The sequence below is a fragment of the Amphiprion ocellaris genome, chromosome 12 (assembly GCF_022539595.1).
Source record: "Amphiprion ocellaris isolate individual 3 ecotype Okinawa chromosome 12, ASM2253959v1, whole genome shotgun sequence".
NCBI lineage: Eukaryota > Metazoa > Chordata > Actinopteri > Pomacentridae > Amphiprion > Amphiprion ocellaris.
Window position 1 is genome coordinate 2,554,654 of NC_072777.1, and position 245,158 is coordinate 2,799,811.

The following is a 245,158-nucleotide window of genomic DNA, read 5'->3' on the forward strand; positions in this document are numbered from 1 at the left end:
CAAAGCCGCTGAGCTGTAGGACTTGCCAAGTGAAGAAAACCCTCTGGCTGAGTGAGTTCAGTCGGACTGTGACTGGAATTAGAAACGAGGCTGAATGGGCCAGACTTTGTCTTTTGAGAGCTTCCAGTACAGCCGAGTGCAGCCAGATGTTGTGTTTCTGCTTTTGGATAAGCATCACAAACTTCATTACAACATATTTAAATTTATATCTTTTCCTGGTGGTGGTGATCATCGAATTTATTCAAATTTAAGAAGAAAACAGTCTCTTATTTCCATGTTGAATTAATCTATATAGACAGTATCAAGACCCTTTCACCTTTTGCACTCTTTATTTCAAATTTGAAATGGCTAAAATGACATAAAACTGCCTATTATTGCAAAAGTCTTCTATAATCCCAAAGCTGCTTCCTCTTTGCTTTAATTATCTTTGAGACGCGTCTTGAACCTGACCGACATCCATCTTTGCGAGTTTAGTTGAGTTTTGCGTGTAAGTTTCTCCAGTTCAATCTGAGTTTCTGGCCATAAACTGAGCTGCAAAGTCCAAGTTCACCCTTATTTCATGTTTAGACTTTATTTGAAGTGGCTAAAAGGGCATCTTCACCTTTGCAGAAATCTTCTCTAACTCCAAAGCTGCTTCTTCTTTGCTTTAATTATCCATGAGATGCATCTTGAGTCAGATTGAGATCCACTTTTGCGAGTTTGTTCCAGTTTTGCATGTTAGTTTCTACAGTTCAAACTGAGTTTCTGGCCAAAATCTGAGCCACAGAGTCCAATTTCACCTTTCTTTAGTGTTCCAGCTTCGTTTGAAGAGACTAAAATGGCATCAAACCACTTATTTACCATTGCAAAAGTCTTCTCTAACTCCAAAGCTGCTTCTTCTTTGCTGTAATTATCCTTGAGATGCATCTTAAACCTGATTGAGATCCACCTTTGCGAGTTTAATCTAGTTGTGCATCGAAATTTCTGGAGTTCAATCTGAGTTTCAGGGCAAAAACTTTCTGCAAGCTTTTGTGATCAAACACTAATGAAGCAGAGGTTTGTGTGAAGCTATAAAACCACTTTTAAAGGTTTGAGTGTTCCACAAGCACCGCGACCTCAATAGCTTTGAAATGGGTAAAAAGTTGGAACTCTTCATAAAGTTCGAACCCAAAGAATGGCTTCATTAGTCCGCTGTAGAGACGGAGAACCTCCTGGGAGTACGACCTTTTCAACACTTCTCCACCGATGAGGCCTTTGTGCAGCTGGATGAAGCCTGTCTAGAGTTTCCCAGGTTCAGTTTCAAGTTAGCAGGGGCTGCTCATCAGCTACTACAACCCCCAGTTCCAGTGAAGTCAGAACCTAAATAAGAACTGAACATTTGATTTGATTTGAACCTGTTGCACATTTCCACCTGTTTCCAATCAACCTGTTCACCTGTGGAACGTTCCAATCAGGGGTTTTTTGAGCGTTCCTCAACTTTTTCGGAACATGTTGGAGGCACCAAATTCAAAATGATTGAATATTTGCAAACAAAAAAAAACAATGAAATGTATTAGTTTGAACATTAGATATCTTGTCTTTGGAGTGTATTTGACTGAGTATAGTTTGATAAAGATTTGAAAATCATTGTATTCTGCTTTTATTAACGTTTCACACAACTTCATTGGAGTTGGGGTTTGTAATAGCATGGCTAGACTGAGGCATGGTGGCGGCATCATCATGCTACCACAAGTCCAGACTTTTAAACCCTACATGACATCTGTGCAGACACCTGTAGTTCAGTAGTTTGATCTATGGCTCAAAAACAACTGATATGTGGTGATATGAGGGTGATGCGTTTCTTATTGCATGTCATTTGATCCATTGTTTATAGAAATATTTTGATTTAAACAGCTTAAAAACAGTCATTGTAGCCAACGTTCACCACTTTGCATCCATCATGGTAACTGCCCCAGGCAGTTATTTTGCACTAATTAGACCAGATTCCTTTTTAAATTAATGAAGAAAGAACCAAAACTACAATTTCATTGGTTCCTCATCACTTAAAAACTCCACATACAGAATCACCAGTCAATAAAAACTCAAAAGTTTTGTGACTTTGCCCCTAAAATAAGGCTTATTATTTCCCCCACAGGTTGTATTTCTACGACACATGATTCCGAGCAACAACACGATTGGATGGATCTTGTGGCTCATCTGATTTATTCCATGTTAACCAGCAGTTCCTACACTTGAGGTATATTTTTTTTCTATAAAATGTGTTAATGTCATTAATCTGTTGTTCTGCATTATTATACCACTATAACCATCTTTGAGAATCAGTATTATGGGATGTATCATAGTGTGAACAGTAAAACTGCAGCAGTTTAATGTCTGTAACATAGAGTCATAGAAACAATCATTGGTACCCTGGATGTTCTGTTTCAGTTTGTCCAAAATCACTTAAAAATTGTCCAAAATGAGCAAGAAAATTGTTCCAAATCGAGCCAAAAAGTTTGCAGAATACTTCAGAGTTATTCAAATTACCTTGTAATTTATTCAAAATTACTCAAAACTTGACCAAAATGGTATAAATCTTGTCCAAAATGACTCCAGACCTGTCTTGAATGACTAAAAAAAAATTCCAAAATCACTTTAAGATTGTCCATAAACACTCAGTCAATTTAATAACCAACTGTGAGTTTTTTGTGTCAGATTTTGGTTGTTTTACATCTTTTTAAGTTATGAGGTTCAGAAATGATGGAAAATGTCCATTAAAAAGTGAGAAGTTTGGACCTTTGTGTCTTTTTATGGCCATTTTGTGTCACATTTTGATTTATTTGCATCAGATTTTGGTTATTTTATTAATTTTTGTGTCACATTTTGGTACTTCAAAGGCCTGTAAATAATCCCAGTAGTATAAATCTACTAAAGCTACTGTACAATATAAATCTGGGAGGCTGTGATTGACTTTTTTATGGAACCACCCGGCGGTCCGAACACCATAATAATCTTTTTCCATTAGCACACTGTCATGTACACACAGTTACGTCAATAATGTGTTATATGTTATGTGGGACATTGCGAGCTGCACGCCGACAGATTTACATGCCATGGAAACACCGACTGTATTTAGATTAACCGTGAGACGAGGCGTGGTGACAACGTGAAGGACAACGCAGGAAGACTGCGTGCATTAGGCGAAACAAAGGGAGTTAAAAAGGAAGTGGAGCCGGCGGTTTCTCGTTGCGAGCTCCACACGATACCTCCAGACGTAGTCTCAGAGCCGAACCTCAGACAGACAGGAGACGACCGTACGTTTTCACACGGCTGCCCTTTAACTCCACATGCATCCTGCTGAAATGCTCCTGCCGCCTTCATTCTTCACACCACAGAAAATACGCACCGTCGCGTCGCCAATATTCTCCACAAATAGTCCCGTCACTCCAGCATCTCTCGCCACCACGAGGCCCACGGCCGAGAGGCGCTGCTGGGTGGATTATTTATAACCTGCTGAATGAAGGGTTGTCGTGAAAAATACAGATTTTGCATGAAAATTTCACCCTCGCGTCGTCCTGCGTGTCAAAACTGACCCGTTTTAAAGTTTGAAAATGTGGGAAAAAATATATTTTCACAGTGAAACTTCTGATTTCCACATTTTCAACATTTCTGGGAAATTTTTGAACATTTTTTGGTGGAAAAAAAGAAATGTTAAAAATGTTTCTTAAGAACATTCACATGTGAATGTTCCTAAAGAAAATATTAGATAAATATGTAATCACTTTAAATAATTTTAGGATTTGTAAAAATTATTTTTAATCCTTTTTTGAAAACTTTTACAAGAATTTTCTTGTTAAATTTGGGCGATTTATTAATTGATTTATTTTTTTGATTTATTAATAATTTATTAACACTTTGAAGGAATTATTGGAATTTCTTTCTGAAGGTTTTGCAAATTTTCAGAAATCTGGGGATTTTTTTTTGCTGAATTTTGGGATTTTTTTTCAGACAAAGAAACAATATTTTTTGTGGAAATTTTTTATTTTTTTTGGTGGCTGGGTTTTGGTTGATTTTTTTGGTTAATGTTCTTAAATAAAATATTAGAAGTTTTGGTGATATATATGTAATCACTTTAGTTGTTTTTAGGATTTTTTTTGAAAGATTTTTGCTCATTTTTTGAAAATCCTCACAAGAATTGTCTTGGCAAATTCGTTTTTTTTAATATAGAATTTTTACGGAAACCTTTAAGGAATTATTGGATTTTTTTCCTGAAGGTTTTGCAAATTTAAAGTCTGAAAATGTGGGGGAAAATATATTTTCACAGTGAAACTTCTGATGTCCAACATTTTTTGGTGGAAAAAACGAAATGTTAAAAATGTTTCTTAAGAACATTCACAAAAAAATCAATCAAAATCCAGCGAATTTCGCTGGATTTTGGTTGATTTTTTTGGTTGAATGTTCTTAAAGAAAATATTAGAAGTTTTACTGATATATATGGAATCACTTTAGATATTTTTAGGATTTTTTTGTAAGATGTTTACTCATTTTTTTGAAAATATTTACAAGAATTTTCTTGCCAAATTTGGGGGATTTTTATTAAATAAAACTTTTAAGGGAAACTTTTAAGGAATTATTGGAGTTTTCTTCCTGAAGGTTTTGCAAATTTTCAGAAATTTGTGGAATTTTTTGCTGATTTTTGGGGGATTTTTTTCAGACAAGAAAACAATATTTTTTGGTGCCTGTAAATGAGGACAACAGGAGGGTTAAAAAGTGAAGATGCTAATTGCTAATATCTGCTAATGTGTGGTAATGTCTGCTAATATCTGCTAATGTCGTCCTGCAGCCGTGCATGCTGTGTCTCGTGTGCAGGACGGCGTCAGTATTCTCCAACCATAATGCAGAGATTGGCAGACGGGGTAGCTCACACCCAGCGGAGCCAACGATGACTTCACTCCTACTGTAAGTCTCATCGAGCTAACGCCATTAGAGCCTATCGAGTGACATGCCGCTAAGCCTGCTGCTACCCAACCATTTATAACAGCCGCATCATTACTATGACGCCTCCTAAAATCATAAACTTTATACGATGGGTGTTCTCCATTTCCAACTACGTATGATCACTTTCTAGGTCACGTTTATCTCATTTTTCAACCCCAGCTGTTTTAAGTTGATTTATTAGTTTTAAGTGCTCTACTTATTTTTTGGTTTTAATGGTTTTATTTCCACTTTTATCCATGTTTCCTATACATGATGCCTCCATACCTCCATGTTTTCTGAGTTGAACCCACTGAACCCTAAAACCTGCCAAAAAATTACCAAAACCCCATTATTTACCATCCGGGAACACTTTTCAACCATCTAATCTTGCAGTTCTGTTGTGTAAATTACTCAAATCTAGGGTTAACCTTAACCCTTTCTAGGTCACAGTTTATCTTTTTTGTAAGCTCCAGCTGTTTTAAGTTGATTTACTTGCTTTAACTTTGTAATGTGCCACGTACTTTCATTGGTTTTAATGGTTTTTATGTCCATTTTTATCCATATTTCTTATAAATTATGTCTCCATACCTCCATGAGTTGAACCCTGTGAACCCACTAGCAGGTTAAAAAGGAATTTTGTCTTTTTAAAAAATGCCAAAAATCCACTATTTATCAACCAGAAACACTTTTTTATGATCTAATCTTCCAGTTCTGTTGGGAAAATTAGTCAAATCTAAGCTTAAACTCGACATTTATTCTATTCGTCTTGTTTAAAATCCTGTAAAAAAATGAAATTTTGCTTAGTTCCTCATTGCAACTGGCTGTCCATGACTGGCTCAATAAAATAAATGCACCATGGCTCAAAAACAGTAAACAGAGCTGCATCATTACTATGACGCCTCGTAAAATCATGAAGTTTATGCAATGGCTGTTCTCCATTGCCAACTACAGAGCCACATGATCACACTTTCTAGGTCACGGTTTACCTTATTTTAGCTCCAGCTGTTTTAAGTTGATTTATTAGCTTTAACCTTTACATGCTCCACTTATTTTTATTGGTTTTATTATGTCATTAACTGTGCCTATTTTAAGGTTTTAAAATGAGCTCTTCATACCTTTATTTATTCTGAGCTGAACCCTCTGAACCCTGATGCCCACCAGCAGGTTTTGAATTTGAAAAAACTGCCATGAGTCCAGTATTTATGTGCCAGAAACGGTGAAAAAAGAAAGATTTGAGGGATTTTCAACTTTTAGACAATCTTTTGGAAAAATTAACCAAACCTAAGCTTAAAATCCATATTCATTCTACATGAAACTAATCCTCATTGCAACTGATTCTCGATGACTGACTCCGCTGTGACCAACAGTCAAAAATTCTGAGTTTTCAGGTTGAACTGCAGGCAGTGTTTCCATAGAGAGACTGAGAGAAAAATCACATGTACAACCTCATCTTTTAGCCTCCATCCAGAACTCAAGGCCAAAGGTGAGGGCTGTAGCGTAGATCAGCTAGTAAATCGAAGACTTTACCTTCCAGCTCAGCTCCCTCCTCAACCCATCTGTCCATCTCACACTCCACTTTCCCATCATTCATGACCAAGATTCTTAACTTGAACTCCTTCTCTTTGGGCAGCAACTCACCCAAAACCAGAGGTGGACAGAACCACATCATCTGTAAAGAGTAGAATCCTAACTCTGTGGTTCCCAAACTGGAGACCTTCTTCAGTCCGTTAAATGTCACAAACAAGAAAACTTGACAGGGTCCAACACCCACCAGAAACGTGTTCTCACTTTGGTTGTAGAGGGACCAGATGACTTGTAGCAGCAGCAGTACTCCTGCAGTACCCCAACAGGTTGTTTGGATTCTCTTGATCAAGACAGTAACAAACGACACAGTTGGATGAGCTTAAGCAGTAGTACCCTTTTCACTAGGTAATGTAAATTAATAAAAACATATTAAATAAGTGATTGTAGAAGTATTTACTCCCTGAGGTCAGTGAATGTCTCGGCGACTGTAGTATAAAAAACTTGTGTATCTGGTGAATCAGTACTCCTGGATAGAACTATACCATGAAGACAAAGGAACACTCCAAGAAACTCTGAGAAAAGGTTGTTGAAAAGCATCAGTCAGGACGATACAAGATCGTGCAAGTTACTGAAGATCTCTTCGAGTCCTGTTAAATCCATCATTAAGAAATGGAAGGAATATGGAACATCATTAAACCTGACTAGAGCAGGATGTCCTCAAGAACTGAGAGGCCGAGAAGAAAGAGACTAGTGAGGGAGGCCACCAAGACTCCTATGACTCCTCTGAAGGAGTTCTAGCTTTAGCAGCTGAGATTGTAGAGACTGTTCATCAACAACTGTTGTCTGTCCTTCACCAGTCAAAGCTTTATGGAGACAAAGAGAAAGACTCTGTTGGAAAAAAGCTCAAATTAAATCTGAACTGGAGTTCACCAGAAGACGTGGAGACTCTGAAAACAACTGGAAGAAGGTTCTTTGGTCTGGGGAGACCAGGATGAGCTTTATGACCATCAGACTAGATGATATGTTTAGTGGACACCAAACACTGAACATCATCACAAACACACCATCCCCACTGTGAAGCATGGTGGTGGCAGCATTATTATTTGAAGCATGGTGGTGGTAGCATCACGACGTGAAGCACGGTGGTGGCAGCATCATGACATGAAGCATGGTGGTGGCAGCATCATGACGTGAAGCACGGTGGTGGCAGCATCATGACGTGAAGCATCATTATATGAAGCATGGTGGCAGCAGCATCATGATGTGAAGCATGATGGTGGAAGCATCATTATATGAAGCATGGTGGCGGCAGCATCATGATGTGAAGCATGATGGTGGAAGCATCATTATATGAAGCATGGTGGCGGCAGCATCGTGACGTAAAGAAGAGTGGATATTTATGTAATCACTTGTTTCATATTTAGTTTTTCAAATTAACTATCACTACTTTGCAGAAATCCAGAACCACTTGCTGTGTAAACATGACCACATGAGTTAAACTGGAATAAATGTTTACTCACTAGATTATTTGTTTGTGAGCCCTCGGAGTCGTTAACGTGTCTGCAGACTCTTTTGAATGAACTTTATCCGTCCGTGCTGACAGCGTGTTTGTTTCTATTTGGGAACATTAAAGGTCCAGACGGGGGGTCGTGTAGTGGCTCCCCGATGACCGCTGAAGCCCAATTAAAAGTGGTCATCCGTCACACGATAAATAGACCACTATAGTCACCTCTGCCGAGCAACACCGGCTAATCCCACGAGAGCTCTTGTTTTGAAAGGCGACCCCGGCGGCTCGTCTTTCAAAGGGGGACATATTCGGGCCCCCTGTTCTATTTTAGCGGAGGCTTCTGGAATCCTCCGGGCTCCTCCTGGCTGTCCTTAACGGTCCCACCTCTTGTACCGCCGCACTCATCGTCCGGCATCCGAGAGGACGGTTTGGACGGATGGACGCAGACGCTCTGACAGCTTGGACAGACGGACGAAGATAGAGCGAGGCCAGGCCCTGGCTCTGATGGGACGGCTTGTTCCCTCCAGATAAAGTGGCTGAAACGTGGACGTGCAGAGTGGCAGGATTTCAAAGTACAGCTCCGGTCTGCCGGGGTCGACCTCCACGGTCACAGTTTAAAGCCGTCCATACCGACAGATGAACAGCAGCTGGGAAATCCACGCTGTAAAAACATAAAAAATGAACTATAATTAACTATTACTTCACACATTTACCGTGTTTAGTTAAATGACAGATTAAAACGAGCAAAATCACAGAAAAAAGGTGTTAATTGACATGATAACCATAAAAAAACAGCCCAAAATTGTCATTAATTGACTGTATTTTGTTCTTTTAAATTTGACAAGAAAATTGTACTTCACCAAAAATAGTATTTTACAGATGTTTGAGAATTTGATAGAAAAATATGTATATAAAATTAAAAAATTCTTTGTTATCTTACAGAAAAACCTCATACCAAACCTGACAATAATGTCCACATCAAATATCAGTATATTTATCAATGGTAATTTGTTCTTTTAGAACATGTGACTGTAAAAATTTAACAGATATTTCTCTATTTGACAATAAAATTATGTATTTTAGGGACTTTTTTTTGACTGTTATTGAACAGATTTTCCCTTTTATTAAATGACAGGTGGTATCTACTCGGTAGAAAATACTAGGTTTTAGTAAAAAAAAAAATCTGCTTATATATTATATATATATATATTTTTATATATATACATATATATATATATATATATATATATATATATATATATATATATATATATATATATATATATATATATATATATATATATATATATATATACATCAAGGATTGAAAAATGGTTAATCATTTTACAGATTTCCCTGTTTGGTTAAACTACAGTTAATAACTATTAGAGTCACTTGTTTGTTTTTGAACAGATTTTCTCTTTTATTAAATGACAGATGGTATCTACACAGTAAAAAAAAAATACAATTTTTTTGCTTTAAAAAAGTTTTAAAAAATGAAATACATTTTTTACAGATATTTAGATATATTTTTGGTTTTTAATAGATTTTTTCTGGCAATATTTTCAGTATTTTTAGCATTTTCTCTTGATATTTTTTACAACTCAGTGGTTATAGAAACCAGGTGAATCTGCTGAAGATGAACTATCTTTCATCTTATTTACTGTCTAAGTTTAAAGCAAAACGGTGTCTCTGTTTGATCGTATCTGACAGGAAGCTGTCAGAAACAGGTGTGGACCATCTTCCCACCATCACATGTTGGTTGCAGGTGGACGCCATAAACCAACGTTTTGCTCACGTGTGAAGTTTAACAAGAGGAAACCTTCCAGAGAAGCATAACACCGTAAAATGTGTCGCCTCTTTCCGTTTAACCTCTGGACCGTCCCGTCACGCTGCTCCTCACATTTGTTGCTCAGCAGTTAAGCGCCTATTTTGAGGCTCCTGCCTGCTGGAGGTTCATCGTGGACCTCGGGGCTTCAGCAGATCTGGGTGAATGTCAGGCCGGCGGAGGTGCACCGCGGGGGGCAGAGGCCACAGGACAGGTGGACCTGGGGGCAGCAGAACGTGAGATTCCCACGTGTCTGAGATGTTATGTCAGGCTGATTCAGATGTAAGGCTGGCAGACGTCCTGGCATGTCGGAACTGAAAACACCGAGCATTATTGAGCTGCTGGGGCTCCGTGTTCTGCACGTGCACGTCCATGTTTAGGAGAATCTGAGGCTTCTCCTGCTGCGACCAGTTAAAATGTTCAAACCAGCTTCGTCTGCATGAACAGAAGCAACACGTGGATCCAGCTGCAGGATTAGAAAGGCCTCGAATACAAACACTATAAACAAATAACTTTAACTAGTTTCGCAACTATTACGTTAAAAATACTTTTAAAAACAGCGACATCACAAAATCTCCAATCTTCTGTGCAATCACAACACCATGACTGACTCAGATGTGACCAACAGTGAAAAATTCAGACAGTTTTTAGGTTGAACTGCAGGCGGTGTTTCCACAGAGAGACTGAGAGGAAAATCCAACCTACTGAATGAATAAATAAATGCAGCATGGCTCAGAAACAGTGAACAGAGGAGCAAGTGGTTGGAGATACATTCAGCATGGAGAAACATCTTTCTACTGATGTTGAGCAGAGTAGAGAGGAAAAGTCTGGAGAGGCTGGAAACATGGAGATAGAAAAATATCTACAGTATGAGGAGGGAAAATGACTACAAAGACACACAAAACAAAAAAAACCACCCACAAAACAACACAGAAGCAACAAAAACAAGACAGAAAGTGACAAAGACAAGACACAAAGCGATAAAAACAACACTAAAAACAACAAAAATGGACAAAATGACAACAAAAGCAGGGCACAAAATGACGAAAACTAGAGTCAAAAGGATTAAAACGAAACACAAAATGACACAAGTTGTTAGAAGATACATTCAGCATGGTGAAGCATCTTTGTACAGATGATATAGAGTGAAAAACTTTGGAATTATAGTGTAAATAGTTTAATATCTACAGTATGTGGAGCCTCCATTTCTTCTAATATTGTACAAAACACACTCTCAAAGCAGTTTAACTTTTATTTTTGCTTTTTTAAAAATGTTTTCTGTAATTCTATCTGTCGTCTTTGTGGTTGTTCTGTTTCCACGGAGCTGCAGGACTTTAGATTGCAGAGAAAAATGAGCCACAGTGAAGAAAAATGAGCCAAAACCGCCTGTAGTTCAGTGGCTAAAGTAGCATTTCAGCTAATCTAAAAGGACATTTGATGTCCGTCGGTCCAGTCATCGTTTTGCTTTTGCTGCTTCTGGACGTCGGTCTCTGAAGAAAGGTTTATTAATACCGATGCTACCCCAGTGTCTGTGGCTGCATGGAGCTAATATTAGCCGCCTATTGCCATTTGGTTCAGTAAAATAAAGAGCAGAGGAGCTATTTCTGCCCCAGCAGAGAGGAGTGGTTTGATTTAAGCGCTGGACATCGATCCCATTGGGGGCGGCGTGGTGTCCTCGTGTGTCCGGTGTAGTAACAGGTCAACGGCTTTTAATGAGGGTTGCGCAACGATGCTAACCGATGGCTCCTTGGGGGGTCAGAGCGTTTTATCTGCGGCCTGCTGACGTCAAACCGGATCAGCTGTCTGCTCCGGTTGGTCCGGTGGAGGAACATCCAGAACATGTCGTGCCGAAGCCGCGTCAGGCAGGAAAGACAATAAACGCAGCCAAGGGTTTGTCTCCTGCTGTTTAACGGTTAATTTACGCGGGCCGGAGTTAGCGGGAGGCCCGACGAGGACGGTGGAGCGACGGCCAAGAGGGCGCCTCGTTAAAATGCCCCTGGAGGTGGCAAGCTGTAAGGTGGACTCGTTTACAGCCGACCTGGAAGAGGAAACCAAAAATAAACGCTCAGAGATGATGTAGACGTTTGATACAGATCAAATACTGCTAGTTTTTACAAAAACTAGCAAAACCACACAAAAAAGCAATTTATTTACGTTAACCATTTTTTTAAAAAATTCTATACAAAGTTGGATTTTCCTTTTGCATTTGACCCGAAAATTACACTTTTTTCATTTTTACTTAATTAAAATCACCAAAAAACATTGCTTTACAGACATTTGCATATTTAAAAGAAAATTATATGTAAATTGAAAAATGTTTAGTTATTTTACAGAAAAAATATACCAAACTTGTAAATAATGTCTACCAAATTTTTAAATTTTTTTTTTTTTTACAAAAATAGCAAAGTCGCTGAAATTTTTTTTATATGTTAACCATAAAAAACTGGAAAAAAGTCAGATTTTTCTTTTACATTTGACCAGAAAATTACACTTTTTTTCCTACAATAAAATCATCAAAATATATTTTTAGAGATATTTGCATATTTGAAAGGAGAATCATGCATATAGTCTCAAATTTTTTAAAAATAAATATCGAACAATGCTTCATTATTTTACAGATTATTTTACATTTTCGTAAAATTTCAAATATCATGCAAATTCAGACAGAAAATTAAAAAACCCAAAACAAAACCTGTAAATAATGTCCACATCAGAAATTATTTTACAAAAAAAAATCTAGCAAAATCACAGGAAAAATAACTTCAAAATTAATGTAAATGAATTAACTAAAATTAATTATTTTATGTTAACCATCAACTAATGGGCCAAAATTGTAAAGAAGTCATATTTTTTTTTAAAACCAAATTTTGTTCTTTTACAAAATTTGACCAAATGTATTCACTGAATAAAAATCCACAAAAATATTTTTGTGCAGATATTTGCATATTTGAAAGGAAAATTGTGGATCTTTTTATTCTTCGCTATTATCAGATTTTCCCCATTCTTGTTAAATTTCAAATAACATCATTTAAATTCAGACAGAAAATTCCGAATTTACATATTAACTTTAAAAACAAAAAAAAAACCAAAAACCAAACCTGTAAAGAATGTCCACATCAAAAATTATTTTACAAAAAAATAGCAATATCATAGAATTTTTTAAAAATTCATGTAAATTAATTAATTAACTAATGAAAATAATGTAATTAAATTAATTGTAATTCATTTGAACTAAATTTAAATTATTTATTTGCATGTTAACCACAAAAAACGGGCCAAAATTGAAAACAAAAGTTGAATTTTTTTTTGAAACAGTATTTTGTTCTTTTACAAAATTTGACCAAATCTATTTACTTCATTAATATCCGCAAAAATATTATTTTACAGATATTTGTGTATTTGAAAGGAACATTATGCATATAGATCAAAAAATGCTTTATTTTTACAGTTAAACCAAGCCAGACCTGTAAATAATGTCCATATAAAAAAAAGTTTACAAAAAAGAGAAAAATTTAAAACAGTGTAAATAAATTTATATGTTAACCATAAAAAACTGGCCAAAATTGTCAACAAAAGTCTGATTTTTAAATTTTTTTTTAAAATTTTTTTTACAAAATTTGTCCAGATTTATTTACTTAATTAAAATCCACAAAAATATTTTAAAATATATATTTGCGTAGCTGAACAAAAAATTATGCATATAGATCAAAAAATGCTTTCTTATTTTACTGATTTTCCCTGCGGTTGTTAAATTTCAAATAATATCACATAAATTAAGACAGAAACTTAATGATTTAATTACTGACTGTTGAAAGTCCATTTTTAAATATGTGAATTTGTTCTTTTACAATGCAATAAAAGTGTGTTTAAATCAGCTGAAATTCATTTTATACATCTATTAAATAGTACAACAGCAAAACGTTGACAGCGAGAACACCGAGGCCCTCATCTTCCCTTCTCTTTTTATTTATACCTCCAAAGACAGCGGGCTAAGATTTCTGGCACCAAAACACACGTCACGCTTGCTATTTCCGTCCGAGGTGCCACATAGCAGCGGCAGCTTGGGTGACAGGGCCGAGGCATCGTGGGGCCGAGGGACTTCCGAGCTCCGCCCCGTCCTGGACGTGACATTTCACACTCCGGACGACCGAAACGCCAGCTTGGAAATTATCAAACCCGAGAGCGTGTGAATGTGTGTTTCCTCGCCATGGAAAGGTGTCGCTGCAGGTTTCAAAGGATCCAAAATCTAATCAAAGCAGGAAAGGATGCAGCTCCTTAACCCTCATGTTGTCCTGCAGGTCAAACTGACTTGTTTTAAAGTTTGAAAATGTGGAAAAAAATATATTTTCACAGTGAAATTTCTGATGTCCACATTTTCAACATTTTAGGGAAATTTCTGAACATTTTTTGGTGGAAAAAAAGAAATGTTAAAAATGTTTATTAAGAACATTCACATAAAAATCAACCAAAATCCAGGGAATTTTGCTGGATTTTGGTTGATTTATATGTGAATGTTCTTAAAGAAAATATTAGAAGTTTTACTGATATATATGGAATCACTTTAGATATTTTAGGATTTTTTTGGAAGATTTTTACTCATTTTTTGAAAAATATTTACAAGAATTTTCTTGCCAAATTTGGGGGATTTTTTTTTTTTTTTAAATAAAACTTTTAAGGGAAACTTTTAACGAATTATTGGAATTTTATTCCTGAAGGTTTTGCAAATTTTCAGAAATTTGGGGAATTTTTTGCTGAATTTTGGGATTTTTTTCAGATGAAACTATATTTTTTTGGGTGCCCATAAATAAAGACAACAGGAGGGTTAAGTGTTTTTTTTTTTAAGCGGCTAATTACCTCACTAGCGGCGGCTAACGTGGCTGCTCCGGCATGCAGGGATCGGATATCCATCAGCCTGACCAGCAATAAATCATCAACATCCTGAAATGTGAGCTGAAGTTAAAGGAAACAATGAGAGGGAGAGTCAAAGCACTGTCATGTTTATTACCAAGAAACAGAAAAAATACATTAAAGGCATAATCATATTCTGTCATAGCTGTGTTATTCACCTCGGACATCTTAAATATATTTTTGGACATTATGATACAGGAAATCACGCCGTTGCCGACAGTTAGCAACTCAAACCCCCCCACCTGTCCCGCTGGGTTTTCTCCAGGCTGAATCTGATTCAAGGCGGCGGCAGTGAGGATTCATGCGACCTCGAAACCCGGGGCTGCATGCTCAGAATCACAGAGTTACACAGAAAACACCAGAAATCCAATAGAAAATGAAAGAAAAGGAGGAGGAGGAGGAGGAGGAGGAGGAAGGTGGATGAAGGGAAGAGCCACAGCAACACTGGAGAATGTATTGTGGTGAAACAAAGCTGAACATCCTTCCTTATTTACATGATGACGGTTTCAGTCTGCAGGGAATACGGGACGAGGTTCCGCTGCCTCGAAGCGGGACTCGGGGTCCTCGTCATGGGGCTCGGGGGCCGGTAGATGGGGCCCGACGGGGCGGCGATTCTGGCAGCGGGGGTGCGAGGGGCCCATCTGGAGGGAGGCCGCTGGTTGGCCGGTCGGGCCGGACGAGAGAAACTCTTCTTAGGTCTGACTGGAGACATTTCAGCCGGATTTACCTGAACGGAAACATTAGAGAGGAGAAGAACAGTTTAGGGAATCTGATAATAATAAAGGTATATGATGGTAAAGATGGTACATTTATTTCTTTTTTTTTTATGTTTCTCCCATTTTTTGGATGTTTTCATTATTTTATTTTTTACTTTTTAAAATTGTTTTATATATATTTACAATTTCTTCATTGTTTTACTTTTTTATTTTAAAAATATTTGTAATATATTTCAAAATGTTTGTTCTGTTTTTGTGATCTTTCAATTTTTTAATATTTAAAACTATATTTATATTTCTTTTTAATTTTTTTTTACAATTTTTACTTTTTAATTTTACGTTTCATGTATTTATGTAATTTTTTACTACTTCATTCTTTTTACTTTTCAATTTTTGAATATTTTTTATTTATTCATATCTTTAAAACAATTTCTTCTTTTTATTTTAAAAACATTTTTAATATATTTATATTTTTAAGTACTTCATTTTTTACTTCTTAATTTTTTATATTTTTTATTTATTCATATTTTAAAAACTATTTCTTCTTTTTTACTTTTTATGTAATTCTTTATGCTTCACATATTTATATCATTTTTAACTAATAAATTTTTTTTCTTTTTAAATGTTTCAATATTTCTTAATTTATTCTTATTCTTTCTTCTTTTTTTACATTTTAAATAGCAGGCACATGGGAGAGGAGACCAGTTTAGAGGATCTGATGGTAAATAAAGGTGTACCTACCTCCTGCCTGTAGGCGGCGTATCCGTTCCGGGGTCCGGAGCTGAACTCGTGTTGGATCTCCAGCATGTCCAGCAGCTCGATAAGTCCTTCGTCCCTCAGCTCCGGTGCTGCCAGCCCTCCCCTCTGCATCCTCTGAGGTGCGGAGGAATTACTCGACGTCCTGTGGTCCACTTTGCTCTCCGTCGGCTTCCTGGCAGCGTCTCCGGCAGAGCTGTTGGTCCTCGGTCTGATCTTGGGGCTGCCGGTGGCCGGAGACCTCCACTGCTGGGACGCTCTGGACCCCCTCTGCCTGCCGGAGTCCACCGCCGCCACCCATTCTTGGCTGAACTCCGGCTCTGCTGTCAGCACGTCGCAGTCCGCCTGGCATTTCTGGGCAGGCACGCGCCCGGGCAGCCTGCCGGGGCTGGCGGCGGCCCCTCGGCGCTGACAGCCGGGCGTGGGGCTCTTTGGCTCCGGTCCCTGCGGAGCCACCACCCCCGACTCGGTCAGCGTTTTCCCCTCGTTCTCATGCAGCATGGCGCCGAACTTCCTGAGCACCGATGGGCTGACGCACTTCCTGTCCCCGAGGACCCCGGGACCGAAGGACTTCCTGTCCGGAGCCGGGGACTCGAGCTGCGAGCGAGTTGGGGGAGCGACCGGAGCGTCTCGTTGTCCAAGAGGCGGCTTGGCTCCGGTGTTCTCTTTGTTGGGGGAGCTCTTCATGTGAGACACGCGGTTCTTCCGGTTCTCGGCCTCTTCAAAGCTGCCCAGGAACTGATCCGGACCCAACCTGGTTCAACGGGAGGTTCATGGTTAGTCGTTTTGGTTTTTATGTATCGCAGATATCTGTAATTTCATTCCTCCTAATTAGAAAGAGCACAGCCTCAAACAGACTAAAAACAACCACAAAGAAGAACAACATGACCAGAAACAATCAAAATAAGACAAAAAATGACTCCAGAAGAAGAAAATGCCCATTAAAAGATAGAAAAATACAGAAACAAAACATGATCACAAAAACACACAGAATAATCAAAAAAGACAAGACACAAAACACCCACAAAGAGACACAAAAGTCCCAAAAAGAGAGAAAACAATCAAAAAAAGGACAAAAAACGACCACAAAGAGACATAAAAGGCCCAAAAAGAGACAAAACAATCAAAAAAGACACAAAACACCCACAAAGAGACACAAAAGACCCAAAAAGAGACAAAACAATCAAAAAAAGACACAAAATTACCTCAAAGAGACACAAAAACGACCAAAATAGTACAAAAAACTTAGAAAAAGAGACAAAAAATGACCACAGAGACCCAAAACAGCTACGAAGAGACATAAAAACAACCACAGAGACACAAAATGATAGAAAATGATCGCCAGGAGACATAAAACATCTACAAAGACACACAAAACAACCCTAGAGAGACCAAAAAAAGGCCCCAAATGAGACAAAACAATCATAATAAGACAAAAAAATACAAAAAGAGACAACTAAAGACACACAAAATAACCACACAAAGACGCAAAATGACCACAAACAGACAAAACAACAACAAAGAGACAGAAAGCATGAGAAACAGATGAAATAAAGGAGAAAACGTTCCTGAATAAACTGTCACCTTTCGTTTCCGGATGCTCTCCTGAAGTCATCGTGGTTCTCAGAGACGTCCTGGCTCACTCTGATCGTGTCGCTGAAGTGCTGAAAGACATCAAAAAACTCCATTTAGACAAACTTCTGCTGTATTTAAAAGTTTTAAATGAGTTTGTGCTGGCTGTAGACATGGAGGACGGAGATCTGATGAGACTGATAACAGAACAAGGTTTTAAAACACAAACAACTACTTGTTTAATCTTTAACATTTAGTGTTTTTTTTAAATTTTTAAAACATATTTATTTTTTAATGTTTCTTCTGTTTTTGTGATCTTTTTATTTTTAATATCTTAAAATATACTTACATTTCTTTTTAATTTCTTCTTCTTTTTTGAACAATTTTTACTTTTTTATTTTTTAATATGTTACATATATTTAAATCATTATTTACTTCATTTTTTCTTTTTGAATTTATGAATATTTTTGAGTTTAGCCATATTTTTATTTTTTTTACTTTTTAAAATATTTTATATACATTTCCAATTTCTTCATTGTTTTATTTTTTATTTAAAAATATTTTAAATCTATTTGTATTTTTTACTGCTTCATTTTGTTTGCTTCTTAAATTTTTGTTTTTTTAATTTATTCATATATTTTTTAACAAATTCTTTTTTTACTTTATTAATATTTTTGATTTATTTTCATTTTACTTTTCCTTCATTATGTCTTTTTTATTTTGAAAATATTTTGAATACATTTTTATTATTTTTATTACTTTTTTTTAAACTTTTTACATTTAGGAATATTTTTGAATTTATTCATATTTTTAAAACAACTTCTTTTTTATACTTACTATTTCTTCATTGTTATACTTTTTATTTTAAAAATATTTTGAATATATTTAGATTTTTTTACTGCTTCATTTTTTTACTGCTACAATTTTTAATTCTTATTAATTTATTAATGTATTTTTTAACAAATTCTTTTTTTTCTTTTTCAATATTTTTGATATGTATTTATTTTTTGTTTTATATTTCCTTCATTATTTCTTTTTTCTTTAAAAGATATTTTGAATATATTTACATTATTTTTTACTACTTCATTTTTATATTTTTTAAATGTTTGAATATTTTTTTAATTTATTCATATTTTTAAAACTATTTCTTCTTTTTTAATTTTTTAAAAAATATTTGGATATTTATGTTTATTTTTTATTTTACATTTTCTTCATTATTTCTTTTCTATTTTGAATATATTTCTGCTATTTTTTACTGCTTCGTTTTTATACTTTTTAAATGTTTGAGTATTTTTTTAATTTATTCTTTTGGATGTCCTTCTGGCTGCTGACCAAAAACCCGATCGAGGCTCGACATCAAACTGTTCTGATCTGTTGATTTTGTGATTTGCTGGTGAAACGTTTCCTGTGGAACCGACAGACTTTTAACATCTTAACTTGTCCTCTGTCAGGCTTGAAACTAACGGACGCTGAAACTAACTCCTGTAACCGATACGCTCCGGACTGAACCCCGGCTTCATCTCCGGTTTCCCCCGACGTGCAGATGCCGCCGGAACGAGGCACCGGGAAGGAGGCGGAGAAGCCGGGAATGTGACTCACCACGTGGCGAGCGCCGTTGTTCTTCCGGCTCGTCTGCTTGCCTTTTCCCAGATAATCCTGCAGCAGGTCTCCGATCTCGGACACGCCGTTGGGGTGGCGGTAGGTGTAGCCGTTCTGGCGACTCGCGGGAAGGTAGCCGTTGGCGCCGTAGCCGTTGCTATAGTGATGTGGCACCGATATAGCAGCAGGGTGGGCGTCGCCGCGGTGTCCCAATCCGCACTCCAACGGGACGCCGTTCTTCTGGTTGTCAGCGGCGACGTCGTTCGCTCCTCTGCGGGCCTGAACTTCATTGTAGAGCTGGAAAATGGTAAATGAAACAAAACGAATCATTTCTGATGATTTTTTTTAATGCATTCTGCAGGAAATTGTCTAAAAATCATCACAAAATCACCGCACAACAGCAATCATGATCAGCAGTTTGCACAAGCGTCTTTCCCTTAAATGCTTCCTTTAGGATCCACTTTCAGGACGTCTGTCAGCAGTTTAATTAGCTTGTTAACGTTCGTATTGTTGCTGAAACAAGGCCACGAGTTTGACACCTTTAGACGAAAGCTCTTACTTAGAAACAAAACCACTAACATGCATCACATTTCTGCCTTTCAAACCTCCAAATGAATGCATATGTCTAAAAAAAAACTCATTCATCAGCCAAAGACAGAAGAAATCAACAAATTCTTAACTTTCTGACAGTCCTTGAACTTCTCACGTGTCACTTTCGGTTTATTCTGTGGGTCTCGTTTAAAAAAAATTGCCAAAAATGAACCATGTACACTAACTAAATTCTGTGAAAAACAAAAAATTCTGCATTTTTTGCCACAACTGTGAAGATATCAGTGATTCAGCTGCAATCTACAGTCACCAGACAGAAATTCAGGAACTTTTTGGTTGAACTGCAAGCTGCTTTTACAAAAACCAGACAGGAAACGAGTATTAAAACAAAATAAAAATGTAAATATTAAAATATTTATGGCATGTGGAACCACAACTTCTTCCACTTTTACTTTGTATAATAATATTAACAATAATAATAATAATAAATACATTTTATTTGTATAGCGCTTTTCAAAACACTCAAAGACAGGTTACATGTAAAATCAACAAACATTAAAATGGAGGAACATCATAAAAACTCGTCATAAAAGAAACTCTGCTTTTGTTTTTTCATATTTCATGATTTCTGGTATTCTGAATGTGTTTTACTGCACAGAAGGCATTTCTTAGCAGAGCGAAAAAGTTTGCGAAAGTTGTTAAAAATGCAAATATTGAAATATCAATTTATTGAAATAATGTGTAGCCCTGCGACAGACTGGCGACCTGTCTAGGGTGTCCCCTGCCTTCGCCCGAGTCAGCTGGGATAGACTCCAGCCCCCCCCGCGACCCTAGTGAGGATTAAGCGGTGTATAGATAATGGATGGATGGATGAAATAATGTGGAGCCTCTGTTTCTTTCAGTGTTGGGATTTTCAATGTGCAATTTTTGTATTCTGTCTTGTTTATATATATACATATATATCAGTAAAACTTCTATTTTCTTTAAGAACATTCACAAAAAAATCAACCAAAATCCAGTAAAATTCGCCGGATTTTGGTTGATTTTTTTGGTGAATGTTCTTAAGAAACTTTTTTTTCCACCAAAAAATGTTCAAAAATTCCCCAAAAATGTTGAAAATGTGGACATCAGAGGTTTCACTGTGAAGATATTTTTTTCCCCATTTTCAAATGGGTCAGTTTGACCTGCAGGACGACACGAGGGTTTAATGAATTTTAGATACTCTTGTGGCTGAATTTGTTTGTTTTTCTGATAAATAACTCAATAACAGACCTCCACAGTTAAAGACAGAGAGCCTGGTTGGTTCTATTTGTCTGTTTCTGCATCAGTAGCTGCAGTTTTGTACTAAAGAATCAGTAAAAGGCTCGAGGTGGAACTCTCACCTCTTCGATTTTCCTCTGAATGTCCTGCAGCTGATCCTCCCACTCCTGCATCTCCGAGTCGAAGTTGTCCATCAGCTCCGGCCTCTCCGGGCCCCATCCCCGGCCGCCGTGCTCCAGCCCACGCTCCAGATCGATGGCTGCCATGACGCAGGAACCCCTTCCAACGCCCGGAGGCCTTTTCCAGTCCGGCCCTGTGCTTCTGCTCTTTCACTTTTCCTGTCCAGAGGTCGGTGAGGGGTCGGATCACTGGCCTGGAAACACTAAAGAGTCAAAAGGAGAGATAACGAGGCGGCTTAATGGACGGTAAGGAGGAAAAAAGCCACGTGTTGTTGTGTGATTTCACCCCTTTTAACCCTCCTGTTGTCTTCATTCACGGGCACCAAAAAATATTGTTTCCTTGTCTGAAAAAATTCCACAAATTCTGCAAAAAATTCCCCAAATTTCTGAAAATTTGCAAAATCTTCAGGAAGAAAATTCCAATAATTTTTTTAAAAGTTTCCCTTAAAAGTATTATTTAAAAAACAATTCCCCAAATTTGGCAAGAAAATTCTTGTAAATATTTTCAAAAAATGAGTAAAAATTTTCCCCCCAAAATTCTAAAATTATCTAAAGTGATTCCATATATGTCAGTAAAACATCTAATATTTTCTTCAGAAACATTTTTTCCACCAAAAAACATTGTTTCCTTGTCTGAAAAAATTCCAAAACTTCAGCAAAAAATTCCACAAAATTTCTGAGAATTTGCAAAACCTTCAGGAAGAAAATTCCAATCATTCCCTAAAAGTTGCATTAAAAAAAAAAAAAATCCCCAAAATTTGGCAAGAAAATTCTTGTAAATAATTTTTTAAAAAATTGCAAATATCTTCCAAAAAAATCCTAAAAATATGTAAAGTGATTCCATATGTATCAGTAAAACTTCTAATATTTTCTTTAAGAACATTCACATAAAAATCAACCAAAATCCAGCGAAATGGAATTATTGGAACTTTCTTCCTGAAGGTTCTGCAAATATAAAATTTGAAAATGTAGGGAAAAAAATATCACTTTAGACATTTTTTTGATTTTTTGGGAATATTTTTACTCATTTTTTGAAAATACTTAAGAGAATTTTCTTGCCAAACTTGTTTTTTTTATTATACATATATATATATATATATATATATATATATATATATATATATATATATATATATATATATATATATATATATATATATATATATATATATAAAAATTTTAAGGGAAACTTTTAAGGAATTATTGGAATTTTCTTCCTGAAGGTTTTGCAAATTTAAAGTCTGAAAATCTGGGAAAAAATACATTTTCACAGTGAAACTTCTGGTGTCCATATTTTCGACATTTTTGCTAAATTTTTTAACATTTCTTTTTTTTTCCACCAACAAAATGTTGAAAAACTTCCCAAAAATGTTGAAAATGTGGACATAAACATATATTTTTTTTCCACATTTTCAAACTTGAAACATGTAAATCTGACCTGCAGGACGACTGGAGGGTTAAACCCTGAAACCGAAGCCTGGTCACCGAGGAACACGCGGCACTAGACGGCCTTTTAACTCGCCTCGCCTGTTCGTTCCGCCTCCACAGAGGTCGAGATATTTACAGCCCTGTACTTGGACATTCTTCCGCAAAATTCACAGCCATGTAAGCCTACCTAGGCAGCACGTGTGGACGAGAATACCGCATGACAGCAGCGAGTGTTTAGACTCCTGGTCACTTTGACCTCCAGCCCGCCTCCCGCTTACATGGGGGCAGAAAAATCCCCGGCATGCCACCAAGGTGGGCAGTTTTCTCAGAACACGACCCAGTTGTGGCCGCATGGCGTCAGCTCTGTAAGCCGGTAATGCCAAAAAGTCCCGGCCTTGCTTGTTTTGCACACCGATGACAGGCTAAAATATGCCCCGTACACAGACATAAATCAGAAAATCAGGAAAGAAACATCCTCAAGAGTTGTTTTTTTAAAAAATGTGTTATTTGACAGAAACAATTATGCATGTTGAGGACTGAAAAATTGTTTTAAAATAAAGAAATAAATTAATATTAACAATTATTTAACAGGTTTTCCCTGTTTTGTTAAATTACATACAACTTGCAATAAAATTACAAGAAAAAATCATACTTTATATGTTGACTTAGAAATTAACATTCTAAAACTGCTAATGATCAGAAATCTTTTTTAAAAAAATAGTTGGACCGTAAATTTGACTATTTTTACAGTATTTAAATTGCAAAAAAATAAAATAAATAAAAAATAAATAAATTGCTGAGAGAAACATTATGTATGTTTAGGACATAAATAAGTTGTTGTTTTTTAAAATTAAGTTATTTTACAGTTTTTCCAAATAGCAAACAATGTCCACATACATGTAAATCAGAAATTTATATTTTTAAAAATAGTTTGACTGTAAAATTTCGGTATTTTTACTGTATTTAAATTGCAAAAAAGGTATTTTTTCTAAAAATAAAAAAAGATGTTTGACAGAAACAAACAAGCTTCTAAATCTAAACATATCTTCAGAATTCTGCTGAATCACATCTCAGATCCTCTACAGTTCATTTCTGAACTAAACTGCACCCTAAATGTCACTCAGATTCAGATTTAGGATTTGTTGTTGTTGTTGTTGTTATTGTTGTTGTCAGTATTATGAGTATCCAGGTCAAAAAGTGGCTGAATGTACCAGCGCTACCCTCCCACCTGTGATGTAAGAGTACAGATATTAATAATCTTGTAACTATGCATAGTAAACTGACTGCATGTCCTAAGCAGCCTGAGCATGTCAGAGGCACAAAAAATGAAATAAATTAAGAAAAAAAACAGAAAATACAGCTTAAATCTGACGGAAATTTAAAGAAAAATCAAATAAATTTGAGATATTAGTGTAAAAAATGAGGGAAAACTCACTCTCAGCTTTAAACCTTGGCTTTGAAATCTGAATTTCTGCAATATTTAGAGCTTGACTCTTAATTAAAATTACCATAATATCATGCATTAGACTATTAAAAAGCTGCTCTGTGCGCTCCAGCTCCTCTTACCGGCTCTAAATCAAAGTTTTCAGTATAAATCCTCCGCTCTGCTGCGCTCTGTGCGCTCTTGGATAGATTCTGTCCACCGACTCCCCTCTGCCCGGTGCTTCCTTCCCCTCCGCTTTTCCCTCCGACGCTGTTACGTAAAAAACCCACCGCGGGCTGGACTTAAAGCGTCCCCTGCCTCCGATTTGTCGAGCACAAAGTCCGGCGTTAAAGGGTAAACAACTCGTGTTCCAGCCGGGGTCCCCGCTCTTTATACCGCGCCCCGGTGTTTACGGGGGCGCGCCACCGGAGCCGGCATCGGGTGTCATAATGTCAAATTTATTCCAGCATTTGAAGTCTGGATGGGACAACTGTCGTCACCAGCATCCCGGCTATAATTACGGAGGGAGAGGGAAAGTGTTTACATAGCTGCCTCAGCTGCTGCGCCTCTCCGCCAATCCGCACCTCTGTTGCTACTCCGCTTTCGGAGGCTCGGGCAGATTTCGTCTTGTGACCAGGCTCCCGCTGCAAATCATTTTTCCGAGGGATGCCAAATGGGTGTGGGTGACACAGTGAGTAATAATGTGTCACCGGCAATAATATCTTTATTGAAGGTAGTCACGGAAAAGATCCTGGCAGGTGGATGCCGGGAATGTTTGGACACATTTTACGCATTTTAGCGTAATTTCTGTTGAGCATTTATCAATGTCAGACTTAAATATTTTTACCACATGTTCCTGAAAATGATGCAATCGACTCAGAATTTTACATTTAATGCATCTAATTGTGAAAAAATAACGTACGTATAGAGGGTAGTCACGGAAAAAGAGGTTGACAGGTGGATGTTTGGAATGTTTGGACACATTTTACGCATTTTTACGCATAAATCATGAGCTTTCCATGATTTAAATCTGCTTGTTTGAGGATATGACACAATCAGCTCATAATTCACACACTTTATACTTCTATTTGTGGAAATTAATATGCAAAATAAATATTTATTGAAGGTGGTCATGGAAAAGAGGCTGGCAGGTGGATGCCGGGAATGTTTGGACACATTTTACGCATTTTAAGCATAATTTCTGTTGAGCGTTAATCAATGTCAGACTTAAATATTTTAACCACATGTTCCTGAAAATGATGCAATCGACTCAAAATTTTACATTTTATACCTCTAATTGTGAAAAATTATATATGTATTGAAAGTAGTCACGGAAAAGTGGTTGACAGGTGGATGCCGGGAATGTTTGGATGCATTTTACGCATTTTTATGCATTTAAATGTAATTTCTGTTGAGCATTTATCAATTTCAGGCTTAAAATTCTTACTATGTCAGACTTAAATATTTTTACCACATGTTCCTGAAAATGATGCAGTCAACTCAGAATTTTACATTTTATACCTCTAATTGTGCAGAAATAATATCTTTATTGAATTTAGTCATGAAAAAGAGCCTGGCAGGTGGATGCCGGGAATGTTTGGACGCATTTTATACATTTTTCAGCCAGAATAATAGTGCAGTCAGCATGTTTTGTTACTTTTTAAGCATTTTTTTGGCCATTAAATGTAATTTTAGTTGATTTTTACATGGTTTCATGTGTTAAATTCTACGTCTTTTTGTGGAAAATGATGCAATCAGCTCAGAAATCACACAAGCAAAATATTGATGGTTGTGACAGAAAAAAGAACAGCAGGGCATGTTTTGTGACGTCCTGGAGTAACCCTCGGCCGTGTCCGTGTTTTGGACATCTGAAGACAGTTGCTACTGTTCATCTGCTCTGCCATCGCTCGCTAATTCCTCCCACTAATCAGGCTCCCATTGGGAATCCTGGGGCCTCTCGGACAACATCTGACATTTGGCAGCTGACATGATGAGCATAATTCCTCCCATTTTGAAGGGATCATCGGCGTCGCTCCCCCACCTGTTGTGTTCCCTAAAACATGAGCGATGAAGGAACTTTATCCTGACTTCACCTCCAGGCAGCAGAGGTTGTTCCCCAACAACAAAAAGAGCTCGTCGCTATCACAGGCTCCGTATGAGACGACGTATATTTAGTGTGGACTTAAAGCAGGACGGTGGCGGAGCTTTATGGTTAGTCGTTTGGGTTTTAATAACTGGACAGATATCTCTAATTTAATTCCCCCTAATTAGAAGGAGCATTTAAGATACTCAACATGTGTTTCTAATCACAGAAATCTACTAATTTATCTGCAAATATCTGAATTCTGACTGGTTGTAAATCTGATTTCAGAAACCTGCACTTTAATTTGTCATAATTCTCAACCACAAAGACACAAAACGGCCTCAAATGGACTAAAAACAACCACAAAGAAGCGCAACATGACCAGAAACAGCCACAAAAACAATCAAAATAAGACAAAAAATGACCCCAAAGAGACATTAAAAGCCATTAAAAGACAAAAAACACAAAGAATGGAAACATGACCACAAATACACACAGAACAATCAAGAAGAGACAAAAAACGACCACAAAGAGACACAAAACAACCACAGAGACAAAAAAAAGCCCAAAGTGCAACAAAACAATCATGATAAGACAAAAAAAGTACAAAAAGAGACACAATACGACCAAAGACACACGAAATAACCACAAACAGACATAAAATGACCCAAAAAGAAACACAAAATGACCACAAAGAGACAGAAAATGATCACCAAGAGACATGAAACATCTAGAAAGACACATAAAACAACCACACATGATGCAGTGACCACAAACAGACAGAACAACAGACAAAAAACTTACAAAAAACAGACACAAAACAGCCACTAAGAGACACAAAACTATTAAAAAGACACAAAACAACCATAAATAGACAGAAAACAACTACAAAAAGACATAAAACGACCACAAAAATACACAAAACGAACACAAAGAGACACAAAACAACTGAAAAGAGACACAAAACGACCACAAAGAGACACAAAACAAGTGAAAAGAGGCACAAAATAACTGAAAAGAGACACAAAATGACCACAAAAAGGCACAAAACTACCGCAGAGACACAAAAAACTCCCAAAGTGAAACATAATGCCCAAAAAGAGACAAAACTATGACAATAAGACAAAGAAACTTACTAAAAGAGACACAAAATGACTGCAAGGAGACATAAAACATACCAAAGAAGGGCAAAACTGCCTCAAAAAGACACAAAACAACAACAAAAAGATATAAAACAACCACAATAAGACAAAAAATAGATGTCAAACAGCCACCAAGAGACACCAAATGAAGTTTCTGATGTCTGTAATTTAAACACCAGACAGTCAAACTAATAAACACTAAAACGGCTGCTGAAGGTAGAAGTGAGTTTTCCTTGACGACTGACGATATTTAGACCTGAAACGTTCTTTCTTATGTGGAAAAATTACAGATATGTAATGTTGTTTATGTAATGTAAAAATGTTAAAATAGCTTCACCTGCTGCTGCTTCATGTCCCGGTTTAACTGGCTGTCACTGCATGCTGTATTTATAAAGCTTGTTTTATTACAAACTGTGTCAAATCTGCATCTAAAAAATCTTTTTTCTCACTAAAATGAGGCTCTGAGGCTTCATTGACAAAACAGATCAATATTTGTTTAAATCAACCCAAATCCAGACGGCTGTAGTTGCTCAGGGATGCAGAACAATGACGGTAATGATTTGTCCCATAAACACCGACCATACATCGTTCTACATTAAAATTCAGCATAAAGACCAGTTTTAAAGAATCCCGCAGTCTTTGAACGCATCGTGTAGAATTAACCAAATGGAAACGTCATCAATCTGACTTTATTCTATGTGTTTGTTTTAAAAATTTGTCAAAATTTGTCTATTTACTTTAGTCAGATTCTGTAAAAATCAAAAAATTCTGAGGTCCTCAACACAACGAGAATTCACGACTGGCTCAGCTGTGATCATCAGTCAGGTGACAAAAATTCAGACAGTTTTTAGGTTTATCTGTAGGCAGTGTCTCCACGGAGACAAAACAAAACATAAAATGACAAAAATGAGACACAAAATGAGAAACGAATAACAAAAACAACATAAAGCAACAGCAAGAAAAACAAGGCATAAAATGATATAAACGACAGAAAAAGCAAAAAGCAACAAAAAGGAAGCACAAAATTAAACAAATGAGACAAAAAAATGACTAAAATGAAATGCAAAACTACAAAAATGTGACACAAAATGAGAAAAAACAGTAAAAACGCAGAAAGCAACAAAAACGAGACACAAAAAGGCAGAAACGAGTTGAAGAACAATAAAAACAAGACACAAAGCTACAAAAATGAGACTTAAAATGACAAAAACAACAAAAAAGCAACAACAATAAGACACAAAATTATACAAATGAGACAAAATGACAAAAATGAGACAGAACAATAAAACTAGACACAAAATGACAAAAACAACAAAAAATGCAACAAAAGCAAGTCACAAAATGACACAAATGATACACAAAATGATAAAAACTGAAAAAAATGAAAGAAACGAGATACAGAGCAATAAAAACAAGACACAAAACAGCAAGAATGAGACTTAAAATGACAGAAATGAGACACAAAATGAAATAAACAACACAGAAAGCAACACAAACGAGACAAAACAAAAAGACGTTTCAGATTCTCCTTCTTCACGGAGCTGCAGGACTTTAGATTGAAATGAAAAATGAGTAAAAATGTTTTCAGACGTTTAAATCTGTGACTCACCTCCAGCTGTTAATGTCATTGGTTGATATGTTGTTGTCATGACGACGCTGAAACTCGCCACACGTCCTCGAATATGCGAACACCGGGCTGCTGTCTGTGCTCCTGGTTACCTTGGCAACAAAAGATGATGGGGATGGAAAAACCAACAACAACAACAAAACAAAAGAAATCAACAGAGCAACAAAAAAGAAACGAACGAGAGAAACGAACATCACAGAACGAAGAAGAGCGTGAAGAGGAAGACGAGTTTAAAGATGGTGGCGTAGGACAGGGAGGAGAAGAGGACGAGGATGAGGATGAGGAGGATGATGGGCTGGAACATCTGGGACACAAATAGGAAGTGAGGTAACAGGAGGGGAGGAAGCAGAATCAGATTTAACAGTCTGAGATGTTTAGAAGCAACATGAAGCCTCAAAAAAAAAAAAACATTTAGAAAATACTTCTCTAACATCTCACTTGAAAAGGAGAAATTCTTACTTTGGTCAAAATGGCTTGAAATTTGTCTAAAATGCATCAAAACATACAAAAATTTACAAAACAATTACGAAAAAATGCCCCAATTTACTCAACACCTTTCAAATATTGTACAAAATGACCTGAAGCTTGTTGAAAATTGCTTAAAATGTTCCAAAATGTTTTAAATGACATAAAAATCTGCCTTAAATAGTGATAAAAAAGGAAAACAAGTGGTATAAAATTTTTTCAGATTTCAAATTATTAAAAAATTGTCTCAAATGACAAAAAAATACAAAAAATGTCCAAAATTGCTCCAAACCTCTCAAATGTTGCGCAAAATGACTGGAAGCTTGTAGAAAATTACTTATAATTGTTCAAAATGTTCTTTTATAAAGCAGTGACAGTAGAAACAGTGATAAAAAAGAATGCACAATTGGTATTAAATTTTTTTCACTTAAAAAATTGTTAAATATTACAAAAAAATTTCAGAAAATGTCCAAAATTGCTTTGAAACCTGTCAAATATTGTGCAAAATGACCTGAAGCTTGTCTAAAATTACTCAAAATGGTGCAGAATGTTAAAAAAAATGTCAAAAAATTACCTAAAAATCAGTCCTAAATAGTGATAAAAAAGGAAAACGCGAGTGGTATTACGTTTTTCACTTTAAAAAATTACTGAAAAAATTGTCTAATGACAAAATTTTAAAAAAAAATGTCCAGGGTTGCTCAGAACAAATGTTTTATACAAAATGCTTGTATAAAATGACCTAAAATGTTCACAAATGTTTAAAAAAAAAAAAAAAGTCAAAAATTACGAAGAAATCTGTCCCAAACAGTGATAAAAAAAGGAAAACACAAGTGGTATTAAATTTTTTCACTAAAAAGTTGTCTAAAATGACAAAAAAAATTACAAAAAATTTCCAAAATTGCTCAAAACCTGTCAAATATTGTACAAAATGACCTGAAGCTTGTTTAAAATTACTTAAAATGGTTAAAAATGTTTATAAATTATAAATTCGTTCTAAATAGTAAGAAAAAGAAAAAACACGAGTGGCATTAAGTTTTTCTTGCTTAAAACAGGGAACATTTAGGAAATTCTTCACCAAAATTACTCAAAACTGTCAAATATTGTACAAAATGACCTGAAGCTTGTATAAAATTACTGAAAATACTTTAAAAAAAGTCCAAAATGACCTAAAATCTGTCCTAAACAGTGCTAAAAACAGAAGCAGTATTAGTTTTTCCTGCCTAAAGAGAAGCCACCTCTAGAGACAGCATGTCCTTAGAGACAGCATGTCCTTAGAGACAGCATGTCCTTAGAGACAGCATGTCCTTAGAGACATGTCCTTAGAGACAGCATGTCCTTAGAGACATGTCCTTAGAGACAACGTGTCTTTAGAGACAGCATGTCCTTAGAGACATGTCCTTAGAGACAACATGTCCTTAGAGACAACATGTCCTTAGAGACAGCATGTCCTTAGGGACATGTCCTTAGAGACAACATGTCCTTAGAGACAACATGTCCTTAGAGACAGCATGTCCTTAGAGACAGCATGTCCTTAGAGACATGTCCTTAGAGACAACATGTCCTTAGAGACAGCATGTCCTTAGGGACATGTCCTTAGAGACAACATGTCCTTAGAGACAGCATGTCCTTAGAGACATGTCCTTAGAGACAACATGTCCTTAGAGACATGTCCTTAGAGACAGCATGTCCTTAGAGACATGTCCTTAGAGACAACATGTCTTTAGAGACAGCATGTCCTTAGAGACATGTCCTTAGAGACAACATGTCCTTAGAGACAACATGTCCTTAGAGACAGCATGTCCTTAGGGACATGTCCTTAGAGACAACATGTCCTTAGAGACAACATGTCCTTAGAGACAGCATGTCCTTAGAGACAACATGTCCTTAGAGACAGCATGTCCTTAGAGACATGTCCTTAGAGACAGCATGTCCTTAGAGACAACATGTCCTTAGAGACAACATGTCCTTAGAGACAGCATGTCCTTAGAGACAACATGTCCTCACCGACAGCGGCTCCTCGTCGTGCTCCTCCGTCTTGGGGACCTCCAGCCGGTCGATGAAACTCTGCAGTTCCTTCCTGAAGGCCTTCATCTGGGCGTTGATGCGGTACAGCAGCTCGTGCTCTCTTATTCGTCCGCCCTCGTCCTCGCCGCCGTCCTCGCCGCCGCGGCCGAACATCAGGTCTCCGTTGGACACGTAGACCCGGGCCTCGGAGATGATGGCGGCGGTGTCGGCGATGAGCCTGTCGATGGTCCGGACCAGCCGCTCCGCCTCCACCCGGATGTCGATCATCTGCTGCCGCTCCCGCAGGCTGCAGCGTCCCGGCAGGAAGCGGGCCAGGGCGGAGGAGGCGGCGCCCTCGGGTCCGCTGGGCGAGTACAGCCCCCTGGTGGGCGTCAGGCACCGGCCGCCGCCTCCGTTGCTGTTCCTCACCTCGTCCGGGTCGCTCTCTCCGCCCACCGGACCTTCACGCTTACGGTGAGGCGGCAGCAGGCGGGACGAGGTGGAGTCCTCGTCGCTCTCACGGCGGCCGCTGGCGGCGCCGCCGGCGTCGCTCTCGGCGTCGCTGTCCCGAGGACTCGGACGTAAAGACAGGTGGGAGGCCAGATCGTAGCGCTGCATGTTGGACAGCAGGACCCGGTTCTCATACTGAAGCTGCATCACCTGAAGAGGAAGGAAGATAAAGACGGAAACATCTCAGGAACGGAGCGATGATTTATCATTTCCTGACACCTTAGAGACCAAACATCCGGCCAGCTGGAGGGTTTAGAAGCAGAGTGGTCCAAAACACTTTCTGTAGCTTTTGAGAAAAATAGATTCAAAGTTTTGTGTTTTCAAGAATGTTCTAATATTGGAAGCGCCTTGGAACATTGGAACTTTTGTGTGATTCTGGACAAATTTTCTGCAATTCTGGATCATTTTCAAGTTATTTTAGACAAATTTTCAGTCATTCTGGATCATTTTTAATCATTTCAGAGAAATTCTGACAGATTTTGGATCATTTTCCAGTCATTTTAGACGATTTTCATGTCACTCTGAACAAATTTTCACAGCTTTAGATAATTTCTAGAAAATTTTCTGCAATTTTGGATCATTTTCAAGAAATTTTAGACAACTTTTGTGTAATTCTTGGATGATTTTTAAAGCATCTTGGACAAATTCAGTATCATTCTGTAAGTTTTCAGTCATTTTAAATCATTTTCTGAACAGATTTCAGTAATTTTTGAGTCATTTTGGGAAGATTTTTGTCATTTCTGACAACATTTGTGTAATTCTGGACAAATTTTCTGCACTTTTGGATTATTTTCAAGCAATTTTAGACAAACTTTGGATGATTTTTGAAACATCTTGGACAATAAGGGTTTAGGAGCAGAGTGGTCTGACCCACTTTCTGTAGTTTTGGAGAAAAGTTTGTTTTTTCCAGAATGGTCTAACATTAGGAGTATATATGTAACGCTATATTTGGGTTGGGGGTCAGACCACTTTGCCGCTAAAATCTAGACCATAAAATATTACAGAAATGATGTAAAACTCAGATTTTTAGTGGGTTAGACCACTCTGCTTCTAACCCCCTCATGCCATTCTGCAAGTTTTCAGTCATTTTGGTCAATTTTTGAGTCATTTTGAGAAGATTTTTGTCTGTTCACAACTTTTGTATAATTCTGGACCAATTTTCAGTATTCATTTTTAATCATTTTATAGAAATTCTGACTGATTTTGGATCATTTTCCAGTAATTTTAGAAAATTCCAATAATTCCTTAAAAGTTTCTCTTAAAAGTTTAATTTAAAAAAAAAAAATCCCCCAAATTTGGCAAGAAAATTCTTGTAAATATTTTCAAAAAATGAGTAAAAATCTCCCCAAAAAATCCTAAAAATATCTAAAGTGATTCCATGTATATCAGTAAAACTTGTAATATTTTGCATAAGAGCATTCACATAATGGATGGAATGCTGGATTTTGATTGAATTTTATGTGAATGTTCTTAAGAAACATTATTAGCATTTCTTTTTTTCCACCAAAAAATGTTCAAAAATTTCCCAAAAATGTTGAAAATGTGGACATCAGAAGTTTCACTGTAGGAATATTTTTTTCCCCACATTTTCAAACTTTAAAACGGCTCAATTCTGACCCGCAGGACGAAACAAGGGTTAAAAGGAGCCATTGTTTCTTTGTTCTAAGAGTCCTGACCTGAGTGTGAACCTCATCTCGAGCTCTGCTAACAGGCTTCCTTATATAAAATACCTTAAAGAACCAGTAAACTGAACATTTGTCTACTTCTGGTCCCACCTTCCCGCTGAGGTCGTTGATCTGCAGCCGTGCTGCCTTCAGCTCCTCCTGCAGAGCTTCGGCCTTGGCTCCGTCCGTCCCTCCGGAGGTTCCTGCTCCGTGTCGGGTTCCTCCTTCATGGGTTCCTGCTTTGAACCTCAGCTTGTTGAGCTCGGTGGTGACCCTCTTGTTCTGGTCCTCGGCGTCGGCCAGGTTCCTCCTCAGCAGCTCCGCCTCGTCCTCCACCAGCTGCAGCTGCTGCCGGAGCTCCGTCAGGTCGTCTCCGAGGCCTCGGCCGGCGCCGGATCCGCCTGGAGCTCCGCAGGCGGCGCCTCCGGAACCTTCGCCCTCACCTCGGAGGTCGTCCAGCTCGGCCCGGAGGCCTCGGTTCTCCACCTGATGGAGACAATAGACCAGATCAGGAGTGAACTTCCACCCACATAGGAGAGGAAACGATATACAAGAAGATCAGACTGTAGTAGTGAGGCACAGTTTTAGTGGAAATGATCATTTTTTCATTTCTTTTCCACTAAAACAAACAATAAAACTAACTAAATATGCTCCTGTACATCTACAGAATATAATTAGCATTGCAATGCTTCATTTAAAAAGTCATCATGTTTTACCTTCATCAAAAAACTTGCAGCTTCTGCATTTTGTACATTTTAATAATATTTAAATTAAGTATTAAGACCAACTGCACTGTAAATATAAACAAATATAACCTACTTTTAACTCTATTGTAACTGTTCTTTTTTACAGATTTTCCCTGGTGAAGCAGGCCACAACTGTGAATATTTTCCAAATCAAATATCTGTATTTTTATAAATATTTAATTAATTCTTTGTGAAAATACACAATTGGTTCTGTATTTAAATAAGCAAAAGAAGAAGTTTATTTCAAATAGTTTCCATCATTTGAAAGATAAATTATGTGCATTAAGGAGCGAAAAATATTCTTCAGATTTTCCCTGTTTTGAAAAATAGAAAATAGAATTATTTTCCAGATATTTGCCATTATTTCTAAGAAATTGTAGGTAAATTAAGGACTGATTGTTATTTTACAAACAAATAATAACTAGTTCAATCACACAAAAAAATAAAGTCCACATCAAAAAAATGTCTTAAACTGTATTTAAATCAGGAAATAATGTAATTGTTTTCCAGAGTGTTATCAATATTTACAAGAGGAAATATGTATACGAAGGACTGAAAAATGGTCAAATATTTTAAATTTTTTTTACAGAATTTCTGTTTTGTTAAATTATAAATAACAACTATAAATAATAATAATGTAAAATTTAAAGTTAATGTAAACTAATGTAAATAATAATTTACATTAAAAACAGGCCAAAAAATGTGATCGATTCTTTCACAATTATTATTGTGTGTTAAAAAAAATAAAAAATTTACATCAGCAAAGAAAAATAATTATTTTCAAGATATTTTCCATTATTTGGAAGGGAAAAAAGGTAAATTAATGATTAACTCTTATTTTACAGACAGACAACTACTAATTACAGACAAAATTAATTAATTTCCATGGCAAAACTGTAATAATAATGAATTTATTTACACTGTCATTATAAAATTACATAAATTAAATATAATTAAATCCACTACAAGTATAATTTTTTACATAATTTTTCTAATTTATTTTCTGGAACACTTCCTGGTAGATTTTCACCATTCTCCCAGTATTTTTAATGTTTTTTTATTTATTGTTTTTACCCCAGCAGCCTGTCCTGTCTCACCTCCAGCTCCACGATCTTCCTCCCCAGGATGTTGGCCTCCTCCTCCACCAGCCGGAGCCTCAGCTTCAGCTCCGACTCCCTGGTGGTCGGTGGACCTCCGGCTTCTCCTTTAGGGTGGCTGCTGTCCAGCTCTCCGTAGAAGGAGCGATATTTCTGCAGCTCCTGCTCCAGCCGGTCCTTCTCCTTGTCGATCTTGGCCGTCTTCTTCCTCATCAGCACCGCTTCCTCCTTGATGAAGGCCAGCTGGCACTTCAGGTCCTCGTTGTCCTCCTGAGACGGATTTTAGAGTTTATTCAAGCAGAGGCGGTTCAGACTTAATCCTCGAGTTCAGAACGAAAGATTAAAGTCAGGAGAAGATTTTCTAAGAGTCTCTCTGGATGAGAGGATTCTGCTGCAGCTTCATTTAAATAAAGCAGAACGTTTGACTGGAGAACGTTACATAAGGAAGTGAATTTAAGCACTTTAACGTGTCTTCTTCATGCATATTCATGATAAAAAAGCTCTCAGATATGCAACAAGGTGACCATCAGGAGAAGAAGAGTTCACGACACGTTAATCGTCTTTATTTTAGCAGAATCTCACCTCAGTAGGAGTCTGTGCTGCCTTCTTGTCCGACTTCGGGATGTCCTTACTTCCCCTTCTCTTCTGAGACTGGAAGGGAAAATTTACAAACATACGTGATTATGTGCATTTCATCCGATTCGTGGAGTAATTTTAAGCCAGAAATATCTGGAAAAGGCAAAAAGTAAATGAATAAACACTAGAATTTGAACATATTTAGCATTTTTCCTCCAGACCAGCTCCTGCTTCAAATACACAATTAAAGCTGCAAGCAGCGTGGAACGGGTCCTCACATCCAAGCATGTCCACCAGGTGGCACTGTGACTGAGAGTGTATTTAGAACCTATGGATGTGATGACAACTGTACCCTGATCACAAATGTAAAGTTTGAGGCAGATTGGAGCATGTACAGGAGAGTTATACAGCATTTCCTGTCCATCCACCAGGTGGCGCTATGACAGTGACTGTATATCAGCATATGGATGTCATCAGGGCTGGACTCTGATCAAACGTGAAGTTTGAGGCAGATTGGAGCATGTTCAGGCCAGTTGCACAGCACTTCCTGTTTCATGTCGAGACGTTGAAATTTCGGGGGTTGTCATGGCCACGCCTTCGTGTCTTATTTTTGCTATTTCTGCCCGGTTTTTGTCATTTTGTGCCTCGTTTTTGCCATTGTGTCTCGTTTTTGTCATTTTGTGTCTCGTTTTTGTCATTTTGTGTCTTGCTTTTGCTATTTTGTGTCTTGTTTTTGTCGTTTTGTGTCTCGTTTTGTCATTTTGTGTCTGTTTTTGTCTTTTTATCTTGTGTTTGTTGTTTTCGTTCTCGTTTTGGTCATTTTGTGTCTTGTGTTTTCCATTTTATGTCCTGTTTTTCTCGTTTTGTGTCTCATTTCTGTTGGTTTGTGTCTTGGTTTTCTCACTTTGTGTCTTATTTTTGTCATTTTCTGTCTTGTTTTTGTTGTTTTGTGTTTTCTGTGCTGCAGGTTTAGCCAGAAAAAAAAGACAAATTCTGCGAAATTCTGCAGCACATCCAGTCTGAATGCATCTAGTTTTACTATCGTTCCTGCACTAGAGGAAAAAAACTGGTGTTTGACTCAAATCTAAATCAAAATCCTGAGAACGGAACCAACAGGAGGTTCAGAAATAGTGGAATTTCTGAACAAAAACAGAATCTTTTAGTCTTGTTTAAAACTACAAGCCGAGCGTGTCCTTCACCTCTTTGGTTTTGTCCAGCTCGTTCTGCAGAGCCTGTTTGGTCACCTCCACCTCGATGAGCTTCTGCCTCAGCTTCTCGTTCTCCTCTTCAGTCTTTGTTCGCTTCTCCTCCACCTTCTCCAGCTCATGGTGCAGCCTCACCGACACGTCTTTGGCCACCTGCGAGAAAAAATACCCAGACAAAAATTTTGTATCAGCTGAGGAGCTGAAACTGCAGCGTTGGCGTTGCTTTGTGTTTGAACTTCATTTTCTAAACGTTTTGCAGATGTTGTATCTCATTTTTGTCATTTTGTGTCTCGTTTTTGTCATTTTGTGTCTCATTTTTCTCATTTTGTGTCTCGTTTTTGTCATTTTCTGTCTCGTTTTTGTCGTCTCGTTTTTGTCGTTTTGTCTTTTTTTGGTCATTTTCTGTCTTGTTTTTGTCTTTTTGACTCGTTTCTCATTTTGTGTCCCGTTTTTATCTTTTGTATCTTGTTTTTCTCATTTTGTGTCTCGTTTTTGTATCTTGTTTTTCTCATTTTGTGTCTGTTTTGTTGTTTCGTGTCCCGTTTTTGTCATTTTTTTGTCTCGTTTTTCCTCATTTTGTGTCTCACTTTTCTGATTTTGTGTCGTTTTTCTCCTTTCGTCTTGTTTTTCTCATTTTGTGCCTCATTTTTGTCATTTTGTGTCTCATTTCTGTTGTTTTGTCTCGTTTTTGTCATTTTTTGTCTCATTTTTCTCATTTTGTGTCTCATTTTTCTCATTTCGTGTCTTGTGCCTAATTTTTTTGTCGTTTAGCGACTCGTTTCTGTTGTTTTGTGTCTCGTTTTTGTCATTTATGTCTAATTTTTCTCATTTTGTGTCTCGTTTTTCTCATTTCGTGTCTTGTTTTTGTCGTTTTGTGCCTCATTTTTTGTCGTTTAGCGACTCGTTTCTGTCGTTTCATGTCTTGTTTTTGTCGTTTTGTCACTTTGTGTCTCGTTTTTCTCATTTCGTGTCTTGTTTTTGTCTGTGCTTCATTTTTTGTCGTTTAGCGACTCGTTTCTGTCGTTTTGTGACTCATTTTTGTCGTTTCGTGTCTTGTTTTTGTCACTTTGTGTCTCGTTTTTCTCATTTGGTGTCTCATCTACCTTCAGGTCCTGCTCCAGACTCCTGAGCAGCTCCTCATCGATCTCTCCGGTCTGGGCGTATCTCAGCCGCTTCCTCTCGGCCTTCCTCAGGCGATACTGCAGGATCCGGCAGTTTTTATTGGCTCTCTCTAACTCACGCCTCATTTCCTGCAGCTGACAAGTGTCTTCCTCGTAGAACGTGTCTCGCATCTCGTCCATCTCCGTCCTCATCTCCTCGATCTCGCACTGCCAGGTTGAATTACAGCAAAGATTAGAGACGCTGCAGCATCTTTCAGTCCGGAAAACAACATTTAAACAACAGTTTTTAACACTTTCTGAGTGCCAGCTGCATGTATTTCTTATTTTGCATAACTAGTGTTTCATGAAATGCAAATTTAAGCTGCTAACTCTGCAGGGAGTCTCCTCTAATCACAAGATATAATTGATCGACTGGATCAATACCAGCCTAATCAATAACCAATTACTCATGAGCAGCCAGTTTAGTCTTATTTTAATGTTTTATGGACATGTTCACGTCTCAGCTCAGTGATGACTCTGCAAACACATGATGCAGCTCAGATTTCAGGCTTTTAATGTTAAAAAAATGAAGCTTTTCTGTTTCATAACATGAACCCAGATGGAGACTTTCTGTAAATCCAGTCAGGTGACAGCGAGTATTTTTATCTGCTGTTTTTCTCTAAATAACTCCTAATGGATGTCAGAGAATCACACGAGCAGGATATCAGACCTTGAGATCTTCGTTCTCGTCCAGCAGCCTCTCCATCTCCTCCTCAAGGGCCTGGTCCTGGTCCTGGTCCTGGTCCTGCAGTGTCACCGACCCCGCCTCTGCCGCCTCGGCGGCCGGCTCCGGCTGCTCCTGCGCGGCCTCCACGGAGCTCATCCCCTCGGCTCTGGTTTGCATCCTGCTCCTCTTGAGTCTCTTCTGCAGATGGAAGTGGATCAGCTCAGCCTGCAAGCATCCTCCCCTCCACAGACCCGAACCGAGGCCGCAGCCCGCAGACTCTGCGCCTCTCCGCCGGCGGCCGCCTCCCTCTGCGCCTTTTTCCTTCCCGAAAGTTGTGCCGGAGAGCCGACGCCGGCCGGAGTCTCCTCTGAAGCAGTTTAGGGCTGAGCGGCGGCCTGAATGTGTCGGAGCTTCTTCGGCAGCATCCGCCCTGTTTGCTGTGACGGGATCAGCCTCAGCACCATCCGGCAGCGGAGCGGCGGCTGCGCGGCGGCTCTCGGGCTCCCTCTCCCTGCCGTCCGCGGACCTCCGGCTCTGCCTGCCCACCGCGTCTCTGCTCCTTCCCCGGTCCAGAGGAGACCTGGAGCGGCCTGGCTGTCTGGCGGTTCTCTCCTGGGCTGTAGCCGGTGAGGGAGCCCGCTGCTGCCTCCTGCCTGCTGCGCTATTGTCCGCTGAGGATGAGGATGGAGGATCTGCAGCGCCGCCGGCGGCAGGACGCATTTTACGCACCGCTGGAACCAACTGAGCACGACTTCTATCCCTCAGAAATACACGCAATCTGCTGCACTGGACACTCCAATATATTAAACCATAAAGCTTTAAATGATTAAAAAACGCTGAAACCTTCGAGCATCTCTACAACCTCAACTTTGCAGCAGGATGTTTCCGCTAAAACGCCACTAGGTGCCGCTTTTCTGTCCGCTTCTCTCATCGTTTCTTAACTTTAAGCTTCACCCAGAAGCAGTAAAAACTCTCTGCAGCTGAAGCACCGACAGCTGCGGCTCCATAAATGCGCTAAAAGTTCCAGCAAACGCCTCTCCAGACATGTCTGGAGGAGAGGAGCGTCCCAGGGATTCCTTCCCGCAGAGCCGCGGAGGAGCCGCTGATTCCGGGCAGCACCAGGCACCGCAGGGCGCCGAGCTCCAGCGTGACGTCAAAACACGGAGACACAGAGAGCTTCTGTCTGGAGGATGGTTTACTCTCTGATAAACATTCACTAGTTCAGAATACACATTTACATCAGAATTAACCCTGCAATAAATTCAGTCACAAGGAAAAAAAACTTATGAAAAAGCATAAAATGTCTATTTATAGTCATCAAAATTTGAAGCTATTTATGGATGTAGGTTTCTAAATGTTAGTCCACAGATGCTGGTAGTTCACACTAAACACAACCCCACAAAATAAAGATTTTCACATTAAATTGTGCTGTAAAATCATTGCTACAATCAGTTTATTCACAGAAGCAAAATAGACTATGAATAAGGTTCCGTGTACATTTTGGTAATTGGATTTTCCGTTCTGAAACGGGTATTGAAAAACAAAAAACGAGTGGTTATTTGATTTTTGTTTTAAAATACAACAAATAAAATTGAAATACAAGGCGTTTTTCCTTTTCATGATCAAAAAGGGATGTACAAAATTTTAAAAATGCTTTGATTTTCATTTTATATTTAGAATAACAAAAGAATAAAATCAGATACAGAAACGAAAAAAGGTCGGTTTTTTCATTTTCTGAGACCGGAAGTGGTCATCAGCAAGTGTGGAGCCAAACGACAACAAGATTCTCAGAGGGCGGAGCCAGAGAGCAGTGATTGGTCAGACTGACTGAGAGCCAGAGAGCAGTAATTGGTCAGACCATAGATAATATAGAAGACAGCGCGCTAGCGTATCTAGCATGTGTATATCTATGGTCGGCACGTCTGGTAGCATCTCTGGCTGTTGTTGACCTTGTTTTTGGAGTAAAACACGGTAAGAAGATAAATACTTCTATCCTGTAGCGTTGTTTTGTTGTACGTTAAGTCAGCGACTTGTGAAGAGTTGTGTTTTGTCGTGTTTGAGCAGTTGGTCCGGACGCGTTAGCTAGCTAAGCGGCTAAGTTAGCTAGCTAAGCGGCTAAGTTAGCTAGCGGGCTAATTAACACAGGGGGCTAACTTACCGCTGAACACCTGTGTTAGTTGCTGCAGCAGCTATCCTCATTATTAGAATGACCTTCTCAACCTGTATTTCTCTGCTGTGTATTTTAGCTTTTAAAAAAGTTATTTTACTTTAAGGTTAACTGAAACCCGTTCAGCTGCACTGAAGTTTAACATTCAGCTGGTTTGAATTAAACCGCGCTTAGCTTAACATTGCGCAACATTACCTCTCTGAATCTCCATAATTTCATTAAATCCCTTCTCTCTTCCACTGCTCAAGTTCAATCTAGTATATAAAATGACATTAATAGTGACTAAACTAACAACCAGCCATTGTATTTATTTATTATTGCATGTATTTGTAGTAAAACATGAGTTGAAACATCCTACTTTTGGATCTAGAACTGCACAAGCTGTTCATTTTCAGTCACCTGATGAGTTAAACTCCCCTTTTTATGTAAGGTTGAAGCAGAAAGTCTGAGTTAACAAAGAAAGTTGTTTATAATTTGTGATACCTGTCATCTCTGACTGAGGCTTTAGTTTTTGTTGAGCTGATTTACACGTAGAAACTTTGTTCAGGAAGATTTCTCAGTAGCTCAGAGGACAGGCTGCTTTTTACACAACCTTGTAAGAGAATGTCTGTCAATGCTTTCAGCAGAATTTAGAAACACAACACTTCCTAAACAGATATTTTGAGGCTGTGAGGTTGAACATTTTTATATATACGCACAAAGTTATTGGGGGGGCACGAAAGTTTTTTTGTCCTCTGAAGGGGGGCCCGACAGAAAAAATTTGAGAATCACTGCTTTACTCTGACATCCAGAGTTAAACAAAAGTGTAGAATGTGTGCCGTGCAGAAGAGATTTACTTTCTTAGATGCAGTTTTAGTGGTTCCATCAGAGAAAATCAGATCCATATACAGATTTTTATTAATTCCAGGGCTGGTTCAGTAAACATTATAATAATAACTACATCAGATAATTCTTTGTTGCAGCTGGAATTTTGCAGACTGAGAGATGGTTGAGAAGGTTTCAGTTCTTGTTTCAGCAAAATATGTTAGAATAGAAGATCTTTGTCACTGTACATGAAATTATCTGCAAACCAGCAAAGTGCATCAGTCTGAGGTATCTAAAAATAAATAAGTGAAGAAAAATGCTTCTAAAGCCAATAATAAACAGAATATTTTGAGTGAATATTCTAAAAAGGAAAGAAAAGCTCCATTCTCACTCCTCTCAGGATAAACTGTCATTAAAATTGACTTTAAATTTAGCTTCAACATGAGATAAAAACATTTACTTCCATTACTGATGTTGTCAAGTTTTAATAAATTTCATGCTACTTTTATAAAATGATGAAAGTGAATAAATAGTATTTGTGTGATCTGTGTTTGATTTCTGTCTTTTCTCCTGTCATCCAGATGTTCAGAGGGAGATGATGCCACATCTGGTCCAGCTGATGGAAGGTCTTGAAGTTCTCTGACTGGCCTGGACTGAAGATGGTCGTCTCACTGGATTTAAGGTTCAGATGCTCAGTAACAAACTCCACCAATGAGCCAACAGGGAAGCTTTAGGTTTATTAAATGTTGCTATGAAGGTATCACTGTTTTTCTTTGTGAATGCAATGAGCTCCAACTGAAACTTGAATTAGAACTTAGAAGTAAATCCTTCCATCTGAAAGGATTTAGTTGCATTAATAACCTCATAACATTCTAATTTTTATTCCAGTCTTGGTTGGAAATAGAATCTCTGTATTGATTCAGGTAAAAACTGAACTTCACAGCATGTTGGAGCAAAACAACCAGATGAAAACTGTGATGGTGTTGGATTGTCAGACCATAATGTTGCAGCTCAAAGCAGCTTTTCTATCTCAGTTCATTCTGACATTCAGCTATGAATCAACACAGCAGATGGTGATCCATGCTGTGGAAATCTCACATCTCCTGATTTAATGGAGCTGCTTTGCACTGTTTACACTGTTTATTCACCAACACTTTATTTAATAAAAGTCCCATCTAGTTTTCATGAGGAATGTGATGTTTTAATTTCTCTGAATAACTGCAGTCTAATGGAACAGCTGGATTTGTAACATCTGTCCTGATATTGAGCATGAAGTATTGATCAGAATACTTATGGTCAGCAGTCATCCCTGAAGTTTTACATTAAAATCTTTACTTGTGTTGTGAACTTTGGTAAGAAGCAGAAACTTTAGCGTTGCCATGGATACATGAGTATTAAATTCTGTCCATGTTTCCATTTTGGGAAATTCAGTCCAGCAGATGAGTTTGTTTTTACTGCCAGCTACATTCAGTCTGAGATATTAAGAATAAATAAATGTGCATAATGTGGAAATGAAAAGATTTTATTTTTATTTTTTCCTACAGCTACTGCATGGAAAGTTCCAGAATGTGGAGGAATTTAGTCTCACAATCACAGACAATAAATATTATCTAAGTCTGGTTATTGTTGTTTATCAGCACAATACAAAAAGATTCATGTTAGAAATATTCCAGTTAAGACTCTAGAATATCAGGATTTATGTAAATTTACCTCAATAATATGAATGTTCAGGTTAAGATTGTGCAGTGATATTTATTATGTAAGTTTAGCTGATTAAAGTTTATGACTCTAATTATTTAAATTTACATCATTACAATAATATTTAGGGTCAGACTCTACAGTATTGAGATTAAGAAATCAAATATTCTATAAAATGTAAATACACTGAACTCATTTGGATATATTTAAGTGAGACTCTACAATATTATTTGACACAAATCTATCTAAATCAAAATTTGAATCATTTTTACTCCAAACATTTACTGGACTGATTTAAATATTAAAATCACTCCTTTCTAATCCTCTGCTGTACGTTCAAACCTGAGGCCTTAAATAGAAACACACAAGTATCTGTTTGAAGGAACTTCTGCAGAGTCCTGGTTCCAGAACATGATGATAGAATTATAGACAAACTTTAACAAAAGCTGCCTGAGAGTTTACAGGTTTTTATGTTAGATTTCTTCACTAATTTAATGAGAGTTATCTGCAAAAATCAAGTGTTCATTTGATGAACTTCATTTCCTAAAACATCCAGAATTGGAGCTCATATCTTTGGCAGCTGTAAAGTTTCTGCTCCTTCAAAGTTCACAACACAATGAATGAATTCCTGAAACACTCTCAATGCTGGAGAGCGTTTGATGCTGAAGCAGTGACCAGTTTTTCTGTTTCTTCTCTGGAGATGCACAATGAGGGACGTCTGCAGAGACTGAGAAAGAGTCTCACCACATCCTGACATGAGGAAAAAGACTTTATTGAAGACTACAATGAGAAAAACTATCAGACAGCAGACGGCTGCATTCAAGGTGAGCTCTGAACATTTGATCTGGAACAGGAATTCAATAACAGCAGCATGAGCTTCATTTCAGTCTGTAGCTGCTAAATTCATGGATGAATCATCTGGTACTAGAGAGGAAGACCATCAAACATCCATGTCAGCTGATGGAGAGTCTGTAGTTCTTTGGTCTGAAAGCACAACAAGAGTCGACTCATTAAAGGAGAAAACAGGAGATATTGTTGCTTCTTCTGTCGCTCTGCAGTTTCCTTAGATTGAAAATCAAGTTTATATGTTAAATGATTTACCATGTGAGCCCAAGAAGACTTCAATAAACTCCCTCCATCCCCTGGACACAACATATTTTATTACCATGTTAAATCTTTTTTAAAAATATGTTTTTGAGTTGTAATCCTAGTTTTAGCATAGTTTTTTCTCTTTGCTTGTTTAGTTTTGTCATCTGTGTGAAAGGTGCTAAACAAATAAAGTTGAATTGATAAACTGAATAATTGACCAACTCATGATTGTGACAACCGAAGTATTTTCATTGTGATTTAAGGGTTTGTTTCATTTTTAAGGTTGGGGTTAAAATCTTGACAGAAAAAAAAGATTAAAGAAATAAACTACATTTAAAAAAGCAATTAAATCAAAGGACAAAAACATTTAATACACAAAACTTTTAAAAAGAAAATTAAGCGTTAAATACAATTAAATGATATTAAACAGACAAAATATTTAATTAGATAATTAAACAGAAGATACAAAACATGTAATTATGAAATTAAACAATTTTTAAAACAAAAATATCAAACCTTAAAGATTAAATATTTTAGATAAACATTTAAAAATACAATTAAACAAGAAGAATATTAAACATTTAAAAAACAATTACAAAACATTGAATTAGATTATTAAACCTTTAAGAAGACAAAACATTTAATTAAAAAATTAAATGTTTCATTAGAAAATTAAATCTTAAAAACAATAAAACTTTAAATAGAAATTAAACAGAAAATACAATGAAGCATTTAAAAAGAAAATTAAACATTAAAAGGTGGTTAAACATTTCAAAAGAAAAACCTAAACAAAGATTTAATTGAAAAACATTGGGAAAGAAAAGGACATTTTTCAAACAAGCTGATAAAACATTTGAAAAAACAACAAACATTAAAAAGACAAAACATTTGTAAATAAAATCAGACAAAAAAATAAAAAGTGAGAAAAGAGCAAAACAAAACTTTTAAGAATCAAACTAAAGACAAAACATTTGAAAAGACACCAGTTAAACTTTAGAAGATCAAATTAAACAGAAGAGACAAATGATCAAAAAGATAAAATGATCAAAAAGAGCAAAAACAGATAAAGTTCTTAAAGCGTTTTCTAGTCTGAAATGAAACATCGAGTTATTTCTTCAAACATTTCCTCTTTCTATGTTCTTGGTTTGATTGTGGACAGATTTACTAAGAACTCATTTCAGAAAACTGCTTTCCAGATAAAGTCTACTAGTAGTTGAAGGCATCGATCAAACTAATGTTACCTTCTGATCTCCACAAACTTTACTGTTCATTGAAGAGAATCAAAGTTTGTTGAGGATTTCTAAAAAACCCACAGGTGAAGGTCTGAGAAGAACTCAGATGGATGGTCTAAATGTGAAATCAAGACTCATGGTCACAAGTTTTAAGGCTTCTGTTAACCAGAAAGTTCAAACAAACAGAGAAGTACTGAGAAACTTTTAAAACTTCAGTCCTCAGACTGTCTGAAGGTTCAAACTAACAGAGAAGTACTGAGAAACTTTTAAAACTTCAGTCCTCAGACTGTCTAAAGGTTCAAACTAACAGAGAACTACTCAGGAACTTCAAAGATATCAGTCCTTGGACTGTCTGAAAGTTTTTTTCAAAGAAAACCTTTCTGGAGCGTTTTTCACGGCCTCCTTTACATTATTTCATCATATGGCACGTTTTTACAACATGTTGAAAAATTACATTTTTTTTCGACATAGTATACTATGGCGTTTTTTTTTTGCGCCAAAATTCATGATGATTTTTTTTTTCAAAGAAAACCTTTCTGGAGTGTTTTTCACGGCCTCCTTTACATTATTTCATCATATGGCACGTTTTTACAACATGTTGAAAAATTACATTTTTTTTTCGACAGTATACTATGGCGTTTTTTTGCGCCAAAATTCATGATGATTTTTTCTTCAAAGAAAACCTTTCTGGAGTGTTTTTCACAGCCCACTTTACACTATTTCATCATATGGCACATTTTTACAACATGTTGAAAAATCGCGGGTTTTTTTCGACATAGTATACTATGGCGTTTTTTTGCGCCAAAATTCATGATTTTTTTTTCAAAGAAAACCTAAATGACAGACTAAATGACAGAAATCCACAACTGTCATTTTATTTCAGGACTCAGTTATTAAATTTCAAAACAATCCATGTGACTCTAAAAACTCAACACCTTTACAAACTCTAAGATTAAACTCTCCACAAGGATCCAAAATAAGTTGGACTTCTACATGAGAGCTTTAATTATTCTTCATCTACTTCCTGAAAAGTTTGGTCAATAAAAAAGACAAAAACTAATATTTTCAGCTGAACTAAAGACAGACTTTGTGATTTTTCTGCTCTCGTGTTGTGTTGTTGTAAACTTCCTCTTTCAAATAAATAGCCTCCTAACCCCCTGGAAACCAGCATTTGTCCTGTTTTTGTGTTGCTCATCAGCGACCCTAGACAGCGGGTCCTAATGTTTTTTGAGCAACATACCATACTATGACGTTTTTACAATGATGGTTCTACTATGGAACCAGTTTGACATGTTCAGGTGTTCTTTGTGTGAAAACTCAGAGATTTCAGGGATCAGAAGGTGGTTTTCAACTTTCTTTGTTAACTTTCTGCCTCAACTTTAAATTTCCTTGACTAACCCAGCCCTCTGGACTTCCAGGAAGCTGTGTTCCTATTGGCTGTCCAGGTGGCTGCTTGGTGTTATCAGGAACACCTGAGCAGCTCAGTGTCTTCCTGCTTTATCTGGCAGCAGACAAACATTTCCTCTGTTTCTGTTCACCACTGAACCGGGTTTGGCTCCATTGCTTTAGTTTGTTCTTTAGGTGTTGGCTTGCAGCTTCCAGCAGTAAAATTGTCTTTAATGTGTTTCTTGGTGTGTTTTAGGGCTTTGTACTGGATAGTTGTCTTGGTAAATGTGGTTCTTTAGCCACAGTTAGCACATGGTGCTAATGTGTGCAGTGATTAGTGGATTTGGTACAGCTGAGTTGTGTCTTTATCTTGGCTGTAGTGAGTCTTTAGAGGTTTTTGGTCAGACACATTCTGTGTTCTTGTGAACCAGCGTTGGTTGTCCAGAAGGTAAGAGTTCCTGTCCTGATTCTCTGTTCTCAGAGGTTCTCTGGTAGGCTGCAGGAGACTTTAGCCTTTGGGTTGTACTAGTTTGGTTTTTGTACGGTTTCATTTGGACGACTATCTTGAGGCCCCTCCATGTGGTTTAGTGAGGTTTTCTGGAACAGTTCTACAAAGCAACCTGCAGCAGAAGAGACTTTGAGAGTTTTTAGGAAGTTCTGGAGACCAGACTTTAGAGCAGCAGAAACATTTGTCAGCAGTTTGAGCAGGAGAAGGTGAGCTTCAGAGTAGAAATGAGACAGAAACCTTCTTGACCCGTGTGGTGAGGTCCTGTACCAAGAGTTTGAGCAGGTTGTGAAGAGTCTGTAGTTCTTTGGTCTGAAAGCACAAGAAGAGTCGACTCATTAAAGGAGAAAACAGGAGATATTGTTGCTTCTTCTGTCGCTCTGTAGTTTCCTTAGACTGAATATCAAGTTTATATTTTAAATGATTTCCCATGTGAGCCCAAGAAGACTTCAATAAACTCCCTCCATCCCCTGGACACAACATATTTTATTACCATGTTAAATCTTTTTTTAAATCTTTTTTGAGTTTTAATCATAGTTTTAGCATAGTTTTTCTCTTTGCTTGTTTAGTTTTGTCATCTGTGTGAAAGGTGCTAAACAAATAAAGTTGAATTGATAAACTGAATAATTGACTAACTCATGATTGTGACAACAGAAGTATTGTCATTGTGATTTAAGGGTTTGTTTCATTTTTAAGGTTGGGGTTAAAATCTTGACAGAAAAAAAACATTGAAGAAATAAACTACATTTAAAAAAGCAATTAAATCAAAGGACAAAAAAATTTAATACACAAAACTTTCAAAAAGAAAATTAAACATTAAATGCAATTACATTATATTAAACAGACAAAATATTTAATTAGATAATTAAACAGGAGATACAAAACATGTAAATATATTAAACAATTTTTTTAAAACAAAAATATTAAACATTAAAGATGAAATATTTTAGATAATTAAACATTTAAAAATACAATTAAACAAGAAGAATATTAAACATTTAAAAAACAATTACAAAACATTTAATTAGATTATTAAACCTTTAAGAAGACAAAACATTTAATTAAAAAATTAAATGTTTAATTAGAAAATTAAATCTTAAAGACAATAAAACTTTTAAGAGGAATTGAACAGAAAATACAATGAAGCATTTAAAAAGAAAATTAAACATTAAAAGGTGGTAAAACATTTAAAAAGAAAAACCTTAAAGATTTAATCGAAAAATTAAACACTGGGTAAGAAAAGGACATTTTTCAAACAAGCCGATAAAACATTTGACAAAACAACAATTAAACATTAAAAAGACAAAACATTTCTAAATCAAATCAGACATTAGAAAAGAATAAAAGGTGAAAAAAGCACAACTAAACATTAAGAAGAATCAAACTAAAGACAAAACATTTGAAAAGACACCAGTTAAACTTTAGAAGATCAAATTAAACAGAAGAGACAATAAAACGATGAAAAAGAGCAAAACCAGATAAAGTTCTTAAAGTGTTTTCTAGTCTGAAATGAAAACATCAAGTTGTTTCTTCAAACATTTCCTCTTTCTATGTTCTTGGTTTGATTGTGGACAGATTTACTAAGAACTCATTTCAGAAAACTGCTTTCCAGATAAAGTCTACTAGTAGTTGAAGGCATCGATCAAATTAATGTTACCTTCTGATCTCCACAAACTTTACTGTTCAGTGAAGAGAATCAAAGTTGAGGATTTCTAAAAACCCACAGGTGAAGGTCTGAGAAGAACTCAGATTGATGGTCTAAATGTGATATCAAGACTCATGGTCACAAGTTTTAAGGCTTCTGTTGACCAGAAAGTTCAAACTAACAGAGAAGTACTGAGAAACTTTTAAAACTTCAGTCCTCAGAGTGTCTGAAGGTTCAAACTAACAGAGAAGTACTGAGAAACTTTTAAAATTTCAGCCCTCAGACTGTCTAAAGGTTCAAACTAACAGAGAACTGCTCAGGAACTCAGAAGATATCAGTCCTTGGACTGTCTGAAGGTTCAATCTAACAGAGAACTACTGTGGGACTTAGAAAATTTCAGCCCTCAGACTGTGTGAAAGCTCAGGTCCTGAGGACTCGGGAGGTGTGGAGGCTTTGGAAAGTCTTGGAACTGAGGGTTCAACCCTCCAGCACAAAGGCTGAAGTCCAACCTCCTGAGAAAAACGGTCGAGTCGAGACTCGAGTTAAAAAAAAACTCGAAAACGACAAAAAATAGATGATAAATGCGCAAAAAAAAGAAGAATTAGTATCTGAGCGAGTAGCTCAGGGGGTTAAGAGGATAGACTCCCAAGTGGAGGGTCGCAGGTTCAAGACCCACCACCGGCAGTTTTCTTTCTTTGTCTTTGTCAGAATTTAGAGAAAATTTAAGAAGTGTCTGGTCTTGAACCAGCGACCTGCAGCTCCATAGGCAAATCCTTAACTCACTGAGCTACAGATCAGATAAAAAGAAATAAATTCGTCGTCCCTTTGACATCGTAGTTTCTCAAGTGACCACATGGGTGGAGCCAAGGCGGAGTCTGGGTGGAGTCAGGGCGGAGAGTAGGCGGGGAGGTGGGTGGCGGCCTCCCCCCTCTACTCCCCCACCTCCCCCTCACCACCCACCACACCTTCCCCCGCCCCACGAGTTTTTCGAGTCTCCACGAGTTCTTCGAGTCTCCACAGGTTTTCCCTGAGTTTCTGGAGTTTCCATGAGGTCGGAGGCAGAACAAGTTGTCATGAAGAGGTGTTGAAGTCGGCCAGGATGGACTGACTTTTTACAGCGACTAGAAGGAAGACCACTAGAAGAGCAGGTCTTTAACCACCGTCCATAAAATCCATGGAGTCGCTCCAGAGAAATGAAGGGACGTCAACTTTTATCAACCTCCATCCACATGTTCAACTTCATATCTTTACTTGGAGATTTTTAGCACCACAAACCTTTAGTATCACACTTTATTATCTTTTATTAGGACTTTAATGGAATCCACCAGCAGATTTAGTTTTTGTTGACAAACTTTATTCTTGTCGTCGTGGGACTGCAGTATTTAAAACTCTTCCTTCTATTTGACCTCATGTTTATTAGTTTTAGTGGAGAAACTTATTTTAATTGTCCATTAGTCTCTTAAAAACCAAATAATAAATTGGATTAGTCAAGAGGTTTAAATTTCTTACTTTGTCATATTTTAAATATGACAAAAAAATATAAAAATAAAGCGTCTTGAGACAATTTAACCTGTAATTGGCGTTATATAAATAAAATTTAATTAAAATTGTATGTATCTTGTAATGTTGCAGTAATTCAGCCATATATGTTGTAAAACACATTTTCTTTATCCATTAATCTGTTGATTGTTTTCTCCACTAATTCATTTCTTGTTTTGGTTTATAAAATGTCAAACCCAAATATATTCAGTTTACTGTCATAAAAACCAAAAAGATTTACATTCATGATGCAGGAATCAGGCAGTTTTTCACTTTTTATCTTAGTTTAGTCAGAAAGATAGTTGATAATGTGTGAATTGTTGCAGCTTGTGAGCCGTAAAAGGTTTTAATCTTTGGGGCTGAGTGTCAGAAAACATTTAGAAACCAACATCAACAAAACACTCAACAAAGATTTGAACATCATTAAAGGGAAATCCAACTTTTGCATGACAATGTCTAATTAAAGGACATTTATTTCCAACGTAAATGTGTGATATTCATCCTCTGGAGCTTTCTCTTTACATCATCTTCTACCTGGACTGGTTTGGTCGGGAGCATGTGCAACAAACATTTGAAAAACTGCACTTTAACATCAATGAATGACACTGAAGTTTAATCTTTACATAAATGAGACTGAGTCTGGATGTGCTGCTCTGTCATTAACTCCTAAGTTTAGGGAAAGTTCAAACAAAAGAGGACAGTTCAGATCAGACTTGAGAATGAGCTTATTTTGAACAAACATCTCAGACTTTCTGAGCTTCAGCACCTCTAACAAGATATTTTAACAACAAGCAACTCAAGAGATCCAGAAGTTGGAGAGAGTTAGCTTTAGCTGAGCCAAAAAACATGTGGGACGCTAACCTAGCAAACATTTCAGACTTTTCTCTGTGAATTCTGAGAAATAATTTCCTATTTAATGACAGAGCTACACATCTTAACTCAGTCTCATTAAAACAGACTCTAATTCAGTGTCATCCATCCATATTAAAGTGCAGTTACCCAAAATGTTTGTTGCATGAGCTCCAACAAAACCTGTCCAGGTAGAAGGCCACTTTGACAAACAGGAAGTGGAAGATTCCAAGCAGATTTATAGAAGGGGGAACCGGACTGTACTAAGTGTGGTCCAGTATAGAGGGGTGTTTTGTGGGTTTTTAAGGCTGATAATGATTATTAGTGAGACATTTGGAGTAGATATTCATTTGCAGTAAATGAAAGTATTTAAAATCTTGGAGTTAAACTTAGAAGAACACAAACTCTAACAGAAAACTTTGTTGATACGTTTTTGTTTTGTTTACAGATGTTAAGTTAAAGGAGTTTTATTCGTGACGTATAACCAATCAAATCACTCCAGAAGACAGAGCGACCACAGGTAGATAAAGGTTCAGAGCCAAAGTAGCGCCATTTTTAAATGTATTTATTACCGTAAATCAGTAAAAAATAAAATACTGCTAATCAGTAAATCAGTCAGCCCACAATTACTACAATTCTACAATGTATGTCTCTTTCCTTTGACTTGTTAGTTGTACAATATACGATGTATATGATGCCGTTTTTTCATACCAAAGGCTCTACTATGATGTTTTCTAAGAGACATACGATGCTACTCTGGTTGTTCTGGCTCTGGGCTGCTGCACTCCTCCTCTGTTGTTTTCTGGATTGTACTCAGCTGCATGCCTTCATCCACCAGGCCTCCGTTGACTCGTCCCGCCTGCCGTCTCTGGAGCTGAAGCTGGACTGGAACAGACCAAAGTACAGTCCAATCACGATGCCAGCTGCCTCTCAAAAGGCTCCTTCATCTGGCAGGTGGCGCCACTTCTTCTGAGGGGAAGCTGAGCTGGTCCAGCAGAACTTTGGAGATGTGTTCCAGTGGTTGGTGGATGTGTGGGGAGATAGAGAGGGACCTTTGAATTGTTCAGAAAGGAAAACAGGGAACCCATTGGTAGTTTTAGTTTAGGCTGCTACTGCGGTGAGTTTTTGGGTTTTAAGAGGTGAACAGGAAGAGTTTTTTTTCCTATTGATTATCTTTTACTTTGTTCCTGGTTGGAATGCCCATCAGTGTCAACGTGGAGTTCACTTTTAGTTCTGTTGATTTATTTTTATTTTACTAACACCCATTTGCTTTTAACCCCTTCACATGTTGTGTTACTGTAAACTTACTCTTTCAAATAAATACTCGTCTAACCCTCTGGAAACCAGCGTTTGGACTGTTTTTGTGTTGCTCCTCACCTACTTCAGACAGTCAGGACAAAACAATGTTTTGTGGACAAAAGGCTAAACTATGACGTTTTTAGAGCGACATGCTATACAATGACGTTTTTTGAGCGACATGCTAAACTATGACGTTTTTTGGACCAAAGGCTATACTATGACGTTTTTAGAGCTACATGCTATACTATGACGTTTTTAGAGCGACATGCTAAACTATGTGCTTTTAAGAGAGACATGCTATACTATGTTTTTAGAGCGACATGCTATACAATGACATTTTTAGAGCGACATGCTAAACTATGACGTTTTTAGAGCGACATGCTATACTATGACGTTTTTAGAGCGACATGCTAAACTATGTGCTTTTAAGAGAGACATGCTATACTATGTTTTTAGAGCGACATGCTATACAATGATATTTTTAGAGCGACATGCTAAACTATGTGCTTTTTAGAACGACATGCTATACTATGATGGTTTTAGAGCGACATGCTATATAATGACATTTTTAGAGCGACATACTATACTATGATGTTTTTAGAGCGACATGCTATACAATGACGTTTTTTGAGCGACATGGTAAACTATGACGTTTTTAGAGCGACGTGCTATACTATGACGTTTTTAGAGCGACATGCTATACAATGACGTTTTTTGAGCGACATGGTAAACTATGACGTTTTTAGAGCGACGTGCTATACTATGACGTTTTTAGAGCGACATGCTATACAATGACGTTTTTTGAGCGACATGGCAAACTATGATGTTTTTAGAGCGACATGCTATACTATGAGGTTTTTTGAGCGACATGCTATACTATGACATTTTTAGATCGACATGCTATACTATGACATTTTTAGATCGACATGCTATACTATGACGTTTTTTGAGCGACATGCTATACTATGACGTTTTTTGAGCGACATGCTAAACTATGACGTTTTTAGAGCGACATGCTATGCTATGACATTTTTAGAGCGACATGCTATACTATGATGTTTTTAGAGCGACATGCTATACAATGACATTTTTAGAGCGACATGCTATACTATGATGTTTTTAGAGCTACATGCTATACAATGACATTTTTAGAGCGACATGCTATACTATGATGTTTTTAGAGCGACATGCTATACGATGACGTTTTTTGGGCGACATGCTATACTCTGACGTTTGTTGGACAAAAGGCTATACTATGACGTTTTTAGAGTGACATACTATACTATGACTTTTTTTGAGCGACATGCTATACTATGACGTTTTTAGAGCGACATGCTATACTATGACGTTTTTAGAGCGACATGCTATACTATGACGTTTTTGAGTGACATGCTAAACTATGATGTTTTTTGGACCAAAGGCTATACTATGACGTTTATAGAGCGACATGCTATACTATGACGTTTTTAGAGTGACATACTATACTATGACGTTTTTTGAGCGACATGCTATACTATGACGTTTTTGAGCGATATGCTACACTATGACGTTTTTTGAACCAAAGGCTATACTATGACGTTTTTAGAGCGACATGCTAAACTATGACGCTTTTAGAGCGACATGCTATACCTATGATGTTTTTAGAGCGACATGCTAAACTATGACATTTTTAGAGCGACATGCTATACTATGATGTTTTTAGAGCGACATGCTAAACTATGACATTTTTAGAGCGACATGCTATACTATGACGTTTTTAGAGCGATAGAGAAGATGATTTTATTATCCAGCTTATCTGTGCTATAATTTAAATGCAATAACTGTATTGTTAATTATTACTTTGATCATATTCTGGGAGGTTATTTTTCTAATCTGCACTAAGATGTACGACATGTGAACCAGTCATTAAACAATGTTAACCGTTAGAGAGTAGATTTACTGTTTTCTCCAGTTTAACTTCAGAGACTCAGCAGATATTTAGGACTACTGACAACTCAGAACCTTAACCTCAGTGTTTTAATCACATTTAGGTTTTCTAAACGTTACATTAATGTGAACCAGCGTCTCCATGAACAGTTTTATTAACTAAATGCACTATATTAGAGGAACACAACACACTTCAGCTGTTTACATGAAACTCAACACAAACATCGTTAGCTTAATGCTAGGTTAGCTTAATGCTACGTTAGCTTTAATCAGACTACAACTGAGCAGCTAGCTCGGTTAGCATCGCTAACATTAAAACTAATATTTACTATGCTAACTCTCTTCTCTGGTCAACACACACAGAAATAAACTCCACCAACATCTGGAGTGCATGGCACACATTATATCTGACACTACAGCTGCATATAAAGTGCAGTAAAAGCGGCACCGATACGAAAATAAACATTTACTTACCGAACTATCAGAGTCCTTTCAGTGTCTGCTGGTAGAATCAGCTGAAGTTAGAAAACTGGTTAAAACAAGCCAACAGGCAGGAAAACTGTCTGTGGAAAAGGTCCTGCTGCTGCACCGATAAATAAACCAACAGTTATTATATCAGAATTAATCCAAACGATGAGAGCAGAGAAAATGAAATCAAACTACATTAAATCATCAATTAAAAAGTGACTCTCGTCAGATAAGCCACTGAAACAAACAAACAAAAAAGTAGAACTGTAAAAGAAAAAAATTAAAAAGGACTCAAAGAAGAAACCAAGATATTAATTTCACAGTTCAGACACACAGTAACTGAACAGAAAATAATAATAATGTGTATAAATACCCCAAAACATCCAGGTAAATAATCCTGTAACTAGACAGGAAGTAGATTCTATGGACTCTGCTGCCTCCCTGCGGTTTTTACCGGTCAGTGCACCAACTGACTCCACCCCTCTACTTCCGGTTCCTGCTGCATGATGGCAGCTTCCAGCGAGCAGAGAGCCGCTATAAACAACATGCTGCAGTTCATGAAGCTCATCGGACAACTCAAAGTAAGAATCGACCTCAAACTCTGGAAGTTTAATCACAGAAAGACAAAATAAGTCACTTCCGGTCTGTTAGTGAAGGAGCTGCTGGTGCGTTCAGGCTCCATCTGCTGCTAACACAGTAAAACTCGCAAAAACAGTAAAACTCTTTCATAAATTGAGCAAAAAAGACTCTAACAGCTTTTTACTGCAGTGAGGAAACAGAAATAAGCTCTGATTGGATTCTGTCAACTCAGAAATTAACGTAAATATTGATTACAGGGTCGAAAAATGCAGCATTATGAAAACTCTGATAATGTAAATCAGATATTATGGTTTAATCAATATATGTTGATTTTTAAGTCAGATCAGAGCTTCTTTGTGGCTGATTTCCTTTTCTTGCGTTCAGTTTTAAATAATTGATTCGTCCTGTAGCTTAATGCATTAAATGCAAACAAACGCCGTTTTTGATTTATTTCATTGATTAATTGATTGATTTTGCGACCATCTACTGGAGCCTGTTTATGGATTTCTACATTAGCAATTCCCAGAAGAAAACATCCCACGCACACTTAAAATTCAAACTTACAGGAAACAAACAGAAGAAAAACAAAGAAAAAAAATAGAAAAATAGTTTGTGATAATTCCATAATTTAATAAATCCATCATAAATCTACTGGCAAATATTAGAATTAGATGTATTTTTAGGGGAAAATGTTCAACTTTTAGTAGTTTGTGACATATATAAATATAAATATTTAAACTGTCTCTAAAACTGCTAAAGCAAGAAAAAAAAGAAATGCCTCCTGGATATAGTAATTCATCAGGATTGCTATTTGGTAAAACTGGTGTTTAAATTCAGAATAAATGTAAAATATAGACATTTCTGTGATTTATAAAGCTTCTAAAGCTCACAAGAATGATTTAAAATGTGCTGATTTGTCCAATCACAAGTGGAAAACCTGAATAAATTCAGTTTACTGTTAGAAAAGGTTTAAGAAAACCAGGAAACTTCATATTTCAGAAGCTAGAAACTGATTTGTGTGTTTTGCTTAAAAATGTCTTCTAGGATTACTTACATGAATCTTTTGTGTTTGAGTGACTGTTTTGCTTTGTTTTCAAACTATATTGTGGCAATTTCCTACCCTCTTTAGGTGTTTTTATGTATTTTTTTTGCCTTATTAGTTGATGTCAGTCATATTAATATTCTGAATAATTACACTTGGATTTTTGTAAGTAAATAGACGATAAAAGAAAAGGTTTCAGTTTCTTCAGCTAAACATGAATTTAAACGTGCAGAAAACGGCACCGGTACAGATTTAGCTGTTGGATTAGAGTTAGAAATGTTTATTATGTTTGCTTTAAATGAGACTGAATCAGACAAATGAAGACTGCAGAATTAAAGAGCTGCAGTTTGACTCGAGAAACTCTGTTAAAAAGTTCAGCTCAGTGTAAAAGAAGTTAAAAGAAAAGCTCATGACAAGTAAACTTAACATAAATAAAAGGACAGAATAAAGATTCAGTGCAGTAAAATCACAAACTGTCCCATAAAGCTGCAGAAACACACACTTCAGGTTCATTTTTGCTGCTTCCTGACTCATTTATTGTTCCTTCAGAGGGTTCCTCGGACTGGCTGGGTCTACAGGAACGTGAAGAACCCGGAGAGCGTCTCGGATCACATGTACCGGATGGCCATGATGTCTCTGACCATCAGCGACCCCACGCTGGACAAACACAGGTGAAGAAAGGTGTCCTTTTTTTTACTTTATTCTGCTTATTTTTTTAAAAATTAAATTTAGTTCTTTTATGTGCCGTTAAGTTCAGAGTTTTATATACCTGGGTCAAGTTGTGATTTATAGTGACTTTTTATTCACAAAAATATTTTTTTCTGTCTGGAAATGACATAAATAAGTGTAAAATAACAGTTAAACATTGTTTTACAATGTTTTACTCTCATTTGTCACTTTTTAATGTAATTTTTACACAGAAAAAAACCTGTTGGTCAAATAAAAATGTATTTGGGGCTTAACTTCACTTATATATTATATTACACCATAATATCTGACTTACAGAGTCAAATAAATGCATTTTTACAGTTTTTTTTTTTACACTCATTTTTGCCATTTCCAGCCAGAAAAAAGAAACATTTTGTTGAAAAAAAATTCATTATAAATCAAAGTTTGGGCCCTAACTTCACTGAGTTGCTGTTTAGATTGTTGTCTGCTTGGTTTTATTTATTTATTATTATTTATTATGTAGTTATTTTATCTTTTATATGTTTATCATTATTATTATTATTATTATTGTTGCTGTTGTTCAGTTCTGTGCAGCATCTTGGATCTTTGTTTCAGAAAGGCTCTTCATAAATAATGTTATGATTTGTACTGAGATAATAAAGAACCAGGTGTGACTTCCTGTCTGTGTGTGTCCAGGTGTATGAAGCTGGCTTTGGTCCACGACATGGCAGAGTGCATTGTGGGAGATATCGCTCCATCAGACAACGTCAGCAAAGCAGAGAAGCACCGGAGGGAAGAAGTCAGTGAGCAGAAAAAAACATCAAAAACAACCGATTCTGAGCTGAAAGTCAACATTTTAAAGCCAACAATGTTTAAATCTTTGACATGATGAATGTTTAACTGAATCTTTAACTATTTAAATCACAGTTATGTATTTTCTCCAGCTTGTTCTGCTCTGTTCTTGAGATAAATTGAGATTTCTGTCGTTTTTTCCTCCTCAGGAGGCGATGAAACATCTGTCAGATCTTCTCCCAGATGGACTCAAACAGGAGGTCTATGGACTCTGGGAGGTTCGTTGTTTCTCTGTTTTACTTCTAGTTTTACTTTCTGTTTGTGTTCTTTTATTTTACTCATCTTGTTTGCAGGAATATGAGACTCAGAGCAGCGCTGAGGCTCGACTTGTCAAACAGTTGGACCTCCTGGAGATGATTCTTCAGGCCCACGAGTACGAGGAGCTGGAGGGAACGCCGGGACGCCTGCAGGAGTTCTTCGACTCCACCGCAGGTTGGTCTTTATGGTGTTTCAGGTTTGATCGAGAAGTTGTGGGACTGTCAGGAGATGATGTAGGACTTCAGGATCTGAGTTTCAGTGTTTTAGGGGAGCTGGTGCAGCTGAGTTACCTCTAAGATTTTAGTTTCATTTTATTTAATAAATATATACAAATGTATTTAGTAGATTTTTATTTTTCTATTTGTTTAGTAATTAATTCATTAAATTAAATTAAATTAAATTAAATAAAACATAAAAGTAATGATTTAATTCAATTTCAATTCAATTCAATTTTATTTATATAGCGCCAATTACAGTCAAATTGTCTCGAGATGCTTTACAGAACCCATATGCCTGAACCCCAGAGCAAGCCAAAAGGCGACAGTGGCAAGGAAAACACCCTTTTAACAGGGAAAAAACCTCGAGCAGAACCCGGCTCTTTATGTGGGGGAACCATCTGCTGCTGGCCGGGAGGGTGGAGAGGAACAGAAGAGGTAGAAAGGTAGAGGTAGAGGGATAGAGGTAGAGGGATAGAGACAGAGGCAGGGGGTTACAGTTGGTGGGAGAACCACCACAGATCTGAAGCATCCAGCTCTGGGATCAGGGACACTCGGAGAAAGGACACAGGGAGAAACAGAGTGAATGTAATGCAATAATGGTATATATATATTAAATATAAAGGTAGATAGAGAAGGGCTCAGTGCATCCAGAGAGGTCCTCCAGCAGCCTAGGCCTATAGCAGCAGAACTAGGGGCAGAACTAAGGGACGTCCAAGAGGAAGACTCCAGCTGACCCCCTCAGGGTCCCCCAGTCAGTCCTAACTATAAGATTTGTCAAAAAGGAAGGTTTTAAGCCTGGTCTTAAAATTAGAGAGGGTGTCCGCCTCCCGAACCCAAACTGGGAGCTGGTTCCACAGGAGAGGTGCCTGATAACTGAAGGCTCTGCCTCCCATTCTACTTTTAGAGATTCTAGGAACAACAAGTAAGCCTGCAGTCTGAGAGCGAAGAGTTCTGCTAGGATAATATGGTACTATCAGGTCTTTAAGATATGATGGAGATTGGTTGTTAAGAGCTTTATATGTCAGAAGAAGGATTTTGAATTCTATTCTAGATTTAACAGGAAGCCAATGAAGAGAAACCAGTATAGGAGAAATATGATCTCTCTTGCTAACTCCCGTCAGTACTCTGGCTGCAGCATTTTGGATTAGCTGTAGATGTTTCAGAGAGCTATTGGGACAACCTGATAATAAGGAATTACAGTAGTCAAGCCTAGAAGTAACAAATGCATGGACTAGTTTTTCTGCATCACTCTGAGACAGGATGTTCCTGATTTTCACAGTATTTCTCAGGTGGAAAAAGGAAGTCCTACAGATTTGTTTTATGTGTGAGTTAAAGGACATGTCCTGGTCAAAGATAACGCCGAGGTTCCTCACAGTAGTACTGGAGGCCAATGTAATGCCATCCAGAGTAACTATATGCTTTGAAAGCAATTCTCTAAGATGTTTGGGGCCAAATACAATGACTTCAGTCTTGTCTGAATTTAGTAGTAAGAAATTATAGGTCATCCAGGTCTTTATGTCCTTAAGACAATCTTGCAGTCTGCCTAGCTGATTAGTTTCATCTGGCTTCATAGATAAATACAACTGAGTGTCGTCAGTGTAACAATGGAAATTAATACAGTGCTTCCTAATAATATTGCCTAAGGGAAGCATGTATAATGTGAACAGTATTGGTCCTAAGACAGAACCCTGAGGAACTCCATGATTAACCCTAGCATGCTCAGAAGAGTCATTGTTGACATGCACAAACTGGAACCTGTCTGATAAGTAGGATTTAAACCAGTCCAGTGCTGTCCCTTTAATGCCAATAGAATGCTCTAGTCGCTGTAATAAAAGTTTGTGGTCGAATGTATCGAATGCTGCACTAATGTCCAACAAAATAAGTACAGAGACCAGTCCATTATCTGACGCTATGAGAAGGTCATTAGTAACTTTCACCAGAGCTGTTTCTGTGCTATGATGCACTCTGAAGCCTGACTGAAACTCTTCAAACAAGCTATTCCTTTGTAAATGTTCACATAATTGATTTACAACTGTTCTTTCCAGAATTTTGGAGAGAAATGGGAGGTTGGAAATTGGTCTATAGTTGGCTAAAACATCTGGATCTAGAGTGGGCTTTTTAAGTAAAGGTTTGATTACAGCAACCTTAAAAGCCTGTGGTACATAACCTGTTACTAGAGAGAGATTAATCAGATCTAACATTGAGGAATTAATTAAAGGTAAAGCCTCCTTGAACAGTCTAGTTGGGATAGGATCTAAAAGACATGTTGATGGTTTGGATGTAGAAACTATTGAAATGAGTTCAGAGAGATGTATGGGGGTGAAAAATTCTAAATATCCATTTGGTCTTACAGCCAATTCTAAAGCATCTGTACTCGATGATACATCTGTGACATTTGCAGGAAGGGCCAGATTAATTTTTTCTCTAATCGTAATAATTTTATTTGTAAAGAAGCTCATGAAGTTGTTACTGCTCAAAGCTAAAGGAATACAAGGTTCAACAGAGCTCTGACTCTTTGTCAGCCTGGCTACAGTGCTGAAGAGAAACCTGGGGTTGTTCTTGTTTTCCTCTATTAAAGATAAATAATATGTTGTCCTGGCATTACGAAGAGCTTTTTTATAAATTACTAGACTATTTTTCCAAGCTACATAAACTTCCTCTAAATTAGTGGAGTACCACTTCCTTTCCAGCTTTCGGGACGCCTGCTTTAAAGTCCGCAGCTGGGAATTATACCAAGGAGCAGGTCCTCTCTGAGATAGAACTTTCTTTTTTACAGGTGCAACACTATCAAGTGTTGTACGCAGTGAGGCTGCAGCATTATTAACAATATAATCCACTTCTGTGGGGGTAAAATTATAATATTTCCCTTCCATTATATCAGCAAGTGGTGCTGAACTAAATAGAGAGGGTATTATTTCCTTAAATTTAGTCACTGAATTGTCAGACAGACATCTACTGTAATGATATTTATTCTTAACTCCTATACAATCTATTGTTGTAAATTGAAATGTTATCATAAAATGGTCAGAAAGAAGAGGGTTCTGGGGAAATACTGTTAACTGTTTGATTTCTATGCCATAAGTCAGAACGAGGTCAAGGGTGTGATTAAAACTATGAGTTGGTTTATTTACATGTTGAGAAAACCCAATTGAGTCTAATATTGAATTAAAAGCAGTCGTAAGGCTGTCACTGTCCACGTCAACATGAATGTTGAAGTCACCCACAATAATGACTTTATCTGAGCTGAGCACTAAATCAGATAAAAAGTCTGAGAATTGAGATAAAAACTCAGAGTAAGGAGCAGGAGGACGATATACAACAACAAATAAAACTGGTTTCTGAGCTTTTAAATCTGGATGAGAGAGACTGAGAGTAAGATTTTCAAATGAACTGTAACTAGGTTTAGGTCTCTGGTTCATTTTTAAGCTAGAGAGGTAAATTGCTGCCACTCCTCCTCCTCGGCCCTGTGATTCGAGGAACATGACAGTTAGTATGACTAGTAGGAGTTGATTCATTTAGACTAACATATTCTTCCTGCTGCAACCAGGTTTCAGTCAAACAGAACAAATCAATCTGGTTATCAGTTATCAAATCATTTACTAACAGAGATTTAGACGAGAGAGATCTAATATTTAACAGACCACATTTAATTGTCCTGTTTCTTCGCTCAGTTGAAATAGTGGTATTAATTTTAATTAGATTTTTATGGTTACTATGTCTTTTGTTTATTTTTGATTTGCTTAATTTATTGAATTTTGGTGGTCGGGGGACAGACACAGTCTCAATAAAGCTAAGTGATTTACTGGAGGGTGACAGCTGAGAGGAAACTGCAGAGAGGTGTGGAAGACTACAACTCTGCATCCTGGTCTGAACTCTGGGTTGTCATGCTTTAGGAGTTCTAATAAAATCAGCCATATTTCTAGAAATGAGAGCTGCACCAGCCAAAGTGGGATGGATGCCGTCTCTCCTAATCAGACCAGGTTTTCCCCAGAAAGAGCTCCAATTGTCTATAAAGCCAACGTCGTTTGCAGTACACCACGTAGACACCCAGCGGCGAAACACATAGTCGCTTGTCAGATCAGGCAGGGGTCCAGAGAAAACTACGGAGTCCGACATGGTTTTGGCAAAGTTACACACCGATGCCACACTAACTTTGGTGACCTCCGATTGGCGTAACCGGGTGTCATTACCGCCGACATGAATAACAATCTTACTGTATTTACGATTATCTTTAGCCAGCAGTTTCAAATTTGCTTCTATGTCGCCCGCTCTGGCCCCTGGGAGGCATTTTACTATGGTCGCTGGTGTCGCTAGCTTCACCTTTCTGACTACGGAGCTGCCAATGATCAGAGTTGGTTTCTCAGCGGGTGTGTCATTGAGTGGGGAAAAACGATTAGAAACGTGAAGCGGTTTGTGGTGTGCCGGGACAGCGGGCTTGAGCTTAGGACTACGTTTCCTACGAACTGTCACCCAGCTACCCTGACTTCCCGGCTGCTCGGGAGCTGCTAGGGTACGGCTAGCAGAAGCTACACTAGCAGCTATATTATTGCGGTCCGCACCGGCTAAGGGAGCCTGGCTAACAGCTAGCGGGGTGTTTTCCATGGTGCGGAGCCGCGCTTCCAATTCAGAGAGCCTCGCCTCCAAAACTACAAACAGACTGCATTTATTACAGGTATCATTATCACTAAAGGAGGCAGAGGAGTAACTAAACATGTGACACACTGAGCAGGAAAGAGAAGGAGAGGAAGAGGGAGAAGCCATGCTAACTGCTAAGTGCCAGGCTAGCGGACAGAGATAACAGATTAACTTAGAATTAAGTACTGAGAGGGTGCTTGAAGAAAACGAGTGTATGTTACGATTCAAATATTACCGCTACACACAGATTAAATGAATATCAAATTAGATGGAGTGGATAAGCTACAACAGTCACAGAACACAACACAGCTCCACAACAGGAAGTGACGCAATACGCTCACCGTAACGTCAGACGTCAGCAGTCAAGGAGGAAAAAACTCAAAGGCAACTCACTCCTATTTATTACTTTTATTTATAATTTACGCATTTTTAATTATGTATTTATTTCACAAATGTCAAATTTATTTTTTAGATTATATTTATTAAAAAATGTACTACTATATTGAATTAAATTCAATACAAAATAATGCTTTGTTACTTTATTATTTTTTAATTTACTTATTAGATTTTTAAAAAAATATTTATTTAACAATTAAATTCTTAAATAAAATACAATCTAAAAACAAATGAATGATTCTTTACTTTTATTTATCATTAATTATGCATTTTTAATTATGTCTTTAATACATAGATTTCATTTATTAGATATTTTATTTATTTTTTGAAATATTTACTTAATAAAATCTAAAAATAATGATTTATTTTTATTATTTTTGCATTTTTGATTATGTATTTGTGCAATAAATATTTCATTTATTAGATTTTTATTTTATTTATTTAAAAAAATATTTATTCAATAATCAATGTATTAAATAAAGTAAAAAAATCTGTATTTAATGTTTTATTACACTAAATTCAGCATAGAAATAATAACTTACTTTTATTTATTATTATTTATCCATTTTTAATCATGTATTTTTAATACATTAGTTTATTAGCTTTTTATTTGTTATTTTTTAAAATATTTACTTAGTAATTATTAAGTAAAATCTAAAAATAATTATTATTTTATTTGTTATTTGTGCATTTTTAAGTATGTATTTGTTTAATAGATATAAAATATTTCATATAATGTTGAATATATGTAACATTTTATATAATAAATCTAAACATAAATTTAAGTTTAAGCCATCAAGGCATTGTTTTCCATCGGAAAAAAGGTAAAATACTATTTTAATGATTGGAGTTTAGTCAGCAACCGGAGAGGGACTTTCACATTTAGTAAAATAATAATAATAATAATAATAATAATAATAATAATAATAATAATAATAATAATAATAATAATAATAATAATAATAATAAACTTATAAAATGTAAAAATAATAATTTACTACTTGTATTTGTTATTATTTATAAACTTTTCATTATGTATTTGTTTAATATATTTCATATAGTTTTCAGTATATATAATATTTTATATAATAAATCTAAACATAAATGTTAATGTTTAGGGTTTTTTTTTGTCTGTTTCAGGTCGTTTCCACCATCCGGACGTCTTGCAGCTGGTCGCTTCTTTAAACGAAGAGAGACGACGTCACATGACCGACACAAAGACTTCTGGGAAATCACAGACTGCTGGTTCTGAACAAGAAAACACAACTTCACACAAATCATGACGTTACAAACGAGAAACTATACTGTAGAAGTTTTTTTGAGTTATTCTAATGTGCAGAAAATGAAACTGATATTTTTCATGTTTTTTGTTCTGTTCAGATGTAAATTCTCCAGTTTGCAGGGATGCAAAGTTTAAAATTAAGCTGGAAATTATTTGTAAATGTAAAAAAGTTTCTGGTAATGTAAAAACTGACAGATAATATCAAAATATAAAAAAGAAGGCAAAATATGATTAAATATCTCGATAAATATCCATCTAAATTCACATTTCTTTCCAAAATCACTCAAAATTTGCCCAAAATGATTTAAAATTTTGTCCGAAATGACTCAAAATGGTCCAAAATAACTGGAAACACATCCTAAATTACATAAAATTTGTCAAAATGACTCAGAAAATGTCCCAAATTCAAATTGTAAAAATTCTAAAAGTGTTAAAATGACTCAATAAATATCCAAATTGACTCAAAATGTCCAAATTTTTTCCAAATTCATCCAAAATGATGTAAGAATTGTCTAAACTTGGTACATGTCCTAAAAAATTCAAAAATTGTCCAAATTGAATTGAAATATCTCCTAACCAACTTAAAAATGATCAAAAGGACTCAAAAAATGGTCCAGTATGACTAAAAATATGTCTAGAATGTCTTAAAACATTTCCTAAGTGACCAAAAACATTGTCCAAAACAATCTGAATTGTGTTTAAAAGGACTCAAAAATGGCAAAAATTACACAATGTCCAAAATTCAGATTTTGTCCAAAATAATTTGAAACTTGTCTTATTCAAAAACTGTTAATAAAATAAATAAATGTCCGAATTGACTGAAAATGTCCAAAACCTTTCTAAATCTGTCCAAAATTTCTCAAAATTTGTCTAAAATGTTGTAATAATTGACTAAATGACTAAAAAAAATGCCCACTATGACTAAAAACACGCTCAAAATGATGTAAAAATTGTCTGAAATGACTCAAAATGATCCAAAATAACTGAAAACATGGTCTAAATGACGTAAAATTTGTCAAAATGACTTAAAAATATTCCAAATGACACAAAATGTCCCAAATGACTTGAAACTTGTCCAAAATTACTCTGAACGCGTATAAAATTACTAAGAAAATATCCAAAATAACTTGAAATGAGTCCCAAATTACTACGAATTGTAAAAAAGGAAAAAAATGTCTCAAAATTTGCCCAAAATTATTTTAAAAATAGTCCAAAATGAGTAAAAAAAAACTCTCCCAAATAACTTGAACCATGTCCTAAATGACTCAAAACCCAAATAAATTCACATTTCTTTCATCTGAAACAGTCAAATTTTTTATTTACTGTTTACTGTTGTTTTATTTTAAAAGATAATGTTCACTGTATGTTTCATAAGTGATTTTTTCCAAATAAAGACACATTTTGTAATGTTATTTTAAGCTTATATCATCTGGCAGATATATTTTAGGGCTTTCTATAAAAAAATGTAAAGTTAAACATGTAACAGCATCATTCTGCTGCAAAAATAAAAATACTGTGGTGCTTTAAAATTTTAGAATTTGCTACATTTCTGCACAATTATGACCTGAAACATCAGAATTTCACATAATTTCTTAAAATTTAACAAATAAGACAAAAATATTACACTTGTTTATTAGTATTTTGAGGAAAATTATCCAATATTATCAGAAATGAATCCATCTAGAATCATTTTACTCAATAAATAAATGAATAAAAGTTTAATATTTTAATTTGTTTAACTGCATTTTTTTTTTTTTTTTAAATCTACTTTTGTCTTGGGTCACATTTGTGCAGAAATAAAGTTAATTTTTAACTTTCAAGCACCACTTGGATGCCGTTTCTCCAGCAGTTTTACTGTTCAGTCGACAGAATGTTGAAATATGATTTTGTTTTCATTTTTTTCATGTTTCAATGAGGTCCTGTTGCACAGAACTTCATATTATTACATTTATTATTGTACAAATATATGATTTAAAAACAGTCGTATGTCGTATTTGGTTTAAACTGTCTTTAATATGGACACATCAGCCATAAAAACAGTATTTTTTTAATGGATGAATACGTTAAACAAAGTTATTACACAGTTACGTCTTTGGGTTTAGTTAAAAATGTCTTTTAACGCGTTATTTCACTCCAATTCTACACAAAATGTCAAATATTTCCAGTTATTTCGGTTATTTTCAGCAACAAAATGATCTCTTTGTGCTTGAATTTAATTAAAAGTGTTTCAAACCACAGCAAAAGAAAATAATTCATCTTAATTAAAGCAGAATGTTACTGACAGAAGTTAGAAAAACACAAATGAGATTTTAATGTTTTTTTAATGTTTGGTGGCACCAAACCTTTCATAGTTTAGTGAAACGGATTCCATGCAGCCTAAATCTGCAGCAGGAAGTTAAAAATCTAAGAAAACTGACAGCAGATGTTGGATTTAAAGCTCACTGAGGAGTTATTTTGGTGCTTTTTGACCATCTAAGTGTCCTGAGTTCGATAATCAGCTGGAAAAGTGTTCACAGTCTGCTGGGATTTTCAAAAAGTGACAGAAAAATCTAAGAGTTCCATTATATTTTAACCTCATTGAAGTGTCTGTTGTGGCTCTAAAAGATTCAGAAATCAGAGTTTAATCTGACCTCACTGTAGTTTTCCAAAGAAAGATGATTTTTACATTTAAAATGTTCAGTCTGACTGAAGTTAAACACAGAAGTTAGCTGCCGGGGAGAGATCTCTGACCTGATCTCTGACATTTATCTGCTGCTTTGTTTCCACGTATGAGTCTAAATATTAATGTGAGGATGGAGGCAGAAAGACAACAGTCCAAAATCAATTGAAACATCTCCTAAATGACTCAAAATGGTAAAAATTACTCAACAAATGTTCAAAACGAATCAAGATTTGTCCCAAATGATTGGAAACATGTCCTAAATGACCTAACAAATGTCAAAATGACAGAAAATGTCACAAATGACTCGAAACTTGTCTAAAATTACTTAAAAAGGTGTCTAAAATGACAAAAAAAAATCCAAAATAACTTGGAACATATCCTAAATTATTTTACATTTGTCCAATGTGACTGAAGATTGTCCAAAATAACTTGAAATATGTCCAAAATTACCCAAAAATGATCATTATGACTCAAATTATGACTTCTAAATGTCCAAAATAACCTGAAACACATCCTAAATTATTCAAAAATTGACCAAATTCATCTGAAATGTCCTAAACAACCTAAAAATTGCAAATGCATCCACAATGATTTGAAAGTTCTACAAAATGACTCAAAATTGTTTCCAAATAACTTGAAACATGTCCTAAACTACTCACAAATTGCCCAAATGACTCGATAAATATCCAAATTGACTCCAAATGTCCAAAGTTTATCAAAATTTGTCCAAAACAATTTAAGAAATGTCCAAAATAACTTGAAATATGTCTTAAATTACTCAAAAAATGTTCAAAATGATTTCTAAGTGTCCAAAATAACCTGAAACATACCCTAAATGACTCAAAAATTGTCCAAATTGATTTGAAATATCTCCTAAATGACTCAAAATTTCCAAAATGACACAAAAATAGGGGGAAAAATGAACAAAGAAGATCCAAAACTAATTAAAATTTGGCCAAAAGAAACTTGAAACTTGTCTAAAATGACTCAAAAACTGTTCAAAGTAACTTGAAACATGTCCAAAAGACTAAAAACAAATTTCAAAGTGAAGAAAAATGGACAAAATTACTGAACATTGGTCCAAAAACCACTCAGCTTTCTTTACGATCAGTAAAATAAAGAGCAGGTTTCTGTGTTTCCTTTGAGTCGGACTAAATTTTTAAAATGATTCATGTAAAAATCATATTTAATGTGAAAAACAACAGCTTAAAATGAACTAAAATCCTCCTTTAAAGTCTGTAAATATTAATTTTATCCAGAATCTCATCAACTTTTTACAGCTTTAGGCATTAAAACATAAAATTAAATGTTTTTTAATCACAGATGTGTGTTAAGAAGCTAAAAATGTTGTTTTTTTTGTCTCCTGCTGGTATAAAAGTTTCTTTACTGCTGATTTTTCCACTTGAGTCTAATTTACAGATTTAATGAACTCGTTTCTGAGGAATCCAGTGTGACAGTCGACTCTCAATCTGCTCACCTCCATCTGATTTCAGTCTAACTGCTGCTCAAAGCGTCTGAGGAACATCTGGGGAACCTCTGACGAACATCTGGGGAACCTCTGAGGAACATCTGGGGAACCTCTGAGGAACATCTGGGGAACCTCTGACGAACATCTGGGGAACCTCTGAGGAACATCTGGGGAACCTCTGAGGAACATCTGGGGAACATCTGGGGAACCTCTGACGAACATCTGGGGAACCTCTGAGGAACATCTGGGGAACCTCTGACGAACATCTGGGGAACCTCTGCTGAACATCTGGGGAACCTCTGAGGAACATCTGGGGAACCTCTGGAGGCCAGACTTCCTGCTTTCATTAGTCACACAGAACTCAGACACAGATTTCAGTTTTATTCAGGATTATTTTAGTTTTGATTTTGGATGGTTTCAGTCTCAGAGTTCCTCTAACACGGCCGCTCTGAGCCGTCCGTCAGGTTGTTGGTGGGCGTGTCCTGAGAGGTGGCATTGGCTGCGGACGACAGGACGTCCTCGAAGCTGCCTCCACTTCCTGTTCCTCCAACTTTGGTCTGAAATTAGACATAAAGGCAGGAAAAACATAAGGAATGCATCTGTATGTTCATGCAGCCTTTAAAATCAGGCTATTTCACAATAACAAGCGCCAAAATGACATCATTTATCACAACAAGAAACAGAAAAAACATCAGATTTCCAACTTTTCAACAGTCCTTGAACTAATCGTGCAAAATACAGTTTAGTCTGGAAAATTAACCAAATCTGAGATTAAAATCCTTAAATTTAATCAAATATCATTTTATTCTAAATCTAATTTTTTATTTGAATAAAAAAATGAGTTTTCGGGTTGAACTGCAGGCAGTGTCTCCACAGAGCAGAGAGGAGACAAACACAAAGACCACAAAACAAAAAAACTTCACACAAACAAGACACACAATGACAAAAACAACACAGAAAGCAACATGAACAAGGTACGTAATTAAAAAAACAAGACATAAAACAGCACATAAAATGACACAAATGAGACACAAAATAATAAAAAAAAACATAAGCAACAAAAACAAGACGCAAAGTGACAAATATAAGACACAAAATGACCAAAACAAGACAGAAAATGGTAAAATCAACACAGAAAACAACAAAAATGGACAAAACGAGCTCAAAGAGACACAGAGTCTCCAAATGAGACACAAAATGAGAAAAAAGAGAAAAAAATGAAAGAAAGATGACAAAACTTTTCCAAAGAGACTTGAAATGATACAATCAAGACAGAAAACAACAAAAACGAGATACAAAACTATCCTCAACACACATTAACTGACACAAAATTTACGTTTGCAGAGTCTGCATAATCATAAAAAAATCCCCCAGAAACTGCTGCTTGGAGTCCAGAGGGTTAAAAGTCAACAAACAGGAAAGACGTTGCATGAATTTAGCTTCTTTCTCTGCAGGTTTTAGACTCCTGAAAGATTTAAACGTTCTTCTGCTGACTCTGTTATCAGGATCACAGTGAACATAAATAACTTCAGCTTGTAATTACAGCCTGATTATAGTGTTTTGTTTCTTCTCTGTCACTTTATACGCAGCAGAACGACCAGTTTGTCTCTATTTCTGTGATACTAAACTGTTTCTGGGTTAGTTTTGGAAATATCGTTGAATTCAGCCCCAGAAATACAGAACAGATGCTTTGAAAATGAACTGATTCATGGTTTTATAAATTAATGTCGTCCTCTTTCTGTGACATTTACACTTTTGGTTTTAGTTTAACGCTCCATGACATGTTTTTAATCGGTTACGCAGTGAATATTAGCAAATTAAATCACAATATCTGCTAGAAAAACTACATATTCAGCATGACTGATGTTACCTTAATAGTAGAAACTGTGGTCTCGACTTTCTCCTCAAAAGACCTGAAGCTGGGAGAGTTTCTGTGGACAAAAAAAGAAATATAATGAAATCTTATTTTAAAATAGGAGCACAGAATTATTTCTCAGGTAGTAATTAACGTAGAATCAGTAAAATCCTGCTGTCTTTACAAAGGTTGGACAGTAAAATGACGCAGGATGTAGTTTCTGTATAAACTTTAACTGAAGAAGTGAAAACATTACAGAGGTAATCATTTATTTCTATACAGCCATAAAGTAAACAAATATGTACATAAGCACCACAGAAATTTCTTTCAAACTCACACCATCAATGTAATGACCTAAAACTTGTCCAAAATGACTCAAAAACACATCGAAAATTACTATAAACTAGTCCAAAATGACGAAAAACATGTCTAAAATTATTCAAAAACATGTCTAACGTGACTAAAAAAATGTCCAAAATGATGAAAAACATGTCTAGTATGATTAAAAATGTGTAAAATGACTTAGAACGTCCCAAATTATTCAAAAACGTCTAAAATGACGAAAAATGTGTCTAACATGACTAAAAATATGTCTAAAATGACTAAAAACATGTCTAAAATTATTCCAAAATATGTCTAAAATGACAAAAACATGTCTAAAATGACTAAAAACACGTCTAAAATCATGAAAAATATGTCTAAAACAACAAAAAACTAGTCTAAAATGACTCACAAACATGTCCAAAATGACAAAACATTGATCTAAAATGACTTAAAACTTGCCCTGAATTACTCAAAAATGTCTCAAATGACTAAAAATCTGTCCAATTAACTTGAAATGTGTCCAAAATTACTGAAATTGCTTAAAAATAACTGCAAAGTTGTTGGAAATGACTCACATAATGTCCAAAATGACTCAAAAAATGTCAAAAGTAGTCAAAAATGATTTGACAGTTGTCCTAAATGATTCAAATAATATCCAGAACAACTCAAAATTGTTCAAAATAAATTGAAACATTACTAAATTACAAAAAAAATTATCAAAATGACTCAAAAATTATTTGAATGTTGCCCAAAATGACTCAAAAACATGTCTAAAATAACTACAAAGTTGTGGAAAATTACTCAAAACACATTATCAAAATGACCAAAAAACTTCCAAAACAAATCAAACTTTGTCCAACGTGATTTCAAATCTATCCTAAATGACTGATGAAATAACTTGAAACATGTCTTAAATCACTTTAAAATGACTCAAAATGAGTCAAAAAATAATTGGAAAGTGATCCTAAATGACTCAACATTGTCCAAAATGACCTGAAAGTGATCCTACATGACGTAAAAACAGTAAAATAAACAACAACAGCTGGTTACCTCATGGTGGGCATGCTCATAGAGTGTCTGATAGAGTAGCTGTTCCAGAGAGCGTCAGAAAAAAGGAGAGTTAATGATTAGCAGAGGTTAGAAACACAGAAACAGGAGAATGCAAACAGAAACCGCTGCTGGTAGCTTTTCTTTTATATTACAATGAGTTATAGATAATAAAACACAGAAAATATGCTGAATTTTATAGATTTGCTTGCAGGAAATTAACCAATTCTCTCCAATAAAAGCCATAAATGAGTTTCCTGTTAGCTCTCCAGTAGAGTTCAGAATCCTGATGTGAAGCACCTGACCGATCCATCAGCTGATCTGGACCGAGTTAAAGCTCCTCATGAAGAACAACTAATGTGGTTTAATCAGCTGTGTGATTCTTACCCGATGGAGTTGGACCTTAGGAAGCATGAAGGGAGGCAGAAAAACAGTTTAAGATGCTCGGACAAGCAGCAGCCAACGTTAGATCCACTTTAGTAGAACATTTATTAATAGAAAACACTATAAAAAAGTGGTAACAGTCAATATGAGACATGTTTAAACACAGAATTATATCAATGTGGGAGCCAATTTACAGGTAATTTAGTCTTTTTTACACGCTGATGAAGTCAAAATGTTCTACTAAAGTCAAACAAACTCACTCTCACAGCAATTCATTACCAACAAAAACACACAAGAAATGCAAAGGAAGGAATAAAAAGTTAGTCAGTTAATAGAGAAACAGCATTAAACATGGAGACACAGAAACACAAGAAGTGCAAAATCCTATTTGTAGCTTCACATGTTTAAGATAACATTTGCAGAGTTACAGCAGCACGAAGAAAGTGTGAGATATTATCAAAATGAAAAGAAAACCTCTAAAATAATTCCAAATGTGACCAAAACGATTTAAACCTGGTCCAAATGGCTAACAAAAATGCTCTAAAGGACTCCAAAAATGTCCAAAATGACTTGAAATAGTTAAAATTACTTGAACCATGGTCCCAAATGGCTACAAAAAAATGTTCAAAATGACTCAAAAATGTCCAAAATTATTTTAAACATGGTTGAAATGACTCAGAAAATATTCCAAATGACTTACAATTTGTCCAATATAAATGAACCATGTTCCAAATGGCTAAAAATGGTCAAATGACTCATGAAACTGTCCCAAATGACTCAAAATTTGTCCAAATTGATTTGAAACATGTCAAAAAGTGTTCAATGTCCAAAATGTCTTAAAAATTGTATGAAATGACTTAAAATTTGTCCAAAACTTGAAACATGTCCCAAATGGCTAAAAAATAGTCAAAATGATTCGGAAATGTCCCAAATGGCTAGAAAATGGTAAAAAGTGACTCCAAATGTTGCATAAATTTATCCAAGTTGATGCGAAACTTTTGAAAATGATTCAAACAATTTCCAAAACAGTTCAAAAAAATGTTTAAAATGACTTAAAATTTGTCCAATATAACTTGAAACATGTTCCAAATGGCTAAAAAATGGTCAAATGGCTCATGAAATTGTCCCAAATGACTCAAAATTTGTCAAAATTAATTTGAAACTTGTCAAAAAGTACTCAAAAAAGATTCCAAAATGACTTAAAATTTGTCCAAAATAACTTGAAACATGTTCCAAACTGCTAAAAAAATGGTCAAAATGACTCAAAACTGTTAGAAATGACTCAAAATTTGACTGGAAATTTCTTCAAAATGACTCAAAAAATATCCAAAATGACTCAAAACCGGTCTAAAATAACTTGAAACTTGTCCCAAATGGCTAAAAAACGGTCAAAATTATTCAAAAACTTTTCAAAATGACTGTCCAAAAAGACTTAAAAATTGTCAAAAAGATTTTAAAAAATGCCTCAGATGACTTAAAATGTCCCAAATTGCTAAAAATTTGTCCAAATTGACTTAAAATGTCTTCAAAATGACTCAAAAAAATTCCAAAGCAACTTAAAAAATTGTCAAAAAGGACTCAAAATTTGTCCAAATTGACTTGAAAATGATCCAAAATAACTTGAAATGTCCTAAATGACTTTAGATTGTTTGGTTGAGATGACACTTATTTTGAATTTTGTGCTACAAAAATAATTAAATATTGAATGTTGGTGCAGAAAGATTGAAATATTGAATTTCTCAACTGAATTCAATGAATTTTAATGGAGCAAAATGATGTAAACAGACAAGACAGATGGTGAAAAGATGGAAGAAACACCAGCAGAAAATGAAAACTAAACCAGAAACATACATGAGTACGGTTGATATTGTAAAGATTCTTTGGAAATTCAGATATTGCAACGAAACAATCTTCTCTTATTTCATATTAATTAATTGTTCTGTCTTTCCATCTGAAAACGCCGGCAGCAGAGATTTCTTTTCATTATTATGTCGAGTAGATTGTCTGGAATCTACAGAAACATGAGATCATGAGGGAAATAAAAGTCATTATTCACTAGTAGAGGTTCACCGTCAGGAGAGAAACCAGACAAATGTTGGGCTGCAGACTGCATCAGTGGGTTCTAGGGGTTAATAACTAATTTGGTGTCAGGAACGGAGATAATTTGTTTTTTTTACGAGCTTAAAAGTTTGTTTTGCTCTTCTGGCTGCAGAAAACTCCCCTCAGCTTAATCAGTGACAGACAGAAGCAGTGGAAGTTCTTCATGTTTCTGTTGACGATTCATGCAGTAGAACCCAAAAACAGCAGATATTCAGACACATGTATCATCTAGGAGGTAAAAGTAAGAAAATGTAAAGTCCACAGCAAAAATATGCAAACGGAGCCTATGGGAACATACCTCCGAGGGAACAGTAACTCTAAACCTGCCATGCTGGAACATACCAGAGATAAGAAACGTTTCCTCACAATCAACCAGATTTAAAAAAAAAAAAACACAATAAAGTGAAGTTCCTGAAACCAACAACTACCAAAGGCAGGTTGCTTTTACAATTTCCCTGCAACAAACAGTGATATTTACTTCAGTTTTAAACAACTTTTTACAAATAATTTATCATTTTCTTGTAGACTTGTAGATACAGCGTCTATAAACAGTGTTCACCCTGTTTTAAAGGTTTGCTGCTTTTCAAAATTGAATCACGGGAAATTTAATTTGGATTTGATTTTTTGGATTGCTACGTCATGATGCTGCCACCACCGTGCTTCACATCATGATGCTGCCACCACCATGCTTCACGTCATGATGCTGCCACCACCGTGCTTCACGTCATGATGCTGCCACCACCGTGCTTCACATCATGATGCTGCCACCACCGTGCTTCACATCATGATGCTGCCACCACCATGCTTCACGTCATGATGCTGCCACCACCGTGCTTCACGTCATGATGCTGCCACCACCGTGCTTCACGTCATGATGCTGCCGCCACCGTGCTTCACGTCATGATGCTGCCGCCATCGTGCTTCACATCATGATGCTGCCACCACCATGCTTCACATCATGATGCTGCCACCACCGTGCTTCACGTCATGATGCTGCCGCCACCATTACAGGTGTGTTTGTGATGATGTTCAGTGTTTCGTCTCAATCAAATCTAGTGTCTCATCTGATGGACTAAAAGCTCCATTTTGGTCTCCTCAGACCAAAGAACCTTCTTCCAGGTGTCTTCAGAGTCTCCACATGTCTTCTGGTGAACTCTAGTCCAGATTTAATTGGAGCTTTTTCCATCAGAGTCTTTCTCTTTGTCTCCATGAAGCTTTGACTGGTGAAGAACAGACAACAGTTGGATGAACAGTCTCTAACATCTCAGCTGCTGAAGCTTGGAACTTCTTCAGAGGAGTCATAGGTGTCTTGGTGGCCTCCCTCACTAATTTCTTCTCAGTCTCTCAGTTCTTGAGGACATCCTGCTCTAGTCAGGTTTATTCATGTTCCTTATTCCTTTCATTTCTTAATGATGGATTTAACTGGACTCCAAGAGATCTTCAGGAACTTGGAAATGTTCTTGTATCGTCCCGACTGAAGCTTTTCAACAACCTTGTCTCAGAGTTTCTTGGAGTGTTCTTTAGTCTTTATGGTGTAGTTCTATCCAGGATCCACCAGATCCAGGGGTCTTTACACGCAGATAATCTTTATCTCAGTTAACTGTGTGATTTCTAGTACCAACTGGCTGCATTTGCATTGAATTAGTTATGCAATCACTTACTTTATACTTTATATTTCTCATTAATTGACATTATTTGTAGAAAACGTTTTTCACTTTGACATGAAAGAGTCTTTTTAAGGTTGATTCTTGTCTAAAAAAAGACATAAGATATTGAGTATGGTATAATGTTGAAAAGCAACAAAAACAGCAAACTTCCAAGGGATGGTTTTTATAGGCACTGTACATACAGTATAAAGGCAACTGCATTAAATAAACTGCAAGTAAATAAAACTATTTAGTGGGATCAAGACTTTTAATAGGCGCTGATCTCCTAAAATTTTGAAGAAACTGACCAAAAAACCAACATGTACCTGAAGCTTTGTTGCTCTTTTGTAAACCGGCTTTCCTCTCTGACCTTTAAAAGCTTTTCATGCTTTCTGCAACATGCATGTCCTTTTATACAAACTCATATTTTCTACACACACAAAGCCTCTCTTGGTTTCACTCTGCACTTTCTCTCGGACGCCGTTTTCATTTTCAGCGTCTCAAAGACCGGCTGTCGGAGCGAGACGGCAAGAGAGAGTCTTTGCCTGAAGCCCTTCAGCTTCGTCTGAAAGCAGCTTAGTGTTGGCTTACGTAATCTCAAGCTCCTCTGAACTGGTTGGAGCAAGAGTCAAAACTCTGAGAGTCACAGAGATGGACAGGACAGATCAACTAGATAAAAGTGGAAGTGCATCAGCGCTGGAACAGGTTAAACTGGGTTAGCGGTGCAGAGAGATTCAGAATTACTCAAACGGCAGATTTCGACTCAGCTTCTGCTTCTGTTGAAAGCTAGCTGCGGATTAGCTGACTGAATTCATCAGATTCAACACCGTACGGTACGTATTGAGTACCTCATGTCTCCGAACTTCCTGCTGATGGTGCTGCCGAAGTTGCTGAAGGCTGCTGAAGTTCTCTGTCCGGCTGTGGAGAGTGTCTCCGATGTCTTCTTGTAGCTGAAAAACACACAAAAACGTCCTTTTTTTTAACAGCTCACAGTCAATCCTGTGTTTGTGTATCACTGATTTTCACACATTCAGACTGTATAAACATGCAGGAACGCAATCCAGTTTATTTATATCACATGGAAGGCTGCTAAGAAGGCGTAAAAATGCATTTAAGCATCTTTGAAGTCCAAGAGGCAACTAGAAAACACAAAACTGGGAACTTTACAGGAGGAAGAGACTGCAGCAAATACCCAAAATACAAAAGATCAACAGAAAAAACACGGCTTTTTCTATGAATGAGATTATAAATTGTGATTATGCATTGATTGTAGGGACAAAAATATTGGATAAATGATCGTACTTTCACATTTAAATGAACACTGCTTTCACATCCACATTGTGCAACATTTCCGCTAACGTACAAAATAATCTCCACCTGAATTCAGAGCATCTCTTAGACACAAAAATATAAATTTAAGACAGACTGATAGACACTTCATTCACTCCTTAGAAATTATGGGTATCTGGTAGCTCACATATTTAACATTTAAGAAAAACAAGGTGAAAAACTGGGCATAACAAGGTGCAAAATCATGCTGGTATTTTACAATAAATCGACTATATAGAGTCTAAATACAGTATAACAATAAAAAGAGCATTATTGGGTTTAACGGCATAGAAAACTGGACGCTATAATTTACAGATGTTCCCTAAATGCCTCACATGCGTAAACAGTTGCTTGTGCACAGGGAAGCTTCTAAACTCCATCAGTTATTGCAGTTAATGTTACGTTTACGAAAAATAAGGGGAAAAAATGGGCAAAATAATGTGCAAATCCTGCTGGTAGAAAAAATAAGGTGCAAAATCGGGCTGGTGATTTACAATAAAATTAGTATTATAAAGTCTAAATACAGTATAACAATAAAGAGAATAATAAGCAAATGGATCCAAGACTACTGGGTTTAATTGCATAGACAATTGGATGCTACAATTTACAGATATTCCCTAAACGCCTCACATGCATCAGTAGAAGCTTCTGGTCTCCATTAATTACTGCAGAAACTCTGACAACTGTGAGACCAAAAATTACCTAGAAAATGAAGCTTTATTGCTAGATTTACCTGATTCCTTTTTAAAAGAACAAGTTCAGAGGGCTGCATTATCATGAATTGAGAAACTAACTGAAAATCTTACTTTTAAACTTCAAACTTTAAAGCTTTTTTGTTTTTTATTTTTCCTAGCAGATCTACATATAACGTGACACCTTCAAAACCTTTAAGAAGTGAAATATCTGACAATTTTTTTCTGTTTTTACTGCTTCTGGCTCTGATAAATGCTGTAATTTTAGTGATTTTATTAAAGAAAATATGTCTTATTTTTCTATTTATATTTTATTTAACTAACGTTAAACTTTACTTCTGAACTCGTAAATTTAAAGCTGTTTTTGTCAGTTTTTAACAAACTCCAAAAAAACTATTTATTTTCTGTGAATTTTTAAATAACATGAAGAATAAACTCATTTTTCATTAATATTTTGCAGTTTCAATATTAAATTTAGTAATTTTTCCTGGCAGAACTACATATAACACATGATACCTTCAAAAACCTTTAAAAAGTTAAATATCTGACAATTTTTTGTTTTTACAGTTTCTGGCTCTGATAAATTATGGAATTTTAGTGATTTTATTAATAGAAAGAAGATATGTCTTGTTTTTCTTGGTATTCAGAGGGTGAGACACTGACTTTAAACTTTACTTTTCAACTTTTCAACTTGTCGCTTTAAAGCTTTTTGTTGCCTTTTTTTTTTACGTACTACAGATGACAGATTGCATTTTTTCTGTGAATTTTTAAATGACACATGAATAATAAAGTGATTTTTTTGAGCTTTGGTTAAGTTTCCCAGCAGAGGCGCCCACATATGATCAACTGAAAGATTGTCTGAAAGTTAAAAATCCAATGTTTCTTTTCTGGTTCTACAGTTTCTGGCTGAAAATTCTGTCATTTTGTGATGTTTTTCTAAAAATACCACCTCTTTGAAACCTGCTGACGGCTTTTGAGGTAATAAGGATGAACTTCTTCCCAATTTTCTGTCCTAATTCCTTTTGGTGTGATGCAGATTTGATAAGAACTCATGCTTGTTGTGTGTCCTGCTGGTGTTTAGCCTTTTGTTTACATCTAAATCATCCATCGCAGCTTCTCGTTTCTGGGTTTTCCCTGCTGCTGTGGTCACACTGCTTCATTATAGATGAGGACGGAGGCTGAGCGTAAACCGATCTACAGGACAGAGTGTAACTGGATAAGAACGCAGCCTTCAGAGAATATCCTCTTGCTCTTCTGTCTCTGGGCGTCTGGATAAAAGCTCAGCGCTTAACATCGCGTCGGGAAATTCGATTGATTATCTGCAGCTCAACTTTGCTGCTTTTTGCTGGGAGTCATGATTAGCTTAGCATCTGCGCTAAGAGTTCTGTAACAAAATCCACCTTCCAGCTCCTCTGAAGCTCATTAAAACAGATAAAAACACTGTTATTGAAGGTTATTTTATTTTATTTCTCAATAATCTGGTCTGGTTTTAGCATCTAGGTCGCCAGTGTTGCAGGACAGACTATTTAATTGCACATTAACGTCTGTTATTTTCAATAAAACAACATAAATTCATAAAACTAAAAATTTCTAGTGACTTAATATGCAGGCGAATGAAAAATGGTTTGTAGTTATATTCAGTAGCTTCTAAAATATATATATTTCTGAAGATATGTCACCAAATTAAGGGTAGAAAGTTGATTTATTCAAAATTTAGTGTCGTGTGTTAATAGTCACTGCAAAAAAAGATAAGTGCACATTAAGACAGTTTAATTGAATATTTTCCTGAGTAGCATCACATTAAGTTGGTTTTACTCTTCAGATTCAGTAACTAAAATAATGAGGAAATAGATTTTTGAGGCAGCACGAAGAGAAAAAGTGAAAATAGTTGAAAATATACAGAAAAGATGGACCAAAAGCCAAAAAAAATCCCAAGAGGTTTAAGTTGCAGTGGACAGAAATGATAAAATCAGTATAAAAACTGTTTGTAGTGATAAATATCCAGCTACCTTTATTAAATAAAATATTTACAGCCTACTAAATGTATGTATCGTGGGATATATGACTCACAAAATTTTAGAAAATAAAATAAAATATTGTAGAAAAGTTTTGCCTAAATACAGGAGAGATAAAAAGCAACATTAAATACTGTGTTTCTACTTATTTTTCATCCTTGTCTGTTTATAATTCATGGCAAGAAGCCAATTTTATTTTCCTAAATGTCAAATTGTTCAATTAAATCTTTAAAAAGACAACAACTTCTATTTGGATTTGAACAAATACTACATAAAATTCTGTAAAAAGAACAAACTAGATTTAATTATGTTTAGATTTCTTGATCATTATTACTTTTCTATAACAAAAAATACAATTTAAGTAATTTGAACTGTAAGTTTTTAGCTGTTGTTGACAAATTTAAGTTTAACTTCATGTTGAGGTTGTTGTTTTTGGCCTTTTTTGCATCTGATAAATTATTTAAAATTCAATAACAGCAAATGAGGCACAAAACTGCAAAATCTAAATGAGCATCAGAATTAATACAGCTAAGTAGATGTAAACTCTGTCTGCAGAGCTTCTATTTTAAATTTTAAAGATGCAAAAATCTACCTAGAATCAAAAAAATAAACTTTGAAAGATGTCCAATGTTGCATTAAATGTACTTTATCACTTCCTGCGCTGCTGTTGATGGATTTATCTCATCTAAAAACCTGAAATCTCTCTGGATAGGAGCTAATTTTTAAATGCTTTCTTGCAGTTTCATCCTAATTTTAATGTAACTAAACATCCTCCTTATACTGATGATGATGTTGGTCATAAACACAGTCTGTCTGCAGGTTTTTAAAGAAGTTATTTTCTGCAAATTCCACTTTAACTGAAAAGAGAGAAGTTAAAAATGCAGTCCACAAACAGTAAATGTTCTCTATTGTTTGCAGGGAAGTGACATTTACAGGAAGATGAGCTGCAGATCGATAAAACAGCCTCCAGCGCTTCCATCTCATGTGTTTTTAATCAGCTTTATGATACCTGCTACACAGATAACAAACCACACGCTGGATTATTATCTGCTCTAATTGGCTTTTTGATATTTCTGTTTCCACTCGTGGTTTGAAGGGCGTCTGTGTTGACAGTAAACCCTTGGGTCAACACCACCAACACGCCTCAGAGCAGCAGCTTTCTCGTGTTTTTGCAGCTGAACTTACGCTGTGGAGCTCTGCATGTCGTGCCAGCCTCTGCTGAAGTTGTTCCTGAGCTCGCTGAGCGGCCCGATGCCCAGTTTCTGTTTGAGCTCGGCGTGTTGCTTCTCTTTGGACGACAGAACCTGCTTCAGCGTATTGATCTCCTCCTCCAGCTGGAAACACAAACACACACTGTTAGACGTTGTTGTTCTGTCAGAAAACTGTTTCTGTGTCGTTCTTCTTTACTTTAGTCAGTTCCTGCTGGATCTCCTCTCGCTCCTCGTCTGTCATGATGGAGTTGCTGAGGTTGACTTCCGACACCAGATCTTCATCAGCCTCCCGCAGAGGCTCCGAGTCCAGAAAACCTGTTTGAACACACAAAAAAAGCTGCATAAATGGACTTTAATGTGTCTTTTAACCCTCCTGTCGTCCTGCAGGTCAAAATTGACCCGTTTTAAAGTTTGAAAATGTGGGGAAAAAAAATATTTTCACAGTGAAACTTCTGATGTTCACATTTTCAACATTTTTGGGAAATCTTTGAACATTTTTTGGTGGAAAAAAAGAAATGTTAAAAATGTAGAGCTTATTTACAATTCTGGCCTTTTCAAAAAATTATTATTCATATATTGAGTCCCTTTTTGCAGAAAAGCATCTGCAAAACAACTGAATGCTTCATTTGAATTAGTAGAATTTAAATTGCATGGTATTTGATTACTTATTCCTGCACAAACATTACTGATCCCAGTTTTCCTTTTCCTGTATTTCTGGTGTTTTTGCTTCGCTGTTCTTTTGCCCGTCTGTCCATCTGTCTGCACGTCTGACTCTTATGTAATCTGTGGCTGCAGTCTGAAGCCTCTAATCTGGATTAACCGACGCTGGATTATCCTGCAGGAACTCACAAACTCTACACACAAACAAGAAGCTGTCAGATTTCACAATGAACTTTACTTCGCCATAATTGATTTCCAATGTTCGGCGCACAAACTGCAGGAAATTCAAACCACAATTAAAGACATTATGTAGAAACATCAGCTTGTTTACATCAGCGTGATATAATAAGATTTAATCCCCAAACAAATTGAAACAAATGAAATTAAATTCTGCAGGACTGTCAGAGATTATAGATCACTGTGAATGTAACAGAAATACTTTATTGTAGTACTTTAGCTGTATTTATACTTTTGTGCGTCATTCATGCAATTACAACCACAAACATGCTTTAGATCCTGAATGAAATCATTAAATCTGAATGAATGAAGCTCTATTTGCAGCAGAGAAATGATTAGCGTCAGCCGACTTTTATATACAACGCTAATGCAGGGTTCACTTTAGCTAATACAAGTTCTTAGCTGCCACACGTTATCTTTTAGCTAACAAAGGTTTCTGTTTAGTTAACGAATGTTCTCTTTTTGGCTAACACAGATTCCTTTTAGCTAACACAGCTCATGCAGGTTCTGTTTTAGCTAAAACAAGTTCCATTTTATCTAGCGCAGGGTTTTATTTTAGCTAGTGCAGATTTCTGTTCAGCTAATGTACATTCTCTTCTAGCTAACACAGGTTTCATCTTAGTTGCCGGAAGGTTATTTTTAGCTAATACAGGTTCTCTTTTACATAACTTAAGTTTCATTTTAGCTGGCAGAGGGTTTTATTTAAGCTAGTGCAGGTGTCTGTTTAGCTAACATAGCTTCTCTTTTAGCTAACACAGATTTCATTTTAGCTAATGCAAGTTCTTAGCTGCCACAGGTTCTCTTTTAGCTAACAAAGGTTTCCGTTTAGTTAATGTGTGTTGTCTTTTTTTGACTAGCACAGATTTCTTTTAGCTAACACAGGTTAATTTTTGGCTAATGCAGGTCGTCTCAGCTAAAACAAGTTTCATTTTAGCTGGCGCAGGGATTTATTTTAGCTAATGCCGGTTTCTTTGTAGCTAACGCACGTTCTCTTTTATGCTACAAGTTTCATTTTAGTTAGCTAGAGCAGGTTTCTGTTTACCTAATGCAAGAATAATATAGCTAATGCAGGTTTCCCTTTAGTTACATATTTTAGCTGCCACAGGTTATCCTTTAGCTAACAAAGGTCTCCATTCAGTTAAAAAATGCTCTCTTTTTTGGCTAACAGATTTCTTTTAGCTAATGCAGATTTCTTATAGCTACTGCAAGTTTCACTTTATTTAATCCAAGTGTGTTTTAGCTGCCACAGGTTCTCTTTTAGCTAATGTGTCCGTTAGCCTGAGGCAGACTTCATTTAGGTAGGTATTCTTTTAGCAAATGTCGGTTTCCTTTCGCTAAGACAGGTTTCTGTTAAGTAAACACAAGCTTCTTTTGTGTTATCATAAATTTCTTCTGACCTGGTCCAAGATTTTAGGTTCCTTATAAGCTAACAGAGGTTTCATTTTAGCTAAGACTAGTTTACTTTTGGCTAACTGAAGTTTTTTGCAGGTTAGCGCAAGTTAGCTGGCACAGGTTCCCTTTTAGTTATTGCAAATTTCCTTTTACTTGAAAGAGGTTACCTTTCAGTTGACCCAAATTTATATTTTAGTTCAAGCAAGTTAGCAAATGCATTATATTTCTAGTTAGCACCGCGTTCCTTTTAGTTAATGCAGGTTCTCTTTTAGCTAATGTGGATTTCTTTTGGCTAGCACAGATGTTATTTAGCCAATGCAGGCTTTCTTGGAGCAAATGTGGGTTTCCTTTTGCTAAGACAGGTTTCTGCTAAGTAAGCTCAGAAATTTCTTTTGAGCTGGCCCAGTTTTGACCTAGCCCAGTTAGCCAGTCTCGTATATCCAGATCACTCTCCAGCACTGACAGATCATAGTGTAGAATGATCTGACTGCACCTCAGAAAAAAGCCAGCTCTACTGATTTAAATAACAGCCAAACTTAAAGTATATCCAAAAAACTGTGGAAAAGTGCTCACGACAACAAGGTATTTTTGCCCCTTTCAGAGTAGGCTATGTGTTTTATTTTTATTTATATATTTTTATTTTTTTATATATATATATATTTTTATACATATATATATATATATGGAAAATGTATACCAGAATCACATGTATTAGTTTATATTTAAAGAAACAAAAGATGCATTGAGAGTAGCTTGAGTCCACTTGTATACTGTTGCAGGATTTTCCCAGGGGATATTTGTTTAAGGCAAATATCACGACCGTGTGCACAAAACACGAGTGTAAATACAAGTAGGTCATTGCGTCAGTGCGTTTGTTGTGGAACTGTGAATGTTTTACATGGAACCTATTTAACCCGGATGGAAAGTGATTGCTTTACCTGCAGTGAGGTGTCCTCTCTCTTCACATGGCAGCATTGTAAGACAAGGTGGGAAACAGGGAGGTTAGTGATATACTGATAAATGTGCAGTGGACAATAGTTTAGGGCTTTGGAATCTAAGGTTAAAGGGGGTTTATCAGCACCTCATGCAGCAAACAAACATAAATACAGCTCTAAAGCCAAACACAGCATGCAGCAGTTCACTTCATGGCAGGAAGCTATTTCTGCCCACATCACACAGCAGGAGGACAAAGAGACTTTTAAACTCCTGTGGCTGCTATGGAGGCTTTTTATGTCAGCCTTAAGTGCACTGAGACATCATTGTTTGTCCTGTTTACACAGCTATAAGAGCAGCTTAAAAAGCCATGCGTTTTCTACTAGTACTAGATATTAACTCAGCAAACACAAATGCACAAGAGTTTAATATTTAATACTATAAGCCACAAATTCACACATCTACAACAGTAAGCATCTCTGACTAAAGCTAGTTTTGTTAAGTATTGTTCATGTTGTTGTATTTGCTATAGATTGTGTTACTGTTCTGGTTTTAGATTGAGCTAACAAGCATTCAAGATGAAATGCACATTGATAAAGCGTTCATGCTAACGCTAACACAGCTTCCCTTTTAGTTGACCCAAGTATTTTTTTGCTAAATAGAATAGAATAGAATGTTCTTTATTGTCATTATACAATGTATAATGAGATTGCAACACAGGTCGGGTAATACGTTTTCTATAGCGTTTTCTATAGCTAACACCGTAAACTATATGGCTAACAAAGTTTTCTTTAAAATAAACACTAGTTTTTTCTTACTCATACATTTCTCTTTAGTTGACCCAAGTTTTTGGGGAACACAAGTTAGCTAAAGCAGGTTGACTTTTAGTTTTTCTAGGATTACGCAACTAACTACCACAAGTGTTTTTCAGTTAACACAGGTTTTCTTTTAGCTGACAAGTTTTTTTTTTTTTTTTAGCTAACACCATAAACTGTATGGCTACCTTTCAGCTGATCCAAACGTTTTGTAGGCTAACGCAAGGTTAGCTAACAGAGGTCACCTTTAAACTAACAAAGGTTCCTTTTTGGTTGACCTTAGTTTTTTATGGGTTAATGTAAGTTAGATAACACAGGTTTCCTTTTAGCTGAACAAAGTTTTCCTTCTAGCTAACACCATAAACTGTATGGCTATTTTTTAGCTTGCCAAAGCTTTCTCTAGGCTAGCACAAGGTTAGCGAACAGAGGTCACCTTTAAGCTAACAAAGTTTCCATTTGGTTGACCGTAGTTTTTTTTATGGGTTATTGTAAGTTAACACGATTTCCTTTTTAGCTCACATTTTTTCACACTCCTTCAGGCTTTATGTTCATTATAAAGGATGAGTAATTTTATAACTAAGGGAACAAAAGGTAGATTGTAAGCAGCTTATTTTATCAGCACCAGTATCTTCCTATAGAATGTGAAGCAGCACTTGGTATTTTCCTGTCATTTATAATATGATACACTGCTGTCAGATCACTGGTATGTGAGGAATGCTGGGAGGTAATTTAATGGTCCAAGTCCTGGTTCACTGGAGAAAATCTGATAAATTGATGTTCAAAGCAGAGCTCAGCATGCTAAGAAAACCTCCAAACAGAGTCGCTGTCTGCGCTGTAACTACATTAACGCTATAAAAACAGCAGCAGTGACTGGGAAAGTTCAGGCTTCAGTTAAAATAAAACTTTGGTAAAAGCTACTGAATGATGATTGTATCAAGTGTATTTATTGATCTATATTTATTTGGACAGGTGCATTGTGTCAGAACCTGGTCAGGTATTATCACCTGTGTATGTTTTGTGCAGGAGCTAACTATCTGCTATGACCAGACATTTCACTTTGGTTGAACACTTAACATGGTGCACATTTCTGAATAAAAGCCTCTAAAATGTTTGAGAACTTGGCTTTCCAGCATTATTGATTCAATATATTCATATTGTTTTGTTTTTAAAAATGTTTTAGCATTAGCTAAACAAAATGCAGACATTGTTTAGCTAATGCAAGTTTCTTTTAGCTACCACAGATTGTCTTTTAGCTAATGAAGGTTTCCGTTTAGCTAACACAGGTTGTTTTTTAGTTAGCACAGACTTCCGTCTTGCTAACACAGGTTGTCTTTTAGCCAAAGGAAGTTTTCTGTTTAGCTAACATGAGTTCTCTTTTAACGAACACAGGTTTCGGTTTAGCTAACACAGGTTGTCTTTTAGCTAACCCAAGTTTCTCTTGGCTGCACAGTTTCTCATTTATCTAGCGCAGGTTTTCGTTTAGCTAACACAAGCTGTTTGTTAGCTAATGCAGGTTTCACTTCACCTAATAAGTTTCCATTTAGCTAACACAAGCAGTTTTTTTTAGCTAATGCAGGTTTCATTCTAGCTAACACAGATTTTGATTATTTTGTTTACTAAAGAGATTTCTTTAAGCTAATGCACGATTCTTTTCACTGTTGCAAGTGTTACTTTTAAGCCAACAAAGATTTTCTTTTAGCTAGCACAGATTTCATTTGGCTAATGCGGGTTTCCTTTTAGCCAACATAGATTTTTTTTTTTAGCCAAGACAGGTTTCTGTTAACAGTAGTTTTTTTCTAGCTATCACAAATTTCTTTTTAGTCGGCCCAAGGTATCAGGTTTGTTTTAAGCTAATGCAGGTTTCATTTTAGCTCACACTGTTTCTCTTTGGGCTAATTGATGTTTTTTTGTAGGTTAACTTAAGTTGGCTGACACAGATTCAGTTTTAGTTAATGCAAATTTCCTGCTATTTGAAAGAGATTCTCTTTTAGGCCCTAAACAGTCTAAATACTATTCTTGAATCTACCACTAATATATCCACTATAGTATTTTTTATATTACAAATAATTTTATGCTATATTATCATAGCATTTAACTTTCTCTAGCTTCTTAAAACCCTAAATTCTCAGATTAAACACAGACAACATGAGATCAGTGGCATCTTCAGGCCTGATGGCGTCTAAATGTTCAACCAAAGTGAAAGTAGATCTACACCTTTACAGGTTCTAGTCTACTTCCTGTTCACCTGTACAGTCCAACTGCATGTCCCATGTGGTGGACATGACCCAGTTATCAGAGTGGGACACTGAGGAAGAACTACCCCACCGGTCCTGCCCCAGGGGTGAGGTTTTACCCCACTGTGTCATGTTTTCACCATCTTGGACCAGTGGAGCCAAGTGTTCCCCATAAGAACTCCTCCTAACCGACTCCTCAGCCGACGAGTAAAACATTCCCTGATTCATACCTGAGCAAATCACAGGTCAATGCAGTTTTAGTGTTGTGGTAAACACACAAAGGGCTGAATTTAATCTGAATAATTTAAGATTCAAAGTCAACTGATGGAAGGAAAACAGCAAATATGTAATCCTGCTAATAACACTACTTAAGGAGATAGAAAAGCAGAAATAAATGATGAAATCCCATCAACCTTCATAGCGACATGATAATTCATAATAATTTTGGTTTGTGCAGTAGTAAAAATCTTTTGTTTGTTTCTTTATGTTTGCTTTTATACACATTGGGCCTGCATGTCTACATCCAACATATAGTCATGAACAAAAGTGTACATGTACTTTTAGAGACCATGTATATCATAGTCACAGTCTTGGGTTACCAACGATCTCTATAACTCTGAATTTTCTATGAAGAAATCATTGAAACCTATGAGTCTTTGTCACAAAAGAAAAAAAACACTCCTGAATTTTGGTTCTTTCAGAGATTTTTCCTGCATTGAAGGATTTTTGGTGAAGGTTTTAGTCAAGTTTTTACACCTCATACACAGTAAAGGCCCAAAGATTCACTCTGAGCAGGAAAAACTATTTTATTATTAACATAACTGTAAAAAAAACATCTGTGATTAACAGATAAATCACAGTGAAGGTCTGGTCCTCCATGTTTACTCAGAACAAACTCACTCAGATCAACACGGAGGCACAAACAGGCAATATGCTGCTGGTTTCACTGGTTTCACTGGTAAACCTGCTGCTGGTTTCACTGGGAAACTTGCTGCTGGTTTCACTGGGAAACCTGCTGCTGGTTTCACTGGTTTCACTGGTAAACCTGCTGCTGGTTTCACTGGTTTCACTGGTAAACCTGCTGCTGGTTTCACTGGTAAACCTGCTGCTGGTTTCACTGGTAAACCTGCAGCTGGTTTCACTGGTAAACCTGCTGCAGTGTTTCCAGGTTTCCACTGTGGGTCCAGAGAGGTGAGTCTTACCCTCCGGTGAGGCCGAGTTAACCCATTCCTCTCCAGAAGTGCCCCAGTCCACCACCGCTCCACTCAGAACGTCTGAGTAAAGCTCTGCAGCAGGCAGCAATCAGACAGAAAACCAGTTATAGAGGATAAAACTCTGATGCTGTGGTTCTAAACGAGACCTGTGACCCTCAGTGACACAGATTCTGACAACAGGATTCATCTGGTAACCGACCTGCTGAGCAGTGAGACTAACCGGTGCTGACTTTAGGACGGTGGTAAAACACTCCTGAATACAAAAATAATTTTAAATCCAGCTGCCTCAGACAGGTGAAATGTCATTTATTCAATTTAAAATAAGGTTTTCCTACAACCCTTCCTAACACTCCAAAGAGGTTTCATCAGCACCAAAATAAAAAAATAAACTAAAAATAGCATATAAAAAGCAAAAATTATCACGAAATGTTATATTCTAGCTGCTTTAAATATATATGTGTAATTGATTTTTTTTAATAATTTGTAATGTCACATTGGGGAAAAAAACAATAACACTTGGAAAAAACATGTATTTTACAATCAAAACATAAACAAAAACATAAAAAACATAAATACTTTATTCTGTGATATTATAAAGTATTATCTGTAATTTAATAAAAAGTCACACCTAAATAACAAAAATTTTATATTTTTTAGTCCTTAATATGCATTTTTTTCCCCAAATAATGGAAAATATCTGTAAAATAATAAATTTTTTTCTGTTTTAAGAAGCAGTAAGAAAAAAAGTTATGTAATTTCCAGTCAAACACTGGAAAAGAATTGCTATTTGTACAAAAACACAGAGTTTTTATGTGGACAGTATTTACAGTTATGACCTGTTTTGTTTCTTGGTTGTTGTTTTTCTTTAACCAATAAGAAGTAAGTTAAGAATTTTTTCAACGAAAGAGGTTTCATCAGCACCAACTATTGAAAATAAAAAAAAAGTATATAAAAAAATTATTTGTTGAAAAAAAAAAAAAACTATTATAATTAAATGTTTTATTTTAGCAGTTTTAACCCCCCTGGTCTGAAAAAAATCCAAAAACTCAGCAAAAAATAAATCCCCAAATTTCTGAAAATTTGCAAAATTTTATTGGAAGAAAATTCCAATAATTCCTTAAAAATTTCCCTTAAAAGTTTTACTTTAAAAAAAATTCCCCAAATTTGGCAAGAAAGTTCTTGTAAATATCTTCAAAAAATTAGTAAAAATCTTCCAAAAACATCCTACAAATATCTAAAGTGATTCCATATATATCAGTAAAACTTCTATTTTCTTAAAGAAAATTCACATAAAAATCTTCTTTTTTGTGAATGTTTTTAAGAAAAAAATTTAATATTTCTTTATTTCCACCAAAAAATGTTCAAAGATTTCCAAAAAATGTTGAAAATGTGGACATCAGAAGTTTCACTGTGAAAATATTTTTTTTCCCCACATTTTCAAATTTTAAAATGGGTCAATTTTGACCTGCAGGACGACACAAGGGTTAAATACAGTAAATCTGTGTAATTTATTTAATTGTTTTATGATTTTTAATGTGACATTACAAATGATTGTAAAAAAATAATACAATTGGCAAAAAAAATCTTTTTTTTTTTTTTACAGTCAACATGTAAATTAATACTTTTTATTATTCCTGCGATTGTATAAGATGTTCAAATTTATTTTAATAATAATGTCAGGTAATAGCTAAAAATTATTTACCATTTTTTTAGTCCTTAATATACATTTACAAATAATATATCAAAAAAGTACCAGTCAAACACTGTAAAAGAACAAATAACTGTTAAAATACAGACTGTTTTATGTGGACAGTATTTACAGTTTTGAACTGTTCTTGGTTGTTTTTTTCTATGAAAGAGGATTTAATTGCTAAGTATTAAAAATTAAATTAATAATTTATTTTTTAAATTAGTTTGTTAATTGGGGTTTCATTTGATCAAGCATAACAGACATTTTTGGTCATCAAACTGTCAATATTTGGTAAAACAATTGGAAAAAACGGTGAGAATCTTTCACTTTGTGTGAAAGATTATGAATATTATATAATTTTAGCAGCTTTAAATAAGACATACATACATAATTGCATGGTCACATATACAGATTTTTTATTTATTTATTTTTTACAGTTTTGGCCTGCTATTACTTTCAATATTTAAATTAAGACTCTTTTCTGTGTTTTTTTTTTTTTTTTTAAATATATTTTTGCTATTTAAATCTCATCAGCTCAAATCAGCATCACAATGAGATCTTTTGTCGGTTTAAAACCACCCTGGGAGAATATCTGAGAGCTATGAAGCAACCGGAGCCGCAGATGAAATCTGGTTACGCCACAGTTCAGCTCTACAGCAGGAAGACGGCCGCTTTCACACTCACTTCCTCTGTTTGGTTTCCTGACCTGCACTTCAACTTTTTCCAGGGAAGACGGCATCACAGATTACATCAAATTCACAGAAATGACACAAAACGCCATCAGCGGCTGGAAATCTGCTCCACACGGCAACGGTTTGGTGCCAAAAACACTGAATTTTAGCAGGTTTTTTTGTGCATTTTTGCAGAAAATCCTTCAACTTCCTCCACTTTCTTTCTTCTCCCTCCCTGCAGTCACAAGATCACATCCATTCCAGCGGTCATGTGCTAAATCAGAGGCCAGCACGCGGTCATACGGCCGGAAAAATCAATTACAGCTTATATTGTGTTTAATCCCAGCTTTAATTCACTGCAGCAGCATTCACACGGAGGAGTTAGAAAGTTTCCTCAGCTCAGATTTCCCATAAAGTTTCCCCCTAAGAGTCTTTTTTCCTGCTTTAAGTCGAAGCCTCTCTGACTCCTGTGAGCGTCAACAGGTTTACATTTAAACCCGTACGGCTCAGGAATGTAATTAACTTCCTGCATAAACAAACTCTGATCCTCCGAACGCTCAGATTCAGACTAAACTCAGCAACTAAATAGCTTCACAAACTCTACAGCAAACTGAAAACAATTATTATTTTCACTGTTTGTTCGTTTTTCTGGACGAATTAGTGAAAAATATAGATTAGTGTCTTTAGAGGGGGAAATAAGCCAGAAAATATTCACATTAAAGAAGATAAAAACACAGAATTTAGACTGTTTTTGTGAAACAAAGTGACAAAACTTTGGCTAAAAAACAGAATTCAGTCATCAACCTTCTATATCTGGCTTTAATTTTGAACTTTTTTTGAATTAAATTCAGTTTAACAAAGGTTCACTGAAGGGCTGCAGCAAAAAAAAAAAAAAAAAAAAAAAATTCAATAAGATGCATTAATATTATGAAAAATGTGGATCAGAGTTTCCTCAAGTGTAAAAATTGGTCCAAAAATATTAATACCATTGGTTAGTATATGAAAGAAAAAAATGGTTATATATAAAACACTTTAAAAATATAAATTACTACAATTATTAAAATAAATAAATGTATTGTCCTGCACCTATTAAAATAAATATAATTACCTTAATGGATGTGGGAAAATACTGGATAGAAAAGTGAAAAATACTGACCATGTCCACAATTGGTCCAAAAATATTAATACAATTGGCTAGCTTATTAAATACTTCAACATTTTCTAAAAGGTTTGAAATTGACGGGAATATTAAATACTAAAAAATATGTATGCGTAAAACATCAAAAAATATGAATAAAATGTCCCACAATATTAAAATAAATGTATAAAAATGGATATAAAGTAGCTGACAATTAAATATTCAGATCATGTTAAAATAATAATAAAATTAATAAAATGTTCCACAAATACTAAAATAAATATATAAATCATAAAATAGTTCAAAACTGCAGCAGCTCCAACAGACACAATGATGCTTTACAACAGTAATATTAAAATAATATATCAGATAATGTCCAAAAATGCTCCCAAAATATTAGGAAAAAAATGAATAATGTATAAAAAATATAAATAAAGTACCGAGAAATAAGGTCCAAAAATTAATAAAATAACTGCTATATAAAATCTTGAAAAATATATATGAATAAAATGTCTCAGAAAATGGTCAAAAATATTTTAAAATTGACTAATATATGAAACACTTAAAAAATACATAAAAATAAAATGTCTAAAAATGCTTCAAAAATTAACGAAAGTAACTAGTATGTAGAATCTTTTAAAAAAAATACGAATAAAATGCCTTAAAAATGCTCAAAACATGAAAACATTTAATTGTTTCTAAAACACTTCAAAAATAAAATAAAATAATAATAGAATGTCTAAAAATGGTCCAAAAAATAATAAAAATTAACTAGTTTATACAATCTTCAAAAATTATGAATAAAAAGTTCCACAACATTAAAATAAATGTATAAAACTGCACATAAATTATGAATAAAAAGTTCCACAACATTAAAAAAAAATGTATAAAACTGCACATAAATGATGAATAAAAAGTCCCACAACATTAAAATAAATGTATAAAACTGCAAATAAAGTGGTTTAAACCTGCAGCAGCTTCAAGAGACGAACTCATGTTTTATAATAATAAAATAAAATATTAGGCAGAAGTTTTACTGCAGTACTACATCTCACTGCTGTGTACTTTTACTTCATATTTATACTTTCTAGCAGAGATTTCCCTTCAGGCAGCAGAACCTCTTAAAGTGGACCCAGAACCAGCAGAAGAACCAGGTTCCGGTTCCGGTTCTGCTGCTGGTCTGAAGCTCCAGAACCTCCTCCGTCCTCCGTCCCTCCAGAAACACCTGAAGCCGCTGAACGGACCGAGCAGCCGGACTGAGACGTTCAGAGGAAGCCGCCGCTGCAGCAGAACCTGTTCACCTGTTCAGGTAAACTCACCTGTAGCTGCTGGACTCACCTGTCTGTCTGCTCTCCATCACGAAGCTCCGCCGACACACACACTCCGTCCGACCCACTCCGTCTAAACACGCTCTGGGACACGCGCAGCTCACTCCGCTCTTCTCTGCAGGTCACGCGCTCCGCCAGGCGGAGCTCGGAGCGCGGGCCAATCAGAGCGCGCTGCAGGAATTTAAGCCATTACTGACCGGAAGTACTCGGATACAGGAAACTGCGCTCATTGGACACAAAAACAACTTCATTCTGACTGTTATTACTTATATTTCTGATTTTTAAAATGATCTTTCTTCATTTATCTTTATTTTTTGTCTTTTTTTAACTTTCGCTCCTCCTTAGTGTTATTTTTTTAAAATTCTGACTAAATATTCTAATTATTATTTTGTATTTTTTTTTCTTATTTTCGTCTTCTTTATAATTATTATTGTTATTAGTTAATTATTATTAGTTGCTGTTGTTGTTATTTTTTGTCTTATTCTTATTTCTACTTCTTCTAAATATTGTTTCTTTTTCTCATTTTTGCTATTATTACAGTGATTACTTCAAATCAAATCAAATCAAACTTTATTTATATAGCACTTTTCATACAGTTAAAAATGCAACGCAAAGTGCTTTACAACATTAACATTAACACTTAGTATTTTTTCTAATTTTCTTCATTATTATTATTATTGTTGTTGTTGTGGTTGGTATTTTTGTTATTTTTATTATTTTTACTTCCACTTCTTCTTAATGTTATTTCTTTTTTAAAATTTTACTAAATATTATCATCACTATTTGGTATTTTTTTCTTCTTTATTATTATTTCTTTGTTATTATTTTTATTTTATTTATTTTTTTAAATTTAATTTAATTTTCTTATTTTTTTATTTTTTCTTATTATTTATATTATTATTGTTACTTATTCTACTTATTTTTACTTGCTATTATTAGTATTATTATTTTTATATCTTTTTCTTGCCATAAATTCTTATTTTTGCATCCTGCCTCTTCGTCTTATTATTTATTAATAGTTAGTTCCTCTTCTTAGTATTATTCATTAGAATTTTTTTAATTTTTATGATTATTATTATTATTTTAAATATTTATGATCTTGTATTCTCATTATTCTTATTATTACCTTTTTCTTCTTCTTTATTATTACTATTATTATCATTATTATTTTCATTTTTTATTGAATCTATTTTTCTAATTTATTATTTTAGATATTTTTAAAAATTATTAACATTTAGTTGTGTGCAGCACTGAACACACTAACAATGATTAAATAGTGATGATAAGTAATTAATACTAAATGACAAAATAATTTGCTTTTGTATAATTTTCCAGTATTTATTTCTAATTTATTAATTTTTGAATCAGTAATCCATGTAGCCTTAATTATGGCTGTAAATTCCCTTTGTTACATTAATTATGAGTGTAATTTTGCATTTGTGTTGCTCACCTTAAGGGAAAATGAAGGTTGTGGTTGATCTTTGCCTCCTGTGATGCTCTAATGACCCCTGCTGACATGAAGCAGCATCACAGCTGCAGAGAAAAAGCCTCACATGTTCATAAAAAACAAGGGAAGCTGCTGTTCTATTAAACTAATGTCAAATAAAAGAGCCACAGCTGCACATTTGGCATTTAAATCTGTTTATTCTGCATCAAACCTCAGATGAAAACAGTGTTTGTGCCTGAATACATGAGCGATAATAACTTCAGCAGGTTGATTTTCTCCGACGGCGGCAGCAGGTGGAAGAATTTAAATCTCAAAAACCCAAACGAAGCGGCGTCTTGAGTGGAAATGAACCTAGTTTTTGGTTTAATCACAGAAAGAAGGAATCAAAAGTGCTTCTTTGTTTCAATGCAGAGTGAAGTTAAAGTGAATATTCTCTGCTTTTTTTACAGTTTCTGGTGGTGCCATTTTGGAAAATTTTTAAAGATAAAGTTGCCGTTTTTAATCCACTGGAAGGTTTTGGGGTACTTTTCAAGAATTTTTTTTAAATGGAAAAAAGTGATTTTAATAAAGTATTTAGATTTTTGACTAAATTTGGTTACATTTTATGACAAGGAGCTGAAACAAATGTAAAATGAGACTCCAAACTGACTTGAAACTCATACAAATGGACTCAACAATTGTACAAAATGACTGAAAAATGGTCAAACATTACTTGAACTTCATTCAAAGTGCCTAAAACTGTTCAAAATTACTTAAAATGATTTAAAATGACTCAAATCTTGTCCAAAATGACTTCAAATTCATATAAATGACTCAAAAATGAGGAGGAGGAGAATTTTTAAAGATAAAGAAGTGTCTTTAATCCACCGGCAGGTTTTTCGGTAGTCTTGGAGATGTTTTTTTAATGAAAAAATCAATTATTTTGGATTTTTGTCTGAAATTTGGGTATATTTTTTGACAAAGAGCTGAATTAAATGGAAGATGACAGTCCAAAATGACTCAATATTTGTCAAAAATGACTTAAAAATTCAAAAATTCTTTCTGTTTTTACAATTTCTGCTTAACAAATGGTGACATTTTGGAGAATTTTTAAAGATAAAGTTGCCTTTTTTGACAAACTGGCAGGTTTTGGCATAGTTTTGGAGATTTTTTTTAATGAAAAAGGGTGATTTTCATCAAATATTTTTGATTTTTGGCTTAAATTTGGTTATGTTTTTTGACAAGGAGCTGAAACAAATGGAAGATGACAGTCTAAAATGACTTGAAACTCATACAAATGGATTGAAAACTTGTCCAAACTGACTTGAAACTAATGTAAACTGACTAAAAAACGGTCAAACATTATTTGAACTTCATTCAGTGACTAAAAATAGTCTAAAATGACTTAGAATTAATTTAAAATCACTCAAAATTTGTTAAAAATGACTTGAAACCCATACAAATTACTCAAAAATGGTCCAAAGTGACTCAAAGTTGATCCAAAACAGCAAAACCTGTCCAGTAAAGCTGAGTGTGAGTGAACATTTTGGATGCAGCTGAAACCCTGGACTGAATGTGAAGCTTTAAAATACAGATTTAGCCGAAAACAAAGTGCCTGAATGTGAATCCGTCGATATATCCAGCAGTAGCTCCACATAATTTACATTAATGTGACGTTTTATTGTTTATTCTAAGACGTACAGTGGGATTTCTGCAGCTACAGGTTGATAATCTGATCCTTGTGAAGGCACCGTTGCATATTTACTCCATCATTAGTGGGATTTTAATAGAAATAAAACAACCTGGAGGCATCAGCCAGCCGATACGCCCCAGAAAAATGAAAATAACTGACTAAAATAGTTAATAGAGCAAAAATAACTTGCTGTACAACAAGAAAAAAACTCTAAACGGCATCTAGACATCACGTCAGTGGGCAGATTTGTGCATTTAAAGGTGAAAAAACTAACAAGGAGGCCAAATAATGATAAATTATAAATAATTACAACCTGGAAAAACTCACTGATAAATGCAAATCCAGAGAAGAAGCTGAATTTGACTTCATATTGGGTGTTTTTACTTCAAATCAAAGTTGCTTTTTGCTGATTTTCTGTCCATAATTACCAGAATAATCATGTTTTTGGTGATAAAAACACACTCAGCAGGAGGTTTTAAGATAAAATGTCATGGAAATAGATTAAACCGTCCAGCCACGACATTAAAACCAGCATTAAAAGCCCATTTTCTACATCTAAAACTGCTCAAAAATGTCAAAAAATGGCCTAAAAGAGCTCTGAAGGTGTCCTCAGATGGGTTTTTATGGTTTGTTGAGGTGGACAGAAATATTTAGGTGTCAAAGAAATGTCCACATGAATGCAAAAATTCAAGTTTCCCAGCAGAACGTTGCATTTAAAGAACATTATCGGTGTTTTTTAAAGTGGTTTTAAAGCTTGGCTGATTGGTGTAGAATGCAAGTTCATCATATTGCAAAAAAACAAACACAACAAAACAAAAAATGGTGAAATTTTACTTCTAATTTATCCCTCTGAGCCCATTTTCTGCTCAGAAATGTCTTCTGTGCAGTCAGAAAGACAAAACAGCAAAAAGAACCAAGAAAATTTGAATTTCTTTGATTATTTGCTTCACAAAAATGGAAGAAAAAAAACTAAAATCAACATTTTTAATATTTTTCCAAAAGCCCACAAGTGTTATCAATACTTCAAATATTTAACGCATTATATTTTTAATTTACTTCCATCTTCGTCTCATACGTTCACTGTGGAAACACTGCCTGCAGTTCAACCTGAAAACAGTTTTTCCTCTTCGATAACACTCAGAATTCACCCAATATATTTTAGAACAAATAGACAGATTAAATTAACGACCGAATGTTTCATGTCTTTGTCCACAAAAGTTCCAAGAATGGTCAAAATCTCTTTATTTTCATGGATATTGGCAATTAAAAGTGAGCATGAAATAAGTACTAAACTGCAAAACTAGAAATTTTTGAGATAATTTTAATTAAAAAAGTAAATAGGACTACTTTAAACTGAGTCATGGCTTCACAATTTTGCTTGAGGAGTTAACAGTTTTAGTTTTTTCATTGTACAATCTGGTGCAAATGGTTTATTTTTGAAGAATTTTTAAAAGAATAAGGCATTTTTCATAAAAATCGCTTGACTTTAAGCTGAGATTTGTTAAGTTTTGGGGAGAAATCACATCATGATGAGCTCAAGTGATGTGGAAATTTGAAAATGAGACATCTTTTTTTCGGTTTTTACAGTTTCTGGTTGGTAAATGGTGCCATTTTATAGACAAAGTTGTCTTTTTTGACCACTAGCAGGTATGGGGGTAGTTTCTGAGAATTTTTATATGAAAAACAGTGATTTTCATGAATTATCTTGATAGTTTTTTGACAAAAAGCTGAATTAAATAAAAATGACAATCCAAAATGACTTTAAACTCATTCAAAATGGCAAAAAAATGGCCCAAATGATTTGAAAGTCATTTAAAATGACTTGAAATTGACCAAAATGACTTAAAACTTGTCAAAGTGACTGAAAAATTGTATAAAATAACTTAAAACTCTTTAAAGCGACTCAAAAATTATTCAAAGTTTATCCAACATGACAAAACATGTCCAAAAAGACTCAAATATTTTGGAGGAATAGCACACGATGTGGAAAAGTTAAAAATGCTCAAATTCTTTCAGTTTTTACAGTTTCTGGTTGATAAATGGTGCCATTTTTGAGAATTTTTAAAAGATAAAGATGCATTTTATAATCCATTGGCAGGTTTTGTGGGTAGTCTTGGAGAATTTTTTAGATGAAAAATTGATTTTTATAAAATATTTAGATTTTTGGCTTGAGTTTTGTTAAGTTTTTAGACAAGGAGCTGAATTAAATGGAAGATGATTTAAAAGTCATTGAAAATGAGAAAATAAATGGCTAAAGTGACTTGAAATTGATTTAAAATGACTTGAAATTAACCAAAATGAAATGAAACCCATTTTAAAATGACTGTTAAAAAAAAGACCAAAATGACATTGAACTCATACAAATGACTCTAAAATGGTCCAAAATTGCAAAACCTGTCCAAAAAGACCACCACACGTTAAAAATCAAAGAATTCTTTCAGTTTTTATGGTTTCTGGTTGATAAATGGAGCCATTTTTGATGACTTTTCAAGGTAAAGACGCCTTTTTGGGGTTCAGGGGGTTAAAGTATGAAGTATAACGGTCCGTTATTGACTGTCAGCTGATTATCAGTCAAATCAAAGTGAGTTCAGTGTGGCAGCAGCAGAGCGGTGACATAAAACACGTCTATATGATGCATGTGAACACTTTCAAGCAGCTCACATTCAGTTTCATACATGTGTTCTAGTCTTTGTGGCGTCACGAAGACGTTTTGATCTCCGCTTCCACTTCCTGGTTTTAAACCCGGTTGCTAGGCAGCAGCGAACCTCCGGCGCTGCCCTGATGATGAACATAAACTCCCTGAGAGCGACTCGAACCCGGAGATTTCTTCTTCTGCTGCTGGAACCAGCGTGTAACAGGATATATGAGGATCTTCCTATGTACAGAGTCAGTGTTTATGAGCTCCAGGATGGTGGAACATGTTCTGGATGAAGCTAACGACACGCATGAAGCTCCTAACGTTCGTCCTGCTGCAGGTTTAAGCTCCATCGTGTTCCTTCTGTACCGGTCTGAGCTCTTTTCTGCATTAAAATGTCTCCGTAAACCCGTCCTGAATCACCAGAACCTCAGAGAAGCTTCTTGCACTTTTGTTTTGGTGCCTCAGATGTTGGTTTTCTGAGTCCGGTCACGTCTCCGGACGGACAAACGAGGTGAAACGACGACGAGGCGGCAGTAAAACAGAAATAAAAGAAGGACAGCAGGAGGACGGAGGGATCAGTGAATCAGACCTTAAAAAAGGGAATGGATTCTGGTTTATTTCAACCTGCTGTGTTTCTAAATAACTCCTCTGTTGTGGCTTTAGCTAACGATGCACGCTTCAGGTTCATTAGCTTAGCATTAGCTTAGCATTAGATTCCTGCAGCTTCACAAAGAAAACTGATTTTTGCAGGAAACTAATAAAATAAATGTTTCATCTCTTAGTCCACAGGAAAAGTTTCAGGAATGTTCAACATCCCTGGATATTTTTTTTATTACAGAATGTGGTGCAAATGGTTTAATTTTGGAGATTTTTTTTAAATGAAAAAAATGATTTTCATAAAATTTTGGCTTAAATTTAGTTATGTTTTTTTTTGACAAGGAGCAAATTTAATTAAAGATGACACTACAGAATGACCTGAAACTCATTGCAAATGACTCAGAAATTGTCCAAACTGAATGAAACTCATTGATAATGACTCAAAAAATGGCTAAAATGACTTGAAACTTAAACAAATCGATTCAAAAATTGTCCAAAATGACTCAAAAATTGTCCAAACTGACTTGAAACTCATCAAAGTGACTAAACAATTGTCAAAAATGATGTAAAACTCATCTAAAATGACTTTTACAATGACCAAAATGACTTGAAACTCATCAAAAATGACAAAAAATGTCCAAATTGATTTGAAATTGAGCAAAATGACTTCAACCCATTTAAAATGACTTTTAAAAAAAGACGAAAATGACTTGAAACTCATACAAATTACTCTAAAATGATTCAAAATGCAAAAACCTGTTCAAAAAGACTCAAAACATTTTGGGGGAACACCACACATGTTAAAAATCCAAAAATTATGTCTTTTTTTTTTTTTACAGTTTCTGGTTAATAAATGGAGCTGTTTTGGAGAATTTTTAAAGATAAAGATCAAAAATAATTACTGTAAAAACCTGTTTTATTTGGTGAACTGCAGGGACCTTTGTGATCTGAGCAGAAAAATTTAAGTGAAACTGAGGTTATTTGGAACCAGCAGGTTGAAATAAAATGTTAAAAACTCTCTCAAATCCTAAAAAGCTCCAAATGAAACCAAGCAGACTGAGTGCACGGCAGCCTGAAGCTGATCAAACCCTGTTTAGCTCTTTGGTAAACCAACAACAACAACAATAATAAACCCTCCGGTCGACGGCAGAACAATCAAACCGACTCGTTCAGCGCTTTGTTTTGGCACCGCCGCTCTTTTTCTTCTTTGTTTTACATGATGCAGCGCCACAACGGCACGCTGAGAGGAAAAAAATGAAAAATGGAACTAAAAGGGGCTAAAAATTCAGATTTTCAAACCTTCTGGGAAGAATTTGAGTCACTTTTATCCAAAAAATTACCAAATATCCACCTTTTTTCACATTATTCTCCACAAAAACAAAATTTTTTGAAGAAATATTCATTATCCAGTCATCATTTCTTCTCCATGGCTTCTTTCCGTTTTGGTTTCTGTTTCCTCGCCAGCTGCAGCACAGTTTAGCAATAAAAAAAAGTCTAGCAGCTCGACCAGCAGCTTTAATGATTCCTGGAAAATAAACTCCAGGAACCCGACCAGTGTTCTGAGCTACATTCTGTGTTTAAAGTGACGTAAACTGAACTTTCTGCTCATCTGAGTGTCATTTGTTCTTTTTAAATCCAATAAAGAACCCCAAAAGTGTAATTTCATGATTGATTTATGACCCAAACACACAAATAACGGCTTCTTCTCAGAGTTTATGCTCAAGTTATTCATAGGAAATGAGGAAAAACGGTCTAACTTGATTTTCATGCAACCAGAAAGCTTCTTTGTGTTGATAAAGTTGCAGGAAATAGACTAAAGTGATAATAAAATCTGATTTAATTTAATTTAGACCTCATTTTTCATTTTTCTTATATATTTACATTTTGATCAAAACTAAACAGTCAGACTTTAATTACAAGATCCAGACGTGTACATGATCGCTCAACATCTGTTTAAAGTGACTCTGACTCATTTAAAGTGAAAACTAAAATGGAGCAAACTGACTTGAAATTCTTTTAAAATGTCTCAAAATTAGACCAAAATGACAATAAAAGTTGTCAAAAATGACTCAAAAATTGACCAAGCTCATTTAAAGTGACTAAAAATGTACAAAAATGACCTGAAATTCATACATATTGATTTAAAATAGTCAAAAAATACTCAAAAATTGACCAAAATGATTGAAATTAATTTAAAATTACTCAAAAATTTACCAAAATTATTGAAATTAATTCAAAATGACTCATAATGACTCATATTGAATTTCCCTTCGGGGATTAATAAAGTTATTGTATTGTATTATAAATTGTCTAAACTGACCTAAAATTAATTTAAAGTGATTCAAAAATGACTCAAAAAGCCCAAATTGATGTAAAAATTGACCAAAATTATTGAAAATTAATTTAAAATGACTCAAAAATTTAACAAAATGATGGAAACTATTTTAAGTGAATCAAAATTGTCTAAAATGACTTGAAGCTCATTTAAAATTAGTCAGAAATGATCCACAGTGATTGAAATTCAGTTAAAATTACTTAAAAATGATTGAAATTCATTCAAAATGACTCAAAATTTGTCCAAAATGACTTGAAACTCATTTAAAGTGACAAAAAAATGAGCAAAATGACATGAAATTCATTCAAAAAGGATTCAAAAATTGTCAAAACTGACTTGAAACTCTTTTAAAGTGACTAAAAATTGATCAAAATGTCTTCAAACTCACACAAATTGATTTTAAAATTGTCTAAAATGACTTAAAAATTGACCAAACTGATTGAAATTCATAGAAATTGATTTAAAAAATTGTCCCGATCACATAATTTGGGCACATTAAAGATCACAATCTCATTTAATCTAAATTTGTGACCCGTTTCTTCATTTCTTTAATGTTTTTTGACTTGAACATGAACTCTGAAGTGCAGAAAAATAAGCTGTTATTGTTTTTGTTTAACATCAAATTCAGAATTAAAGCATTTTAGGTTTGATTGTTAGATTTTATCTTTGGTTTTAAAGGTTTTTAGAGTTTTTAGGGAGTCTTTGCCTCCATATTTAACAGAACTTTAACCAAAAATATACTCAAAAGTATTTGCAATTTGCATCTTTTTTCTAATATTATTATTTATTAGATTAGTCTTCTAGTGATTGTGTTCCATTATTTTAACTCTCAAACTCTTTTAACTCCACTCCTGAAAATATATTTTTTACCCCTGATTCTGGATTAAAAGGAACGAACAACACTCAGTTTGTGTGTTTTCTGCGTTTGTTCTGCTGAATAAATCTGCAGCTGAATGTTGTGAAAAAGAGAGAAAATCTTCCTGCTAAGAGTCCTCAGGTTCAAACCTCCTTCCAAGCAGCAGCGACACATAAATAATCTGGATGATGTGCAATAATAAAAGGAATAATCCCGGCTCCACTTCCTGTTTCCGCCTGAAACGTCCCCGCCAGAATAAAAGTCTGAGTTTAGCGACGGCTGCGGCTCCCTGAGGAAGGTTTCCGTCTTTTAGTCGTCAAATCCACCGTCCGGATCCTCGGGTTCGCTGATGCTTCTTCCTCCTCCTGCAGACGTAGTAAACCGGGAAGACGACCAAACCTGAAAACGACCAAAAAAAAAAACCATCCCAGATTATAGAAAAGTGGAATAAAATGCTCAATAAAGGGAAATACCGCTTCTCAATGTTTACTAGAGTCATTTATGTCCAGGAAAGTGGAATAAAACGCTCAATAAAGCAAAATACAGCTTCTGAATATTGACTAGAGTCATTTATGTCCAGGAAAGTGGAAAAAAACACTCAATAAAGCGAAATACAGCTTCTGAATATTGACTAATATCATTTATGTCCAGGAAAGTGGAAAAAAAACACTCAATAAAGCGAAATACAGCTTCTGCATTGGTTATTAGAGTCATTTTTTACTTTATTTTGCATGTAAACATCTAGAAAAGTGGAATAAAATGCTCGATAAAGGGAAATACAGCTTCTGTATTGCTTATTAGTCGTTTACATCCAGAAAACAGGAATAAAATGCTCTATAAAAGGTAAAAACAGATTTAACATTGTCTATTAGCGTCAGTTCTACTTTTATTTTACACGCAAGCATGCAGAAAAGTGGAGTAAAATGCTCTATAAAGTTAAATACAACCTACACGTTGTGTATTAGAGTCAGTTTTACTTTTATTTACATGCAAACATCCAGTAAAGTGGAATAAAGCACTCTGGCGTTACCTATGACGAGTGCCAGAGCTCCGAGCACCACGACCAGCAGGAGGACCACCGGAGCGATCAGAACCTTGGTGGCTGCACAAACAGAAACAGGAAGTGGATTTAAAAACTACAAATGATCCTCTGCAGTCAAACTACCGTTTGACTGCAGAGGAGATCTGCAGTTAAACGGAGGAGATCTGCAGTTAAACGGAGGAGATCTGCAGTTAAACGGAGGAGATCTGCAGTTAAACGGAGGAGATCTGCAGTTAAACGGAGGAGATCTGCAGTTAAACGGAGGAGATCTGCAGTTAAACGGAGGAGATCTGCAGTTAAACGGAGGAGATCTGCAGTTAAACGGAGGAGATCTGCAGTTAAACGGAGGAGATCTGTGGTACAGAGCAGCAGAACAGCTACTGGCTCCTGTTAGGGACAAACTGAAAACCGACGGATCTGTCAGAGTTCAACTTCTCACTGCAGCATCTGGAAACTATGAGGAGATAATTACAGCCGACATCGTCTCATATCTGCAGCTTGAGGTTTAGATGTGGATGTGTTCACTTCTGCTGCTGTTTAAAAGGTAAATTCAGATGATTAAACAAACGAGCAGCAGCAGTGACGGGACAGAATCTATGACATTAAACTCGTCACATCTCAGCTGTGGTTGTTTTCAGGTTCTGCTGGTTTTGTGCTTCCAGTCTGTTTGGTGCTGATTAACCAAAGTGAGAAGAAGAGTTTGGCGTTCCAAACTACACAAGAAGGGAGTCAGAATGACAAAGCAGCAAATCTAGAGAAACTGAAGAGACGATGGAGACGCCTGTCTACCATTATCTATAAAACCTAGCTGATCTTCAACGACTGAAGCTGGCCTGAACTGAAACAGAGGAAAATATGAGGAATAAGATGCAGCTTTAAAACAAATGACACAAAATGACTGAAAGATGCAAAAACAACCCAAAATGACACAAAAAGACGCAAAAAAATTACACTGAAAGACAAAAATGACAATGAAAGATGCAAAAAGACACTAAAACAAGCAACAATGACACAAAAAGAAACAAAAATGACACAAAACACGCAAAAATTAAACTAAAAGACACAAAAATGGCACTGAAAGATACAAAAATAACACAAGAAGACACAAAAATGACACTAAAGATGCAAAAAGTTACACAAATTACACTGAGATGCAAAAATGACACAAAAACACATAAAAAAGATACAAAATGACACAAAAATGACAAAATTGACAGTAAAAGAGAAAAGAAAAGCCAGAAAGTGACAGAACTGACCGCAGACGGAGCCTCTGATGAAGCGTCTCAGGTGAGGTTTATCCGGCAGGTAGCGATACTTGCAGCCGAACACGCTCAGGTTGGACGTGTGGTCGCCGAAGAACCTGGAAATAAAATCCAGGATGAAGGAGGAGGAATAAAACGAAGAAGAGGAGAGAGAAGAAAGGATCTAACCTGAGGTGTCGGTATCGTTCTCCACAGCGGTAACAGAAGTTGGTGTTACACTGAGTACAGGTCATGTGATCACAGCCCTCCGTTCGCTGGATGTGGATCTAAAAAAGAGAAGAAAGAGGCGGAAATATGAAGGATTGTGTCTGTTTTACATCTAAAAAAGAGAAGAAAGAGAGAAAAATGAAGGATTCAGCTCAGTTATATCTGAAAAAAATTACATGATAGAGGCAGAAATATAAAGGTTTGTGTCTTTGGTGTCATTTTTGCATCTTTTTGCCTTTTTTGTATCTTTTTATGTCTTTTTGTGGCATTTTTATGTTTTTAGTGTCATTTTTGTGTCATTTTTGCTTCTTTGAGTGTCATTTTTGTGTCTTTGTATGTTTTTTAGTGTCATTGTTGTGTCTTATTGTCATTTTTGCATCTTGTCTTTTTGTCTTTTTATGTCTTTTAGCGTCATTTTTGTATAACTTTTGTGTCTTTTTATGTCTTTTACTGTCATTTTTGTGTCTTTTAGTGTCATTTTTGCTTCGAGTGTCATTTTTGTGTTTTTGTGTCATTTTTGTGTCATTTTTCCATCTTTTAGTGTCATATGTATGCAATTTTTGTGTCATTTTTGCATCTTTTAGTGTCATTTTTGTGTCTTATTGCCATTTTTACGTTTCCGTGCTATTTTTGTCTTGTTGCGTCATTTTCGTGTCATTTTTGGATCTTATCGTGTAACTTTTGTGTCTTTTGTGTAATTTTTGCATCTTTTTCTGTTATTTTTGTCTCGCTGCATCATTTTTGTGTCTTTTTTGCTTCTTTTTATGCTATTTTTTATCTCTTTGTTACATTATAACATAATAGCAGGTGTTTTTTCCAATTTTGCAAAAATAAATAATCAAAAAAAATTCTACTTTTGTACGTCTTACTGTGCATCTCTGAGTTTTCTCTCCTCTTTCATGGTTGTTCTGTTTCTAAAGAGCTGCAGGACTTTAGCTTGCAGAGTTAAAGCAACACTTTCAGAAGTTTCTCTTCTGTCAGACTTCCAGCTCAGCATCTGTTGATGACGCACTGAACGGCTGCTGCAGTTTTCCTCTAAACTGAGCGTTTAGTTCAGCAGCTTCAGACTCTTTTTCCAGCTAAACGCAGCACGACTCCAGCCTGCCCGATCCTCCGCCTGCTTCCAGAGCACAAACGTGACGGCCACAGATGGAGAATGTTTGCTGCTGTGAGCAAACTGTACCGGTAATTAGCTAAATTTGTGTCTTCCTTTAGTCATCTGACAGTCAAATTAGACATTGTGACGACTAGCTTGGTCGTAATGAGGCTGTGAGATAAGAAGCGGGCTGCTTGATGACGATCACAGTCCAGCAGATCAGACTCTGAGCAGCAGAGACATCATTTCATCAGTATGTTCTCTGCATTCTGAGCAGAACTTTACATTGTTGGAGATGTTTTAACCCTCTAAACCACTAAATCCTTCAGTGGAAGACGAATTATCTTTTAAATATTCATCAAAATGACACCATACAAGAGAAAGAAACTGCAAAAACTGAAAGGAAATGTCAGATTTTAAACTTTCAGACAGCATTTCTGTTGCAAAATATAACTAAATTTAAACTTAAAATTGTGATATTTCATTAAAATCACTTTATTCTATGTGTCTCGTTTGAGAATCCACAGAAAAAACTATTCCTAGATACTTTAAATAAAAAAATAAGACAAAAAATCTGCACTCCTTGGCTCACAAAATTCAGGTTCAGTTTTCAGGTGACCAGCAGGAGTTGTTTTTTTAAATAGTCAAAAAATAAAAAAAAAAAAAGTCCCCGTGCATCCCCATGGTCAAAATGACACCATTTATCAGAGTAAGAATTTGTAAAAACCTGAAAATTTGTCAGAGTTTCAGTTTTGTGACAGTCCTTGAAAAACATCCTGTGTGATTTTCATTTTCATCCAGAAAATTAACAAAATTTAGGTTTAAAATTGTGACAATTCATAAAAAATCACTTTAATCTACATGTCTCATTTAAAAAATCCCCAGAAAAAACAATTCCCACTTTTTGTAAAAGAATAGATGCAAAACTGACACAAAAAATGACACTAAAAGACACAAAAATGACATTAAAAGATGCAATAACAACACTGAAAGATGCAAAAATGACACTGAAAGATGAAAAATGACACTTAAGATGCAAAAATGACACTGAAAGATGCAAAAATGACACTAAAGATGCAAAAATGACACAAAACGACACTAAAAGACGCAAAGATGACACAAAATGACACTAAATATGCAAAAATGACACTGAAAGAAACAAAACTGACACAGAAAGATACAACAATGACACTAAAATACGCAAAAATGACACTGCAAGATGTAAAAATGACACTAAAAGACACAACATGACACAAAAAGAAACAAAAATGACACTGACACAAAATGACACTAAAAGACACAAAAAAGACACCAATAATCAGAGCAAGAAACTGTGCAAACAGGAGGAACTGTTGGATTTTCAGCTTTCTGATAGTCCTTTTTCATCTGGAAAATTAGCCAGATCTAACCTAAAAATTGTGTTTATTAATTAAACTCACTTTATTCTACATGTCTCGTTTAAAAATTTGCCAAAAATAAAAACTTTGCACTCAATAAATCCTGTAAAAAACTAAAAATTCTGCACTCTTTGACACATCTGTGAAGTTCTGACTGACTCAGCTGTGACCAGCAGACAGGTGGCAAAAAATCTGAGATTCCAGATGAATTGCTTCAGTTTTTTTTTGTTTTGAAAAGCCACAATGAAGCCATTTATCACACCAAGAAGCTTCTCTGTCTTGCAGATGTCTGTACTTCCATCCATCATCTATCCTGCCGTCCTGCCTCTTAACCTGCATCGATTCCCCCCAGACAGCGTCTATCTGCCCACACTGAATCCTCACCTTACACTCTGGACACTTCTGGGCATTTCTCTGGCCGTGTTCGATGACGCTCGCCCAGGTTCGGAGCAGCTTGTCTCCTTTCCTGTAGTCGCGGCATTTCAGGCCGTTGTGCCAGGGAGCGTGGCATTTAAAGCACCACACGAACTGGCAGTTGCTACACTGGATCTGAAGAAGAAGAACAACAAAAACAAAGATCAAAACAGGTTTGTTTATACGGCACCAAACCATCATCACAAAAGATGCAAAATCACCATAAAAAGATGCAAAGACACCACGAAAAGATGGGAGATCCCTGCAAAGAGTCAAAGCCACCACAAAAAGACATGAAATCATCATAAAAACAGGCATTAAATGCAAAATCACCACAAGGAGTCAAAATCCTCATAAAATTATGCAAAATCACTACAAAAGGTTAAAAAATGAAGAACAAAAACACCATAAAAACCATAAAATATAATATAAATAAACCATAAAAAGTCTCAAAATCACCACAAAAAGACGAAACATCACCATAAAAAGTCTCGCGATCATCACTACAAGACATAAAATCTCCACAAAAAGTCTCAAAATCTCCACAAAAAGACGTGAAATTAACAAAAACGTATGCAAAAACACATTAAAGTGGTGTAAAATCACCATAAAAAGTTTCAAAATCACCATAAAAAGTCTCAAAATCACTACTAAAAGACATGAAATCACTACAAAAAATCTTAAAATCCACTCAAAAAGATGTAAAATCACCACAAAGACATGAAATCACCATAAAAGGTAACAAAATTAGGTGAAATCACCACAAAAACCTTCGAAAATCACCATAAAAAGATGTAAAATCACCATAAAAAGTCTCAAAATCACAACAAAAAGACATGAAATCACCAAAAAAGATGTAAAATCACAATAAAAAGTTTCAAAATGACCACAAAAAGGCATAAAATTACCATAAAATGAGGAGACAAAAAGACGAGAAATCACTACAAAAAGTCTCAAAATTCAGCTCTAATTGATCCAGAAATTACTTGGGGTTGAGACTAAAGTGTTTTGTTGAAGACCTCCATTTTCCACACGGTTCCCTGCAGCTGATTCACTTCATTCCTGTAGAACCCGGCGTCAGGACTCACCTTGTACTTGTGCTCGGAGCGGTTCTGGTTGTGGTTGTGGGTCTTCAGGGAGGTGAAGTGGCTGCACTGAGGACAGGGTTTGGTGCTGGAGTCCAGCTGGCTGAGCTCCAGGAAGTACTGGTACTTGGCCACGTCCTCAGGAACCAGATGAGAAACCACCAGAGCTTCGTCCAGGCTGCCGCTGCACTCCGGGATGGGACAGCTGATCAGAGCTTTGGCCACTCGCACCTGAAGGAACATCACACAGGTGTTTGGTTCAGGAACGGTCAGGAAGCACTGATGAGTTTAGATGTTTACAGGAGGATTTTCAGCTTTTATTTAAAGTCTGTCCATGAACACACAAAATAACCAGGTTCAGATGATTTAATGAGCTTCAAACACTAGTATTTTATGTCGTTTTTGAATGTATTTAAAGTAATAAGGTTGCAAGGAGAAAAAAAGATGTAAAATTACCACAAAACTGCAAAATTTCCATAAAAACATGCAAAATTCTGACAAGGAGTCAAAATGATTACGAAAACATGCAAAATCTAGAATCAAAATAACCACAAAAAGACAACAAAAAAATGGCAGAACAGCACAACAACCAGCAAAACATGGCAGATTCCCACAAATAGTGATAACCAACCAAGATATGAAATCACCATAAAGAGGCAAAATTATCAAAAAAAATCCACAATCACTACAGAGTGACAGTAACCACAAACAGATGTGAAACCACCACAAACACACCATGAAAACTCACGAAAACCACCACAAAAACATCCCTACCAAGAGAAAAAAGCACCAGGAAAACATTCCAAATCACCATAAAGAGTTAAAATCATCACAGAAATATGCAAAATCACTACAAAAAGATGCAAATTAAATACAAGGAGATGCAAATATACCAAGAAAAATCACAAATTTACCACAATAACACACCTGATTCCCACAAGGAGTCAAAACCACCACAAAAATACTCAAAATTAACACAAAAAGACTGAAAACCACCATAAAAAGACACAAAACCACCATAAAACACACCAAATCGTCATAAAAAGACACAAAACCACAATAAAGGCACAAAATCACCACAAAAAGACACAGAATTGCCACAAAAACACGCCAGATTCCCAGTCAACACCACCACAAATCGACTCAAAACCAAACACAAAGACTCAAAATTAACACAAAAAGACACAAAATCAACAAAAAGACACAAAATTAACAAAAAACACTCAAAATGAACACAAAAAGACTGAAAACTAACACAAAAAGACTCAAAATGAATTAAAAAAGACAAAACCACCACAAAAAGACACAGAATCACCACAAAAACACACTAGAGCCCCACAAAGAGTCAAAGCTGCCACAAAAAGACTCAAAATGAACACAAAAAGACTCAAAGCTTACATAAAAAGAAACAAAATGAACACAAAAAGACTCAAAGCTTACATAAAAAGACACAAAATGAACACAAAAAAGACAAAAAAAAAAACCCCCACCACAAAACGACTCAAAATCACCGCAAAAAGACTCAAAATTAACACAAAAAGACACTAAATCACCATAAAGAGGCAAAATTATCAAGAAGATTCAACAAACATGAAAAAATGAGATATTAGATGAGATCTCTTTTATTAAAGTCTGTGAAAAAACACTTTAATGTTCCTACTGAAGATGTTCTGACATCTGTGTTTGTCTGATTTACTCACTAATAGAAGTCAGTCAATAATTAACCAGAGAACAGAAGCAGGGAGGAGCTGAGTGACGTTAATGTGGATCACATAAACACACACAGACACACACAGACACACACATACACACATAAACACACACAGACACACACTGTTTGTTTGTGGGAATCAATCAGTGTGATTGGACGCTATCTGCAGCGTCTGCTCACTAACTAACCTCAGCTACACAAACATTTACTGATTCCAGCTGCTCTCTGAGGAAAATAACCTGCTGGACCAGAGGAGTCAAAGGAAACACTAAACTAAACGCTGATCTGCTTTAACCTTCATTTATTTAGCTTTATAGAGCAGCACAAGTTCAGATGTGATCTCAGATCAGAGATGACGTGCATCAAAATGTCCACAGGATGAAATAACACTTTAAAACAATCCACTTCAGAGGATTTAATGTGCTGCAAAAGTTAGCTTTAGAAGGAATTTAGGCTGCAGGTAGGAAAAATAAGACACAAAATCCAAACAAGGAATCAAAATAGGGACAAAAACTTGTGAAATCTCCACAAAAACCTCCATGCACACCCAGAAAAGTTAGGAAATCAGCACTAAAACATGCAAATAAAAAGCAAAGTCATAAAATCGACACAAAAAAATGCTCCATTACCAAAACAAGCGGCAAAATTACCACAGAGAGACCACAGAAATAAACATACTGGCTTTTTATGTTGATTTAGAATTTGTTTAAGGGTAATAAGGCTGCAGGTAGAGAACAAATAAGATGTAAAATCCCCACAAGGAGTCAAAAATCCTCATGAAAATATGCAAAGTCACTGCAATGAGTCAAAATAACCACAAAACCTCTTTAAATGTTAATTTTGTATTTTTTGTAGCAATTTTGTGACTTCATGGTGATTTTGCATCTTCTTGTAAAATTGCATTTTTTGTGTTGTTTTTGACTCTTTTTGAGGATCTTGTTTCTTTTTGTGGTGATTTTGCACCCTTTCGTGGTTTATTTGCATGTTTTATGGTTATTTTGCATGCTTTTTTTCATTATTTTGCAGCTTTTTTTGTTGTGAATCTGCATCTTTTTTTTGTGGTGATTTTGATTGTGTGAAAATGTTTTCTCTTTAAATGGTGATGTTGGTCTTTTCTGGGATGGTTTTGACTCTTTGAGAGGATCTGATTTCTTTTGATGCAGTATATGTATGACAGAATACGTAACACAGCTAGTATTACTCTCCTGTTTCATTTTCCACCTAGTTCACTTTCTAGTCTTTGTTTCCTCTGAGGGAATTCTTTTCCTCGTTTCACATTTTCTCCCTTCGCTTTAAGTCCATTTAAAGCCTGTGAGACCAGTTAGAGCAACACACGATCCAGCGTTTAGTCAGAGAAAACAACAATAGCTCCGACCTGTGACGGCGTTACACCCTGAATCCTTCACAACACAAACACCGCCTAAAGGCCGCTTACATGATGATGAAAATGGATCCTCTCCAGACACCAAGCTGTTGTTATTGTTGCCACAACACCAGTCTATGATGACTAGAGCTGGACTGGTTTTACTGGTTACCTCCATCATACTGTCACTGTGTGGTCTGTTTAGAACGTGGCTGCCTTTGTTCACTGTTAGAAAGCAGGATGTTATTCTGAGCTCGGGTCGAATCCACAGATGTTTTATACCGAAAACCTGCCAGATCAGCTTCACAGAGTCCAGGCATAAACTTTAAGTAACTTTAACTCAGAGATTCCCTCATCTCAGGGTTAACAAATCAACTTTTATGGCAAAAAAAATCCCACCATAGCAACATGCAGTATTCTCTATTTTATAAAACAAAAGACAACATTGATTCATGAACATGATTAATGATCAGGGATGAGAATGACAAATGGAAAAAAACTCGGAAAATGTCTGCCGAAGTAATGAATAAACAATAGTTACCTTTATATTAACAGTGCTAAGTAACATTCATTATCTGTTCATAGGGACATTAATGGAACATGCTTTTTGGCATAACAGTGGACAAAAACAGGTTGGGTGGCCTTAAAGTAAAACAGCTTGACTGTTATCTATCAAGCTCCAAAAAGCTCTTTATAAGTGCATTTAAATGTCTATATTGAAGGCAAAAAATAATTGCAGTTTTCCAATAACTCCAATATCATTGCCTTGGTTTATAGAGGGTAAAAGTTGCTGGTTTAATCCCTGTTATAAGACCATGATTATCACTAAACCAGTTCATTTTAGCCTCCTGTAAAACCCATGTACCTGCAGGACAAACTGCATAAAATCCAGATTCAGAGTGGTTCATTTACCACAGCCTGAGATCCGTCCTGACATCGGGTTAACACCAAGCCTCTGTGCTAGAACCAGCCTGCAGCGCATTAACGGAGACAAAAATTCCACCTACACAGGAAAGTTTACACGACCCTTATCAGAGGATCTGCTCGTCTCGCTGCCATTATTCCTGCCGTGTTGTAAAAGCAGCAACAACTGCAGATACAAAGCGGCTGATAAACGGCATTCTATCTGCACAGATTAGAGCGGATCACAGCAGCAGAGACATAAAAACACCACTTCTTCCAACGCACGAGGCTCAGAATACATTAAAACTGGGATTATGATGGAAAAACGCTGACTGGAGCATCTCAGACCAAAAAAAAAATCCACCCAGAAACACTTTAGCTGTGGCGCTCTACCAGGCCGACTCTACTGAACATTAATGGAAGCAGCGTTCATCCATCTATTATTCATTTCCTTGATGTATCTGCGTAAATCGTCACTGCAGAAACTTCTCTCCTGTTTCTATAATGGATCCAACACAGGATGCTGCTCCTCGATAAACTAATTTACCCAGAATTCATTGCAGATAAACTCTCCTCCTGTTAGACCTGAACAATTAATCAAATTTAAACCAAAATTTGAAAAAAAAATTGCAATTTGTAGCTCATCAAAACCCCAATTCAGGCCCTGGATGACAGCAAACTGCTTTAAAATTTTAAAAATGGTCAGAAACTGTTTACAGAAATCATTTTCTAACTGAGAAATTACTTATTTTTTAATTTAACCCAATACAGTCACAGCTTTTATTACAGTTTTTCTATCTTCAATTGCTCTACACTAATTATTACTGACATTTTTTTAAGAACATCGTGTTGGAAGCAGGTTTTCATCTTCAAATTAGAAAAGAATACAGTTATTTTGATGGTATTGCGTGGTAAATCTCAGCAAAAATAATCAATTAATCGATCAGTTGCAATCTATTTTGATATTCAAATAATCGGTTTGAGTCATTTTGAAAGAAAAAAGTCTAAATTCTCTGATTCCAGTTTGTTAAATGTGAATATTTTCTGGTTTCTTTCCTCATTTATGGCAGTAAACTGGATAGTTTTGGAATGAATGACATTTTTCACCATTTTCTGACATTATATACAGCAAACGGCTGATCAATTAATCAGTAAACTACCTAATAGATTTATTAAAATGTGAAAATAATTGTCATTATTGTGTCATTTAACATTTTATGGCTCAAACAACGAAATAAACAATCAAAAAAATATTGAACAACAGAGTAATTAATGATGAAAATTATTAATTGGAACCCTATATAGTAGAAATTCACCTGTTAAGTACATGTTAAGTACAATACTTGAGTAAAACTACTTAGTTACTTTACATGACTTGCTTAAAGCTCCAAAATATAAATGTAGGAGCATTTAGACATGCAATATTTTGTCATGAAATACTATTTATTAGTATTTAATCATAAAAAATACTATTTATTAGCATTTTATTATAAATTACTGCATGAAATTTTCATGTGCATTTCATTGATAAATTAACTCATCATTGTTGAATTAGTGGCTTAATTTTCTAGAAATATTTATCAAAACCTACCTGAATACTTGAGATTAATAATTTGCCAAATGTTGACTGACATTTTCTGAACTACAGAACTCAAAAAAGTAATCAACAGATTAAATTATGATGAAAATGACTGTTAGTTGCAGCCAAATAAAGTAAAAATGCAATGTATAAAACCACAACAAACTACCTGACTAATCAAAAAATTAAGTACAACACCTGAGTAAATGTATTTATTTACTTTACATTCTGTCTCAGGTTGGCTCCAATATGCAAAATATAGATGTAGAAGTTTAAACATGCAGTATTTTAGTATAAAATACTACTAATAATGACAAATTAACTCTTTAGTGTTGATTTTCTATAAATAAATCCAAAGTGGTGGCTTAATTTTTTGACATTTATCAAAACTGAACTGAACTGAATTCTTAAAAAATAATTTGCTAAATGCTAAACTGACATTTTAAAAATCAAACAACTGATTGAATAATGGAGAAAATATTTATCATTTACAGCCCTAATAAACCTCCACCAGATGTTTTACATCTATGACTACTGACCCGAAACCTGAATTTAGATTATTATATTTCGAATTAAAACCCAGAGTATCATAGATATATACAGATAGACATTTATTCCCTGCTGTGTGTAGTTTTTATGCCTTTGCTGCCTCCACGTTCATGTAAAACTCAGTGGGACGTGTGAGAGATAATCTGGAGGAAGACGGTGGATTTAATAATGCACAGAAGAACACCAGTGTTTTATTTGAACGTTTCTGAAAGAGCCGGAGAGGAAAAGAAGTTGTGCTGAGTAAGGAGCTCACAGAGGCTGCTATTGTGGAAACGGCTTCGTGTTTTAGTGCAGAATGTGACCCCGATTTACAGGAAAATGTTTCATATCACAAGACGGGGAGAGCTGGAGATGCTGCTCTGGTGTTATTTCATTAAAATTTAAGGTGAGAAACAGTCTGAAGCTGCACCAGTTCTGAATATTTGAATCATTCAGCTGCTGGTGAAGGTCCAGAGTTCCCAGAACCTGAAGCCGGTTGTGTTTCTGAATGGAGAAGATCCAGATATAGTAGTAATAATATAATAAAATAATAACATACACCAGCTGCTGACAGATCCAGCAGCTGGTTCTGGTTCTGGACACGACCCTGTTTATCACCACTGGTTGAAAATATGTTTACTCAGGTTGCCAGAGAAGAAGCCAAAGAAGAAGAGCCAAAACCACGGAAAAAAGACACGAAATCACCACAAGGACTCAACACAAAATCACCACAGAAAGATGCAAAATCACCACAAGGACTCAAAATTCAAACGAAAATATGTACAAAGGCACAAAGGGTTAAAAAAAAACACAGAAAGATGTGAAATCACCACAAAAAGATGCAAACAAAACACAAAGTCATCAAATCACCACAGAAAGATGTGAAATCACAAGAAAAACATCACAAAAAGATGCAAAATCACCACAAGGAGTCAAAATTAGCATGAAAATCTGCAAATTTACTACAGAGTCAAAAAAAAGACCACAAAGACGTGAAATTACCACAAAAATACGACAAAAAAACACACCAGATCCCCACAAAGAGTCAAAACCACCACAAAAAGATGCAAAATCACCATAAAAACTGGCAAAAATATCAAAAAGACTCAATGCAAAATCACTAGAGGTAAAATAACCCACAAAAATGGGTCCAGTCCACGCCCCCCTGTGCTCCCCTCATAGATTAAGTTTAAAAAGACATTCTTTACATAATCTGCTATACTTATATTATTATTACTATTATATACCCAGTTGATGCTCTTTGTGCTCCATATATAGAGTATAAATAAAGTGTAAAGATGGCGAATTCCCCATAATTATGTTAAATGAATAACACTGTTTATTTATTATACATTTATATAATAATATATTTAATTAAATAAAACATTCTGCTCCCCTCCCACCCACCTGGGAACTGACGTAGAGCTTCAGACACTCATCACACACGGCCTTTCTGCAGCAGGGCAGGGAGGCGATGGTTTTATCCTCCAGGCACACCCGGCAGCTCTGCACCGCCGTCCCCGCACCGGCCTGCTCCAAGTACAGCCGGTGGGACAAGTCCCCGAACGGGTCCACCAGGTCCTCCAGAGTGTACAGAACGGGTTCGGGACTCGGACTCCCTTCCCGTCCGGTCTCTGGGTCCGTTTCTGTGTCCGGTTCATGCCGGAGGTGTGAGAATTCATCGTCCGCCGCGATGCAGTAGACGGTGCAGTAAACGTGCTGCTTGGCACCGACACACTCCTCCAGAGTGTCCGAGCTGGGGTCGCCCTCCTCGGGGTGACGGCTCCGGTCCGACCCGGTGGGAGGTTCAACTCCGGTACCAACAGAACTCGCTGAGGTTGGCTCGTTTTTAGTCCCTGCTCCGCCCGGTTCTCCGTCCGACTTCTCACACTCTCCCCATTCGGTCGCGTTACCGTCAGTACCGTCGCCGTCTCCGCGTCCTTCGGGGCTTTCTTGCTTCTGCATCCGACCGTTGAAGCTGAACCGCAGCGTCGGAGACTTCGGGTCCCCGAAGTTCCTCCTCAGGACCTCCACGGCGCTGTATCTCCGCCCCGCTCGTCTCCCTCCGCCGTTGCAGTTGTTGTTGTTGTTGCCATCCGCATCCCTCCGCTCCCCGCCGCTCCGCTCCTCCGGTTCCCCGCCGCCTCCGTCCAACGACAGCCGGGACTCGGAGCCGCTGACACGGTCCGGTTCAACTTTACCGTCCGGGGAGGAAGTTTCAGCGGGCGGGTTGCGGGACAGTCTCGCCCTCCCCTCCTCCAGGCTGCTGAGAAAACTCGGCATGTCACAGGCGGCAGCTACCGGTCCGTCATCGTCCATCCCCGGTTCGGTTCGACCCATTTAGCGGAGCGGTTCTTCCCGGGTAGAGAGCTCTGGTCCCGGTCGGACCTCCACCGTCCAACTCCGGCCACCAAAACAAAACAAAGCCGCCGCTGCTTCCGGGTTCTGAGCTGCGGAGGGCGGTGATAGGCGGAGGGGAAGCCTAGTGGCGGAGCCCGGCCTCCGCAGGACGGACCGGACCGGACCGGACCGGACCGGGCCGGGGGTCTGTAGTGGACCTGGACCTGGACCGGAACGAGGCTGAGGAGCTGGAACCAATGGAGGATATACTGGAGGGAATTTATTGAGTTGTGACTTTTTTTTTTTTTTTTTTTTTTTTTTTTAATTGAAATCTAACTTTAATACAATTCTTAAAATATATATATATATATATATATATATATATATATTTTTACAAAAAATAAAAGGCCAGAATTCTAAGCTTAAAGTCAGAATTCTGCGGAAAATAAAATGTCAAAAGTCCATGAAAAAATAAAAAAAATTGAAAAAAGCCAGAATTATAAATATCTATTTAAACTTTAAATTCTGAGTTTAAAATGTACATTTTTGGGGGTGAAAAGACAGAACTCTAAGCCTAATGTCAGAATTCTGCAGAAGAAAAATCAAAACCCTCCCAAAATAAAAATAAAGTAAGAAAATGTCAGAATCTATGGAAAAATAAACATGTTTTTGGGAAAAGCCATAATTCTAAATATGATATGTATTTAAACTCAAAACTCTGCCTTTCAAAATCTACTTTTGAAGGGAAAAAAAGAGACAGAATTCTAAGCTTAACATCAGACTTCTGTGGAAACAAGTCAAATTTCTAAAAAAAACTAAACAATAAAACAGAATTTATTCTGAGCTCAAATTATGAATTGCACAAAAAAGTCCAAGTTTTGCACAAAACTCAGAATTCTGTGATAAAATTCTGAAGAAAAGAACATAATTTGGGGCTTAGATTCATAATTATGCATTTAAAAAGTCAAAATTTTAAAGAAAAACCTCAGTATTCTCAGAATAAAGTCAGAATTTTGCACAGTCAATTTTTTATATGTGAAAATGGTCAAAATTCTGGAAATGTGCCAGAAATCTGAGCTCATAATAATTCCATCAAAAATGTCAAAATTTGAAAAAAAAAATTTAAATTCTAAGTTTTGAGTCAGAAATTATTAAAAATAAATAAATAAAAGGCATACACAGAAAAACGCAAAATTCTGAAAAAAGATGAGAATATTGAAAAAAACATAATTTTAAAAAATTAAAACAAAAAAGTGATAATTCTAAAAAATAACTAAAAATAAAGAAGCCATAATTCTAAAAATAACGAAAAATAAAAAAGTTAATTTTTAATTCTGAAAAATTAAAAAGTCATAATTCTGAAAAATTAAAAAGTCATAATTCTACCATTAAAATCTGAATTTTGCAAAAAGTCAGTTAAAATACAAATTCTAGAAAAAAATGCAAATGAATTAACTTTGATCAAAAATATGCACTGATATTCATAAATCTCCAAGAGCCTGGAAGTGTATTTTAAATATTTTCTTTCCACCTGTATGAAAAAAAGATGTTTCACTGAAGCAAAATAGCCCCAAATGCATCACTGCATGAAAAAATGATGTTTTATTCTGTATTATTGTATTAAAACTACTCTAAAATGGGGATTTATAACCAGGAGAAGTTATGTGCATATTAGTTTAATATTCTTACATTAAAGTGTAATTTTCTATACTATTTCTGCTTCCACTATATTACAGTTCAGAGGTAAATATTGTCCTTTACTGTATTTATCTAACAATAATTTCACTATTAATAATCTAATAATACAATCCAGGACTTTTACTGCAATATTTAACTAGATTTTCTAACCCTACTGGTTCTGGAGTATTTTTACTTTCCTGCACTGAACATATGTGTTAAGAATCTGCTTTATAAATTACTTTAATTATAATTACCAGGTTTATTTAAGTGCAGATTCCTTTCACTCTAATCGTGGATTGAAAATCCCGGACTTCTTCTGTCTCCTCCACGTTCATCACACCGACAGTTTTCTCAGTTTCTTCGTGACACAAACTACCATGAACCGAGACGCCACGTTTCCATGGCGACCAGACAGACTCCATCCACTAATGACGTCCGTGACCTTGTGTTAAATTCTTTAGAAATCAAACTGAGACTGAACCGTCAGACTGAAGAAGAACACAAGAATTAGAGACACACAACCTCATAAGAAGCTGAAAACAACAGAAGGAAGACGGATTAACGCAAATCTGCAGCAGCGTTTTAGTATAAATCAACACATTACTAATAGACGCACCTTTAATGTTTGTTTTTCTTGTTTTTCTTGGATCATATGGACTGTTAAATGCAATTCAAGTGACAGTAAGAAAGTCAGAATTCTCTATTTAAAGTCAGAATTTTGCCTAAAAAAGGTCAGAATTCTGAGATTAAGGTCAAAATTTTGCACCCAAAAGTCTGAATTTGGAAATTTAAAATTGTGAAAAAAAAAATCAGTTTGAAAAAATAAAAGCTGAAAAAGAAAGTAAAGATGCCGAAAACAACATCATGGAAACAGAGGGGTGATAAATTTAATTTGTCTTTTTGGATGGATGAAAGACTTTCATGTTAGAGTCAACAGTTTTCTTTTTAATTGTTGCATAAATCCAAAAATACTGTCAACAGCCAAGAAAATGATCCATTTTCACCGTGTTTTAGGAGTAAAATGTTCTATAAATGAGGCTGTGAGTGAAACATGAACAAATCTCTGTAAAAACCTTAAAACTGGAGAGTTTATTTAATAAGAAAGCTGCTGAAGTGGAGGTTTAAGAGGAAAAACTTTACATACATGTTTGTTTGTTTTTTAAATCTTGACTTCAGCCAGTCAGAGAACACTTTGGTTTTAATTGTAACCATTATAAAGTAGGTTTCTTTGTAGGTAAGATGCTGTAAAACACGTTTAAAAGCACAGAAACAGACTGAATGTGATCATAAAAAAAGAAAAGGACACAGTTTGTCGTTCCTTCTCCACGCTCTACTTTAATCCCAGCTTCTAGTTTCTGTACATCAGCTGTGGGGGGAACCATCATAAAAAGAGGAGTTAAACCAACGGACAGGTTCATATCAGCGATGAACGTTAAACTTTAAACCCAGAACCTGAACTCACTAACGCAGACTGATTATCGAATCCTCTAAATGCTCATTTAACCATTTATTTCACTTAATTAGATGCATAATTTCAAGATAAAAGTCAAATTTGCTGATTTAGAAAAACATTTAAAGTTTCAAACACTATTTTTATGGTTGACTTGACCTACAAATGTTGCATCAACTCAATTTTAGGTGCAATTGAAACTCAAATTTCTGAATTAATTGATTTAAAACTCAATTCAAGTGGAGATAACTCAATGACATTCGTGCGATAGCTTAATTTTTTCACCTTGAGTTCAGGAAAAACAAACAATTCTGGCACACTTTCAGGTATTATCATTCCTTTTACAAATCCTCTAGAGTAATGCATTTTTTTAATATTTTCAATTGTAATATGATCAACAGTAGACTTTATTACAGAGTTTAAGCTACATTTGTTAATATATTTGGTGGAAATTCCAACAATTCCTTAAAAGTTTCCTTTAAAAGTTTTATTTTAAAAAATCCCACAAAATTGGCAAGAAAATTCTTGTAAATATTTTCAAAAAATGAGTAAAAATCTTACAAAAAATCCTAAAAATATCTAAAGTGATTCCATATATATCAGTAAAACTTCTAACATTTTCTTTAAGAACATTCACATAAAAATCAACCAAAATCCAGTGAAATTTGCTGGATTTTGTTTGATTTTTTTGTGAATGTTCTTAAGAAACATTTTTAACATTTCTTTTTTTCCACCAAAAAATGTTGAAAATGTGGACATCAGAAGTTTCACTGTGAAAATAGATTTTTTTCCCCACATTTTCAAACTTTAAAACGGGTCAATTTTGACCTGCAGGACGACACGAGGGTTAATTACCATAATTGTAAACTGTAAACTAAATTCTTACTGCACCTGCTTTTAAAAATGAATTCATTCAACAACAGCTTTTATCTGTATCTGTGTATTTTAACAAATGATATTCAGATCTTGAAGGTGAATTCTGACCTTGTTCGCACAGTTCTTTTTTACACTAAACACAAAATTTTGACATCAAATGCAGAATTGTACATTTTCAGGAATCTCACCCTTTTCAAAAAATCCAGACTTTTTCACAGTGAAACTTCTGATGTCCACATTTTCAACATTTTCAGGAAATATCTGAACATTTTTTGGTGGAAAAAAAGAAATGTTAAAAATGTTTCTTAAGAACAGTCACAAAAAAATCTACCAAAACAAACAAACAAACAAACAAACAAACAAACAAAATCAACCAAAATCCAGCAAATTTCACTGGATTTTGGTTGATTTTTATGTGAATGTTCTTAAAGAAAATATTAGAAGTTTTACTGATATATATGGAATCACTTTAGATATTTTTAGGATTTTTTTTGGAAGCTTTTTACTCATTTTTTGAAAATATTTACAAGAATTTTCTTGCCAAATTTGGGGGATTTTTTTTTTTTTTTTTTTAAATAAAACTTTCAATGGAATTTTCTTCCTGAAGGTTTTGCAAATTTTCAGAAATTTGGGGAATTGTTTTGCTGAATTTTTGGATTTTTTTCAGACAAGGAAACAATATTTTTTGGTGCCTGTAAATGAAGACAACAGGAGGGTTAAGTGGTAAGTAGTTAAGTTCCTTTGAAACAGTGTGGAAGTAATAGTTGGGACAAATAATTTTTTGAGTAATAAACTTAAAAAGTTGCATTTATTCTGCCCATCACAAATAAGTGATTTCTGGAAGAAAAGTTAAACTTCTAATTAAATTAAGTTCAACCAACAAACTACACTGAGTTAGAGAATTTAGCTTTTCCTCTACAGCTAAATGCGTTTTTAATTGCCAGTTGTTAAGTATGTTAAATTAGGTTATTGAGCCAATTTTGTTCAGCTACCTCAACTTGAACTTAGTTTTAAACCAACTAATGTAGAAATTTGAGTTGAAATTACGCAAAATATTAACTTGATGGAACAATATTATGTCAAACAATCCTTCAAAACATTGTTTTCAGCAGCTTCTAATGCATTTAATCACTTAATTCAACCAATTACTGACAGAATTCAGATTTCTACAAAAGCTTGATTGAAAGTTTATTGATTCTAACAAACAAAACATCTTAGCTTCACTTTTTCCTATTAATTCTGAAGTTGAAGGTGCCACAAACAGACTTTTCTTAGAGTCTAAATTATTAAATCTGCAGCTAAAAGTGATTGTGAGACTTTAAAATATCTTATTCCTGCTCTTATTGCTTTTCATTCATCTTTAATGAGTTCTTGCTTGGATTAAATTGGAGTTTCTTTTGCAGGTTCTGGGTTTTAAAGCTGAATAATTAACCGCCACACAGAAAACAAAGTCACACACACTCACACACACACATATGGGCCACGTTATATCTCTGAAAATCCCTTCTGATTTTGCCAAATTGTGGATTATTACAGTGTCGGTTAAATCAATCCATCGAAAAGACGAATAAATCAACAACTCAATTCACTTTCACTTCAAAAAGTGTCGTTTAATTGCATCGATTAAGCTCCCGGATTGGAATTTATCAAAAACGTCCATCTGCGGCTATTTTTACTCATTAAATGTCGTCTAACGGGTCAAATGTTGGTTAAATTTAGTTTAATTGAAGTGGAAGTGAACCTGCAGCCCCGACAGAAATGAAAGAATTACAGGCTATAGTGCAACTAATTCTCCTCCTGAAATACGCTGTACAGTTGGAAGGAATAAAACATAGTAGTCCCACTTATACACAACATCATACGGTATTAGTCAACTAGAAAAACAGTAAACACGGCCACACGTGGTTAAAAAACGTCTACAAGTTCTCAAAGGTACATTTTAGCTGCTTTTTTTTCTACTTTTTTTCAATCATCGGTTTGTTATTTATAGAAAAAAAAACTCCACAAAGTTCACGTTTCGGACTCTGGAGCAGAGGAGCATTCCACGGAACTGTTTATTAGTCGGCATGAGATTAAATACGTTTGGAAACACCTCATGCAAACACACAAAACCCTCGGAACGCAGCCTGTGGAGGGAAACAGTTCATCCTTCCTCTGAAAGCGTCCGACGCCTCCAACGTTTGGTCCAGTGATTGCGACACAACAAGGATTCATCTCCCACCACAAATTAAAAGTGAGACTTGTATTAATCTGTGAAGCTGTTGGCACTTTGAGCGTTTGAATTTGTGGAAGATTGGAGCCGCTGAGTCTCGATCAATAAGTTAAAGGAATAAATAACCAATCGAGTGATTTCCACGTTGGTGAAGGTTCGTCTCTCTGCAGGACTCTGACTGTGATTGTCGTTTCTGTAAAGGGCGTCTGGTCTCCAGGTGGAAGCTTCTGGCTGATTTTCATCTATTTCACTTACTCAAAGAGGATTCTGGTTCAGTTCAACCTGCCAGATTTCACTTTAATGTGGGTTTTTTTGGGTCTGCTTGACCAAAATGACTCAAAATTTGTCTGAAATAACGTGCAACTTTTCCAAAATGACTTGAAATGTGTTCAAAATGATGCAAAAATGGTCAAATGTGACTCAAAATTGATGTGAAACAACTCAAAACCTGTCCAGAAAGAGACAAGTTCTCAGAAATGACTTAAGACATCTCCAAAATTACTTAAAAAGGATATTAAATTATTTGAAACTTGTCTAAAATGACTTGAAATCTGTCCAAAAAGATTCAAAAATGGTGCAAAATGACTTAAAATTACTTGAAGCTTGTTGAAAATTATTTCAAACTTGTTCAACATAGCTCTAAATCGCCCAGTATGCCTCAAAATTGGTGTGAAACAACTCAAAACTTGTTCAGAATGAGACAAGTTCTCCGAAATGACTTAAAACATCTCCAAAATTACTTTAAAATTATGCAAAATTACCTGAAATTTGTCTAAAATGACTTGAAACCTGTCCAAAAAGATTCAAAAATGGTGCAAAATGACTTTAAACTTGTCCAAAATGAGACACATTCTGCACAATGATCTCCAAAATTACATATAAATGGTCCAAAATGACTTGAAACGTTTCATTTAATGTCAATTAGACTCAAATTTGGTGTAAAATGAGTTCGGATTTGTCAAATATAACTCAAAATTGCTGCCAAAGCCTCAAAATTGTCCAATATGACTCAAAAATGGCTCAAAATGACTTGAAACTTCTCAAAAAAAGATTCAAAATTTGTCCAAAATGACTTCAAACATTCCCAAACATGAGAAATGACTTGAAATTTGTCAAAAATGACCCAAAACTCATCAAAATCCCCTAAATTACCTTAATTGTGTCCATAATGACACAAAATCTGTTCAACATGACTCATGAAACTTTGTGTAAAATGACTTCAAATTTGTCTAAAAAAAACCTCTAAGTTAGTGCTGAAAGCCTCAACAGTGGCCCAAAATGATGAATAACTTGCCCAATGTGACTCAAAATCTGTTAGAAATTACTTTTAGCTCATCCAGAAACACTTGTCACAGCAAAATGATTGTGGAACAGGAGAGAAAAAAATTTAAAAATGAAGATTTGGCTGCAGAAATAAATCAGTTGTATTGAAATAATTCAGCTACAGAACGAAAGACGTCGACCAAAAACAGGTTTTCTGTCTTGCAGTTGTTGCTAATGAATTTATCTGGACAAATTACTGGATGTTTTCTGATTTTTCCAGGATTGTGCAGCTTTTAAAGCAAACACAGCTGGAAAAATGTTGAATTTCTGCTTCAGAAAACTAGAAATTCAAACGAAAACCGTCTTTTTCTTGCAGGAAGTTCGTTAATGTGAAACTCGGCAGGTTGAAATGAGTCTGAATTCTCCTTTAATCAGAGCTGGACTCTTTTATCTTGTCTTAAACACAGAACCAACACGTCTGACAGATTGGGCTACTAGAGGACGGAGGAGGACGACCAGCCGCTGTCTGTCCTCCACTCTTCTGTCTCGGGCGGAAGACGAAATATTCAGACAGCAAAAGACACACGTGGAACGTCCAGCAGCGTCTCAGGGTTCCTCCAGTCGCTGTAAACATCGTTAGGATTCACATTAAAAAGGTGAAGGAGTGTGCATGCACGTGTGTGTTCACATGCACGGATGACATGAAGCTGTTAACATTCAGACCAAGTCCAGATTCTAGAAAAACCAAAAAAAGAGACAAACATTCGTCCATCGGTAGTTCAGCTGGAAGTCCGGTGTGAGATCCGTCAGGCACCGAGAGCAGAAGAAGAAGAAGAAGAAGAAGATGTTTGTCTGGGTTGAGCTCTTTGGTCAGGCGACAGTTTCTCTGCAGGAAACGGGGATGGATATTCACATTGGGAGCCTGAGGGAACGTCAGGAGTTCAGGAGCGGCGTCCTGCAGTTACCGAGTCCGACCACACGAGGCCGGTGTTTCATCAGGAACTCCAGCCGGGCAGACGGAGAAAAGTTCAGGTCGATCAGGAATCTGTTTGTTCAGATGGAGCGGGGCTTGAAGAAGTGGGTCGTCGGTAAGGCAGAACTCCTGGAGAAGCTTCTGGGTTTATTTGGACCTTCAGAGAACAAAGAGAAGGAGGTTAAACAAAAGAAAATGTAAATATAAAGTCCTGCAGAACAACCACGAAGAAGGAGAGAGGACTAGGAAATGTCTTCTTCTGTACACTAGGACACAGTTAGAAAGACACAACAAAAAGATCTGCAAATGATGTGAAGAAAACCCCAAAAAACACAAATATGCAAATATGACACTAAAATGACACAAAAATTACACTACAAGTTGCAAAAATTTCCCCAAAAAATGCAAAAATATACAAAAAGATGTAAAAATTACACTACATGACACAAAAATATGCAAAAATTACACTAAAAGACAAAAATGGATACAACAAGTTGCAAAAATGACACTAAAACACACAAAAAGATGCAAAAAAATACAAACAGTTGCAAAAATGACACTAAAACACACAAAAAGATACAAAAAAATACAAACAGTTGCAAAAATGACACTAAATGATGCAAAAAAAAAATACACTACATGACAAAAATAATGTCCTCTGTCAGTAGGACACAGAAGGACACAAAGGGACAAAAACACCACTAAAATATTTGCAAATGATGTGGAAAAAACACAAAAAGATGCAAAAATGACACTAAAAGACAAAAAGTACAGTAAAACATGCAAAAATGACACAAAAAGATGCAAGAATGACACAAAAAACACAAAAATGACTTAAAAATGCACAAATTACACTAAACTACATATAAAAAAAATCCTCTGTCAGGACTCAGAAATGCACAGAGAGACAAAAATACAACAAAAAGATCGACAAATGATGTGAAAAAACACTGAAAGATGCAAAAATGACATTACATGTTGCAAAAATTCATAAAAAGACTCAAAAATGACACAAAGCATTGCAAAAATGACACTTTAAAACATAAAAATGACACTAAAAGATGCAAAACGACACAAAAAGATACAAAAATGACACTAAAAGATGTAAAAATGATACTAGAAGACAAAATATAGACAATTGCAAAAAGTACACCAAAAAAACACCAAATTACACTAAAACATACAAAAATTACACTAAAAGAGGCAAAAATTACATAAAAAGACACAAAAATGACATAAAAAGTTTCAGAAATTACATGAAAAGAGGCAAAAATTACATAAAAAGGCACAAAAAGTTTTTACAAAATTGCACCGAAAGATGCAAAAAAGTGATTTCTTGCTGTTTTTCTCCGTGTTTCTGGTCCTACAGAGGAACATTTCATTTAAATCTGAGCTTCATCATGAGCCTGAAACTAAAGACTGGGAAATAAAACAGTGATTCCTGTTGTCATGATTTTATTTAGACGTGTTTATGCTGTTTATGGAGGTCAAACAGAAGCTGATTTAAGGCTTTTATTTATTTCCTCGGAGACGCTGCAGCTGATGCCGGTTTATTGGTCCCTCTGGTCGGAGCTAATAACAACAGCTGGGGAGCAACGATAGCGTGTTGATGGCGTGTGTGTGTGTTGATGGCGTGTGTGTGCGTGTTGATGGCGTGTATGTGCGTGTTGATGGCGTGTGTGTGCGTGTTGATGGCGTGTATGTGCGTGTTGATGGCGTGTGTGTGTGTGTTGATGGCGTGTGTGTGCGTGTTGATGGCGTGTATGTGCGTGTTGATGGCGTGTATGTGCGTGTTGATGGCGTGTGTGTGCGTGTTGATGGCATGTGCGTGTTGATGGCATGTGCGTGTTGATGGCGTGTATGTGCGTGTTGATGGCGTGTATGTGCGTGTTGATGGCGTGTGTGTGCGTGTTGATGGCATGTGCGTGTTGATGGCATGTGCGTGTTGATGGCGTGTATGTGCGTGTTGATGGCGTGTATGTGCGTGTTGATGGCGTGTGTGTGCGTGTTGATGGCATGTGCGTGTTGATGGCATGTGCGTGTTGATGGCGTGTATGTGCGTGTTGATGGCGTGTATGTGCGTGTTGATGGCGTGTGTGTGCGTGTTGATGGCATGTGCGTGTTGATGGCATGTGCGTGTTGATGGCGTGTATGTGCGTGTTGATGGCGTGTGTGTGCGTGTTGATGGCGTGTATGTGCGTGTTGATGGCATGTGCGTGTTGATGGCGTGTATGTGCATGTTGATGGCGTGTGTGTGCGTGTTGATGGCGTGTATGTGCGTGTTGATGGCATGTGTGTGCGTGTTGATGGCGTGTATGTGCGTGTTGATGGCGTGTATGTGCGTGTTGATGGCGTGTATGTGCGTGTTGATGGCGTGTATGTGCGTGTTGATGGCGTGTATGTGCGTGTTGATGGCGTGTATGTGCGTGTTGATGGCGTGTATGTGCGTTCAAAGCCGCCTATCATAGATGCTACATGTGTGTGTGTTTGCAGCCATTATCTGGGGGTGGATGATTTATGATGTCGGCTCCACGGGGGAGGAATAAAACTACAGAATGCTCCTTTATTGCCTTTGCTCTTCGCTCCATCCATCACTCTCTCTCTTCCTTCTGTCCACTGCTCTCTCACCCTTCGTCTTCCTCTCATTTGCTGTTTTCTAATAAAAACTGTTATCGATAAGCTGTCGGCCGTTTATTCTGTGGAGGCGGATTTTACGGCACCGGACTTGACGAAAACCTGGATTCAGAATCGTTTTGTGGCTCCGAAGAAAAGCCGAGGATGTTGGTGAAAAATGATAAAACCAGCATAAAATGACTCAAAAATTGTCAAAAACTATGAAAAAATTGTCCGAATTACTTTGAAACTAGTTCAACCCTTGCGTTGTCCTGTCGTGCTTGAAAATGTGGAGGAAAAAAAAAAAAGATTTTCACAGTGAAACTTCTGATGTCCACATTTTCAACATTTTCGGGAAGCTTTTGAACATTTTTTGGTGGAAAAAAAAAGTAATGTTGAAAAAATAATGTTTATTTAACCCTCCTGTTGTGCTCATTTACGGGCACCTAAAAATATTGTTTTTTTGTCTGAAAAAATTCAGCAAAAAAATTTCCAGAATTTCTGAAAATTTGCAAAACCTTCAGGAAGAAAATTCCAATGATTCTTTAAAAGTTTCCCTTCAAAGTTTTATTTTTTTTTTAAAAAATCCCCCAAATTTGGCAAGAAAATTCTTGTAAATATTTTCAAAAAATGACTAAAAATCTTTAAAAAAAAAAAAAAAAAAAAACTAAAAATATCTAAAGTGATTCCATATAGATCAGTAAAACTTCTAATATTTTCTTTAAGAACATTCACATAAAAATCAACCAAAATCCAGCAAATTTCACTGGATTTTGGTTGATATATATATATTTTTTTTTTGGCTTGTTTTTTTTTTGGGTTGATTTTTTTGTGAATGTTCTTAAAGAAACATTTTTTAACATTTCTTTTTTTCCACCAAAAAATGTTCAAAGATTTCCCAAAAATGTTGAAAATGTGGGCATCAGAAGTTTCACTGTGAAAATATATTTTTTTTTCTCCACATTTTCAAACTTTAAACCAGGTAAATTTTGACCTGCAGGACGACACGAGGGTTAAGAACATTCACAAAAAAAATCAACCAAAATCCACCGAAATTTGCTGGATTGTGGTTGATGTTTTTTAAAATAAAACTTTTAAAGGAAACTTTGAAGGAATTATTGGAATTTTCTTCCAGAAGGTTTTGCAAATTTTCAGAAATTTGGGGAATTGTTTTTGCTGAATTTTTGGATTTTTTTCAGACAAGGAAACAATATTTTTTGGTGCCTGTAAATGAGGACAACAGGAGGCTTAAATGAAGGATTTGGGCGACAAAATTTGATCAAGACGGATCTAATACTAATTAATTTCTGTTTACTGAAGGTTTGAACCCTAGAAAAGCTCAGTCGTGGTATTTTCTGCTCATTTCACTCAAAGCAAACATGCTATTTTAAAATGTGAATTTACGTCTACAGTGACTAATTTACTATCAGGAGGAGGATATGAGCACGTTTTCACCGTATCAGCAGAAGAGCTCGTCATTTATCAGCCCAAGGTGTCGTCGGTTAGTGCTGCTGCTGAGCTTTTATCGCTCCCAAACAAAGACGCTGAAACCTGTGAAGCTGTTTTTCATAATTAGCTTTAAACTGTCGTATCCGGAGAGAAGCAGCCCAGAGCGTTTCAGCTGCTGTCGAGGTTTTAGTTCGGAGCCTAAATGGTAGCGGATGTTAGCGTTATGCTAATAGATCACTGAAGAATGTGGATTTTTCACCTGTCAGGTTGACGACAACAACTACTGGACATTATTAATGAGTGTTTTTGGTCATTTTAAACATATTTTCAATCATTTTTGATTTGTTTATCTTTTATTGGACACAAATTTTTGTCACTTTGGACAAATTTCAAAGCAGTTTGTACAATTTTTGAATTATTTAGGATGAGTATTGTCGTTTTGGACAGTTTGTCTTTTTTAATAGTTTTTGAGTCATTTGAGTTTTTGGAATCTTGTCATGCTATTTCTCTCTGCATAATTCTAACACTCATGCAAGTGTTTTTTTTTTCTTTTTAAAAATAAATAAATTAGTTAAACCTTTGTCTTTTTAACTACGTCTTCCTGGGCATTTCTGAGTTCTCTCTCCTTCTTCATGGTTGTTCTGTTTCCAGAGAGATGCAGGACTTCAGATTGTAGTGAAAAATGAACCCACAGTGAAGAAAAATAAGACAGGAATAAACACAAACTGCATTTTGTCCAAAAAGGTTTTAAGAAGGTGAGTCCTCTGCAGGAACTTGTGCATGTTCCGACCACAAAAAGCTTCCCTATGGAACCTCTGTCAGGGAAGAATAAAGTTCCTACTTAGGGCAGGCGCTTCTACGTGGTCCTAGAAATCTGTTCTTTAGCTCACACTGGATAAACATTTGATTTTTTTATTCAGTTGAGGTCTTCTCTGAAAAGACTTCAATGTCAATTTAGCCGTATATGCTAACAGAACATACCTCTATTGTTGGTTTTCCTAAATAAAACTAGAATTATGTGCAATAAGTACTTTTTTTGTTGTTTTGATGCACTTTGGGTTAATATTACGGTCGAATCTGTTGAAGTTGACACTGGAACGGAAACAAAAACGACCATTAGCGGTTGTTTCTGCAGTGAAAAACCAATTATATCGTGTATTTTTTGGTTTTTAAAGCAACAGAAGTTGACCCAAAGTGTTTTTCAATAAAGAAATAAAATAAATGCGACAAATTTACCCAACTAGTTTAAATATTGAGGTAGATTTTAGACTCTAGTGAGGAATGAAACTGGATTTTGTAGCACCTTTTAGCACAGTATCTTTATGACTTGCTGTGGGCTTATAATAATAATAATAATAATAATAATAAAATAAAGCATTCCAGTGAGGATTTGCAGCCTGTATGAGTGTACTCACATGTACATGGGCTGTAGCTGCAGGTGGGAGGTCTTCTGAGGCCCCTGGTAACCGTACGAGTCGAACCCTCCTATAAAATCAACTGCAAAACAACAACAACAACAAAACAAAAAAAGCTCAATTAGAGAAAGCATATGTCTGCGTGGTTCCAGCTCCCACATGATGACTCATGGCTTCAGGCCTCCAACACCTACAGAGGTCTCTGAACCTCTGCTGCTGCTGCTCCACAAGGACGGAGGCATGAAACCCAGTTAAAATGCGACCGTAAGAACACCCGGCGATGCAAATATCCTTCTATTTCAAGGCGCAAGACTGATGCGATGATGTATTTACGGCGTGAGAAAACGCTGAACTCCTGAATTATCGAGGCCGGCGGCCAGCAGGTGGTTGAAGCAGCGAGGACGGACTTCTGAAGGGAGGAAGCCGGGATATTTCCCCACTTTGATGTTTGGAGAACTCATAAAGAGCTCCTTCCTCGCCTTGATCAGCGGACGTACACGTTCTCTTTTTTATTCAGAGAGATTTCGTAACATCGACCACAATGTGAAACTCAGCTACTGCGGATGAGATGAATGGCACAAAAATGTACAAATATGACATAAAAATGTGTAAAAATTATGCAAAAAAACGCAAAAAAAGCACAAAAACTTCAAAAAATGACACACAAAAATATAAAACTGACACAAAAGTGACAAAAAAGAAAAAAAAAGCATGGAAACATACACAATCTACACAAAAAGGTGGAAAAATGACACAAAAACTTGCAAAAATAACACGGAGAGATGTAAAAATGACATAAAAATGACAAAAAGACAAAAATGGCATGAATACATGCACAAATAACACAAAAATGTGAAAAACTGACATGAAAAGGTGTAAAAATGGAACAAAAACTTGCAAAAGTGACACAAAAATACACAGATGATTACAAAAAAGGCAAAAATAGCATGAACAGATGCACAGATGACACGAACATTTCCAAAAATGGAACAAAAAGTTTTAAAAATGACATGGAAAGATGTAAAAATGGCACAAAAACTCTCAAAAATTACATGAAAACATAAACAAAAATGACAAAAAAGACTAAATTAGCATGAAGATATGCACAAATGACGTAAAAAGTTTCAAAAATGACACAAAAAGATGCACAAATGGCACAAAAATGTCAAAAAATGACATGAAAAGATGTAAAAATATCACAAAAACTTCCAAAAATGACACCAAAAGGTGTAAAAATGTTACAAACATTTCTAAAAATGACACAAAAGTTGCACAAATGTCAGAAAAACTTCCAAAACTGACACTAAAAGATGTAAAAGTGACACAAAATGACAAAAATAGCATGAAAAGATGTAAAAATGACACAAAAATTAGCAAAATCGACACAAAAATGCACAAACAGGACAAAAAAGGACAAAAACAGCATGAACAGATGCACAAAAAGATGCATATATGTCACAAAAACGTGCAAAAATGACATGAAAAGGTGTAAGAATGACACTAAAAGTTGCAAAAGTCGCACAAAAAGACAAAAATCAAGACAAAAATACCAATTAAAAAATGACAGTAAATGACAATGCAACAAAAAGATTTACAAATGACAGAAGAACCTCCAGTGCAGAAACATGCATCAGAATAACTAAAATCTGCTGCTGGAGGACTGCTGGGTTTAACCTGATGAGTGTTTTATAACGAGGCCATCAGGTGAGTTTTCCATTAAAGCAGCCGGTCGACACCGAAGCGTGTCGTATTCAACACGCATGAATATTAATGAGAATAAATGTTGTCCTCCCTAACAGAGAAAACATGAAACCGTCACGTTGTAGGTTCAGGATCACGTATTTATCAACGTTAATGGAGCATAATTGGGGTGATCGAGGAGACGAAGCTGCATTTAATCAGTGAACCTGAAACGCTGACGAAGCTGCTGAATTATTCATGTCTCAACATTATTATTATTATTATTATTGTTATCATTATTATTTGGCCTTTTCCTGCTGCACTTTTCTGCTTCTTCTGCAGAGTTTGGTAGAAAAAAATGAAAAAAAAAGATGCAGAGCTGCAGGAATGTGTTGAGTGTTGATGTGATTTATTCTGATCATCACTAAAATCACCATTTGTGCAATTTTTAATGCATAAATGTTGATTTTATCTTCGTGAATGTGAATATTTTCTGGTTTCTTTCCTCTTCTATGACAGTAAACTGAATATCTTTGGACAGAACAAGACATTTGAGGAAACTGATGCACATTTTTCTTATATTTAACGATCAAACAACTTAAAATATGCATTTTAGCATGTATTCTGATCATTTTTGTGCCATTTTTACATCTTTTTGTGCCATTTTTGCACATTTTTTGTGCCATTTTTGCATCTTTTTGTGTCATTTTTGCATCTTTTCATGTCATTTTCACGTGTTTAGTTCATTTTTACATCTTTTTGTGTCATTTTTGCACGCTTTGGGGTGATTTTCACATCTTTTCGTGACATTTTTACATCTTTTTGTGTAATTTTTTCATGTTTTTGTGACATTTTTACATCTTTTTGTGTTTTTTTGCATGTTTTTGTGACATTTTTACATCATTTCATCTCCTTGCATCATTCTAACTGTGTTATGCAGATGTTCTGGAGTTTTTGTATAATAAATAATCAAATTTTATCATTTCTGGGTTGAAGATTTACACAATAACTAATAAAAATCTGAGCCAGATGTTCTAACATAAAAAATAAAAAGTTTAGGAATATGAGAGCATAAATATCACTGATAAAATATTTTTAAAAAAAATATTAATATCAAATTTAAGTACAAGAATTTGACAAAATATATTAACAAGAGGCAAATGATGTCATAAAACACAAATAAAATACTGAAGTCTTAATTTGAAAGAGGTAAAAGTGTCAAATACTTGTTGGTGGATATAAAACTAGATGTTTTTTCAGTTATCTTCAGCATTTATTTGAGTCTGTGTGACACATCCGTGCATCTCTGAGGTCGATAAGACTCACTACGAGGTTTAATCTCCTCCAGAAAACACACAAACGCTCACATGTGGCCAGAATAATTATCAGACTAATTAGCTTCCTCAGCAGCTCCAGATCTTCATCGGTCCTCAGCGACTTCTGGCTGCTGATGGTTGTTTATCCTCCACGTTCAGCAGATTACAAGAGTTATTCTGCACAAAATCTCCTTACTGCATGAAAACGAAGCGTCGGACACGAGATTATTTAACCTTAACGGAGGCCGAAGCCTCAGTTTGAACCCAGATTCCTTAAAATCATCATTTCTGTGGAGTTTGAAGGTTTAAACTGTGTCTCCTCTGAGTTTTTGTTTTTGCGCCACTTTTTTTTTTTTTCTAACATATTTTTGTGTCATTTTTGGAAGTTTTCTACCATATTTTGGAAGTTTTTGTGCCGGTTTTTACGCCTTTTTGTGCCATTTTTACATCTTTATGGGTCATTTTTGGACATTTTGTGTCATTTTTACATCTTTTTGGATCATTTATGGAGGTTTTTGTGCCATTTTACCATCTTTTTGTGTCATTTTTGTGTTTTTTCGTGTCATTTTAGGATGCTTTTATGTCATTTTTGCATCTTTTTGTGTCATTTTTGGAAGTTTTGAGTCATTTTTATATCTTATGCTATTTTTGTAGGTTTTTGTGTCATTTTTATATCTTTTCATGTCATTTTTGGAAGTTTTTGTCTCTGTGTGTCATTTTTGGAAGTTTTCTGCATTTTTTTAGGTTTTTGTGTCAATTTTTACATCTTTTTGTGTCATTTTTGGATGTCTTTGTCTCTTTGTGCCATTTTTAACATATTTATGAGTCATTTTCGGATGTTTTGTGTAGTTTGAACACATTTTTGTGCGATTTTTACATTTTTGGTGACATTTTTACATCTTTCTGTGCAATTTTTGGAAGTTTTTGTGCCATTTTGAATGGAAATAATTGTGTTGTTGTGTATTTGTGTCATGTCTTGGTTCTCATTCTGTAATTTTTGCATCTTTAAGTGTAATTTTTTGTGTCATTTTTACATCTTTTGTGGTCTTTTTCTTATTTGTGGATCTTTTTGGTGTATTGTGTCTTTGTGTTGCTTTTACAACCGACTTTTGTCATTTCTACATCTTTTTGTGCTATTTTTGCAAATTTTTGTGATTTTGTGCATGTTTTAGTGCCATTTTTGTCTCGTTGCGTCATTTCTGTGACATTTTGTGTCACTTTTGCAACTTTTTGTGCCATTTTCACATCTTTTTGCATCCTTTTTGCAAGTTTTCATGTCATTTTTACACATTTTAGTTCTATTTTTGTCATCAACAGTGAAGAAATATGAAACAGGAGCTAAAAAATCTTGCTTGAAGTTAACCTGGAAAATACTTTGTGTTTAAGATAGAAAAGTTCTACATAAATAAAACTAGTTATTATCATCATTATTATTATTAAAGTAAAGTATAGGTGGTCAGTTTGTGTACCGGTAAGTGGAGGCCTTTAGGGTACTTTAGAAATTCAAAAAGTCACAAAATGCTGATAAAAACTGCAGAATTTTGGTGAAAACTACTGAAAATCTCATGTTTGTTGTTTGCTGCTGGAGTCACAAACTGTTTTTTTCATGTTCTTGTTGTCTGGTCAGTCCAGAGCCTCATGATTACCATGTATCTGGACCTTTAAACGTCCCGACAGGCAGCAGCTGTGGAGGTTAGAGGCTTCGTTTCCTCCGGTGTTCAAACAGAAACTCTGCTGAGGCTGTTTGACTGCAGCATGAATCAGCAGGAAAAGCTCAGCGTCGCACCAGAAAACAGAAACAAGGAGCTCTGCAGCGCCTCAGCCGACCGGAAAAGGGACGCGACATTGAAGAAATTCACCTGTTGTCATGATGTGAAGTGAAATCAGAGAAAAAGGAAGTCTGACAATGACTTTTTTTGAGGATCAGACAAACAGGAACAAAGTGTGACAACATAAAACTCTAATATTGTGAAAAAACATTGATTTACTTTAAATTATACATATATATACAGTATATATATATTCAGTACTGTTCAAAAGTTTGGGGTCACTTAGAAATGTCCTTATCTTTGAAAGAAAAGCATTTCTTTCAATGAAGATAACATTAAATGAATCAGAAATACAGTCTAGACATTGTTAATGTGGTAAATGACTATTCTAGCTGGAAACAGCTGATTTTTAATGGAATATCTCCATAGAGGTACAGAGGAACATTTCCAGCAACCATCACTACTGTGTTCTAATGCTACATTGTGTTAGCTAATGGTGTTGAAAGGCTCATTGATGATTAGAAAACCCTTGTGCAGTTATGTTAGCACATGAATAAAAGTGGGAGTTTTCATGGAAAACATGAAATTGTCTGGGAGACCCCAAACTTTTGAACAGTAGTGTAAATGCTACGCTACATAACATTATGTTACATTACGCTATGTTATGATGTGCTATGCTATGCTATGCTATGCTATGCTATGCTACACCACGTTATGATACATTACACTACACTAAGCTTTGCTATATTATGTTATGCTACTTTATGCTATGCTATATTACGTTATGTTATGCTACGCGATGTTACATTACGCTATGCTATGATGTGCTAGCTGTGATGTGCTATACTATGTTATGCTATGCTATGCTATGTTACGCTATATTATGCTATGTTATGCTATACTACGCTATGCTATACTATGCTATGCTATGCTATGCAACATTACATTACGCTATGTTATGTTACACTATGTTATGGTAGGCTACATTACGTTGTGCTCTGCAACACTACACTACACCACACTATGCAATGCTATGTTACATTTTGCTACGCTATGTTACGTTATGGTATGTTATCCTATGCTACTTTGCATTATCTCATGCTATGCTACGTCACATTATGTTATATCATGCTATGTTATGCTAAGTTTTGCTATGCTATGCTACATTATGCTACATTATGCTATGCTACATTATGTTACGCTATGTTATGTTACACTACATTATACTATGCTACATTATGCTAAGTTATACTACGTTGCATTACACTATGTTACGCTATGCTATGCTACATTACGCTACATTATGCTATATTAATGCTATGCTACGTTACATTACACTACATTGCGCTGCGTTACGCTACGCTACATTATGCTACATTAATGCAATGCTACATTACATTACACTACATTATGCTATGCTATGTTACATTACGGTACATTACGCTATGCTACATTACGCTAAGTTATGCTACGCTACGTTACATTATGCTATGTTATGTTACGCTACATTATGCTGTGCTACGTTATGTTTATGCTACATTATGCTACATTATGCTATGCTATATTCTGTTTATGCTACATTATGTTACATTATGCTATGCTATATTCTGTTTATGCTACATTATGCTACATTATGCTATGCTACGTTCCGTTTATGCTACATTTTGTGAAAAATAAATTAATAATTGATAGATCTACATTAATTATTTGTTGCAGATTAAACTATAAAATTTCAGTTTTTGCAGCCTGAGTGTGAATTTAGTGTCGGTCAGTATGGAAACCATGCAGGTTCTTTAAACAGGTCTCTGAAAAATAAACGTGACTTCCTGTTTCATTAGAGGATTAAATAAGCTGATGTTTTTATGTCTGACTTCTGTGTTTGCATTCATGTGTTTTACGTGTGAACTTACAGCTGTCTTCTTCTTCAGAGATGAGTTTGACCACGTAGCAGGCGTAGATGAAACCCACCAACTGCAGAAACACAAAAACACAAAACAGAAAAGCATAGGATTATTATTAGAGCCTGAAGGGGTTCTGGACCAGACAGTAAACAGGTGGCGACGGAAGTGGAGCAGAACGGCAGAATAGAGCAGGAAGGCTCCGCAAACCTGCCGTCTTTGAGCACAAACCACACATTTAATCACTCATCTTTAAAGCCTACAGGTAAAAAAACACTCTGAGGGAGGAAAGATGTCAGATTCTGATCGCTGAGGCTCTTGAAGGTGTTCAGACGGCGATGAAACAGCAGCAGCAGAACACCTTTTTTGCTCCCCTGCTCTCATTGGCCGCCTGTCTCCATGGCGACAGATGCAGGAAGGCGAGGTCGTGGTGTGGTTGACCCGTCGACGGAGGGAAACCACGTTAACCTGAATAAAGAGGCTCTCATGGAGGCCACATCGACCCGGTTGGTTCTTTTTTCTTTTTTTTTTTAATCGACGTTCAGATGAAGTTTAAAATTCAGCATCTACCTCAAGGTCTCGACCTCATTTAGTCTAAATAACCTCCCTGGGCTCCTCTTCCATCTTCCTCCTCCAGAAAACACGGCGGCGATATTCTGCATGAATCCACTTAAAGACGCTGCAGGTCTCAGGAGGAAACCGAAGAATCCATGCAGAATCCAGAGGGGACTTCAAAAAAACTACAGCTGGTCAAAGAGTCTGGCTGCAGGTTATAATGTGGAACATTTAAAGCACATTTACAGGTTTATAATGTTAATTTTACACATTTTAACGTTCAAAAACACATTATCTTCCTCATATTTGTGCATAACATCAATAGTGTGTTTATATTGGTATAAATAATCCATATTCTGCACATTTATAGATTTAGAATGTTATTTTTGGCATCTATTAATAGATATTTATGTTCAAAAACACATTATTTTCCTCATACTTGTGCATAATATCTGTACAATGTGTTTATATTTGCAAACAGTCCATATTTGGCACATTTAAAGGTTTATAATTATATACATTTACATGCTTTTATGTTCAAAAACACTTTGTTTTCCTCATACTTATGCATAATATCTATACAGTGTGTTTATATTTGTTTAAATAATCAATTTTCTGCACATTTACAGGTTAATAATTCTGCTTTTGGGAATTTTCAACATATATTTACATGCTTTAATGTTTAAAAACACATTATGTTCCTCATATTTGTGCATAATACCTGTAAAATGTGTTTATATTTATATAAATAACCCATATTCTGCATATTTGAAAGTTAATAATTCTATTTATATATATATATATATATATATATATATATATATATATATATATATATATATATATATATATTTACATGCTTTAATATTCAAATACACACTATTTTTCTTCATACTGTACATTATTGCTGCAGCATTTCCTCTCAGATTCCAATTCCACTGCTTATTGGACTCAAATTCTGTACATTTATATGTTTATAATGTTAATTTTGCATGCTGTAATGCTCAAAAACAAATTATTTTCCTCATGCTTGTGCATAATATCTAAATGTGTGTTTATATTTGTATAAAGAGCTCATATTCTGCACATTTACAGGTTAATAATTCTATTTTTGGTGTTTACTAATGATATTTACATGTTTTACTATCAAAAAGTACATTATTTTCCTTATATTGTACATTATTGCTGAAGCATCTTTTCTGAGATTTCAGTTCTTTTGCTTTTTGTGAAGCAAAAACAGACAGATAAAATTAGTAAATTTGTCCAAAATGACTTAAAAATGTTCTAAAGTGACTCAAAATTAGACAAACATGAGCCAAAATGTGTCAAGAATGACTCAACATTTTTCTGAATTTACTCAAAAATCCCAAATGATAAAACACAGTCAAATGTGTCAGAAAAATGTTCAAAATTACATAAACCTTTTTAAAAAGGCTCAAATTCAGACAGAATTACCCAAAGCTTGTCTAAAATGTCCAAAATGACATAAACATTTCAAAAATTATTCAAAACTGGCATCAAATGACTCCAAAAAATGTCAGAAATTACAAAAACTCTTCAAAAATACCCAAAAATTTTTTAGAAATTACCCAGATTTTTTTTCTCCAAATTAGTCAGAAATGTCTAAAACAGTTTTGAAAGATTCCAAAATGACTTAAAAATTGTCCAAAATTCCTCAAAATTTGTGGAAAAATGACCCAAAATCTGTTCCAAATGATTTGAAACTTCTCGAGAATGAATCAAATTAAAGTTCGCAGACCTGTTATATGCACAAAGAAGCAGCTACGTAACACACTAAAGGAAAAGAGAACTAAATAAAAGTTGTTTTTATCGTTGCATCTCCAAAAAACTTGCCAAAAATGACCCCAAAATGTCCAAAATGATTCAAGATTTTTCCAGAATAGATTAAATTTTTCCAAAACCGATCAGACTTAAAGGGATTTAAAATCTGCCTAAAATGATTGAAAAATGTGGAAAAAGTGAGTCAAAAATGGTCTCAAAGGACTCAAAATTAGACAAAAATTGCCCACAATGTGTCCAGAATGACTCAAGATTTGTCCAAAATGGAATAAACCTTTCCAAAACAGCTCAGACTTATTAAATGAACTCAAAATCTGTCTAAAATGGTTGAAAATTTGTCCACAATGACTCAAAAACTGTCCAAAATGACTCAATATTGACCATAAGGTTATAAACATTTTTAAAATGGATCAAAATTTTAACAAAATTTATCAAAAAAATACTCCAAATTGCTAAAAAAAATTGTCCAAAAGAACTCATTTGTCAAAAATGACTCAAAATATGCAATAAATGAGTCAGATAAATTGCCCAAAATTACTGACAAATGGTACAAAATGATAAATTTTCCCAAAATGGTTCAAAATTATGTAAAAATAACTCCAAAATGATAGAAACCGTTTCAATTTGGGTCAAAACCTAAACAAAATAACTCAAAAATCCCCAAAAGTTGCCCAAAATGACTTCAGAAATTTGCTCCAAAATGTCCGTAACAACTAAAAAATCATCCATACTTTGAAATGTTTGGGGTTTTTTTCTGGAAAATTGTTTCAGAATGTATCCAGAAAAATGACAGAAACTTTATATTTTACTGTTAGTAAACAGACTTATTGTTTTAATTTTCATTTCAAGAATGAAACTTCAGTGAACCAATGCAGCTGCTGCAGCTTTAATCCTGCATCTGCTGAATGAGTAAAAACTCCCATTTCTGTTGGTTTTTGTTTTGTTTTCTGAATGAGTTCAACAGAATCTGCACATGATGAATGAAAACCTGGTCAGAAAGCTGCAGCTGCTTCATTTGCTGTCTCCGCTCAAATAAAACCAACCCAGATGAACGTGATTAATGTGATTATTGATTGTAGTTTTACTGTGATTTCTCAGAGCAGCTCCGGCTGACAAAACGTTTTCATCACAGATCATCTGCAGAGAGCGTTGCAGGGGAAACGCTGGAGTTTTTGTTGGCATCATGAGCACAAACACCGATTTAATCAGATGGATGTGACGTCTTCATCACAGCAGCAGAACGAAGCAGCAGAGACGGACGATCTTAGTGAATGTTCTAAAAAACATTGAGCAGACGGAATAAACAATGTCAAAATGACTCAATAAAGACACAAAAATGGCAAACCTGATACAAAATGATCTAAAAAAAAATGTCCAAACTGGCTCAAAATGTACCCAGAATGACTAAACAGTTGTCCGAAATTATATAAACTTTACCAAAACAGCTCAAAATGTAAACCAAATGCCTTAAAAGTTGTCCAAAATGACAGAAAAATCTACCGAATGGCATGGACATTTCCAAAATAGCTCAGAATGCACATAAGATGACTCAAAAGATTGTCTAAAATGGCTCAAAATGTAACCAAAACTACTAAAAATGGTCTGAAATGACATGAACACTATCAGAATGGCTTAAAATGTACCCCAAACAAGTAAAGAAAATATCCCAAATGCCTCAAAGGTATCAAAATGGACAAATAAACAAATAAAAAATTCTAAATAACAGACTTTCATCACATGCATCTCAAAATTATCTCAGAAAAACTATATATATTTGTTCAAAATTATTTTAATATTTCCAAAATAGCTCATAATATCTACAAAATTAGTAAAACTAATTGTCCAAATGACATAAATGTTCCCAAAATCGCTCAAAATGTAGAAAAAATGATTAAAACATGTACAAAATGACTTAACTGTTTTCAAATTAACTTCAAATTAGTTAAAAATGCCTTAAAAATGTCCAAAATGAGAAAAAAATCATCCAAAGTGACTCAAAAATTGTCCAGAATGGTTAAAAATGTACCCAAAATTATGAAACTAAAATGTACTCTAAATTAGTTAAATATTTCTAAAATGACAAAAAATTATCGAATATGCTTAAATAAATAATCAACAAACCCCACAAAACGACTCAAAAGCTATCCAAATGGCATAAAAATTACAAAATGGACCCATAACTACAAAAAATGGTCCAAATTGACAAAAACTTGCTCAAAACAGACAAAATGATGCAAGATTTGTCCAAAATGCATCAAAAAATACCCCAAGCCAGCAGAAAGATGCCTCTGTGATGGATGAACTCATGAATATTGTAAAGAAACACTGAACCTGATTCATGATAAATTTAAATAATGTTGTGATGAATGCGTCGCTGTCAGCACTTCCTGCTGCAGCTCGTTTGTTGAATCCTGACTTCCTGTATGATGGAGGACAAACCGATGACTTCTTCTAGACTTCCTGTATGATGGAGGACAAACCAATGACTTCCTCCTGACTTCCTGTATGTTGGAGGACAATCGGAGAAATTCCTCTAGACTTCCTCTATCATGGAGGAGGACAAACCGGTGACTTCCTGTAGACTTCCTGTATGATGGCGGACAAACCGGTGACTTCCTGTAGACTTCCTGTATGATGGAGGACAAACCAATGACTTCCTCTAGACTTCCTCTAGACTTCCTGTATGATGGAGGACAAACCGGTGACTTCCTCTAGACTTCCTCTAGACTTCCTGTATGATGGAGGACAAACCAATGACTTCCTCTAGACTCCCTGGATGGACGTTCTGATCCAGAACTCTTCATTGAACGGCAGCTGTTGACTTTCAGATAATTTCTCTCTGAGCTGCCGTCAGAACTCTGGATCGGAGCTCGGGGAGCGTTTGGGGAGATTATCGGTGGAAAGACGATGATTCAGGTGTTTTTAAACTTTCAGTGGATTTCTGTGTCCTTTATGCAGAACTGCAGAGATCCAGAGACGATATTTATAGATGGAAATGACTGTTCCATTAATCAACCGATTACAAGTAAACAACATAAAAATCTAGTATTTGCAGCATTTTAAGTCAAAATAACTAAAGCAACAGTGTGATTGTATGTTTCTGTGCTGATTTGGAGTCTTTTTATGGTGTGATTGTATGTTTTTGTGCTGATTTTGAGTCTTTTTATGGTGTAATTGTATGTTTTTGTGCTGATTTTGAGTCTTTTTATGGTGTGATTGTATGTTTTTGTGCTGATTTTGAGTCTTTTAACTATGTGATTGTATGTTATTGTGCTGATTTTGAGTCTTTTTGTGCTGATTTAGTTTGGTTTTTTGCTGATTTTGTTTGTCATCTTTGCATGCTGATGCAGTGATTTTGGGTCTGAGGCAGGTTTGTGGTGATTTCATATCTTGTTATCATAACTTTTGCATAGTTTTTACTTTGTACTGAAATAATCACATCAGATTAAACTTTTTTTTTTTTTTTTAACCAGAGCTCAAATGTCCTTTTCCTGCTAATATGTCATGTGTCTATCTGCTGTACTGATGAAGTTTTGAGGCTCAGAAATGATGGAAAAACTCCATGAAAAAGAGTGAAATTTGGACTTTAAAGGCCCGTAACTCTGGAAATATTCACAGTATGAAGGTAAAACTCTGATCATTAAATAAAGTTCCTGTAGATAAAGACTCAGGTGATTCTGAGGAGAACTGGAAATTTTTTTTGGGATTTGGTTGATTTTACACAGAATAATTCAAAGTGAAACAGCTGAAAAGATGCTCTTTATTCCATCTATATTATTTACTACAACCATTCTTCATTCTGACTGTTTATCTTTTCCGGACAGTCTGTTCCTGAGCTGTAAAATAAACAGCAACAACTCAGAGTCACCAGTTTGAGTTCTTTCTATGAGCTGACTTTCTGCTCCGCTGAATCAATCCCTCTAATTACACTTAATGCAGACTAATCTTGTATTAAAGCCTGAACGGGAGTCATGAAATAAATTCATCAAGAAGCAGCAGATAAACTTCAGGGTCTCGAATGAAGCGAGGAGTGAAACTAGAAGGTTCTTTAAAGTCATCGTCACTGCAAATATTTGTTCAGAACGTTCTGTTCAGAGTTGGAATTGGAAAAATGTTCCAGAAATACTGAGTTTATTACCCAAACCATCACTTTTCTGTGTTAGGACGACGCCCACGGGTTTCACCAACTTCCTGCTGCATAACTAACCGGTGTTTACCATGGCAACAAGCAGCAGAATGAATAGGAATAAAGACGGATCTCCTGGGACTGAAAACTCATAAAAATGTGTTTTGTTCTGAATGAGCTGCTGAGAGGTGAAGTTGTTCCGGTTATTGCTGAGATCTGAAGTGATGTTGTTTCCATTTCCACCTGCAGTAACCAGGTAACCGGAACCCTCAGACAGAACCAGAACAGAAACCAGCATCTGTCTGATAAACCTGTAGGATTAAATTCAGTAAACGCAAATGCAGACAAAAGCTGGAAAAAGGTATCAAAAGGAGAAGCTAAAATACCTCGTTGCTTTGCTCAGAGATTCATTCTGATCTAAATCTTGCTTCGTATACGAGGTCTGACCGTGCAAAAAACCTTCCAAATGTAGCCGATAAGGAGCCTCATGAGCATCTTATTTGGATTTTCTGCTCTGCAGAAACAGATACGATCAGACTTATGGCAAACAGGATATTGTGTTTACATGCGGCGACAGCGAAACTGGAGTTTGTGGAATATTAACAGGATATTGACGTTCTGAGTTACGGCTCTCTGCTCCCAGACCGACAACAAAACTGAACCCATGAGTCGTTTTCACACGACTCAACAGTTTCCATTCTCAACGCCTCTGAAGCAGTATTTTGACTTTGGGACATTAAAAGTCTCCTTTAAGAGCAGAAGAATGCAAAAAAATCAGCTGGAGCGACAGCAAACTGAGTTATTGTTTGATATAGAACAAAATCACACAACTCAGAGCTCAAAAAACTGAAAATATTCACATTTAAGCAGCTGGAATCTGAGGGTTTTTTACTCCCACCTCTTATTCAAAGTCATAATTGCAAGATTAAAATTCTAATTTGCTGATTTAAATAAAACTTTAAAGTCAGTTAATGGTTTAGGTGACATAATATTGTTGTATCAACGTAATTTTGTGTGTAATTTAAACTCAAATTCTTGCATTAGTTGGTTTAAAACTACATTGAAAATGAAGTAAATTAATACAGCTGGCTCTGTCCTAACCCTATCCTGGTCTGCTAACGATGCAGCTAACTGCTAAACAAGCATGTTTTTCAAAATAAAATGCATTTATATGAAATATACCTTAAATATAATCATACCAGGACATATTAATGGGCATTTTTTTCATCATATCTTTCCACAAGTGCCGCCTTTAATTAGAGCGAAACCTTCCCGGTCCACTAACGAGGCAGCTAGCCGCTAAACATGCCGTTTTTTTCAAAACAAAATGCACTTATATAAAATACACCTTATGTAAAATCATAGCAGGACATATTACTAGGCAGTTTTTTCATCTCGTCTTTCCACAAGTGCCTCCTTTAATTAGACTGAAGCCTTCCCGGCCCGCTAACGAGGCAGCTAACCGCTAAACATGCCGGTTTTCTCTTGGAGCTCCATTCAGTCGATTCCACTCAGCGGCCGGTGAAGCCGTCAGACTGAGCTCATGGAGCGTGACGGTGTTTCCACTCACCAATTACAGTCAGAAGTACAGAGCTGCAGCTCAGACACCATGGAAGCAGCAGCAGCAGCAGAGAGGAAGAAGAAAACTCTCTCTGCTGGAACCATGCATGCAGCTGCATTGGAGCTGCTGGTTGCACGTCTGTGTTCGTATTGATGCAGAGCTGCAGGCGACTGATCAACTTTTAATCCATTTATTGGTAAATTCTCGCAAGTTCTGAAGCAATATTTTGATTTTGCAACATTAAAATTCTCCTTCAAGTGCAGCAGATTCGATTATTTTATGATTTAAAACAACACTGCACAGCTAAAGGATTGATTTAAAGCTACAACAAATGAAAATATTAAATTACAAGACAGAGATTTAGATGTTTTTTCTTAAAAATATCACCAAAGATATTATAAAAACACTGCAATTAATTTAGCGCACTCTCGGTAATTCAAGGTACATATTCCCACCTCTTATTAAAATGCAGAATTGCAGGATTAAAATTCTGATTTATTAGATTTAGGTAAAAATGATGAGTTGTGCTAAAATAATAATGCAGATAATTGCATTAACTTAATACTACATGGGTTTTAAACTCATTTTTTTTGTTAGTTGACTTAAAACTACATTCAAGTTGAGGTAATTTATATAAATTCCACTTAAGCTGTCAGTTTGAGAATATTTTCAACTGTGATATGACTAAACAAAGTGTCTCAATAAGGTCTTTATCACTGAATTAAATGCATATTTGCAAGACAAAATTCTAATTTACTTTAATTTAGTTTAATTAAACATTCAAGGTTGCAAAGATAATAATGCTGCCCCAACTTAATATTTTTGTGTAATTTAAACTCAGATTTCTGTGTTATTTTATTTAAAACTAAACTCAAGTGGAGGAAATTTAATAGAATTAGCTTAAAACTTTTTTTCACCTTGACTTTGGGACAAATTAACAAATATGACACAAAAATAAGATTTTATGTTAAAATGTTTCCTTTTACAAAGAAATTCCACTAAAGGAAGACAGAAAGTGACCTAAAATGACTCAAAAATGGCCCAGATTTACTCAAAATTGATCCAAAATGACTCAAAAATTGTCCGAAATTCCTTAAATTTGATCCAAAACAACTCAAAAATTGTCCAAAATTCCTCAAAATGTATCCAAAATGACTCAAAAATTGTTCAAAATTCCTTAAATTTGATCCAAAATGACTCAAAAATTGTTCAAAATTCCTCAACATGCATCCTAAATGACTTGAAATTGTAAAAGAATGACTCAAAATTGATCTAAAATGACAAAAAATTGGCTCAAATGACTCAAAAGGACCCAAAATAACTCAAAAAATGTCCAAAGCTTCTTAAAATTGATCCAAAATTACTTGAAATTGTCAAAAAATCACTCAAAGTTGATCCAAAATGACTCAAAAATTATCCCAAATTCCTTAAATTACCCAAAAATTGCCCAAAATTCCTTAAAATGGATCCAAAATGACTCAAAATGTGCCCTAAATAACTTGAAATTGTCAAAGAAAAATTGGGAAACTTTCAATTGTAATATGAAGAGTTTAAGATACGTTTATATTTAGCAGTGAAATTTAGCAAACTAGAGGAGGTAAATGCTGAAGTTTAATGTGATAAATCTGCTCAGCTGGAGATGCTGAGATAAAAAAGAGTCAGAAATCCTGCAGAATTTAAAATAATTTCCTGCAATGCTGAAATACGACGGAGAGAAAACGGAGCTGGAGCTTCTAAAGCTGCTTATCCAGACCGTCCTACGTTAACGAGGGTATGAAGTTCTTAAACTAATGGAGCCTGGATGCTTTATTTCACTCTAAAACAGACTCAGAGAGACTTTAGAAAACATTAAAGCTAATGTGGTGGAACTGGACCGGAGTGCAGGTGAGTAAAACAGCAGAAACACTTCCACAGAAAGTCTCACAAACCTTTATAATTAACAGCTACAGCATCAAAACTAAAAGAAACTCTTAAATACCTTCTTTTCACAGATGATATGATAATATTTTTACCCTCTACGGCTTAAAGAGATAAAAAAAAAATAAACTACAAGGACGGTTAAAAGAGGCATAAAAACACGACTATTAGCTAAAAAGAAACCGCAGTAACAGCTTCATGAGATGATAATTTGTGAATACTGGGCTCATAGCTGCCGTGTTTTAACATTTAAAGTAAAGTTTTGGTTCATTTTGACCTTCTGTAAGTGAGATGCAGCTTTAAAAACAGCTCGAGAACAACCTTTAGTAGGAGGCGATTAGCATGAACTCCCTGCAGCTGTGCAAAGAAACCTGATTTTTACAAGAAGCTTTCAAAATTTTCAGTCGGACTAATATTAAACACAGAAGTTATCATCCTGGAACTGACATTTTTCTAACGGCAGTAGAGAGCTTCATCCAGGATCTTTTCCCAGCCAGTTTGTTTCCATATCTGAGTCTAAATTTCATTGTAAAAATGGAAAAACAGGATGTCCTGAAAGACAGACAATCATCCCTCTACAAAGTGATGGTGGTGTTCTGCTTGTGATTAGTAAAACAGTTTATGCTGTTGAGAAAATGTGGAAAATTGGATAAAAATAACTCAAAATTTCTCTAGAATTACTCAAAATCTGTAAAGAATGGCAAAAAAATGCTGATAATTTACTAAAATAGGTAAAAAATTGTCCTAGATGACACAACAGTTGTCCAAAATGACTCAAAATTGATCCAAAATGACACAAAAATTGTCCACAATTCCTTAAAATCCATCCAAAATATCCAAAATGTCTCACAATTTGCCAATATTTACTGGCAGTAGAATTTGCCAATGAGAAACCTGTCATGTATCCGTGGATGTGAGGAATCCAGCTGTTTATCGACAACTAATGATGAACGAAGCTGCAGGAAGCTCGATGCTAACTGCTAATGAAATGTGCTAACTGAAAACGCTAAACTCTGTTCCCTTAAATCTCTACAACAGACACATTCATGGTTGAAATAAACCTGAATTCTTCTTCAAATCCAGTCTTGACTCTTTTTTTCTTCACCTGTTTCCTGCTGCTGTTAGCCGTTTGCTAAGCTACGCTAAACATGGATACCTCTAGCTACATGCTAAGTGCTCTTTAGGTTGTCTCATTTTGCTCATAAAAACAGGAAAGTGTGTTTTACTTGATGCAATTGATGTGTCAAACATATAAAATTTGCTTTATTTAGCATTTCTGCTTTTAAAACCCATTTTTGCAGCCATAAAAGTGGTTTTGGTATCTAAAAACGTGGGTTTCACTTACAGCCAGGAGTATCTGCAGCGAGGAGTGAGCCACCTCGATGAACTGGAAGTCCATCAGACATCCGGATATAGAAATATACCGGTGGTCCTCCGGCGCCCAGGAAGGAGGAGGCAGGATGGGGGTGACCCTGCAGCCCGGCCCGTTCTCCATCCACCAGGACCGATGCATGGACAGGTTGAAGGTCAGGACCAGGTCCGAGTCCTGGAACCAGAGACAATAAAAGGACGGTTACAGCCGGAAACAGGACCAGGTTTTACCACCAGACCTCCTCAGAACCCGCTGATTTTTTATCTACAGGAGCTTTAGTGTATTTATTAAAATTAGCCAAAGTTTCACCTTCATACTGAGAATATTTTCGGAGTTACAGGCCCTTAAAATACACATTTATGGTACTTTTCCATCATTTCAGAGCCTCAACTTCATCAGTGCAGCAGATAAACAAATGACGTTTTAGGAGGAAAAACATCTGAGTTCTGCTAAAAACTACATTTTATGTCTTTTTGTGAAGATTTTTATGTCTTTTTGTGGTGATTTTGGACCTTTTTTTGGTGTCGTTGCATGTTTTTGCCGTGATTTTGTGTCTTTATGTGGTGATTTTGCATGCTTTTGTGGTGATTTTTTGTTTTTATGCGGTGATTTTGTGTCTTTTTGTGGTGATTTTGTGTCTTTGTGGTGATTTTGTGTCTTTTTGTGGTGATTTTGCATGCTTTTGTGGTGATTTTGTGTCTTTGTGGTGATTTTGTGTCTTTTTGTGGTGATTTTGCATGCTTTTGTGGTGATTTTGTGTCTTTGTGGTGATTTTGTGTCTTTTTTGGGTGGTTTTGTGTCTTTTCGGTGATTTTGCATGCTTTTGTGGTGATTTTGTGTCTTTTTGTGGTGATTTTGCATGCTTTTGTGGTGATTTTTTGTCTTTTTGTGGTGATTCTGTGTCTTTTTGTGGTGATTTTGCATCTTTTTATGGTGATTTAGGAACTTTCTATGGTAATTTTGGTTCTTTTCATAATTTATTTGCATGTTTTGTGGTGATTTTGTGTCATTTTTTGGTAATTTTGTGTCTTTTTGTGAGGATTTTGGCTCTTCATGGTGGGTTTGCATATTTTTCTGGTGATTTTTAAGTATATACAACAAAAAGGTAGTGAATTTGAGTCTTTTTGTTGTAATTTTGCATTTATTTGTGGGGACTTTGTCTTTTTGTGGTCAGTTTGCATATTTTGTGGTGATATCACACCTTTGTGGTAATTTTGCATCTTTTCATGGTGATTTAGAGTCTTTTTGTGATGGGTTTGCATGTTTTTGTGTCAATTTTAAGTATAGTCAACAAAAAAGATGGTAATTTTGTGTCCTTTTGCTGTAATTTTGCATCAATTTATTGTGATTTTTAATCTTTGTGTGGATTTCATGTCTTTTTGTAGTGATTTTGTCTCTTTTCATGGTGTGTTTGAATGTTTTTGTGGTGATTTTAAGTATATTTAACAAACTCACCAAAAGTATTGCAAAGAGATGCAAAACCACAGTGAGTGGATCAAAATCCCCACAAAAAAGGCAAAATCACTGAGAAGAAATCAATATATAAAGATGTAAAATCACCACAAAGTGTCAAAATCACAACAAAACGATGCTAACACACCACAAGGAGTCAAAGTCACTAGTCCAAGGATATTGTTTTGTACACACTTGGAGTCATTTGATGTAAGTTTAGACGACTTTGGTCACATTTAGAGTGATTTTGGGCAATTTTTAAATAATTTTTAATGGGTTTCAAGCCACTTTGGACATTTTTTTATATATATCTGAATGCATTTCAAGTCATTTTGGACAATTCGCCTGCTATTTTCTTACAATCTTTGAGTCATTTTGAAGCCATTTTAAGGATATTTGTCCTGAGAACAGTTTACAAAGAGAAGCCATCTTTCTGGAAGTGGTGGAGAAAACTTCAAATCCGTATATTTTACCAGTTCTACTTCCAGTTACCTCTGCAGTTGTAAATGAGGAGCGTCTGCTTCGTGTTTTTTAATCCTAAGAGCTTCAGAGATGAAGAATGAATCAGTGATGATTGTCTTCTGGGTTTAAATAATGCAAAGACTCCACTTAGCATGGATCAATCCTCAGACTAAAAAGCCTCAATAATGCTGTTTAAATGCACTGAGAATACATAATTTCACCAAAACATCACAGCCAAAAGCATATATATATGTTTTAAGGATAATATTATGTCAGAAATTACATGTTTTTTATGTTTTTCTATTAAAATCAGCCGCTTTTTTGTTCCTAGAAAGTGAGTTTGGTGCTACTGCAAGAGATAAACCTAAAAGAAACATATTAGCGTCACCTGTTTTAATTCCATATTTCCCTTTTTATCTTGTTCCTCCCACCTCATCCTCTCTATACCATTAAAGCTTCATTTTCCCCTCTCCTCTCTCTATTAATTCCTATCGCCGTCTCCCTCTTCCTCCTCTCTATTTCAGCCTAATGAGTAAATGCCTCATTAGCACAGAGCTCTGATTAATGCCGGCTCCCCTTGTTGTGCTGCTCTTTTTAATGAGTAAAATCTCTTTAAATTCCTCCCTCCGTCTGTCGCGTCTTTTATTCTCTCACCTCTCTCTGTTAAAAAAGGGGTTGGCGGAGGGGTGATGATTATTTCACTACAGCATCGTCCTCACACACAAACACACACAAATACTTCTGAATGAAGATCTGGACTCCAGCCGCTAATTCTGCAGCGTTTTCTCGCTTTATGGCGGCAGAGAAAATGAACTTAACAAACAGAATGAGCTGGAACTCGGCCAACTAGTTTGGCGAAGTCATCTGAGCTCGACACTTGTGGAATACAGGAAGAAAAGAAGCTGCGAAAAAGACACAAAGCAGCGTTAATTATTTATATAAACCTTAATTATTACTATAGTTAGACGTTCTTTGGTTTATTAATGAAATACATGAACCTACATTGTTCTATTTCCTATGTCTAGTAGCTATGATTTGTCTTTTTGATGCATTAAGAGTCAAAGCTGTTGGATTTTACACCACAGTGGAAACAGAAAGGTTGAAAGGAACAATTAAAGAGCCATTCGTGTAAACTTTCGTGACACCAACGACTTTCAAGTGTTTCTCCCTTTTCTAGTTTTTCGGAAACCATGTGAATAATGTCAGCTGCATGTTGGTCTGACCTCAAAGAGTCAAAATCACCCCATGAAAATATGAAGTCATCCACAAAAACATACAAACACACTGTAAAAAGATGCAAAACCACCACAAAAACCATTCACAATCACCAGATAAAGACATGAAACCACCACAAAAACAAGCGGAATCACCACATAAAGACACAAAATCACCGCAAGGAGTCAAATTTATCATAAAAAGATGCAAAATTGCCGTGGAAGGGTCAAAATCACTACATAAAGGTACAAAATTACCATAAAATGATGTAAAATCACTACATGGTGTCAAGATTATCACAAAAGATGCAAATTCATGACAAAAAGATGCAAAATCACTGTAGAAGGGTCAAAATTATTGCAAAAAGATGTAAAATCACCAGGAGTCAAAATCATCTCAAAAAAGTGCAAAATCATCTCAAAGAGTATATATCATCTACACATAAAGACTCGAAATCACCACAAAAAACTGCAAACACACGTTGAAACTCTGATAAAATCACCACACATGAGATGAAACAAACTATTTCCTGAATCCAGAGATGACTCCACCATGAGTTAGACTGAACTTCCTCCAAACCCACCAGTGGAACTTTAACCAACTGTTCCAGCTGCAGTACTGATCCTAGATGGTTAGTTTATTCAGGATGGCAGCATTTAACCCTCTAACAGGACAGAAACGATCCTGATTTATGAATCTGTGGTAGATGGTTTGTTTTAGACGACTGTTGGCTCTGCTCGTATTTCATATTTCTGGTCCATCCTCTCAGCTCTTTGTCTCGGTGACGCTTCAGTAAACCACATCTGATTTTCCACCGTCTTTCTCCCTCCAGCTCTCTCTATTTCCCCTCAATTTCCCCCCTTCCTTTGTCTTCTATTCCCAGGAGGAGGAGGACTGAGGAGGGAATAAACCATCAGAGGAGGATTTTCTCTCCGATGGTCTCAGAGTCGCTCAGGGATTCGGATTTAATGCTGCAGCGGAGAATATCAACCATTTATAACTGTCATTTTTACAACAATTCGCTGTTAGTTCACAGAATTTCCCCTGTATAGGTAAAATGCAGATATAATTAACCTGCTGAATACAAAAAACAGGCCATATATGTAATAAATAATGTCATACAATGTCCACATCAAAAACCTGGCCTTAGATGAACAGTAATAAGTTCCTTTAGCAGCATTTGACCCTTAAATCCCGAAAACAAACAAACAAAAAAAAGGTTTTCTCTGTTTTGATAAACAAATAATATCTAGAAAAAATAATGTACATGTGTACTAGAAAACAAACAAATAAAACAGACCATATATATAATATATAATGTAATTTATGATGTCCGTGTGGTATCTGTTGTTCCTCTGCATGAAAAATCTGTAGTTTTTTTACAACACCGGACCATAAAATCAATTTAAAAATATATTTTTTAAAAACTATGTATTTAAATCAGAAAAAAAATATTATTTTACAAATGTGCCTTGTTTAGCTAGATTCCCGTGCTACCAGGGATGGATGGATGGATGGATGGATGTTTGGATGGATGGATGGATGGATGGATGTTTAGATGGATGGATGAATGGACGGATGGATATTTAGATGGATGGATGGATGGATGGATGATGGATGGATGGATGGATGTTTGGATGGATGGATGGATGGATGTTTAGATGGATGGATGAATCGACAGATGGATATTTGGATGGATGGATGGATGTTTGGATGGATGGATGGATGTTTATATGGATGGATGAATCGACGGATGGATATTTAGATGGATGGATGGATGTTTAGATGGATGGATGAATGGACGGATGGATATTTAGATGGACGGATGGATGGATGGATGGATGGATGGATGATGGATGGATGGATGGATGAATGGATGGATGATGGATGGATGTTTAGATGGATGTTTAGATGGGTGGATGATGGATGGATGGATGGATGGATGGATGGATGGATGGATGATGGATGGATGATGGATGGATGGATGGATGTTTAGATGGATGGATGGATGTTTAGATGGATGGATGGATGGATGGATGGATGGATGTTTAGATGGATGGATGGATGGATGGATGGATGGATGGATGGATGGATGGATGGATGGATGGATGGATGATGGATGGATGGATGGATGGATGGATGGCTGTTTAGATGGATGGATGGATGTTTAGATGGATGGATGGATGGATGGATGGATGGATGGATGGATGGATGGATGGATGGATGGATGGACGTTTAGATGGATGGATGGATGTTTAGATGGATGAATGGATGTTTAGATGGATGGATGGACGTTTAGATGGATGGATGGATGGATGGATGGATGGATGGATGGATGGATGGATGGATGGATGGACGTTTAGATGGATGGATGGATGTTTAGATGGATGAATGGATGTTTAGATGGATGGATGGACATTTAGATGGATGGATGGAGGGATGGATGGATGTTTGTTCTTCTAAACCATCTAACAGTATGTTGTTGCTGGTCAGATGATGGTCCTTAAGGGTCAGAACATCTCTGCACCAGCACCATCAGCCTGATTCTGAGTAGAAGTCGTTTTTTCACTCTATTTAACCGACCCTCCGTCCGTTCATTCACACCGACCACATCAGTCACGCTGCAGCTCCTCCTTGTTTTCTCTGATTTCCCTCGAGGCCTTCAGGCTGGAGGCTGTGCTGCTATCAGATGGTTGGAGGTTTGTTCCATCCTGACCTGAACCACAACGACCCATTAGCATCTCTAATCAGGGCCTCCACGTCACCCTTCAATCTGCTGCATCTGAGGACCAATTATAGTCCTTCTGCCTCCGGAGGAGCCCAGAGATTCAGGGAAATAGATGGAATGACCTCACGTCAGAATCTCATTTCAAGAAAAAACAGCTGCAGCTGAATGCTGAAGCTACTAGAATCAACGTTTTATACACTCCTGATCACCAGGTACACAATTTTATATAATAATGTTATATACTGTCCACATCAAAAAAGAACAAACTACCATTTATAAAATACAATAATTTACTCTTTTCCAACATTTGACTGTAAAGTTACACGACTTTTATGATTGTATTTAAATCTGAAAATATAGATATCTCTAGCTATATAAATAGAGCTATCTATAGCTAGGTATATAATCATAGCTACTAATATATACACACATATATCTATAGCTACAGATAGCTATATAAATACAGCTATCAATAACTATCGGTAGATATATAATAACTATGTAACATAGCTATCTGTAGCTATGTAAATATAACTTCATCTCTGTAACTTCTAGGAAGATTAGCTGTTTAGAATAGCATCTAGCTTCATTGCTAACAAGCTAAATCCATCCCAATCAGGGCCAGAAATTAACCCCAGATCCATCCTGAGCTGCAGCCAATCGGTGTTGAACAAACCAGCTCTGAATCCGTACAGTAACGATGAATAATCAGGAGGAATCAGCAGCTCCAGGCTCCGCTGGCTGCTACAAACGCTAAAAAAAAATGAAAAAAAGCCAATTTCATGGCATGATTTCAACAAATGCGTCCATTGATCAGAGGCAGTTGCTGCTGATGGATTAAGTCGGTGAATGAGGGTGGATGTTTTAACTGGAGCGCCGATGATTAAACGTGTGGGATCCTCTCATTCATCGTCTCAGTGAATACTGAGGGGAGGGAAATTAAGCCACTATTAGCATTCAAACAGGCCCCGGCCATCCGCTTTCACTCTCTTCAAGGATGAATTGGGCGGTTTGCAGTTTGATTTACTGTCACTTTTCTTCTACTATTTATCCTGCAGTGGAAAAGCTCGGCGATACGAAACTGATATGAAAGCCACGTTTGCTATTCTGCTGTCAGAGAAGCGATACGGTCTTTGTTGAAGCAACTTTTTTTCTGGATCCACATGAGGTTTTGTGCCCCAACACGTCGTCTTCTATAACTCAGATCGCCTGTCTGAACCTCGACATGAATCTTTCTGTACTTTTATCTCCCTGCAGTCGCTCCGACTCGCCGTCACCGCCGGTTTGATCGTTTTCTGCGTTCTCTCGTGTGTGAAACAGCGAAAGACGCCAGGTGTGAGTTTGAAATATAAACTGGTGCGAGCTCTCTGATTGGTTAACGAGCTGCCAGCCTGCAGCTGATTAGCTGAGAGCAAAGGAGCAAAAATGCCCAGAAACCAGATGGTTTAAAACTGACACATTTTAGAGAATCCAACACTGGGACCATCTAGACCAGAGGTGGTAGTATTTTACTTTATTTTACAACTTCTCATGGTCTAGAAATGATTTTAAATTTATAGTTTTACAAGTTTTGCAAGTAATGTCTTTTCTGTAATTTTTATTCTTTGAGGGCCTTATTGGACCCTCTGGAGGGCCGGTTTTGGTCCGCAGGCCTCACGTTGGACACCACTGCTTTAGACATTTAGGTTGAGGAAAAAGCACACTGACAGAGATTGAAACTGGGTTTTCTCTTTAGGAATAAATCAGGTTTGTCTTTATTTACGAGGGACTACGGGGACGTCTGGATGTTCTTCATGTTTCCTTCTGACAGCTTTTCCAGCTACAGCAGAGAAAACGCAGCAGCACATGCATCACACACATAATATGGAAAATAAAACAAGCATGTGGGATGAACTTCCGCCTCCTCACCGATGACTGACAGCTGGTGAATCCGTGGATCTCACCCAGAGGGCGGCTGCATCTTTTAAAGCCCACTGGCCGTCTGAGTGTGGAAGATATGCGAGTATTTGTGAGAGTGTTTCTGCAGCGTAGTGACAGCTCTCCCTCCACAGGCTTCCCTCCAAGTCTGTCAGGACGCCGCATCACAAATCTCTTTAAACATTCATTCTGTGGCAGCAGCCGGCGACAGGCAGGAGGAGAGTGTGACACGCTGATATACGCCACCCATCTCAGGCTGAAACTCAAATCACTGTCAGCACTGGATGTTCACCTTATGTGGTGTCTGAGGCTCTACAGCAGGGGCGTCAAACATGCGGCCCTCGGACCAAAACTGGCCCTCCAGAGGGTCCAATCAGGCCCACGGGATGACTTGTAAAAATTACAGAGAAGACATTAACTGCAAAACCTACATAAAAACCTATCCAAAATCTATTAAACTATATAAAACCTAATCAAAACATATATAAAACTGATTAAACTATATGAAACCTAATAAAAAAACTATTAAACTATATAAAACTTAATAAAACCTACAAAAAATATAATAAAAACCCATATAGCAACTTAGAAAAAGATCTAATAAAAACCTATATGAAAAAACAAAAATGTATATAAATACCTAATAAAAACCAGTAAAGAAAAATGTAGAATTCCTAAAAAACAATAAAAAGTATAATTCCTAATAAAAAACGATAAAAAAAACTATATGTAAAAAAAACTAATAAAAACCTATATATGACTTATATGAAAAAATAATAAAGAACCTATATAAAACCTAATAAAAAACAATTAAAAACTTATATAAATCCAAATAAAAAACAATTTAAAACCTATATAAAGCCTAATAAAAATCAAAATAAAATGTAATCAAAATTTATATAGGAACCTGAATAAAAATCTATATGAAAAGATAATAAAAACCTATATTAAACCTAATAAAAACCTATATTAAACCTAATAAAAACTAATAAAAAAAACTATATAAAAATTCTGAAAAACCTATACAAAACCAATAAAAAACTTACATAAAACTGATTAAAAAAACTTTATGAAACTTTTAAAAAACTTATATAAAACCTAATAAAAACCTACATAAAACATAATAAATTATATAAAACATTATGGAAAAAATTTATAAAAACCTATATAAAAATTATTTTAAAACCCCATATAAAACCTATTAAAAACCTAAAAGAAACCTATATAAAACCAACAAAAAACTTGTATAAAAATTGACAAAAAAAACTTTAAAAACCTATATATATATATATATATATATATATATATATATATATATATATATATATATATATATATATATATATATATATATATATATATATATATATATATATATATATATATATAAATGACCAAAAACCTTTATGAAAACAAAACATATAGCTAATAATAAAATATCTTCGTCTTGTGCTGTTTCCATGACAAACCCAGAAATAGTCCAGGAATAAAACTGCTTTAGCTGCTCTGTGAGTCGGTCAGTGTCAGCAGTGATGTTTTCCACGACATCCTGTGAACTTTCAGCATCCTGACATCTCATAAACCAACTTTATCTCCGTCGAGATGTTGACCTGTCTGCTAACCTGACTTCGCCCATTCCTCCTCCTCGCTGTCTGAGATTTGCCTTCCTTATCGAGAGGAAATGTCAGGCAAATTTCAGACCTTCACAGAGCTGATATTTCTGACTGTTATGCTTCAACACGCTGAGAATATGTGGAGTTTATTTGCTGGAAATGGAACGATCTGAAGCTGAGTCGATGTGTCGTGTTTGGCTGCGATACTTTGTGTTACTGCATTGATTTTAAACCAGGCGTTCGAGGATAAAACAGGGTGAAAAATGACATCAAAGCACGAATCCAACAGTGGACCGATAAGGCGGCATAAATCAAAGTGAGCCTGATTGTCAGGCCATTTCATACACAGATGTCAGATCAGTGTAATGAAGAAAAATGGAGCGTGTCACAATCAGTTTTGTCCCGTGACCCCAAAGCAACGGCTCGAGAGTGTAGAGTAATGTCGGAAATTGGAGCTTTGTAGCCACCGACACGCTGCTCACCAGAAACAGCAGCAGATTCTCAACAGCAGCTCACCAAAAAAAAGCCCTGACAAGAGGAAAAACGCTGAGACACGAAGAGGATTCACACGAAAACAACATGAAAACAAGCTGATTGCAGGCCGAGACGAGGATGAAGTACGTGGAGATGAAGAGCGCGAAGCAGGGAGGCGGCATCAAAAAGCTCAAGAGGGAGATTTCATTTATATCAAAGTATTCTCCAGGCACAGCGAGCTCCATCATTACCCACATCAGATAGCAGCCAATGCATGAAGGAAACATGAGAAGAAGCACAACTATGCAGGGAAACCATGTCACCTTATTATGGTATGGAGACATCTCACTCTTATAAATATATGTAAACCATGTTTTTGATCTAAATCTGTGGCTGTCAAGATGTTGGAGTTCAACTCTTATGACATTTCTATCTACCTCAGCTGTGCATAGACTTTAAGGGTAATTACATGAAGCAGGCTAGCATTCTAAATTATAATGGTTTTACATGCTTAAATCCAAAGTGCATGACTTTTACATTCTAAACAAGTTCACAAAATGCTGATTAAAGCTCCAGCTAAATCTGTAAGTCTCTGTGAAACACAGGATATGTGGAGAATTTAGAGTTTGTTTAATGCTAATTATAAAAAGATAGCAGGCTAGAATTCCAAATTAAGATGATGTAAATTAAGGCATTTTACATGCTGAAATCTAGTGCTACAGGGCTCCCATCAGATTTGATTGCAGAACTTTGTCAGTAACTATTTTTGCCGTTTGTCCGGTATCATAGGCTAACACAGCACTGGATATCTGGAGAAATTAGAGCTTCTCACTGTTTGGTCTCCGTTGACAAAATCATGCACAAATTAAACCACCTCCAATGTCCCGCATAGCTACTTATAATCTACACAAACTACAGATTTGACTGCTTGAATGATTATTAATACAGCACAGGGTATCTGGAGAATTTAGAGCTTCCCGCTATGTTTGGGCTCCATCGCTGGAAACCATGTATAATCAAAGCTCCTTCAAAGTCCTGCACAACTTCTTACAAATGACAGATTTGACTGCAGCACCATGTCAGTTATTATTAATTATTAATAGCACGGGATATCTGGAGAATTTAGAACATCCAATTGTGTTTGGGCTTAGTCATATAAATCAAGGCACATCTAAAGTCCTGCAGTCTTGCATATGCAGTTGCAATACAAATGAAAATCTTGCTCATATTCCAAGACAAAACATTTTAATCTATATTTTTCAGATCCCTAAGAGTTGATTGGCCATTACTGGGGACATTGCGTATAGAGATATGCGGCTGCATCAAGGCCAAAGCATTATAAAATTCATTAATTTGATCAAGTATTGGTTAAAAGAAATATTGTAAACTGGAAAAATACTGAATATCGGATCCAATAATTGAATTGGACTTGGAAAATTTACATCACTTGGACCCTTTTATGGACACATAGAAAGCATGAACTGGTGTTACGTTAGCATTAGTTCAATTTATTTTTTTCTTTTTAGAAATGTTGGATTTTGCGCTGGTTTTCTTCGACTGTTTTTGTTGTTTCAATTAATGCAGGCAGTTTGGTTACTGATCTCCAGTTATCCAACATGTCAAACAGCTAAAACTTGTGAAGGATATCTGGACAACGTAGAAACATGATGCTTGATAATGTCATTTTGCATTAAAGTCATGTTTTTGTCAAGATTCTTGAATAATTTTTATTCTTTACCAAACATTTCACAAACTTCCTGTTTCCAGAAGTTACTATTTATTTAATTTTGTCATGAATAAAGACTGTCAAGGTTGGTTTTCTGCCAATATATCTTCATTCCATTGGTAAAATCTACACTGCAGTTGTAAAATGATGCTAACAAACACAATAATCGACAACAATGCACTAGCAGCAGCATCACAGCTGATATTTCTGTCTGCCTTCCCAACAGAAATCTGTTCTTGTGGAGTTTCTTTGTTCTAAATCGAGTGGAAACCATTGCAGACGCTGCCGTGCTTGTTTTACATGCGGTCCGGTGTAATAATAGCCCTCAGGTCAGTAAACAAGGCCTGAAACGGCAGGTGATGGATTCATATCTCGCACAACAGCTGGTGAGTCCGATCAAGGGGGAGAAGTGAGACTCTGTGGCTCCTCTCTGCTTCGCTAACTGGGTCAAGGTTGATTCGCCCTTCAGCGAGACTCACGCAAACTGTTCAGGCCCTAAAAACAAGCTGCTCAGCGGCCGGTCTGTGCACGCTGCTCTCCGATTGGTCAGCGGGTAATTGGTAAAGGTGTCGCTAATTAACCGGCTGCTTCGCCCTCATTAGAAACCAGATGTGTTGGTTTTGGTCAGAGGAGCAGCAGCCTCCACGACGATGCTCTCCTAGAAATACTGGACTCGTATAATCTTTATAACAGAATAAAAACTGATTTTATTGATGCTGCTTCTCCGCATGTTTCCATCTTGCTCTTTAGCCTCGTAAAATGAGCGTGATGAAAACAAGCAGCGGTTAGTTGCCTGTTGAGAGGCATAAATATCATTAAAATCTGAGATCAATGAAGCTGCAGGTTTCCAGAAACAAAAGGAACACAGACGATCTAGTATTTTACTTTATGATCAAAACAACTTGTCATGGTCTAGAAATTATTTTAAATTTATAGTTTTACAAATTTACAATCTGCAGTTAATGTCTTCTCTGGAATTTTTACACTTTATAAAGTCGTCCCGGATTGGACCTTCTGGAGGGCCGGTTTTGGCCCGCGGGCCGTATGTTTAACACCCCTGGTTGAGACTGTATTTCTGATTCATTTAATGTCATATTCATTAAAAAAAAGCCTTTCTTTTAAAGATAAGGACATTTCTAAGTGACCCCAGACTGTTGAACGGTAGTGAACATACGGTAAAAAATAAGCTGAAAAAAACGCGACACTAACGCGAATTACAACCGAAAACCAACAAAGTGTGGATTAAAACAAATGCAAAGCGGCACAACTGCAGCTTCCTGTGATTTATTAAGCTGATGGCAAACATGTTACATAACTGTCCAACGGTAAATTACTGGAAATTGTGGAGGGAAAAACTACAATTTCTTGATCACTGCAGCGCCAAGTGTAATCAGTGATAATCAGCGCTGCCATCAGATGATTCCTTGTGTTGATGGAGCCGCTGATTGGCTTTAATAAAGCATCCAAGCTGATAATCTATGTTTAAAAATCAACAATTCGTCAATGCGTGAAGCCTAAAATTCTGCCAAAGCGAGTCTCTGCCGCAAAGAAACACCTCTAAACACCACCAGGCATCATTTAATGAGAGTAAAGCACATTTACAGGTGAATTCTGCAGTATAATTAGCTGACAGTGAAGCCTGAAAGATCCTCCGAGATCTTCTGTTATCACCTTCAAACCTGATAATAATAAAGGTGTAAATGAATCTGAGTGTTAAAGCAGCTGCTGACAGGGTCGTGAACCTGTGATTACTGGAGTTACTGTAAATTATGTGACCTTTTCTATCAAAAGACATGAAGAAAAACACCTCAGCAGTTTCAGAAGTCGCCGTCGAAGTAAGGACGTTATTCCACAGCTCTTTAACCCTCCTGTTGTCAAACCACATATGGTTTTTGATTTTTATAGGCACAGTATCATAACTTTTTGATTTTTTTTGACTACTGTTTTTGGTACTTAATCCCAAACCTAGTGCTTTCTGCAAAATACAGACCACAGATTTATTGATTTATATGCATTAAACGGCTGCAGATTTTGACCAACATTATTCAAAAAGGACTAAATATTGTGTTTGGAGATTATTTTCAGCTGTAGATTAATGCAAATTAAACACCTTGGTGAGTATTAACAGCAGCAGGAAGGCGGGTAAATGTCAATCACATATGGTTTTTGATTTTTATAGGAATAAAACTTAAGTGTCACAACTTTTTGACTGTTTTTTGACTCCTGTTTCTACTACTTAGTCCCAAACCTGGTGCTTTCTGAACAAAACAGTTACAAAATTGCATTTTATTTGCGTTAAATTGCCGTGTGCTGCAGATTTTGAGCAACATTACTCAAAAAGGAGTAAATACTGTGTTATAGGAGGATTTTCAGCTGTAGATTAATGCAAATTAAACACCTTAGAGAGTATTATCAGCAGCAGAAGTCGAAACTGTATATGTCAAAATAAACTAGAGTGTCAATAATCATGAAAATAAATGAACAAGTGAGAGTATTTGTTAGTTTTTTGGACAACAATGGCACAGTAGTGTTAAATATATTAGGCTCTGGCCACACTTGGATCGCTGGTTTGGGACTGGATTTGGATTTAAGAAATCATTTTAGGCTTGCATCTGATTTTTTTTTAATGAAACACTTGAAATTAAATTGCAAATGGGGCCTCAGAGAATCAATTGACTCCAGAAATCCTGAAAAACTGCAACACTGATGTCGGTGTGAGTGAAATGAGACAGAAAAACAGTTTCCTTACTCTGGACAAATCTCCGACCTCCAGGTAGAAACAAATGATGAAAACGTTCCAGGTCATCCAGACGACGAGCCAGACGGCGTACTGCAGAGAGAAAACACAAAGAGGGAAGTGAGACGCAAAGCAGCTCTGACAGCAGAATTAAAAAAGCATGTTCACACGGTGCATTGAGAGGGAAAAGATGGAGGGAAAAGATGGAGGGAAAAGATGGAGGGAAAAGATGGAAGGAAAAGATGGAGGGAAAAGATGGAGGGAAAAGATGGAAGGAAAAGATGGAGGGAAAAGATGGAGGGAAAGATGGAAGGAAAAGATGGTGGGAAAAGATGGAGGGAAAGATGGAAGGAAAAGATGGTGGGAAAAGATGGAAGGAAAAGATGGAGGGAAAGATGGAGGGAAAAGATGGAGGGAAAAGATGGAAGGAAAAGATGGAGGGAAAGATGGAAGGAAAAGATGGTGGGAAAAGATGGAAGGAAAAGATGGAGGGAAAGATGGAGGGAAAAGATGGAAGGAAAAGATGGAAGGAAAAGATGGAGGGAAAAGATGGAGGGAAAAGATGGAGGGAAAAGATGGAGGGAAAAGATGGAGGGAAAAGATGGAAGGAAAAGATGGAGGGAAAAGATGGAGGGAAAAGATGGAAGGAAAAGATGGAGGGAAAAGATGGAGGGAAAGATGGAAGGAAAAGATGGTGGGAAAAGATGGAAGGAAAAGATGGAGGGAAAGATGGAGGGAAAAGATGGAAGGAAAAGATGGTGGGAAAAGATGGAAGGAAAAGATGGAGGGAAAAGATGGAGGGAAAAGATGGAGGGAAAGATGGAGGGAAAGATGGAGGGAAAAGATGGAGGGAAAAGATGGAAGGAAAAGATGGAGGGAAAAGATGGAGGGAAAAGATAGAGGGAGGCTGTCGGGATTCAGAGAAACAAAAACAGGAGCAGAGAGTTTGTCCTGAATCAAAGCAGACCGGAGGAGAAAATGGATAGAGAGAGGAACAGAATCTAGGAGCTCCGGTGAAACTTTCATTCCCTTTTCATTATCTGGACGTTCCAGCTAACCGCCGGACCTGCACAGTTTTATATGATGTGATTGACGGCTCTGCGGAGGTTCTGAGGTGGCTTTTTGGGAAGCTTCTGAAAGTTTTTAGAATCTGTTTTCTCACTAGAAAGAAGAAAGAGCAGCGAATAACTCAAGCTTCTCTTCTTAACGCTACACACCACGGCTCAAAAATTTGGGGTCATCCAGACAATTCCATGTTTTCCATGAAAACTCACACTTTTATGCATGTGCTAAGATAATTGCTCAAGGGTTTTCTAATTATCAATTAGCCTTTCAACACCATTAGCTAACACAGTGTAGCATTAGAACACAGGAGTGATGGTTGCTGGAAATGTTCCTCTGTACCTCTATGGAGATATTCCATTAAAAATCAGCTGTTTCCAGTTACAATAGTCATTTACCACATTAACAGTGTCTACACTGGATTTATCATTCATTTAATGCTGTCTTCATTGGAAAAAAATCTCCTTTTCTTTCAAAAATAAGGACATTTCTAAGTGACCCTAAACTTTTGAACGGTAGTGTATATAAAAATATTAAAGCTGGGTGAGTAAAATGCTATATTAAATACATAAAATGCTATATTTCAGCAGATATCAATATTTATTGATCATTGTTAGAGGGATAATTTGTTTTAGATACGCTAATGTTCAACTAACTGCAACATTACTCATAAATGGACCAACAGATTTTGATGAAATTTTCAGGGAAGGTCAGAAATGACACAAGGACCAAGTGATTAGATTTTGGCAGTGATGCAGCTTATAGTCTGGATCCATGGATTTGATAAAGATTTCTGTATAATTGCCAGATAGCAGCACAGCGTCACTGTAACCATGACAACAAGTGAACACTACATCAGCTGCCTGCTGATGATCACATGATTGTGATCCTGCTACAAATCCACCACTGTGGACTTATCAGGACTTATCTGTTGGAAATGATCCAAGGAACAATTGATTAAATTGTGGGGGTGTTTCTGAGTCCCATCAATTCCCGCCGTCCGCTACATATTTAGGCCACATGATTCAGTATCCGTACATAACGTACACATGTATAACACACACCTGTGCTCAGCGCAAAGCTATTTTGTTTGTGGGAACATCTATATTAAATGGACACATTCTATATTGCAGTGATTTCTGCCACGAGTTTTTTCAAGATTTCAGCCATCGGAAATGATACGACTGAGCAGCTTTGGAGGAGGACTACGCTCTCTGAGTGCTTTTCTTGTTGCTACTGATGAAGCGCATTTCGTTTTACCAGCCAGACCTCAAATAAATGTTAAGTAAACACTTCCTCCTGGTGTTTTAACCACCTGTAGTCATATATTTGTTGTTAGATTTCTGGTTTATTCCCTCTATATGGATGTTTTCAGCTCATGAGTCCATTTAAAGACAGTTTTAATGACCGGCAGCTCTGTGAATCCTGAACACATCCTTTCTTCTCTCGGTTCCCAGGAGATGGAAGAGAAAAAACATTAAAGCGTTGCTCGGTCTGGTTATTTAATGCAGCGCTGGCTAATGAGACGACGAAATGGAAATGGAAGTGTAAACTCACCCCGGTGACGTATCTGGGCCGGAACTGGACGGTGCCGAACAGGCCCAGGACGACCACGATGATGTGCAGGAAGTTGGTGAGGATCGGAGCCCACTGGTAGCCCAGGAAGTCGATCACCTGGCGCTCCAACACACTCACCTGGAGGAGGAGGAGAGAAAAATAATAAATATGATGTTTTCTGTCAATTATTTTAATGCCGTAGAAGAAAATAAACACCACCACAGACAGAAAACTGCAATAAATCAAGCTGATCTGAGCCTCAAACACTGAAATAAAACCTGCAACAACCTGCTGACTGATAGAAAATCAGTAAAAATAAAAATAAAAAATCATAGAAAACCTCATCAGATGCACACACCTGTTGCTATTATGTCTAATACAGTATAATAATGATAATAATAATAAATATAATAATGATAATAGTAAAAATAAAAATTATAGCAATGAAAACAATATTAATTGTTGTAATAATAATAATAATAATAATAATAATAATAATAATAATAATAATAATAATAATAATAATAATAATATAAATCATAAAAATAATACTAATGATAACAACAACAATAACTATAGTAATAATAATAATAATAATATTAATCAGAATAACTGAATCTGAACTCTAAAAGTTCTACACAACCTGCAGAAACACACATTATATTATTTTACCTGTATTAAAATTATTACCATTATTATTATTATTATTCTTACTATTACAGATTATTTTATTTAAATACTGTTCATTCCGTTAATAATTAATCACACTATATATATTTTAACACATTTATTCTGTCTTTAAAATTCTTCCACTTGACATTTTTCCTTTGAAATGCATTTTTACTGATTCTTTTGCACAATCTACTGTTTAGAATTGTGTAAAATCTGAAAAAAAAGCTGTCAGATAAATAAAAGTGGAGCAGAAAGTACAATATTTCCTCTGAAATGTGGTAAAGTGGAAGGAGAAGGTTGAACAAAACAGAAATATTGCACCATAAATAAGATGACATAGTCTTAAATGAAATATTTTAACATGTTACGGCAGCAATTCTATATGCTTCTTTATGGAAAGCTGCTTTAAATCTCATCTATGGTGTGATATTTAATAAAATGATGCCTATGTGGTGATTTTTCTTATTGGAGGTGATAAATATCTGTCTAGAAAATCTCCATATTCGTGCATACCAGGCCTGAGGATCCTCATTAGATTTTAAATGATAGTATGATGGTTGAGAATGGGCCTTCAGGGGCCGACTACAGTCAATAATAAGCATGATTGACTGCATTTAGTAAAGAAAATGAGGCTGGGATGCCTCAGTTGAAAGAAATATTTGCATTTTTCTGACCTTTTTGTTCAAGAAAAATGCCTGTTATGTTGATAAAATGACCCCTAAATGAAGAAAACTGGTTAAAAATATGAGCATTTGTTAAAAATTAGAGTTAATTCTTCTTGTTTTGATGCTGGAGATTCTTCTTTTGTGACTTTTGTGTGAAACTAAACATTTAAACCCCCTGATGGTGAAGTTAAAGCATCGGCAGAGTTTATCTTCATACATCACCAATCAGAAAAACGCTTTGTTGTAATGAAGTAAACTAATCAGTGTGTGTGTGTGTGTGTGTGTGTGTGTGTGTGTGTGAGCGTGTGTGTGTGTGTGTGTGGCTTCATGCTGTGTTTGTTAATGAAGTCGGCTCTGTTAAATGTATTATTAAACCAGCAGACAGAGAGGAGGGACAAAGACCAGACAAAGGAAAGGAGAAAAGGAGATATTTTCAGCTTTATTCACAATTAGAAGAAGTTTTTAAACACTAGAGCTGCACATTTTAATTGGTTTAAGTAGGTTTTTTATATTAAAACAGTCTAAAATATCTATTTTCAGCTTCTTAAAAGTGAATATTTTCTGTTTTTTTCCTTCTCTATAATAATAAACTGAACATCTTTGGACAAAACGCGACATGTGACAACACTTTTTCTGACATTTTTCACTACTTTTCTCACATTTTAAAGCCCAAACAACAACTTGATTAAAAGAGAAAGCCATCAACAGCGAAAATAACGTTTCCCTGCAGCCTGCGACGCCAGCACTCTGAACGGAGGCTTCCTTCTGTTTATCCTCACTGTTTTCACACACACACTTCTGCATGGCTGAGTTTAGAGCGGCCTAATGTGAGACCATATGGCCACGCAACAGACACATAGCAGGTACGCACACGCACACACACAGAAAATAACACCCGAAAACACACACACACACACGCTGCGTACAAAACAGAATTTAGTTTTAAATATGTGAGATTTACGAGGAAATAAGAAATAAAGTGTGTATGAATGTGTGTGTGTGCTGACGCGTGTGCATCCAACCGTGTGTGTGTGTGTGTGTGTGTGTGTGTGTGTGTGTGTGTGTTGCCATGTCAGGGCAGGTCTGCTGTGCTTGCACTTGACAGCACCTGCTGTTATTGGACACACTGGGCTCAGCTGGCACCACAATGTGTGAGAGTGTGTGTTTCTATGTGTGTGTTTCTATGTGTGCGTGTTTCTATGTGTGTATTTTTATGTGTGTGTGTGTGTGTGTTTGTTTCTATGTGTGCGTGTTTCTGTGTGTATTTTTACGTGTGTATGTGTGTTTCTGCTTTGTGTATCTGCTTCATTGTATTATGTAAAACCGTGTCGTTCCATTGACAGTTATATAGTGCAGCGATTGTGCACACACCCGTGCAAAGGCCTTTATAAAAAAGTCAGGTGCCTCCCAGCCTATTACCGAGGCCCCTGGGGGCCCCTCTTTCATTGCCAATAATATTCCAGCTGGGACACACACACAAACACACACTCCCCTCCCAAAAATATCCGCCCAAACGTCAGCGCGGGGTCGGCCATGAACGCTGATTTTTTATCGATCTCACCTGAGCTAATAAAGGAGCTAATAGCGGCGACATTTAAACCCGCCATCTGTCCCCCCGCATCCTTTCATTGTCGTTAGAGGCCTCATTCTTCAGCTCTCCGAACACAAAGAACTCCCTCCCTCCCTCTGCAGCCACAGGCTCTGGATGAAGCGTGAACCTCTGTGATCTGAGCGGCCAATGAAAGCTTCAGGTGGAGCTTCCAGCCGGATCCTCGGGGATCTCAGGCTTTGATGCTGACGTTCATTTCAGAGCTGCTGCTGCTGCTGCTGCTTCTCATTCAGGTTATTTATCCACTGTATATATATAGATACTGTAAGTCCACCTGTGGACTGAATATTGGTGAAATCGATGATGTTTTTAGGAATATTTCTGATGTGGTGCTTTTTTTTTGTTGCTCTTTTCTGTAATCTGATAATGAAACAACTATGTTTTCTGTCATAGGAACACATTCTAGCACGCTTTAAGTAAAAAAAAAGTAGATAGTATTTGACTTTTTTCTCTAATCAAACCCATCAGATGTGGAAAAAGGTGTTCCACAAGGAACTATGTTGGGTCTCCTGCCATTTACTGACGTTTTAGACAAATCTGGTAGTTTTTGAGGAATATTTTTTTGTTCAAATGTGAGCTTTTGCATGTGTGTTGCAGTGCTTTAAGGAACAGCAGTGCTTTTTCTGCAATCTGATAATGAAACAACTATGCTTATTATAGTAGGAATCAATTCAAGCACATTTTTAGCTCAAAAAGTATACACTGTTTGCCTTTATCTCTCTAATCAAACCTATCAGATGAGGAGAAAGGTGTCCCACAAGGAACAGTGTTAGGTCTCCTGCCATTAACTGTCTTTACGGACAAATGTGGTACTTTTTTGTGTGCAGTTTATGGGCATTTTTTTTGTATAAATGTGCTTTTGCATGTGTGTTGCACTGCTTTAAGAGACATTTCAACGAGGACTTTATAACTGAACGCTGGTTAAAGTTTCTCTAAAGCATGCCCTGTTGTTCAAATTCTCCACACAGCTGCACAATTTCCCAAAACAAGAATCAAAGCAAGCACAAAAAGACATAAAACGAACAAAACACAACACAAAACAACTGTACAGTTTTGCTAGCAACGGGCACCATGACAAAGACTTCTGTGGTGGTTAATGACTTCTGACCAGAGCTAAGAAGTCCACTAAGACAACTAATGGCTATTGCCACGTGTTTGATACCAAACTAGCTTTTTCAACATAAGGAATACTTTATCTGTACTTCATTCTTTTTATTTACCTTACTGTATCGAGAAGTGTTTAAAACTTGCAATCCCTAATCTCCCACGTAGCTCATTAACTCCTCAAAAACCACCTCAAGCTGACGTTTTTTCCAACTTTGCAAATTCCACTAACTTTTTCTAACACTAACACTTCAAAATTTACATAAAAACATGTTATGAGAATGCAGCTAGCATATCAGAATTTAAAATCTGGTTTCTGCGGCAACATTACATGGCTAGCGATGCAACAATGACGAGTTTGCATGAGCTGAAAACATGAACAAACTTGGTATGAGCAGCTACTGAAGCTAGGATTATGGTGGAAATTATGGAGGAAAAACCAATGAAGCATCCAAGAAACCTTTCTGAAGCTGTTATTAATTATTTTGCTTGATGATATGTTGTGAATTTGTGTATATTTAAAACTTTCCGATGCATGAGTGCCATGAAAAAGATATGCAAACACTTCCTTTGTCTTAAAAGATGCTGCAGATGAAAGACAATAGTGCTTGTGTAATTTATCTTACTACCAGTAGAGGGAGATAAAAGTTCCACACAGCAGGTTATATTCTCCCCAGAACAACCTTCATTTTTATTTTCATGTAAAAAATAGATAAATTCATTATTATGCCTGTTGCAAACATAAAAGTAGATGTTGCCCTCGTTTTTTTTGTTTTTTTTTTTTTTTTTACCCAAGCTTCACCTAAATGCTAATTTTCCTCTCAAGGATTAAATACTTTCCACTGAAACGCGTCAGTTCAATGAGAAGCCTTACAACTGAACGCTGGTTAAAGTTTCAAGGCTGCTTCTCTAAAGCATGCCCTGTTGCTCTTGTTCTCCACACAGCTGCACAATTTCCCATCAAGGTGAGGTTAAAGCACCGGAGGTCGCGTTGAATTATTACTTAAACGTGAAAAGAGAGACTGAAATCGATCTTTTATTGAGGTCGACGAAGGATTTTATGAAAAGGAATACAGAGCGCTTTCTGTAGCTGCGGCGACGTGGAAAAAAAACACTCTGAGGGAACAGAAGAGCTGCAGAAGGATGATGAAAGGGACGGCGAAGAGGCAGAGATTCTTCAGAGAGTTCGGGAAATATTTTCGGTCTGTTCGATAATGAATGATAGAAGGAAATCAGAGGATGATTATTGCTGCAGACAGAGAGACATCTGCACTGTGCGACCATTACAACACACTGCGGAGTGATAAAAGTGTCTTTTATCTCGAGAAGAAAAAGAAGAGGTGATTAAGATCCGAAGAAGAAGCTCCTACATTCCTGCTTCCTCATTCTCAGCTTTTCATTTTCTCCCAACATCTTTCCTCTTTTACATATTTAATATCCATTCATCCATTTCCAGACTTGTTGTGTCGTGAAAAAGCAAATTACCTTGTCTGCCCCCTCCGTCATTTTTCCTCTCTAAAAAGTCATGTCTTGGCTTGATAAAGAAGCAACAATTGATCTTTTTAAATTGTAATGAAATTATGTTCTGCCAACAAACTAAGCCGAGTTTGGGGAATTAGCTTTTTCTCTACAATCAAAGATTTAACTTGACAAACAATTAAGTTGCTCCAATTAGATTTTCTTCAGTAGTTTTTTGGCTTTTCATGTTTTTGTTCAATAAAAAAGATTTTGTTCAACCAACAAACCACACTGAGTTAGGGGCTCATGCACCATAATTAATGATTAATTGTTTAAGTGGATTATTGATTAATTTAAGTTATTCTAAAGGAATTTTGAATAATTATGAATGCATAATTGCTTATAAAGTCAAATTAAATCCATTTTCAGTTACTAAGAAAAGCATGAATGTTTAGATAGCTGCAATTTTCCAGTTTTTTAAAGAAGACAGCATCAGAAAGTCATTGTTATGCACTGTTAAAACATGAGCCTTATTATTTCTCCATGCATGGAAATTATTGCGTGGTTAGTTTTCAGAAAGATTTTAGCCGATTATACACTTAACAGTAGATCACAACACACTAAACGGGATTGAATTGTAATTGATTGCAACGTTAAAAAACTTCATTTTGAAACTGATGTTTTCTGGAATATTTCTGATGTGGTGCTTTTTTCTGCAATCTGATAATAAAATAACTATGTGTTTTTTAATAGGAATGAATTCTAGCACACTTTTAGTTCAAAAAGCTTACACTGTGCCATTTTTTCTAATAAAACCGATGTGGAGAAAGGTGTCCCACAAGGAACAATGTTGGGTCCCGTGCCATTTACTGACTTTTCAAACAAATTTGGAAGTTTTTTTTGTACAGTTTATGGGCATTTTTTTGTACAAATGTGCTTTTGCATGTGTGTTGCAGTGCTTTAAGGCACAGTAGTCCTTCTTTTTTGCAGTCTGACAATGAAACAATTTTGCTTTTTTTATGGTAGGAATAAGTTCTAGCACATTTTTATTTCACAAAGTATACAGAATTTGGCATGTTTTTAAATCAAACCCATCAGATGTGGTGAAAGGTGTCCCACAAGGAACAATGTAGGGTCTCCTGTCATTTCATTTATGGACAAATCTGGTAGTTTGTTCTCTAGTGCTGCTGACATTGTTGCTGCAGAAAAAGTCAAATCAAATCCATTTTTGAAAGCAAGAATGGCTGAGTTGTTGCATGTGTGCTGCCTGATTCTCATCTCGGTGAGACTTGTCACATGAAAAGTTTATGTTGTAGGAGTACATTCTAGTGCACCCGTAGTTCATACAGAATAGTCTTTGTCTTTTTTTCAAATCAAACACAAAGAGGTGTCCCACAAAGAACAATGTTAGGTCTAATGTTGTTTACGGACAGATCTGGTAGTTTTTGTACATTTTCTGGGTAGTTTTCACTCAAATGTACTTTTGCATGTGTGTCCTCATCCCAGTGAAAGTTCTTAAATAAATAAAGCAATGTTTTCTTGTAGTTTATCTGCATTTTTGTAATAACACAAGCATGCTTTAGGTTGAAGGAACACATTGTAGAACACTTGTAGTTCACACAGTATACAGTATTTGCCCTTTTTTTCTAATCAAACCAATGCAATGTGGTGAAAGTTGTCCCACAAGGAACTATGTTGGGTCTTCTGTCATTTACTTTCTGGACAGATTTGGTAGTTTTTGCACATTTTCTGGGCACTTTTTGTTCAAATGTGCTTTTGCATGTGTGTCCTCATCTCAGTGAAACTTCTCAAATAAATAGTCAGGGCTTCTTTTCCCTTTTTTCTGTCATCTGATAATGAAATGAGCTTGCTTTAGGCTGCAGGAATCGGTCCCCTGAGCTATTTTTTAGATTGTTCTGCTCTACCTCCTTCTCCTCATGAAGCATTTCCCTCCCTTTCTCTCCGGCTGAGAGTTTTCTCTCGGTTCTGTGACCTTTAAAAAACTGCTGATCAAATTCTGCTGCTCATCCCATTACAGACGACGGAGAGGGAGGGAAAGGAGAGAGGGATGAAGGGGAGGAGATCAGGTCAGACGGGGGGTAGGAAGAGATGGATGGAGGAGGAGGAGGAGAAGCAGCAGGGAGGGAGGAAGAGGAGAGAAAAACAGGCCGAGGAGACGAGAAAATATCCAGAAACACTTCACATTGCGAGCGACACCACCAAACAGCAAACCAGAAACACATTCCAGCAAATTTATTCCCTTTTCCTGCAGATTTCTTTTTTCTTCTGTTTCTGTAATCATCGTAAAGTTTATTCTGATAATAAAACTCTGAAGCAATCGTGGTTTACTGTTAACTTAATTAAGGCCGCCTGCTTGCGCAGTATCCCACTGTGTACAGCAAAAGCAATCTCCTATCGATTCAGTTCACACAACGATCAATTCATCTCCATTGGAGGCTATTAGGGACCATTTGTGGCTACTTAGGGCTCGGAGAGAGAGGAAAGACAGCAGGGAAGATGGAGGCAAGCGAGCTGAGAGGGGAAAGTAAAGACGAAAGGATGTGAGATAGGAGGCAGAGCGAAGGCGTGGGAGGGAAGCGAAGAGACAATGACGATCATAGGTGAAAATCTCTCCATTAAATATCCAATTTCCACCATTCGGGCTCGCTCATTGTCATCACAGCTGTTCAATCATATCTGGAGCAGCCGTAATGTCCTCAGCCACTCAGCTGGATGAGTTCTACACATAGTTAAAGTCCGACTAGAATTAACATTGCAGGACGATGGCCACCGGTCGTAAGCTTCACCGAGAACTACCTGAGACTCATACAGATGCTACGTTATCATGAGCTGCCCCAACTTTCAGGAGAGTTGCATTAAGCTGCCGCTGAGCCCCAAGGTGCACCTTTCAAATCTTCTGATCGTACGGGACCTTCAGAGGCTGCTGGACGAGATTATGGAGATGCAGTGGCTTAATATCGGGGTCTGTGATGGTGTTTCATCATGTGCAGAGGTGAAGCTGATGAAAAACACTGGGATTCAAGCAGTGTGGATGTTTGAAAAGCTGAAAAAACATTCACAAAGGCTGCAAAACATGACTCAGATTTTAGTTTTGTGGGATAAAAAGTTGAAAGTTGGGACCTTCATGGATATATTTTTCCAGAATATCCAACAGATACTCCTTCAGGTTGATATCTGGGAGTTTGGAGACTCTTTGTCATGTTTCTCAAACCATTCCTGAATGCTTGCAGGGCTCCTACCTAATCAAGTCCAGCTACTGACCAGATAATCAATGTTATTCACTTCACCTGTCAGTGGTTTTATTGTTGCGGTTGATCGATGTAGGCGTCCTTTAGTTTTTAGCCCGAAGGGAAGAGCAGCCAATAAAGTGTTGATTGGAAGACCTTAGAGATCTACTGGGGCTACAAGGCTGCAACAGAGCCCTAATTATAAACAGAGATCTAAAAAAAAGACCACAAGAACCAGGAAATGAAATGCAAAGCTTTGAGGAGATCCACTGCAAAAAGAAAAAATGTGTAACTAGACAAACGCTTAGCGTGCTAATCAAGAAAGAGTGGCAACACATAGGAAGATATTACACCTGTAGTTGGTTTTCTTTGAGTTGTACCATGTTTCAAAAGATCTACTATTGCAGCTAATCAATGATATTGGTTTACACGACCAGTTTTATTACAAAATGCTTCATTTTACGATGATAATTATGGTTTTAATGAACTTCTGAGGTGCAAAATCATCCATTACCTTCCCAATTTCCAAGCAGTTTCTGGGAGTTTCTTTGTTCCTTTACCAATTTTCCTAAGAAATGGGGAAGAAAAATGTCAACAAAAGGTAATTTTGATGAAATAAAGGATGTTTAGCTTAGATTTGGTCATTTTCCCCAACGGTACAAATCCAATGATTTTTTATGCGTCTAGTTTCTGGTTGAGTTGCCATTTTTCATACAGCTCATTTACAACAAAAGCTGTTGCACCAAAGTCCTTTCTAATAAAAAACAAGTTGATCGACATTGCAAAATAACCAAAAAAAATTTAGTACCGAAGTTAAGATTCTACAGTGTTGTTTATAGTGAAGAAATTACATATGAGGGATTCAAACTCTAGCAAAGATTCCATCATAGAAAATTAAGAGTTAAAGGAGTCATTGGAAACCCAAGACAGATTGATGTCAACTTTTGTTTGTTTGTATACGCACTTTGTTTGGTCTTTGTGTTGGCCTACTCAGAGCCGTCCGACTCCACAATGGAAACAGAAAGGCTGAATAAAGGGCCCTTTCTGTAAACGAAAGCTTCCTCTTGTTTATAGTGAGTAAATTACATATTAGGGCTTCAAACCTTACAAAAATGACATAAATTTCTAATGTACGTGACCTAGACAATATATCTTTTAAACCTGCCAGCAGTTCGGGGTTTAGATGGCTAATGAACTGGGAAACCAAGAAAGAAAGCCAACTAGAAACAGGAATCTTGCAGTGAACAATGGGAAATGGTTGATGAATTCTCACAAAAATAACTAAAAAAGTTGCATGGTAGTTCTTTCCAACAGCTTGTGGATGTCAGAAACCAAACTCCACTGGAAAATCCAGTCTTAAGGCTTCTTCTGCGGTCAAGATCATGTTTCATTGCTCTGAGCAGATTAATCGATGCTCAGTTCGCCCTAAACAGTCCAGTTCAGCTGCATGGGAACATAATTCACCAATCACTAAAAACGTGCAAGAGCTACAGAGTCATGATTAAACTAAACTGCACAGGCGTCCGATTTCCTGCCGCCGCTTTGGTCACGACTCTCAGATTTGTGTTCGGATTATTCGCTTTGGCTTCGTCTATTTTGGACTGTCGTGATGTCGGTTTGTTAGAATCTGGCTGCCGAGTCCGTCAGCAGATGGAGGCAGATTTAGCCAGTTAGCGGCGTCGTGTAAGTACAAGTGAAACAAACTGAGATGGATCAAGGCGCGTTAATGAAAGCGCTGCTCGTGAGCCGACGTCGCGGTCGCTTCGTCTTCGTACTGCAGACTTAGAGACGTGATGAGCGGCCGCTGGCTCCAACGCAAAAACCCATTTTCTCACCTAATTTGCAGTAATAAGCACCTGAACAAATTGCGGCTGCGGTTTGGCGTCCGACATGCTCAGACACATTGACAAATCTTATTCCTGCAAAAAAATCAGTCAGAACACTGAGGGAATCTCTTCTTTTTTTGTGCTCCTGTTTTTTAAATCCCAGCTTGGAAAAGTGCTTTAAATCTGGACTACATTCAACGTTCCTGCTCCATTCCACCAGTCGAGATAAAGACAACATGATTTCACGCATTAACTCAATAAGATATGCGGACCATTGGCTTAAATATGAAGCCGTTTAGCTGAACATGTGCCATTAAATAAACAATAGTCATTGCTGGTTTTATCACAGATGGCTGAGGAAGGTTCCAGTTGCACAAAACACCTGAAGTCGGCCACTTAAGGCTCAATTTCTCCTTAGCTGAGGGATTTATTCGCAGGTGCTGCAAAACATCCCTGAAGCTAAGAAAAAGGAGCTTTTACAGCAGTGAAATCCTACAGTTTCCATGGAGACTCTTTGCTTGCGATACCTGTTATCATCTCCTGAAGATGGCTTATGGATAGTAAAGAAAAAAGATAGAAGACAAAAAAAAAGAAGAAACATAACTGGTCAAAGGACGGAAAGAAAAGAAATAACACCTAAAACAAAACAATGAATGTGGAAGGAAACTGCAATGAAGATTAATTCAGGAGTCAGTGTTTTTTCCTCACTTTGCTTACTCAGGCCTTTTGTGTAATTGTAAAACCTTTTACACTCCCAGCAGTTTCTGTGTTTTATTTTGCTCCCGTCTAATTTTTCTCCGCTGTGAGTTAATTCTTCTCTGAGATATAAAGTCCTGCAGCTCTATGGAAACAGAACAACCATAATGAAGGAGAGAAATGTCACTCAGAACACATAATATTGATATTTAATGATATCTAACTTTCTCTCTACTTCGCACTCTCACATTAATATTGATAACATTACCTGTAATTTATTATAAAATGAATATTAATCTGTCAAATAACAGTTTAAAACATATTTACCTTCTTTCAATCCATAATATGCATGATATTTTCTTTCAAATAACATAAAATAATGATATTTTTAGCAGATTTAAATACAGCAAAACAATGTAATTTCAATGTCACACATTTTAAAGCTACTATTTATTAAAAAAATCTGATTTTTAATGTGGACGATATTTACAGTTTTGGTCTGTTTGTTTTCCTTTTCTAGTAAACATCTAAATTAATACTTTTTCTGCAATTTTACTATATGTTATCTGTAATCTAGCAAAAAAATGACGGTTTATTTAAAATGTAGCAATTTTTTTTATCCTCAATGTGTATCATTTGTTATTCAAATAATGGCAAATATCTGTTGAAATAAATATTTTTGGCTAATTTACATACAGTAAAATATGGTGTCATTTATGGTTGCAAAACAGGTAATTGAAAAAAAAAACCCATTGCTGTTATCTCCATTAACACATCGTCCTGCTCTCCGTCCACCACAGATCCATTTCACATCTCCTGGAGAATTAACCGGAGTGATTAATATTCCTGGGAAACATTTCTTTATGTAAACGTGGCATTTAAATGTCAGAAACACTGGCTAATCAGTTGGTATTTCGACGGATCTTCCCTTCCTGCCTGCGACTGTCCACCCCTTCCGTCTTCATCCATTCCTGCCGATGCTCTTTTGTTTTCCTGTCGGCTGCTCGCTCCCTGCCCGGAAACAACAACGAGGAAAAAGGGTCTCAAATCCGCCTCGGTGGCTGCAGTCTGCTCGCTTTTCCCGCTAATATCACGGGACGGACGCTGACGCCCCGCCGGATTCGGTTTATTCGGCCAATCAAACGAGAGAAAGGGGGAGCGCGACCTCAAGCTGGGAGGAACAATTGGTGGCACATCTCCATCCCAAAATACAGACGGCGAGAGGGTTATTTATAGCAGCGACATCTGAATGGTGCGCACACAATAACTACACAGCTACACAACTCTGAACGCACACTGTTGAGCACAAAACAACGACAGCCAGACGTGGTGGATCCAGACAAACACAGTGGAGGCTGGAGGAGATCATCCATCAGATATCATTACAGCAACGTGTGTTTCTTCTGGCAACCATGATGTTGTGGGTTTCAACTATTCCTACACAGTGACGTCATGGGGACCTCCTGCAGAATGGGGACCAAAAATCAGGTCCCCATAAGAGAAAAGAGAAGGCGCCTGTGGGGTTTTTAGAACTGGTCCATAGCACAGGTTTTTCAGCACAAATGTGTGTGTCTGTGTGTGTCATTAGCAATAATTGCAGGTTGCAGCAGAAGCTCCTTACAGTCATTTAGCCTGATTGATCAACTGATTATGATTAATATCAGACATCAAAGAAACGCAGCGTTCCAGACGCCCATTTCTTTGTTAGATCCTTTTTTGTCGATATGAAACCAGATTGTCACTCGTCGTTCAGTCGCTGGTGTTAATTTCACGAGCAGAAAAACACTAAATCAAAAGATATTTACAGTTTTGGCTTCGTTTGTTTTTCTGCAATTTCACTACATATTGTCTGTAATCTAACAACAAAATTACAGTTTAAATCTAATTTTGCACTTTTTAAATCCCCAATATGCATAATTTTTTCTTCAAATAATGACAAATATCTGATAAAATAATGATCATTTTTGGCACGAAATCAACAACCTGCCTGGATTAATCCATATTTTCTTGCAACTGGAGGAATAAACTACCTGTGAACACCCCTACGTTTTCACAACTTTGGATCAATCCAACCCAACAGAGACTGGTAAGGCATGTTCCGACCACAGGAATCATCCAAGTTTTATGGATGTTTTCAGGAAGGGGCAAAGAGTCCTACTCCAAAAAGTTGAGGCCTTTAGCCCCAAGAACCCCAAACCTACCATCAAGCATGGTGGTGGCGGTATCATGCTCTGGGGCTCTCCAGAAGTGCTTTTAGACTAGTTTCAGACTGTATGTAGCAGCAGATCTCTAAATACAGGCAGAGCTGCAAAAATGACTATAAGAATCAGGAAATGAATGGAAAGCTTTGTGTAGATATATTGTAAAAAGAAAAAATGTGAAACAAGTCAAAAGCTTAGTATCAAAAAAGAGTGGCAATACACAGGAAGGAATTACACCTGTAGCTGGTTTTCTTTGGGTTGCATCGTGGTTCAAAAGATCTACTGATGCAGCTAATCAATGACATTCGTTACAAAATGCTTCAATTTGCCTTTATAATTTGGGTTTTAATGAACTTGTCAGGTGGAAAATCATGTATTACCTGCTTAAACTCCAAGCAGTTTCTGGGAGTCTTTTGTTCCTTTACCAATTTTCTTCAAAACGTGATTAAAGGCAATTTTAATGAAATATCATGAGGATTGGCTTAAAATTTGCTATTTTTTACCAAACAAAACAATCCAAAGGAAATGATTCTTTCTAGTTTTACAGTTTCTGGTTGATAAATGGTGTCATTTTGTTTTTTTACGCAGCACATTTACAACAAAAGCTGTTGCACCAAAGTCCTTTCCAATAAAAAACAAGTTGATTGACATTACAAAATGACCTAACAGTTTAAATACTGGAGTTAAAATCCTACAGTGTTCTTTATAGTGAGTAAATTACATATGAGGGATTCAAATCCTGGCAAAGACTCCATCATAGAAAATAAAGAGTTATAGGAGTCATTAGAAAGCCAAGACAGACTGATACGACCAATGACCAGCAAAGTACTATACGTACTTTGCTGGTCATTGTTTTGGCCTCAGAGCTGTTGCATCCGACACCACAAAGGAAACAGAAAGGCTGAATAAAGCGCCGTTCCTGTAAACAATAAGCTGCCACTTGTTCTATTTTCAGAAATTCTGTGCAGGTGCGTGCTGCAAACACCGGCTTTTGTTTTGGTCGATTTCATTTTGGCTCCGGAGGCTGCAGGTAGAGGAACATTTACTTCATCTACCGATAACATGCTGATTTTTTTTCCCCTCCTGCGACCAATCGATTGTCTGAGGAGCAGATTGAAGATTTTCTTTGGTTCACTTCATACCGACTCTCATTTTCCTTTGTCTGCGCCGCCTCTCTCTGATGTTCTTATCTGAGCATCGTTAATCAAACTATTTAGCAGAGAATTTACCGCCTTTGATGGAAACCTTGTCCATCTGTTTGTCTGCCTGCCGCCGCCTTTGAAAGCTTCCTCTTTCTCTAGCTGTCTGTCAGATTGGCTTTTTCCCCCCTTCTCATCCGTCCAGACCAAAGAAACGCTGACATTATCAGAGGAGAGCAGAAAACGCTCAGATTTGTCTCAATATGTTTTATCTGCTCTGCTGCTTTGATCTGAACCGGACGGAAGCACACAGGAGATGAGACGACATCGGACGGAGCTTGGAGATGACGCAAAATCAGATTTCTGGTGCATGTTTTAACCCTGGTGTCGTCCTGCGGGTCAAAACTGACCCGTTTTAACGTTTGAAAATGTGGGGAAAAATATATATTTTCACAGTGAAACTTCTGATGTCCACATTTTCAACATTTTGGGGAAATCTTTGAACATTTTTTGGTGGAAAAAGAAATGTTAAAAACATTTCTTAAGAACATTTGTGATGGATGGAGGCGGTTCCTCCAAGTCCTGGTGCTGCAGAAAGAATCATCAGGTGGGATTGCTCACACCTGGAAGGAAGTGGGTGTGGCCCCAAGGAAGTGGGTGTGGCCCCAAAGCGCTGCTCAGGGCCGTCAGTCTTGACGTCTTGTCTTTGCTTCGTCACAAACCTCTTCCCCGTCTTACTTAAAGCTTGTCAAGTTTCTGCCTCCATTATCCTCCTCCTCTGTCCTCCCTTCACCCCTTCGCCTCCCTTCCTTCCTAATCGGTTTCTGTGTCACTATTCAACACACACACACCCACAAATGCAGCTCCTCAGTCAATCTGTAAGTGAATTATCAGCCCACCGATGGTTTTTCCGTTGGTACGCTCTTATATCTTAATGGCCGATCTATGCAGGCAGTGCTTTTACGAGAGTGTTTGCATGTGTGCCGGTTTAGCTCATCTGCTGCATGATAAATAGGAAGTATTACGAGGCACCTCCATCGCACCCAGGGGCTCTTGCTTTGTGCATGTGTGCGTGTTTAATGCCTGGTTTTTGTCGGCTTTTTGTGCGTGCGCTCGAACAAAGTAATGGACTCGGTGTGTGCATGCAGCGTGTTTTGAGTCTTGAGTGTGTGCGAGTGTGGAAGTGGAAATGACAGCAGATAAACCCACAGATGGACGCCCAGCGGGCTGAGAAACATTAAGACTGCACAAACACATTAACACACACACTCCCAGTCGGAGGACGGTAAGTAGATATCTGCCGCTCCCTCAATAACCTCACGGGAGACGAATGAAATCAACCACATCATTGGTGGTTGATGTGTGCAGCTGAGAGAGTGGTGTGTAATTCCTGTTTTAGGTTAAAAAAAGATCACACTGAGGAGGGAAATTATAGACAACCTGAATGGAAAAGCAACAAAACCGATAACTAAAAAATATGTTAATTTGTTTTTCTCATTATTGACTGTTTTTCAGACTGACTTGTAGATATTAGTGCTTATTGGAGTGTACAATGTAAAAAGGGACACAACCGTTTTAATAAGTGCACACTGTCAAATCAAAAATCTAATTTATTTGTCAGGAGACCCAACATTGTTCCCTGCGGAACACCTTTTTCCACATATCTGATGGATCTGATTTGAAAACAAACTAAAAAGAATGGCAAAATTCTAATTTTCGGCTAATAATGCATAGTCCTAACAGTGCAGAACATTAGCCTTCTAGTGCCGTCATCCATAAAATTTCCAGATCTTAATAAACTCAAACATTCATGCATTAATAGTCAATGAAAACATTTATTTGACTTTTTCTGAAGCAATAATGGTATTAAAACCAGAAAGTGCAACAAGCTAGCAAATTTGTTCGTAAACCAAATGGCAGGGGACCCGACATTGTTGCTTCTGGGACAGCTTTTTCCACACCTGATGGATTTGATTTGTCCCTTCCCTTAACTTTTTAATACAGGAGCAGTTCATAATTAAGGTAATTAAGTACACTGAATGGACGTGAAAAGTCCTTGAATTTTTGTCAACTGACTGTTCATTGCAGCTGAGTGAGTCATGAGTGCAGAATTTTTAGTTAGTCAGAATCAGGTTGCTGCAAATGCTTTGTTTTGGGCATATTTTTTAATAAAAGGCATGAAGAATAAAGTGATTTTGACAAAATATTGTGAATTTTCACTTATATTTGGTTGTTTTTTTTTTTTACCACCAAAACCAAAAGCAAAGCATGCCTTTCAAACTAGTTTAGCCACTTTTCAACATAATAAAGTTAGGTGCTTAAATGTACATAAATCACAAAAAACACAAACACTGTGTATAATTCAAGTACAAAAGGAGCATCTTGACTGTCTTCATTGCTACTTAGCTCATGCCTAAAACAACTGAATTAATAATTATTGCTTTAAACAATGTGAAGGTTATTCAGTTATCAACACGGTCCTGACTCGCAGCCCTGAACTTGAAAAGCTGCGATTCGCATGTCGGTTTATTGCATCTGCAGCCTGAAAACAGCCTGATAGACTCCAAACACAAGCTGTTCCCCAGAACGCTTCAGCTCCTCCACTAAGTCTGGAGACAATAGCAGCAGCGAGCTTTATTGTGTCTGGTTCGGGGCCAAAACTAAATTAACTTTGTGTCCGGGGCTGAATGGGAGACATGAAAAGAACCTGCGGCTGACAATGAACCGCCGGCCGTCGCTGCCACCTTATTTAAATGAGCTTCATTGTGCTCTCAGCGCTCATAGCTTCAATGGGCGCCGGACGCTTTATTTCCTCCCGCTCGCCATTATGAAGCACAAAACGTGGCAATATTTCCATGATATGACTCGGCTGCTATCAGCGAGGCCACGCCGCTCGTCATCCGGCCGACACTCGACACCAAACCTCGTCAGTGTGTGTTTACTGTGCAGAAATGCCCGGCAGCAGATTGCACTTAAAGCTTTTATTGATGCTGTGAATCTGGAAAAGCTCTGCAGGTTTCCATCAGCTGGATACCTGATACCAAACACACTTCCACATTAAGGCCCGTGATTCCTGACAACTGTGTGGCTCAGAAACCTGAGATTTGTTTGGTACGTTGGCAGGTTTTCATTAAAACTGATGCATCTGTGGGTCACAACAAAGCTGCAGCTAACAGTTATGTTAACTGGTCATTAATTTCTTAATTAATTAGGGTCAGAAAATGGTGAAAAGTCAGTTTTTCCTAAAGTCTAACAGGAGAAATCCAACAAAGCTAAGTAGCCACACCTGAAAAAGTATGTTAGGGGACCTAAAAATGCATTTTCACAAGATAAAAATTCAAATTTATTGCTACAGATAAACCTTTTACACTGCAAACACTGTTTATTAATTACCAATAAACTTTTTATTTGCAAACATTCCTTGATGAGATGTGTTGCTAATTACACAAACTTAAACTTACACTGTCTTGAAAATTGTCCAAAATGACTCCAAACTTCTCCAAAGTTAATTCAAAACTTGTCTAAAACAACTCCATATCTGCCCAGGTCAACTCATAACTTGTTCGAGTCAAAAGGAAATATGTCTAAGTTGTCCTGAAACTTGGCCAAATTTACTCAAAACTTCTCAAAACTGACTTGAAAATGACTCAAAATCTGCCCAAAATGACTTGAAACTTGGCCAAATTAACGTACAACTTCTCCAAATCGAACCAACTCCTGTCCAAAGTTACTTGAAACTTGTTCAAATTGATTCTAAACTTCTCTAAATTAACTCAAACTTGTCCAAAACTTGACCAAATTTACTCAAAACTGTCTTGAAAGGTGTCCAAAATGACTCAACTTGATCAAAGTGACTTGTTCAAACTGACAGGAAATTTTAAACAAAACTTTTCCAAATTGACTCAAAACTTGTCCAAAATGACACAGTTGGACCAAAATGACTTGAAACTTGGCCAAAGTTAATTCAAAGCTTACCCAGAATTACTTGAAACTTCTCAAAATTGAACCCAAAACTGGTCTAAAATGACTCAAAGCTTGCCAAAATGACTTACTTGACCAAATTTACTCCAAACTTCTCAAAACTGACTTGAAAGTTGTCCAAAATGACTCAAAATCTGCCCAAAATGACTTGAAACTTGGTGAAAAAGGACAATTGTGAGTCTGTTTGTGTGCATTTTGCTTCTCTAAATGTTGGGTTTCCATGAAACCTATTAGCACAGCGAGGGGTGGAAGGTAAACTTGACTGAATTTAAATGAAGCCGTGATGTTTCTGCTGCCATCGTCCTGATCACCGCTCCGCTAACTGCTCACTCTCCTCTATTAATAACCACAACAGGACCGGACCACTAATTTACAGCAGGACAGGACATTTATTAAATAAAACGCCACTAAAAGCTTGGCTCAGAGTTAGAGGAACCGTTCAGACTGTCTGTTTGGAGAGCGTCTCCTTCTTTATCTAATAAAAGTTAAAGTATCACAGCGGCAGCCTGCAGCCACGTCAGATGAATTACAAGGAAGCAGGGAGGAAAACCAAAGGCAGCATGGTTTTCTTACGTAACACCATCCCACTGCCTCGTATCACATGAATGTGTATCAGTGAAGTCACACAAACTGCGTCGCCAGTTGTGGTTGGAGTTTATCCAACCGAGATTGAAGGTTAAGATGCAGAATTAGCGTCGGATGGATGGTTCCTGTCAGAAAAAGTTCACCAGTTCGACGCTGAAACGGTTCCAAAATCACTAATGATGCATGTTAGTAGTGAAGGTTACTTCATATTGATGTTTTCAGTTTTTCAACAAAAACATCAGTTCTAGTAAATTTATTAAATTGGTTCCATAACTTAATTTTCTTCAGGATTTCAGGTCCTTGAAAACTTGTGCTTTTTAATTTTGATAACCTATTTTCAGTTGCAAACATTGTTTTGATGACGTGTTGACATGATAATGTCGCCATTTACACAAACTTAACATTATGAGTAATTTTGGATTATCTGACTTAAAACAAATATTTAAGTTGTAGTAAATTAATTAAACTGGTTTGATAACTAAATTTTTATCTGGATTTCAAGTCATTGAAAACATGAAACTTGATTGACTTTAATAAACCGTTTAAGTTTGATGATTTGTGTAGATGTTTTTTTTAATTGCTGAAATTGCGCATAATCAGAACTTAAATTTCTGCCACAACTGATTCAAAACAAAACATCAGTTCCAGTAAATTAATTAAATTGGCCTGATAGCTTAACTTTTATCAGGATTTCAGGTCCTTAAAAACTTAATAAACAATATTTTGTGCAAATATAAACTAAAAATTCTGCATTAGTTTATTTACGCAAAAATGTTAGTTGTAGCAAAATAATTAAATTGGCTGGATAACTTTATTTTCTCAGGAAAACTTGTGCTTATTAAAGTAGACTTTCTAAGTTACTTAAATTGTGTATAATTTAAACTGACTATTTTGCATCAGTTGATTTAAAACAAAAAACTTAGCTGCAATAAATTATTCAAATTGACTTGATTTTAAGTTCTGGAAGACATGAAAACATGTCTTTTGCAGTTATTATTGATAAAATTTTTCTTCTGTAAACACTGTTTTGTGTTGTGTTGACATAATAATGTGGGTAATTACACCAACTAAATACTGTGTGTCATTTCAACTCAGATTTCTACATTCATTTATTTAAAACAAAAATTTAAGTTGCAGCAAGTTAAATAAATTGGCTTGACAACTTAATTCTTCTCAGGTTTCGAAAACTTGAGTTTATTGATAAACGGTTCCCAAGTCCTTAATGATGCATGTTTGAAAGAAAAATGAGCAGCAAAGGGAGCTTTAGTGAAGGTGATTTGATACTATATTTAATTTCGAGGAGGAATTGCAAAGTTTTAAAGGTGGAATTTCTTTTTGCTGGAAACTGGGAGGTAAAAACTGTAGAAGTCACTTCTGAGGAGTAAAAATCAGCAGACGGATCCACATTGCTCTTCACAAAAAGCAAACGCAACGGTTGCAAAAGCACAAAACTTCTTGCTACTGGTGAACAATAAGGAACTTCATGATGTGGAGTTCTTCTTATGGAGCTGTGGCATTAAGAGTGTGTGATCTGACAGCCTTTTATTGTGGAGAATTTTAATTTTGCACCTGTTTCTTAGAAGAATTGTACAGGAACATGCCATTATTTCAATAAATATCAGCGCTAAGCAAACTCTTTTCTCTACGACACTCTGGATGCATCTCTGAGGTGTTCTTACAGCAGAAGACTGCAGTTTTCTGTGCAGACGTCAGAAATTCTGAAGGCTTTTCATGCTGTACTTAAGCAGTTTTTTCTGGTTAATAGCATTGAAGTTGTTTTCATGTTAGCTAAGTTAGCCTGATTTAAAGTAAAGCTGCTGTTTGGTTTCTCCGTCTCAAAGTTTGCTGTCAGATTTATCTTGTTTATCCATAAATGCTGCAGCTGAAGATGTTTCCTTTGTGAATCTACCACCGCTGTGTGTCTGTGCAGGAAACAGAATCGTTTTAACGTCGTCTTTGTCCTGAGTAAAGCAGCAGAACGTTGTTTGGTGACTGTGATTTCTGATCGGAGCTCTGCACTGATCAATACTGATTATCCAGCAGCTCTTAAGGCTGGAAACTCAACAAAGCACCAGAGACACGAATCACCATTTCAGAAAGGAAACAGGAAGCAGAGAGTTGAGAGTCGGGCCTTTAGGTTTGAGTTAAAGAGACAGGATTTGGATCCAGACAACCGTATGCACAACTGATCATGATTTCACACAAGTTTAACAGAATCTGTGGGGAGATTGTGGTTCATGAATCGTGACTGTAAACCTGCAACTGAACTACAACTTTGCAATTCGACAACCTCTCAAACACATTGACAATTCTGCAGCAACTCTGTCACACACTTACAACTCTCCAAAATACAGACAACAACTCTGTAACATGCCCACAACTCTACAAGCCTGCAACAACTCTGTAACGCAACTGTGCAACACACCACAGCACTCTGCAACGCACCTACAACTCTGCAACAAACGCACAACTCTGCAACATGCCTCAAACTCTGTAGCAACTTTGCAACACAACAACAACTCTGTAACACACCCAGAACTCTCCAAAAACTCTGCAACAGACCCACAACTTCTGTCACAACTCTGCAACAGATACACAACTCCTCAACATCTCTACAATGCACCCAACACTTCGCAAGAAAACTCATCTCTGCGACACACCGACAACTGTGCAACAACTTTGCAACACACCTACAACTCTACAATACTTACAACCCACAATCCTTTTATGAAAACCAAACTACACAATGTCTTCCTGTTGCTTTAACACACGGGTTGCCATGTGCAGCGTCGCAACCTGCAGAGGCGACACTCACACAGACACACACACAACAATCCGACAACATCCGACCTGCTGCGTCCTCTTGACTCTGCTAAAACTCACACACACAAACACAGCAGAGTCCATTAACCTGCTGTCTGCCCTGAAAGTGACCCCCGCCTGACACCACACACACACAGACACACACACACACACACACACACACACACACACACACACACACACACACACACACACACACACACACACTCTGGTGATTCACAACTCGTATTTGCATCTCTAATGGAACGAAGCTGGAACCGATCATCTGAAATAAGTTGAGTGTTTGTAAAAAGTCAGCCCAGTAATTTAGCTCCTCATTATTCTGGGATGCAGCAGCAGCGACTTCACAGACATCATTTAGACCTGGAAATATTAAAAATGCAGAACAGCTCCGTTTCTTGGCTCCCACGAACTATCGGTCCTTTTAAATGACGTCGTGTGGCTGTTTGTGTTTGAAATGAAGTCTCCTTTCTTTGCTCTTGTGAGGAGGTTTGTGCAGGGATTGGATGGAGGCGTTCCACAGATTTACTGTGTTTCCACTACAGGATCAATCTGCTGACACATGCAGCTGTTAGATTAAGCCTTTAAACATCTGCACTTCTTCACCGAGCCTCGGATAGCTGGAAGCACGGACGGGAAAGCTTAAATCAAGTGATTTTTAAACACATTTAAACAGTTTGATGTGCTTCAGCTGCTCACCTGGGGGGGTTTGTGTCGTTTATGTAACATTTAACATGATAAAAATGCTTCTTTACTGGGTTTTAGAAGGATTTATAAATACTACAGACTTTCAGGGAGACAAAAAAAGTTCAGCCTCTCGATCATATCTATCAGGAAACTGTAGAGGACGACTGGTGGGGAAGAGAATTTGGCTCAAGGACGATCTGGAACAGGAACCCTGCAAAAGTTGGACAACGAACTTAACATCTGTCCAAGTTTAAGACTCAATTTGGAACCATTTTCTTGGTCTTTTTGGACCAGTTTTGATTGATTTTGCACATTTTTGGGTCATTTTGGTTCATGTTTAACTAATTTTAACATTTATGACAGGTCTTGAGTCATTCTGGACAATATTTTTACCATTTTGGTCAAATCTGAAAACCTTTCCAGACATTTTGGAGATGTTTTAAGTATTTTGGACAATTTTTGTTGTTGTCATTTCAGGCAAGTTTTTGCCTTTTTGGAGATGAAGGTAATTTGGACATAATTTGTCATTTTGTTCAAGTTTTGATTAATTTGGAACAAATTATGAGTCATTTTTGGGAGAGATTTTGCCATTTTTGAAAGGTTTGAAGACGGTTTGGATGAGTTTAAGGTATTTTGCTATTTATGTTTATTTTTTGCTGAATTTGGAACAATTTTCGTGGTCATTTTGGACAGTTTTTGGAGATTTTTCTGGTCATTTTGACTCATTTAAAACAGGCTTTGAGTCATTTTGGACAAGATTTTTACCAATTTTGAACAAACGTTTCGTTTTGGAAATGTCTCGAGGCAATTTAGGTAAGTTTGAGATGTTTTGTCAGGTTGGCAGCTGCCAGGCCCAGATAATGCCCTCTCCCCCTCTCTCTCCTCCACTTTCTTCCTTTTTAGGTTGTCCATGGAGTAATTGCAGCGGCAGCTGTTCTACATCATCACCATCATCAGCCAGTTCAGGAGCAGATAGAATGCAGCCAATCGAGCCTCACACTCTCTGCAGTAAATCCAGATGCCACTCACCTCTCAGTGCTGGATCGTGACACAGCCTTTAACAGTTCACTCGTGTACCACAGTTGTTTTGAAAACTACTGATTCTCGTGCCTGTAGTAACTTTGGTTGTCCTCCTTCATCCTAGCTCCAGATCCACCTGTTCCTGCTTGGACTCACCTGGGTTCTCCGTCGCTTCTCTCTCTTGGTGCTTTCTGCCTCAGAGATTCACTCACCAGAGCCGACTTGACCACCTGGCGTTCTCACCATCACCTACCAGCTGCTGCAACTGCCTTGGACCATATGCACCCTGAGGTTTCCAGTTAGAGCCCAGTCCGAGCATCAGCTATTCGTATTGGTTTGAAAGTTGTTTATAGTTTGTTTGCCTGGGTCTTACCCACCGTGAGTTTGAGCCTTAGCTTTGTATTTAGTCCTCCTCACCACTAGTAGTAGTGAAGCGCCTTTCTTGAGTTCTCCGAGAATTAATGCCAGTTGTTAGTTGCCTACTTCGACTTGTAGTCGGCTCACAGTCCTGTAAATAAACACCTTAACATCACACCAGTGTGTCTGCTCGTTTCCTGCGCTTGAGCTCCCTTGTTTATTGTAACAGTTTTGCACAATTTGTTGCTCAATTTGGACAATTTGTAGTGATTTTGGACATTTTTGGGTCATTGTGGTTCCTTTCTTATTAATTTAAGACAGGTTTTGTGTCATTCTGGACAAGATTTTTAAGCATTTTGGTCAAGTTTTGAGTAAGTTTGAAAACATTTCTAGATATTTTGGATATTTTGGGGGTATTTTGGACAATTTTTAAGTCATTTTGTAAAAATTATGGGTCGTTTTAGGCATGTTTTTGAAGATTAACGTTTTTTTAAATTCATTTAGGTTAATTTGGACATAATTTTGTCTTTTTGCGAGAGTTTTTGCCATTTTGAAAAGACAAGCAATTTAGCAAAAGACAGGCAATTTAGATAAGTTAGCGGTATTTGGGAAAATGTTTTGCTCATTTTGGACAATTTTCAAGTGATTTTGGACATTTTGGTTCATTTTTCACTAATTTAAGTCAGGTCTTGAGTGATTTAGGACAAGATTTTTACCATTTTGGTCAAGTTTTGAGTAAGTTTGAAAACATTTCTAGATATTTTGAATATTTTGGACAATTTTTACAGTCCTTATATTTCATATTATTATTTACAAGCACCAAATGTTCATTTTTTTTTTGCAGGATTTATCACAAGGCAGGTTTTGCTCTATTCTCTCCGTCTCCTTTCTTGTCCCGTCTCATGTTGTTCTGTGTAAAATTAATAAAGAGAAAAGGTAAGAAGCCCAGTCCTGGTTCAGAGAAATGACAGATGCTCTTCTTTTCCTGGAGGACGGTCGTGTTAAAGGGTCACATCCCTCCTTTCTCCTCCTCTCTGTGACCCATCTTCAGCATCCCTCCTTCATCCTCCTCTTCCTCCTTCAGTCCACCTTGTCCCCATCTGCCTCGGCTTTATTTAACCATCCATCCATCCTCCTCGCACCGTTATACCTTTTATTCCTCCTTCCTGCAGCATCCCTCCCTCGTCCTCCCTCCCTCGTCCTTCCTCCCTCCTCCAGGTTTCCACGGCAACGCGACACCACACATGCAGCAGCGTTTCCCCTCAGATGTAATCAGGCTGAGTGCTGAGAGGTGTCAGGGCTTCTCATCGCCATCCATCATAAAATCCTTTCTGGGGATTGGACAGCTGACGGTGTCAGCATTACGCATCGTCTCCCCTTATTTCTATCAATCACCTCCTCCTGGTATCGGCTGCCTTTCATCAGACTCGCTGACTGATCGCAGCGGGTTTGTGGTTTGTTCTGCGTAGGAAAACTTTTCAGAGCAGCCTCACCTCACACACAAGACAAGATGAAACTTTATCCAGATGTTTGCTCAGAAAACAAGACGGGAAATAAGATACGTTACTGAGAATAAAACGAGATAAATTAAGACCGGAATAGAAAAAGAAGAAAGCAGTACGTGAGGCTGGTGAAGTGATATCGCACGAGAAGAATCCAATATAGCACAGATCTCCCATTTCACAGCCAGAAGCTACTTTCTCAAGTGTCAACATGCAGAAAAATTAGAAAACTGTTTTACCACAGAGACTACTGGATGATTCTGATACCGAATGTAGATAAAAATGATCCTTTCATTGTCTATAATTGTTCTGACCAACCAGCTAGTAGTCTTTTAGCCAAGTTTTTGGAGATTAAGTTTTTTTTTATTATTCATTAGGTTCATGTGGATATCATTTTGCCATTTTTGGGAAACATCTCATGGCAATTTAGGTAAGTTTGGGGTATTTTTGCTAAACTTTTTACTCAATTTAGAACCATTTTCTTGGTCATTTTGGGCAATTTTCAAGAGGTGCTGGACATTTTTGGGACATTTTCGTTCCTTTTTAACTCATTACAGGCAAGTCTTGAGTCATTTTGGACAAGATTTGTACCATTTTTATCAAGGTTTGTACGAGTCTGAAAACATTTTTAGACATTTTGGATATGTTTTAGGGATTCTGGACAATTTTTGAGTCAATTTGGGAGAGTTTTTGCCATTTTGGAAACGTTTCAAGGCAATGTGGATAAGCTTGAGGTATTTTAGCCAAGTTTATGGAGAATACGGTATTTTTTAAATTCTTTCTGGTTAATTTGGACATAATTTTGTCATTTTGGTAATGTTTTGAGAAATTTTGGGAGAGTTCTTGCCACTTTGGAAAGATTTCAAGGGCGATTTGAATCAGTTTGAGGTATTTCGCAATAATTTATTGCTCAATTTGGAATTTTTTTTGTCATTCTAGGTAAGACTTTGCAATATCTTTCACTACCAAATTTTAATTTTTCAAAAAAGGTCTTGAAACTCCTTCAAAAAAAAATGTCTTCTGTCCAGAAAATGTCTAAAATTACTCAAAACTTTTCCAAAAATGACTCTAAAATCATTTAAAATGATTCAAACCTTCCCCCAAATTGACTAGAAAGAAAATGATTCATGTCTATTAGATGATTCTGGTGTCAAATGTAGATAAAAACTGATCCTTTCATCATCTAGAACGTGTTCCTACCAACCACCTACCACACATGATGATATGAGCCTTGGAAGTTTACCCAGAATGCACTTTGTAAAGCAAATAAACCCCAAATAATTCAAAACATGTAAATTTTAACTCATTTTGGAAAAGATTTATACCATTTTGGTCGAGTTTTGGTCAAGTTTGAAACCATTTCTACACTTTGTGGAGATGTTTTAGGTCATTTCTTATTCATTTAGGTTCATTTGGGCATGATTTTGTCATTTTGATAACATTTTGAGTAATTTTGAACAAATTATGAGTCATTTTTAGAGAGTTTTTGCAATTTTGGAAAGGTGTAAAAACATTTCTAGACATTTTGGAGATGTTTTGGGTATTTTGGACAATTTTTAAGTAATTTTGGAAAAATTATGAGTCACTTTAGCCAAGTTTTTGGAGATTAAGGCATTTTTTTATTCATTTAGGTTAATCTGGACACAATTTTGTTGTTTTGGTAACGCTTTGAGTAATTTTGAACAAATTCTCAGTCATTTTGGGAGAGTTTTTTGACATTTTGGAAAGGTTTCAAGTCAGTTTTGATAGGTTTGGGGTATTTTGCACACTTTTTTTTCAATTTGGAGCAATATTCTGTCATTTTTGAGTGATTTTGGACAAACTGGAACAGAGTTTCTGTGACTCTATGTCATAGACATTAAACTGCTGCAGTTTTACTGTTCAAACTATGATACATCAGATAATAGTGATGCTCACAGTTGGTTACAGGGAAAATGAACAAAAGCCAGATTTAGTCCTGAGATTGTGACACATGAAGTGGATGTAAAACAGATGTGGTTCCAGTTTTTAACAGAACTCAATAAAAACGTCCACTCACTTGTTTGAAGTCCTGTAACTGTAGAAACACTGAGACGTTCTGGTATCCTGGATGTTAACAATGACACGAATAAATGAATATTGCTCAAAATAACATGGAAATCATCTGTAATGTCTGATAATGTGTCCAGTTATTAAATAATGACTCAAACAATGTGCTAAATCACACAGAAATTGTTCCAAGTGCCATAAAAGTTGCACAAAAATGATATAAAATGACTCAGTAATAAGGTAGAAATCCATACCCACGATGTTTCACTCAACATCTCTCTTCAGTTTAGAAAAACAAAACTTACTGATGTGCTAACAAGGGAAGAAAAGATGGATTTTAACTAGAGGGGGTCTCTAAAGATTTCAGATTGACTCCTGAGTCTTGGCTGCTTCGGTTGAGGAGAAGAAACCAGTTGGAGGCTGCAGAAAATTCAAAATTGATGCAGTTTGGAACAAAAATTGTCGTCAAATTCATCCAAAATTGACCAAAAGAGAGCAATTTTAAGCTTCTACTCGATTTAAATGATGCATGTAAGAGAAACTAACACTCAGAATGGGATGTTTCTCATCAAAAAGCAACAAAAATCTGATATTTTCATAGTCCATTCAAGGCTTAGAGATGCTCCAAATTCCACTTAACTAACAGAAGATGAATGAAAGTTTGCCAATAAAGGAACACTTGACAGCGGCTCAGTGACGACTGCTCTTCCTCTGGATGTAGAATTATAGAGTTTTAGGAAGATACGAGGCACAGCAGGTAGGACTTGTTAAATGGCTCATATGAGTCATTTTTTTCTTATCTTCTGCACTATGTGGACTCCCTGACACACCAGCAGCTCTGACACCACGTTCAGAAACACAGCCAGCTTCTATTTCGGTGCTGAGAGCCGAAAGCCGACACTTCTGTATTCAGAAACACAACAGACTGCCAGATCTGATTTCTGCATGTGTGTGTGTGTTTGTGAGTAAAAAATAGAAACGTGTGTGTCGGCTAATGAGGCCCAATCAATCCAGGAAAGACGACTACAGGTGAGGATGAAAGTGCAACGACGTCTGGAAGCAGAACTCTTCTTCGTTGGTGCCTTCGGAGGCCACGTGAGGAAGAAGAAGAAGAAGACGTGAGCTGCATGACAATGAGACTTCATTTGTGTTTGCAGCAGAACAAAGAGCCAAGTAATATATTTATAGATGAAAATAATAGCGGCTTTTGGAGGGCTGACAGAAGACCTTGGCAGGCGGCGCTGAAAATGTGACCCAGCAGATAAGAGAGCTGCTGTCAGAACACACCAGCGTTTCTGGAGGGTTTGTTTTTAATTTTTCCAGTCGACCAGCAGCGAAAATCACAGATTACAGCTGGAAAACCACACGTTCAATCTGCTGGTTTTAAAACTTGAATGCAGAAATGGACTAGCTTTGATGGAAACGTGAAAAAAATGACCCTGTAAAAAAAAAAAGATCCACAGCTGGCAGTTAAATTCAACATTTTGTTCTGTATTCAAATCAGAAAAATATAGTTTTCCAGATATTTGCTGTAATTTGAAAAAAATAAATAAATATTAAGGATTTAAAAATAGAAAATAATATATTTTTTAAGATTTATTTTTGCAGTTAGTTTTACCCTGTTTTGTTAAATTACAATAACTTGTGATTTAAATTCATTAAAATATTATAATTTTGTAATTAATTCTGTTATAGTATTTGACAGCAAAATTCCACTAATTCTTCTGTATTTAGATGAGCCAAAAAAATATTACTTTCTAGATATTTGCTGCTATTTGAATAAATAAATCTCTGTATTGAGGATTTAAAAATGGCAAATAATATTTTGGTTTAAATTTATTTTATTTTTGAGCTTTTTATTTTGCAGTTTAGTTTTTATTTTTTTTCAGTTTTTCTCTGTTCTGTTAAATTATTATAAATTGATTAAATTTAATTATTCTAATTTTTGTAATTAATTCTTCAAACCATGTTTGACAGTAAAATTTTACAATTTGTTCTGTATTTAAATCTGCTAAAAAAACACTATATTCTTGATATTTGCTCCTTTTTTGAAGAAAGAAAATATCTATAAAAATATATCTATAAATTATGGATAAATATTTATATTTCGCAGGATCTTGTTCTACAGTGCAGATTTTACTTTTACAGTTTTACCTGTTGTTGAATTACACATAAAAATACAGGATTTTTTTAAAAAACAGGATGAAGTACCTGTACATTACATCCACAACAATATCAGTTTTAAAGTGAATGAAGTGTAATTAATTCTTCTACAATGTTTGACAGTAAAATTACACTATTTTTGCTGTATTTAATTTAGCAGAAATATATAATTTTCTAGATATTTGCTGTTATTTGAAAAAAAAACATCTGTATTAAAGATTAAAATTTGAATTTATTGAAACCACTGGTGGAAATGTATTTGGAAGTATTTTATAATGGCAGTTTGCCAAAAACAATGACAGGTGCACTAATGACATTGCTACCAAAACCTGGGAAGCCCAATGATAGATGTAAAAACATGAGGCCTATAAGTCTGTTGAATTCTGATCTCAAAATTTTGTGCAAAATCTTGGCAGGAAGATTACAGCAGACTTTACCTAGTATTGTGCATAGAGATCAAAATGGGTTCATTCTAGGACGGCAAGGATGTCACAATGTTAGAAGGGTCCTTAATGTTATCCAAAATTATTATTATTTGTTATTATTTTACTTTTAACACTTTTAACACTTCCAGCATCAGTAGGAGAACATTTGTAGTGATATAAAAACGTCTGGTTTGGGTTTAATCACATCTATCTGCTCCATTAAACACCTAAAGAAGAAGCAGGAGTTGTGCAGTTGTCGTCTAAATCTGCATGTTTGACGTCTTTTTATTTCTTTTCACAGTGAACGTCGCTGATGTTGGTCCTCAGACGACCTCCTGGAAGCACTCGGAGGTGAAGCTGTTACTGGAGATGTGTTCATTGTGTGATTCCTGAATGATTAATATGTCATTTGCACGAGGACAGAACAACCTGCATCGCTACAGATTGTTGCTTCTTGAAGCCGCCAGAGCAGGAACTAGATGCACCTTTTCATTCTGTCAACATCTTCGACTCCAGTTTAACCCTCTGAGCCCCAAAAAGGCGAGTTGTGTCTAAAAAAATCACCAAAAGACGCCACTTATCAGAGCAAGAAACGGCAAAAACAGAAAGAAAGAACAGATTTTCATCTTTCCCACAGTCTTTCAACTAATCACACAGGATGAAGATGTGAAAATGAACCAAATCAGAGTTAAAATCAGGATATTTCATGTTGCATTTGACTTCATTTTGCATCTTTTTGTGTCTCATTTGCATCTACACTATGTGTGGTTGTGTTGTTTGTCTTTGTGGTCAAATTTGTATCTTTTTGTGGTTGATTTGTGTATTTTTGCAGTCGCTTTGTGGTCATTTTGCATGTCTTCTAGTTGTTTTGTGTCTTTGTGGTTATTTTGTGCATCTTTGTCGTCAGTTTGCGCCTTTTTGTGATTGTTTTGCGAATTTTTGTGGTTGTTCAATGTCTGTGGTCTTTTGGCATCTCTATGGTGAATTTGCATGTTTTTGTGGATTGTTTTGTGTCTATTTGTGGTTGTTCTGTGGATCTTTGTGATCATTTTCCATCTTTTTGTTGTTGTTTGTCTCTGTGTGGTCATATTGTGGTCACTTCGCATCTCTTTGTGGTTGATTTGTGTGTATTTGAGGTAAATTCTGTACCTTTTGTTCATTGTTCTATGTGTTTTTGTGGTTGTTTTGTGTCTATTTGTGGTAAATTTGCATCTTTTTACAGTTGTTTTATCTCCCTATATGGTTGTTTGGCACCTCTTTGTGATTATTTTGTGTCTGTGGTCATTTTGTGGATCTTTGTTGTCATTTCACTTCTCTGTGGTAGTTTTGTGTCTATTTGTGGTGAGTTTTTTTGCATCTTTTGGTGGTTAACATGTGTCTCTTTGTGGTCACTTTGTCACTTTATGGATATTTTATGTCTCATTGTGGTCATTTTGCATCTTTTTGTGGTTGTTTGATTGTCTGTGTGGACACTTTGCATCACTTCTTGATGAATTTGCATCTTTTTTGGGTTGTTTTGTGTATTTTTGCAGTTGCTTATCACCTCGTTACAGTTATTTCACGTTCTGTGTGTCTGTGTGGTCAATTTGCATCTTTTTGCAGTCGTTTTGTGTCTGTTTTTTTGACATCTCTGTGACAACTTTGCATCTGTTTGTGATCATTTTGTGGCTTTTTGTGGTAATTTCTCTGTGGTAGTGTTGTGTCTGTGATTACTTAGCATTATTTTGGTGGTCAATTTGCATCTTATTGTGGTCATTTTGTGTCCATTTGTGGCCAATTTGCATGTTTTTGTGGTTGTTGTGCTTCTTTATGTCACTTTGCATCTTTCTAGGGGGTCATTTCACATCTCTTTGTGGTGAATATGCGACTCTGTATTGTCGTTCTGAGCTTTGAACATCCGTGATTCTGCCTCCGGTTCTCCTTCAGTGGATCATTTTGGTAACCACTGCATTCTGGAAACAAGCCAAAGCAACCTTCTGTTCTGGAAATGTTCTGATCATCACAGTTTGTCTCTCAGATTCTCACACTGAACATTTTTCCTGCTTCAACACATCAGCTTCAAGAACCGACTGTTCACCTGCTGCCCCATAAATCCACCTGCTGACAGCAGCCATGTTAACCACATTATCACTTTCCTTCACCTGTCAGAGGTTTTAACGCACAAGATTTCACTTCTACCATCTGAAAAGTCTCCAACTTCCAGCTCTGTTCAGGACTTCTAAAGATACATCTGAACACAGGAGGAAAGGCATTTTTCAATAATCAGCTGAGAGTGAAACTCATCCACTGTAACATTCTATGATAAAAACTCATAAAGCATCGTTGTCGAACCGACCCGTAGATTTAGAAACGTCGAAGACATAAATAAAGCAGCTTCTTAACAGCAGCTCTGCAGCCAGAAGGAGAAAAAAAACCCTCCCAGCAGGCAAACACCATATGTCTGGGTTCAAGTGTCCGTGGTGATAACGAGACGAGCAAAGAACAAGCGAGGTGAAGTGTGTCTGAGGAGGAGGTCGGGGCTGACAGATGGGTCCACACAACATCAGACGAGGAAAACAACAGCTCTGCTACCAAGGGTGGAAAACTCACAGTCGGTGGAGGAAAACAGTTACAATTTAGAGATAATTGAGTCTTTTTTTGTGATTGTGGTCGTTTAGTAACTTTTCGTGGTCGATTTACATCTTTTTGAGATTATTTTGTATCTCTGTGGTTGTTTTATGCCCCGTTATGGTCAATTAGCATCTTTTTGTGGTTGTACTATGTCTCTTTGTGATCAATTTTACATTGTTTCTGCACTAGTATTGTGTCTCTTTGTGATCGTTTTGTGTCTATTTGTGGTCTTTTGGCATCTCTGTGGGATTTGTTGTGTCTTTTGGTCATTTTGCATCAACATGTGATCAGTTTGCAACTTTATATGCATAGTTCTTGTCTATATCATTGTTTTATGTCTCCTTGTGGCCCATAATCGGTCTATGCCTAATTGCTGAGGGTATAAAATGCTTTACTGTCAGCTTGGAGGCTTTAGAAAACTCATGAAGACGTCAGAGTCCAACTACACCCACCACAAATGCTCCAATATTTTACAGCGAACGTCGTCGCCATCTTTGTTGAGTGTTACTGAAGATCTTGAGTCCAAAAAGCATCATTCACACTGGTTTGGTGGTTTGGTGTAGACAGCAGCATGAATAGTTCTTGTTTCTTGACCTTATTTACTTCATTCCTCTTCTGTGCACCATCTAAAAGGTTAAATCTGGGCCCTTCTGACTGTACAGAACAGTATTTTGCTCCACCGATACCGAAAACTTTGCAACGTTAAACGACCCGTTTACCATTAATCATCCGTCCGTCCACATCTCGGGTATCTATCCATCATCGATCCATCCTCTCTCGTTATCACCGGCCTCATATCTCCTCCAGCTCTCTCTCCAAACATCAATCCCTCCATCTCGACATCGATCCACACACTCGCTCTCATCCGTCTGTCCTCTATGAATACATCTATGTAACCATCCCTCCTTCCTCCAGAGGCTCCTTATCCCCGTCGAAGGGCTTCTGCAGCGAGGCTGGACACGCTCGGCTGCCTGCGATGTCCCTGCACGCCAACACACACACATCCATGTATACACAAAGACAGTTCCCCGCCAAGACGCACGCACATCGTTTTCACAGCTCCCTGAGCAACTCCAATGGCCCGAGAGAGGCTGTGCAGAGCAGCGAAAGACAGAATAAAGCAGAGGAGGGAGAAAAATTACAAGGCAACACTGATACACGGCCAGAAAAATGGAGCGAAACAGCATAAAAAAACAAAGAAACAAGAAAAATGTCTGTTTTTCACTTCTGTGGCCGCTGTGATAAACCTCAGAGATGATGTTTTATCAAGAGGATTTGTTGCTTGGAGAAAAACAGTAAAATTAAAACTCCTATTTCTGGCTTTTTCAGCTGAACTACATAACTTTATCCTGCTTCATCAGCCTCATAACATCCATTAAACGCCACTAAATATAATTTTTATTGTGGAGATATGGTTGTTTCCACAATTCAAAAGGCAAAATTGTACTTTTTACTCTCATATACAACTATACAATTGCAAAATAAAAGGTCGTGCATGAAGGATAACAGAAAGCTTTGTCATGGTGCCCGGTAATAAACATAATAAACCTGCAAAAACATTTTTGTACAATATTTACATTTTTTGATTGCACTTTTTCAGTTTCAGTTTCAGTTTTGGCAACTGATATTCTTCTCAGACTCAGCAGATGAAGAAAAACAGGGTGGAACAGCAGAAAGAATCCAAAAAGCAAGAAAAACGTGCAAGTTTCTTTGTTCCTCATGTAAAATAGTTAAATTAAAACTCCTCTTTCTGGCTTTTTGAGCTAAATATGGAGCGTTGATAACTTTATCCTCCTTCCTCAGCCTCATAACATCCATTAGACGCCACTAAATATCAGCGTTGTCGTGGAAACGTGGTTGTTTTCGCTCCACAGAGGAGGAGCTCATCTGACACCAGTCGTATCGCCGTCTCATAATTACGTGTAATGAAGCTCGAGGCGTCGCTTCGCTCGCCGTTAGGATTCGAGCTGCTTTGATGTAATGACATCAAAACGGAATGTGAGGATTCAACAACAGCAGCATCAACAGGATACGAGTTCTGGAGGAACAATGGAGGAGTTTCACCTTCAGGGTAGAAAACAAAACAGCAGCTTCAAGAAGATCGAGAATCTGTCTGTCTTTTCCTGATCGTTGGTCGTTGTAGGTCATTTTTCTAACATTTCACATCTCAGTGTGGGGAATTTGAGTCTTTTTGTAGTTGATTTTTGTCGCTGTGGTCAATTTGCATCTATTTGTGGTTGTTTTGTGTATTTTTGTGTTATTTTGCATGTCTTTGGAGTTGTTTTGTGTCTCTTTGGAGTTGTTTTGTGTCTCTGTGGTTGTTCTGTATCTCTGTGGTAATTTTGCATGTTTTTGGGGTTGTTTTTTGTCCCTGTGGTTGTTTTGCACTTCTTTGTGGTTGTTTTGTGTCTCTTTGTGGCTGTTTTGTGCTTCTTTGTGGTAATTTTGCATGTTTTTGGGGTTGTTTTGTGTGTCTGTGTGGTCAATTTGCATCTTTTTGGGAACATTTTGTGTCTCTTTGGGATTGTTTTATGGTAAATTTGCATCTTATTGAAATCATGTTGTCTCTTTGTGGTTGTTTTGCACTTCTTTGTGGTTGTTTTGTGTCTCTTTGTAGTCACTTTGTGCCTCTGTGGTAATGTTGCATGTTTTTGTAGTCGTCTTGTGTGTCTGTGTGGTCAATTTGCATCTTTTTTGTGATCATTTTGTGTCTCTGTGTTTGATGTCTGTCTCTGTAGTCATTTTGCATCTCTTTGTGGTGAATTTACATCTTTTTGTGATCATTTTGTGTCTCTGTGGTCATTTTGCATCTATTTGTGCTTGTTGTGTGTATTTTTACAGTCCCTTTGCACCTCTTTGTGGTAATTTTGGATGCCTTTGTATTTGTTTTGTGTGTCTGTGTGGTCATTTTGCATCTTGTTGGGAACTTTTTGTGTCTCTCGTCATTTTGTCTGTGGTTGTTTTGTGCCTCCTTGTGGCCATTTTATGATTGTTTTGTGTCTCTGTCGCTAATTTATGTTCATGTGTGGTCACTGTGCATCTCTGTTTGGTCAATTTGAATGTTTTTGTGATCATTTTGTGTTTCTTTGTTACCATTTTGCAGCTTCTTGTGATTGTTTTGTGTGTCTGTAGTAAATGCATCTTTTGTGAGTGTTTTGCTTCTCTTTTTGGTAATTTTGCATCTGTTTGTGTCTTTTTGCTAATTTTGCATCTTTTGTGAATCTCTCCATCCATCTCTCTGTGATTGTTGTGTGCCTCTTTGTCATCATTCGATGTGTCTTTGTGGCTGTTTCCTGTCCGTCCGTGTGTCTTCCTGCCGGTGTGTAAATATTGAGGCAGCAGTATTTGACCAAACACCAGCTCAGCTCATCCGTCAGCGAACAAGGTCGGCTTCTCAGCGGGCTCAGATCAGCTGGTGACCTCTGCTGCACGTCGACGCCTCGCTTCCCTCCCCGCCGCCGCCTCCGAGCGTCGATACTAAACCGGCAGCCATTTCTAAAGACGGGGTCACGGCTCGGCGGTGGGCTGCAGGGAGATTGAAACCAGCCGCCTGATTGAACCGAAGAATGAAACCGACTGCAGCAGCTTCGTCCTGCGGCTGCTATTTAACAGCAAAAGGTTTCAAGGATTACTTCAGAAATCCATAAACGGCGGCACTAATGTCTCAGTACTAAAGGACTGAAACCACTGTCTGTGTTTTGTTCCCTCATATTCTGCAGAAACATAGAAACTGAGGATGAATTATTGCATTTCTAACAGAATTAGCTTTACGTTGGGACCCACTATGAAGTTTGCATTGTCTTTGATCCTCTTTGTTTTTGCATCATAGGTGGAAAAACAACAGCTGCAAAGGAAAAAGCTTGTTGCAGTTGAAGTTTTTACATAAAGAGAAGCAGTGAACACTAAGATTTGCAGGTTTTATTTACAGACAGTAGCAGGTGGAGGTTTTGCATATTGAAATGCAATAAAAATCAACACATAATCACGTTAAATAATCTAAATATTGGTTAAAAATAAGCATATTTATAATTTCATTCACAACAATGCAGCCCTACTGGATGTTAATTCACAAAAATGCAATCAAACTCCACCACAAGTTTAAATTATCTTGACTCTAAATCACCCGTTTGCTGCTGAGAAGCTTCAGTTTGAGATTCTGCAGCGTGTTTTGCTCACATCTGGATGGATTCAGCTCTGATCTGCACCTCCTTCTTCTCCATAGCAACACAAACAGAAACCAGAGGATGTCTGTTTCTGAGCCACAACATCAGAAAATACAGGTTTATCTCAGAGAAGATGGAAAAATAAAAATAAAGGTGGCCACTATGTGAAGCTATTAGAGGTTGTTGTGTTGAGTAATATTGAAAAATACAACAAACTGGAGAAGAATTAGCTCCAGAACCAACAAAACTTTAAGGTACGTCAAGTTGTGTTGGTTTTTGTGTTTCCAAAAAGATGCAAACTGACCACACAGACACACAAAATAACTACAAAAACATGCAAAATTACCACAAAGAAGCACAAAGTGACTGCAAAAATTCACAAAACGGCAGCAAAAAGATGCTAGACAACCACAAAGAGACACAAAATGATCACAAAAAAACACAAATTTACCAAAAAGAGACATAAAACAACTCCAAAGACATGCAAAATGACCACAAAATGACTCAAATGTACCACGGAGAGACCTAAAACAACTCCAAACTCATGCAAAATGAACACAAAAAATACACAAAACAACCACAGATAGATGCAAATTAACCACAAAGAGACAAAGATCAACCGTAAAAAGATGAAAATTCACCACACTGAGCTGTGAAATGGCAGAAAAAATGACCAACAATCAGGAAAAGGCCGACAGATTCTCGCTCTTCTTGAAGCTGCTGTTTTGTTTTCTACCCTGAAGGTGAAACTCCTCCATTGTTCCTCCAGAACCAACAAAACTTTAAGCTAAGTGTCTAATTGTGTTGTTTTTTTGTGGGAGAACATTTAGAATAAGTGTGTAAAGGTCTGCAGTGTGGTTTCAGTTCCAGCGTCTGTGAACGTATGTCGGCATCACAGAACAAACACTGCCACTGAGTAAAGGTTCCATTTAAAGGCTCCACTGAGTCAAAGATTTCACTTTCTGCTGCTTCCAGTCTTCACACTGTTTTAGGACGACACCGTGAGAGCGACACGCTGAAAACACTTTTACACCGAAAACACTTTTACACGACGCGCCTCCGCCTCGACCCCGTGCCGTTTCTTTACCATAAAAACATCTCGGCTGGAAAATTGCAGTTTGTGGGGGGAAGAGTGGAGCTGGAGACGGAGACGGTTCACATGGAAAACAGCACCAACAGAATCTCATGTTCAGGAGTGGAAGTGCTTCGAAACATCCTGAATAATGGTCGTATTTTAACAGAAAATGCATAAACAAAGGACAATGACACTAAATGATGCAAAAATAACACAGACACAAAAATTGCATTAAAAGTAAAGTTTCATGCTTTCAGGCTAACAGTCGTCACTGATTTTATAAAGTTGGAAGCCACCTAATGCACAGAAACGTTACAGTATTTGCAGATGCAGTGTAAAACTACGAACAGCAGCTCGTTCTTTGTTAAGATTTGTTGAGCTGAAGCATAAGACTCAAACCTAATTGAGCCTCTGTGGATGCAAGAAAAGCACAAAAGACAAAAATCGATGTGTCGGACTGAGAAAGGCAGAAGCAGTTCCAGTCTGAGTTAATGCAGCCAAGTTCAGGAAGCACGAGTTCCAGCGACTAATTAAAAATATGTGTCGGCTGGAACGGAGCTGATCTGAGTCTGACCTGATGAAGTGAATCACAGCAGCAGCGGCAGGTAATTATTTAGAGAGTTCGGCCTCTAAAGACATGATTCCTGCAGGAGAAATATTCCTTAAACCAGCTGCAGACTGAACTCCTGAAGGTTATATGATGACGGTGTCTCGGTTTCACCTGCACGACTTGAAAAACTACATTAAAACACACCAAGATACACATTTTAGTACAGTTTTAATTCATAAGGTGGAAAAATGACACAAACTCACGAAAATGAAACTAATAGATGCAAAAATGATACAAAAAATGACAAAAAGGCACTAAAATGGCACTAAAAGATGGAAAAATGACAAAAAAACACAAAAATGCCACTAATTGATGCAAAACTGCCATTACAAGATGGACAAATGATAAAAAAGATGCAAAAAATACAAAAAGACACACAAATGACACAAAAAGATGCAAAAAATGACGCTAAAGGATGGAAAAATGACATAAAATGAACCAAAAACACAAAATGCCACAAAAAGGTGCAAAAATGGTACAAAAATACACAAAAAGGCACTAAAATATGCAAAAACATGGCATAAAATGACACAAAAAGACACAATAATGGCACCAAAAGACAGAAAAATAACAAACAAATGCAAAAAAATGACAAAAAGACAAAAATGGAACTAAAAGATACAAAAATAGCACATAAAGACACAAAAGATGCAAAAATTGCACTAAAAGATGCAAAAATGACACAAAAACACACAAAAAGGCACTATTAAATGGAAAACTGACAGAAAAAGACATAAAAACTTCAAAAAGACACAAAAATGTCACAAAAACACAAAAATGACACAAAAGACTGAGAAATGGCACTAAAAGACACAAAAAAGTCACTAAAACGTGCAAAAATGACACAAAATGGTGCAAAAAGACAATAATGACACTAAAAGATGAACAAATTACACACAAAAATACAAAAAATGACAAAAAGAAACAAAGATGACACCAAGAGACAAAAAGCATAGAACTTACTGATGATACAGAAGTATTTCCATTAAATCTACAAACTCTGAGACAGTTCAGTCTCATTTCTCCTTGAAAGTTTTAAAATTGTGGCAAATCTTTTTTTTTTTTCAAAAGTCCTGCAAGAGAACAGTAAATGTGATCGTTGTTAAGGTCTCAAACATCCAATTAAGACTGACTTTGAGAAGCAGAAAGAGCTAAAAGGTGTCCAGGTTCACTGTATTTAACTGACAGGTGAAAGGAAGAAGAAGTGTGGGTGAACCTCGGTCTGGACTGGAAGCAGCTCATCAGCGGCGCTAAGTCAAAGCTCGTTTTGTACACCGAGGCTCTGATCGGCCGGCGGTCAGATCAGCGGCGAGGAGGCGGAGACAAGACGGCGAGATGAAAGCTGTGCACGGAGAGGAGGGCGGGCTGCTATGAAAAGATGAAGACCCGAGGCCACAGAGACTGACAAATTAGGGAGTGTGGAATAGAAAGAGCGACAGAAAATCTATAAACCCGGAGCTGGGACTGTGTGTGGCCGGTGCTGGACATAAAGCATGGAAAAAAGGAGGCTGAAGATCACGACTCCAAGAACCTCACAGCAGATTTCAAATGTTGAAAACCAACAGCAGACTGCAGGATGGCTGGGAATCGCTATTAAAATGATAGTTTCTGCAAAACAGCAGAAGTTAAAGTGACAATTTAGACCAAGTTATCAAACCAACGCTGGCAGTAATATTAGATTTTAAAGAGCAACTTGCAGCTGCAAAAATGACACATACAGACATAAAAATGCCACTAAAAGAAACTAAATGATGCAAAAAGACACAAATATGGCACAAAAAGATGCATAAATGAAGAAAGATGTATAAATGACATAAAAAAAGACACAAAATCCCACTAAAAGTTGTAAAAATGACACAAAAAGATGCATAAATAGCACTAAACTGCACAAAAATGGCACTAATCGGTAGAGGTCGACCGATATGGGATTTTCAAAGGCTGATGCCGATACCGATTTTTAAAAAAATTTTCAGCCGATGGCCGATATCTAAAGCCGATTGTAGAAGCCGATTTTTAAGGGTGGGTGGGGGGGTGGGGTGGGGTGTGGGGGGCTGCTAGTATAATTAGATAATATAAACATAGGGACGCTGGGTGTGCAGATGAGGGACGTGCAGCAGCCTCGCTCTGGGCATAGGCGCGCACCACACACACACACACACACAGTGCATCCACAGATTTACTTTCACTTTCTCACTCACTTGTATGCCTGAGGCTGACGCTAAAACTTAAACGGCTAACTTTTACAGTTTGATGATCACACAGTAAAGACTTTTAAAGGCTAAATCAACATTGCATTTTCTCTCTCACCAAGAAACAAATCTCTTACCTGTTTGTTTTTTTTACCAAATAAGCAGGTGTGGAGCCAGGCTTGTTGTTGCCTGGCTCACTCGCTCCGCTCATGCTCTGCTCTCTGAGTGCCAGGGGTCCTTCTAAGGGAAAAGCGGTCGTGGCAGCTGCCCGTACGGGTGCCTGATCACAAATCGGCTTTTTATTTGTAAATATCGGCCAATGGCCGATATTGGAAAAAGTCCATATATCGGCCCAAAATATCGGCCGGCCGATATATCGGTCGACCTCTACTAATCGGTGCAAAAATGGCATCAAAAGATGCAAAAATGACACAAAAAGATGCAAAAATGGCACTAAAAGATGCAAAAATGATGCAATTATGGCACTATAACCTGCCAAAATGACAAATACAGACATAAAAATGGCACCAAAACATGCAAAAATGGCACCAAGACATGCAAAAACAACACAAAAAGAAGTAAAAATGGCACTAAAAGATGCAAAAATGATACAAAGAGAAGCAAAAATTATACTAAAAGACAAAATGGCACAAAAAGGTAGAAAAAGAGCACAAAAAGATGCAAAAATGGCACCAAAAGATGCAAAAATGACACAAAAAGATGCAAAAATTATGCAAAAAGACACAAAAATGACACAAAAAGATGCAAAAATGGCACTAAAATAAACAATAATGGCACTAATTGATGCAAATTACACTAAAACACACAAAAAAAGGCACTAATAAATAAAACAAATTTACACACATAACAGAGCAGAGGTTCATAATTATGAACTGACACAGAAAATAGACGTTACTGTGATGGAAGTTCAACATGTCCAGGCTGTCTTTAAGCTAGCTGGATCAACAAGATCTAAATCAGAGACATCGGCATCACTTTGTGTTCTAAACTTTCTTCAGTTAATAGATTTATTTTCCCACTCAGTGTGTCCAAAAGCAGCTGCACATTAGAGCTTCTAAACTTTAAACTTCATTCATTTAAACACGATACTGTATTGAAGTGCATTTAGGTCCAACACTGTCCCATAATGAAGAGCATCAGTTTGGTTTTTGGTGAAATTAATGCGACTGATTGAATATTCTCTGTGATAAATACCAAGAGACGGATCAATTTTCCAATCTGTTTCCTGTTAGCTGCAAGACGAGGAGCGAAAAACAAACTTGGATCAAACATTAAAGCATATTTATGCATTTTTCTGCATCACCATATGAGAGCATGTAGGTTCCCATGGAAACAACATGCATACAGCTAGTGATACTGTAAGTGTACAGCTTCATTTACTGGGATAACTAACATGTAAGTCTGCATTAAAAAACATCAGCTGAGAGTCTCAATCAGTCAGAGAGAAAGATCTGGTGTAAGAGGGACACAAAAGATGCAAAAACGATACAAAAAGACATAAAAATGACACTGAAAGATGCAAAAATGACACAAAAACACACAAAAATTACACTAAAAGATGCAAAAATGACAAAAAACACACAAAAATGGCATTAAAAGATGCAAAAATACACAAAAACACACAAAAATGGCATTAAAAGACACAAAGAGATGCAAAATGACACAAAAATGGCACTAAAAGATGGAGAAACGATACAAAACAATGTAAAAATGACACTAGAAGATGCAAAAATGACAAAAAGACAAAAATTACACTAAAAAATTAAACTGTAGTCCGGAATTTACATGGACAAATAAGAACAATGTGACCATTTATAAGAACCTCTGAGCATAAATTTAGTAAAAATCCAACCTGCTAGTTGATTTCTCAGTGGTGGAACCTGACATTTGCCTCTAATTGTAAAGTCCGGATACTTTCTAACTGTTTTCTTTTTGATTATTTCCAAACTGCATCCAGGTTAAGTATCGACTTGCCGGTTTCAATGTCTGCACAGTCACTGTTTTACAATCACACGCGGCTCACATGCAGAGATACCGTTTCTGCATTCATGTTGCAGCTTCCAAGAGGTAAATTATTCATTACGCTGCTCAGTGGTGGAAATGTCACAGGAATGTAGAGGCTGAGACCAACAAACCGAGTCCCAGACAGCCTGAACGGCCAAACTAGGTCCCATTTATCTTCAGGAATCTACTCTATACATCAGGAAAATAATGCGTTTTTTTTCTCAGAGTCTACATTTGAAGCATCATTTATCTCCTTCCTCTGGATTATGAATCATTATCTGGCTCTAATTGTGCTCTACACCACATTACAAGCCTGTAATTTCCCTCCATTCGCTCGATTCAATTAACAGCAACAACATAATTAGCGTTCCAGCAACATTAACACCCAGCAGCCGTCTAGATGAAGCAGCCAATGGTGGGCGGCGGTGCTGCTAGCCATCACGCCATTGGACGGTTGGGTGGACTGTTGTTGGATTATTGTTGGACTATTGTTGGTCTGTTGTTGGACTATTGTTGGTCCGTTGTTGGTCTGTTGTTGGATTATTGTTGGACTACTGTTGGTCTGTTGTTAGACTATTGTTGGTCCGCTGTTGGACTATTGTTGGTCTGTTGTTGGGTTATTGTTGTTGGTCTACTGTTTGATGATTGTTGGACTATAGTTGGTCTGTTGTTGGTCTATTGTTGGTCTATTGTTGGACTATTGTTGATCTGTTGTTGGTCTATTGTTTGACGATTGTTGGACAATTGGTGGATGACTCTTGAACTTTGGTTAAACATTTGTGGAATGATCATTGGATTTTTGTTGGTCTATTGTTGGTCTATTAGACGATTGTTGAGCTACTGTTGGACAATTGTTTTATGATTGTTGGACTACTGTTGAACTATGGTTAGTCTATGGATAAATGCTTGTTGAATGATTGTTGGACTTTTGTTGAACGATTGTCGGACGATTGTTGAGCTACTGTTGAACAATTCTTTTATAATTGTTGGACTATTATTGAACCATGGATGGTCTATAGTTAAACTTTTGTTGATGATTATTGGACTTTTGCTGAACGATTGTTGGATGATTGTTGAGCTACTGTTGAACAATTCTTTTATAATTGTTGGACTATTATTGAACTATGGATGGTCTATGGTTAAACTTTTGTTGATGATTATTGGACTTTTGTTGAACAATTGTTGGATGATTGTTGAGCTACTGTTGAACAATTCTTTTATAATTGTTGGACTATTATTGAACCATGGATGGTCTATAGTTAAACTTTTGTTGATGATTATTGGACTTTTGCTGAACGATTGTTGGATGATTGTTGAGCTACTGTTGAACAATTCTTTTATAATTGTTGGACTATTATTGAACTATGGATGGTCTATAGTTAAACTTTTGTTGATGATTATTGGACTTTTGCTGAACGATTGTTGGATGATTGTTGAGCTACTGTTGAACAATTCTTTTATAATTGTTGGACTATTATTGAACTATGGATGGTCTATGGTTAAACTTTTGTTGATGATTATTGGACTTTTGTTGAACAATTGTTGGATGATTGTTGAGCTACTGTTGAACAATTCTTTTATAATTGTTGGACTATTATTGAACCATGGATGGTCTATAGTTAAACTTTTGTTGATGATTATTGGACTTTTGCTGAACGATTGTTGGATGATTGTTGAGCTACTGTTGAACAATTCTTTTATAATTGTTGGACTATTATTGAACCATGGATGGTCTATGGTTAAACTTTTGTTGATGATTATTGGACTTTTGCTGAACGATTGTTGGATGATTGTTGAGCTACTGTTGAACAATTCTTTTATAATTGTTGGACTATTATTGAACTATGGATGGTCTATAGTTAAACTTTTGTTGATGATTATTGGACTTTTGCTGGACGTTTGTTGAACAACTATGAATGATTGTTGGGCTACTGTGGAACTGTTGAGCCATTTATGGACTGTTGTTGGACTATTTATTGTAGTTTTGCTGCTAATATTGTGAGTCAAAGAGTCCATTTTCTTCTTTTTGAATCCCCCTTTCTTTCACTGTGTTATATACAGCAGCTGCTTTTTTGTGCAAACTTACAAAGCCTGAAGATGCACTTTCAAGACCTGAAATCAAACTTTTTCTTTTAGGAAGGATTTCTGTATGTGGGGATGTTTTGACCCTGAGACATTTTTCTTCTTTGTAATCCTGTTTTCCACCTGCCTGACTCTTCCTTGTGTACCTCTGCTTTGAGTTTTTGTAATATTTTGGGGGAATTTCTGCTTGTTTCTGGATTTAAAGAACCCATGTTCTGTTTTTGGGTTCCTGTTTTCCTTCAGTGTGTGCAAACTTACAAAGCCTAAAGATGCACTTTCATGATCTTAAATCAAACTTTTCTTCTAGGGAGAGAAAGTTTAATTTCTGAAACATTTATTTTGATATTCTAGATCTCTTTTTTCCTCTTCTCAGATTGTATGGGTGTCTGGAAATGATCTGAGCAGTTAAGTAGAAGCAAAAAAAAAAAAAAAAAGCCTTATTTGCACCTGTTTACTCAGGGTTTACTGGTTTAGGAGTCCAGGTTAGAGGCCTATCATCCCATTGCTTTCATTATTAGTGAAGTTTTAGGATGAAAACTACATAAAGCTGCTTTGCTAAACAGTAGTTCACATTGTGTAGAAGTTCTTTCTTGTGAGTAAAAAAATGGGAAAACGCAGTTTTGTCCAGGTTTTCTCTAACTGTGTCTTCAACATCCACACCAAAGATAGTCATTCTCTCCGACATAAAACTCAGCTCTGTACCTCCTGAATTTCCTCGTTTGAAGTCCAGATTTTCTTCTGGTTTTTATCTACATCATCACGTAGCTCATTAGCACAACTCCTGCTAGCAGCTAGTCTGGCCTCAAACTAAGAATGAGCAGCTGCCTTACATTTCAACATTATCTTGTCACTAGAGCTCAGAGATCTGGAGTCACTAACCAACCTTACCTGGCTTTGGTTGGACCAGGTGACCAATCAGAGCAGGAGGATGAGTCTTAAAGAGACAGGAGCTAAAAATGGAGCATTTCAGACGAAGAGAAACTGCAGTAATGTGCAGCATGAGGAAAAATAGTGTTGTGGTTTGTGGTATTGTTCACATTATTTCCTGTTTTATTTTGAAAAGATCCACATCTCTGTGTGTTTTTAGGTGTTTCACTTCCTCCCTTTGTCTTTTGGACTCATTGATTCCACCTGAATCACCTGTTGTCTGTCCAATCAGTTTTCTGGATAAAAAGTTGTCGTCTGTCAGTTTGTTCCTGTTTGAAACCCAGTTTTATCTTCTGGAACACATGCCTCTTCACCAGTTTTTGTTGTTTACTTGGTTTTCTGGGAGGATTTGACTTCTATCTGAATTATTTGGACTTTTGTCACTTCCTGGATCACCAGCCATCTTCTGTTTGCTTCCTGCTTGACTTCTGTCACATCTTTGGTAAGTTTTATTGAAGTTATCTGTTGTTCTTTCATTTCCTGTCTGCTGTGTTTGCATCTTTTTCTCTCTCTTACAATGAAATGAGTTTTTGAACATTAACGCATGTAAACATGTTCTAGTAAACCTGTAAATATGCAGAATATGAGCTTTTTACCAGCTATGTACATGTACTCATCAATATTTCCAGCTAAAGCTGAGACGCTGTGCTTCACGATCCGTCTTCCAATCATTCAAACACACCTGAGACGACTACAGTTATTTGTTACTTGGAGTTCTTGTGCTTGATCAGTCTGTTCTTGTCCTTTCAGTAGAAAATAACCAGGTTCCGATGATTTATTTTCAATGCAAATGTCAGATTTTTATGTTCATTTAGGCAATAAAGGCAGCAAGTAGAGAAATGCAATGCGAAAAGTCACACAACTGCCACAAAAACAGTAAAAACCACTACAATAAGAAGCAAAATCCCTGTAAAGGGATGTAAAATTATCATAACAAGAGGCTAAATTACCACAACGATGAGACAAAATTATTCGAAATCTCCACATAAAGACATGATGTCACCAGTTGATTTATTTCTGTTTTCTCAGGCTAATAAGGCTGCAGCTTGGGTTAAAGTGTTTTCTGACATTGAAATCATTGGTGTGTTGATGGATCATGAAAATAATCATGTTAAGTGGGTGAAACCAGTGATTATTCCCTAATATTTGGACATATATACATACAATTATGCAAAATCACTACAAAAAGATAAGAAATTACCAGAATGAGGCATGAAATCATCACAAAAACATGCAAATACATCATGAGAAGTCATAAAATGATGACAATAAGAGTAAAAATAGAGGCTAAATTGCCAAAATGATGTGACATTTCTCCCAAAACACCCAAAATTATCACAAAAATATGTGATAGCACAAGTTAATATAGTTCTGTTTTCAGAAATTAAATGAATATGTGCAGCTAAAATTCTCCTTTTCCAGCTTTTTAGTTGCGAGGATTCCATTCTTGTTTGTCTTTTATGTGATTGTGACTCTTAGTTTTGGAGAAAACTAAATGAATTCAGATATCAGCTCAGGCTAAAGCACTTTTTGACATCAGTTCATTGAGAAAATCCTTGACTGGTTAATCGATTGTGAAAATAATCACCGGTTTCACTTGTTAAATCTCTGCAGGAGCTTGTGGAAACTCAGACAACGGTTCTTTTAACCTGAATACTGATGCTGAAGGTAGCTAGCAGGTCTGTTAGACTCAGAGAGCATCACCTGATGTTACGTCACCGCTGGACGCATTTCTAACCTGCATCGTTGATCTCTGCTCAGCTGAGGTGACTCCAGCTCTCAGTAATTAACCCGACTAATGAAGCAGCAGAAACACTGCTGTTGGTTACATAAAGACATCAGTTCCAGCACAAGAGACAAACTGAGCGACTGTGTTAACTCTAGCAGGAAGCTCACGTAGAAAACAAACACTGCCAGCAGGACGAGGCTGACTGGTGACTTCTAGACGGGGAGGATGCTTTGAACAACTATCTCTGAGAATATGGCAGATAAAATATGTTAAACAGTGGAATAATTTAAAAAACTTTAAGTAAATAAATAAAATAACAACAAAAACCCATAAAATAACGACATTGTTGCAGATTTAAACACAAAAATTATGTGATTTTATGGTTAAATGGTTGTAAAAGAATGAGAAAAAATACAGATTTTAAGTTTTAAGTTATTTTATTGCAACTTAGTACATATCATCTGTTGTATAACAAATGGGAAACTGTCAAAGTTTTTTAAAAATTATTTACAAAATATCTGTAAAATAATAATATTCTGCTGATTTTATATACAGTTAAATGTTTTGTTAATTTTTTTTAATCTGGAAAAAAAGAATTTTGTCTGCATATTTTTTTAAATTCCTGGATTAATAAATAAATAAATAAATAAATAACCTAATAAATGAATAAATATATGAATAAAAGAGACTTTTTTATTTAATCTTTATAGTCCTAAAGCATAACTATTCTTATATCATTAATTTTTCAAACAGCATTTATTCTGTTCATATCTGTAAAATAACAACATTTTTGCTGATTTAAGTCATTTAGGGTCAAACACTGTAATAGAATGAATTACAATTTGTAAAAAATAAAGATTTTGAGCTGTTGACACACAAAGGAAAACATTTTTCCTCTGATTTCACTAGATATTTTTAATTTCAACAAAACGGTGAGCAATCTGTAAAACAGCTCAAAAAATTAATGACTATAAAATGTAAAAAAACATTTTTAAAAATTACATTTGCAATTATCTGCGTGAAGTTTTTTTGCATGATTTATTATGTGAATATTATTGACAGTTTTGGCCTTATTTTTCCAGTTCTTATCTTTCAAATACTGGCAAATATCCATAAAATTATGATATTTTTGCTGATTTAAATTATTATAAATGTAATTTTATGGTCAAACATCGTTGTTAACATGTAAATTGAAACATATTGTTTAACAAAATGAGGAAAAAACTTAGATTTAAATTTTTTTTAAAGAACTTTTCTAGTCCTTTAGCATCATTTTTCTTTAAAATAACAGCAATTATCTGTAAAATAATAGTATTTTTCCTGATTTGGGAAAAAACTTAATTTGGCTATAAAATGTAGAGGGAAAAAAAATTAATAGTTGTAACTGTTTGTATGATTTATTATGTGGATATTATTGACAATTTTGGCCTTATTTTTTCAATCCTTAATATGCATATTTTTCTTTCAAATACCAGCAAATATCGATAAAATAATGATATTTTTGCTGATTACAATTTTTAAAAATGAAATTCCATGATAAATAAATAAACATTCTAATAAATAAAATAAAATAAATAAATAGAATTTTTTAAGCATAACTACTCTTTCAAATAACAGCATTTATTCTGTTCATATCTGTAAAATAACAACACTTTTTGCTGATTTAAGTCGTTTTAGGGACAAACACTGCAACAGAATGAATTATTTGTAAAAATAAAGATTTTGAGCAGTTTTTACACAGTCAACACATAAATGAAAACATTTTTCCTGTTTTTTATTAAATATTTGTAGCTTTAACTAGACATTTGTAGTCCAGAAATTCTCATTCCAAACTGTTAAATAACCTCTTAGCAGCGTTGTTTCCTGTGTTTCTGCAGCGTTCAGACGACCACAGCTGCTGTGAATAAAATCTCTAAAAGTGCATCTTCTAGAAAGTGCCGATCAGCAGCTGTAGTCGAGTTAAGTGTGCGTGGCGGCGTCAGACCCGCGGCTCAGCTAGCTGGCGGCGCTATCGGCCGCTATTACAACGGTTAGCAGAGCAAAACATGCTGTTGACTACGGAACGGCATTAGTTCCACCGCATTACACACGACGACTATCTGTGTGACGACGGCAGCTCGTTCGGGCTTTTATTTCACCTCCGGAAACACACAGCGTCCTCGTTTACAGCGCAGCCGAGTGTACGTTCCCCACATGTTCGCTAACACAGCACGCTTTCTGCTTTTCCTCAATGGGAACCAGCCGCCACACAATGAAGCTCTTACAGCCAGCATCATATCTGCTGCTAAATGAGCTGCTTTCCCCACACAGGGCTCTTGTAACAGCCTCCTATTGAGTGTGACAATAGGTCTTCAGTGGCCGAACACGCCTGCTGCAGCTCCATGTTTATGCATCCGTGCACACGCATGTTGATGGGGGGATTCTGAGAGTTTTTATGGGGATCTTGCATCTTTTTTGTGGTGATTTCCTGTTTTTTTGTGGTCATTTTGACTCTTTAAATGGTGATTTGGCATCTTTTTGTGCTATATTTACTCTTTTTGTGATGGTTTGACTCTTTTTGTGGTGATTTTGCATTGTTTTGTGGTGATTTCCTGTCTTTGTGGTAAATTTTGCCTCCTTAAATGTTGATTTTGCATCTTTTCTTTGGTGACTGATAGTATTTTGTGGTCATTTTGCCTTTTTAAATGGTGATTTGGCATCTTTTTGAGCTATATTTACTCTTTTTGTGGTGGTTTTGAGTCTTTTTGTGGTGATCTTGCATCTCTTTTGTGGTGATTTCCTGTTTTTTGTGGACATTTTGCCTCTGAATGGTGATTAGCATCTTTTAATGGTGATTTTGCATCATTTTGTGGTGATTGAACTTTGTTGGGGATCTTGCATCTTCTTGCGCTATATTTACTCTTTTTGTGATGGTTTTGAGTCTTTTTGTGTTTATTTTGCATCTTTTTGTAGTGATTTCCTGTTTTTTTTTGGTGATTTCCTGTTTTTTGTGATCATTTGCCCATTTGAATGGTGATTTTGCATCTTTTTTGTAATGATTTGACTCTTTCTGGGGATCTTGCATCTTCATGTGCTATATTTAGTCTTTTTGAGATGGTTTAGACTCTTTTTGTGATGATTTTGCATCTTTGTTGTGGTGGTTTGACTTTTTTTGGACATCTTGCATCTTCATGTGTTTTGTCTTGATAAGATATGCTATGTCTTATATGTTATATTTGCTCTCCATGTGATGGTTTTGAGTCATTTTGTGCATCATATCTGCTGCTAAATGAGCTGCTTTCCCCACACAGGGCTCCTGTAACAGCCTCCTATTGAGTGTGACAATAGGTCTTCAGTGGCCGAACACGCCTGCTGCAGCTCCATGTTTATGCATCCGTGCACACGCGTGTACAATGTGTCATTCTGCTGCAGAAACCTCCGTTTGTATGGAGACAAACGGCGGGTTTATTTTGCGATGAGCGCCTCCACTTTGCTGCTCTGCTTCTGTTTGAGCTGCTGATTTCCTTCATTTCCCCTGACGGCCTCCAGAGAATCTCTCCTGGACTTATTGCTCCGCTGCAGCTGCTGCTCCTGCAGATGCTATGTACAGTAATAATGCTTCTTTTGGTTCAATGTGCAGCTGAAATGGGCAGATTAATGGTGATTGTATGAGTAAAACCAACGGTTAAAACAGCCTGGAGACGGATAAAGCCACGCACCGATTCTACCTGCAGTTTTATAAGCCCAAATTAACACTAAATCAACTTACAAAGCTCATATTTGTAGCAAAATTTAATGTTTTGAGCCTCATATTTTATGCTGAAGTGATAGCCAAGTGCGATATTAAAGATAAAAGTGTCAAAGGTGCAAGATACAGTTAAAAATGAAGGATTTTGGTGCTACAGAGATGTTTCCATCAACATTTTTGTTCATTTCAGTGGAAAACAAGTGCAAGAAATGATAATTTCCACTAAAATTGGGACTCAAATTGCAAAATCTGTCAAAATAATGCAAATCATTCATCCCTAGAAAGAACAAAAACAGATTCAGAGCAGAGCAGCTGCACAGAATCAAAAGATTTGTGAAAATGGAACAATACTGACTGATGATGATGCATCTTTTTGGCGTGATTTTGCATCTTTGGTGTGGGGATCTGACTCTTTTCTGGGAAATTTCAATTCATGTGTTGCATTTGACTCTTTTTGTGACAAATTTAAGACTTTTTGAGGTGATTTTGGGTTTTTTTTGTAATGATTTACTGTCTTTCTAGTAAATTTTGCCTCTTTAAATGGTGATTTTGCATCTTTTTGTGGTGGTTTTGACTCCTGTTGTATTGATATTACATCTTTTCTCTACCTGCAGCCTTATTAGCCTAAATGAATTCTAAATCAACATAAAAATCTAGTTTTTGCAACACATTAAATCATTTGAACCTGCTCATTTTCTGCTGTAATGATAGACTGAGAGCAGAGCAGTTGCACATATTCATGATTTCTGAAAATGAAACTGTAACAACTGATGATGTTTTGAGTGTTTTTGTGGTAATTTTGCCTCTATTATATGGTGATTTTTCATATTTTTTAAGTAGTTTTTACCCTTTGTGGGGGCTCTTGGATCTTTATGTGGTCTATTTTACTCTTTGTGGAGATTTTCTGGCTTATTGTGGTGTGTTTGTCTGCTTTTTGTGGTGATTTTCTGTGTTTTTGTAGCGATATCATGTCTGTGGTAATTTTGATTCTTTATAAGGTGGTTTTGCACCTTTTGTGATGATTTTGTGCCTTACTGTGGTGTGTTTGCATGGTTTTGTGGCAATGTAGGGATTGTACAACTTTTCGTGATGATTCTCACTGTTTTTGTAGTGATTCTGCCAAAGTATATAACTCGGACAAGTTAGCTGCTGTTTCTAGATGATCTGCATGCTGGTTGTTGAGCTGAGGTGTAAGAAACCAGAAAATGTTCACATTTAAGAAGCGTTTTTCATTCTTCAAAAATTACTCAAACCAATTTGATCAACCCTTCAAATAGTTGGTGATTAATTTAATTGCTGACAACTAATTGCTTATTCATCTCAGCTCTAGTTTTCATTGCTGCTGTTATGAACTAACCGTGTTTCTGTTGAAATACATGAAGCTCAGAGTTCTGCAAAGATTACACATCAATCAGCAGCTGTTTTTAGTCATTTTCTGAGCAAGAAGGTTTAAATTTGGACCTCAGATGTGAGACTGTGACACTTTTCTTTGCCCTGAACTGGATATCTTTTAGTTGTGGACTATTGAAGACGTCACCTTGGACCGTCTTGTTTTGTCCTCAATCCAAATATATTCAGTTTACTGTTACAGAAGGGGAAAGACGCCAGAAAATAATCACATTTAACAAGCTGGAATCAGAGAATGTAGACTTGTTTTCCTTAAAAACATGCACACAAATGAATCCATTATCAAAATGGTTGCCAATTAACTTAAGACTTGGTAAGTACTCTATCTAGTTGTTGCATGAAACCATGAACTGGCGTCAATGTAGACCAGTTAGCTGCTGTGTTTAGATGATCTACATGTTGGTTGTTGAGCTGCTGATACACAAACTTCTGTTTGCAAAGTTTACACTCGACCTTTAGTCCATTTGTTGGAACAACTATGTCGACTATTTCTTTGACATCCGTTAGTTTGGAGCCGAAATGCTAAATAAGTCAAACCTATTGGTCTCAATTAGGTTGGATCAGCTCCAAGGGGATGTTCACAGGTAGTTTGATCCTTCTGGTGCCACAAATAATTCAAAATAATCATAAAAGGAACATCAGTGATTGAGAATACAGTTAGACAAGAGAATATCAACCAACCAGTCGTCCTGGACACTACAGACCTACAAAGTCCTGAAACTGCAATGATGCTTGGTTTTCTATTGGTACTGGAGTTGCTGAAGAAGCTTCTGCATCTTCATTTCCCTGCACACAACGAGGAAACAGTAAATCTGGAACATGCTTACGATATAAATATCAACTTCTCTAGAATCGCCACCTTTAATACGAAACTACACTACTGTTGTGTAGAATAAGGCAGTTTCGCGTTTATACCTTCTTCCACCACCTTGAGGCCAAAGAGCAGCTTCAGCTTTGAGTCTCTCTGATGGACTTTTCTATGCTGTAGATGCAGAAGGAGCTCATCCACAGGAACTACCAATTATCTTTTTCCAGCATCGCCACCTTTAACACAAAACTACACTGCTGTTCTGTAGAATAAGACTGTTTCGTGTTTATACCTTCTTCCACCCCCTTGAGGTCAAACAGCCGCTGCAGCTTTGAGTCTCTCTGATGGATTTTCCTCTGTTTGATTGGAGAAAAATGTGACTTTAAGTTCATCTGACTGCAGTTTACTTACATTTCAGCCCATTTAGCCCATTTTAACGTGCAGAAACTACCTGACGACACACTCAGACGCTCCCTGTCGCCTCCAGTTTCCACTGACAGACACCAAGATGTTGGAAGATGCTCTGAGATGCCATGACCACACATTTCCACCCATATGTCACATGCACATCCATCCATCCATCCATCCGACATCCAGCCAGACTCCACGCTCCATCCATCACTGCCCACTTCCATCAACCCTTCAGAGCTCCATAAAGACCTCCATTCATCTCCTCCACGTCAAACCACTCGTGTCGTGACCTTTTACACACCTATCAACTCCACAAATCCATCTTTCCATCCAGCCCCATCTTACTCTGATTCCACATCATCATCGCATCATTTCTTCCCCCTCATTGATCCACCAGATCGATATTAATCTTAACACTCACCAGCTGCATGCCACAGATGAAGGCCAAGGTGCACCTGCCGCTACAGCAGCCCATGGCGTCCACGTGGGGCCCAGAACCTCTGCTTCAAGATCCAAAGGAACCCTCCAGAGGGCCGTCTGGCTGGCCGGCAGCCCGGCTGGAAGCCTCGGGGAGCAGCAACCTTCTGGCGGCTACTTCATTCAGACGCTACCAGGCTGAGGAGCTCCAGAACACATGGGGGGTCGAGGGCTGGAAGATGTTGGGGGGGCGAAGGTGGGCCTTCTGGGGAGTCAAGTTCCACAGAGACGGAGGCTTCAGATCAGCTGCATCTCAACCGGATTCCTGTTAAATAACTGACTTTCCAGTGATCCTCATTAGAGCTGGATCCAGAAGACAGCAGATGTGAGATGAGACGGATTTCTCCCCAGATGAAACAATCCTGATGGAAGCAGCCTAATTTGTTCCAGGGTGGAGAAAACAAGTGAAAGTGGTTCCAGCCTCTCCTCTCCTCTCCTCTCCTGCCGCTCCTCTCAGGGGCAGTAACGGAGCATCCTTCACCAAAAACCCCGCGTCTGTACCTCCAACACACCACCGCTCTCATCCACCGGATCTTATCCAGACACGAAACGGTGCGTAAAAATTCACCGGAGCGGATTCCCAGATCACCAGCACCAGTCAGCCATTGGTCCCTTCATTCACTGGCTCTCCGCTGGAAATTGTGTTAAATTAAAAACGCACTCACACAGAGGAGCGTGTCCAAATTTCGCGCAGGGAGACGGTCCAATTCTCAGCCAAGTCTCCAAAAAAAACAACAAAAAAAAACGCGCCGCGGGTCCGAGCGGAGGAAGAAAAACGGCCAAGTTTGGGGAGTCGTCTTCGGGTTCGTCTGGAAGGAGTGGAAACGCGGAGACAATAGGAACCGGGATGGACCAACGGACCCACAGCAGCCGAGAGGAGCGTCTCCGAGTCCCGCCTGCCGTCTGGAAAGTCCCGACGCTGCAGCCGCGGACGACATCCGGCGCTGGATTTCACAATAAAACTGCGACTAAAAACAAAGCGTGTTGCGTTTTTCATCACTGTGGGCTCGTTTTTCCAAGTCATGCAGCTCTGTGGAAACAGAAGAACCATGAAGAAGGAGAGAGAACTCAGGAATGTCTGTTGTGAAGAATGACACAATTACAATGACAGAAATCACAGAAAAAAAAATGAAATTTCTCTGATTATTGTACAATATTTTCCAAGCATCCACAAATATTCCAACACTGGAGAAAAATGGAGCTCCTCATATTATAGATATTTTTCTATCTCCATGTTTCCAGACTTTTCCTCTCTACTCTGCTCATCATCAGTAGAAAGATGTTTCACCATGCTGGATGGATCTGCAACAACTAGCTGCTCTGTTCACTGTTTCTGAGCCATGCTGCATTTATTTATTCATCCAGTCGCTCTGATTTTCCTCTCAATTTCTCTTGTCTCTGTTTTGAGTTTTGCTGGTCATTTTGTCTCGTTTTTACCGTTTTGTGTCTCATTTTTGTGATTTTGCATCTTCTTTGTCAACTTGAGCCTTGTTTTTGTTGTGTTGTTTTTGTCATTTTATGTCTCTTTCGGGTCATTTTTCCTCTTCATATTATAGATATTTATCTATTTCCATGTTTCCAGCCTCCTCGAGAGAATAGAGAAATGAGAATAGAGAAATAACACCGAATGACAAAACAGTAAGCACAATAAAAACAAAACAATAATATAATAAAATAAAAACAAAAACAAAACTATAATATAATAAGAAGAAAAATGTAAATAAACAAACAATAAAAGAAGAAAATGCAGTAATACTAAAATACCTGTAAATGTAAATACATGAAAAGCACTGTAAAAAATACAATACTAATAATAAAACTAAATAAAAAATAAAGTAATAGTACTGTAAAAACAAAAAACAATAATAATACTAATTAAATCTGTAAATGTAAATATAGTAATATAACTAAAAAATACTACTAATAAAATAATCATACTTTAAAGAGAAAATGCAGTCCTAATAATGATAATAATTATGTAAATGTAAATACAGTACACTATAAAAAAACACAATGCCAATAATAAATAAATGCATTAATAACCATAATCACCATAGTAATCATAATCATCATATTTCTGGAAATGTAAATACAGTAATGGTACTTTAAAAAATACAATATTAATAAAACTAAATTTAAAAAAACACAGCAATAGTACTGCAAAAAGTAAATGCAGTAATAATATTTCTGTAAATGTAAATAAAATAATAGCATTTTATAAAAATAACACTAATAATAAAACTAAATTAAAAATATAGTAATAGTACTGTGAAAACACTAATGCATTACATACACTACTGCTAATAAAAATACAGTAATAGCACAGTAAAAAAATACAATACTACTAATAAAAATATTGTAATAGTACTGTAAAAGAAAACAGGGTAATGGGTAAGAATAATGTGAATGAAAATACAATACCTGTACTATAGTACCCAATGCAGTAATAATACCACAGTGAATTACAATAATTGTATGTAAACACTTTTTCCAACCGGATAACCGTAAGTTCGATGTTTTCCCCAAATCTTTCATCCCTGAGCATTTTAAAACATTTAATGCACTTCTTTCCACATCCTATCTGAGCCGCTGGTCTGGTGGAGGCTTTTATTTTGAAGGCGGAGGTCTCCGTCCTCCTCCTCTCTGCTGCAGAGGCTTTATGTGGCTGATGTGAAGCTCAGCAGGGAGCAGCAGCTCTTCACTCCCTCCAACACAAACAGAAACAGGGATGGAAGAAGCAGCTGCTGCTGAATGTGGCCTTCAGACAGCAGCATGAATGAAAGTCTCAGCAGGAAGTCGCTGCAGCCTCATTTACATGAACTGGAGGCCGCTAACCTGCTACTGATGCAACATGAATTCAAAAATAGAAAGTTATGCAGCTTGGTAGAAGAGCTCACAGCTTTCTGTACATGGATTTTTGGAATGAAGAGGACCTCGTTTAGAAAACTGAGCAGCAGAATGTACCTGAAACAAACATTTCTCTAAAGATCTTTAAGGATTTCTTGTCCGTTTTAGCTTAAAAGCTGAAAGAGAGAGAAAAAAAAAACATACATATGGTCCAAATGTGAATTTATAGTGATTTTGATAGGTTTAATGTCATAAAGAAGACAGTAAGAGATTGTGTCAAAGATTTTAATGGTAAAAATATGATTAATGCAACATAAAATTAAAAAAAAATATAAAGCTGTGCAGCTTTCTGTGTGGTTTTTTTTTGGAATAAAAATGGAGAAAATTAAGCAAAAAATTTATAATCGTAAGGACAAATGTTTATTTAAATATCTATTTTTTCTCAAGATTTTAAAGATTTCTGGTCTATATTTGCTTAAAAGCTTAAAAAGAGGAAAAAATACAGACAGCTAAGAACAAATTTGTGCCTGCCTGTGAAAAATTTGGATTCATAGTGAATTATAGTGAATGTTTTATCGGTTTAAATAGTTATATAGCTTGTTAGAAGGGCCCTCAGTTGTTTGCATGTGAATTTTTGGAATAAAGATGGAGAAAATGTAGAAAATTATGCAAAACAAATATTACAATAAGGGTATATATTTGTTTAAATATGCATTTTTCTAAATATTTTAACAATTTCTTGCCCATATTGGCCCAAAAGCTTAAAATGAGGAAAAATGCATTAACAGTTAAGCCAGAAATTAGCCAAATTTGGATTTATAATGACATTTTTATAGGTTTAAAATGTTCTGCAGCTTTTGGAAGAGCTCACAGCTTTCTGTATGTGGAATTTTTTGAGGAAAAAGGGGTCTTATTTTGAAAATAACACAACAAAATGAACCATAAACAAGCATTTTTCTAAATATTTCAGCATTTTTTTTTCATGTTTCATTAAATGTTTAAAATAAAAGAAAACAGATATACAGACAAGCCCCAAATGATTCCTAAATGTGTCAGATTTGGATTCATAGTAATTTCTTTTAGGTTTAAGAAGTTATACAGCTCATTAGAAGAGCACACAGCTGTTTGCAGGTTAATTTTTTGAATAAAGATGGAGAAAATGTAGAAAATGAGCAAAGAAATGATAATTATCAGAATAAATGTTTATTTAAATATCTATTTTGTCTCAAGATGATAAAGATTTATTATCTATGTTTGCTTTAAAGCTTTAAAAAGAAGGAAAAAAATACATAAAAGTATTCCTGCCTGTGCAAAGTTTGGATTTCTACTGGGGTTTTTTGTATGTTTAAAACAAAGCTTCTTTCTCTATGTTAATTTTTGGAATAAAAGTGGTGTTATTTTGAAAATTAAGCAACAAAATGCACCTGAAAGCAGCATTTTTCTAAAGATTTTAAGCTTTTTTTTGTTCCATATTTGATTAAAAGCTTGAAATAAAGTCTGTGTGTGGTAGTGTTGTGTGTCTGTGTGAGTCTGTGTGTGGTAGTGTTGTGTGTCTGTGTGAGTCTGTATGTAGTAGTGTTGTGGGTCTGTGTATGGTAGTGTTGTGGGTCTGTGTGTGGTAGTGTTGTGTGTCTGTGTGTGGTAGTGTTGTGTGTCTGTGTGTGTCTGTGTGTGGTAGTGTTGTGTGTCTGTGTGTGTGTCTGTGTGTGGTAGTGTTGTGGGTCTGTGTGTGTCTGTGTTGTGTGTCTGTGTGTGTCTGTGTGTGGTAGTGTTGTGGGTCTGTGTGTGGTAGTGTTGTGTGTCTGTGTGTGGTAGTGTTGTGTGTCTGTGTGGGTCTATGTGTGTCTGTGTTGTGGGTCTGTGTGTGTCTGTGTTGTGTGTCTGTGTGTGGTAGTGTTGTGTGTCTGTGTGTGGTAGTGTTGTGTGTCTGTGTGTGTGTCTGTGTGTGGTAGTGTTGTGTGTCTGTGTGAGTCTGTATGTAGTAGTGTTGTGGGTCTGTGTATGGTAGTGTTGTGGGTCTGTGTGTGGTAGTGTTGTGTGTCTGTGTGTGTGTCTGTGTGTGGTAGTGTTGTGGGTCTGTGTGTGTCTGTGTTGTGGGTCTGTGTGTGGTAGTGTTGTGTGTCTGTGTGTGTCTGTGTGTGGTAGTGTTGTGGGTCTGTGTGTGTCTGTGTTGTGGGTCTGTGTGTGGTAGTGTTGTGTGTCTGTGTGTGGTAGTGTTGTGTGTCTGTGTGTGTCTGTGTTGTGTGTCTGTGTGTGTCTGTGTTGTGGGTCTGTGTGTGGTAGTGTTGTGTGTCTGTGTGGGTCTGTGTGTGTCTGTGTTGTGTGTCTGTGTGTGTCTGTGTGTGGTAGTGTTGTGGGTCTGTGTGTGTCTGTGTGTGGTAGTGTTGTGTGTCTGTGTGTGTCTGTGTTGTGTGTCTGTGTGTGGTAGTGTTGTGTGTCTGTGTGTGGTAGTGTTGTGTGTCTGTGTGTGTCTGTGTTGTGTGTCTGTGTGTGTCTGTGTTGTGGGTCTGTGTGTAGTAGTGTTGTGGGTCTGTTTGTGGTAGTGTTGTGTGTCTGTGTGTGGTAGTGTTGTGTGTCTGTGTGGGTCTGTGTGTGGTAGTGTTGTGGGTCTGTGTGTGTCTGTGTGTGGTAGTGTTGTGTGTCTGTGTGTGTCTGTGTTGTGTGTCTGTGTGTGGTAGTGTTGTGGGTCTGTGTGTGTCTGTGTTGTGTGTCTGTGTGTGGTAGTGTTGTGGGTCTGTGTATGTCTGTGTTGTGTGTCTGTGTGTGTCTGTGTTGTGGGTCTGTGTGTGGTAGTGTTGTGTGTCTGTGTGTGGTAGTGTTGTGGGTCTGTGTGTGTCTGTGTTGTGTGTCTGTGTGTGGTAGTGTTGTGGGTCTGTGTGTGTCTGTGTTGTGTGTCTGTGTGTGTCTGTGTTGTGGGTCTGTGCTGCCACACCTACAAAGCGTCCAGCCGTTTAAACAGACACTGAGGTTTAGAGGCTATCACTGCTTTAGCTCTGCAACATAATGGCCTGTTCCTCCCTCACCATCAATCCCTGTCATCCCTCCCTCTGCCTCCAAGCACACAACTACAGCAACACAACACACACCGTCCAGCCGCACACAGCGACAGGACTTTAATTACGCCTCTAATCTTGAGTGACAGCGGTCTGAATAACGAGTGATTCCCTCGACGGTCCGCCAACACATCCTCGTATTTCTGAATATCATGGTTTATATCAGTCGCTGCTGCTTTTCTGCTCTACAAGCTCAGAAATTCAGCTCCCTTCCTGTTATCTAAGGGGACTATTGGACCCCTGGTGGTTTTTAGTGGAGAATAAAAGACAAAAACTGTAAATGCCAATCTGAGTAGAAACAAGAGACCAATAATCTGGAGGTAAAACACCCCAAAATGGCAAAAATCTGCAAGTTGCTGCTTCTTAAATGTGATTATTTGCAGATTTTCTTTGTTTTCTGTCTCATTTCATTGGATGTTAAGGGTTTTGGGGGTTAGTACACATTAAATTAAACATGCAATTGCATTTTCCAGTCATTTTTGACCATTTAATAAACAAAAATATCTACTGCGCTTGAGGAAATTAAACCTAAATTGACAAAACTGGTTAAAAAATGGTTCATCTTCTTGTCTAGTGTTGTAATAGTTGGTCACAAACTCCAACCTCCTCCAGTTTTTCCACATCTTAAACATGAATCTGTGCAGAAATGGCACCGAAAATGATTATAATGTATTAGAGCCAGCTTTGTCAGTTTAATTATTGTCTGGTTTTCTTTGTGTTTTTTATGACAGTAAACAGAATATCATTGGGTTTTGGAGAATTTCCTTGCTCTGAATGCATCTTTGTTAGGTGATTATGTACAACAGTGAGTCTGTATTATCTTATTTCACAGAAACCATAATTTTTAAGTTATTTCTGACCATTTGCTAATCAAAATATTGGTTCTACTCAAAGAAATGTAACCCCAGCTAACAAAACTGGTCAAAAATGCAAATTGTCTTCTCCAGCGTTGTTATGGTTGCCGAAAAATATAGCTTCAACTATAATAATAATATTCTGAATATTTTCTGGTTTTCTTTGTTTTCTGTGATGGTAAGCAGGATATTGTTGTGCAGTGAGTTTATTTTTACCTTATTTGACAGAAATCTTTGCATTTTCTTATGCTTTCCGAGGATTTGCACAAAAATGTATGTTTTGCTTAGGGAAGTTAAACATTAATTAACAAAGCTGATTTAAAAATCTTCCAAATATTCTGCCTCCTACACTTTTCCTGCATCATTAATGTGAATCTAAACAGATACAGGAGTGTTTTTACAGGTAAATACTGGGTTTGTTCATCAATCGGTGCATTTATGTGTATTTTACATTGAAGTATTAATTCTGCATTTAAAGAAAACTAGTAAGACTCGGAAATAAAGCAGCCAAAACAATTAAAAAGAATCAGAAAACCGGTAGACGGCACATTATGTTATTGTCAGTAGGAGAATGTATAAATGTTGGGTCACGGTTCCTTCTTTGGTTTCAGTCAGGTGAAACTCTCTCCAGCTTTTCTTGCCGATGCCTGCCGCCTTCCGTCGTATCGGTACAGCGCATTTGAATTTGATTCTGACGCCGGCAGAAGGTGATAAACAGAGCGAGGCAGATGAGTGACGGACTGCAGCTCCTTCCAGATACCAGATAGTCTGTTTATTACTTTATCTGTGAGGACCAGATGTCACCAGATGCTGCCGCCGCCAGCCGATCGGAGCCCACACACACCAGCGCAAACCCCCTATCTGGAAACAATCTAACTCTGACCCAAAGTCTGGGGAATGTCTAATATCGGTTACAGCAGCCGACTCATACGAGATGTTTACGCCTCGTGGACGGAAATTAGATCTGAGTTGACATGCAGGGAAAGAGGGAAAAGAAGAAGAAGAAGAAGGGCAGGAAGGGAAAAAAGTGAAACACGAGGGTCACAGGGGGATAATTCACTGCTGAGAAAAAAGGGAACCTCCATGTAAAAATAGAAGGAAAATGCAGATCACAGGAGCATGAAAGTAGAAAGTGAGGCGACTGCAGAAAACAGGCCGAGATAAAACGGTGTAGAGTGACGAGGCTGTCACACACATTTAGTCTTACTGATAAAGTAGATCCATGACTCTGCAGCAGTCAAATAGTGATAAAATAAATGACAAACTGAGGTTATAAGAATACTCAACTCTGCTCTCAAATACTGCAGTTTAATCAAAGCTAGAGCCTCAGAGATACATACAGTGACAACATTCACTACCAATAGACGCACGTATAGATAGTTCACCAGTTTTATGATGAGGTTGAAGGATCAAAGGGGGCCTAAATTACAGAACTTTGATCCAGGAAACTGATGACTGTTGAAGGTTTTCACTTATTTTGGTTTAATTTGTGCCGCATAAGTTTTGTTTTTACTCGTGTGGTTAAGTTCAGGCACCAAAAACTCATGACATTGAGTTCTTTATGTCAAACTGTCAATCTACCCTTTATCTTTGGAACGATCCCGTATCTATCAATCTATCCTCGAATGATCGACCCTACATCTAATAAACTACCTTACATCTATCAAACTACCCCACATTTATCAAATGACCCTACAGCTATCAAGTTACCCTGAATCTTTCAAGCAATCCTACATCTGTTGAATTACCCTACATCTAACAAACTACCCTGCACCTATCAAGCTACCGGAGATCTATTGATCTACCCTACATCCATCAAACTACCCTGTATCTATCAGCATAGCCTGCATCTATCAAACTACCCTACATCTGTTGAATTACCCTACATCTACCAAACTAGCCCCTACATCTGTCAAACTACCTTAAATCTATCAAACTACCCTATCCTAGGGTAGTATTTTTTTACTGTGCTATTACTGACTACCCCCTGAGTCTTGCATTCAGGTAGATGTCACTTTGCACGTATTAATATTCTTTATAAAAGGAACAAAACAACTACACTTTTAGCGCTTTAGACATTGAGATTAAACTACTAATTGGACATACAAACACAAAAATTACAACAATGTTTTGGGTTTTTTTGCAAAACAAGCTGTAAATTTCATTTTAATAGACTGGATACCATGTGATATTGCTTCTTGTGGACCTTCACACCAACGTCAACATTGCTGTACAGTAGGATAATGCTTCCTACTACACTGCAAGCATTGTTCAGGAATGTTTCAAGGAACATGACCAAGAGTTCAAGATGTTGACACGACTTGCAAATGACAATACAATGTCAAGGATTTAAAGGATCTCCAGGAGGAGCTACACTTTGTCAGGCTGCTGGTTTTAATGTTGTGGCTGATTGGGGTAGAGGTACCACCGCATAGCAGCGTTTGATCCGTTGTTGTTGTGCAAATATGAATTACAAAAGCTGCTTATACAGAGCATCTGCAAACCAGTTTCATCACTGTGAACCAGTATGCGGTGCAGCCAGACTGGGGGCTTCCCTCTGCATGCAGAAACCCCTTTCCTTTAGAACAGAAACTCTGCCTGATGCAAGGAAGTCAAAGTGTTTAAGTGAAATATCCCGCTGACTGGCTGATTGTTGCATAACCGGAGGCTACACTGTAATTCCTGCTTTTTGCTGTGCAACACTTGAGCACAAATCAACTGAGCTGAAAGTGTGCTTAAAAAAGTACACTGGTGTTGAAAAAGGCTTTTCCTGTATCAGACCCCTCTGGCTTTTAATTCATTTTCAGCAGACGAACATTATCAAAATGGAACGACTGGAAAGTGAAGGTAGGGCGATGTTAGTCAGTTTTTTTTTTATCAATATAAGGATGAAAACATCTATATGCTTCCATGTTTTAGAGGCATTGTGACACTGTTATCTGGCCGTGTTGTCTTTCCGCTGCCACCTGTCATATTTTCTGTGTTTGAGAGCTTAATGTTTGGCAGAAGCTGAACCATTTGCAGCTCAGTGTCAGAAAGACGAAGAGAGTCAAGGCTGATACCGACACCTGTCATCATCCAGAATCAAGAGGTGGAGATGACGAGCTCTCAGGGTTTTTTCACAGCAGTGAGGACAAACAGGAGTTTATCTGGCATGAAAAGGCAGATGTGGAATAATCCATGTGTGCAGCTAATAATAATAAGCTTATTTGTGGCCTGCTGACTGCTGTCTGCAGGGAGGGAATCCACACAGACAGGAAAGGTGAGAATCTCTTCTTTCAAAAATCACCAAAATTGCAGCATTTATCAGAGCCAGAAACTGCAAAAACAGAATGAGTCACTGGATTATCATTTGTAATGTGTGGCTCTGCTTGAATAAACAACCAAATATATGCTGATAGCTGTGATATTTCATTAAAGTTGTTGGAGATCCATCCAGCATGGTGAAACATCTTTCTACTGATGATGAGCAGAGCAGAGAGGAAAAGTCTGGAGAGGCTGGAAACATGGAGATGGTTAAATGTCTCTAGAAAATGGAGACAAAATTACCCCAAAGAGACACAGATCAAGATGCAAAATACAAAAGCAACACAGAAAACAACCAAAACAGGAAATTAGGCACAAATTTACCAAAACCAGACACAAAACAGCAAAAATGAGACAAAAAGACAAACTAAATGGAAAACAGACGACAAGAGAGACTGAGGCCAAAAGGATTTATATTATCATCACAATAGCTGTAAAAAAATCTGTATCTGTAAAAAAAAAACCCTACTCTATCTAGTTTTACATATACACAGCAAAAAATTAATATATTTTTTAAAACTGTTTTTAACAGTGCTATATTTCTTGAACATTTTACTGCTATTTTACAGATGTTACCTCCTTTCTTAAATGACAGATAATTAATAAAATCACTGAAAATGTTTTTAAAAATTAAAAACAAGACAGCCAAAAACCAGTAAAATGTGTCCATATCAAAATTTAGTATTTCTATGAATGGCAACTAGGTTTTATTATTATTATTAATTTTATTATTTAAAACATTTGTTGTAAAATTACACAATATTTTACTATATTTAAATCAGCAAAATGCAAAATTATTTTTTTAACTGCTAGGAAGAAAACATGAGCCAAAAGTGTATATAATGTTCATATCAAAAATTCATATTTTTACAAATAGTAATTTGTTCTTTTATAATATGTGACCATAAAATTACACAGTATTTTACAGATATTTACCATTATTGTCACTGTTTTTACATTTTTTAGACATTACAGTATTTCATCATTTTCTAAATTCTTTTTCTGGCATATTTTCTGTCAGATTTTTAAGATTTTATGTTTTTTTTCGTTCATTGAAATATGTGAGAAGTTTAGAGGGAAAAAGGTGCTAAAAATCGTGAGCTGAGAGATTGCTGTTTGAAAGAAGCCTCGAATGATGGAAGTTTTGATTTCTAGCTGTGTGTTGTGTTTAAAAGCTCGTTATATCATGTAACGTGTCAAATCTGCACATTTAAAAGAGCTGTCAAGTAAATGTAGCGCAGCAGAAAGTGAAGTGTTTCCCTCTTTAAAATGGAAATAGTCCAGTCAAGGATATTTGAGCTGTAACTCAGAGGTAAACTGTTCTTCTGTTGTTTTGTTTTAAAGGTGTGCAACTTATTTGATTTAGCAAATTCTGTAGCGCGAAAGGAGTTCGTCCTGTTGGCTAAATGCCTCCAAGGTTTCACTCACCTTCTGCAAGGACATGAAAACACAACACAAGCCCACATTTCTCCAAAAAAATCTCAACAAAATGGCAACAAAAAGCTTCAATCTGGAGGCTAGTGTGCAGCTAAACAAAGGCGGCCTGAGTGCATGTGTGCCGAGGATAAAGACGTCTCTGCCATGAATCACATGCTAATTCAGTTTTATTCGTGCTCCACGTCTGAGGCAGCATTTCCTCGTCCTAATAGGCCGTCCGTGTGTGTGTGTGTGTGTGTGCACGTACTCAGTCATGTGTGTTCCTGCCTGCAGGCGCGACTCTAAGTGCTATTAGATCTGGATATTGCAGCGGTAGCTCACAGTGGCTCAATGCCATTCAACGCCGTTGTCATTTTTATCAAGAAGGGGTCTAAATGTGTAATGTAAATCACAACAAGCTTTAAGCCCTGCAGGGTCACTTTCTGTTCAACGTGTTCACTTCTGCAGCTCCTGCACTTTTTATTCTCCACCAATAGGAAACCTCCTCAAGGATGCCTCACATTCTTACCGATTAGATCTGAGCTTTAAGCAGAAATACATCCTCTCGTACCTCTGACACATATCTAAACTAGAAAAGCACTCAGATAGCTTTACTTTACTTGTGATTGTAGAGAAAAATGAACCCACAGTGAAGAAAAATGCAACAGGAGCAAAGAAAATACAGTGAAATACAGTTGTGATCTGTAAATAAATAAAAAGCATTGAATGAGAAGGTGTGTCCAAGCTTCTGACTGTATGGCTGAGGATCAGAGAGAATCCTCAGAACCGATGCTGGTGTTGCTCGCATGTCCTGCTGCTCTGTCGGTGTCACTTCTCCAGATATCTGCATTTAAACTGGCTTGCTGTAACTGAGACTGTTTCTGGGTCACGTAGGGGCACAGAAAGATGACACACATGCTTTTATTTTAAATGCTTCTTGCATTTTTAAACTGTTTCTGAGTTTTATTTGATTTCTGCGAATCCTCCGGTGGCTTCCTCTCAGTTTCTCTCGACCCCGACTCTGCAAAGCGTCGAAACAAGAAGACAAAGAAAGTCGAGACCGAAGTTATTCCTGCTTTTAATGATGTACCGGTAACCAGTCAGACGGTACAAAGACGGAGAAAGAAACCGAGGCAGAGCAGACAAAATAAGAGACAAGAGCGAAAGAACAAAACGATTATGGTACGAGACGGTGGTGAGATGGCAAGTTAAAGGAAGCAGAGCTGAGAAACACCGTGATGGAAATGTAGACGATATCGACTGGTTAAAAATGCATGAGGCATCTGATGTGCAGCTCCTCCTCGCTTTCTGATGCCCCGAAGCTGAAATATCGTCTGTGTGAATGTTTAATCGCTGTTTTATAGGATTTGATGCTCTGAATAAGTTAGTTGATGAGCCCATCAGCTGACCGACAGATTGGAACGCAGTGAGTGATTCAGTCGGTTAGTCAGCTTCTAGCGCAATCTGTCGGTAAATAACAGCCAGATATGATCTCTTACTGGGATAAATCACCGTTTTACATGTAGAACTGGTTGTTTTCAATGATTATAATAGTGCACGACTCGATGCACACGACGTCTGAAGGAGCTTTTCTTGCCATAAACGAAGAAAGCGGTTGAAAATGTCGATTCGGTGCTTCTGTCTTTGTGTTTTATTACTGCAGATGGATTGAAACAGAAAAAGGAAACAGAGCAGTGGAGTAAAGATGGATTTCGGCAGTCTGTTAGTGAATTTGCTCTTAAACATGGTTGTTTTACTTCATGCTCCTCTGCTGGTTTCTGTTTTTATTCAGCTTTGCTCTAAAAAGCACATTGTGGAAACACCAGGAGCTACATAGTGAAGCAGCACATGTTCACAATGCTAATATCCCGATGCTTGGGAGGTAGAATGTTCCTCCGGTTCTTAAAACGTACACGATCTTCATCCAGATGAGCATTTAGGTTCCATAACTGAAAACACAGATCATGGAACAACACCTAGTGACTAATCAGAAAGCAAACTCATGTTTCTGCATCATCTTTTACAGAAGTCGTCCTTCCTGCCGTCCAGACTGAAACACAACAGCAGAGTTTCCAAACTGAGATGGGATTAGCTGTATTTCAATGTCAGGAATAACATAAACACTTGGAGGAAACAAAGCATAAGTTTAACAACTTGATAAACTTCATGGTCCAGTTGTAATCACCATGTCTTTGTCACATTCTTTATTGTTTTATTAAAGGTTTTCTGGAAATATGACCAATTCTGCTGGGTCAAAAATATACATACAGCAACTTGAATTATCAGTTTTGGTGATGTAGAAAGTTGTGTTAATCAAATTTTCTTAGTTTTTTAGCCTCTTAACTTCTTGTGAGTTATTACGTTTGACTACAGCTGCTGACTCCTTTGTCATTTTGCATCTCATTTTTGTCATTTTGCATCTCATTTTTGTCATTTTATGTCTCGTTTGTGTCATTTTATGTCTCATTTTTGTCATTTTAAGTCTCACTTTTGTCATTTTGCCTTTTAGTTTTGTCATTTTACATCCCATTTTTGTCATTTTGTGTCTCATTTTTTGTCATTTTACATCTCATTTTTGTCATTTTGTGTCTCATTTTTGCCATTTTACATCTCATCTTTGTCATTTTGTGTCTCATTTTTGTCTTGTCTCATTTTTAACATTTGCATCTCCCTTTTGCCATTTTGCATCTCATTTTTGTCATTTTGTCTCTAATTTTTGCTGTTTTGTGTCTCAATTTTGCTGTTTTGTGTCTCCCTTTTGCTGTTTTTTGTCTCATTTTTGTCGCTTTGTGTCTCATTTTTGTCGTTTTATGTCACATCTCTGTCGTTCTGTGTCTCGTTTTTTTTTTGCATCCCATTTTTGCCATTTTGCCTTTCATTTTTGTCATTTTGTGTCTCATTTTTTTCATTTTGCGTCTCATTGTTGCCATTTTATATCTCGTTTTTGAAAAATGGCATTTTATAGTTTCAGGTGTTTCGTTAATTTACTGTGTCCATGGCCTGGTATTTTCTTCCTCTCTGAGCTCTAACTGCTGGTCTTGACTCTGAGACTTTCATTTCCTCATCCTCCCTGCCATCCTTCCATCTGTCCTGCCTTCTTCTGCCAGATTCTGCCTCCCAGTGTGTGTCTGCAGCCGGTTCACTGTAAACAGTCCAGTTTGTTTCCAGGTCCGTGAACTCGGATCAACACACAGCAGGTTCTGGCCTCTGAACAGCCAGAACCAGTCCAACGATCACAGTTCAGATCAGGACTTTTATTCCCAGAGGCTCTCCGGCTGCTCAGGTACAATCTGATCTATACATTTACATCAGCCGCTTATTTTTACTCAATCACGTTTTTAAAGAAGTAACACGAGGCCAGAAATGTGTAGAATGTGAGAATAAGATAAGATAATCCTTTATTAATCCCACATTGAGGAAATCTTACAGCAGCAGAGAGGAAAATGCAAAAACATCAGCAAGAAATAAACAAAAATCTACAAAATTACTGGTGCTGTTATGGAAATGTACAGTAGGGCAAAAAAGTATTTAGTCAGCCACTGATTGTGCAACTTCTCCCACTTAAAATGATGACAGGTCTGTAATTTTCATCATTGGTACACTTCAACTGTGAGAGACAGAATGTGGAAAAAAATCCAGGAAATCACATTGTAGAATTTTTAAAGAATTTATTTGTACATTATGGTGAAAAATAAGTATTTGGTCACCTACAAACAAGCTACATCTCTGGCTGTCACAGACCTGTAACTTCTTCTTTAAGAAGCTCTTCTGTCCTCCACTCGTTACCTGCATTAATGGCACCAGTTAGAACTCGTTACCTGCATTAATGGCACCTGTTAGAACTCGTTACCTGTATTAATGGCACCTGTTAGAACTCGTTACCTGCATTAATGGCACCTGTTAGAACTCGTTACCTGTATTAATGGCACCTGTTAGAACTCGTTACCTGCATTAATGGCACCTGTTAGAACTTGTTACCTGCATTAATGGCACCTGTTAACTTGTTACCTGCATTAATGGCACCTGTTAACTTGTTACCTGCATTAATGGCACCTGTTAGAACTTGTTACCTGCATTAATGGCACCTGTTAGAACTCGTTACCTGCATTAATGGCACCTGTTAGAACTCGTTACCTGCATTAATGGCACCTGTTAGAACTCGTTACCTGCATTAATTGCACCTGTTAGAACTTGTTACCTGCATTAATGGCACCTGTTAGAACTCGTTACCTGCATTAATGGCACCTGTTAGAACTCGTTATCTGTATAAAAGACACCTGTCCACAGCCTCAAACTCCACCATGGCCAAGACCAAAGAGCTGCTGAAGGACACCAGGAACAAAACTGTAGACAGTGAATCTATAATAGGCAAGCAGCTTGGTGTGAATAAATCAACTGTGGGAGCAATTATTAGAAAATGGAAGACATACAAGACCATTGATAATCTCCCTCGATCTGGGGCTGTGGCATTTTTCAAACAAGACACGTAGAATAAAGCGATCTTTATCAAATATCACGACTTTAATCTCATATTTGGTTCAGTTTTTATACTTCAAGGACCACTGAAGGGTTGAAAATATGATGCTTGCTTGTGTTTTTCACATTTTCTTGCTGATAGATGGTGTTATTTAAGCATTTTTTTAAAAAAAAGATAACATGAATTTTTAAGAAATCTGATATGTGATTAGAGTGTTCACTGCTTTTTGGAAAAAGCCACTAAGGTTAGAAAGTTTATTCTGTAATTATTTGATATATTTGAAAGGTTTGTCATATTATCTACATCTTTAAAAAGCTGACAGATAAATATAGTGGAATGGAAGGAGAAAACAGCAGAACAGTGAAATAGTGTAGTAAAGTACCTTAAAAGTACTGAGTAACTGTACGTAGTTACTTTCCTGCAGCGTTTCTGTGTCACTTCTTCCATCAGGCAGCTGCTGTACTCAATCAGAGACTCTTTGGCTCCTGAGATGTTCTGATGAAACCAAACATCCAAAGTAATTCTGATGAAACTAACAGCAATCAACATGCTGCAGTCGCTGCACTGAGTCTGGTGGTTACACAGAAACACTCGAACAGGGAGAGAACGTTCCCTCAACCACAGCTGGGTAGAGTAGCCAAGAATTGTACTCAAGTAAGAGTAAAGTTACTTCAAAATAATATCACTCAAGTAGAAGTAAAAAGCAGTCATCCAAAAAATTACTCAGGTAAGAGTAAAAAAGTATTTGGTGAAAAGACTACTCAAGTACTGAGTAACTTTATTGTAATGTCTGATTTACTTTTTAGAAGTGATGAGATCAGACAGACAAAAATGTAAAATAATGTGCAAATTCTGGTATTTCCAAAGAATAAATGAAAAATAGCAAAAAATAAATAACATCTTTACAAAATGACAAGTTAAGGCACAAGAAACACAAATTTCCAAATCTCAGTTTTTCACAACATAAAGCTTGTGAAACAAATACCTGTATTAAGGTAACGTTTGTATGTTTGAACAGCACAAACTACCTCCAGTGACAAGATATACTGTATTTCACTTCCCTCCAAATGGCACAGGCTCAGTAGATAGAAAATAACATTATAACTAGGGCTGGACCCCAACATCTGAATATTTGGTGGTTGTGTCTCCGCCCCCCAGGCTGTATCATGTGGACCGACTGGTCTGACGTCACGCTTCATTTCACCCAGGTTAGCAGCCATCTTTGGCTTTTGTTAGAAGATAAAAGCTGAAGATGGAAATATCCATGCTAATGCTACGCTAATGTTGTCAGACTGAAGCAAGATCAAATTTCTCAAAAATGCCCCCGTTTTTTTCATTTCCTGTCTGCTATGTGTGAAGACTTTGTGCTTCTATGCCGCCACAGTTCGTATGAGGTCATGTGACTGCAGGACGACGTCTGGTTAAACAGAGTCACGTGATTATTGTTGCTTCGTCTGATTGGTGAAACACAGTCATGTGGTAGATCCACTGGGGGCATCTCTCTGGCAAAATGAAGCAGATCTAATGTGGTAAATAAAAAAGCAACGAGTCGCCGGAGTAAGAGCAGCGTTTCTTCTTCATAAATCTACTGAGGCAGAGTAAAACTACTCTCAGAAGTACATTTTTGTCAAACAGTTACTCAAGTAAATGTAAGAGAGTAAATGTAACTCGTTACTACCCACAACATTAGATAAATGTCTAACGTTCTCCTATCTAATGTTGTGGGAACGTTCCCTGCTAGGCCGGTTGGGTATCAGTTAAACACAGCACAACTGTAATGAAGGTCACCGGTTCCACTTTTGCACTTTTTCCTGCTTTCGAGAGACAACAAGTGTCCGTTTAAATCTGTCATTTTCTCCCAGCGAAACAAGAATAATGGAAGAAATAAACCGATCTGACATGGAGTCACACAAACGAGCTGTTTATTTGTCTTCACTTGTCAAATTAAGGTTTTTATTCCGGCATAAATCAGACGTGACTTTAGATTATAAATTGGATCTCGTGTTATAGCGGCGACGGCGGCGATGCCTCCAGGCGGCAGCTTCCTGTTTAGGATGTGCAGACGGATGGAGGCCTCCAGGCTGCAGAGGACGACGTTATTAAAACATTCATCCACCCAAACTCCCCTTCATTACCGCCTGACTCCTTCACCTCCTCGTCTTCCTCCACCTTCCTCCAGCTCCATGTCCTCCTTTCACCCTTCAGCCCGTCCTTCGCTTCATCCTTATCTATCTCCATCTTTGTTTCCTCCCCGAACAGACGCACCAACACGCTTCTTATTAAATTAGTAATAATGTCGCCGTGCTCCCTCCCAGGAGGCCGGTGTTATTGACTTCATTATGCAAATGTAAACCAGCCCAGAGCTATGCTGCTGATGGGAAGCGACGCTCTCGCTCAGTGTTTGTAGGGCGAAGCATGCCGGCCAGGAAAAGATTTCTCGCTGTTTCAGATAATTATGTCAACCAGCCGAGTTGATGTGTGTGTTAGTGGGAAATCTGCGCAATCCAAAAAGGCCGGCGGCTCCGGATATCAGTCTCACAGTGACGGCGTGTTAGTAAAGAATAGAGTAGAAGGTAATAGATGGTGAATGAAGCATGTTTAATGCTAGAGGATTGGGTTTTTTTGAAGAGTTTTAAAACCTGAATGACAGCTAATTAGCACCAGATATACTAGTAGGTTAAACTAAATATGAAATGAATGTGAAACTCTGCTGTTGTTCTCTGCAGTTTGTCAGTATTTTGATCATGAAAAGTGGGGGAAACAATCTGGCTCAATGAGGAAGCACATTCATCATCCATCGTCTCATTGTCTTTCTAACTTGAATGGAGGTTTTAGACTGGTCTCCCCAAAGTCCTGACTTAAACCCACCAAGAACCTGAAGAACCAAGTCTGAGTCAGAAAGACAAGTTTAATTGAATTCTGTCCAGAGGAGTCAAAGATAAACCAGAAGCTTGAAACCAAGAGACCCGAACTGAGGTAGAAATGGACAAATTTAACCAAATATTAACATTGCTGTATGTATATTTTTGATCCAGCAGAGTCAGGAGCTGTAGTCAATCACCACCGTATATGAGAAGTTAAGAGGCCACTAAGAAAATTTGATTAACGCAACTTCCTACATCACCAAAACTGGTAATTCAAGTTGATGTTTGTGTATTTTTGACCCATATTTCCAGAAGACCCACAATAAAATTAAGGTGCTTGGGTTTCAGTGATTCCGTCATAGAAAATTCCTATGTTTTATCAGATACTGTAAAATGTTCATGTTCTAAGTTTTTCTGCAGAAATAGGACCTGAATTTTGTGTGTTTGCTGTGTTGTGTTCCCCCAGTGTTCGTCCTACATTTAAAGCAGTCCAGTCCAAAGTTAACGCCAGCTGCTGTCTGCATGTCTAATTATAGCGTTTGCAGAGCAGACTCCCAGGGCAAAGCCGGGGCTCAGGTTACTCCTTCCCACCACTCCCTCCTTTAAACTGGGCCTCAGAAACAGCTTCTGACGGGGCTTAAAAACTCACACGGGGCTCGGCGAGGTATTTATTCACTTATTTACTCCTCAGCCTGACCTCTGTTTGACAAGCCAGTGCGCTCAGGAGGAAATATGTTTCCCTCGGAGGACGTGCAGGAAGGTTTAAAGCACTTTATTCTCCCAGTCAAGGACGCCGAGTGAATATGTTTGGAGTCTTGTAACTCGTACTAAAGCGTGAAACCTAATAAAAGAGATGAATATACAGGTGTAAAGGAAGCAGGGGAGATCAGAGACGTGGAAAGCAGCCTCTCGGAGAAGGAAACTGACGAAACCTCCAATTATTAAAACATGATTAATGGGCTCTGAGACTTTAAGGCCTTTATCTCTTCTCTTAATTCCTGATTTTTGCACCGATTTCTGCCACCTCCCTTTGCATTCCTGTCTCCAACCCTCCCTCCACTTGTTCATGTCTCTATTTTGGACCCTCAGAGGGGGCAGGGAGGCTCTCGGTGGGTCGACCCTTCCTCTCTTTTCTGCTACATTTAACCATTCAAACCTCCAAACCTCTGATTTCATAACTTTCAGAACCTTCAGGAGCAACTTTGACGATAAAAACCAGAACTGGGTTTTGGATTTCCTTCCATTTTTTTCTCCTTTGGGGTATTTTTAGCCCAGCTTAAAGACATCTCTCTTTTTTTTTTTTTCATTAGCCGGGGCTCGACCGAGAAGGATTTAACGAAGGAGTTACATGCTTGTTTCTATGGTAACGCTGCATTTCCAGCGACTTTGAAGGACCGAAGGTTATCAGCGAAACTCTAAAGGTACTTTAACAAAATCCATTTCACTCCCAATGAACTTTAGAATAATGATCTGATGGAATCTCAGGCCTCTGCAGAGTTCACACCGTTATTCTGTCTCATTGTCATTTAAAATCTCAGTTAAAGGCTGTCAGAAACAGAAAACCACTCTGTTCGCTGCTGATGTTGACATATTAGAGGCTGCTCTCTTGGGTTTTTAACTATAAATCAACTCACAACGGTAATATTTTGACATTTTTTAAACTTTAGACTCATTTCATGGGTTACATTTTATTTTACAGAGCACTAACAAGCTGTACTTTGCATGAAATTAGACAAAAACTAGTGGTTTGTGTGGTTTATGTTACATTTAATCACATTGCAAAGTGTTTTTCTTGCATTTTTTAGCCATCTTTATTGAAGAAAACGACCTAAGTGAGAATATTTATGTGCATGTTTTCAGAATATGATGATTAACCATTTAAATGCCAAGAAATTCCTGGGCATTTTTTGGACCTGTTGCATTTTTCTTCACTGTGGGTTCATTTTTCACTGCAATATAAAATCCAGAACTTCTTTGGAAACAGAACAATCATGACGTAAAATAGAGAGGACTCAGAAATGTCTTAAAGTGCCATAAATTATAAAAAATATACTTGAAAAAAATGTGGGCTCCGCAAAACTCTAGAAAGCTGTTTCACCATCATGCTGAATGTATCTCTAACAACTGGCTCCTCTGTTCACATGCTGCATTTATTTATTCATCCAGTAGCTTTGACAAAGTTGTTTTCTGTCTCTTTTTTGTCATTTTTGTGTCTGGTTTTTGTCATCTTGTCTTATTTTTGTCATTTTGTCTTGGTTTTTTTGTTTTCTGTGTTGTTTTTATTGTTTTTTGTCTTGTATGTGTAATTTTCTGTCTTGTTTTTGTAATTTTGTGATGATTTGTGTTGCTTTCAGTGCTTTTATCATTTTATGACTCATTTTTTGTCTTGTTCTTGTTGTCTTGTGTCACGTTCGTCTCCACATGCTGTAGTTATTTAACTATTTCCATGTTTTCAGCCTCTACTAACTTTTTCTCTCTACTCTGCTCATCTTCTGTAGAAAGATGTTTCAACATCCTCAGTGTATCTTTAAACAACTTTGTCATTTTGTGTCTCGTTTTTGTCATCTTGTGTCTCATTTGTATCATTTTGTGTCTTGTTTTTTTATTTTGTCTCACTTTTGCCCTTTTGTATCTAATTTTGGCCATTTTCTGTCTCATTTTTGTCATTTTCTGTCTCATTTTGTTGTAGTTTTGTGTCACTTTGTTGTCATTTTGCCTCCTCATACTGTAGATTTTTAACTATTTCCATGTTTCCAGCCTCGACAGACTTTTCCTCTCTACTCTGCTCATCATCTGTAGAAAGATGTTTCACCATGTTGGATGTATCTCCAACAAGTTGCTCCTCTGTTCACTGTTTCTGAGTCATGCTGCATTTATTTTAATGATCCAGTAGCTATGATATTCCTCTCAGTCTCTTTTGTCGTTTCTGTTTTGTGTCTTGTGTGTTTTTTTGTCTGACCTTTGCTGTTTTGCGTCGCGTTTTGGTAATTTTGTGCCTAATTTTTGTTGTTTCCAGCATTGTTTTTGTTGTTTTCTGCATTGTTTTGTTGTCTCTCTGTGGAAACACTGCCTGCAGTTCAGCCTAAAAACCTTTTTTACTGTTGGTGACTCAGCCAGAGACAATCATTTGTGTTGAGGGGCGCAGAATTTTTAGTTTTTTGCAGAATGTGGTGTAAAATATCATAATTTCAAACTTAGAAATCGTTAAGTTTCCAGGTGGAACAACATGTCATATGTGATGAGTTCAAGAACCACTGGGAAAAATGAAAAATCTGGCCATTCTTTCCATTTTTACAGTTTCTGGCTGATAAATGGTGTCATTTTGGTGACTTTTGTCATTTTGATCATAAAGTAAAATACTACATCATTCAGTTCCAGATAGCTGTGACTAAATGTTGTGTTCCTTTGTAAACACTCTGTGATCTGTGGGTGTAAATTGTAAATGATAAACTGAGGCATAATGTTGTTGAAATTCAACTTATTTTTCTTCAGAAATTTCAGGTTGTTCATGATGTTTTGTAAAAAGATAATTCATTAAATGTGAACATTTTCAGAATGTACTTTTTTGCACTAAAACAAAGGAAATGTTAGGAGTTGTGGTTATTTATAGGTTATTATGGTGTGATTTTACTGGTCACTGGAGATCATACTAGGCTGAATGTGGAACCTGAACTAAGATGTGTTACTGTCAAGACTAAATTTCTTGATAAAGTAACATTTCAGCCGTTTCCTTTGCTCTTTATCCTCCTGTGCACCTGTTCCTCCAGCCCTTTCCTGCCTTTTTGACTTGTGGCCCCTTTAAATGAAGCAGCTTGTGCTGTTTCTAAAGCCTGGCGAGTTCAAAGTCTGCAGCATTTCA

At 36.6% G+C, this 245,158-nt stretch overlaps 7 protein-coding genes and 1 long non-coding RNA gene across 19 annotated transcripts in view; 3 read left to right on the forward strand and 5 right to left on the reverse strand.

Moving 5' to 3' along the window:
- Positions 1 to 14,775: 14,775 nt before the first annotated feature.
- LOC111567674 (uncharacterized) lies at positions 14,776 to 29,161 on the reverse strand. 2 transcript variants are annotated; one of them, XM_023268948.3, is made up of 6 exons: positions 29,019 to 29,161; positions 21,277 to 21,536; positions 19,346 to 19,642; positions 17,759 to 17,838; positions 16,160 to 16,928; positions 14,776 to 15,429 (listed from the first exon to the last, which is right to left on the reverse strand). In XM_023268948.3, exons 2-6 carry the CDS (start codon positions 21,418 to 21,420, stop codon positions 15,193 to 15,195), a joined length of 1,527 nt encoding a protein of 508 aa, XP_023124716.2. In that variant the 5' UTR covers positions 21,421 to 21,536; positions 29,019 to 29,161; the 3' UTR covers positions 14,776 to 15,192. The 2 variants fall into 2 exon arrangements, with proteins under 2 accessions (XP_023124716.2, XP_023124707.2); XM_023268939.3 differs by lacking the exon at positions 29,019 to 29,161 and adding an exon at positions 24,328 to 24,574.
- On the forward strand, positions 21,458 to 25,889 carry LOC129350174 (uncharacterized). Its single transcript, XR_008603487.1, has 2 exons — positions 21,458 to 21,579; positions 22,778 to 25,889. It is a non-coding gene; the product is annotated as an uncharacterized LOC129350174 (long non-coding RNA).
- Positions 29,162 to 29,199: 38 nt separating the features above from the next.
- LOC111567664 (protein SOGA3-like) lies at positions 29,200 to 40,223 on the reverse strand. The gene is made up of 8 exons (XM_023268927.3): positions 39,134 to 40,223; positions 38,407 to 38,631; positions 37,298 to 37,456; positions 36,105 to 36,173; positions 35,523 to 35,792; positions 33,791 to 34,165; positions 31,506 to 32,165; positions 29,200 to 29,340 (listed from the first exon to the last, which is right to left on the reverse strand). The coding sequence occupies exons 1-8, from the start codon at positions 39,848 to 39,850 to the stop codon at positions 29,230 to 29,232; spliced, it is 2,586 nt and encodes an 861-aa protein (XP_023124695.1). The 5' UTR covers positions 39,851 to 40,223; the 3' UTR covers positions 29,200 to 29,229.
- Positions 40,224 to 56,226: 16,003 nt separating this feature from the next.
- hddc2 (HD domain containing 2) lies at positions 56,227 to 67,651 on the forward strand. Its single transcript, XM_055016232.1, has 6 exons — positions 56,227 to 56,318; positions 57,908 to 58,029; positions 58,724 to 58,826; positions 59,029 to 59,097; positions 59,173 to 59,311; positions 65,527 to 67,651. The coding sequence occupies exons 1-6, from the start codon at positions 56,241 to 56,243 to the stop codon at positions 65,667 to 65,669; spliced, it is 654 nt and encodes a 217-aa protein (XP_054872207.1). The 5' UTR covers positions 56,227 to 56,240; the 3' UTR covers positions 65,670 to 67,651.
- Positions 67,652 to 70,159: 2,508 nt separating this feature from the next.
- Positions 70,160 to 94,882, reverse strand: tpd52l1 (tpd52 like 1). Of its 8 annotated transcripts, none has more exons than XM_055016231.1 (11): positions 94,724 to 94,791; positions 88,684 to 88,902; positions 85,629 to 85,649; positions 82,598 to 82,716; positions 82,376 to 82,524; positions 78,003 to 78,104; positions 75,807 to 75,839; positions 73,412 to 73,426; positions 73,028 to 73,066; positions 71,669 to 71,729; positions 70,160 to 70,355 (listed from the first exon to the last, which is right to left on the reverse strand). In XM_055016231.1, the coding sequence occupies exons 1-11, from the start codon at positions 94,740 to 94,742 to the stop codon at positions 70,233 to 70,235; spliced, it is 900 nt and encodes a 299-aa protein (XP_054872206.1). In that variant the 5' UTR covers positions 94,743 to 94,791; the 3' UTR covers positions 70,160 to 70,232. The 8 variants fall into 8 exon arrangements, with proteins under 8 accessions (XP_054872206.1, XP_054872203.1, XP_035802862.1 ...); XM_055016228.1 differs by lacking the exon at positions 75,807 to 75,839 and adding an exon at positions 89,875 to 89,958 and having other exon boundaries at positions 94,724 to 94,757; XM_035946969.2 differs by lacking the exon at positions 75,807 to 75,839 and having other exon boundaries at positions 94,724 to 94,789.
- Positions 94,883 to 98,648: 3,766 nt separating this feature from the next.
- rnf217 (ring finger protein 217) lies at positions 98,649 to 119,307 on the reverse strand. The gene is made up of 7 exons (XM_023267621.3): positions 118,253 to 119,307; positions 110,765 to 110,992; positions 109,647 to 109,811; positions 106,731 to 106,828; positions 106,557 to 106,660; positions 105,289 to 105,360; positions 98,649 to 104,657 (listed from the first exon to the last, which is right to left on the reverse strand). The coding sequence occupies exons 1-7, from the start codon at positions 119,183 to 119,185 to the stop codon at positions 104,575 to 104,577; spliced, it is 1,683 nt and encodes a 560-aa protein (XP_023123389.2). The 5' UTR covers positions 119,186 to 119,307; the 3' UTR covers positions 98,649 to 104,574.
- A 2,866-nt stretch (positions 119,308 to 122,173) lies between these two features.
- On the reverse strand, positions 122,174 to 223,395 carry nkain2 (sodium/potassium transporting ATPase interacting 2). Its single transcript, XM_055016093.1, has 7 exons — positions 222,427 to 223,395; positions 168,054 to 168,191; positions 165,447 to 165,527; positions 151,084 to 151,284; positions 139,792 to 139,852; positions 133,117 to 133,198; positions 122,174 to 127,796 (listed from the first exon to the last, which is right to left on the reverse strand). Exons 1-7 carry the CDS (start codon positions 222,478 to 222,480, stop codon positions 127,787 to 127,789), a joined length of 627 nt encoding a protein of 208 aa, XP_054872068.1. The 5' UTR covers positions 222,481 to 223,395; the 3' UTR covers positions 122,174 to 127,786.
- An 18,682-nt stretch (positions 223,396 to 242,077) lies between these two features.
- Positions 242,078 to 245,158, forward strand: part of trdn (triadin) — a 23,385-nt gene continuing 20,304 nt past the window's right edge. Inside the window, exon 1 of one of the 4 annotated variants that reach the window (XM_023295254.3) lies at positions 242,078 to 242,720. The gene's annotated coding sequence lies outside the window, so the exon portion shown is untranslated. The remainder of the gene's footprint in view (positions 242,721 to 245,158) is intronic. The other 3 variants (XM_023295256.3, XM_023295255.3, XM_035941519.2) reach the window with 3 other exon arrangements.

Excerpts from the sequence above, each read along its gene's own strand:
- LOC111567674 (XM_023268948.3), bottom strand. The coding sequence starts at position 21,420 with ATGGCAGCCATCGATCTGGAGCGTGGGCTGGAGCACGGCGGCCGGGGA. Across the intron at positions 17,839-19,345 it reads ACAACGGCGCTCGCCACGTG|CACTTCAGCGACACGATCAG; the intron begins GTGAGTCACATT and ends GATGTCTTTCAG. Across the intron at positions 16,929-17,758 it reads AGAGCATCCGGAAACGAAAG|GTTGGGTCCGGATCAGTTCC; the intron begins GTGACAGTTTAT and ends CCGTTGAACCAG.
- LOC111567664 (XM_023268927.3), bottom strand. The coding sequence starts at position 39,850 with ATGCGTCCTGCCGCCGGCGGCGCTGCAGATCCTCCATCCTCATCCTCA. Across the intron at positions 36,174-37,297 it reads AGCTGGACAAAACCAAAGAG|TCTCAGAAGAGAAGGGGAAG; the intron begins GTGAAGGACACG and ends TTTCCCTTCCAG. Across the intron at positions 35,793-36,104 it reads CAGCACAGACTCCTACTGAG|GAGGACAACGAGGACCTGAA; the intron begins GTGAGATTCTGC and ends AATCCGTCTCAG.
- hddc2 (XM_055016232.1), top strand. The coding sequence starts at position 56,241 with ATGATGGCAGCTTCCAGCGAGCAGAGAGCCGCTATAAACAACATGCTG. Across the intron at positions 58,030-58,723 it reads CCCACGCTGGACAAACACAG|GTGTATGAAGCTGGCTTTGG; the intron begins GTGAAGAAAGGT and ends GTGTGTGTCCAG. Across the intron at positions 59,098-59,172 it reads AGGTCTATGGACTCTGGGAG|GAATATGAGACTCAGAGCAG; the intron begins GTTCGTTGTTTC and ends TCTTGTTTGCAG.
- tpd52l1 (XM_055016228.1), bottom strand. Across the intron at positions 88,903-89,874 it reads TAACTCGGCCTCACCGGAGG|GTATGAATCAGGGAATGTTT; the intron begins GTAAGACTCACC and ends TGATTTGCTCAG. Across the intron at positions 85,650-88,683 it reads CATGCAGTTGGACTGTACAG|AGAGAGGACACCTCACTGCA; the intron begins GTGAACAGGAAG and ends TGCCATGTGAAG.
- rnf217 (XM_023267621.3), bottom strand. The coding sequence starts at position 119,185 with ATGGGTCGAACCGAACCGGGGATGGACGATGACGGACCGGTAGCTGCC. Across the intron at positions 110,993-118,252 it reads AGCTCTACGTCAGTTCCCAG|GTGCGAGTGGCCAAAGCTCT; the intron begins GTGGGTGGGAGG and ends ATGTTCCTTCAG. Across the intron at positions 104,658-105,288 it reads AGCTCTGGCACTCGTCATAG|GTTTGGTCGTCTTCCCGGTT; the intron begins GTAACGCCAGAG and ends GGTCGTTTTCAG.
- nkain2 (XM_055016093.1), bottom strand. The coding sequence starts at position 222,480 with ATGGGCTGCTGTAGCGGCAGGTGCACCTTGGCCTTCATCTGTGGCATG. Across the intron at positions 165,528-168,053 it reads GGCCCAGATACGTCACCGGG|TACGCCGTCTGGCTCGTCGT; the intron begins GTGAGTTTACAC and ends TTCTCTCTGCAG. Across the intron at positions 151,285-165,446 it reads AGGTCGGAGATTTGTCCAGA|GACTCGGACCTGGTCCTGAC; the intron begins GTAAGGAAACTG and ends CTCTGGTTCCAG.